The sequence below is a fragment of the Drosophila yakuba genome, chromosome 2L, assembly GCF_016746365.2.
Source record: "Drosophila yakuba strain Tai18E2 chromosome 2L, Prin_Dyak_Tai18E2_2.1, whole genome shotgun sequence".
NCBI classification, from domain to species: Eukaryota; Metazoa; Arthropoda; class Insecta; order Diptera; family Drosophilidae; genus Drosophila; species Drosophila yakuba.
In genome coordinates, this window is record NC_052527.2 from 14,463,843 (window position 1) to 14,696,039 (window position 232,197).

Genomic DNA, 232,197 nt, shown 5'->3' on the forward strand with positions numbered 1-232,197 from the left:
CTTCACAAGAGAAAAAATCGGCTGGAAAATTATTGAGGATGCCGCTGGAATATTTATCAAACAAAATCGATGATAAAACGCGATGAAGACATATGGTTTAGCCGACTTCAAAACCGACATGATGTCGACATGACGGATCGTATCGCCTACGTAGAAAAACGGGGTCTGTCTAAAAGTCTGCGAAAGTTAAGAAAAATAAACAAGAATGAAAACTGGTGATGAAATTTTAGAAGGAGATAAGGAAAATAGAACAATTTACGTATAGAACCTACATTCTCCATTCGATCATTTTGGGTTATTAAAAAAAGTTTTGAAATTTTGTTGGATGAAAATAAAACACTCTTTAAGCTGATCCCTAAAAAGCTTCTGTTCCTTGAGTACTTGTAAATATAAAGAGCAAATACAGTAGCACATTTCTCACATAGTTTTGCACCATTTCCCGAATGCAACCACTTGGAATCCTATTCGAATGGCCTTCTATTCAGAACTCTCCCACGACTGAGTGTTGTGGCCCCACCATCAGCTTGAAGTTGTCAGAGACCTGAATCTTTGCACATCAACAGATCCGCCCGGGCCAAAAACGCCTTTTAAATGATAAGTCAAAAGTGCGGAAAATGAGTAAGAAAAACTTTAAGACAAGCACCCAGTTCCATTAGGGCGACTGGGGGAGCCGTAGGCCCCAGAGCAATGTTGAACGTTTTGGACATATCTTTCGCTTACAACATTTACGACAGGAAGAAATCCATCAACACGATTCTTTTGGCCTAGGCCTGCCTTCGGGCCAAAGACTTTCCACAAGAAAAAGGCCAAGAGTGAGAGAAAAAACATTAAATAAAAGTTGCATGCAACACTCGCTTTCTTTGCGAGTCATGTTGTAATGGTCGCTGAAGGGCCCACAACGACTGGCCGACCCTTTGGCATTAGTTAAACCCTACACTGCAATAAAATGTTTAACAAATTAAGAAAGTAGTTTTCATGGTTTTTTTGTTTTTACGATAAAAATAAAGAATTCTACAAATAGTTTGTCCCCTTAGAAGCGAGAGAGGCTTAAAAAGATATGAACAAATATTTTTCCAAGTGCATTTGCGTCCCATCCTTAACCTCCAAAACACATTTTACACTGTCACGGGAAATTATTTGTTTAACATGCTCAGCGCGTTTAAAACTACATGATGATGAGCAGCGTTTATCAAAAAAACATAAGGAAATCAAAGCAACCCAATGGGTGTGCTGAATCCGAGGGGATTATGCATCACAGTGCATGGGACCTGTGGAGCAGCATTGTCTGGGACCGATCTTGCAGATCCTACGCAACTTGCAGCCTCCTCTTCGCTTTTCTTGATTACAAGTATATTTAGCTGCCTGTCTGGGGTCGTCGTCGGGGTCTTGATTCAATCGAACGAGCGACGAGACAACGATCCCCCTTTTTCTACCCCGCTGAAGACCCACGCCCCTGGGCAATCATTGGCGCTGGCCAGCGCGTCTTGTCTGGCGACCTATGCTGATTTCTCGGAAAGAAGGAATTATGATATTTCTTGTGGTCACTCGATGATGAGTTGCCATTGTCTCATCGCTTCTGGCAGCAAAGAAAAGAACTTCTGGTTTCTGTTGATTCTTCCACGGATACCTCCCACTCTCACAAAATAAAATGGAAAACGGGCGGTTTATTACTTTATTACTTAATTGGAGATCGGAGGAAATATTATAATTGGACCACACTGCAGTTTCAAATATGCGGTTGCGAAGGTGAAGAAGGAGGAACTCTAGAATTAGTAATAATTCTTCGTAAGTCACTGACTGATGAATTCAATTTTAATTAACTATGAAAAGGTATTAGTGTTTCGAGTATGTATGCTGGGTACTGTACACTACATATAGTAAGATTTTATAATATTTCAACTGTATTTCAACCTTACGATCTAAATCACAAACTATCTTTTACATTACAGACTCCATTTCAATGAGTCACTCCTTGCTTGATTCGCACCCAATTTTAATGGAATAATTAAAGCTCATTACGATCAAGGAATGGGAAAAACTTTGCCAAAAGAGTCCGTCTCCAGACAGTGTTCCACTTCCTTGGCTCTGGCTCCATAAATATCCGAGTCGGCAGCGTAACGTAAATCTTCATTTAGTCTGGCTTGTTCCGAGCTTTCCCTTTCCCCAGCTCCTTTTGAACTCCCCCAATCCGAAAGTTACGCCCTTCGTGGATAGTTGCCTGAGCCCAAGTAAAAATATAATTCCCTCGCCACTCTGCAAATGTTGACAATTAATCACAATGAGTATGGGTACGGGTATACAGTGCGCGTCAAGTTGTTAGCTCCGCTAGAATGCCCTGCGGCCAAGTACTTGATAAGTGTGTCATTATTTCTATGGCTTATGGCGTGTGCCACTACTCCTATATCTCTCAATCGATTTATTATGTTATTCCGAATTATTTGCTTAGGTTTATTAAACTCTTTAGCTTACTTTTGCTTTTACGGTCACTGTGTCTCGAAACGCACTGCACTCACTCAGTCCGGTTTATAATTTACACGATCCGAGATACCAATCCATAGGCTCCACCCCTCCGCACTTTCCGACACACCCATGCTCCATCCGCACTTGAAGACTTGAACTTAATCGCCTCAGAAAGAGCAGATAAGACTACCAAATCCCCCCCTTTCCCGCCACCCGGCTCTCATTACCGAGTAACGGTTGATGGACGCATAAATTAATTATTTCACAGGGCAATCAACGAATCAAATCCGAATCTCGAACTCGACCAGAATGTTAATGGCCAGATCCAGAACCAAATAGAAATAGAAATTAAATGAAATGGGAAAGAGTAGCTTAGCGAAGAAATGTTTTGGTAATGTAAACAACTAATCAATGTGTTGGCGATAAGATACTTCTGAATCTTAGTTCTATATTCCCAAACGAATCTCAAGTACCCAGAACCGGTTAAGCTGGAAGTTCATGACAGCAACGCATCAAACATTAGGGCTAAGTTCAAAGTCCATCCATGGCAAATTACCAGATGAAATCAAAGTGGAAAACGGTTTTTAGGATGAAATATGTTAAAGTTCTTTTGGGGTAATGAGCATGGTGGGAAACGTTCAAGAGCAATAAAATAAATTCCGTTATGTGTGGCAAGTTGATTTATTGGGGTCATCCATAGCCCTCTTCAAAATGGCAATCAAAAATTTTCCATCTCTGACTGCAACTGCTCTTCGGGTAGCTAGCCATTCACCCAGTAATTCGATATCATGCTCCACGCACATCAAAGGTTATAGGGAAGCAAAAACCCCACAAAAAAAAAAAAAAAAAGAGAGAGACGAGCATCGTCTAGTCAGCGTTGATATGATTTTTCACGATTCGTTGCTATCACAAATTGAGCGAAAAGAAAAAAACGCAACATGAGTATCAGGATGTATGCAAATGCAAGCGGGAAAGACTGCTTTTGGAATTCTTGATTAAAATCAGTTAATTATGCACTTTTCCAATTATGTTTCCTCATCACTTGATACAGCCTTCATGCGGCTCCTGATCTTGAATAATTCAAATTTAAATACATACTCGTACGAGTATCGGCGCAAAAATAGTCTTCGCCACTTGACCTACTCTCTGTGCATTTGGCGTAATTAAAACCTTCGAATAGAGGTCTTCAGTTTACAGTCCAGAAGGCACGAACAACAAGTGCGACCCAGACATAGACCTTACACAATCGCCGGGGAGATCAACCAAGCGATCCCGAGCACCGACCCACATACCATTTACGGGCCAAAAATATGAAAATGGGAAAATTACTACATTTTCTCGGTACGAGCAACATAATCGCAAAGTAAGTGAAATTGTTTAGTTTGCCTAAGTTGATTTGCGCCATTCCAAAGGTCGCTTTCTACACACCCTAATGGGTTAATTACGGATCAAGGGTTAAGCTGGCAAAGGTTTTTCAGCATGCCACTCACGCCGCTTTTATTACAACTTTTAAATATTTGCCTTTTTCCTGTCGACGTACTGGCGTAAACACGAGGAAAATAGAATGCATCGTAAAGTATACTCACTTTTGGGTTGCATTCTTCTGCTCTAAAATAGCGTAAAATTAGCCTAAAAGCGCTTAGAGGCCTTCACTCCCACGGTTCGTTCACTCAACAACTCGGAAACTATAAAATGCACGCGTTGCAGTCTAAGCAAAAAAAACAAAAGATTTTTCTAAAGGCTCGTGCAACGCAAACAGCGAAGGCAAAATAAATTTTTCAGGCACGCACTCGGATGAGCCAGATGGTTCGAAAAACTTTTCCGAGGCGGGAAAGGCGTGAAAATAACGGCGCCATATAGGGATGGATTTTATGATCTAAGGAAACTGTGTGTAAAAAGTGCAAAAATAAACACGTAAGGTGGGGAATATTTTTGGGGCAAATGATAATTTAAATTTATAATAATGTTCCCTATTAAAACAAGGCTCTGCATAAACTTAATGCACAATGCTTAGAGGCAAATGGAGGCCCCGAAATAAAGCGCAATTTTCCCGTTTGAAGCTAAAAATATTTCACAGATTCAGGTCGAAGCGAAAAAAAAGGACTGAGATTAAAGTCCAAGCCAAATGCTAACCCATTGAATTTATGTGCATTTTACGAGCTTTGTATATCAATTTCAGAGTGGGAAATTGAAATGCAAAAATCACTCTAGAAATTTAGCAACAAATACAAATAACGACTCGGAGAAATGCTTGCGAAATTTATTTACAAGTTGAGCCACCTTTATCACGTGTGTGTGCGTTGGGTTGGACAACCTTGAACTTTTGCTAGTGGCATTCCGAGAATCAACCGAAAGTGACCCAGCCTCCTAGTCCTAATGAATACCCATTAATTTTAATGTGCACTCATTTCAGGGATGTTGGGGGGTATGGGGCAGCGCAGCACCTCATCTGGGATTAATGAGCTGCTACTGATGCATCATCAGTAGCCAGAGGGGGAGTCTGCCCCATACGCGATATTCATCTTACGCCTTTCAACTTGGCTCCCTGTCTTTCTGTCCCTCGGTGTTTGCAAATGTCAGACACTCAATCACGTGCGGATTGCCAAGATGCGACAGACTAAATGTGGGCAAATCGAGGAACAGACCAGCCTCTTTTCTGGCTTCCTTAGGATTCATCTGTCAGTGGCAGGCTATTAGGAAATAGTAAAGATATGCAAAGCCTGCTAATGATTGATGCAGGGATATAAAAGAGCAGCGAAGATAGCAAATATAAAAGGCGGAGTTGTCCTGTTGCTAGTGCATTTATGTATATATGTTTTTCGATTTATGTAGAGCAATAATTCCAAAATATATATTATTCAAATTATATCCAAATCGATTATAAACTTTAAATTAATTCCCCAAATTTATTGCGTTCATCTTTTTATTCCGTTTCTTTCCAATATATTTTCCTATATTATTACGCAGTCTTTAAATTAGGCGACACCATTAAATTGGCAATCTCACTCTTGAGCGTATAAAATGTTTCATAAATTTTCAGCGAATTCGTTTAAACATCCATTTAACCATCTCTTAATTGAGACACTTTCCGTTGGCCAGTAAAATAAAAAGGAAATTAATTCTTGGAAAGCTTTATACACCTGACAAATTGTAAGGAGAACAAAAATACTCAGAAATACAAAAGAATAACCAAAGATGATTCAATATATGTATTTAAATACGTTTTTCCGTTGTTATCTTTGCAGTACGCGGAAGGCGGTTTCGTATGAAAATGGCCAGCTGAGAGTTCGCACGTATATGTGTATCTACGTATATATCACGATATATTTCACATTACTCAATGTGATTTTGGGGATAGCCGGACGGGAACGGTGCCAAACAAAGCACAAGGAAATGGGAAAACGGCGGGAAGGTCAGCAACCTGAATCCGGGGAGAGATCTCGCTTTTGCCTATTAATCAACAAGTGGACGAGTGTGACATGTCCAGGCAGGCAGGCGTGGCTCACACATTATGAATCGACTGCATTGTGAGTAATTCAACTCATATATATTATATTATATATTTCTATCCAAGCAAGCAAATAACTCACATGGGCTTTTCGAGTCACGCAAAAGTTTTGTCCAACTCAGAGTCGTTGAACGTCCAAGGCGGAAATCACAGAGAGTTCGATAAAAAACGGAAGTCGTCGCATTGTAAAGGATAGCAAGTAAAAGTATCTTATGGACAGATTGCATGCCAGCAAACTGCTGCGAACAAAACATTCCCTGTCCAGGAGTGAGAAATGAGGATTGGGCGATCGGACAATCGGACGATGGAGCTACGAGGTTTGCGTGTTCAACTTTTCCAGCTAAATTAAATTATTAAAGACTCTGCCGGGCCAAAAGGTGGGAGCAGACTAAATTCATTGCCTGCTTTCACACGCCACAAGGGAAATGCTCTTTTGTGGTCAATTTTAAAATAATTATATACTTTCTATGGGAAATAGGGACTATAATATTACTATTTACTCATAATTGTAAAGTAAAAGAAGTCAGCTAAGTTATGGAGTATATGTATATAAATATTTAGATAGGTAAAGAAATGCCGTCCGCTTTTCTAGATGACAATAATTTGATTGCAACCCTTTAAATAATATGCAGATATATAAAGCGTAACTTTTCTTATCTAAATTGTAATTACTCATTATTTTTAATTAGTTTGAAACTCTTTCCTACATGGGAATTCCCTCATATTCATCGGCATGCCTCCACGCGAACTGCAAACAACAAACTTTGTCCAGCTGCCAAAAAAAATGTTGTGTATGTATATTTAATGCTGAAAAGTGCCCAAAGAGCGCTTACCAAAATTATTAGAGTGCGTCAACACCGACCAACAACCAGACCAACAACAACTAATGGGCAATAGATGATCAGATTTGTTGTTGCTGCGACGGCATTCGTTGCCCAAATTGTGATCATTGACCGTCACGCCTGACGCCCCAAAAACGCTTTCCAAAATCGTGTGCCGTATGTTGAGTGGGTGGCAAACGACTGGTGGATTTCAACCAGGAGGAAAATGGATTTGGAGAATAAACTAGATGGGATTTGCATTTCTATTGGCATAATAAAGTTATGATACAGGTTACACAGAGATACACGTTTCACCTATGCGAGTGCGCCATGGAAAATTAAATTATAATAAAACAGGCAAATTTGCGGCAAATGTGAATAAACCTTTACGTTTGCATAGAAGACGGAACCGCGGCAAACGGGGCGTATGAGTGACGATGCTGGCGAACCTGGGGATTGTCGGCATGCTTAGATTGAAATTAATTGATTGAGGCAAGCGGAAAGGGGAACATGTTCCCCATCGGTTGCCATGTGCGGATTTATAGCCACGTTAATAGTTCACACACAAATTATATCGGCAATTTTTGGCACGACTGTGTGAAGTGTAACAGATTAAGATAAATTACAAAATGAATTTTCGGCTGGATGGGCTTTTTGTGGACCTAATTCTCGTGCGTCTGCTAATTATGCTTTTGATTATAGATTAGACATGAATATGATTAGATTTAGTGAATGTGTAATGTTGTTTAATTGGAACTATACAGAGTTGAAAAGCATTAATATTTATGTATAGGCCCTACGGTTTGAGTCTCTACATATCAAAAGCGCAACTGGTACATAATTTTGGAGCTTAGAACTTATTTGTATAACTTTGCACAGTCAGCCTTCCAGTCTTCCCATTTAATAAAAGTAATCTTAAAATTGTCAAGCATTAGGCAAAATTACCCCAGGCTCCAGAAAATCCCAAACAGCAATCAACAGTCTCATTTCGGCCAAAGGCAGTTTCGCACAAAGTACGTATACAAAGTACTTATATATAATTTGTAATTCAGCCACACTTTATGTATCACTTTCTCCTCTTCCCGCAGTGGCGGGGTTTCTACATACATACAGACGGGAGAGATGGAAGTAAGAGAGGGTGGCAAGTGGGAGCAAAGTCCTGGGAAACAGCCTACGTCAACAGCATCCAGACTGTGTATCCCAAAAATCCTGGCAGACAGCTGCTAGGATGAGTCATCGTCGACATTCGCTTCGAAACAGGATACAGCCGCCAGACGAGTCAGCATCCCACATTTTCAATGCTACAACATTTTAGCCTAATTAGGCGGAAACTTGGCAGCACTTTCAGTTTCGCCAACAAAAAATAACAGGAACTGAAACCATTTCTATGTTCTAGCCAAAACCTCCATTTGGTTTCCTTTTTAGAATTTTTGTGCACATTGCTGTTGCTGCCCTCCCTTTATTTTTCCCACAACCAACTCATTCCGTTTGTCTGAGCGCCCCACTTGGGCATCCTCTGTTGACTGTAGCCTTTTAATTTTATCGATCTGTATCTACCACAGAGTTTTTCTGTCGAGAGTCCTTTTAGCTGAATTTCGGCCGCCAAATGTGTTGGCTGAGGTTGGGAAATGGGTGGCATGGAGCTGGGGTGGTTTTATTACGACTGTTGGACCATACAATGTGCTTTTTATTGGTCATGGGCAGCCTTGAGTGCGGCAGCAGAGAGAGCATGAGACAATATATATGCATATATTTTGACTTGGCTTTATTATGTCCCTTTTTTTCTTGGGAGTCCATTCCTCTTTAAATACGAAAAACTAGCATAGTTAAAAATGAATGAATTTCGTGTTAAAAATTCTGCCATTCCCTAAAGGCAGATTAAATCCACAGCCGAATTATTAAAATACTAAGAATTCATATAGCTTTTTGAGCTTAGGATTCGTGAATAATAAAAAAGTGCGAAAATAAAACCCTGGATGGTCAGCTGACAAATCTGTTGCCCAGAGATGAGCTAAGAATATGAAAAAGACCCACTTTTATGTACACATTAAGTTATTCTCGAGGGAAAACATACATAGGTGCCCAAGGTATACGACAAATACGGCGAATTTCGATGGCCTCGGCAAATGTTGAGTTCAAGGAGACGTCACTCATGAAGTTACCCTGCCAGCAGCAGCATCCACAGCTGTTCGCCAAGAAAGCCGAAGGACACTCATGGCGTATGCGCAATATGACTTCATGCTCGCGCTCTCGCCAAGTTTCGCCATTCAAACTGCATCCTTAGACACTCAACAGTTATGCAATGTTACCAACATGCTTGTCTGTTACGAGAAAAACTCTGTGCCAGACATCAACGTTCTGCCCGCTCGCTCCCCATCATCAATGACGTCAGATTGGTGCGCAATGGGGAGACTGTTATACAAGAGTTGAGTTTCTGCTGCTGACACTTATTCAACACTGTGACGTCAAAGGGGCCGTGGAACAGTCAAATCCCCAGCGCCTTAAGCCACCCACGCAGCATCGGCTTGGAAAAGTTTTGGCTCTGTTATTTATGGCCGCCAAAGTTAAGTTGCTGAAGAAATAAATGGCTGTGTATTAAGGTACCTGAAAGTATTTCAAGGAACCTACACAACTGGATCAAACAGTTTTTTGTTTTGTTCCTGGAGTATTAAAAGTACAAAAATGTAAATAAAATTAAAGGTAAAAGTAAAATAATAAAACAACTTTTTTATGAATTATGTAATAGGTTTTAGTTTTAAGTCCGGTCACTTATGTTCAAAATAATTGATAACCAAGTTTCCAGTTGTAGTTTTAAAATGTATAACTTCTGTACCCTTACGATTTGTCTAATGACCTTTGTTAAATTTCTCATATTCAATTACATTTCGAATTAAATAATCCTCCTTAAATGTTTATTACGTTGGTGCAGCTATAAAATACTTTGTAAAGTATATGAATAGTTATCTCAAGAAGTGTAACAGCTCTTTTGTTCACCTTGGCAATCAGCAACAATGAAAATGTTTCTTCCTCGCCTCTAAACAAGGGAAACTGACGAGGCAAGTGCAAGTGGAAATCAGTTATTGAGTTGCCCCTCGTGATCTTGTGGCGATATAGCTACCGCTGCAACAACAGTGAGTGCAGTCATTGACTGACAATAACAACAGCAACAGCAACAAATGCAGAAACAACAAAAGCCAAGAAACAGCAGCATCATCAGCAACAGGCACACCACCAACAACAACAACTGCCAGAGATAATAACAATAACAAAAGGCAGCAATTGTAAACAAAACGCACGCGCCATCGTCAAGAAAAGAGAAGTACGAGCAAATTCAATTTCGGTTTTTGCTGCCTCAAGACGCAAACGAAAACGAAATTTTCACTGACGTTGCCTCATATGGAAAATTTCACTTGCACGCTTGAAAAAGTGCAGTTCGAAAAGGGGGGTTTTCTGGGCGGGGTGAAAAGCGGGTGTTCCCACTACTGCTGCTGCCGTCGAGTGCGGTAATCAGAGGTTTCCAGTGGCGGCGAAGGGGGCGATTCAACTGCAGTGCGTGTTTGTTTATTTGACGATGTATCTTAGGCTTCATACACTAACAAAAATGAGACAGCTTTCACAACTTACGATTTTTACAAGTAACATCAAACACATTGTGTGATTTCGTTACTATGCTTTCAATTCATGAACCAAGAAGCTGTACTCCGCATTAACTTCTCTAAAAATACTACCAGAAAGGCACATTTTTTCCCAGTGCATCTCTATCTTCTTTATTTTGGCACTTTCACTCTCCGTCGCCCTCCAGACTTTAGTTTGCTTCGTTCAAATATTACGTTATGTTTCGATGTTTCGGGTCGGTCGGATTTTGTTGTGTTGTCAGATAAGCGCCATTCCGAAGTCGCTTTTATTTTAGTTGGTTTGGTTTTTCGTTCCGTTTTCTGGTTACTGTAAATATAAACAAGAAATGAATGCAACCCATGGGAATCCAATTGAATTTGGAGTTTAGACGAAGACTGGTCGAATTGGTTGTCTAGTGGCCAAGGTTCAAGTCGCGGCGCATAAATATTCATGGAAAATATTCAATAGTTGCACTGGAATATTTTTCAGCAGCACGCTGTGGGCGACTTTTGATTGGATCGGCTTGAATTACTGAATTTACTGGATGGGTCTGCACATTTCTTTGATTGGGGTTACGTAAGGGTTAATCAATGCAACGAAGCTATTGAAATGAAGTTCAAGCTGCTCATTAGATATCTTATCAGGCTACCACATCGATATAAATGCATTCGAATAGAGCACCCACACAATATCAAATCTGTTATGGCTGAATGGTGAAATTAATATTTAGCTTACTACACATATCATTTAATTTCGTATATTTTGTTGCTGAGTGTTCGCCATTTCTGTATTTACATGAACTTATTCCAGTAGTAATTATCTCTGCTTTCTTAGCTTTCCACACGTTGCAATTGACCATCTGTGGAGGTCACCCACCAGCCAACTCATCCAAACAAGGTGAGGCAAAGCCGCATAAATCTGGAGCGATTTTCCATGGACTTGCATTAAGGTTAAGTCTGTTTATTGCATTATTGGTTTACGAATAATAAACACCGTCGACCAAGGAAAGTCTGTGCAACATGAGAAAGAAAATAAAGCCTTGCAACGATAATACAAATTGCACAAGGCAATCAATATGTTGCACCCTTGCTTGAGAAAGCGCAGGGGACTTAAAGGAGGATTTGCAACCAGTTGAGCATCTGGCCACCATATGGGGGCTACCTTGTCTTCCGACTTCATTGAACTGTCAGCGCAATGAAGCAAAATTACGTCGAATGCATATTTCACAGATACTATTTCGCAAAGGATTTCCATGCACATTCGACCCCACCCCACCTAAAATTGATTATAAAATAGATGCACAAGCTTGCGAAATACTTTTCACCCGGTTCAATAAACAAAATCTTTCCAAATGCAAGTGCAACCTCATACACATGCGAAGAGCATTCAAAGTGTTTCTGTCAGACGAACCTGACTAATGGTCTCTACGCATTTCTTCTGTTTTTTTTTTAGGTATTTTGAGAGGCGGGCGCACGATTTATGAGGGGGCGTGGTCGCTGTCAAACGGCAGCGTGTGAAAATTGTTAACAAATTGCGGTGTCGAAAAGTCTTAGAAAAAAACTTTTCATTGACTTTATATTTAGAAAACATTTATAAATATTGCTTCTCTGCGGTTGGGAAAATGCATTGGGTCGGTGCACTCAAAAGTGAAATGTGTGAAAAATTAATGCTCATTTATCTTAAATTTTGGGTGCCACATTTCCTGGCGGTTTCGGTTTTAAATGCTTCGCGTGGGTGGAAATTTCGGGCTTTAATTGACAATTTCCCTGGTTGAGTTTGACTAATGGGATTGGTCGGAAGAGTATCTGTCAATTTAAATTACTTAGGGTGGCGTTAAAGATACAAATTGCGTTCGTCGAAAAACCATTTCAGTACTATATATTGAAGGAAAATAATATTACGCATAATGTTAATAGAATGGCATGAGTCCATTTCTTGGTAACCTTCAGGGATATTTAATGGAACACAATGAGGATAAACAAATAAGTCCAAGGGTAATCTTTATGTCCTTTTCTATATTCTGTGCAATATTCAGCAAACCTCATACATATTAGCACAATCATTGGCAGATCGGCAAGTAAACGAACACAAATTCTGCCTGATCATTCGGCAGCAATTTGGGTCAGAGCGGCAAAATTGATAACAATTTACACCTTAATATGGAACACATTTTGCGCAATTAACCCACTTTGGAGGGGCGATTCCGTGCCTGGAGCAACGATCCTCCTTCTCACTCAACGCATTGCGAGCTGAGGTAATTTGTGAAAATTACGACTTCCATCAGCCGGGGCATTTTATTGTCTTTGTTGTTAATATAACATTTAAGCAACATGAAATACTTTCGCTTTGCAATACTCTTTCAAGGGGTATACTTGTGTTGACCCTGACTTGGAATGACCACAAGTTCTAGGTACTTCTTTTTAGCATTTACTTAGGTAATTATTCTTCATGTTCTCCTCAGTTATTATGGATCATCTTTCGTATTTATTTATAGATCGTCCTCTAAAGTGTATGTTTCTTCCGGTTTCGCTGTCTTTTTGCTCGGATTTCGGGTTTTCTGCTTCGTTTCGCACTTAATTTGTACTTTGCTGTTTTCGCATTCTACTCACACGCACTTTCTTTCACAAAACCCACCAACTTGCCATGAATTCAAGAGCAGAAACGAGACCCATTACGAGACAGGCGAGGACTGTCTTCTGCCACTTCCACATATACAACAAATCTGTCCGTCCGTCCGTTTGTCCGTCCATTCAGCGGTGCTGTAATTTCGCAAGATTTTGTAATTTGCGCATGCGTCAGGGCGTCGGTAACCCGTTTTCACCGTTAGCCGTCTGAAAAATCTGTTGCTAAATTCAAAAATAAATAACAAACGCGAGCGCACATACAATTTGCGTAAAGCATTTTGCGTTCGCATCCAATGAGTAATGGGTATCTGATTCATTTGGCCGGCGTAGCTTGTCAAATTTGACAGCTCTGCCCATTGTGTGGCTTTTTTCGCGACCGTTTTGTGGAGCAAGGACGTAAAAACCGTCGATTTGGCCAGACCTTGTGTTTCCTGCTTTCACTCAAAGCCTTTTTTCTTTATTTAAAACGCCCCCACGTGCGCAAGATGGCCAAATTTGGTTAGGGGGCAACTCGATCGCGGTGTCGGGCCAAAAGAAAAAGCCTCATTAAAATAAATCAACTCTTTTATATGCCCGTAAGGTGTGTAATCGAGGCGTGAATTGAGGCGACTCCAAATGGGCGGAAAATACCATACTTGGGTGGCTAAGGCTGCCAAATTCAATTTGCATACATTGCATCCGAACTTGCAAATCAACATTACCACTGCGACCATTAAAGCGAATTAACTGAGAAATTTTCTCTGCACTACTAGCTTAAACGATCGTGATGCATGTAAAAGGGTATTATCCACACCGATAGAAAGCCGCTTGTGGCTTTTATAAATTCTATTTAAAAATTCCATTTATGTAACTTGATTGGCTTCATTCAAAGTTCTTCTTTCCGCGATAAACACTATGGAGACGTCCTGACTTTGGCGAATAAACGTCATTCTCACCTTTCCGGCAATTAGATATCAACCTTCTTGAGTACAATACCCTATCGATTTTCCCGAGACAACATCCAGACAAAAAAGACACTTGGCCGGGCGGCTCCCAGCTGGCCCCAGCTGGCAAAGTCAAACTAATCCGCTTAAAAGCCTCGATTTCCGACCAAAAGCAAAAGCAGAGACTGAAACAGAACCAGAACCAGAAACAGAACCAGAACGTGAATGATAAAGCCAGAAAATGAACCCAGACAACTACAACCCGAGTGTCGCCTGGTCATTTGCGATTGAGGCGAGAACTAAGCTGCGCCGTGCGGATTTGAATGGATATTGATTTCCAGCTGGGGAAATAAATGAAAGAGACCTAGCCAAGAAAGACGAGGTGGTGAGCGGGGCGAGTGAGGGGAGCTGAAGGCACGTGACCACCTGCGTTGTGACATGTGATTCTACTGAATGGCGGTTAACCCACTAAACACTGCAAAATGAAATCAGAAAACGTGAGTAAAAAGATTGCTTAAAGTTAAATACAACCTATGTTATAACTACTAACTTTTAACTCTAAATTTACAAGCCGAAGAAATTTTGTTAAGGGAAATACTAAGACTCTTTTTGAAAGTCCGAAAAATATTTTTTCTTTAATGTTTAGATATTCAAGTAATGCTTGAAAATAATATGTAAATATGCAAGTTATACATTATATTATAAAATATTAAATATATATATTCTAAATTCTCATATATACTAAAAAGCGAGCAAGTTCTGGTTATTTTCACACACCTGATGTTAATGGGTTAATGTATCTATTTTTATGCACCCAGCTGCCACTAAGTTGGCTTTGACTGGGCTCAGGGATAAGTGGCAAAGAGGCCGGCTAATCAGGCCCAAAGGTAAAGCCAACGCCATGCACCAACGTACCGCGCAACCACCCAACCACCCAAACGCCCCACCCATCCGCTGGTGACCCACTTGAGCATGCACCGCTCGTGACATTCGGCAGGGAAACGTGCAGAAGCGACGGGAAATCGACAAGAAGACAAACAAAACAGCGAAACGTGCAGAACGTCACTTTCGGGCCGCCGTTTTGTTGTTAATTTAGAGAGATGCGTCACAGCGAAAAGTGTTGAGAAAGAAATGCACGGAAAATCAGGAAATGTAAGCGGTGAGAACTGCGCACTAAGCGTCGCATCGGTTAACATTGCACAGCAAAACGCAGCCAAATAAAGCAGCCAAACAAAAACAGCAGCGGAGACAGCCGCAATGTTGACAATTGTTGAAGCTGACAGTTTGACGTTTTAACTCACGCGCCAAACGCCAAACGCTAAACGTCAAACGGCAGCAACAACCAACACAATATCAACATCAGCAACATAGTAATACGATGTATGGCAAAACAGCAATCTAGGCAAATCCACCGAGGAGACAACTCAATGAGCCATTTTGATGGACACCTCCGACGACAGCTGTACGGCGCACGAATGTATATGCATATTTTTATGACAATTATTTATGCTTGGTTTCTGCAGAATTATCGGATCGCTGCTGGAATCAATGTTGAAAATAATGAGTGGAAGCGGAGGTCAACACGTTGATCTCTCTACTACAATCGGAAATAGTTGTCAGATATTGTTTGTGAATTATTTGGGATTGTTCAAGGCTGACATGCGTGTATTTGATATTATATCCTGACTGAAAAAATATTTACAATGAGGAAATGTTATAACACCATACATCAATCGCTTCAGAATTGCAATTTTATTGAAAATATTCAATAAACTACACAATGCAGTTTTGCCCCAAATGACCCGTGTTTGATCAGAAATAACTGAACTAATGCCCAGAAATGGAAATCAGCATGGGAGTATTTGGTGCAAAGAACCTGACATGAGTCGCGTGCGAATCGTCTCGATGAAATGTACTTTTATTATTATTGTCCCTTGTTTGCTATCGTCTTCTATAGTATAATTGACACTCTCTGTCCAGAGCTCATAAATTAATAGCAATTGGCGCAATATGCAGCTCTAAATTGCTGGCTGACCAGTTGAGGCAAGAAGGAAAGATGCAACGACCCGATCGGAGATCTTTTTGTGTGGGTTGACTTATAAATAGAGGAATGCCATAGGATGGATAGGCATGCGGTTCATCACACATAGTTAGAAAGAAAGTCGAGTGGAAATTAGTCGGACAATGAAAGCTGCGAGTGTATGTAAGTGGTGTAAATGCAACCAGGAAGAAATGTCTGGCACTTCGTTGTGGTCTCGTCGCAATTTATTCTATGGGTCCAGAAAAAAAAGAGGTCTTCTGTATGGGTAAAGGTCTTTGATTGTACTCAAACTTTTATATTTTGTTCATATTTAATATAGATACATTTATATGAATTTGTCATTGTATTTGTAACTATTTGCAATACTAGCTTAACATCAATATGCAAACTCCTTTCAACATTTAATTCGTATAGAAACGGTTTGGTTTCACGTGCTTGTAATTTTCCACAAGCCTTTATAATGCTATAGCTATTTTACCGAGTACCCGCTTTACCATTTTCGTAACTTCTTTTTCGTTTGATAACCCGGCAGTCACTGAAGTGAAAACAAATTGCTGACGGTTGCTGCCTCCGATTCGATACGTATACGAATTATTCACGCATAAATCCATTGTATGTTTAGGACAATGACGACAGCAGCGACCTAGAATAGAACAAACATATTCCATATAATTGGCTGAGCGTGTTAGTTATTACATCACACAACAAAATAAGTATAAAAATGCGGCACACAGGAAAAGAAAGTCCTCTGATATACTTTTCTTTCCCTCCATACACGGAGTTTTCCTTTGCCGCAAGTTGCATACTTTCGGGAGGCGAAGAAAATTGGCATTTTGTGCGTGCGTCAACAGAATTTAATTTGATTTTGTGTTGCGGAAAAGTTTACTTGTTGTCTCAGAAAGAAATACAAAAACAAAATACGCTTTTATAATAATTACGTTACCGGTGTTTTTAATTTGTTTGAAGTCATAAATATAAAAATAAATGTGGCTCGTATTATATACAAAGGTAGGCATTTTTAAAAATTATTATTTTATTTGTTGATTTTCGATACCTCCAAATATGGTTTGGTTATTAAATTTTTGTATCATTTAAAAGTTAAAAAGTCGGAGGAGTCCGTAACTTTCACGAAAAGAGAAAAATATTCAAAGCATACTTCTGGGCAGTCATTTAAATCTGAAGCGGTGGCTTTCAAACTGTGTTCCGATAAGTATTTAAATAATAGCAATTTGCAATAATTGTTATTGAATCTCTTAATAGTAATTTTCATATTATAACGAACAATTAATAGAATCATTTATATATATTTTTTTAGTTTACATTCAAAATATCAAAATAAATTCATCAGCTACATCGACATTGGCTAAACTAGATTTTTCTTAATCGAGAACTTTTAAAATTCATGAATTTGGTCATCAACTAGAAAAATAGTAAAGTGCGATTAATAAAAGTAATTATGAGCTTTGGTATGCTATTCGGAATGAATACCCCGAACATATATTTTAAAGTTATATTAGGAAGCATATTTGTAGGCCACCCTAATCACACACACTATGTAGGCTCCTTTTTTGCCTTAATTTTACGAAAATTTGAACAACACGAAATAGATTTTTCATTTTTATATATTGATTTGCTTTGTTAAAATTTTTAAAATTTGATTCCCATACTTAACTGTATAAACGTTTCTTTTTAAAATGGTAAAAAAAAACAAGCAGCCACAGAAGCCGCAGCCAAAAGTCAGAAAGTTAGGCGTTCCTCTCCATTTCCCCCCAGGTACTCACCCCTTTCCTCAAGCTCTTGCCACGTCAGAGCTGACAGCTGGTTGTAGCTCCTGAAAAATAGCTAGCTCAGGCACTTCCTACAGTAAGTCGAAATCACATAGAATCATTGCATCACTCACTCACAATTAGTATTTAAAAAAAAACATCGAAAATGTGGTTTGCTTACGTAGGACTTTTGAGAAGCGCAGAGAAGGGCACATCTATTTTGGTACTATTTAGTATTACTAAAGTATTAGTATTAAGTATTTAGTATTTTTAGTATTTAGTTCTTAGTATTATTTAGTATTTAGTATTATTCAATATTTCCTTTTAATGTAACGTAATACTTTCAGCTATCTTACTTATAATATTAACATTTCACTTTAAATGCCAGCTAGAACAATAGAAATATAAAAGTGTTAATTAAGTATAGGTATTATTTAATAATATATAAGATTTTTGTTTGTTAAGACATTAGAAACATCAAAACGCAACAACATGTGCACGAACTTTTTCTTGGGTGTTCCCTTTGACCCTTCATTTCTGAGACCGTCTCGCTTCCACCCACACAAATTTTATAAATACAAAAAAGGGTGTTTGTTATTGTCGCAAACAGAGTGTGAACAAATAACCGGGAGCTGAGCCTACCGGTGTTTAGCGGGTGCACTTAGAGTGCCGGTGGCTGCTGCAGTTCTTTGGTAGCCATATGAGAAAGCCTTGCAGTTCCTCTAAAACTATGTCGCATTGGTTGAAAGGCATATATCCTTACAATATGATATTTATGAAGCAGTGCTGCCTTACTTTTCCCTATCGAATCATCGAAATAATGATCTGCGGCCAAATCTCCAGAGACTAATTTGCATGTAATTTGTTGCATCGGCACCTCGGCCCTATTCGATTTCACTGCCTGTTTTGGCCACAAGCAAGTAGGTAACCGGCAGCAAGTCAATATTTTGTATTTCGAGTGCCTGTAAGATGGTTATCGTGGTGACAACAACAACCAAACCAAATCGGACTGCAACTAGTGGTCCTTGGATTCCTCGGGGACCGCACTTTGCATATGCCTGGGTCTTCAAAAAATATCAAGTTCATGCTGTGAGCTGTTTGTGTTACCTGATCCCCATTGTTGTAGTGGCAGGGATCATGTCTTCTTTTGGGCAAACCTGATGCAAGATCATTGGCCCAGTTGGCAACTGTCGGCTGGCTTAACTTCTTGGCTTCTGGAGTATCGAACCCAGTGTGTGTGCATCCCACTGATCTGGTATTTGTTCGTAATGCGGAAGCTGTTTGTGTTTGTCTGCGAAGGTGTCATTGTTAGCTTCTTGGCCATGATTGATTGGAGGCTGGAGGAAGTCGGTTCTGTGGCTTTGTTTTGCGAATGTAGATGTCATATCTTCAGTGTTTGTTAGGGTAATGAGAAGAGAAACTTCAGGGTGTGCTTGTAAGTCGAACGCGTACATACAATTTTTGGGATTAAATAAAGCGCAAAATAAACTAGAAGCTGTAAGTATAAATAGTTAAAATTATTATGCAAGGAATACCATCGAACAGAAACGTACAGTTTCCTTAAAAAAACCAACTAAACTAAAGTAAGGATATTTGTTAAGACAGAGTTATCTTTACTAGTAACTTCTCAGCTATATAATCGTTCAAAAATAAATATATTTATAGCAGCTATTCTGAGTATTACATCTTGTAACATTATTATTAAGTTACACCAAGAGATCCCGTTTTGGCAATATATTTTCTCCCAATTATTTCAGTACTTATTTGTTATCGATCCCCAGACTTTCTGCTTTCTCCACCTACTTCACACTCAAGGAGCCGTTCGTTTGCACCAGCCCACGTCTGAAACTTCCACCGCTCTGGCCAACTAAACGCTCTTGGCCAACACTTTAATACCTTTAATTACGCCCCAAATATTATGGCCACTCTTCATAACCGATATGCGATACCATCTGGTGTTTAATCAGAAAAGTAAAGAAAATAAAATACATCCATTGGCTGTGGAGATGGCAGGCCGAACTGCAAAGAGGACTGGAATGTGTTATCAGAGTCGAGGAATCGGCGCATGCGCCACAGCCGCCGCATCGGGAAAAGCAATTACACGGCGTGTAAGAGTAGCCGACTTACTATATAGTATATAGTGTAGTGCTGTGTGCTGTTCCACTACACCTGACAATGTTGCAGCATTCGCACATGCCGTCTCAGCTTACCTTGAACCTCGTGTGCCACTGCAACTGGAACTGCAACTTCAACTGCTGTTCTGTTCGGCATGCAAAATGTTTTGTAAATAGACGATAATGCATTTCGTGCCAACTTACCGTTTACATATCGCAATTGCTGCCCACGCGACCGAATCGTAAATATTCTTTTAGCTATGTGTGTATTTTTACGATCTTTTAATGGTTCACTTAACGCTCAACAGAGATGTAATATTTTATAGGGACTGATACGTGAGCTGTGTCTAAATATTTAGTCGCTTCCATTTATTAATATGACTCACTGAAAGCGATAGGGCGTGCCAAAAAGATTCATTACCACTCGAACAAAACATCGAGCTGAACAACAAAGAACTATAAAGAAGAGTATGGTGTAAAAATAGGTCTTCTATATGATACATATTTTACAAAATATTGTCACTTCTTTCTTTATTCACTATCTATAGGCAACTAAGGTTCTTCAATGACCCCTAGATTATTGTGTCACTTAAGTGTCGTATCAGTTATGTAAGCCGCAAAAAAGGAAAAACAGTAAACGTTCACCCATTTATGACCTCGTTTTATCATTGGTGTGTTTAACAATGGCAATTAATGGACATGCAACACAGACGGCAACATTTGCCATGCCCCAGCAGACTCCAAACACAGAATAGACAACTTTATTAGCTTAATTAAAACTCTTCAGAAGGTTCATCAAAGCCCAGGGGGCCTAAGAGGCCTAGAGTAGAACATAACCGAAACAAACCGAACTGAAGTCCATTGGTTTCGCTTCTCTTGAAAAGAAAAATGCGTTGAATGCCGGCAATTTAGCAACATTGCAGCTCCTCTGCTCTTCGGCCAGACCTCGCAGCTAATAATGGAGGCCTATTCCCAGTCCGTGGTGTCCAGTTCAGTTCGGTCCCAACTCCCCAGTTGAATGACGTTTTACTTGATTGCAGTTAATTTTTCTGCCTCTTTCTCTGTCCCAGGCTCGAATGCAAATTCCCCAGCTTCAGGTTCCCCTTCTTGCCACGCCATTCCCTTGGTTTTCCTGTGGGTTTGTGGTCTTGTGGCGTTGAAGAATCCCAAATGCAATTGAAACCACAAACTTTTGATTGTTTGTCCCAGGTAGAAAACGCTCATAATAAAAGGAATTAAGTTGTAAAATGTCGGGAAAACGTGTTGAAAGGTTTTAAGGCACTAACGAATTAGCATGCGATGCAGTTTTATTGGCCATTAAGGGAGATTTTCTTAAAGGGTTTATGGTGCTTTATTTTTTGTTAACGAATTTAAGCTTAGTTTATTGAATGATCGGCTTAGTACAAAATTCAATTTGTTTCAGATACGCATTAGGAGGGCTTAGGATGCACCAAAATATGAAGTTATGGAATGTTTTGAAATTAAATCTTTTTGTTCTCTTCATTCAAGTTTTATAAGTGCGCTAATTTTTTCTATTGATTACCTAAGCACAATTTTTAATTTAAAGATATTTATACAAGGTTCCCGCACAAAACCCTCAAACCCATTTTGCAGGGCAGTGGAAAATGTGAGTTTCATGACTATTTATTGTTGGCCATTGCACCGTTCACCATTGAACTGTTGACCTGAATAGTTTTCCTCAGTTGCCCACGAAGTCGTCAAGTCGTTGATGACGTCGAATGCTGATGATGCAGCTTTATTCGATGATGACTCCAGACTGATTTCGGCATGACTTTTGGATTGAAACATTTCGCCAATCGCCGAATGCAAAGGTGACGGGCAGGGTCAGGCCAACAATGCGAGGAAAACTCAGTGGAGGGAATATAAAAATGCCTCTTTGGAAAACCAACAAAGACGCTGAGCAATTTGCGTGGCCAATTAGATAGAAGGACAACTTCCGTGGCGAGGAGCAAACCCGTTCCGGCCAAAGGAAAACTTGTTCTTTCCGACCAATATCAATTACACAATGTGGGGGCTTGTACAAAATTAATATCATATCAGGCAACATGGGCATACTCCCCGGGCCTAGCTCGCTTATCTCTAATAGAGTCATAAAAAAAACCCACACACATTTCGAAGCCGAAACTTTTCGTGCGGCCTTGCAGATCTACCAATAAAACTAAAAGAGAAAAAGCCATAAGTACCATTTATGGGAGCCAACATTTTTGTGGCAATTAACAGCGTCAGAGTTCGATGCACAATTAAACGAAACTGTCAACAATTTATCTTCAACGACGTGACTTCCCAGGAAGACTTTTGCGCCGCCTTAACGGGGAATAGACGTGGCAATGAGTGGCGTGAGTGCCATGAGTGGCATGGAGCTGGTCACATAAAAGTAAAAGGGCCCCGTTCCCTCTAATTGGCACCAAATATGGGGCCAGAATCTTAGCTCAAGGCTGCAAGGAATTTCCCTGGGCCATATGAGTTATGTCAAAATGTGACAAAATGCGTGTAGTTGAGCCTTTCTCCTTTCCCGATAAATCCCCACATCGAATTCCGGTGCGATTGCCATTTAAGGTGTTCATTAGTCGCAGGTCGTTGGCAAAAAGGGAACTACGCTCCAAAAATGGTTATAAAATCTCATCAGTCGCAGATCTCCGAGGCACAGATCATCATTATCGGCCAACGTCCTGATGAAGGTAAAGATAATGATGTAGGCGATCGATCAGACTCCAATCAGTTGGATCTATATATATATATATATGATTATATATATCATCCTTGCCTTTGTCTCCTGTCGCTTTCGATTGGCATAACAGTAAAGCCTTTTCACCAGCTCCCTGGATGTCCAAAATTGGCCCGAAACTTGTCCACTTCGAGTACGAAAATTAAGCGATTTTCGTTGTCCGATTTACATTTTGAACTGAATTTCGATTATTGTCTGTCGATCAGATTGCTGCGAAGGTGTTATGCCCAAATACCGAGTAAAAAGCAACAAGCAACTTTCACTTCTCTGACAGGGAAGATATGCCACATGTGCCGCAGGACAAAAAACTAAATTGCAGCTGAAATCTTACTTGAATAAATCGATTTGTTTAAAGGTGCCACTGCTGAATGAGATGTAAACCAAAAACAGTCACTTTGTAACAATTACTTAAAAGTTCCCAATAACCAGTTGGGAAACCTTGCCACGAATAGCCTTTATTACGTTTAATTAAAAGTGTACAAATTGGTCTCAACCTTTTTAGTTCCAATCGCATTTCCCTAGGAGCTAAGCTAGAATTAAGAATAATAGCAAATTACATTTTCGAGTTAATGGCTTTCGGTAGCCAAAAGGATCCAAGTAAGCGGCGTGGGAGTCGGCAGTCAGTGGCGTCTGGTTAATCAAAATATTTAAAACAGCTTCCCCTGAGGGCAAGAAACTGGACTAAGTAACCGAGTAGTGGGCCTATAAATAGCTGGAGAAGGCAAAGGATGAGCCCCATTTAGTGGTCCTACTGGGTTAATAAATTATGGCAAAAAATAAAGGGGATTGGGGTCTTCTCCCCTCGTTAATCGACAGCAATATCCCTATCCCTAGTCTCTTTTTCTCGTGACCATTTCATAATATTGCATTAAACAATATGCAACTTAACGAATGCGCTCAATCATTGCAACCAGGGGGAGAATGTCGATGCAAGGGAGCGGTTCACAGAGGGGCGTTGAAATGACTTTGTAATTGCGCATGCGCGACATGCTCCAAGTGGCGGCCCCTTTATATCTGTCTCGTATTCGTACTTTTTGTATTTTTCGTATTGATAATGCCTTTTACGCGCGCTGCATTGATTGGCCCCAAATCACAGCTCCCCCCTAGAAGCATCTCCATCACCCTCAATCTCGATCTGCGGGGTCTCCATCCGAGTGACCTACTAAACGCATAAAGGTTGCCCACATCTCGTCACGCAACATCGAGCCGTTCTGGGCGTGATGTGGCATTTCCCTTTCGCTGAGTCGAGCTTGGATGTGCCGAAAGCCCTGGAGTAAGCTTATATATCTGGAATTAATAGCTTCGTTACTGTGTGCTAATATATGTTTTTAGGGGTAATCTAACGTAACTCTATGGCCGGCAAAGTGGGGGTTAGCACAAGCTGGGCTGTTTGCTTTTTTGGTTTGGCAAAATTAATTTTAATGATTTTAAGTATGGATACGCAAGAATTTTGTAGTATTTTCTCTGTCAAAAATTTCAAATATTCAATACCATATGGGAGTCATGTTTCTGTGATAGGAATTCACTAACTGAAAGGTTTTTTTATAAATTTTACCATTTAGTTTTGATACATTGCTGTTATTTATGGCTCTCAAAAAACTGGATCGCGGAATCAACTATTCCCAAAGAATTCGTGACCTTAGACAAACAATTTTTCCAAACTTAAAACACTTGTGCCCTGCAGTACATGACCACGCATAACAAGCATTTCTAACGATCCCGAGATCGTATAAAAACGAAATAACTCTGAAGATATCTCCTTCCATATATTATGCGCAGACGCAACCTGCCTCAAAAAGTTCTTTCCAGAAATTCCTTCGAAACGGCCAAATTATGCAAGCCGAATAACTAATCAAGTGAGGGTAGGTGCATCAGAGAAAAGGGAAAATAAACTTCTTAAGTAGGCACTCGAATCGAAGAGCACTCCACCAAAGAAAACATCGACCACCCCGTGAGTTGGAAATGTGTTCACTAATTTTTCACTGGCTTTACAATAGAACGATGTTAACGCCTTTTTGCCTTGAAAAAGGTTAGTTTAAAATTTACGATACTTTAAGTGTCATGCAGCGATTCTTGATATTGACACTAGGCTCGTTTTGGTAGGGAATATAATGTAGTTTGGGTTTTATAGCCCCAAGCAGTGCCGCAATCTCCGCTTTGAATGGAGCAACTAATTAGAGGATTTTATGGGAATTTAATTTGTCCACGCCTCCCGAACAATGCTGTAAAATGAAGTTATAATTGTTGGTCGGCTTTTTATAATCCGGAATTATTTGGGGGTGGTTCATTTCAAAAATGCCGACACTTCTGGAGCCTACAATGGGTTTTAGGGGCGTTATAATGTTATAATGGGTAATTCGATTAGCAAATCCAGTGTTTAGGAAAACATTTCGTTACCGTAATAACAAAGGAATAAACGCTATCTAAAATATAAATTAAGACTGCCTTTATATGTTATAAAGAAACCTATGTTAATTCCCGTTGCGATGTTCATGTAATAAAGATTGTGTTCCCACGCACCGATTGAGTAAGCCATACCGTAACTCATCATTAAATTCCAGGAAAGCCAAATATCCTGCAAGGCATTTCTTTTTTATAAACCCAACCAGAATGGCTACTTGAAATGCCTTGTTAGCACTGGGACAGCACTTCACCCGCAATAAGGAAAAATCGACGGCAATTTACATAACAAGACCAGTTCCCAGGGCAAAAGAAACAGCGAGTGGAAAAGACAATCAGTGGCGCTCTACAAAACTCCCGAAAGCCTGTCAACGCATAATCCATCAAAAAGCAAGCCGAGGGACATGTGAAATAGTTAACAAGCGGGGAAGGGGCATTGTGGTGGCAACTACTAGAAACAAACATTAGGGGGTTGGCGCTGCGAATGGGTATATTTGTATGTACTTATATCTGGAGACCCCCTCTGGGCGATCGAAATCAATTTGGCGCTTTACCACACGAACATGCCCCACACTCGACACGCCCACCCGTCTGTCCGTCTCCCTATCCACAGTCTCACTGTCCCACTGTCTATCTCCATTCGGAGTTGCACAAATGCCCCACAGGAATTGCTCGGAACAGGCCTGAAACAGGGTAAACACACGTAAGAACTAAGCTTCGCATTATGACAACTATGGGATACCCGATAAAAACGTAATTTATGTTTATGTGCAGTATGCAAGTTCTTTTGATATATAATGAATATGTTATTTGTAAACTACAAATTTAATATCAGCAATCAGAATTCTGTAAGGTAGCTATTCAGTATTTAAAAAACTTGGTTGTTTAAGACTTGATCCACTAACATAATTGTAAAATATGCCCTGCCAACCTAAAAGTACAGGGTATCTAAGTTTAGTCCGAGCCAGAGCAGCCACCTAACTCTAATTGGGCATAATTTAAATTCCGCTCGTGAGCGCCATGAATTGTATTTAACGTTTTGGCGCTTCCCCATCTTGGGATTTGGACTCTCTATGGTCCGCATCGGTATTGGCGGTAAATTTCATTTGATTTTATTTGGTTTCGCTCAGCTGGGCTACCGGTGCAAGGCGGTAGGCCCGTGGAGCACAGATCGCAGACGGCGATCCTCCTGAATGCTTCCTTATTTGTTTCCACCTTTGTGTCCGTGAGTGTGCTTCCTTTCGATACTCGGCTTAATTGGTTTTGCGCCTAGAGCTGGCCACAGAGCCACTCGAAGATTTTGGGGGCAAGAGCAGCTATTGATAAAAGTTCGATGCCTTAGTTTTGATTAGGAGGCGGCTATTAGAAAATTGAATATACCGAATACCTGTGCATGTGCAATTGGCTTTTGGACTGGCTGTGTGTGAAAGTAGTTAGCAGGAGGTTGCTGTATGATTTTAATCTTGTAAATGGTTAAAAAATGGCCAGAACCTTTCCAACGATCGTGCATTCTTAGTGGGTTACTGGTAGGTGCAATGATTGCTGTGGAAAATGATAATAATTATTTAAAGTTAAGTATGAAAAGCTAATGGGAGAATGTTAAGTAAGTATTATAATTATAACATTAATCAGTAATATACCAGCATACCATTTCAATCTTGAATCGAACAAAAAACCCTTTATCCAAAATATTTCACCGCTGATTGAGTAAGTAAATATCACAGTGATTGCAAACAGGAAGTCCTGCCTTGCGTGAATAGCATTCCTAAGCCAAAACAACCTTCCTTCCAGGAACTCCTTTTTTGAAACTCGAATGCTGCCTCCTTCCTTTTTAAGTCCTATCCCTTTTTGGTGCACTTGTGCCAAACAATTTGTAAGCCATCATTTCAATTAAGATGCATAAATCACGCCGAAATCAGCAGCCTCAACAGGGCAGCGGCAACAACATCATCATCGCCGCCGCCATGATTATCCTCCGCATACTCATCGTTATCCTCAAGTACGTCGGGCACTTAAAGCCGGGCATGCGCACAACTTGAAGAAAAAAGAAAAACCCTTTTATTTCCTTCCAATCTCGCGTTCGAGCTCGTTTCATTCGATTCCGCCTTGGGTTTTGGTTTTCGATTCTGTTAAACGAACCAATTTAAACGGCGCATCGACAATGGATAAAGTGCCAGAAGTGTGCGGGTGTGCCAGCCTGTGGACTGGCTGGGCTGGGCTGGGGACTCTCGATTCTCAGTCCTTTTAGAGGGCCAAAGGGATCGACAATTGCACCTCTTTTAGCCGGCTCGTGAAACTGCTGTTTCACGCTTCAACAAATGCTCTTCGATCCACAGCAGCAGCAGCGGAGGCATCAACAAATTGCATCAGATACAAAGAGGAGATGCCCGTTCTGGATTCCCGCTTATTTATGAGTTTCAAACTTAAAGTAAACGAAGGAAATACATCCTTATTTGAACAAAGAATGTTTGGCGTTATAAAATAAAAGAAAAATGTAAGTAAATGTAAAACAGTGTGATAATAAATAATAATCAATCTCACAAATTTGAATGTCATTAAGTAGTAATTATCTTTCCTAACTAAAAAATGAAAGTAAAAAGTAAAGTAATTGTATAGATAATTCAGATACATATTTCCAATATAAAATGCATTTTTTTGTGGAAAATAGAACCCAGAACACCGTCTACCTGTGCTTTTCCAGCCTTCAGTGCTCTGCTAACTGGCATCTGAAACGCAAACTTATTAGGGAGAACGAGGTATTTATGTAAGTGCCACACGATTGGGCTGCAAATAACCGCGGGCAACATGAAACGTGCGCCACCGTAAAACGTCCAATGAGTATGGTCGTATTAGCTGGAAATATCTTGGAGATATCTTTTTGGGAACCGCTCGAACTGGCGTTAAGTGCCGCAATTCGCTCCACTCACCAGGGGCTCTTTTCACCTGTTGAAATGCCGCGACGACGTTACAAAAGCACCGCAGGATAATCAGAAATGACCGTAGGACATCGAGGGTCAGAACAAAGTAGCGTCAGGAAGATCGGGACCCTCAATGCGAAACTGTCAAAACTTATATAAAGTGGAAAACATGTGGCGAAGGCTGGAAAGGAAAACAAGCGACGGACAACAAAGGCGGTTCAAGTGCAGGACTCAGTGCTCGCAGGACTACAAATGTTTTTTTTAGCACGCTGGGAATTTCCCGATCCCTACCTCCTCGGCCACTTGCAGCCTGCTTACCTGCCAAAGTTAAACGGATTGGCTTGCACCATCCACCGGAGCAACAGGTAAATCACCATACTCACCATTGTGGATCGCAACTTGCCCTGATATAAATATGTAAATAAATCAGCTGATAAGCCGGCGAAAAACAGTGAAATACTGAAATACTATAGGTAATGAAAAAGGGTTACTTGCTTAACCTGATTTAATATTTCTTTTAAAGGAAACCTTTTAAAGCTTGTCATTAAGATTTCGGAAATATACCCAGAAATCCTAGGCTGAAATCACTGCATACTTTTGTGAGGGAGACTTGTCTATTTCTTAGACTTAGGGGCAAAATAAAATTGTCTTTTCAGATTAGTATGTAAATTATAGGATTTCGGATGCGGTATAAAATCTTAACACCTTTTTCTCCCCTCGGGCAAAGGTCGTGCAGTTTATGATCGGCCAAGATCAATAAAGCCTGTACCTTATTAGAACCCATAACCCATTGCTAGGTGTTAGATTTCCCAGAAGGCCAATGCCGCCACTTCCTCTTGCCCCTGCACTCTTGTTGCCTTTTGAAGTGTTGTCTTTACTTCAGTGTTCACGTGTAAACGCAAAGATTATTAAAAATAACGTTCTTCTAAAAATAGATTTTAAAACATTTAACATTTATGCCAGAGCCTACAAAATGCAAGTTTTCATGGTAGAAAAGGAATATCTTGATAGCTTTAGAAACAGCCGTAAGAAGCGCTGCCAAAGGAACCAATCGGCGAATGCAATCCACAAGATCCACACACTCACGGAGCTGCTCTGAAGTGCAGCGCGGTGCGATCAGTTCGTGTTTGACGGTCGTTTGCGTAGGAAGCAAGACACGCGACGGGTCTCGAGTGCTGTGCGATGCGATGGGTGATGGGTGGATGTGAATTGTAGATGATAGTGCGTTCGAATAGTGCGGCCGCTGCTCTGGGCGATTTGTTTATGTGTCATAAAATTAAAAGGCAATTATGCGATAAGCCACTGCTAATAAATAAGTGAATGCGAAATTCTGTATGCCATTTCCGAGTTTCCCTGCAACGCAAGATCGAGCGATACGGGCTTCAATTTTTGTTCACTTTTTACACTTCACGTCGAGGATACGAAAATAGCTGGCGAGAAAAATGTTTGCTTGTCGCTGAGCAGGAAAGTGGGAAATGTGTCTGAAACAAAAATAAAATTAAATAGCGCACAAATCTTGAAGTAGCAAAGTTGCAAAAAGTCTACGCAAAATCGAGCAAATAAAGTGAAAGATTCGCAAGAGCAAATGCGTAAAAAAGTGGAGAAAAAATTCGAGCGGAAATCGTAAATGATTTGAAAAAGAAATAATAAAGAGAACAATCTGTGCAGTGAAAATAAAAATATTATGAATGAAAATACCAAGGAATAAGTGCCTGCATTTGCATCTCAAGAGGTTTTATTAAAAGAGCGCTGAAATTATATCCAAGTTCAAAGTCGAGCGGAATATAATGTGTCTTTAGTGATCGTTGTGCATCTAGTTCGTCCAGCATGCAAGTCGGAAATTTTATCAAATGGCCTCTGGGCCTGATCCTCATCCTGTTGGTCACCAACTGCCAGGCCAAAAGGCAGCGCAAACGCTTAAGCGGAATCTCTAGTGCCAAGGACCTCCAGGATTACAGCCTGCCGCTCAACGACAGTTTCTCGGAACTGCAGCAGAACATCGTGTCCTGGACAGGAGCTCGTATTGCGTCCAGTCCCGAAAAGCAGAAGAAGAAGTCACCGCAATCATCGAGACGTCACAAAACCAAGAGTGGCCTCATCATTGAAAGTAACATTGCCGACTCGGAATCGATGTTGGCTAATGCCTCCTCGGAATCCGTCACCAAGAAGAAGTCGCCCCAGCGTCGTCGCAACGGAAAATTACAGAAATCCGGAGGAGGAGGAGCAGGAGGAGGCGGAGGTGGAGGTGGAGGTAAATGTCTATAACTATGGATGGGCTCTTCTAAATATGGTTCCCTGATCGATTGTGCAGCACCAGAAGTTGCTCGCATTGCTCGCCATCAGTTTCCTGGTCGCTGGTCGTGTTTCTGCCATATTTGGCCGCTCAAGTTGAAAGAACTTTCATGTGAAAGTTGTGACAGGAGGAAGAGATTCTTTAATTTTCCTGAGCTGCTCTTTATTTTGTCTCTTTTTTTTTGAAATTCTATACGTTATTACGTGAGAGGTCCAGTTATGGTCCGGCTATGCTGCAGTGGTTGTCGCCAGGTCTTTGGTCGTTGGCACATAGTTGCCCTGGCCTTGTGTTGCCTTTGTTGTCGTTAGTTGGAAAAAAAAACTTGGCTTTTTGTTATGTGAACTTTGCCTATTAGGAATATGAATCGCCTCGTCCGCTCTGACCAACTGCGAGATGATAGATCTCTGGTTATGGCAGTGTGAACTGTGGTTAGTTGGCGAACACTAAGCTTACGAGGAATATTCACTTCGTGAATAGCTGACAACTAGAGGAAAAACTGAAAGATCTGAATTCTAAAATTATATAAATTCAAATCAATAACTCTCTGCAGTCACTATAAATAAATGGTGACATGCGTAACTATAATAAATAAATATTCATAGACATCTTTTAAATGATCATGGTAATAGCCCCAGGTTATACCCATTAAAATTAATCAAAACATAAATTTTTAAACAAATTACAGTCCTACCTCTGCACAACAATTGGCAGGGCAATTGAACCGATAAACACTGCGAACAAAGGCGATCAGCAGAGATGAATAGAAATACAATATGGACATGTTTATGTGTGGCTAGGTTTCTATAAGTTCCATGTAACCCCTGGAGATTGTCCTCGAGCGTGTGTGTGGGTCCCTGGCCACTTCAGGGCATTTGTTTGCCGAACACATGACCCGAACCGCTGCGAGGGAGCAGTTGGAGGTTTGAGGACAACAATAGCGCCAGGGTATCTGGTTCTGATGGTCCTGCTGTAATTGTGGTCGATTTCTGGAGAGGCGGAGGATGTGGCAGGGTACAAGATGCCGTAACTAGGCAGCGGCAACAATGGTCGATTGTTAGGCAGGTCGTCTTTTCCCCGGAGAGGATAATTGATGGAGGCATGCGTAGCGCATCGCCTTCTGGAATGCCTCACGCGCTAATAGCAACATGTGTTTCACAAAAAGAACCCAGAACCCACACACATGGCCATAGAAAAGGGTTTATTAAAATATCTCCTCGACTGCCATGGTTATAAAACTAAAGTGGCTTACTGTGTCCACTTCTTCCACAGTTTTTGTCGTTAAAATTCGTTCCGGAATACAACAAAGCCAACGCAAATTGGCTATGCTTCCAAGTTGCGTGTGGAAATATTTGGATACATTTCATTCCAAAGCTGTTTTATGATAATCACTTCTTAATGCCATAGTGTGGTTAATAAAAACTGCTGATGATTAGCCTAGAAAGATAAGAACTTATATTGTGTGAGAATCGAAAGAAACAAACGACGAGAATACTGTAATATCTAATCAAATTAGAATACTCTCCTTTTTATCTGTTTTAAAGGATTTAAAATAAATTTGTGATAGTATAGTATTTTTTTTAGTACGAATATTAAATGATTATTCAGTCGGAACCACATTTGCTAACCTGAAGGTGTGGAGCAACTTTTCAATGCGTAAATTGGTTTCCTGATGCCATAATGATTGCAAATCAATTCTAAATCATTCAATTGTTAATCGATTCAATGAAACACTTTTCAGCGACAAAGCCTTGAAGATATAAACGCGAATTAATCGCGCAAATTATTGCCCGGTAAAGTCGTATTTATAACGCCCGATTGGAATGATTCGATTGGCATTAATTGATTGATTGGCTTGTTTGGATTAGAGAAAATGAAAGTTTCCCAATGGCGAAATGGGTCACAAATACAGATATACTGAACACAGATACTCGACCAGATCAAAACGATACGCGTGGATTGTGGGATTGTCGGGTTGTTTTCCAATCAACCAGCCAGATACTTGGACAAACACGCACACTTTATCAGCTCATTAAGTATCTTACGGATACATTCTTTATACTGGTATCTATAAGTCATGGCCAACTCATATGTAGCTGCTGTTTGCTTTTCGCTGCCGATTGAAAAGTGTTTGAGAAAATGCATTCTTCATTGGTTTTTCTCCTTCTACATTTAGTTTCGTTTCGTTTCGTTTTGCCTTGCTTTATTTTTGTTTGTTTCTTGTTAACTGCATTACACAATGCTTGCAGATGAAAAGCGCACTTCAGTTCTCTTCGCCTGCTTCTGAAATTCAGATTGGTGGGAAAATGCTTAGAGTGGTCGGCTGCTGCCTGTTGTCATTGAGTTTTATTTGTTTTTAAGTTTTTATTGACATGTGAAGTTTGTAAAAGTTGAGTGAACTCTGCTTTTCTATTGCCTGCAACCCATGCGGGAAAGCAAAAGTATTGAACTTGGAGAGCCTCAAACGAGTTGGTCAAGAGTTTTTGTGGTGAAAAATATACTTTTATGATGAAACTAATGCTCTTTTATGGTGGGGTGGGGAAAATGCAACTCAACAAATGATGTGCTAAGATATTATAGCGAATTTATTGGAGTTTAATAAGACAATGAAAGAATTTTTTGAAGCATTCCTCGAGTGTTTTTCTATATCTACTGAAACGAGGTATTCCCTTTGTAAATCAGACTTGTTTATCGTTTATAAATCTCTCATTCTCACCTGCATTCACTTCTGGCCCCCTCTTTGTTCTTCACATCGCCCTTTGTTGTGATAATTTATTTAAATGCACTTTATAGATCGGCCAAGTAACACCTGGTCGGGCCAATAATTTGCGCTGCCTTAACGGAAATGCACAAAATGATGGATGCACAAGGCAGCTGGCCAGCTAAAAAAAAAGGAACTTTCGATAGTGCAGCCTACACTTGAAGAAAACTCCCCATACTCACATCAACACATGTCAAAACTGAGCCAAAACAAAGGGAAGAGCGATGGGAAAACAATTGCTGAACTCATTTAAAGCGAACAATGGACCGTGGAGCATTGTTCTTGCTCCTCGGGTAATTTGATATTGAAACTTAATATATCTTTCAAATAATTCTGCCCCAGTCTTTTGAAGTAATCGGGCACTCCGACAGCATTAAACTAGAGTTGAAGACCATTAAAATAGTTTTATAGACCACAAAACGGAACACACAAACTAGGAACGCCAGAAACTTTGCGTATAAACAACACGAACGGGGAAAACTGAGGGGCGTTTGTAAACAAACAGTTGTGGTGTGGACCAAATAAAGGGAAGTTTAACACCAAACTCGGCTGACCAGCAGACGCCACAAATGATCTATGGAAATCCACCTCACAACTCCTATATCAACATGAGCGAATCAGAACGATTTTGAGTTTACACAAGTGGGGAGCATTACTCTTCTGGAACTTAATTATCCACTTGGTCCGAGATGTTCGATCTTAACCCTTGGGAGAGTACCAGAAAAGAAAAACTCTGGGCACTTTGAAGTGGTCTACCCCAAAAACTATCCCGTGTTTGCATAGGCCATAAATTAATGTTATAGACCAAGTTTTGATAAGACATTGACGCCGTCTGCGAGTCGGCGACGCAGACGTCGACCAAAGCTCGGCATTAAACCAACAACCGCAGAGGGAACAGAACTGAACTGAACAGAATGATGACGGCCACCGGAACATTTAACGGGTCAGCGGCTATTGATGTGCAGTCACACGTTGGTGGGTCAGAAAACGCCAGATAGTATGGTCATGGGAATGGGTGGATGGTTGCATGTTTGGCTGTTTGGATGTTTGGGAGTTAGGATTGTGAAGTTGGGAGTGGGCACCCAGGGTCTATATTCAGGGGCCTTGCACGGAGTGTATAACAAATTCGAGGCTCGTTAGCGCAGACACTTGAGATAAGGAGACGAAGACGGGCGAGCGAATAAATTGTTTCTAGTTTTCAGATTTCTTCTGTTTTCTTCCCGAGAAAATGTGGGTCAGTTCGAAAGGGAATTGTGAGGGGGAAGCAGCTGCAGCTTGTTAAGTAACTAAATTAAAAAGAAACGCAAAAAGTTATGGTTCCTTAACTAGTGAATAAATCAATCTTATGTAGTAGATAAGGCAAATTATAGTGAACTTAAAGAGGTCCAACCGCATCAACGGAAACTATCTTTATTTATAGAAGAGACCCGATAAAATGTAACATCTTGATATTAATTTAGGAAACTATCTTACTTGCAGTATTCATACTGAAAAGCATTTAAAATATTGTTTAATACGAAAGGTAGTGCTCTTCTTCTTAAAATAGAGACCTTACAATATCAGACGATTGCCCATAAAATGCCGACAATGTCTACTATCACCCTCCAATAAACTCCTTACCCATCTCAACAGTATCAAAGTGTCAACCAATGGCATATATCCCCAAATGATCAACAGGTTGAATGGAACATTTCCATGTTTCGTTTTGTGAGATAACTGGTAACCTCCGCTGAGGGAGACCGGTGTTTTTATCAGGCTGTTTGTCAATACTTTCCAGACTGATAAACGATCGTTGATCGAATGCCACGGCAACTGTCATTGAACTTCATTGATAAATACCCTTAGGCAGACAGGTGAGCCTCCTCAGACTGGAACAGAGTATCGGCTTGCGATGCAAGTGATAAGCTAAACACATATTCGACATCCCCAAAGTTACCCGTATCGGTTTCCACTTCTACCTGTTTCTGTATAGTCTCCAGGCGTCGAACATAATGACCCCGTATCGTGGCAAATATATCAATATCAGGCCGCTGCTTGTCAACACATTCGACTTCCTCCCTCACATAAAACACCCATTTACACTCCTCAGAACTTTGGCAGAGATGAAACGCTTTTCGTTTCTGGGAATCCCTGCTTTCTTTTGCCGGAATCTCTTCCAAACGGAACTGCGGGGAAAACACTTGAAAGTGTTGTGTAAATATTATAGGGTTTAAATCGGGGGAGCTGTCAGTTCGGTGGACTAATTATGCTTTATGTTCGCGCTAAAAGAAGTTCCTCTCACATCTGTGAAAGTAAATGTTTGAAAAAGGCTTTCTTTAAGGTGATTTTTGTGTTTTCCCCTAAGTAATCTTTCTGATGAAAGCTTCATCAAAAGCTGGCCGTTTCTTCCCGATCTTCATGGAGTCCCTAACATTTATTGGGAAATTGCACGGGATGTAGTTTTGATGAATGTAGATAGGACCACCTAATCGAATGATAACACATTTTGTTTGGGCTCCAGGAAATTTTGATATGCGCTGTGAAAGTAGCTATTTGAAGTGACTATATTAATAACATCCACTAGAGGTCAAAAACCCCCAAATAACTTTAGTTCATTAATCTAAGAATTACGCAGACGGCATCCCCAAATATCTTTTGTTGCATCTTTAGTGCCACTTGTCTGCATCTTATGCGCATTTACAGATGTGCGGACAAGTTTTCGCCAATCTATTTTGAATGTGGTAGACGATGGACGACTGAAGGCGCAACGGAGGCTCATCCATCAGCGGACTGGGTTCAGAGCATGGAGAAAATGGGCTTATTTGAAGGGGGAACCAACTGACAGACAGACAGCTGCCGAAACGTGCCTCCGCACATGAGTCACGCGTGGAGTGTGAAAATCTTGTGGTATCCACCTGAAAATTGCGGTACCGCCCACTCGCATTTTCCACAAAACGCTTGAGTAATGGCCAAAAGAGCTGCCTGGAAAATACGTTTTCCAAGCTGCAGTCTGAGAAACTAATGAAACGACAAAACAAATTGTCTGCAGACACGCGTGTCCAACACATGGATACATGGAAGCTGGAATCCTAGAAGATCAGTTTCAGGTTTGAAGTTGGAATCAGATTGGGGTTCAGGTTCAAGTTCCCGTCTGTCGACTGCCGTTGGCGGCTTGTCTTTCTGGCTTAAAGCCACTGACAGCTCGAGAGAATTGAAACATTTTGGCATTGCCATTGATTAGTGTTCTAAATACAGATGGCCAAGGCCAGTCAATGAGAAATTGACGCGTTGCATGCAAAGTGGCCAGGAGAGTCCGATACGATTCGATGGAGATACTGGAGCCTTTTGGGGATTGGGATCAGAAAAGTTAACCGACTCGTCGCGACACGCCGCCTGACAAATTGCTTAATTAATGCGAATTGAAGGCTATTTGTGGCTGAAACCAGTTATTGGCATTTCTTAAATGAGCATTCGAGTTTACTTGAAATTTATTTTTACTGCGGTCGGAATGTCATAATTGCATTGCGGTTTTTTGAATCCTTGAAACTATATTTGCGAGGTATTTGTTGTCTGCCAAAATGTTGTTCGCCAATTACTTTTGTGGCAAATTAGTATTTTTAAACCGCAAATCAATCAATTTTATTCTTCAAATGTCTGTAAATTTTAAGTACCTTTTTTGATTTCTTTAACAGAGCATTGATGACTAGTTTTATGACTAATATATCAAAGTCGCAAAGTCTTCATTAAATTTTGTATTTTCTAATTTTCCAATCACCTGCAATCATAGTCGGATTGCATTTGCAATTTGCTTAACCAAAATTGTTCGTTTTATATTAATGTCGCTTTGGCTTAACTGTTACTCCAATCAATTTGGCTCGAAGATTTCTCAACCATTTTCGCGTTCAACTTAGGAGATAATTCCACAGCAGCCTGTTCAATAAAATCGTTAATTGCCACTCAAATAGCAACATTTTTTGTGACGCTGACGCGACAGGATAAAGGCTTATCAAATGGCAATAACACAAAGCAACAAGCCGGAGAAATAGGAAGAAACTGAGGCGAAACTGGTTAGATGAGTAAGTCGGCGACAAGGCGATAAAAATTTGTAGTCAAAATGAGAGATACGAATCATCAACATCAGCGTCGGGCGACATGCAACGTAAACAAGCGAAATTAATGCAATTTCTTCAATGTATGAACAATTAACCAGCTCCTTGGACGGCAACGAAAGGGGTTTTGCAGGAGGCCTAACAATTGGCCAACTTCAGTTGGTGGCCAAAACGGCGGCGGCGCCATCAAATGGCTCAAATGGCGCCTGCAGCGCGATCGTGGGTTGACTTCCCCGCGATTTGAGCACTCGGTCGGCGCCTTTTTACAACCAAAACTAACACGCTTACGGACCATGTGCTAATTAAATAGTTTACAAGTCAACTGTGATTGCCAGGAAGGTTGGCAGCCAACCTGATTTGGTCGCCGCCGAAAAAACTGCGCCAGAGATTTATTGAAGTTTGACCAAAACATCGATTTCGGGGCGTTTCGTTTCGTTGAGTTTTTTATTATTTTTTTTTAAGACTTTAAAAACCCGAATGGGACAGCTCTCTTGTGGCTAAATGATTTGTTTATTGCCGATCGCGTACAGCGTGTGCCATTAATGGCTGCCAATTTGAATTAATAGCACTCAGTGCCTGCGGATGACCGGACGACCCAGTTAATGTTTGATTTAACTGCCGGTTAAGTCGTTACAACGGACATCGTGCCATTTAACATGCAGTAATGAAGTTATGGCTTGTCTTATAAAATCCGCTCGGGCATATTCACAACTTGTAAAGCCATTCAACTTTTACAAAGTAATCAAAATAGCGTTTAAGCTAATTCGTTTATTATGCAATTGCAGTGTTGTGCAATATAATGATTATACACATTTAAATACTCAGCGCTTAAAATATAAATCCGTTATTAATATATATTCTATTCAAATCAAAGTCAAATGCAAATAAATTAAATTTTTAAAATATTTTTTAAATGCTTATCATCATTCCCTGAACAAACAAACTATAAAATAGGTAGGTTATAGCAACCTCTGTGATACATACATATATGGTATTATATATTTCCCCCGTTTCTGCAACCTGCAGTATGCGCTTGAAGTCACCCATTCCGTTCGTACTTTAATCCCATCTCGTTTCTTTCGTGCACCCAAAGAATGCCACAACTCCACCTCGACTTCCTCTAGTTTCCCTTTTTGCATTTGGCTTTTCCTGTGGCCACGGCCCAATGGGACAGCCATAATCTCAGTTTGTATAGACAGACGACAATGTCGGCGGCACAACTTGTCAGTAGTGCCAGTCCACCAGTTTGTGGCGAAGATGAGTCAGACTTTATAAATTTAATTATGACATTACTTACTATGCGACTCGCGCCTTTGCCTGAACCCAGAAAACGAATATTAAAACAAGCCAGGGTATTAATAAAATCCGACAGCTGATGACAAATTAACAGTGCACAAAAAATCTGAAAGTGATTCCCAAGAAACCTACCGAGGAGCAGAAGTGTGGGCGACTCGTGTCCCCTCGCGGGTCTTTGGCAGAGATATCGAATATCACAAAGCTCACCCAAAACCCACTCAGGCGTAACTAATGAGTGCGATATGAGAGGAGACCCCACCATGAGCCCCAAAAAACCAAAAACCAAAAAACCAAAGACCAAAAACCGATCTGGAGATCTCGTTTGCGCATGTGCAGCATTCGGAGCAGCAACGCGGGGCAAACATTGACTTGGAAAACGATGCTGAAAATGCATTTCGAGTGATTGGCAAACACGATGGAGCCATTTGTCCACCTTTCCCATCTAACGGCCGCAATGCATTTTGGCTAATGGCTGAATGGGCCTTTCGACGCCTTTTCGTGCAATGATTGCAAGTGGTAGATAAGAGCTTTTGACTCATAAATCGTGATAATTATCTCAGCACAAGTGCAGCGAAGGTGAGCTCGCCTTAAAGACTGGTGCATTTTCATGATTTCGTGGGGCTTATTAAATTATTAGGTGAACCGCTACACGAAAATATTTTGCCAGTGGCTTACACAACTCTGATTCCCGATTAGATAAAAGATAAAACAAGTCGCTTAATTAAGAGCTCTTAAGTAATGAGCTTAATGGTTGTTCGGGAATTTCTCGATCTTTTGGGCAACAAAGTAGAACAATGTCAATGGCAAGAAGTCATGAGTTTAAACGTATTTTTGAGTGGTATCGAACTCTATAACACCTTCACGCTGTTAGTTCAACTAACCGAATGAGCACTGTTCTTGTGATATTCTTAAAAATTAGATCAGACCCGAATGTGTCAACACTTCATGGGGAATTTCACACATTCAAAGTTTTCTGGTAAACAATTTCCTTTCCTTTTGCATCCAAAGTTCAAATCAAACATCCGCAAAGATGAAAGGGGAAATGAAATGGAACTGCAGCGCCTCAGAACTTTTCAGCTGGTGTGTGTGTGTGTGACAGGTGACAATTTGAGCCAAACTTTTACGACCCTTGATGGGCGTTCTGGGTTCTATGTGTGTAAACCGAACTCGAACCTTTTGTGGGGAGAAGGGGATGTTACTGGTTTCGAGTACTTGAAAAATTAATGTACCCGGTCGGTGTTGGCAGCCAAACGCTTGACTTGTCCTCCGAGGTTCGGGAAAAATGCATAGACAAATGTCAAATATTTATTGAAAATAAACAAAACTGGCTAACAAACCAAGAAACCAACAAACCAACAAACCAACGACTGACAAACATGACGATGGACACACGGGGTTGTCTCGGCGAGCTGCGTCAACAGATTTCCAAGAAAAGAAATAAAATGAACGGTGTGAGGGGGAGCACGGAGCTCCAAACTGACCAGAACGGAAGATGTTTGGTCATGCATCAGCACAGCGCTGCGTTAAAAGCCGGGAAACAGTGGGAACCGAACGAACGGGTTAAGATTGGATGGCTTGGACATGGACTCACGGATGGATGGATGGTTAGATGGCTGGATGGCTGGACTACTTGGATGCCAGACGCATGCTGGGGAGCTGAGTTCTTGTTGGGTCCCGTCAGTGGGTGCTTCAAAAGCTGCTGACCGATGGTGGTGAGAAGAACACATGCTCTGTCTGTCTGTCCAGCCAACCAACCAACCAACCAACCAACCAACCAAGTCACTCTTTCTCTACCGGCTACTGGCTTTTCCTGACGTCTTCAAGAGGCATCCAGTGCGAGTTCTTGGATCCATGTTCGAGTTGTGTTTTGGAAAAATATTTATCCATGCCCATGGTCTGGACTGGGATCGCAATGATGATGTTCATCATGATGGGCATGGGACAATGTGGTCGATGACTCCAATGGGTTATGCAAGTAATGCTTGATTTGGTATTGAAGACTGGTAGCTGCCACTCAATGGAGTCCGTTGTTGTTTGCATGACTCACAGCCACAAGTAGCGCGATGTGTGGGTGATGCAATTAGGGGGAAATGGTGTTTGAGGAGCTGTGTGTGCCGTTTTCCACTTCGGCGTGACGAAACTTGCAGACTTTTATCATTTTTCTTCACTTCAGTAGAGTTTATTAAATTAAAATTAAGTAATTCATTGAAATACAATCACTTACAACATACATACAACGATAGAGTTAACTATAATTAACAAGAACAAGGTACAGATATATATAAAATGTTGCATAAACTAATATACGCTTTAATAAATATTTTGATTTAATTCCACATCATTTTCAAAATCGATACGTAACCGATAAGTCAGTATTACTTTCCAACCCTATAACAAAATGCAAATGCATATATCGATGCTCCAAGTTCCAGCTCTATTTGCAAATCATATTCGAGGAAATAAACTTCCATGTGATTTTAAGAACTCTGAATTAAACTGAAGTACGTAAAGTTGATCTCAGGTAAATATAAGCCATTTTAGACGCACACAGGAAAGGCAATGAATCTGCAGGGAAATTCTCGAATCCACATGCTTCTAGAACCTAAAAGCATTTCACTGTTTTGCGTTTCATTCATATCGACATGGCGCACACGGCACAGAAATATTTTCACTATTTTCGGACAGGCAGCTGGGGATTTGGCTATCTGTGCCCCATGGGCTCCCGGTTCCTCCCAGCCATTCTTGTTTTCCTTCTGGCCAATTATGCACACAAACCGACAGCTGGAGGCAAAAATTGCTGAGGCACGGATTGGGGCAACTCCAACTCCTCGTTCTCCAGCTGCTTATTAAGTCGTTGCAATTGCACTGCAACTTCAAAGATGGCAATGGAAATTAACCAATTGCTGGGATAGACAAGCTGGCGGTTAAGGTAATCTCCAGTTAGTTGGCAACTGGAGTGCTTCCTGTCCGATGGTCATTATTCGCCTGTCCAGCCAATTCTGCAACTGTTTTGCATAACCAAATTGCCATCAACTTGCATACAAATAATGATATTCGGTAGCTGAAAAATAAGCAATAAGGGTAAACTGAGAAAGGACAGCGTGACGAAGAAAAATTTTAAACATTTTGACAGCTCGCCGCCGAAAAATATTAAAATGGCCATAAATAGGCTTTAATGCCCAGAGACTCCTCAATGTGAAGAACGAAGGAAGAGTTCAGGCCAAAGATGATGGGTATGATGAATGATATGTATAACAAAGAAGAGGAGATGCTCTCAAAATTAAATATTTACATTTTTATTAAAGAAGACACGAAAGTGTATAAAAGTAATTGGAGTTGAGCACAGGGACGCTGAAAATTGAAAATAATCGAATCCTAACGAACAAGACACTGTAAATTATAAATTCATTGTGGCGTATAAGAAAATTTATTGCCGGTTAAGCAACTAAAAACCTTCAATAAATCAAACAAAAAGTCCGATTAAGTTACAATAAAGTATTTTTTAAATACTAAGACCTCAGTCATCAATAATTGACACCAAACATGCCAGCCAATAATAAATATGAAATTTAGCTGTGAGACTATCACTTTCACTTTGAGGAAAAAAAAGCCGAGAAAACCAGGCTTGCCTAAATAACTGATTTAAAGCGATCCGAACAAATGTCTTCACGTCAAAGCAAAAAGCAGGAAAAACTGCTCTGGGCAAAGTTCAAGCGTAAAGTGTTAAAAGCGTGAAAGAAAAACTTATCGACAGCTGTCAAAATCGCCCAACTCAAGAGGAAACCGGCAAATGGCATTTAAATGTTTTGACAAATGACAAATTTGCGGTAGCCAAAAGCCAAAAGCAGAAAAAAGGCAAAGAAGTTAAATAACTGGAGACTGGAGGCTGGAGGTGGCCTTTCAATGGCCATTCCGAGCCATGTCTACGCCTTTTTGGCTCCCAACCCGCCCCTCTAATACTCAAATACCCCCTCTCTAAAATGTATTCACGTTTTCCACCGCTGACAGCTTAAGTGAGAAAACTATTGCTGATTAAATGTTTTGACAAATTGTACGCGGCACAAAACATGAAAATATTTATACACCATTAAAAAGTCTTGCCCACCTGAGATTGGCGAAGAAAATGTGGCTCTTAGGTTCAAAAGAAGTCATATTTCTATGCTTCCTAAAATACATATTTGTATAAACTCTCTTTTGTATAAATTTCTTGGGAAGATTCATTGCTTTTCGTCCCTCACTTAACCCATTGAAACTTCCAATTCAAGTTCCCAGGCCAAAACTTTTCTCATTCGCCCCAAAGTTTGCTGTTGATCCTTCCCTATTACTTATATGCCATTTTCCTGCAATTACGTCAACATTTTTGTCTTGTTCGCCAAAGTTTTATGTTGACAATTGCCAAAAAAGCTGGGCAGCCGAAAGGAAACAACTGCAATCGGCAGCAGACTGCAATTTGGAGCTACCAAAACATGCAAATGGCATACCAGGTCAACATCTGGGCCCCAACTTCCAACTACTACAACTGCCGTTTGTTGGTCAGCGATAAAGTTTATCTCGAAAGTTGCCCGGCTTTTGGTCGAGATACTTGTACATTTTTCATGCAATCCAGCCAGCTAGCCAAACAGCCAAGTCAACCAATCAATAATTCTCTATTCTCATGGCACAAAGTTCACAGCAATCCAGAGCAGCTGCCCCAGTAGGTGATTTATTGGCAGTGTTGTCTTGAGGGCTTGTTCTCGACTTGTTCGGTTTGAGCAATTTAATTGATTGGCCTGGGAAAAACTGTCAGAATTTGAATAATGGGGCGTCAAGCTGATTTCGGCAGCATTGATTGAAAGTTAACCTCTGATTCGCAATATTAATAACGTTTATTGATTCATTTAATTTTCAGTTGAATTCAAGACTTTAGAGTTGAATAATTAGGTGACTGAATTCGAGAGGAAATCAAGAAGTATTGTGGATTTTAAGGTTATTAAACATATTTTACACATTTTTTCTTTTAACTGAAAATATTTTAATTAGAAGAGAAGTTGCGAAAACATGACTGAGAACTCAAGTGTACCAAAAAAGAAGGACGGTGCCCTGCTAAACTCCTTCAAAACGCAGCTAAGGGATAACGTTCAAATCATATTGCTTAACTTTGAGGAACTGCTTAGAATGGTGTCTGCTAGGACACAAGGCCAAATCGCTGATGGCACCCAACAAGAAATGCATGCTCTTGAAATGCAGGTGCGATCCGGCAATTTGCTTCGCGCAGGAGAAGCTCTACTAAAGCTAGTTACTGACATCAAGGAGTACCATATTATCTACGATTTCTCGTCCATCCAAGAGGAAATGAATAGACAATCGAAACTGCTTCATGACAAGCAAGAGGAGTATGACGCAAAAATATCCGAAATTGTTAAGGATTTGGCCGACGAGCTGACCGAATTGGAGGAGGAGTACTACGAGAACAGCAGTGGATATTACTAGCAGCGGAACACATTCCATTAAATACTTTTTCTAAAATGAAATTATGCAAAAAAAACAAGTAGATACACATTCCTTTCTAAAGGAAAATCAATTGTTAACAATACACATAATAAATGAACTATTTTTGCCTCCACAAGGAATCACAATTTAATTTATGTTAGTCAAGGGGGTGAAAACGTCTTGGGGTCATAACCAAAGGCTTAAACGCTTCCTTCTGTTTTCAGATAGGTGAAGCCAACAATGTATTAACTGGGCATTGATATTTCCAGTCCACAAACTTAAATAAAGTTATCTAAAACATTCCACATGGCAAACGAAACTAATGTCTGTTTGTACTCCACTTGCAGCCCTTCGATTGCTCAAAACGGATGACCTGTACTCATCTAGTTTCTCTGGAGGCCTCTATCCGCCGCTGTTCAACGTGGTTCCCCGGGCTGAGATCTCGGTGAATGCCACTTGTGGCCAGAACGGGGCCGAGGAGTACTGCAAACAGGTCGGCGCCAAGCCGTGTGGCATCTGCAATGCCCATTCCTCGGACCGGGCCAAACAGCGCTCCATACAGTCGCTGATCTCGTCGGCGGCGGGATCAGGATTTGAAGAAGGCTGGTGGCAATCACCAACGCTGCAGGGTGGCCGGCAGTTTGAGTATGTGACCATCCTATTGGATCTGAAGCAGGTAAGTCGAACTTATCCCGAATGGAGTCCCAACTCTGGGTGCTGTCATCTAACCCATCCAAAAATGCCGGGGCTAAGCTCTTGCGACAGGCGAGCTGTGATCCAGTTTGTAATTAAGCCGCTGAGTTGTCACTCATTTACAAGCGATTTAACGCCAGCTCCATGATCCATCGTTGTACATGTTGTGTTCTGTCTAATTGGAACTTTGAAATGTGATCATCTCGCTGTTGGGACTGGAATCGAAACCAGTTTGATGCCCATGCAGTTCTAATGCTCAAAACGGCCAACATAAATTCGTTTTGATGGAGTTTTGATTAAGTCATATTGGCTTACATGGTGATTTTTCGTGGCGACTTTCTTTGGCAGGGAAAATGGTTTTTGTTTCCGTTAGTTCTTAGTTTCAGAAAGATTAAATTAATATATCAATTTAGGTTAACAATTGGTAACCACTCTAAATTGCAGGGAATGTTTATAAATACCCTCTGCTATCCAAATTTAAGATTCACTTAATGTAATTCGTTTAGTCACAGAAAATTACATAAACATTTCCTTTTGAGACGATTTCAAACACAATTTAAAACAGTTGCCCAATTGAAATAGCGTCGACCTCCCAGAAGGCGTCTGTTACCATATTTTATTTCACACTTGCCGCGGATCTTCAAATCTCGATTGGGTGCTAATCGTCCGCCGATAGTGTTAATTGGAATTTCAAAGTGCATCCGACCACGGAAAGCCATCGGATGCGCACTTCTCCAATCAATTGGCTAATAATGTGCTAAAACCAAAGAAGAAACGAAGCGGGAAATGTGTATCATCTGTTTTGCATCAGCCGACGCAAAGTTGACATTCAAGTGCGGCTTGCACTCGAATCTTCCAGCAGATATATCAGTGTTTTGATATAATTCCCCCATTGCCACATACCACATGCCACATGCCCCTGGAACAACCCTTCCGGCACACAAAGATGAAAATGATGGCCCAGACCCAGACCAAGGCAAAAGCAAAGGCAAAGGCAGAGGCATTGAGTGTGCACTTAATTAAAACGAGAAGCCAAGGAGGAGGAGCAATATCCACAGACTGGAAGTGATTTAAAATTAAAAACATTGTTTTTGCATATGCCTTAAAGTATGAAAGATTTATGACAGCCATGCGTTGCTCTCCGAGTTTATTAATAAATTCCTGCACGTCTCTTTTGCAAAAGGGGAAACTTTATACAGAAGTATTTAAATTGGTCTCTTCACTTAATTAATGCTGACAATACTTATTTCTAGTTGCCAAACCGAATACAAATATAAATGGCCAGCCTTTTATGGCCTTCCTCTTTATGTACATATACATATGTATATGTGTGTATCTAAATGTCGAACGATTGGCTCTTTTTTAGAGCAATTGTGGCATGTACTACATTTTTGGTCAGACAACGAGCACAAAATGTATAGGTTCCCATGATTTTCAGATATGGACATAGCGGATGCCGAGGAAACGAAGTCAAATGAGGGGCATGTGTCAAAATTTACACGCTCTCATTCCGTTGATTTGCTTGAGTGACAAAGAATATTCACAGCTTGTCAGGAATTTTCCAAGAAGTATTTCCCTTAGGTTGTTTTTAGTTATGAAACATTTAATGGAATATCACTTTTTTATTTCCAAATATATTCAATTTTAAATCTTCAAATAATGGATGTTTTATTACCACCAGCCTTTTCCCAGGCATTCTAAACAGCTGCCGACTGTCCCATTCAATAAACTTCGACAAAATAGATGCTCCCCTAACAAGTTTACTAATTAGCTATCTCCACAATTAAGTGTGTTGTGTGATTTGGCTGTGAAAATATCTTGTGCATTTGTCACAACTATTTAGAAAGACATTAGAGAGATCTCCCTCTGTTTCTCCGAGTCCCAATGCCAAGCCAACCGAAACAGAACACGATTTATGACCTCAGACGCAACTTGACATTGACGTTGGTTTGTCTCCGTTTCCATGTTCATGGGCGACAAAATCTTCTGGGACTTCCAGGCTTCGACGGATTCGCCTCCACTCCCGGCGTGGATTTGAACAATTAGACTAATCGAGTGATTTACAACGGCAACGGGCTCTGGAACCAGATAGAAACGACAGGCGTGTGTCAACGATTTGACAGCTTAAAATATTTCTTTCCGCGCTGGGAAAAAGGCGACAGACTCCGGCAGTCCTCGCAGACTGGTCAGAATCATGGCCAGAGATTGTCCGTCCATACTATATACATACATATGTCTCTTTGCCAGTCAGTCAGTCAGGCATTCAGCCATCCAGTCTGTCAGTTTGCCAGTAAGCAGTCTGTCAGCCTGTCTGTTCGTACAACAATGTCTAGATTTATGCTTGAATGGCTTTGGGGCGCGCGTGACTAATTGAAAGTCTAGCGAGAATTCTACGGACAACGCGGCCAGTGGCTCTAAAACTTTGAGTACGCCTCTGGGATACTTCAGATATTCTGAAATGGAAAGCAACATGTGTTGCTAGTAATTTACAACATAGGTTGTTGCATAGGTAGATAGGAATGCGTTTGAAAAACTATTATCGATTTGAGGATCGTTTTTATTTTGCTAATACATCGTTAAGTGTCAAAACTTGCATAAATAACTTCTAACATTAATTTTTAATGTAAATAATATTTTTTTCTATACGTAATGCCAATCAATATTATTTTTAATTCTATGCTTGTGGTATTTTACAATTTACCCACCTAAAATCTGAGCCATCAAAGCGTTTTTAGTATTGCCGGCAGTCATCAAATCGACCAGTTTGGCAAATACGGGTATTACCAATTTGAAATGTTTAATGTTTGTTGTGTATGACTTTCCTATACAGACATTTAATTGCTTCATTAAATTTAGCCAAATTTGGCCAATGAAAAAACAAACTGAATAAAACGCGAGGGGCCGGTCACTTGGCATCGCTATTGGTTTCGTAACTGTAATTCAAATGTTTGACAAGTTGTTGCAACATTTGCAGCGCCAACAGAAGCAACAACATCCGACTGTTGCAAGAAACAAATGCAACAACCACGAGCAAAGCGTGCTACAAGCCACGTTCGAGACGCATTTTAGGCACAGCAATTATTTTAATGGTCAATTTATTTATTTGTTGTGCCTGTGGCGATTTTTCGTTATTTCGTTTTTTCCCGACATTTTCCCTGAATTTGCCTTTTAAAGAATGCTTCCTCAGTTGCTTGTATTTGCATGAATTTCCAGCGATTCTTTCCTTTTTTTAGTTTTTTTGGTTTTTTGTTTCGGAGTCTCAACGTGATTGAAGCTGCGCTTGAATGGTTTTCATGTCATTTGCGAGGAAGCGGATTTTATTTTTAATGGCCAATGATTCAGGGCGTGCAAAAGTCAGAAACAAAAATCCGTTAACGATGAAACAAAGAAATAACAGAACTTCTCTAAATTAAATGAACTAATTAATACCATTAATCAGATCGTTCTTGAGCAAGTAGTATTAATAACTAAGCTGATTCCAAAGACATGTGTACAAACATTTGAGGTGCAGCACATTTGAAAACCACATTCCATTAGCATTAAGAGCATTAAGCTCTTGATTTAGTATGCCCCACACCACAAGTGCTACTTGTTCAATTCGTATGATTCTGTTTCACTTCTTAAAGTCCAAACGAGTTATTGAAAACTTTGTTCATTCTTTAGCCGCATTAATGCGCAAATTTTCAGCGATAAAAACTTGCAGCAGACACAAAACTTTGCGATTACTTCAATGCGAGCAGCCAAAACACGTCGAAAAGTCTAAGTCTGAGTGAACGATAGAGAAAAGGAGGAAAATGTGCAAAAATATACGAGAAACATGTCTGCCATGTGGGTTCATTCACCAAGTTATCTAAAAGCGTGCCAAAACCAAAAAATGGACAACAAAAAATAGATGATTCTGTTTGTTCCAATGGGCAACCAAACTGTTTTATTTGCCAAAAACAAAAGAGAAAAAAATACGGCAAGATAAAATGAAACTGTAGGCAAGCCCTAAATTTGTTGTCTTTTTATTTTTAATTTGTTTCTGCACTCTGTCTACTTCAATTTTTCGCTCGTTTATTTTTGAAAATTTTACGATGCCATGGTTTTCCACGTTGTGCACATATTTTTTTGGCAATTAACTGAGTGTCCGTGTTAGTTTTTTGGTGCTTGGGCGCTGAGGAGGAAGTTTCCTGTCGGCTACGCCTGATGGACTTTCTTCATTGAGCGATAAATATTTGATTGCCATAAATGTTAATTCGTGTAATTTACGACATGCAATGCGCGCCCGCCCTCCTGCCACTCAAATTCGTTTATCAACTCAAATTACCCCGCCAAATCGGTATCCCATTTCGCTGCCTCGCATACCCCATTTCCACTGAATATTTTAACAATTTTGTTAGTCCCTCTGTGATTGGCTCTTATCAGTTGACAAGCATCTGGCAACAGGTTTCGGTGCATAAACAATAACTCACTCCCTCTCAGGAGGACAGTCCACTGACCAAATATTTATACTAAGAGTGATCTTCATCGATCGGTACGATGTAAACAAGTTTGCTGTGTCCGCCGTCAATTGGTCGAAACTGATAAAAACGTCAAAGTGTTACGCCGGAGGCCTTCACCTGCCGCTTCTTCGATTGCAATCTACAACGATTTTCACATCTCCACGGGGAAGAAGGAGCACAAGGAGTCCACGTCCACGTCCACGATGCCTTCTCCATAGTTCACCTCCTTTATCTGGAACTCGTTTTCGCTCAACAGGCAGCAGGAAATCAGTTCGGGAGCGCAGTCTGCTCTTGAGCTGATTGCAATCAGAGGTCTGGACAGAAATTTTGATGGGGACAACATAATTCACTAGAGATAACCTATCGCCTTAATTCGTGTGTGTCAAACTCACTGGCTCCTTAGCGAGATATCGGAAGTTTGGGATAAGAAATTACAGTATCCCAACTGTGCATGCGGGTGCTGAATTACTTTTGGAATTAAAGAGCTAGTTGGTACTTCTATGATAAGCACAAATATTTTGTGGATTATGGATTTTATTTTTAGTTTCGAAAATTCCTCCAATAGATTATATAGCCTTTTGAACAACCTGGTATCCAATAGAATATCAGCGTTATTTGCTGATTTTAACTATAGTTGAAATCATTAAATTTTAATATATATGAATATGCTTTTCTTTTGATATTAATTGGTTATTGGAAGAGTTGTGGATTTTGTTGACTGGTGGGGCTGAACTTATTAAAATTGTATTTTGTTTAGAGGGGTAAAATAATGATTTTTTTTTACTCTATAAATTTAATATTAACCAATAGATTTTGATTATTATCCTTGGCATTACCATTTACACAATAGCAGTCGATATCTTTCTCTCCTTCGTAAATTGAATTAATATTTTAATCATATTCATGTGTAAGGCACTTTCGGAGTGCCGTGTTGTCTCAATTTAGTAATATTACAATATGTCATTTTATCTTAAATTTCGATCTGAGAAATGTGTACATAAATATGCTATTTTATGAAATACAATTTGATTTATTTAGCTGTATTCTAATAGGTTTTCAGCCAGTTGCAGCTGGCTGGCAAATGTGTTCCTTCGAAGCATTCAGCCAATCTTGAAACCGTAACCAATCCAGATCTGTACCATATTTCTGTTTTAGATAACGTTTTTTTAAGCTTTATATTTATTAGACTTTATTTTGGAACTTACCATTTCACTGAAGTAGTGCTTGATTCTGGCATTTACTGCGGACATAGTAGTTGGTAAGCTAACAGTTGGTCCTCTAGTATTCCGAACTATTTCACTGTTAGTCAAATACTGCGAAGGAAAGTACATTTCTCGTCTTATTTATGTGTTTTCACAGCTGGCATGTCGACTTCATGATCTGCTTGGAGAACTAATCCACTTCGTCTGAAAATTGACATCCTTATTCTATGCGACGTATTCCAATTATATCAGCTTATCGACCTACATTTATTTAAATTCCGATGAAAAGTATGGTGCTGCAATTAGTGGCATGCCAATTAACAAGTTTATAAGTAGTATTCTGCAAAAGGGAACCATTTATCCCATAATTCCCACAACAAATATTTCGATTAATTGCCGCAGAAAGTAAATATGAAAGCTTATATAAAGTAGATGAAGACCAATTTATATACACTTTTGTGCATGGCTTTATATGTTTTGAAGTTGATTTCACTTCCGCAGTCCCGCTTAAAACCCCCAAGCAGATTAATTTTTTGCCGGTCTCTTTTGCTTATTTACTTTTGTAATCTTATCAGCTTGACAGACGTCGTTGTTGCTGTAATCGAATACAGGCGGCATTCAATAAGGAGAACGCACGCATGCGCACACCTTTTTCCAGCTTTTTCTGCTTTTTCATCCACACTCGCTGGCATTTGACTTCTTGTGTTTTTGCATTTTATCAGCCGTGGAAAATCGTGGAAAATGCATGTGTGCTGCTGATGCCATTAGCTACTTAGTGAGTTGTGGGTAAACAAGTGGCTTTGAAATTTGATAGAGTTGTTTTTGGGTAGTTGCTGCAGAGCAATTGCTCTCAGATATCGTTTTCTGATTTGTCTGCGGACTCAACGTGGACTCGCGATGACTAGCTAAAGGTTGGGGGAAAAATTAAAAAATAACACTAGGTACATATCTGGTTAGATGGCGCCATGTGGCTGCTCTAAGTCAATGCGTCGTAATCAATTATACACCTGGCCACACCTTCGCCACAAGTCGCCCGTCGGAAAATTCAATTGCATGCCTTTTATTGATTTCTCATTTTGGCCTGGCTTGCTTTTGGCTTTTCTGTGTGGCTTTTTGGCCACTGATCTTCGATAGGCGCAACATTTTCAGCGTCTCGAACACGCGACGTTTTTGGCATTTAGATGTGGATTTGATATTTTTCCCTCCTCTTATTTTTACCAAACAGTTTTTCCCAAATATCGCTTGTCAGCTGCTGCTGCCGGCCACGTTGAAAGAGCCACAGTTGGTCGGCGGTTTTGGAGGGTTGCGGTTGGTTGACAGTTCGGTAGATTTATGACGCGGCGATGGCAATGTTGGGTTAAAAGATTTTGCCAGTACCACACGACATTAGCGAAGATATAGTCGTAGTTCGCTGGTAGTCACAGATGCAAGATATACGTGGGCCTGCGAGTGGATAGAAACATCAGTTGGTGACAGAAACACTGACATTTGGGTGCGTGCATAATTTATTGCTCATTTGCCCATCGGCTATTAAATCGAATTCCCGAGGTGTGATGGTGGCAATGTCCATTCTCTCAATCGGTAAAATTTATAAAAAAAAGTTTGCATAAAAATATTAAAACAAACTCCTTCAAGGAGGAGGAATACAAACCCATTTAAAAATTATTTAAGGCTTATAGTAATAGGTTAAAACCCTCTTATCTTTTACAGACTTATCAAATCTTTTCCGTGTGGCTGAAGTCAGCCAACTCTCCGCGTCCAGCCTCGTGGATACTAGAAAAGTCCCTGGATGGGATTAACTTTGAGCCATGGCAGTACTTCGGTTTGAGCGATGCGGATTGCCAGCGGCGATGGAATTTATCCGGGCAAAATGGCAAATACGTTTTCCAGAACGACACAGAAATCATTTGCTCCACTCAGTTTTCGAAGCCAGGTCCCTTGGAGAACGGCGTGCTGCATGCTTCGCTGCTGAAGAATCGCCCCGGAGCCACGGACCAAAGTCCGGAGCTAATGAAGTTCATAACGACCCGGTATATACGGATTCGGCTGCAGGGCATGCACTCCACGGCCAATCAGGACAACAGCTTGGACTGGCTGCTGGACTCTCCGTCGCTGGAGAAGCACAGCTTCTACTCGCTGTCCCAGTTGAAGGTGAGTGCCCGCCTGGATTGCCATGGGCATGCCAATCGCTCCCAGGAGTCGCCGGAAGACCCTTCGCTGCAGTGCATCTGCCAGCACAATACGTGTGGTGCTCAGTGCGAACAGTGCTGTCCGCTGTTTCAGGATCGCCCCTACCAATTGGGCGGCGAGTGCGAGATATGCCAGTGCTATGGTCACGCCGAGAGCTGCACCTATGATTCCTTCCTGGACAAGGGCATATGCCAGAGTTGCTCGAATAACACGGTTGGCAATGAGTGCGAGTTTTGCGAGATGGGCTTTTACAGGGAGCTGGATGCCCCACTTACCGATCCCTGTTTGCCCTGCTCCTGTAATCCTGCTCGTTCCACCGGTGGTTGCCAGTCGGACGGAGGAAGCTGTAACTGCTTGGAGGGCTTCCAGGGCAAGAACTGCGAGGAGTGTGCTCCGGGATACTACGGAGACGAGTGCAAACGGTGTGAGTGCGACGAAAGGGGCAGTCTTGGCTCCAAGGGCTCCTGCTCGGATGTATGCCAGTGCAAGCTTAATGTGGAGGGCAGCACGTGCTCCGAGTGTGCACCCGGATACTTTGACCTAAGCGCTGAGAATGCAGAGGGTTGCACCAGCTGTTGGTGCTCAGGTGTCTCGCAAACATGCCACAGTGCCAAGCTGCAGACCCTGGCCTTTGAAACCCTCAACGATTGGAAATTGACCGATATACAGAGAGTGAAACCAATTTCAATACCTGTTGATGCCGAAACGAACCGATTGATCTTCGCCAACGAACTGGACGAAGTGGAGGCCATCTACTGGCAGGCTCCATTGGGTTACTTGGGAAATCGCTTGACAAGCTATGGGTCGAGGCTGCAGCTGGTGTTGACCTGGGATGTGATAAGAGGCGATAGATCGGGAAAGGCCACAACTGGGCCCAATGTCATCCTAGTCGGCAAGAATGGACTGAAGATTGCCTTCGGCGATGAATCCTTGGAGGGATTAGGAGTCAACTTGAATGTAACCCTTACAGAGGTGGGCTGGTATCACGTACCCCCTACTGTTGTTGATATAAAAACTAGACTTCGGCGAACCGAGGGCGGTGACTACCACGGGGAATCAGTTACCCGTTCCCAATTTCTCTCCGTTCTCGTTTCCCTCGATGCTGTCCTCATCAGAGCAGCTTTTCACACGGATCAGGGGGAAACGTCCCTTGAGAGAGCAGTCATCTATTCAGGAGGTGTGGAGTTGGGGGGAAAGTCCTCCAGCCAAGTGGAGCAATGCCTCTGCCCGGCTGGCTATACCGGTCTCTCCTGCGAGGGCTGCGCCTTTGGATTCAAGCGGATTTACGAGAACACCTCGGACCACCAGATTCTGAGCAAGTGCATCCCGTGTCCCTGCAACGGACACTCAAACTCCTGCGATCTGCAGAGTGGAAATTGCGGCGACTGCATGCACAACACCTTTGGAGATCGGTGAGTAACTTTAAAAAAATATTTGGTTATTCGTAAATAAGAGTTTTTTGTACATACTAGTCAGCTCGAAATTTGGAAATTAAATTAAAAAAATGAGTTTATTCCAAATTAAAAAAATCTTTAATTAAAAGTCTGTAGTTTGGACGCAAACCTGAAATCCTTCTGCAAGACAATGCAATCCACATAAGACAATCCACACCCAGTAAAGTTTTAAACCTCTACGCTGAGTGGTGTCTCTACTAGTTCACCACTCGTAGCCGGGTCACCCACCAGCCGAGACTCAAATCAATGAAAATTTAAAATTCTTTACTTTCAGTTGCGAGCGTTGCCAGTTGGGTTACTACGGGAATCCCCTGCAGGGAACGCCACACGATTGCAAGCGCTGTGCCTGTCCCCTACCCGAGGACTCCAACAACTTCTCACCCAGTTGTCAGCTGAAGAGCTACAACTACATGGACCTGAATCCGCAGTTTGAGCTGATAGAACACGCGGAGTACATTTGCACCCAGTGTCCGGAGGGTTATACCGGTGATCACTGTCAGGTGTGCGACGATGGGTACTTTGGAAATCCCCGCCAGCTGGGAAGCAGTTGTCAGCGCTGCGATTGCGCCGGAGGACCCTGCAACGTGACCACCGGAGAGTGCATCACGTGCCGCGGAAACACCGAGGGTTGGCACTGCGAGCGCTGCAAGCTGGGCTACTGGGGTGATCCGGCCGTTGGCTGTGATCCCTGCCATTGCCACACCGAAGGATCGGAGAGTGGATTGTGTGACAGCACCGATGGTCAGTGCCTGTGTAAGCCACGCTATGCGGGACAAAAGTGCAATGAATGCGACGTGGGCTATGCCAATGTTGAGCTACGCTGTCCATCCTGCAACTGCGATCCATTGGGCTCGTTGGTGCAGGACAGATGTGATCCCCACACTGGGCAGTGCCATTGCAAGGAGGGCGTCATGGGTGCCAAGTGCCACGAGTGCCAGGATGGTTACTTCGGCATGAATGCCTTGGCCGAACGCATGGATGACCTTGCTGCACTGCGTCAAAACTCCGATGGCGAAGGCGATGACGACGACTGGGAATTGGTTCCGGATAGCGAAGATCCCGACAGCGAATCCGCGGTGGCCTGTGAGGGTAAGTACCCCAGATTAGAGCTCGAAGCGTAGCGTCTAAGAACAAAGAAATTCCTCGAAATGAGTTCACTCTCTCTGATAAATCGAGTGCACCTATGAAAAACAGATGTGGCAGAGGTGGTCGGGTAGTCCATCAATAACTTGGAAAACATAATTAAATTGGCGTTCTACTTTGTGCCGTTAAGTGGAGCGTTTCTGATGCTCTTCATTGGCCTCAATTCAAAGAACTTAATGCACAAATCAGTCAAGTTCTGGGTGGGATGTGTGCATCTGTTTCTAGGGGCAATAAAACGTTGGATGGTTTGAGGTAATATTAATACTTTTCAGACACTGTATCTCCTGTAATGGATATTAATTATACACAACATTGGTGTTCCCATTAACAAAGTCTTGTTGTATTTAACTAATTCTTCCGAGTACCCAGCATTGTAATCATGACTTAAGGCACATTAAGCATTGCTCAATCTCAAGCATTAGGCCACAAAATTACAATTTTTCTTGAGGCCATCAGCTTCAGATTCAACTCATCCATCATACAAAATGCATTACATACACACCGGCTATTGTAATGGGATATTTTCGTTATCCAGTTCTCCTTGAAGTTGGTTTTTCTATCTTTTTTAACACCATTTACCAACTGGACAATGGGCAAAAACCCGTCTCAAATTACCTCTTCGTTTGTTATGAAAACCAAATGCGGCTGCCGAGAAGAAGATGTTTATTGAGTTGTACTTGAACAAGAACTCGGATTGCATAACACACTGAACGCCTATTCTTTTCATTTAAATTTACTTTTGTAAGCGATATTCCTTGAGGTTTTTCTGGTTGTTTCTCATTTTTCTAATTGTAAGTCAGACATCTCTTTGTACTTTGGGTAGATGCCCCTTTGGCTATAAACCATTTTTTTAACATTACTGTATAGGTTTATCCGCAGTCATTCTGCAAATTTTACTGCCTTCGGGATTTTGCAAGTCTGAACTGCTATTACTTTTTCGTTGGGGTTCTCACTTACCTTTCAGGGATTTTGAATTATGTTTTAAAGAAAAAAAACTTGGCATCCAAAAAAAAGCAAGTCCTAGAGAAAAAACAATAAATAGCGTTCCAAATGCTTCTCAACTAATTCCCTACTTTAACCCTATAAATAAAAAATGTTTTTAGAATTGTACATACTGTTTAAAATGCTCATTAAATATAAACTTCAGACGTATCTGAAAGGAAAAATAAGGAGTAAACAATAAACCCTTGGATTTAATGTCAAGTGGACTTGAAGAAAATATTCCAAACTATAATTACACATTTGCATGCCGACTTGGGCAGGCACTTGGCCATTTGGCACGACAGAAACCCCTCAAGTCGCCAATGCGAACAGTAGCACGTGCGTTTGGACTTGAGCTCGCTGGGAATTTATAACCCACGCATTAAATTGTGCAGCTATCTAAGAAATTAAGCAGCAAACTGCGAGATACATTTAGCCGCTGGTCATATTTTGTAATCAGTTCCATTTGCCGCTCACCAAGCAGCAGCAGCAGCAGCACCGCGAGTAGACACACTTTTGTGTTTTGCGTTGACCACAGACTCCGGCACAGACAGCATGGAGCCACCACCTCGCTGGTCTGCTGCTGTCCAGTTTTAAGACCAAACCCAATCCAATCCAAGCCGTGCCGAGCCGAGCCAGCCACTTTGGCAATTCAAGCCAAGCGGCATATTTTCATGGGGCTGAGGCTCTTGTGCATTTGCTGTTGTAGCCGCTGCGTTGACATTTTTATGGACATCGGAATGCTCCAACCGCCGATTGACTCTTAGGCGAACCCAAAAAACAAAAAAAAAAACAAAAAAAAGGCAAACAAAAATCGTGGCCACTTTGACTTTGCCCCTTTTTCGTTTTTAGCCAACTAACTGATTAGCGAAACAATTTCAAATATTTGTGTTAAATAACTTGACAATTAATTGCATTTCGTGGATGCGGTTGCGTTTGTTGTGGTTTCAATCGATTCGATAATTCGCATTTGGAGATGGGGTATCCGAACCAAATGAAGTTATACGATTCGAGAGTACATTTTGTGCGGCGTTGGCGGTGCGTTCAAAGGAATTAAATAGGATAATGGAAATTGCTGCTGAACACAAGAGAGTTAAAATATTTCAAGGAATGTAATGAACTCATAAAGTTAATTAAACTAAAAGTTATTTGAATAATATATACATTAAGTTAGGAATTTTAAGGCTCTTCATAATGATCAGTCTGCAATAAAAGATAGTAAGGCACATGTGCAAACGATTTCGAACGATTCACTTGGCAACTAGGCCAAACAATTACAAAATTAAAGCCAGCAAAAAGAAAAAACTGTAAGTGGCGCAGTATCTTTTTCACGAAGCCTGAAAACGAACGGAGAGTCTGAAAAATTGCCATGGAAAAAGCATCTTTATAGACAAGACGAGCCACGACGACTCGTTAAACAGACAGACAGACAGACAGACAGACGGACTGTCCAAGGTAATCAAGAAGCGTCTAAATGGACAAAATGGAGCAACAAGCACTAGTTGCTGTCAACGCATCATTCGAAATGGAGCAAGAGGATCCAATCCTCGGAGGCAATAAATTTCAAATAATTTCCAAGCACGGACAAACAAATGTGGCATAAATCGTCTGGCTAACGGTAACGGAAGCATGCAAAGCCAAAACATTGACACTAATGAATGTGGCCAACACAAATGTAATTGTCGAATGACAATTTGTTTACAATTGCCAATGCAAAGCAACTTACGTTGCTATTTATTACTTGGCAGGACGATCTAAAAGCTATTTCGACTATCAGGTACCCTATACCGTATAGCTGGAGTGACATATTATGAATAGCAAGCGACAAAGTTTACTAAATACTGAACTTTATTTTCATAATTATTTGTATATATTTATTTCTTGATCCTATAGAGTAATATAAATTGCATGCAGCATATGAATCAATGGATTTCAAACTGTAACCGGGTCATTATCGAAAACACTTTTCGCTGAGCCGGAGTAGCCAGAAGTTTGGCATTTTGATTTTCTAATTTATGGCCCAGACTTTCGCTCCAATCGAAGGCCCGTCTCCCAAGCTGCCCGTGTTGCCCCTCTGCTGGCCACCAAGATCCCGAATTGTATCTATATCTGGTTGCCTGGTTGCCATGTTTCGCTATCGCCAGCGTCCATGTCGTCGTCTGCTTCTCCTTTTTGGTCGTGGTGTGATTTTAATTGCTCTTACAAATGTTCTTCGTCGCGCATGCGGCGCAAAACTTTTCGAGTGCAAATCTATGTAGCCCAGCTTCGAGCTTCAAGCTGGAATTGGGCAAGACAAAAGCCCGAGATTTATAGCCAGTCAGCCCAGCCATATGTTCGAGAGGGAATTCTGTCCCATTTTCGGGGATACTGCATGCAACGTTTTCATTTTAGCCAGCTCGTGTGGGTAGTAGCATTAGAAAGGCCGCATGTTGGCTAGATTAGATGGGTACTTTTGGTTTAAGCGCATACACAGATAGATACACAGATGCTTTTCGAGAGTCTTTTAAGATAATCAAAAACCTATAGTTTCAAGTCCTAGACATATATTTCCAGTTAATAGCCTTGCGGCAAACCACTTACTTTAGTGGGCACTAAACCAATAGATCATAAACCACATCCTCTCGTAAAAACTTAATATTGAAAAATTCATATCATTTTGTCAGTTAACACTTCGCCTCATTTGGTGCCACTGGGTCTCAAAAAATTGATTTAAATACAGCAGCCAGTAATCAGCTTCCTCGGCTATTGCAAAAGGCCCACAATCAGCCTAATAAAATGCCACCCAAATGAAAAGCCATTATAAATAATCTCCGATCTTGGAGGAAAAATATTAATTAGAAAATAATACTCTCGCCAAGTCTTGAATGAAACCCAAGTCAAGCGCATACAATAATTAATAAATTATTTCCAGTCAATAAACTTTTCAGTCTCCGCGCATTGCAACATATATTTTCGTCGAGAGTCCAACTTGGGGATTTGGTGAGGGGAGGGGCAAAGAAAACAGCCAGCCAGGCACCCCGCGGATGAGCAAGCGCCGCACCAAGATGGTGGAGCCGCAGTGGAAGTCGCCCCATGTCAGTTCATTAGGGTCAGCCAGAGGAGACTGGGAAACGCGGAGTGTTGTGCACCGAGTCTCAGTCTTGGCGGTTCATAAAAATTAGTTGGCTATAAAATTAGCCCGACTGCGGAGGAGGGTATTCAATTCTCGTAAAATCAACACAAATTGAATTGCACTCCATTCATGGAAATCAAGTTGCGTTCGCCGTCCAATATGTTCATACTTTATTGCTGCCACATTTTGTGAATGAGAATGGGAATCAAAAGAACGCAACTGCCTCCCATCGCAAAACTCGGTTCGCCGACTGTTTGTTAACACTCGGGAATTAAGGAAGTGAGAAGCAGGTGCGTGCCTTGTATAAATAGACATCTCTGGGCAGGTGAGTTTGGACTTCGGTGTGACTTTTAGCTGCTCGTAAACCGAAATCTCGCTAGGAGATGCAAATGTTCTGCCAGACGGGAATCTTTTTCGGGGAGCAGCGAATGGAGTGTCATTGACAACCGAGTGCTTCATGTGATGGCTCCTGGGGCAGACTTCCCATGGCATATGAATAAAAAAGCAGTGTGTGGGAAAATATTATTCAAGCCTCAAAACGCAGTATGGAATTTGATGATTAACTTACTAAATCACAAAGCTGAGCTTCTGAGATAATTGGGATTTTCTGTGCCCAAATAGTTTCTTCCTTTTGAACTTTTGAAATCATAAAAAACGTCAACACTATGTTTCAGTGGAGTTATTTCCCAAAGCTCCAGACGAGTGATACCATCAACCACTGCTCATCGCAGACTCTTGTTAGCACATTCCATGCTCACACGATCATATCTCCTGCGATTCCCGACAGTAAGTTATTCCCTCACTTTCCTGGCAAACTTTCCTTGTCGGATCTACAAAATGCGCCATACTTTCCCCAGATCTAGTGAGTGTTGGTGAGGAACCTTCTCTAATCTAAATGACAACTAGTTGGACCCCGAATCTTCGGTGTGCTGCCCGAGGACATGGCAAGAAAATATTTTGGTCTTGCTCTTTTGGTTTGTGGCTTCTAACAGCACATTGATTGATTACAAAACGTGCGCCAAGCATTTTCACGGCAGCAACAGCAACCAGGCAATTGTTTTTTGCGCAGCGACTTTTCCACAATGGCATTTTCTTCATTTGCGCCTTACAATGGCATCACTTTGTCACGATTTCTGCGCTCACAACTAACAAGACACACCGGCAACATGTTGCTAGATGGTGGATGTTGGCCGGTGGATTCATTGTGGCTGCTACCATTTAATGTTGCTGTGGCAGCCGCTGCCGTTGAATTATCACCGCGCATGTGTGACTAAGCTCCCGAGGCGGTGGACAACAAAAAGCCAGGATCCGCCGTAGTCGCTTTTTCGGCTTTCCTCCAGAGTCCCCGTACTCCCAGAGCCAACCTGCTGCTAATGTTTTCCTCAGCCCCAGTCATAATTTCAGCTGCCAACCGCCGAGTCCCAGAGTCTCGCGGAATCAGAAGAAGACGGGGATTCCTTTTTTATTTATGAAAACGGCAGATGGTCTGCCCATTCTCCTGCTGCTGGTGATGATGTTGCTGCCGCGGCTACTGTGGCGTCTTTGAATTTTGACCGTCAGCAGCAGCAGCAGAATCAGCGGCATGTGGCACGTTAACGATCTTGTTACCCTGGAGACCCGACTCCGTTGGACCCTTTTGCATAAACCCATTGAATGAGGTGTGCAGTGCAACTAACGAGCGCTGGCTGTGACTTCGGCTTTGGCCCCTTTTCTCCGCTTCAATTTGAGTGCGACGAAGTGTGAGATGATGAATCTGTGAATCATTAATGGTTGCGAGGAAAGTTCTGTACACAACGTGAACCCCAACGGGGTATGGGACCTATACAACTAATTGTAAATATTATCATCCTATTTAATGAGCAAAGGTGTTGTAAATAATAATTGTCAGAAGATAAAGCTATGCACATTAATAAGCCGTGGAACTGGAGAGTGTATAGTAATTAATTTATAAAACTAAGTTAGCTAAATAAAATTATGAGCTGCAAGGGCTTGCCCATTAATTAATACTCTTCAACCCAACTCCCCTCAGAACTTTGATGCCCTATTGGCAATGCATTTTGATCGTGTTTCATGCTTTGGACGATTAGCACATCCCATGTTTTCTCCGTTGCGGTTTCACTTGAATTTGTTTAGACTGCTGCACTTCCGTTTGCTGTCTGGGATTTGCGAGCCAGCTGCAGCTGAAGTCATCTGACTATGAAGGAACCATCACAACTCTCAGATTCAGATACAGATCCAGATCCAGAGCGACCACGACAATTTCCGCCTTCTGGAGACAAACAGACACGACACGTCATCAACTTGACATTTAAATTGTGCTCCTGATAAAGTTGCCAACATTTTTTATGACACAGCCAGAGGAAAAGGTGGGGATACAATCGGGGATACGGTCCCAGAAGTTGGACACATTGTTCCAGCAGCACACAATGTAGCGCTTGTGGTCGAGCGTCATATAGCTAGAGAGTTTTGCAGATCCTCGTGTGGTCCCAGGAAAAATATACATCACGGCAGACAATTAATGTCAGCTCAGGTGACAGCTTTTTCTTTATTCTCGTCGGTATTTTCACGTAGATATGAGCTTTAACAGACTTGATTTGTTAACTTCTTTCTGGGTATAGGTACTTGGGTTACTTTTGACTTCATAAATAACTACATAAGAATCTTGAACTAAATTAGAAAGTTTGTGATTTTATATTAATAATATATATAACGTGCCCGTTAGAACACTTTTGTAGCTCGATTCAAAGTTGGAGGCCCATTGAATAAGCTTGAGTCATTCAGAAAACAAAGCGCAACCATGTAGATATCCAGTTTCCATTTTACGGTTATTAGAATGCCTTCAAGACATGCCAAGCACATTAAAATATCGTAAAATCCCATGCCGAAGTAGTTACGTTTAGTACACACAACTCTGGAGAGCTGAAAGTTTTGCTGTGCCATTAGCCTTTATATGGTGATCTCCCAACATGTCAAATCCATTTAGATAGTGGCTGCATTTTGGCCCAAAGCTTCGTTGCTTTTATTCGTTTTTTAGTGGGCGTTCCCATCTCTCGGACTTTCCCCTGATGCGTTCAATCAATCACCATTTCTCACAGAACTGCACGCAAACTGAAGTCAATTCGAGGCGTTTAATCAATCCGGTCATGTAAATAGTACGCCTCCCTCGATCCTCTGGTGGATTTTAGCCATCCCACCATCCTTCTTCGCCATCCGCCTCGTTGCGTGAGTTGACACTCGAAAACGTAAATCACAAGAGCAATTAACAAGGCAAACGGCTAGGATCGTCAAGCCATCCATTTGCAGTTGGACTCGCCAACGGAAATTGTTGTTTGCTCAATAAAAGTAAATTGCAATTACACGAAATTGCTAATTTCAATGATGACAGGCGCCATAAATTGGTATCTGTTTGGGCGGAATACATTACTAGATGGTAATGGATTCAGATAATGGCGGTAGACGAGCTGTGGATTGTTAATTGCTGACAATTGTCACATCAGGTGCTTGAGTCTTTTATCTAATATTATTATCAAGTAATATGCTTCAAACTAAATTGCAAAGTCAGTTCACGAACATGTTTTGGTTGCTATAAGCTTTCGCCTCAGAGCAACACGTTTCTCACTGCGTAAAACAAAGAATTTGCCGCCAATTTTAGCAGCTTGCTAAAAAATCAATTAAAATCAAGACGACAGCTGCCGCTGCACCAAAAAAATAAGAAAAAAAGAAGAGAACCGCAACAAGCAAAGCCAACATTTGGCCAACGTCAAAACTTAATGCATTTGCACTTGACACGCAAAGGAAGTTGCAACAGTTGCAACGGCGGCGATACAACAGTTGCAGCCACCAAAAAAACTACCCATGGCCAAAAACAAAAAAAACATTGCCTAAAATGAAAAAACCTGGCTGTGGAAACAAGATCAAAAGGTCGGAGATTGCGCTAACCCGAGGACGCCCACTTTTTCGCACGCTCCACGCCGGATACGCGGATACGTGTCCATAGATAAACATGGTGGATGTGTGGCCGGGTGTAATCTATAAAAGTGCCAGGCTTGGAGGTTTGGATGCGGATGAGGCAGCCAACAAAGAGATATCCTGGGGGCGAGCAACCTCCGAGTTAGAAATTGAAAAACATTTGGGAGCCGCTGGTGAAATTCTATCATCAATAGGTGCTTTGGGTTAAAAGCGAGGGAAGGGGGAGGAATTGGTAGTGTTGGGGTATTTAAAAGTAAGAGAAGGTGCATGTCTCCACAGGGTTGTCAAGTAATCCTTTAAATATTATAAACATGGAATATAAAAATTAAATGAAAGATGTTTTCCATCCAAATTACCATGAACTATTTGTAAAGCCAATTAAAATGCTAAGAAGATACAAGATGCACTATATAAACTTGTATGCTTTACTCATTTAAACTTTTATTTAAAAGTAGTTATAGGAGTTATTTGTATACTGATTAACGTTATCGTGCGCATTTTAAGCAGGCACCGCACCCAAGTGATATTCATAAGCGACTCCTGACAACCCTGGTGAAAGCCATGCGTAGCGGCCCATTCAGCTGGCGTATCTTCCTGGACAGGCCGAGGCCAAAACATCCAATAAATAGTATCAATCACAAATGATCGCAAACGAGGAGGCCTCGGCTGCACCCAGCGGCACTCAGCTGGCCAAACTTGCAGCTGTCTGTGGCAGAAGGAACGTTCCTTCTCCTCAATCCGCAGATCTTTGGCTTAGCACAACAAATAATGATTCATGCGAGAAAAGTAGCGGCAGGAACAGGTTCCAAAGTTTGCCCAAACGTGACTGGAGAGAAAGGGTTGGGTGACTGGGAGACGGAGACTGGGTCTGGGAGACCTTGCAACCAGAGTTGGAGCCCCCTTACCCGACTTCTCTGACTCCTCCGAACCTCTGAATCGATTCGATGCGATCCTTTTGCGGCACATGTGCATGGCATTATGGTTCAATAGGTCAACGATGCGTTGAATGGCGACCGAGGACTCCGAGAATGGGAGGCCGTTAAAGAAAAGGTCATTGCATGAAGAATTACGGTGAGGCACGTCAATCGTCAAAAGCGATCTCTACCAAACGAGCCATGTTACAGACCTCCAGAACGAGGGTTCGGTTCTCCTGGAGAGCAGAAGTAGGAGCAGGAGCAGGAGTAACTGGAACGTATTCCCAACTCCATAACCGATTGCGATCGCAGCAAATCAGAGAAAAGTTGTCTTAAGCGCGACTTGCGTCCGTTCTTCTCCAATAAGTAATGAGAAATATGAAATGAGAAATGTGTGTATATATATGTGTGTATCTTGGGACCACCAAGGGGATTTTGGTAGACCAGATCGTCGGGCGGGGATGCGGTTCGGTTCGGTTCGCAGTTTGTCAAAAAGATGTTGGCGTTTTGATAATTTGCTGCACAGCTTAGAAGCCTGTGTGTAGGATTTCCTGTTTTCCTGCGACCAAACTATTTTTTATATATTTTTCTCCATTTTCCCCGCTTTTTTATAGCTTTTCTTTCACTCTTCTCGAACCGCAACAAATCTGCGGCTGATTTAAATCTTTGCATTTACTCTTTGTTACCTAGCAGTTAGAGGTTTATGAGATATACACGTAGGGGTCTGCGAGTGTGTCAGATTTTATTTCGAATTTTAGTAGGCTCCACTTGGACATTTCTGGCGTAAAGTCGCCTAAGTGATTTCCTCGTTAGCTGTAGATGGTATTGGATTAAGTACCTACAAAAAATGTAAACAATGTTCAAGAATTTCGATTTAGCATCAAGTTAAATTAGTTATTGCTTCGAAAGTCCCACTCCATATTTAGTTTTTATTGTTTATAGTCTGGAAACCCCAATTTGTCTACAATGCACTACCTCGAATCAAGCACTGTGACCTTCTACTTCATCCCAAGAAGTGGCCATGATTTCAGAAATACATTTAGCTATTTATAAGCATTTCTTATGGGCCCTAATTGTTTCAATTGTAATTTTGGTCGGCTGCCGATAAGATCAACAAAGTGCTTTATTTTCGGCTGCACTCCGGCACGTGTTGCTATGTAGACCAGAGCAATAATATCTAGTTCCAGATCAACTCCCCCACTGCAGGCACTTCTGGATTCGTTGAAAACACACCCTAACAACGCGGCCAGAGACTTTGGGGTCTTATGGGCGTATTTTGCATCCGTAATTTCATTCCATGGCTGCCTAATTAAGTTTTCTGCCTTGTCCGCAGCGATTCAGCGGAATAGAAATCACCAAAATGTTAATATCGGGCTTTTCATTATGCGACACTCGTCCGATTATGGGCCATAATTTAGAGCAAGTTTTTCGAATTTTTCCAGTATTTTGTTTTTTGACATTTTTATAGCTCACTTAGACGAAGCCTAACTAATTGGTGACAAAAAGGTTACGAAACCCGACGAGCCACATGTGAACCACTTTGGCGCAGTGATCGTTTTGCTTTTCAAAATGCCTGGCACGTTTTCAAGACGATTTGCTATATTGGAAAAAGTAGCCGACCGTCATGAGATCGAAGAAGAGGAAGACGTCGACGAAGAAAGGAAAGAAAAATGAATTTTCCTGCTGCACTCACTCTGCACACAGAATGCGGACACACGCAGTGGACTCGAAGTTGGACTTGAACCGGCTGCATTTTTTATTTTTTGCTCAGTGCAGCGGCAATTAAAATATTGACAGTTGTGTTCATAGAGGGGAATAATAAGTTTTCTGTGTTAGATTTCACATGCATAAAGCTGCATAAAGCTTATGGCCATCATTCGAAAGGCCCCCTGCGGTTGGATTTTGACTATGGCCAGAAACGAAAGGTTAACGCGACATGTTCATGTGACAATGTCAGGAAAAAGCAAGAAAAAAAACTGCCGGCATTCTGTCCGTCTGAAGTCCAGACTGTCCAGTCTGAAGCGCATAAATAACTGCGTTTGTGACATGGAATGTTTGTTTCGACCAAGTGTAAAAGGCCCAGTCGTAGGCCAGATCTCACTGCCCGCCAGTCTGGCCATGTCTGGTGCGGATTGCCGGGATAGCCGGAGTATCTCAGCCAAACTGCTGCTGCTGCTGGTAGCAAGGTGCGGTGCCCATATGCAGACAACCTAAACCAAAAGCTATTTGTAGCTTGTAGCGCACTGGCTGATTATGGAAAAATTGCTAGATGTTTTCCTTGAGTCGGTTTCTTGTTAGAGGCTTTGCCGAGTCGTCTTCAGATGATGAAGAATCTTACTTTTCTCCATTGCATCACACAGACGAAGAAGCCACTCTGAAGAGTTCGGTGGGATGCAGTCGGATACATAATATTTCGCATGTAGGCAGTGGCATTTGGTTTAGATCACTGGGGATTATAAGCAGCCAAGGCAAACGGAATCATCTTTGGCCCAGCATCGGCTAGAAACTTGGGCCATCGGCTTAAGTAAAGTAAACATTTCAAAGTAGGATAGTCTGATATATGTATGTACATCACCTTGTTTTTAGATAATTTGCTTGTTTTCTGTTTCTAATAGTTATCATATGATTTTTAAAAAATTATAAATTCATTCCAGTCTTACTCGTTTGCAACTACTTGCTAATACTTATTAAGGCTTCTTACTTAATAAGGTTTAGGCTGCCTTGACAACTAGTCGGCTACGCAATTTGTTCAATTATTTAAGGACACATTAGGTATTTTAAATTTTTGTATATTGCAACCTTTGGAATTCGCCCAATATTTAATAATCTTTGAACTGGCTATTCTTTTTTTAACTATTTTTTTGATGCTTCTTGTTTATTAAGGTGCACTTTCCATTTGAATCTTAATCATTGGACCTGCAACAAATGTTGCTAGACCTCAGGTACATTCAGGCAGTCTTGCAACATTATGACAATCCAATTTTTTCAAGTACCTCAGTAAGAATCCCAGACTGAGATTAAAAAAATATTAAAATATTGAAGTACTCCTTTTCGGTACCCTTAAAAAGAGATAGGTTAAAACCTAGAAAACTGCTGTTAACAGGTGAACGATCCAGAGCTCCAAAGAGCACAGCTGGCTAAGAGAATCTAAAGGGAGTATTTGCGGCGAAGAGAATGTTAGGCGCACGAAGACTGTTCGGGTTTCTCAACCGAGCGCCAAGAAAAGACCCCAACATCGCGGTGGAAACTCGAAAAGTCGAATCAGTTGCAATGGGACGACGCGCGCGTTTGGATTCATGGAAATCGGCGGCGATCGCGATCGTGGGAAATTGTTAAAGCCCGGAAAGCCCAAAGTGCAGAAGTAGCTCCGAAGAACATACTTTTTTCTTTGTATTTCATATTTCGTATTCTATCGGATTTTGTGTGTGCTGTGCACTTCTGCGGAAATGGCAGAAAGGAGAAAAATTGATTCAGCAGTAAAATGTTGACATTGATTTTCGTGAATTTCGATTGATTTCCACCGGTTCGCGGAGACCGCGCACGTTCGGAAAATCGATCCAGACCAGCAACAGCGCAACAACAAAACTGGGAGTTGGCTGAGAGCGATCGGACGGATTGATTGCTTGATTGATCTATTTTTGCACTTGATTTGCGACGCACGCGCCGTAAACGCGACGTGACTGGCGCTTCACTTCACCTGAAGTTGAAGTTGAAGTTGGACTCCGTGTGCCCCACCTCGTCCACTTCTTATGGCCCCTCGAAGCCACCCGATTCGCCTTTTGTCGGGGGCAATTATGTTGATTTGTGCACCGCACCGTCGATTTCCCAGTGTTGATAACGAAAAATTTGCAATGCAAAGAATGAAAATTGATTTGATGATCGCGCATCCTGGCGCGATATCGCCTAATCGCGACACGCCCACTATTTGATTATAGATAATAATGTGTGTGTGGTTATCGTAAAGGTGATCATTAAACAAAGAAGTGAAAAGAATTTACTGAGTGCCAATGCTAAATAAATAAAATGTGAATATACCGAAAATAGGTGAATAATAATATTAGACGTTGTTGCAATATTTTGTATTGAAAAGAAAGAACGTTGGTTGATATGTTACTAAAAAATTTTTTATATAAAAAGGGACAAATGTTGAAACTTGGAACAGGTGTTTCATATTGTAGAACTGATTCGAATGTCCTAGTAAAAGTTTTTTTTTGCTAAGTTAATCTTTTCAAGAAGGTCCCATAAAAATCAGTTATTGTTTCAGTAGTGTAGGGCTTAGTTTAAAGATTTTCGATTTGTTGTTGCCCAAGGCTTCATCTTGTTATATTAAAAGCCTCTTCGCTCTTGGATTTACATATGTAATAGCCGTCAGATTAGTTTTAATAACCAGCCCGGCTAAAGAGACACCTCCACTGGAAAGATGGCAGTGGAAGCTGCTTAATTAAAAGTACAAAATCAGTGAGTGGAGCGCTAATAGCCGAAATGATTACGCAAAGCCACAAAGACCCATAACTCATTAGCTGACGCCCCAGAGGTCCGAAAAATACAGATTCGTTTGGTGGACCAGCCGCTGGTCTTGCAAGTGATGATTGGACTGGGACATCATGATGATTAATGGGATGCAGCGCTGAGAGCAGTGAGCAGTGAGCAGATTTATGGATGAGCAGCGTGGACTTTCTTGTTTCTGGTTCTGGGAATGCTAATAGAGTTGCAACCTGGGGCGCACTCATTGTGGCCCCCTTTATTTCCATCTGCTCGGCTCTTTCTCCCCCGCCCCGGAAACACTCACAGTAGTTGCCTTTTGTCTAAGAAACTCTGTTTGCCAAGCCGTAGATAACGTTTACAAGACGCTTTTCCCTCTTGAGATGAGTTTTTCCATCAGCAGTCGACATGCGCTTCACACTCAAAGGCAGTTGGCGTATGTTTGTTTAATGATAAATGAGGAATGTGGCTTTTTAAACATGGGCAAGCCCTCCACGATGTCACATTCAAATGATTTTAGGCTACGATTGCAAAACGAACGCCCAGTTCTACTTACAATCTGTGGTGACTCAACGAAGGGGCGCGTGTTGCCAAAACGCAGAAACAGGCAACTCGGAGGGCACCATAATCAAAAGGCGGTAATCCAATTAAACGGCTCCGAGTCCCAAGACCGGCTGACCCAATTAGACCCGCTTCTCGATCGATCTGGAGGATCATCGTCGGCAAAGTCGTCGTCGTCGTCGTCGTCATCGTCATCGTTTCGCATCGCATTGAACTTGAAAGCGGCGGCGCCTGGCCATTGTTTTCCTACTCAGTCAAGAGACTCGGCAAAAACAAGTTCTTACTCCCTTAATAAAAGATCGCATCGGGTTCGATCTAACGGCCGCCCTGCGAGACTCTTGTTCGGCGTTTCAAATTGTAGATCAAAGATCAAGCAAAAGCCCAGAGAGGGAAACCTCAAACAAAAAATGCTTAAATTGGCATACCGAACGTAAAGAAAGGCCTGCGGGAAATCGAAGTTTTGGTACCCTATGATTTCATTCCCGAGATGGGAATAATCATAAATGTGATCATGAGTCTTGTGATGATCATTAATGCAGATATGTACGATCAGTTGATAATACGCGGGATAGACCTCCTTAATTTCAATAAGTACTAAAATGAATTTATTTTGATAAATTCGTGTTTATATAAGATTTTTGTTTGCCAACTTCTTTTTTTTGCTGTTTCTTACAGTATATTTTTTGATATAGGTTCTTGGCAACTGACTGTGACTTCCTTTTGTCCTTCTAAGAGCTATTGCTCTAAATTCCATGATCATATCGCACTGGAATCGACCAGAGAACCTCCCACAAAAACCAAGGCAGGCACATAAATCTTAATTGCTGATCATATCTATGCTTATCTTATCTATGACACGCACACTGTTTTTGTCCAACTCGAAGATCAACTTGTGATCTCAAAAAACTGCGCATTTGGCACATTTAGATTCCAGTTTTCAATTGTTTACTCAAGTGCGACCAGGCAGATGGAAGATGGGAGATTGAAAGTTAGCATCTGGTGGTCAGTCAGTCGGGACAAGTGCAATCGAGCTGCACAAGTGCTGTGCCATATTGACTCGGTCAGTCTCAGGCCGTGATATGCATATGAGTGCCACTTTCTATGCTCCATGGGAAAAGAGCCATGGCCCACGTAGATACACACGATTAATCAGTTGGCTAACACACACACACACATAGGGCCTCTCGGAGGAGGAGGCCACGATCATTGATTGTTATCGAGAGAGGCATAAACTGACACAAAGTCAAAGTCAAAGTTAAACAATGCAGCTTGAACTCTGGACCAGACGAACTTGGCCATCCAGCCAGTCTGCCAATTCTCGTAGCCACAAAGGCCAACTCTTCCCTCCGATCATGCTGTGTGCGATCTTAACAATCAAGATCAATATCAGGCATTTACAATGTACAAATATTGCCTTCTCTTGAGACTCGTCTTCTGGCAGACTCCTAAACGCTGCCTTAGGTAAAATTGGCTAAGTAAAGTCGATGCAAATACGTCTTGGTTGCAATAAAACTGAAATACTCTTGGAAAGCTAGAAATACTTGGTTTGTTCATAAAAAAAAACATGTTGTTTGGCAAATTTGAAATTGCATTATAATTTTGTGCGCTCAAAATAAGTTAGTAACTATTTACAAAGTGCCACCACTCCTTCCTTCAGAGTATGCCATAGATTATGTACCAACAATCGACTGCGTTAGAGGGGAAGGAGAATGTTAAACAAATTAGCCTGAGCCTAGGAACCGGGCCAAGAGGAATGTGGATGAAGCAGTCATTGGCTGGCCGGAAAATGCTATAATTATGCAATTCCTCAAAGGCGCTGACGGTGGTCCCGGCATCCCAGGCCCGTCACCCAACTGTCTTTATCTATCCCCACTGCGCTGGGTTTGGTTGCTCCAACTCAGACATATAATCTGCAAACGATTCGCGTTTTGGGGGCCTCAGAAATTATTGACTAGCAGTCATGGGTTGAGGCCTTCAAGTAAATTGCCGTAAATCTTTATTTGTGCAGCTACTTAAAGACCATGTCCCGTCCCCCGAAGAGTCCCCACATGCCACATACTGATGTCGGGCCTTAGGCCGGGGTTAACAAGCCGGCAGCGATTAAGTCATTTCTTATGTCGGTTCATTATTTCTGTTTTCTTTTTTCACCCATTGCATGCGTAGCTACTGGGCTTGTCTAACTCCCAGTTTCGTTTCCCCTTCGGCCAAATGCATTGCAATTTTTCTTGGTCTAAGCCCAAAATTTAGCGTTACGTGTGCTGGAAACTCGTTTCGCCCAGTTGCCAATTGCCAATTGCCAACTTGCAACTTTGTTAGTGAAACATTTCGTGGCTTTTCGCATTTATCTTGACAATGAGCGCCTGGAAAGTGTCACTCGATTCGGCTCCTTCGAATGTGCTCTAATTAGACGTGACAATTCTACGTAATTAGGCGGCGGGTCGTCTTAACACTCGACTGCTTTTTTTGGAGGGTAAAACAAGAAGGCAGAAGCAAGTATCGGGTTTCTACACTCGGATGATTCGGGTGTTTAGGAAAATTTGTTAATGGGAAGTGACAGTTTTGCTTCTGTGTTGTATTTAACGGGTGTCTGGACTTCAGAAGCAGAAGATTCTTTACAGATAAACATTTATTTAGTTACTTTTCACATATTCAACCTAATAATTTGCACTTAATCAGAGAACTGGACTTAATTCTCACTTTTGGTTAGCAATACAGAGAATTCCGCTATTTTTCAGACCATTTACCTGCTTGCAACTTTGTTTTCATCCAGCCACTCACATCTTCATTAAATGTAACCCACTCTAGGAATCTTCTGAACACTTTGCACACTCAAATGTCCAAGTGTTCACAATTCACATTTCACAACGGAAAACGCGCCGACGGGGAAGCTCATCATTTAACACCTTCATCTTTCGACTCCAGAAACGAATCCAAACGGCTGGTGGAAAAGTGCCATGGAGTATTTGAATATTTTCCAGAGCTCGGCCACTAGAGCAACCACCCGCTGACCCGTTTGATCAGTCTCTCGACTGGACATGGCCACATGTTGATTCGCAGATGGCAGTGGTTTGCGCTTCCTTTGGTCTTCGCTTTTCCAATCTTTATTGCATAATTGCAATTGAATTGTTTATCGAGTTTCCATTTTGTGTTGCACCCCGTAAATTGGAAAATGTGTTAATGACTTAATGTGGAGCGCCGTTGGCTGCCAGATCAGCAAACATATTTGCTTCATGTTCCGTCATAAACTAACTAACATAAATTCGAAATATTTATTTTTGTTTCACTTTTATATCGGCAAAATGAGGAAGCTATTTTCCATGTTAGTTTGGCTTGTTGATGAGCTCAAACTATGCGGGAGCCGTTTTTAATTTTTTTTTACTACATCGATTGTAAAAATGGTGCAGCACTTTCGTGTATGGAGAGTCACACAGCAGGTGATTGGTGAAAGGTTTCCTATACATCAAAATGGGGTCATGGAAATGGGGAAATAGGGAATATTAACTGAAAGTTCTTGCTCAATCGATCGTGCATACTTAATAATCATTAAAAACATTGTATATACTTGGAATATTTTCCCATCTAATTAATATCATAGAAACCGTGATAGTTTTTGAAATATTGTACTAATGTGAGCTTTTCATCTCTCTTTATCTTTAGCATGTCTTTAAAACTCCTTTCTAAGTCATACTCAACTTTCTTTTCCTGCTTTACCCATAATTTTCGATTTCTTTTGCTCACCCTGACCAAGGACCAACCCATGTCAGAAAATATTGGAGTCTTTCAGTGTTTCAGGGCAGACAAGTCGAACCATTCGAAAAACTGGTCGTGGCTCGGCCGTCAGATTCAATTAGGTCCAATTTGAGAAATAATTATATACGCACAGAGTTCTGACATTTTTGAAACATTTTACATTAATTTGGCACTAAACTGTCAGATGTGGAATGCCACGGCACTCAAATTTACGCCGAAAGGTAAACGGCCCAGGTACTCGTAAAACGGTCAGAGAGTCGAAACTTTTGAACAAGTTTTCTTCAAATTTAATTGTAATGTGAGAAATTTAAATTAGGTAGCCAAGAGGATGCTCGAAAAATTGGACAGCAACACAAAGCCCAAAGCCGAAAAACAAATAAAAAGCCCAGACTCTGACAATGACTAAGAAACCTCAAAAAGCGGAAGATGCCCAAAGAAAACACAAATTATGAAAAAATGTAGCTCTTTTTTCAGTGAGGTTTGTTCAGAGGAGTAGAAAAAAGATCAAATAACTGAAAGCCGCCGAATTTCAAAGGAAAACAAAAACTTGTTCACTTATTTCAAATTTTGTTGCCTTTTCAACTAATTTTCCACTTGTGGATCTATGTCCAAAAAGTGAGCTGAGCTGCCTTGGGCTTGGGTTCAATTTATGGATTGTCCATTTCGCTATTTGTCAGTCGATATTTGATTATTTACGATCCGCTATTCATCAGTGGATTTCAGTTTGCGTCATTTGCTTTCTGTTTCTGAGTTGCCTTTTTATAGATCAACAATACCAAACAAAATCGCCAGGCATTTTGTTGTTCACAGCTTAGCTTTTTTTATATTTAGCTTTGAAAATTTATTACATCACGATCTTAAATTTGTTTCCTCTACTTCAATACATCTGTGGGTTCTTGTGTTCCTCGATTCGTTTGTAGTTTTATCTCCTCGTGTGTGTACGTTCTGAATGCGAATTTGTTTGCAGCTGGGCTTCCTGGAAAATATTTATTTCATCTAGCGGATGCTTCAGTTCCCCTTGCAGAATTATAGAGTTCTCTTGCGCTGCGATCCCTTTTATAATGAAGTTTTTAAATAGTTTATGGGAATTGCCTAGCAAATTTATGTCGTTTCTTGGCTATATTTTTGTTTGGCTCAATACGACCCATTTTGCATAAAACTTCCACTGAGTTTGGGCCAAAGCTCAAGCTGTTTAGATATATGTTCAATGATCTGCACTCCCTCGACTTTGTAAGCAAATAAACACACAAATTGTAACACATTTGTTTGGAGTCTATGCTATTTTTGTTTGTCTTTACTAATTAGCTTGCAGACCTCACATAAACACGTCAGTGGATGAACTGTAACTGTGAATTGTTATTTGTTTATTTACATATTGTCAAATGTTTATTCCTTCAAAATAGGCATATATCAGCAGCTGATTAATTAGCTTTCGCAACGTATAAGAAAAGCTAGTTTCTAGCCAGGTTTTTATGGGAATAAACAAATTTAAAAAAAAAGCCCATTTGTAAATGTGTTAAAGTTTAAATTAGTAATTATAATTAACATTTAACTAGTGTAATTGCTCTTATAAATATTGCAACAACTCTTTAAATAGGGAATAAGAAAACTTTTTACATAAATATAAAAATAGTTTCGAACCGTGTCAAACCACAAACAAAATGGGACAGACAAATAAGCTAAACTCATTGAAAATGATTAAATACTAATTTGGATAAATCGCTCAAGCTCGGCCAAACAAAAGAAAATGTCAGCGTCTGACAAACGAACTGTCAAAATGTCAGACGCGTCAATAAAGCCACGAAAACTAAAAAAACATCTGCGGGCAGCAAAGCCGCGTCGCATGATGACAAAACAGCTGCTGCACCTATGCGTCTATCTAGTCTGCATAACGCAAACTCTGCAACAGCAACATCGACAGCAGCAACATGGACAGCCCGAGGGCAACATGCTGCAGCAACATCACCGAACCAGTGTAAATAGCAGTGTAAATATCAATATAAGCAGGCAATTCAACGAAATTATCCAAACGGCAACGGCCAGTGCATCGGCCAGCGGTACGGGAGCGGTAACATTCTCATCGGTTACGGCAGCAACAACACTTACCCCAGGACGCCGAAAACTGATTCGCAAGATTCAGGGGCAACAAAATCGTACTTCCACCTCGGGCAGGAGGCGAAAGCTGCGTTTGCATCCCTATTACCGGCGCAATGCGACACATGCAACGCGCACCACGACTGTGGCAAGTGTCTCTGCCACGGCAACCACGCTGCTACCAAAGATTCCCCCCCAACAGCCCTTCAACTATCACACCCACCTGCACTCGAGTTTCCAGCAGCAACAGCAGCAGCAGCAACATGTTGCCGGTGGCCAAATTACCCAGCAGCAGCAGCAGCAACAAGTGCATGTTGTCGCCGTAACACCGCGCCCGCACCAGCGGCAACAACAGCAGCAGCAACAGCAGCCCGGATTCGCCATAGTACCTGCAACCTACTATCACCAGCAGCAGCAACAACGCACTCTGTTGGGCAATCTCACCCAGCAGCAGCAACAACAGCAACATTTACTCCTTCAGCCGGGCCAAAACATTTTGGTGTACAGCAATCTGGGACCCATACCGCCTTGTCCGCCGGGCCTGCTGTCCGGCTCGGGAATGCCGGTCTATACGCAACAGCAGCACTTCATACCGCTGCGATCCACGACGACCCCGCGCCCCAGGCAACGTGGTAAGCAAATCCTATCGAGCGTTGCGAGCGATTCCTTGGACATTTAATTGTCGTCAGGAGTGACGAGGAAGTGAGGAGGGGAGGAGGGGCCGATACGCCGCCAAAAGGTGTTAATTACGCTAATAAAAACTGCATTCACAGCAGTTTATGGCATTTAATGTGGTTAAATGGATGCCAAGTCCGCGACTGGCGCCTTCATAGCCTTCATCGCCTTGTCCAAGTCGTGGTCCAATAATTACCCCCAGCGGCGATGCGCATAGAAAGCCTGCCTAATTGGTCAAAGCAATTGACTTCAATTTTGGTGAGCTGCAGCGGGATTTGAAAGGTGTCAGTGGGAATTGCTGTAAAGCCATAAGGATGCGGTACCAGTTTTTGTGGTTCTATGGCCAAGGGAATACTGTGATCAAGTTATTTCAATGCATTTATGACTAGCCATAAAGTTGGCCAGACTTACCAGAGGAGCTTAGCATTTTTATTGGTTTTTTTTCATTTATTTCTCATCACTTTCCATCAACGGCTGCTTAGCCTGATACGCAAACATTAATGAATCCCATTAAGAAAATACAATCAACGGCTTGTCGAACATTTCTTCTTATCAGGACCAAGTGTCAATATTTCAAATGTATACACAAATATTTTGATTGCAAGTTGTTTTTCACAGTTGGTTGTTGTTAATGGTCAAGTATGAGGCAAGTTTGTGCCTCGAATCAGTTGACAGGCTCGCTAGCAAATGAATATATGAAGTAGTTAGAGGAAAATTTTTATTAAAACTCGTTCAAAAAAACCATATATATATATTTTGCGAACGCAGCTGGCTGGAAAATGACGAAGAAAAATCAATTGAGAAAATCTATAAACTGCCGGAGCGCATTTAGTTTTTTTGGCGGCTTCCGCAATTTATTGATTTTCTCTTCTCAATTGATTTTGTTTTATTTTCGCTTATGTAATCGAATCACTCAACAAATTGGCAAGCAAATCACATTGCACACACTTTAAGCCGCATAAAAACTAAGTATGTTGGTGTGGCAAAATGTCTAGTGAAAACTACAGAGCAACTGCTGGTGGACACACATTTGGCGCCTGCCCGGTCGGCCTGCCGTTCAATTAGCATTTCGGAGAGGAGAGCCTTGGCATCCCAGATCCCGGCAGACATGGCCCCAAACCAGCACGAATCTGGCATTATGTGTATCGAACCGGGGAACAGAGTATAGCAGCCAGTTGTGCCGCCTTTAGGCCATTTTTGGTTATTGGTGTGTAAAGTGGCGCCCAGCAGGAGACTCTGATGACATTCTCTCCGCTTTTTGATCGGATGCCAATCGTGGTTTCTGGCTGAATTCACGGAGCACAGATGCCCAAACAAACTATGCAAATTTGCGACTTGCCTGTGAACTGAGAGTTCATCAATTATTCACACAGTTATGAATGATTTATTCGATTTCGAATGCCATGAAATTGATGCAGATTAATCAATCAACTGGTATTATATTGCTCAAACACATTGCATATTTATAATGTTTTATGATTTTTTTTCTTATTCTGCTTTGGGTATTTTTTATTTTTCTATACAGCCTTCAAATAACTCAACTTTTGCCTAAACTTAAAAAATGTGAAGAGTTGATAATTTCAATTTCGTTTAGGTGAAGTGAACTTTCAGTCAGCTTGAAAGTGTACTTAAGTGTACCATAAAACTCGAAATGCTAATCTCCTATGACCCACATTATTATTTTCCGGTCAGAGGTTTTCCACACAACCACCCAGACTTTTCCCCCTGAGAAGAGAATGAAAACCGCATCAGAATCTCACACAGTCATTAACATAAAGTCATGAGCAGACGACAAACATAAAAACGAAACAAAAATCAACTGGCTGGTTAGCAGCAGCAAATATTGACATTTTCAGAGTCTTAGATCTTCTAGCGCGACTCTAAAACTTCAAATACTGAAATACTGGGATGAAGTCTGAGGCACAGAGACTTAAAACCACAAGAAACACCTACGTATATGGCCATTCTTATGGGAGTAGAGCGAACTCTAGTCTGGCCAAGTCAAATCTTACCGCACACAACATGTCGCGGGCAAAACGGCGATTTTTTAATTACAATGAAACGTGCCACACAAAACAAACAAACAATGCGCTCGCTAATTGCACATAAAGCCCAAAATCACAGAAAAACCACCAAAAACACGGCATAAACAGAAAACAGGAAAAAACAGAGCCAAAATAAAGGGGTGGCCAAGGGAAAGGAGGTTAGTTTCGGACACAAATACAGAAATACAGAAACACTGTAACAAAACTTGTCGTTAGCGGAGCAAATGGACGGATAAACAAACCCCAACAACAAACAAGCAAATGAGCCGAATGACAAATGCAAGTGTCAATCTTGTCGACTCAGACGCAATTTCAGTTCGACATTAAGCTGCCTGCTGCCTTTTCCAAAAAACTGAAGGGCCTACGGCAGTCGAATTTGTTGAAATTTATGGATTAAAGTTCAGTTGGTCGAGGGCCATTTGTCTGTGTGAGGTGCCTGAACTTTGTGTTGTGAAATCTCCGATGGGAAATCAATATATATTTACCTTATTTTACAATTTAACAAACTCAAACGGTACACAGCAATAATATACCACATACTATGGGCACAGTTGCCATCCTAATCGGTTGCAAAAAAAACAAATTAGTTTGCCACCCACAACGAAAAATATCCCACAAGAAACATTAGAAACTTAAATGGCAAAAAGCCAAGTTCAACAGCCTCAAACAAAAATAATACCAATTTTATCTCACAATATTTATCATTCATAGAAGAACACCAGTTCCCAAACATTTAGCCACGTTTTTGAGTAGCCACCTTCTGGGTGTTTGAAAACATAAAAGCAAAATATTACCGCAGTTTTCAGACATTTTTCTCATAGCCGATTGCACGCCTGATAGTATTTATTATTCAATTTTCGTTAAATCTGATTATGGAGAACTTGTTTCGCGGTTTTTGGTTGGCTCCTTGCCAACGGCTCAGCGTATCGAAAAATGCAGGCAAATTATTTTTCTGACGCTTAAATTAAGCATTAATTTTGCAACAGCAAGACTCTCATAAATATCTTGGCGAAAATGTTTATAAAGGTGTTGCAACAGCGGAAAATATACCCGAATTCGAGCTATTTAAGCTGGATTTATCGCTAAAAGGTAAAAGATATGTCTAATTAGTGAGCTATACAAATGGTGAAAATACAATAAATCAATTTCCAGAAACACGAGACGTAGGGCAGCTGCCTTTTGTGGTTTCTCGAACGGGAAATGAGGTTAATCAGAGAGAAAATTAAAAGGTGGCTTAGAAAATTTCACTATTCATGGGGCGCCTCTACTAAAAAATGTAGTTTACGAGTTCAAAAGTCTCGCTATTGCTCTCATACTTTGGCCCAAAGTCACGTTTTTCATATTTATTTTGCAATTTCCACAATTTCGATTTGGAAACAAGTCTTCCACAACGTGTGCCAGGTTGTCCGAGGTCAGTACCAACTCCAACTCCAAAAGCCCAGGCCCCAGCAACAAACGGAGAAATCCCCAGTATCAACACTCCTGCCTTGGCGCCTCTTCGGTCACTTTGATCTATGCACTTCAAATGATTTCGTTGACGTTGCCGTTGCCGTTGCCGTTTCAGTATCTGAATCTGAATCTATATCTGTCTGTCTGCGCCTTTGTTATTGTTTGTGCCGATGCGTAAACAACGAAGCGTCGGCTTAAATGATACGGCAACTTTTTCTCCCGTCTGAAGTTGGCACACAACATGTGCTGCTCTTGGGTTTGCTAAAATCAAGGGAAATGAAGACGAAACTAGGGGGAGAATCTTCGTATAAGGTGGTCAAAGGGGAATGGGTGATGGGAGTCTGAAACTCGAAGAAAGTTGCCGTCTGCGACAATCTTGAGAGGATCCATCAAAATGATTATTTATGCCTTTAACCTTTATCAATATATTACAGATTTAGTAAAGCCAGCTTACAACAATATTTTTATCTATTAAAATTTTTTACTTTAAACTAAAATCATTTTTGATTGTAAGCAATCACTTAATGTTAACATAGTAATCTAAAGACATTTTCCCCACCCTTACGAAATTTGACCCCAATCAGCTTTGGTTACCGCTCCTAATGGAATGAGGCAAATTTGTGCGCTTAATTAAGCAATTCCAATTAAAATCAAAGATATTTCACTTGGATTACGCCCACCGAGGCGGCAACACCCACAAACAGCAACGACATAAAAAAGGAGAACTGAAAACCACATGTGTATGACTCCCAATAGACTTGTGTACTTTCGCCTATCAAAAGCTAAACGCAGTCAAAAGTTTAGCGCACTCAAATTGCATTTCCTGTCACTTGGTCGAGATCGCTTGACTGCTCCTGCTCCTGCTCCTTCTCCGTCCCCATCTCCTCCCCCATTTCGGTCCTCCTGCCCGGAGCTCTGGATATGGGTGTGTTCACATCGCTGGGTCTCCGGATCTCCGATACACACGGCTCTTGGCTGGAGCTCTGGCTATGGCTATGGCTCTGGGTTGCCTGGCTGTCTGGGGCGGTTCGCATGGGTACATGGGTACATGGGACATGCAAAGTTACCTGTATGTCAGCCCCAGTATGTGGGAGTGTCCATGGGCGTGTGTGTTTCCACAGGCCAGCCAAACGGCATCAACTTCAACACCAACACCAAAACCGGCATTAAACTGAGGCCAGTTACTGTTACATGACACACGGTGTCAAAATATGAACAGTAATCCAAACGATACAAAATATATTTGCACAAACCGATTTCATACCCTTGCGAGAGATTGAGGTACCAACAATTAATGTTTTTGAGTCTATATACTAAATATGAATGTCGTTATTTGCAAAAAATCTTTCATCTCCCAAAAAAACAATTGCTGGCTGATATGTAAACAAATAATTAAATATTTTTATTGCTAAAATATGATAACCAGATTATGCGTTTTTTATATCAAACTGTTTCCTCTTGATTCAAATTACGACAAAAGTGACGTTTTTTTTTGGTACTGCAATAGGAATATCGATTATGGGGCTATTATATCTTTATACTCAAGGGAAATACTTTTATTTCGATATCGTAAGGCCATCGTTAATTTATCTTTAAAAGTTTTTATAACCCACAGGTGTTCAATGTTTAACATTTTGACATCAACACAATCTTTTTAATTACCGACTTTAACATAGGAGTATCCGCCCCTTCGAAAAACATGTAATCAAAAAATCGTATAGGCACATAAATGTGTTTTTTAGCTAATTGCAGTTGGATTTTAATTACAACTGGGCTGCACTTTCGGCCATTGTTAATAACCTTTTAAGGCACCCTGGTACGGAAGGCCTGTCGAACTTATCCTTATCTTTATTAGCGACATGTAATTCCCATTTTAAAGGCAGCAGCCATCAAATACTCAAGCCGCACTAAAAGTCCAGACTTTTTGGGAATCGTTTTTTGTGCGGCCAAATTGAAAATGCTGCTGGCCAAATGCTGCTGACCAAAAATAAAAATGGATAGCGTGCAAAATTCATTGAATGTACCTGGTTTTATTTCTGATCAGTCGCAGTCGTGTGTTGGAGGAGGCTAAGGGGCGGCAAATAGTTTTGTTAATTGAAATAAAATTCAATTTGACGTTTTTATGGCATGTGGAGATAGTTCGGCTAAATACGTGAGAAGCTGTTGGCGCAGATGCGAATTGCAAATCTGGAGTGTGAAAGTTGTTAGAAAGATGCAACCAGTCGTATCGGATTGGATTGAATCGACTCGAATCGAATCGCTTCCTTACGATTCATTTACGATGTGCGATTGAAAAACACCCCAGGAAATGTGGAAATCATATTCATTGGTGTTCAATCGTTTTTCTGTTATTTATTCATCGCTGCAGTTAAATCCGTGTGGCCTCGTATTTTAGTTTGGCCTACCGAACATTCGAATCTTATTCCTTTTTTATAGCTTATTTTAATTTTGGTTGACTCAGGCTTCCTGCATTTTTTTCGATCTTGCGGAGGTATCTAGGCAAGTGGCAAGTGGCCTCTAAATTTATATGCTCGCACATATTTAATCCCCATATGCAAGTTTGCTGATGGGGGCACAATTTTCCATGCCATAAACTTTGGTATTACCCACATGTGGATTTTTCTATGCTCACAGTTGGGATTTCGCAATCTACAATATGTAGAGGCGGTCGTCAATCCGAGACGCTGTGACCTTTGCCAATGCTTGTCAAACTATTCGCCACATGATGGATTGGAGTTACCGCAAATGAATGGCACATTAATTTGCGTTTAAATGTGCCAAAAATATTTCTCGCCATTTTCGGCATGTCATTGACTAATGAGCGAGCCGCCGAAAATATTGTAAATTGCAAACAGCGAAAAGAAAACGTTTTTGCAACTGCAGGAAACATAAATAACAAGTCCCAGACGAAATAGATTGCAATGGACTTTTTGCTATAGGCACAGCCACAGCAGCAATTGCTGGGATATGAAAAATATGAAAAACATTTTGCAAATGTCGCATTCGCATGGCTATGAAAACCGATCTGCATGCCAAATTTCAGGCGCACCCCAATGGAAGCACCTATTTGTGTTATATATTTATGTTTGAGTCGAGCGTTGGCTGCTTTTCATTGGAGTATTTTCCTACAACCTAAAAAACTCTAGAAAAATTATGCTAGGAAATATATAAATTTATTTAAAGAGCATTCTAGCCTCGACTTTCTTACCATTTTCATTTCTGTCTAAAGCTTTGTGCGTGCCAATTTATGCACATTATTTTTGAGTAAAAATTTCAAATCGCCTGTCGGCAGTTCATTTTAAGTGTCTTCGATTCGTAATGCTAGCAAATTATTTGCTTAAACACTTTGCAATCGTGTGATACAGGGAAATTTGTTTATTTTGTTTGTTTTTTTTACTCAGTCTGTTGAAAAAGAAAAAATAATTTTGTCCTACTATTTTGCTACTCAGGTTCATTTGAAAATTAAAAAAGGATGTTTAGAAAGACGTATTATACGTTTACAAGCTAAAGCAAAGATGGACTTTGTTTATTTGTAACTTTGATCTTTTCTAGTTTTTTCTTGTTTTCAAGTAATTCATAGCTAATTCTAAAAATTAAAATTTATTATCAATCTTCCGCTACTTTGATCTATATACAAATTTGCTCCAAATGTGTGCAAATCAATCTTAAATTGTTTGTATCCATCAAACTTCCGTTTCCGTTTGTTTGGCTAAACGATGGCTAATAGTCACACTGCCAGGCACAATAACCTTCAACACGACTTCCACATCTGGCCAACTCGATTCGCAATGAAGTCAACAAAGCCAACACGGCTCAGATATTTATAAATTGCATACGAGATCGGGCTAATGTGGCCACTTTAATAGGCGCCGCCACTTATCGGGCGCCGTTGATCCAAACACCAAGATCCAAACACCAAACACTCGGAAACCATTTATTATAGCAAACAAAATGCTATAATTAATTTTTTCTATTATTTTCCCAAAATCACCCCGTCATTACCGAGAAGGCGGTGGTGTAAGTGGGGGCCCAGAACGTGGCCAGTGAGGAGTCAAATGCAATTTCCTGGCCAACTTAATACTCGATTAATTTACGACCGGCACGAAAACAATTGAGCTGGCCATTTCGGGGAGGGACGATGATCCGAGCGGTTGGGATTGCGACTATTATGACGTGCCGGGCCGAGTTCGATCAAAGAAAGCATAAATAATGTCCCGACAGCCGGTCGGTCGAGGAGTAGAACTGGTTCAGCATTTTCTTGGTGGCCCGTACCGAAATTTATGCAAACGGGTTAATTAACTTCAGCAGAAAAAGAGGAGGAAACAACTAACGAAATTCGGAACGGCAGACTTTAGCCGGGTGGTCCTGGTCCTGGTCCTGCCCCAACCCACACTCCAATTACTCTCTCCTTCGCTTGAAAAGTGGGTCAACGGTGGGCGGCTAACAAGAAAAGCCAACTAACTGCGTTTATATCCATCATTTTCGACATTTTAAATGTCAATCTGTATGTGTCCGTGTGTATGGAGAGGTTGTTGGCAAGTCAGTTGGTCAGTGAGTCAATCACTCAATTGAATGCGACTCATTCACTCATTCATTCGTTCATTGATTCACTTATTTATGCAGACAGCCAACCAGCCAGCGTGTAGCCAACAGATTTTTATCGCAGCTGCCTACAGACGCTTAATTGCCTCTTGATTACTTGTGGAAATATCGAAATGCAATCGCCATAACACTCGTTTACTGATATGCGCTTGGGGTAAACTGAATTTTACAGTAATATCCTCAGAAACTATAGTATTTTAGTATTCGTATTCAATTAAACAAATATAAATTTAATAAATGTACATGCTAAGTTCAAATGCCCCTACATTTATTTTCCGCAATATACATGTCAAGTATAAAATATTTCCCGTTAAAAATTAATTTTTTGTGTTGATTTGAGATTTATGATAATTGATTGCCATCCATCGGTGCTTTTTTATTACTTTTCATTGCAAGCATGCATTGCGCATACGCAACGTTGTCCCAGAGTGCGGTGAGCGAACGCATAAATCATTTAATCAATATTTTGTCGTGTCGAGCGTAACATAAGGTATGTTGCCCACAAAACACGTGCTCCAAATCGAAGCTCAGCAAGTGAGCTTACGGCTCTAACATTTTTCTGCAATTGGTCAAGTCTTTTTATTTTTGATAGTGCTCAAATCTAAGAGATTTTGCAATTAAACTGTCAATGCATTGATACTTTTAGAATTATTAGTATTTGATTGTTAATTTATTGCATTGCATTTGATTTGTGATCGCTTTGACTGACCAGACACCAAACAGTTTGCTTATTGGTAGTCGCATTGTGTATACGCCATGTTGTGCAGTGAGAATGACAAACCCCAAGGCCACTACAGAAGTGAGACTAATGACAGTACTCTGATTTGATAGTTAGCAGATTAGATTGTAAAACGTAAGGAGGTGTATGCTCTCGACCATCCGTCAATTTTTCATGCCATTCCTGCAGACAAGGCAAATGACAATCTATCAATCTCAAATTATGCCGCCCAAGCCAATATGAACTGGAAGCCTAAAATTTTACGCACATTTAAGCTGAAAACCGTTAAACGAACGGAAGTGCTCTTAAGACGGCCCACACAAGAAATCTCTGACCATCGGACAAGTCTAGCGGTCGGCAGCCAGCAAATGACGATAAATCTGAGGGGAAAACAAAACAAAGAGACAGAAAACAGAAACAGAAAACAAACAAAACGTGCTCATTAATAAAAAATCAAGAAAACAAAATTGTCAATAAAGCCAAAGGCCCGAGAGACTAACAACCGACCAGAAGAAACATACTCAAGACCCACGCAATAAATCTCCAGTGGGTGTGCAAGTGACTCTCAAACTGTTGTGGCATGACAAACGCATTTTCAACTAAAGCACCAAACATCAAGCAAAAAACGATCGAGGAGCAGGCGAAGAGTCGTGATTCCCATTGTAAACTTTAATGACATCATTTGCCCAGGCGAAACATCTGAATGGAGTCAGTTGATTGAACTTTTTATTGGTGGCACCGTCTGAAGGAGTCGCCTATAGTCGCAGTCGTAGGCCTTTCTCTCGCCACTCATTTCATTCATGAAAATGCAAATCCCCCCAACGAACGATGCCAAGCACTTGACAGCTGCACTATAGTCAGTCTTGAGTCTTCAAGTCCCAGCCATATGCCAAGTGCCTTAAGGCGCAGCTTCCTTCTCCTCCTCTTGAATATTCCTCGAAGCAGCTCCAGAGTGGATCTACTATCACCTATCCTATCGTGTCGCGTGCTAAGCTTGTTCATATTTTCCCTGTTACTTTGGAATACCCTACGATTGGGCCAAAGTCAGCTTGCTTCAACTGATTGAATGAGGTTTCGAAACGAAAAGCATTTTCTTACAGCATTTACCAAACATCCAAAAGTGTATAATCCTCCTACCGTCTTATGCATTTAAGCTTATTAGCCATTTTTAAGCAAGATAGACATATAGAGCACTAAATCTTCGTCTGAATGCGCAAACTCTCTTCTAATTTTGCATGCACTTTTTGCCAATATTTTAGAGGTGTTTTTTTTATAGAGCGTGCAATCAAATTGAAAAGTGTTTTTGCGTTGGTTTTACCGGATTTATGAATGAATTTATTTTCGTATATAGTATACCTCATGCCTGTCCACATACTCGTACTCATGAGCTTGGCAGACTTGTCTGGCTTGTTCCGACTTCATCGTCGTCGTCTCCCACAGCTTTTTTTCGGGGTCCAACGTCCGCTGGTCCGTCGTCGCATTTGTCGTTTGTCGCCGGAATAGGAGACTGAATGCAAATGTGGGCGGACTTTGGGGCGCTGCCTACGCGCAACCCACAAACCCACCAACTGGCTAGCGGGTCTGGTGGGTCTAGTGCATACAGTGGATATAGTGGGTCTGCCGCACCACTTGGTGGCTGTTAAGGTGCAGTTAGTTGGCTGCCACTGACAGTGACGTAGTTGTTGCCCAGTAACCCAAGACGGGGAAAGCGCATAGGAACGGGATTGATTGTTAGACTCTAGCCAGGCATTGATTCATTGATTAAGTCGCATTTCATTTATAACTTCGTTAAAATAAAAATGTTATTAATATAATTTAATAAAAATATCCTGAGCTATCTCTAGTTCGTGTGAGAATATCTACCATTTATTGCCAGCATATAGTAAAGATTATTATTAAATATAAATATATATTTAGAAATACTTCAGTTCAGTTCTATATCTCAACACCTTCCTTTCCTTTACAGAATGCCACTGCAGCAGTGTGGGATCCCTGTCATCGGATTGTGATAAGCGAACTGGACAATGTGCTTGTCTGGCCAACGTCACCGGAAGGAGGTGCGACAAGTGTCGTCCGGGTCACTGGAACCTCACTGCGGGCGAGGGATGCCGGGACTGCCGCTGCGATCCCCATGGTTCCCGAGGCCACGAGTGCAACCCGTGGACGGGGCAGTGCGACTGTAAGATCGGGGTTGGAGGTCAGCACTGCAACGAGTGCACGGAGGGATTCTTTGGCTTCACCACCGAGGGATGTCAGCGCTGCTCGGCCTGCAGGTCGGAGGGTCAGGTGTGTGACCCGCACAATGGACGCTGCATCTGCCCCAAGTTCACCCGTGGCTTGGCATGTGGACAGTGTGTGCCGGGCACCTGGGGCTGGCAGGCTCGCCTGGGTTGCCGGGAATGCGATTGCGATCACATTGGCTCCATTGGTCAGCAGTGCAACACCAGCGATGGACAATGCCAGTGCCGTGAGGGATACTCGGGCAGGAAGTGCGACACCTGCGCTGTCGGGTATTTCGGCTATCCGGAGTGCCGGCGATGCGGCTGCGACCCGGAGGGTTCCTTCACCCAGGCGGATGGCTCAATAGCTTGCGACTCGAATGGCCAGTGCCCGTGCAAGTCCCTCGTGGTGGGTCTGAAATGCGACACCTGCATGCAAAGCACGTTCGGATTGTCCGCCCTCAATCCCGAAGGATGCACCCGATGCTTCTGCTTCGGGAGATCCGGGGAGTGCGAGCAGAGCGACTTGTCCTGGGGTCACATCCGTATGGCGGAGTCCAGAAATCTCAGCGTCCAGCAAATAAGACCGCAGGCGGTGCCCAGCTCGGACTACGAGTACATTGTTGTGGTTCAGATGGAGGGCAGCAGTTTCCATCGCGAGGACGCCGAGATTCAGCGCATGAATGATCTGAGCTTGGTGCCCAAATCCACGGGAAATGTCTCCATCGGCGCATATGGCCAGTTTTATCATCCGCTCTACTTCCAACTGCCTCCACAGTTCTACGGAGATCGAACAAGCAGCTATGGTGGCTTCCTGTACTTCACCCTGATCACCGAGGGCGCCCACAAGCCCTTGGAGCGCAATATTTTGGGTCAGTATCCATTGGTTCAGTTGCACGCACACTCCAAGTTGCTACTGGACTTTTACGAGTACGAAGAGTTCGAGTACTCCTTGAACGTGACCCATCGGGTACCGCTGCATGAGTCCTTCTGGAAGTACCACCACACCAGCCAGGCAGTGGATCGCAATACTCTAATGGCCGCCCTGCAAAACATTCGGCACATCTTCATTCGAGCCTTTGCCTTTGCCGATTTCCAGGAAGTTGTGTAAGTCATTAGTAAATCCAATAAATCACTTAATCAGGTTAGTTCCAACTATATATAATTTTGTATTGATTGCTTTACAGCCTGCAGAATGTACACATGGATGCGGCCATCTATATCAAGGGATCTACCAATCTAATAGCCAAAGGAGTCGAGCGATGTAGGTGTCCCAAACGCTTTGATGGACTTTCATGCCAGGATCCGGGCAGATCCTTCTACCGTTGGCGTAATACCACCGTTGTGGAGAGTGTGTTCATTGAGGATCTGATAGGAAGAGCAGCTCCCTGTCATTGTAATGGCCGTAGCAGCGATTGTGACCGGGAAACTGGAGTCTGTCAGGTAAATACAACTATTATTATTCCATTAAATTCCATTAAATTCTAAATTCGACTTTCCGTAGAACTGTCGAGGTAACACTGGCGGGGATCACTGCCACCAATGTGCTGAGGGGTTCTACGGTGATCCCAACTCTCCGCACGGATGTCAGGCTTGTCCGTGCCCGGAAACCAATAGGAACTTTGCCCGAGGCTGCAATGTCTGGGACGGCGAAGTTAGCTGTGTTTGCAAGCCGGGTTACACGGGACGATTGTGTGAGCGATGCCAAGCCGGTTATTTCGGAGATCCTATGAGACATCCCAACACTACTTGCCAGCCGTGCAACTGCCATCCGGATGGAGTCCGAACCGAAGGCTGCGATATAGAGACTGGTAGATGCTACTGCCGAGAAGGAGTCACTGGACTTAAGTGCGACAAGTGTCAGGCGGAACGCCATTATCTAGTGGACAACGGCTGCAGAAGTAAGTTAATGTTTCTATGTATTCCTATTCATACAATTCTTACTTTATAAATCCTTGATAGTCTGCGACAACTGCACTCTTCTGCTCCTGGATTACGTGGAACTGGTGGGCCACAAGCTTCGTCGTGGAATGCACAACATGGATTTGACGGGCATTCCGGCGCCATATCGCAAATTGTCAGAGTACGAAAGCGCCTATGGCGAATGGAATGCGCGCCACTGGGACTTTAGCCAGACCAAACGACGTCTGCAGGACTACGACTCTGCTGACATCCTAAAGCTGGAGGCTCACGCTGAAAATTTGAAGTTCCAATCCCGCAAAGCAGTGGCCACCATTGGAAAACGGGAGTTTGCCATCAAATCTATGCGGGAGGATGCTGTGATCCAGCAGCACAGTGTCGGCTTACTCCGTTCGGAGATTCTTCAAACCCTTTCCGACTTACATGGCTATGGAAAGAGTGCCCATTACCTAAGCTTGCCCACTGCCCTGAAGCAGGCCCGTTTCTACCTGCAGGCCATCCGGGAGCACGACCATATGGTTCAGGAAATCCGCAGCACCAGCGACTGTGCATGGAAGCACTTTTATGCCATGGGAAATGCGTCGGATGCGTCCTTCGACGAGAGTGGCCGCCTGGAGATGCTCTGGCGGGACTTGAATCAGACCAACCATCGGGTGGTAGACATGCGGCTGCAGTTGGATCGCGTCCAGGAAGTGGAGAACGAAGTGGAGGACGTTCTGGAACATGTACGCAATTTGAGCTTCCATGTGGGGGAATCCCATCAGGAACTGAATGACCTCAAACAGCGCATTTCCGACCACCTCGATCCGGGCTACCTAGAGCAGGGCGAGGGCTTGCTGAGGCTGACAGTCCAGCGGCAAATACTGCTCAATGGGCATCTCAACCAACTGGATGGCTATCGTGTACTACTGAATACCACGTTGGGCGTGAAATCTGAACAGCAGCGGGAGGTGCGCAAGCACTGGCTTCCCAAGGCGGAGAGACACGCCAGTCACCTGCTGGCGCGATCCAATGACTACGCCCGCCAGTTTCAACCGACCAGAAATGGAGCTCGCATAGCCATGCTGGCCAGTTCTGCCCACAGTAATATTACCAAGGCCATCAACGATGCGCGGCTAGCTTCAGTCCTGGCCAAGGAACGGGTTTACGAGGCGCAGAGGACACTCTACCCCACTGATGGCAGCTCCATGATCGAGCGGGCCAAGCACTCGCTGCACAGATCAAAGCAACTCCAGCAGGAAGCCCTCAAACAGATGCACAAATCCAACGTGCTGAAGGACAAACTGCATCGCCAGGAGCAGCAGGTGGAGGGCATCAAGGCGACGATTTACGACTCCGGACTGCGCACAAACAACATATCCGGGCAACTGCAGGGCCTTTCGGAGAGTTCAGCTCGTCGTCAAGCGAAGGAGAGCCTCGAATTGGCTGATAGAACTGGAGAACAAATGCGTGCCGAGCTGCGACTGGCCAAGGATATGCAGAAGTCCATCCAAAACATGCGGCATTCGTTTTCCAATTTGGAACCCGACTGGGAAATCAAACTGGGAATGGCCCAGGAGAACATATCCCTAACCCAGACCAACTTGCGGCTGGCCAATGTCTCCTTGAGTTACCTGGAGCAGCAGGCCGAGAAGGAGCAACAGATGTTCGAGGTGTGGAACAACAGCATGGCCGAGCAGCTGCAGCAGCTCCGGGATCAGATTGCCAAGGCCAGGCATGCTGCGGAAGCGGTAAGTAGATGATACTTTATATATTGCAATTAATTAAATCAAAAATACTTCATATATTACAACTATTTAAATCAAAAATACATGTTCAGATCGATGTCTCCTTGGAATCGCTGGGTCCCAAGTGCATTCGATCCTATCTGCCAGCCTCGTACGGCTTGAGTACCTCGAACAAGCTCCGAATGAGCTTTGCCCTATCCAATCACCTCGAGAGCTCGCCGCTGATTCATCTGGCCAGCAGCGAGGGACGTCACATCACCCTGGAGCTCCACAAACGTCGTGTGCGTTTAGTATGGAATCTGGGAGGCACCACCGCCACCGTAACGCATCCCATGGTGGTGCAGACACGTGACCCCAAGTACGACGATGCCTGGTACCATGTGGAGGCCAATAGGACACTTAATCTGGGCAGTTTGGTAGTGCGTCGGATGAACAACTATGGCGAGCTAACTCCGCCTAACCCGGTTACCATAACCGGATCCACGGATACGGAACACACACGTTTCTATCAGTCTCGAAGCGATCGCATTTCGCTGGGCGGCTTTGCATCAAAGGATTTGCAATTCACACCGGGACTCAATGTGGTGGTGCACCAGGTGGAGGTGGACAACAAGCCGCTGGGTCTGTGGAACTTCGTGACCAGCGAGGGCAGCTGCGGAGGATCAATGGTTGGCGCTAAGGAGTCTTCGGCCTCGTCCACCGCTCGCCACTTCAATGGATTGGGCTATGCCCAGTTGATGAAGACCCGGCCGCGACCCACTCGCAAAAACCTGTTCTCCGTGCAGATGACTTTCCGCACCCTAGACGAAAATGCCTTGCTCTTCTTAGCGGTTGATGACAAGAACGTAAGTAAAATTAAGATTAAATCTCTTTTTTAACGACACAATTATAAATGTATATTGCAGAACCGCTCGGTGTCGGTGACTTTGAGCCGGGGTAGGATCATGTTCCGCATCGACTATGGCGACGAGTCCAAGCTGGAGATCAACACAACCAAGAAGTACAATGTGGGCCAGTGGATCAAGATAGAGGCTGCTCGAGAGTTCTCTGCCAAAAGAAGCACTGAAAACGGTATGCTCCGCGTAAACAACGATCGCCCCATTTCCGGAGCACCCACACTACCCGTAAACATTCACTTGCTACCGGATCTTTCCAAGGCTGTGTATTATCTGGGCGGTGTGCCACCAGGTAAGAAGCTTATTGATTAATATAATGATTTAAGACCTAACCTGAATTGCCATAATAGGTTTCACTTCGGGAACCTCTAAGGCGCCTGGAGCTGATAATCCCTTCCTGGGATGTATGAAGGATGTCCAGGTGAATGGCGAGACCTACGATCCTCTGGAGAGCTCTAGCTACTACGGTGTGGAGCCTTCCTGCAAGGACATGATTACCAAGTATGTATTGAAACTATCTTCCAAGGAAATCATTTTCTAAGAACTAAATCCTTAACAGGGCTGGTTTCTCCGGCAATGGTTACTTGGAGCTGCCCTCGCAGTCACTTCGCAAGCGCTCCAATACCGCTTTGGTGTTCCGCACCCTTCAGCCCGATTGTCTGCTGCTCCTCGCCGCCTATCCGCCTGAGATCCTGGGCGACTACGATGCTAAGGACATCAAGGGCAACTTCTCCATTAGCCTGGTGGATGGCCAATTGCATGTTTGGGTCAACTCTGGTCGCAGCTTCATCAAGATGTCCTCGAACTCCAGTCAAATGAACGATGGCGAGTTTCACGTGGTACATTTGATCAAGACCGGTCGCAAACTTGAGCTGATGGTGGACGATGAGCTGCAAGAGATCCGCAACCTAAACGGCAGTCCCACGGTCGTCAGCCTGCCAAGGGATGCAGGTGGCTTGTACATCGGTGGGGCACCACCGCACGAGAGTTATACGCCATTGGCGCCGACTTTTGTAAATCTGGAAGGAGCCATTCGGGATGTGGTGTTCAACAACCGGACCATTAACTTTAACGATGCCCTGACCTTTGCCAACGTCCAGATCGGGCGAAACGGTCCACTGATGGGCAGTCTCAAAGGAGGACTGTACGATGTCCTGCTGAAAACCGAACCCATGATTGGAAAGAGTTTTACAGCCTCGCCCGAGGGCTGCAAGCGGGTAAGTGGCTAAAGTTCCTCGTAATTTCTGGGATTGGTTTGGAGGGGGTTGAAGATTTCAATGGGTGCTGTCCATTTTCTGCATGTACATATGTGGCTACCTAACTCTGTTAAAATCATACGTTTCTCTTTGTTTTTATAGGATTTTAGTTGCTAAGCAATTATGTCAAAAGCGGTCACGCTAAACGCTTCAAGCGCTGCGCCTTAAGAAAGATCATTTGTATACTAATTTCGCCTAAAACAAAAAACAAACGCTAACCAAACAAGCTACTCTATGTGGTCTACATGTGGATTAATATAACCAACCATCATCAAAGATATAACCTCAGTTCTTGCATAAAAGGCATTGGGAAAGTGGGCCCATGAGAACATTGCAAAGTGAAATGCGTTTGAGCATATTTCACTCTCATGGGCAGACTGATTTAGCTTTAAGCTAGGGCATCTTGGTCCTCAGATAACCGAAACCTAATGAGAGGGATCTTCTTAGTTATTAATTATCTTTATAAACACTTTTGCAATTTTGTACATATTTCATGCGACTTTTATTACTATTTCATAAGCTTCAACGCTCAAATTAGCCTGTAAGATTCACCATACTCATATATCATACACATCACTCATCAACGCTTTGTGTACGTTTTTGCTTCATGAATGTATCATACAATTAACATTTGCCTACTGCAACATGGACATTTAATTGTTATCACATTTACCTAAATAAAAAACATTTTTATAACAAAAACCAATACGATATCATGGCAAAGTTTTTATTTTCTAATTCAAAATCGCTGAGATCGCTACGCAAAAGCTCAGAAACTAACACAAAGTCGTCGGGGTGAGTTGAGTTCCAAGAAAAGGTACGATAGTCCTGGTCATAATGTGATTGCTCTCTTGCAGATCGGCAGCTATTCCTACGAGCCGAATGCATTCAAGTTCGGAGACGATATCTATAGCTATTCCCAGCTGAAGCTACCGGAGCGTCACTTCTGGCAGCGCAACTTCCATCTCAGCTTCGACTTCCGCTCCTTCTACCCCAATGGAATGCTCTACTTGTCGCCGGGCAGCAAGGAGAAACCCAAGCACTATGTCGCCCTCGTCCTCAAGGATGGACAGCTGGTCCTGGTGGTGCGAGGTCGTCGGCGAGAGGAGCTCCAGTTGACCGCCAAGTTGAACGATGGCGAGTGGCACCGGGTGACGGTTAGCTGCCACGATCGTAAGGTCACCATGTCCGTGGAAATAGGACGTACAGATCAAAAGACCTCCGCCCAGATGAAGCTGCCCAAGAAGATCGGCGCCTCTCAGTTGCTGCTGGTGGGTGGACTGCCCCAGTCCCCAGTCAAGGTCTCCTCCGATCTCTACGTCCGTCTGGAGCCATTCAAGGGTTGCCTGCGCCGGGTGAGCATCAACAACAACACCCAGGATCTGGCCCGACCCGGCAAACACTCGAACGTGGGCCAGTGCTTCCCCACGGTGGAGAGAGGCAGTTACTTCCCCGGCGATGCCTATGCCATTTACAGTGAGTTCGTACCAGGTCTGTTTTGATATTCAACTAACCTTTGTTCTCCTGCCGCAGAGAAAAACTTTAATGTGGGCAAGTACCTCGATCTGGAAACGGAATTTAGGACCTCGGAGCTGTCGGGCATCCTGCTGAGTGTCTCTGATCCGAATGGATTCCCAGCGCTGTCACTAGAGCTGCATAATGGCAATGTAAGCTAAGCTCGACTTATTTTCCAAAGCTAAATTTGAACTAAATACTCTCTTGCAGATAATATTCTCCTGCGATCCTGGAAATGGAGTGCCCATGCGTGTGGAGTCATCACTGCCCACCAAATATGCGCTGTGTGACAACAAATGGCATAATATTTCAGCCCTCTACGACGGCGAGCAGATGGTCCTGCGCATCGATCAACTGCCAGCCGTGGTCAGTATGGGAAATCAGGGTAGCGCCGGAAAAGTGCAAACCCGCTCCCCACTTTACATAGGCGGTCTGCCAGGTAGGTAGAACAAACGTGGATAAATAACTCCCTTATCAAATGGATCTTATTTCTTAAACCCTGTTCTCAACTTTTTCCCTGCAGAGAATGCTCCCAGCGGGTCACTGATATCGCGGGAGAACTTCAAGGGCTGCATCCGGCACGTGTCCATTCGGAACGAGAGACGCGACTGGATCGAGATGGAGGACCTGAGGAACGTGCTGCTCAGCGAGTGCCTCGTGTCCAGCGATGAGAGCTGAAGATCGGTGTCCGAGTTCCGGACAGCTTTCCGGGCGCTTCTGGTTCCTGTTGACGCCACACCAAAACTTTTTCCAAATGTATTGTGATCAATAACGAGTTTAGAGCCAACTATTTATAGCCCTTCACTGCCATATAAGCTAGGTTACTCTAGGGTTAGCTTTCAATGTTTATATTACTACGTACAACTTTTATTGCCAGTGACTGCATTTTGTACTTTGCAATCTAATGCATAATTTATTTTCCTATTTATCATTTATATTATTTTTTCCATTATTTATTTTATGTTTTAAAAGAGGCTTTAGGTTTGTATATCATTTGGCATACGACTTATCAAAAATTGTGTTTTCGAATCTCCAGTTTGTACAGTGCGCAACGAAATTGACTTAAGTAGCTATAACCTTCATTATTTTCATTTGTAAATAGAACTGCCATTTAGTTTGTATTTATTGTAGCACCTATGCAATATTTATGTAATATTTCCAGCCGAATAAACATAATAAAAACCTATTATTTAAATTAATCCCATGGAAAAAAGTATTTCATTTATATTCATATACAAACAACTTTTACCAACTTATGAACAGAATACTTCGCGATTCTGTATTTAGAATGTACTTTTGAATTTATTCTGGGAGTTAGCTTTCACCAGCTGGATCACAAGTTCGTAAACTCTCCATTCAGCCATTACTTACATATTTTTTAACCCACACGATGAGCATTAACAAATCCACGCGGGGCAGCCGCAGGACTCGAAGATCCCTACTTTCGGGTAGTGATCTCATTGGCCCCTATATCTACTGCGTCAACTTCTATGATAATGGATTGAGTGCGGTGCGGGATGAGTTCGTAAAGCGGGTCCAAAGCGGCTCACGACGGGCCATGTTCGTCATCGACTTCGATAAGGAAGTTGAGGAAGCCACTCATCAGTTTCAGCGGAAGTCGAGGGTCAAAAAAGCTGGTGAGTTGTATTGCATACAACTATTCGGGGAAGGTTTTCAAAATGTTGGTTTCCAGGATCTCTGGACACGAAGTCCTTAGATCCATTGGCCATTGTCCTGCAATGCATTCAGAACTGTGTGGAAGAGTTTGACAGAATAACGAAGAAGATCGAGTCCGAGGCGAATTTCGACCTGTACGCCTACTGGCAACGAAATATCCCTGCCCAGCTCAAGAACCTATTGGCACCCAAGAAAAAGGGTGCGCCGGATACCAAACGCGACCTAAATACAGCCAGATCCAAAACGGGCAAGACGTCCAGCGACAAGGTGCGTCTGGAGAAGATCAAGTGCTCGTCCGTTACGGCCAAGGAGCACCACAAGGTCGGCAAGGGACTGCCGGTGTCCAAGCGGGAAGTATGATTCATCAACTGTATATTGAGGGTATAGCATATGTACCTTTCTGACTTTCAGTACATTCGCGACAATCCGACGTTCACGAAAATGCTGATCCTGATCGTGGGGCAAATGGACAACGAATTCTACAAGATGCTCCTGGACTACGAACAGCCGCTGCGTGCTATTATTCACTTTATGCCGGAGGAGAGTGCTTACGATCTCTTAGTGCCTCGACCTCGACGGGAACAGAGGCTCCAGGAAGTGTTGGCTGACATCCAAAAAGACATCCACTCGCTGCGAAAAAGGAATCCCACGAAACCGGTCGGCATCTTTCAGCAGCAGCTTCCCCAGATGTCCGCTTGTATGGCAGCGAAATTCACGTGCGATATCTTCGATCAGCTGAGTTGGTACATGTACGACGTGGAAACCCTGCGGGAGTGGTACCGATCGTACTACGTGGAGCCGTACAAGGAGACAAATGTGAAAATGGATCCCTCGATGTCGTTGGTGGAAGCATTCCACGTTGTTGAGTCGCTAAGCATTCAGGGGCACTATCTTAAGACCCAGATGCCGGCTTCCCGGGACGACAGTGGCACCGTTTACCTATATCTGGAGTCGCTAATGAGCACGTTTGGCAGTCCCAAGGACCTGATGACCGAAACGGACGTACTGCTGCTTGCAAATCCCACGCCTTCGGTTCAAACTCGAGTGCTGGACAAGGTAAAGGTGTACGCCAACTCGTTTAAGAGCATCATAAAGCTGCACAAAAACGAACGCATTTTTGTGGAGGAGGCCAATGCATTGATGTCGAACCTGATATCTTATATGGATCAGTCCCTGATGTCCAACGTCTATCACGGCTGTCTGGAGTACAATCTTCTGCGACGGTACTTCACATCCGGTTATATCAATAACTCGCTGAACTGCCAGCCGTACAATGGCGATGTGGAACCGATCTATCTGCCCAAGTTTGCCGAACTCTATCTCACGAATGACTCGGTGATGCAACGCATAATCGAGCTGGTCAAGGACTACGATGACTTCAGCCTGATAGAGGTGCAGCCCAATGTCCATCTCTACACCTTCCGACGGGCACTGAACGAGGTTTTCGAGCAGGAAAATCAAACTGTTATCCCAACACGGCTCTGCTTCAGGGATTTCACACTGTACGAAATGGAGAGTAAGTATTAGTTAGTGGATTAAAAGGCGAGTATATACATCATTCTTAATTTGTAGATTTCCTCAAAGACTTGGTCACTCCACAAAAGTTCAACGAGGTGACTGAAGGTTATTTGTCACGAGTGACTGAGAGCAATGACAATGTTTTGAGCCAAGATCCCTTCATAGTCAGGTGCAACGAGGAGAACGATGGAGTATTTGTCGATCCCAAAGTGTTTGTCCGGCGAAAATCGATCAAGGAGCAGCTGGCCAAGAAAAGGGAAAAAGAAAGAAAGGATCAGGAGGAATCGAAGGCTGCGAGCCGAAAGGTATCAGTAGCTCAAGAAGGTGTATTGTCAAGTAGAATCGCGAGACAGTCTCAGGCGCGTGGAACGGTGGCTTCCATATTGCAGCCAAAGGACTCAACTGTCGACTCCAAGCACGGGTTTTTTGTGGGACTCGGGCGGAACCATCCCTTGCTGGAGGGGTATAATCTTGATGACACCCGACATACCATCAAGTCCAAGACCTCGAAGTATTTCTTTGAAGAGGGAAGAATCGTGCTGTATGAGGAGAGGTGGAACTTTCGCCAGATGAACAAGTGTCTTGCCCTCGAGATTGGTGGCCAGGAGGTACATTTCCGAAGTGCCGACGAACCGGTGGGAGTCACTGCCACCGATTCCAGTGTGCGGATCGTTTCAAAGAACGGCATAAGCCTGCGGGTGTTGGCCAAGCAGACCGAGTGTGCCAAGGCAGTCCTGAACTTTCCCAATGGCCTGAGCACCCACTGCCACGACACCCACACGGAACACGTGTGGCAATATCAGGTAAGGTGGTTATAAGTTGGGCAGGTCCTGGAGATACTTACTACTGTTCCAAACGCCAGGAGAACGAGCTGGACGAGAGTCGCCGCGTGTGCACACCTTATGGCTGTGTGATCGTATTTTACCAGAGCACGGATACCATTGTGATTATGCGGTATAATGGTGAGGTGTACCAGCTGTTCAGCTTCACGGAGGCCGACAACGAGGAGGAGGAGGACCTTAACTCGGAGTTTATAAATGCCTGCTCCACGCAGTCCACCTACTCCACTTACCAGCCCCTCCCCAAAACGCGGAAAAAGCAGAGGAGCTGCGAGGATTCGATCAAGAAGAACTCCACCAATCGCAGTGTGGGTGGGTTGGACTCCATCATACGTCCATCGATGTTCAGTGTTGACTCCAAGAAGAGTCAGAACTCCAAAAAATCCATTGGCGGTAAGCGAAAGAGCGAGCTGCTTAAGATCCAACAGGCTGCAGCTTTGTTCGAAAGCATCAAGTTCGAGTTAACCTATCTCAATTTCATCATGGCACTCTACAAGCTGAGCTATCGACACCTCAAGCTGACCACGTCGCTGGGTAGCGTGGTTCATGTCCAACACGATGGGAAGATCTGGTGCGGGAAACCCTTCCGGAACACCGAGTGGCACGACTATTACGCCAACGAGGCGTATTCGATGCGAGACGATGGTGTCAAGATGGTCTGGGCGGTGGGAGAGCTGCGGTGCTACCACAACGACGGCACCGTGATCACTTCCGGAACCACCGAGGGCTGGGATTCCGGCATGGATGTCGACGAATTCGACTTGGAAATCAGTTCGAGCAGCTCACATGTCAATGTAGAAACTGGGTTAAGCGACATATTACGAAAGGTATGGTATATCCTTAAAATCATATCGTTTTTGTCCATCATCCAAGTCCATTTTATTCTTCCCTAACCTCTCCTGGCACTGAAATCACCTAAACTATTGATTTATTTGACAGGAGACCATTTTTATCAATGACCCGGAAGGCTTGCCATTTAAGGATGTCAGTTTAAGTATTTCACAAGCTGCAGTTTCCCAAGAAAGCAGCATAAGAAGCAAAGATATCTTGTCCAAAAGTGATGTCCTGCCGGACGAGGAGGAGGGAGAGATCAACCTGGAGAAAAGCTACATAACCTTCGTTCCAAACAGTTACTTCATTGCCCACAAAGTCTATGCCGGTATCCACTTCACGTTCAGCCACATCACACAAGTGGATCTAAACTTGGACACCACGATCTTCACCTGCGACAACCTGAAAGTTCGTGTCTTCAGAACTCCCCTGGCAGCAGATGTGCAGTATTTTGAGCCCGTTGAAGTTCCCTCATCTAAGGCCGATCCGGATGAGTGGACAAAAGCTGAAGTTCGCCCTTCATCTAAAAGTCCGGGACTGGATCAATCTTCCGAAGAAACACCCTCCAGTGAGGATCAATCGGCGGAAGACTTAAATGTCGAAGTCGCCTGCGTGGAGGTCGAGTGCAGCAACCTGGCATTAGTTTTATTTGGGGATCGGGTCACCATACAGACTCACCTGCGCAAGTTTGGATGTGACGAGAACGCAAAGTGTGACTTGCAAGTGCAGTAAGTGAATTCCATTTATTTTATTAATTACGTTTGTTATTATACTTGCTCTTCATAATGCAAGTGACGACATCGAGCTGAAAGTGAACTTTGCCGAGAGCCTATTGACCACTTTTCGGAAATGGGTGGACGAACTAACCAGTTTTATCAATTGTTTCTGCCCCAAGAGGCGCACCTTGTACTTCCTGGAAACCCAGAACAGATCCTGCCAAAGGAAAGGTAGTCTATACCTCAGATAACACTCACATTTATTACTATTTTGATGATTTTCCTAGGGTTTGAGTTGCGTAAATCGGTGCCGCCTCTCGGAAAATATAACTTCTGTGCTGGCAACTACTTCATCGATGTGAACGAGCTGACTTCTGTAAATAGCCAAATGCAAAACCGGTACGACTGGTTCGACAGGGATATGAAAAAGTTTCCGCGCTTTCAAACTCGCAAGGAGGCACCGAAACCCGAGTTTCCAATGGTTCTGAATTCCAGGTATTACCAAACTTTCTAAACACATCTGACTTATTTAGTCACGCTTATTCCTTAGGATTTATGTGGAAATTCCTGCACAACTGGCCAACACGGATCGGATACACCAGTTCGTGTCTGAATTTGATTCGATCAAGTTTCGAAAGCAGCGACATCGCTTTAATGAGTGAGTTGTGTTCCTTGTAGTTCCTTATAGATGTTAAAAAACACTTTATTTTTCAGGGCTATTCTGTTCCATCTTTATCCGCGACTGCGGCACTTGGTTCAGCAGGAGATAAGCAGGCGCAGTTGGAAGAATCGCCATGAAGAGAGACGGCGGCGCACGTTTATAGAACAACAGCGTTATAGCCTTTATATGGCCATGCTGAAGCACAAGGTGTATCCCAACTACTTCCAGTTCAAGGACCAGTTCAACTCGCATGTCCGCAACATCGAGTTCTTCCAGTTCATGACATCCAAGTGCAACGAGAAGACGTATCCCGATGAGATTGTCACCGATCCCCCCGAGGAGCCAAGTCCACCGAGCAAGCCCAAGTTAAAGAAAAACAAATGTGTCTGTCCCAAGTACATTAGATCTTTAGATTAGACGCCTTTTGTACCGAATTAAAGTAGTATTGAAGATTTTAAGCTAGAGGCTCAACATTCTGAAGCTCTAATAAATTTTCCGAACTTCAAATATAGCAGGGCAGCAAAGTTATTTCAGATATTTGTCATTCTGCATGCTTGTAATAAAATCTAATACATTTCTGCTTGTTTTCTAAACATTAAAGTATATAAGTAGACAAATATCCTGATTTGAAGTTTCTCACCACCAATTCAAAGTTGGCGCCCGAGTTTCTTTTTCCCCACGTTATCGATTGGCGCTGCCCCCACTTTTATCGTTTGGCATTTTAGTGCCGTGCCCAGTCGGTCATACCGATAGGCTCAGATGTTGTTGTTTTTTCGGCTGCTCCGGTCGCGCGTTTGTGCTGCTCTCGAAATAAATCGGATATAGGCGGAATATGAATTAAAAAGCTACCAAATAATATACATAGCATAGATTCCGAACCAAACACGCGATCATCGAAGTTGAGAGCTCGAAATGGCGGAACCTTTAGGAGTGGAAACCAAGCCGCTGAGCAATGGAAACGCCAATGGAAACGCGGTGGGAATCGCCGAGTCCGCCAGTGCCGTCTTCCAGGAGAAGATGAAGCTGCAGATGGAGGAGCCCAGCGAGATCACGGCGGTGCCGAAGTACGGCCTCAAACTGAAGTTCGACCATGTGTGGCCGGAAAAGAGGATCCAGAATGTGCGGGCCTCCATCAGGCAAACGCTGCCCATGGTGCCCCTCGTCTGCAGGTTAGATAAAGATATCCGAAACGGGAACTACACACAAATATGGACCAACGACCCAAGGGTTCCCCCAGTTTCGAAAGTTTCTGTGCCAGCGGTGCACATAAAAATCCCCCCCAGACTTCATCAAACTCCAAGTCAAACAAAGAGTGGCTTTTGACATTTACGGGCAGTTATCAAAACCATTTACTGCTTATCTTTATGGGAAAGCTAGACTTGCAGTCTTCAGTTCTTAAAGCTAAAGAAAAAATTGTTGGGGCTAAAAATTTAACACCCGAATGTAAGCAAAATCCAGTAAGTCAATTTAGCAGGGCAACGTAGTAAGAGATAAAGGTAAAATTGCAATTAATATAGCTAAATATCACTTTTTGGTGCGAGTATTTGCAGTGTATTTGCTATATGATGCTGGGGCACGGTCACCATATCCATAATTAATTAAGTCACAGTAATGGGAAATCAATATCTGGGCCTAATAATACCTCAACAGGAATGACATCGAGCCTGTCCCTTTGGCACCTGCCCCCTCCACCGCTTTCTATATCTCTGTGCGTGCCAAATATAGCGGTAGGTCCTGGCCAGCACATACACACACACCGACACACACTCACACACACCGGCACACCCCAGTAGGCGCAACTCATAAATTGAATTCTTTTGTGGTGCCGTTGCCAACTAAATGACATTAAAAACGCTAGCTTCAAGGCTCGAAGGACATGAAAACGCGAGGATTTAGTGCAGGATGTGGGGGAACAGCTTAGACGAACGATGGTAACAGAACTTAAAAAGGTGCACTAATTGATAGTCAATGTAACGTTAATTGAGTTGATAAGCCTGTGTAATCAGTGCCACTGCAAGAAATTAATTCTTTTAATATGAAACTACATTAACATCTATACTAAGATGATACAAAAAACCGCATTCCCTCAATATTCCTTAATTAACTATTTGTACACTCTGTACTTTTTGTAGCCCTTTTAGCCAGATAAACATAATTCCAGAATGCCTGCTATATGTGGATTCCTTCTTTCTGTCTCCGCAAAGCCAAAAAACCCGCAATTCCCGGCGCCACAGTGTTTCCATTGTATCCACCACCCTGCTCCAATCCTGTCTGCCCGCATTGGCGCCACGTTGGGCGTCCTGTTTGCGTGTCCTGGCCACATTTTCGGAGCTACAAGCGAAAGGACTCAAGCACACTCGTACAATAGTTCGTTTTCCACGGAACTGGAGTTCCCCAGTTCCCGCTGACTGACGTTCCTTTGGCAGAAGTCGAGCTGAGCCCGCACATTCTGGTTGTAGCTGTCCGAAATCACAGCATTTACTGACCTGCCAAATGACCCATATTACAAAATGTTCACAGTGCAATGAACTTGGAGTTCACTTTTTCACTTGCTGCTTCAATTTCTCTATTTAGACGATATTTGGCCAGCGAAAGTATGACTAACTTGTACAGCAATTTTTCTGACGTGTATCGGCAGGTCAACAGTTTTTCCTAGTCTGACTGATATGGCTACACATCTTTTTTATGAAATCCCATTATAAGCGCTTATCAGTTCCCTTGAACAGTTGCAGTTTTTTGGTTATTAGTGATAACTTCTAACAATACTAAAGTCCAAAAAAAGGAAATCCAAATCAATCATACATATGTATTAAAGTATTCATTTGAATTAATCAAAACTTTATTAAAGTTGTTCTCCAACTTGAAAATAAGAAATATATAAAATTAAGGTGTTTTTTACTATGAACAACCGACGATAAGATTAATGTCCCATTTAGGTAGTGATTATGAGTCACACATTCGGAAACCATTTTTATACCCGTTACTCGTAGAGTAAAAGGGTATACTAGATTCGTTGAAAAGTATGTAACAGGCAGAAGGAAGCGTTTCCGACCATATAAAGTATATATATTCTTGATCAGGATCAATAGCCGAGTCGATTTGGCCATGTCCGTCTGTCCGTCCGTCTGTCCGTCTGTCCGTCTGTCTGTCCGTATGAACGTCGAGATCTCAGGAACTACAAAAGCTAGAAAGTTGAGACTAAGCACACAGACTCCAGAGACATAGACGCAGCGCAAGTTTGTCGATTCATGTTGCCACGCCCACTCTAACGCCCACAAACCGCCCAAAACTGCGACGCCCACACTTTTGAAAAATGTTTTGATATTTTTTCATTTTTGTATTGGTATGGTAAATTTCTATCGATTTGCAAACAAACTTTTTGCCACGCCCACTCTAACGCCCACAAACCGCCCAAAACTGCCACGCCCACACTTTTGAAAAATGTTTTAATATTTTTTCATTTTTGTATTGGTGTTGAAAATTTCTATCGACTTGCAAAAAATCTTTTTGCCACGCCCACTCTTACGCCCACAAACCGCCCAAAGCTGCCACGCCCACACTTTTGAAAAATGTTTTGAAATTTTTTCATTTTTGTATTAGTCTTGTAAATTTCTATCTTTTCGCCAAAAAACTTTTTGCCACGCCCACTCTAACGCCCACAAACCGCCAAAAACTGTCCTTCGCACTTACACTAGCTGAGTAACGGGTATCAGATAGTCGGGGAACTCGACTATAGCGTTCTCTCTTGTTTTTAATTATCAATTTTGATTTTTTGACGTTTCACAATATCTGTGCATATTTACCGAAATCTAAGGCTACCGAGCATAAAGGAGTCATAAAATATTTTAGCGGTTACTAACGATAGCTGAAAGTAGGCCTTATCACAGAAGAAATGTTATGTCATGGTGCTGATAGTGTTTTAACGTAAACCTTTTTTTTAGGCCATTTCCATGCGAACTTATCAAAATTCTGTACTGAGTGGCACAAATTGTGCTTTGCGTCGCTTAAAATGATTATTCATCAGACACAACTAACCTATCTCAAGCTATTAAATTTCGCACTTATACAAAGCAAAGTTAAATGCTTTTGTTTGTCGCTTCAGCTGCGTAAACATTTCCAGATTATAAAGCTTGATTCAAGTTTTTATTGTACAACTAGTATACACCGCTAGTCGAGATTAGAAAACGCACATCAAGGTTGACTAAGTGATTTTCCAGCCTCAGAGAGTTTTCATGGCGGCTTGATAATCCCATTCAAAGCGATGGTGTGTTTATCAGTGTACTTGCACCCTCGCAAATCGAACAAATGGGTGTAGTTAATGAATTATAAGTTTGCAACAATATTATTACTTCATAAAATAAAATGTGTGTTCATTGGGCTTCTCCCTTGGCTTTTTTACCCAGCGAGACCCAAGTTTCAGTTCAATGTATCTTTGATGACACAGTTCCGGCCATTTTCCCTCTTCTGATTGCCAACTAGTTTGCACACAATTTCGATTCCAGCCAGCAGCGAAAACGGCGCCAGTCAGGAAGACCTCCACACCCAACTCCCCTTCCTGAGCCAGCCATCCAATAGTCTGTCACACATCAAATCCTTTTGGCAAGCTTCCAAGGCGAGTGCCCCATGTGCTCCTTGATACTTCTTGAGCGAAGCCAGAAGTAAGGAGGCTACATATCCTTAGAGCATCTCCAGGATGCCTCGGAGAGCCCTCTAGTAGACTTGGAATAAAAAATCTGTGAATGCCCCCGGACTTTTGCTAGACATGTGCATTCGTAAATGGATAATAACATAGTTCGTTTTACTTTGCTTTTATTCCACTCTTATCGCGCACTCAAATCATACGCCCATCCAGGCGAAGCACTTTTCCTTATTGTTTTCCCCTGTCACAACTGGAATTTTGTGGCAAGATGGGAGTCTTATAAAAATGAATTCCCTCCGGGGAAAACATTTCGTTTTTCACATTTCATTTTCCCTTTTGCTTGTGCCTCCCAACTTGTCACTTTTTGTTTATTTTTGATGCATCTTTCAGTACTTGCGTTAGTTTTTTTCGGTCTGTTGGCTCTGTGTTTTTAGATTGGAAATGTTCACAGGAGATTTGATATTTATAGAACATGTACAGGAAACTCTAAAGATAATTTGAGTGAAACTTTTTGCGTCAAGCTGATGACACAGTACAGCTCAAATGGAATTATTTTCGATTCACAGATCGTAACATGATAAAGCATTAACTTACAAGCTTACCATATCATATTTAACCTGTCGTAAAGTTAGCAAGCAAGCTAAACTGAAGGCTTAGGTCAAACAAAGTTAACTAATTCCCAGGACGACAGAAAAGTCGTACATTAGTTTCAGAGGGCAATTTATCCAGGTGCAGGACTACGTCAGATAACTTCATTAGTTACTTGCCACAAGCAATTTGATTCCTGTCCTCTCCTTGCCACCCCCCTTCCCATTTTCCCTCCCTTGCGCCATCGCTTGACCCACGCTGACCCGGAAAACTTTTCTCCAACCATTTCACAAATTGTGTGGAACATGAAAGTTGGTTGCACAAGCACCAAAAGAGAAAACTGAGTACACAATATTCGACCCGAGTTCGGCTAAAACCTTAATTGGGCGACCAAGTTGCTTTTTAATTAAAAGACTGATTTGTATCTCAGCCACTAAAAGGAACCTAAATCAAAAGTATTTTCAAAATATAGAAAAATAGCAAGAAGTTTTGCTTTATAAACCTTCTCAATTTTATGCCTCTAGTAGGCTTCTTAAAATCAGTCGAGCCAGCCAGCTCGAGTTCATTTCCAGTTGTTAGTTAAAGTATTTTATTGGGTGAAGGCTGTTTGAATTTGCTGCCTTGAAGAGAATAGAGGTCAACGCCGATCCTGGTGATCCGATCCTCACCAAGCTGACGCCGATCAACCACGATGAATCGCCACGAGCGCATCGAGTGCAAAGGATGCGGAAAGCAGTCCTTCACCTTCAGGTGCTATCGCTGCCTGAGCTGCCAAGACTTTGATCTTTGCGAGGGCTGCTACGACAATGACTTCACCACCGCCACGCATCCGTTTGACCATCCGGTGGTATGCGTTCTCATTCCGTCGGATGTGGAACTCTACTTTGGTGGCGAGTACATCAGCAACTATCCGCCGCAGAGCTATCGCTGTCCGTACTGCAAGAGATGGGGCTTCAACGAGTCCACCTTCCTGGAGCATGTATCGGCGATGCATCCAGATGCCAGTCCACTGCTGGTCTCCACCATGGTCGGCCTCTTCGAACAGCAGCAGGCGGCGCGCCTCTTCCTGGAGAGTGAGCAGTTGGCCTCCATTACGGTGGCCGCCACGTCGCGCAACGAACTAATGCGTCGCCCAGAGGGCTCCATGGCTCTCTACCTGGAGCCCCTAAATCGGGATGGCAGCTATCGCAGGGGAGGGGATACGAATGGCGAAACCCGTACGAGGCGGTGCTCTCCTGACGGCCGTGATCGGCTTCAGGCTCTCGTCAGGGATCGGAACTCCCGTGTGACACGGCGAAGTGCTGGCCCAGCCACCAGAAGTAGTCCGATGACTTCGAGACCGCCGCCAGCGCCTGCTTCTAGAAATAACTCCAGCAATAACACGCAAATGGATATGAATAACGACTTGGTCAGCATGGCGGCCAGATCCCGCTTGAATGTGATTCAAGGGAACGTGGAAGCTCCTGCTCCATTTGGTGTTAGTGGCAGTGCCACATCGCAACCACAACAGCAGCAGCAGGTGGTGGCACCCAGCCCGAATGCCGCCGCTGCACCCATCGTAACACATCCATCGCTGATCGAGATGATGCGCTTCTATGACGAGGCTGGCTTGCAGCCATTTGCAGCCCCATCCGGTCGAGCCATCCGCACCAGATCCGCAAACTCAGCTCCACCAGCGACCAGCAGCGGCAACAGCACACGGACTATACATGTCTACGGACCCACATCCGCTTTTACCCAGGCGCCGCACAATCCTCGATCCTTGACCTTGGCCCCAGAACTGTTTTCACGCGACGAGCGGCAACGGTCTGCCAGGATGCCCAGTTTCCAAGCCAATCCCGGAGCACTCCAGCGCCAGGGATCCAGCACGCGGCCCCTGACCACGCGCTCCGTAGAATTCAGTGAGTTGCCGCCGGAGGAGAGCGATCTGCCCCTCATCCTAGGCACTTCCTCGATCGAGAACATGTTGCGTTGCCTCAATGAGGACCCGGCCAAGGCGGCCAAGCAGAGGGATCAAGAGCGCAGGCGTTTCCTCTGCTATCGCTTCGTGGCACCCAGGACATCGAAGCGTTCGCAGAACCATTTCCTATTGCTACGTGCCGAGTTTGTGTCCCAGGTGCTCTACTCCGCCTTCTGCGATGAGGATATCCAGGGTGTTTCCTTTCCGATCTTGGGAAACATCTCAAAACTGAGAACCCTGCCGGGCAACGTCATCTCTGGTGCCGGCGATGCTGAGAAGATCCCGTCTCCTCCGTAAACCACCAGAATCTGTTTTGTGTACAATTTGTAGCTGTTCTTATAACCTTTGTATCAGTTAAATTTTCTGTTCGTATCGATAGAACTTTGGGTAACTTTGGCTGCAGAGCCAGAAAATTAATAATGTGTTTGCATTCATTTTTATGATGGAGGCAACGTGTAATCAATTTCTTTTTTTAATGGTTTTCATCCAGTACGTCTAATGTCTTTTTGAAAAATATTTATAGACGTTAGCTAAGGATTCAACTTGGAACTTCGTTTAAATATCTTCCTTTTGGAGATTTTGTTTATATTCAAAGTGAAAATTTGCTTCACCGCGTCACATAGCTAAAAGAAAACCCCTTTTCTTTTATATCTACCTTGAAAATAAATAATTTGCTCGCAGCCATTTTCTCAATTAACAATTTTCCAGCTCCAATTTGTTTTGTCGAGCATTTTTTCTGACCCCTTTAAAAGTGTGCCAGTGTAGATAAAGAGCGATGATTGCGAATTGCGAGCTTAAAGCCTTATAATCTGCAAGATGAAATTGCAACTTTTTAATTGAAAATAATTGGATAATTGAAATTGAAGCGCATCTGTGCGTAGCTTTTCTTGTTGCGTGACGTCAAACGAAAATCCCTTTGAGTGTCAAAAAAGTCGTCTCTTATTCTGTGGCAATCATGGGGGTTGTTAAACACAGCTCCCGTTGGCCAATTTGCAACCAGTACTTTATTTATTTTAAAGAAATATGATTAAAAACTGTAACTGTTCTGTTAAGCAGAATTTTTCATACATTTGATAAAAATTGTTTATGTTACACTGCTTTAATGACGCATTTCGACCCTTCTGCAATTAAGATATTTAATGATTGACAAAGGAGCGCCCAGTTTTGTTTGAGCTTTGTACAATGTTTGCCAAAGGAGCGTTTTGAAAATAACAACGTTTATTGTAAACATCTGATAACAGGACAGGCTGCGATAGCAAATAGTAATATAATATTTAAACAAAACTACTTTACAATTTTTTACAAAACAACCTACATTTTGGTTTAAATTACACCAATGAAACTATCGAAATGATTTTCCTGTATGATTAAATACAAATAGAGTCATCTAAAAAAACCCATATACATACATATGTATGTATTTATCTTCCCATTTGATTATCTGATATATGAAATAATATATATAATATTTATAGCACTGAAAGTGTAATCTTTGATCTATGCTTTTGATCAAAAAACGATTTCCCAGCTATACATGGCTCATGAAATTGTCAGGTTCGTTGGGTTGGCAGACAGTTACGCACTTCCGTATGGCCGACAGCATTCTAGCCATGCACTTGACTTTGGCAACCCGCGACACCCGCTGACCTTCAAAGAGGAGGCCCCAAGCAACCGGAGGGGAGGGGAAAAGGGACGTTAAGCTGCCACTGCCACAAACGAACTACGAATGTGCCGAGCACTTGGGGTTGTTGGGGGGGTAAGCCCTCAGAGTCATGACATCATCGGGGTCAGGGCACGCAATTGGACTTGGACCGGGGATTGGGACTTGGAAGTGGGAATGGGAACGGAATGGAAATGGGGAACACATTAGCTACCGAAATCAGATTTCTCATTCTCTGTGCTTCTGATTCCGCTTTCCACAGATATGCGGCCTACTACTGGAAAGTGTCGCGTGAAGGTCGTCGGGTGTACATGGACTACTACTACATGGAGAACGGCAAGCAGATCTATGGAGTGCCCATCGGAGGAATTGGCGGCGGCACCATTGGAAGGGGCTATGCCGGCGAGTTCTGCCGATTCCAGATGCGTCCCGGCATCTACGAGTACAACGTGGTGCAGGCCAATCAGTTCATCGTTACCATCAAGGATCCCAAGGGATGCACCATCTTTCAGAGTCTCCTCTCCAAGTGCAGGTGAGCATACATCTTTCAATCGATCTATCTCTCATTGTATTCCTTCTCCATTGCCGTTGAGAAAGTTTCAGTTTTCCGATTTCTGATTGCCACTGCATTTGTTTTCCACTTCAATTTTCTGTTTGTTATGCGTGATTCGTGTTGCTTGCATGTTTTGAATTTAATTTCACCTCTATAACTTCCTCACTCCGCCAATAATATGCCTATATACGAGTATATTGCTTTCAGTGAACATACAAATGTTTGATGTAGTTTAACCTAGAATTGTTTATATTGACACGCAGCACAATGAACTTTCTATACATGCACAAATGTTTGGGTCAAATGACCTAAGAATCACTTTGAAGATAAAATTAGAATGGAAGGCCTTTGTTTTCTTTAGCTCTTTTTTAAATACGTATGCCAAAATTAATGCAATTATAGACAAAGGCATTTTTATCGCTTTCGATAAGGGCTTCGATCACCTTCTTATTGTAATGGCGTTTTAAGTGGAAATCACAGGTGATATGTAGTGCTTTCTCCCTTTATTATTTCTTGTCATTATTAACTTTTTAGTTCTGTATTAAATGTACATGCTTCTATCGATTCCCTTCTTTCTGCAATTTAATATTTTTTCGTACCCAAAACCCTCGAAACAACTTTAACAGACTCTTCTGCTTCCAACCAAAAGGAATCCCCATACTGAACTGGTCTTTTCCGTAACACCCACTTGTAGTGTGTAATTAATCCTCTAACCGAAATGTGTGAGCTTTCCATAACCCTAGATCACTTCAACCGCTAACCCCCACTCACCTCTAGAAAAGGTGTCGGTTTCTCTGTAACTACCCAAAAAACCAATCTGTGAGAAGCCAAACCTGTTTCGAATGGAGATTACAACTTCAAAATTAAATATTTTTCTCTAATTCTTGATGCACACATAAAACGAATTATAAAACACGCAACTCCTATCGACAAAAACACATCGACAACAATCACCACATGGATATGTTGAACCCCCGATTCCGGGTTATTTTGGGTTATCTGGCGCGACAACAATGGTTTGGTACGATGTGGTATATATGGTATGGTATGATGGACGTTTTACCTTGGCTTTGTATGCACTTTGGTTCCAATTTGGTTTTGCTTTCTTGCTTTGCCACTCCCGCGCAATCGCAATCACACACAACCAACCCCACCACCCACACCATATCCATCCAGCACCAGGGACAAGTCCAGCGATCCGGATGCCGATCCGGATGGGGAAAGAACTAAATGTCAACTGCCCAATTGCAGCAGTCGCGCCAAGCAGCCGCTGAGTGCCTGGCACTCGAACATCGAGGACTCGCGCTGCAGCTACACGGGCCTCTATCCTCGCTCCTGGACGGAGTACGATCTGTCCCACTATGGAGTGCGTTTGACCTGTCGCCAGGTATCGCCGGTGATCCCACACGAGTACCGGGACTCCAGTCTGCCCTGCGCCGTTTTCGTATGGAGCGTGGAGAATGTCTGCGACCAGGAGCGCAAGGTGTCCATTACGTTCAGTTTTAAGAACGGCACAGGGAACAAGAAACAGGATGCGGAGGGCGGAGCAGAGTCGCAGCTAATCAGCGAGGGCAACGCCAAGGGAGTCTCCATTCGGCAGAAGATCGCTGAGATGCCCTGCAGCTATAACCTGGCATGTAGAGTCCTTCCCGAGATCAGCATCACGCGGTGTCCCCAGTTCGATCCCGCCGGCAACGGAGAGCAGCTGTGGGCACAGCTCAAGGAGCACGGCCAGCTTAGCGAGCAGCCCACCTCAGAGGCACTAAAAAGTAGGTTCTATAATGAATAATGCCAATGATTCTTACTCTTCCCTCCGTTTCCAAAGCCAAAGATATAGGCGTCGCTGTCTGTGCCCAGGTGGCTCTGAAGCCAATGGCGTCCCACGATCTGGAGTTTGTGCTGGCCTGGGACATGCCAAAGATTCAGTTCCCCAGGAAGATGCAGACCCACACGCGCTACTACACCAAGTACTTCGATGCCAGCGGAGATTCGGGTCCCAAGATCTGCGAGTATGCCCTAAGGCAGTATTCCACCTGGGAGCGGTTGATCGATGCCTGGCAAAGACCCATTCTCAATGATGAGTAGGTTTAGCATCTGTTCTGCTTCCAAAGAGCAAATATTAATCCTCCATTTACCAGGAGCCTTCCCGACTGGTACAAGTGCGCCATATTCAATCAACTTTACTTCATCTCGGATGGCGGAACCATCTGGTTGAAATGCGATTCATCGCTGGGCAAGGAACTGACATATGATGATCCGCGGCTGGCCTATGGCCGTTTCGGTTACCTAGAAGGCCACGAATACCGCATGTACAACACCTACGATGTCCACTTCTATGCATCACCAGCTCTGGCTCACCTGTGGCCCAATCTTCAGGTCAGTCTGCAGTACGACTTCAAGGATGCTATAGCCGCAGAACTGAGCGATACCCGTAAAATGCTTTACGATGGCAAGGTGATGCCGCGCAAGGTCAAGAATTGTGTGCCCCACGATCTCGGGGATCCCGATGAGGGTGAGGCCAAATCATCTCTTTACATTATATTCCTGATTAAACATATCTGATTTATTCAGAACCCTTCACCCTGATCAACTGCTACAACATTCACGATGTGAATGATTGGAAGGATCTCAATACGAAGTTTGTGCTGCAGGTCTACCGGGACTACTATGTCCTCAATGAACTGGCCCAGGCCCAGGCGGATAATGCCAGCAAGTTCAGCTCCATCGAGTTCATTGATAAGGAGAGCCTGTATGAGCTGTACAGCCAGGACAACAAGCGCAAGAATTCTACAGATGAAAAGCAACGTAAGTTAGCAATATTTTCGACATTTTCCTATGATCCTAAAAAATAAACTTTGGCTCCTACAGAAAACCGCAAATCTGCATCGATGTACATCAACGAAACGAATGGAAAGGTGTATCTCATGGACGCCATTGGCTATTTGAAGGCCATGTACGCACCGTGCAAGGCCATCATGGAGCGGACCATCGAGTACGATAAAGACAACGACGGTCTGATCGAGAACACGAAGATGCCGGACCAAACCTACGACTCCTGGGTGATGGACGGGCCAAGTGCCTACTGCTCCGGTCTCTGGCTGGCTGCTCTGCAAGCCATGTCCGCCATGGCTACAATTCTGGACCAGCCGAACGATTGCCTGCGCTATCAGGATATTCTGGAGAAGGGCAAGCGATCGCTGGAGGAGAAGCTCTGGAACGGCAGCTACTATCGCTTTGATCTATCTCACAGTCACCGGGATACGATTATGGCGGATCAGCTGTGCGGTCATTGGTATCTAAAGTCCTGCGGCTTCGACTACGAGATCTATCCGAAGGAAAATGTGCGTACTGCCCTTAAGCGGATCTACGACAACAATGTGATGGGCTTTCATGAGGGCAATATCGGAGCGGCCAATGGCTTCATAGCCAACGCCGGCGAACCCACCAAGCCGGGTCACGTGGACAACAGCAACATCCAGGCAGAGGAGGTGTGGCCAGGGGTTGTGTACGCTCTGGCAGCCACCATGATACAGGAGGGCATGTTCGAGGAAGCCTTCCAGACCGCCGGCGGAATGTACAAGACCCTGTCGCAGCGCATCGGCATGAACTTCGAGACCCCGGAAGCTTTGTACGGAGAAAAGCGCTATCGCTCCATTGGCTATATGCGCCCCTTAAGTATTTGGTCCATGCAGGTGGCATTGGAGCGACGGCGAGCCCAACGCGATTAAATCGAGAGTACAATCTAATCCGAAGTCTACACAACCAAAGATATTTCTAAGCCAGCACAAAGATTTTCTTAGCGTTTAGTTTGATTCTTCTGTTGAGGCTGAATGTGTAACGAGCTTATCGAAGGTGCGAGTCGATGTCTGATGATGATGTCTGAGATGGTTTTCAAATTTATAGCTTTATCTGTACTTTTAAGCTGGACTCTGTTGGCGCTTACTCCATGTCTTCTCTAGCTTTAAAGCCAGTCACAAATCAAACTGCTACTCTCTGTTGAAGTACAACTACGCAATGGTATTCAAATGGAGCACAAGTCGTATTTAAATGTTACCTAAGAAAAATATTTAAATCAATTATAACTGTTTTAATTAATTATTAATGTCATAAGAATATATTTCAACGTGTAAACAGTTGCTGTCTGCAATAAATGTGACCAGTGCGTCAGGAATAATTAATTTCCATGAAAAAACAATGGTCGAGTTTCTCGATAGGATGATCAATATTTGTTTAAATGTGCATTTTGTGCAAAAATCGTATTTTACCAAGCTAAATCAACTGCATATGTATTGTTACTATTCACATTTTCCATTAGCTTATAAACAAATATTTAATATCATATCCTTAAATATTGAACACATTTTTAGTTGCTATTGCGGATATTTATTTATTTGGTTTCGCTGACATTACTCGAACATGTTACTAAATTGAGGCAATAGTCGTTAATATCCAATCACGGAAATATGGGACACTGTTGTATAATGAACTAGACGTGCAATTGGGCTGTAAACTCCCGGTGACAACACCCACAAGTTGTTTGTTAGCCACTAATGGTCCTCCAGAGTCTCCATTACAAGCCGACCTTCCGAAAACTCCTGCGCATATTAACGATGGATGAACTAATCCACAAGATTCAAGCCATTGAATCTGAAGGGTTAATCCTTGAAGATGTTTAGGATAAGAAAGCGACACATCGTTTGCGTTAAGAAAATAACCCCAGCCAGAGACGAAGGCAGTCGTTCCAGGAAAAGGATTCGTCGTGGCCAAAGGAATGGGCATAACTTTGTTTGTGAACTCGAGTGGCTTACTTAAGCGCACGATGGCGATGTCGTTGAAAGGCCAACGAAAATGTTCATGGGTTTTTGCGGCGAAGACGTCGACAACACTTCCATTGGAGTCTTTTAAGGCGGATCCTGCTCGAACTTGAAATTCCTGGTCACTATGTCGTCCTTCGAACTCATCAAAAAAGCAATGGGCCGCACTAATGATGATATCAGCGCTGTAAATGGAGCCCCCACACTGAAAGACGCCTTTAAGTAACAAGGACACCTGCCAGGGTGTCTGTTCGATTTCAATGGTTTCTCCGCCGATAATGCGCCCTTCTGGTTGGCTCACTCGTCCTGCGGACAGGGAATTGAGCGCCAATAGCAACAGAAAAGTTTCGATGAACATCTTGACCAGCTTGGATGATACTTTAGATTGCAGTGGCTATACCTCCAAAAGAACCAGTCTTTTATACACTTCAGGCAGCAGCATTCTATTCGAAGCTAAATAATAGTATGGTTTCGGCTTGCATAGTTTGCCTATCTAGAGATAGATATTAAAGCGGCTAAAACTAAATTTAGAAAGGCTATTTTTCACTTTAAGACAAAGCTATAATGTCTTTAAATATAGACATCATATATAATTTAGCTGTTGCCTCAAAAAGAAGTAATTACTTTTTCTTATTTCATATTTTATCATTAAGGGGTACTAATGCATGCAGAACTAAAACCATTGCTGGAATTTTCTAATTAACAAAGTTTGCAATTTGGTGTGCTCTGAATTTAGAAATGCGGAAAGATAACATCAAACTAAACAAGCTGTCCGAGGCGTAAGACTTTTTCTTTTGGACGTAAAGCCACTGCAATCCAAAGTATCAGGTGCTTTCTGCTACTAGTAGCGGCAAATTTTCTGTCCGCAGGACGAGTAATCCTACCCGAAGAACGCCTAACCGGTGGATATAATAGGATATTAAAATCGATTAGTTTTCTTGTAATTAAACGGAGAGCATGCTTGTTGATGGTCCATTTAGAATAGATATACGTCGCCGTTGATCGGTTAAGTGAACGGGTTTAGTTCTTTGAGTTTTTTGCAATATGGGCATTTATTATTGTTCAATTTTGTGCCAAACGTCTGCAAATAGTAACCTAACTTTCAAAAACTTTATAATCTTTTACTTTGACGGTGATGGCATCAGTTCACTCAACATCATCCTTCTGATACACTTTGCGGATTTCTTTCTTGGCTTATCCAGTGCTGCAGAAACTTGTCGTACTCCCTCCGGCTGCGACAAAGAATTACGAGGGAGGAGGGTCGGCAACCGTGCGATTTTAGTTCTTCCATCCGCTTCTTTGTGGTTTTCAGGCTATGGCACAGAATTCGAGGAACTTGAGCGACCTCAAACCTTGTAAACTGGGCCTCATCGAGTAAGTAGTCTAGCACCTCTTTAATCTAAAACCGACATTTTGGAGTTATTGCCTTTTCTGTGTTAACCCATTGTCACTTACCTTGGTCACTCGCACGGTGTGCACCTGCGGATGCTTGTCCATGATAGCCTTCGCTTCACTAGCGCTGAATCCAAGACGATGCGCTAAGTATTCCACCACGGAGGAGAACTCCCCCAAAACCTTCAGCTCATCGAGTGAAAGCTTCAAAGAGCGCTGCAGTATGGGCTCCGGGCAGCGCACCATCCACGGCATGATCTTGTCCTTCTTCGCCCGCTTGGCGCGCTCCAAACGCAACTGAACAGACTTTGGTGTATAGCGAAAGGCCCAGAGATCCTTGAGGACGTTTATCGGCGACACATTGTAGTCGATCATGTGCTGCAGGTTCTTTTCGAACATCTCGTACGGCATTTCTAGAATAAACAGTCTCTTCGATAGATATTTGCTCACAATATCGGGACTGACTTCCAGCTTTTCGCTGATATAGTAGACCCGATTTCCCTGTGGCATCGTGACACGCTCGGAGTTTAGAGCACCCACCAGTTTCCGGAGGCGAGGGACAGTGAGGCGCAGGAAGGGCACAAAATGATTGATGTCCTTAAACTCCATTGACTTGATTAGCTGCAGCTTTAGCTCCAAGCGTTCTGAATTGATAAACAAACTTTTGGTGATTTAATCGCAAAGGGGTATAAAGCAAATGAGCTCACTGTTGTCCAGAGACAGAAGCCAAGGATACTCCACGAAGCTGCGCCTGCTGACGCCCTCTAGCTGCAGTGTGTCCATGGTCAGAGCCAGCGATCTTCCGCGGTAGCAGCGGTGCACCAGCTCGTCGCTCATTATCCTCTGCAGCTCAGCGTCCGTGAAGCGAAAGCGTTCCCGCAGAGTTTCGAGAAGCACCCGGGCCTTGGTGCCCGTCTCCTGGTCCTGGCGATAAGGCACATAATCGTTGTCCGCCTCGTTGCTCCCTAAAGTGCCACTAGTGGTCAGCGGGGATTTGCTCAGACTGGCGCGGTTTTCGTACTGCGAGAAGAGCAGGCGCCTGCTGCAGTTTAATGGAGCTGTATTTGAGCTTGCATGCAGCTTGAGCGCCGTCTCGAAGCTGCGTAAAAGGCTTCTAATCATACCAAATTTGCTTAATTTTCAGAATTAAGACAGGGAATAAAGTTGTCCAACTTATAAAACAAGCGGTAAAACAGCTGATAAGTTGCGGCGATAAGCAGCTGACCAAGCGGGCCAACCGAAAGCTGGGCTGCACGACACTCACTTAATTATCGTTATCGGTTTTGAAAATATGTCCGTTATTCTAAACAATAACTCAAGAATTGTTTAATTTGTTTAAAGGCAATCAAATAATTTTTGTAGGTGAAATTGATTTATTAATATGTTTAGGCAGTGTGCCGGTTTGTTTTTAAATTGAGTTGTAAAATCTTAGATTACTTCAACAACGCTTCACATTACACATCAATATGGTAAATATTTGGTAAAATTCGAGTCTGAAGCACTCCCATATTCCTGTTTAAATCTACTAAGCTTACTTAGTAAATAGATGCTCCACGTAATTGAAATAACTCCCATTTTATCAACAAACTTTTTGACTTTATTTTCAAAAATACTACGCTCCAAATCTAATAGGAGCAATAACGCTAGACATAGACCTGCTGGATTTTGGACAAATCATGAAAACTCTATCACAAGCACTGCGAACCGCCTACTCCACATCGATGTCCTTCGTGACGCGACCCACCCAGTAGACGAATCCGGTCTGCACCACGGTGGCCATGAACTTCACGTTGCCCTTGTAGCCTGCTGGCGGGATCCAATCGAAGGTGATGCCGGTCAGCGGCTGGCCCTTTTGCGCTTTCAGGTGGGTGATGGTATCGTCCTTGCCGGAGCAGTCCAGGGTCTGCGAGTGCACGGGGTCCACCACCTGGAACTGGCCGACGACGCGGTTCTGGCCATCGCGTGCCTGGATCATGAAGCCAAGGAACTCGTCGCCGCCCAGCGTAAGGGTCAGCTTCTGATCCGAGCGCACGTGGGAGGGTCCGGAGATGCTGTACGGAGGCTTGGTCACCTGCAGCTTGGCTCCGTGCTGGGGTGTCAGGTCCCGGCAGGCGGCCTTTGGAATAACGAAGATGGGATAGTGTGTGCATTAGCGATATGGAACCCATAAGTCATACGGGTTTCAATGCCAAATTCTTACCTTTGGAGCACCATCGGAGTAGGCGTGGACACTGATGGCCAGGCAGGCCGCAAGAACCAGCAGACGGAACATATCTGGAAATGGAAAAATGGAAAATGCTACATCAATCAACAGTGCGTATCATAAATGTTAGAAACATCGATTTAGAGACGATTAAAATCCGTTGGTTTTTTTCATTATATTTCACTATAAATGGACGTCCACGTAGTGACGAAGCCCACTGTGCTACTATACTGGCTCACGAAGAAATGAAAATCTGCTGTTGTTGTCTGTTCATAACGAGTGACCATTCAACAGGTAAAGCCAACACTAAAGGGATTGCAAGCCAAGACAGCCCGGTGTAGAGGTGCGATCGTCACTAGATATAACCTCGTTAAGAGGTGTTTTTTGTTTGATAAATACTTGAAATTAAATGTCCTTGAGTTATAAAAGTACAATTTAAAATTGTTAAATATGGTCAAAAAACCGTGCCCATCATTTATGCCCTAAAAATAATTAATAGCTAAGAACCAATTTCAAAATGTTTTTTTAATTAAGTTTAGGCAGAACAAGTTTTTATTGCAAAAGTACCTAAGCAGTAGATATTAATGTTCCCACTTTCAGCTGCTAGCGCATTCAAGTTGAATCCAATTACTTATTAAAATATATTTACTGCCGGTCATTGTTTAACCTTTTTCGATTCGTGCATGCAGTTTAATGGCGTTAACTAGTTTTTCATAAATTAATTAATTAACATTTCCACTCAAGTGAGACTTTTTTCGCTGGCCTTGGCCAGTTTGACTTTGCTAAAGTTTTTTTCCTTTTCAAAGTTTACACTTGTATACGTGGGCAGTCACAATCATACTGAAAACTAGCTCCAATTATGCAGTTTGTCAACGCCGACGTTTATTATGCAGTTTGTTCGGTCCCAGTTGTCGCCGTAATGGGTATCTCTGCAGCCTTGACTGCCTGTCTCGACAGTCTGTGATTCTACAAGATTTGGGATTAGGCTGCAGTGTTTGCTGAAAAGCAGCACTTTTGAAGTTGGGATCCCCAGTGTTAGACCGCAAAACATTTCAATCAAAACTTTTTAATTGCTTAGGGAAACAAGCTTAACATTTCAATCACGCTCGGCTCGTAAATCTTCAGATTCGCAGAATTCAGAAGACGCAGACAAAAGCTTTGTTCAGTATTGAAATTGGCCAAGATGCATGTTGATTAAACCAATTTTTAAAAAATCGTCAAACTGGTTTTTCGGACGTAAACGAAAAGTGTTTAAAGCCAAACCAGTTTGCAGTACATTTCCATAGAAGAGTAACTCTTTTCTGTACTGTCATTACCACGCGATAAAGATCGCATACGAATGAATGTGACAATTTAAGAATCGCACACAATTAACGACATTAACATTACTTCCTCAAATCAAATTGAACTGAACCTCAGGTTCAAGGTGGATCGGAGGCTGGTGAAGATCGAAGTACCGACATGATCGATCGTCGGCCTCCTCCACTTTGGTCGCCATGGATGGATGGATTCCAAAAGACCTTGTCAAGACCGGCCCGTGAGCCAAGTCTCCATTTGTCTTGCAATATGCTAAAGTTCACTATTGGACATATTGGTGTCTGAGCCAGGTCTCGCTTCTTTATTTTTTCCTTTCCGAGACTTTTATCTGTGTATTTATGGGCCTTTGTCCAACCGGTTGCTGGATTTGTTTAGATAAAATCTCAACACATAGTGCCTTAATGTCATTACGCCGCGCTATGGCTGTAGGCCTCAATTAGCCAACATTTATAATGGCTTGGAAAATATTATTATTATCAAGTTGCTGGGATAGAACTGCTGAAGCTTGAAACTCCCATTCATGCCGAATATACCTATGTCATTACCCAAATGCGAATTTTGTAATGATCGTTTAATATCATGTTAGAATCTGTATTCTAAAAAAAGCTTAGACACTTCAACACCGGAAAAAGGAAGGGAATAAATCCTTTGCGTTTTTTAAACCATACAACTTTATCACAAAAACAACGGATTTTTTAAGTCTCTTAGGATTGCCAGGGAAAATAATTGCCTAATCATTTAAACCTACCGATAAAAACACGCACAAACTGCAGAAAAGAAAAACTTGAAATGAGCTGAAAATTCTAAAACAGCTTCCTATTTATACCAAAAACTGATCAAAATTATGAAGCAGCTTTTGCAAAGACAACTTTGTAAGCCGAGCTTAAACCGCCATCCCAGCAAGTTGGCCAATTTCAAAGCTCTGAAAGCTGAGCTTGTAAATTGAATTTTTAACGCTTCTTCTGCGAAGCGACATAAACAGTGACTAAGTGTTTACGTTGATCTACAAATCAAATGGCAGGGCAATTAGCAATATGTATTGATTAAAGGGAGAAACTTGCGAATCAGAATTGCTAATGGAACTACAGCTGTTCAATGGAAAGTATTTTACTATCTGTATTAGTTTAAACTCTTTTCCGCATTTTAGTTGCTTTAATTTGGTTCAGCTTCAGTATGCTATTAGGGTTTCTTTTTTGGATTTCAAAAATGATCTTCATCTCGATATGACTCCAACTCTTTTCGTATTTGCGGACTGCACGTTAAAACACTCACTTCAAGCTAAATATTAAACCTTGAATTTTATGAACCTATTTTTATTCATCCCCCTTATGTTTGAATAAACATATCAAGTGTTGCCTCCTTTTTTCCAAAATGTCAACACTATAAAATTCTACCAATCAGAGTTGTCCAAATTCGACTGTCACTGTAATTCCGGGCAATTAACCTTTGAGTCAAAAATATGGGAGCAGAGCAATCGGCATTGTTGGCCTGCACTCAGACGGGAATCCATGAGGAGCATATGGAGCTGGTCAACTCGAAGTTGTTCTTTCGATTGTACTTTGATAGGATGCCCCAGCCTGTGACGGGTCCAGTGACAGAAGCGCTCCTCCATTTGGTAGGAAACTTGCGCACGGCAGGGGTTAGTAATGGTAATGAACCAGATGCATTTAGCTGATCACTCCCTCGCACCAACCTTCAACTGTCCTTAAAAAAATGTATTCTTGAAGCTGATGAAACCCAATCGACCAAGGACGAATACGATAGCGGGGAAAGCGATGCCACTTCGGAGCTCAGTTGGGGCAGTGAAGTATCGACAGCATCGTGTCCGGATGTGTAAATAGAACCCATACAGATAGCCCGATTCGAGTCCCACAATCCGTCCATTAATGAGGCCTATGAGACGAATGCACTTACGTTACCATTGTTCAAATAAATGGAGATTAATTTAACATATGAATTTATGTACATAACTAATTGCAACTTTTCTTCTACTTAAAGTTAACTTTCTTTAGTCTCAGCGACTTAATGGGTCTGACAATGCTCCTTCGCTCCTCGCGATGCTTCTTCATCTCCGCCTCGCGCTTCTTGGCATGGAACTGTGACTTCTTCTGCTTGTTCACTTCAAATGTCATCTGTCGATTGCCTAGGGAACGACCCACATTGGTGACCTGTCCCTCCAGCTGAGACATGACTTGTACGCGATCCTGCAGGCTGGCTTTTTTGATGCGCTGCTGCAGGGAACTACTGCCTTGATGTTGATCCAAGGGGGTCATCGTGAAGCGATTGCCATTGGTGGTGGGTTTATGGGTGTGTCCATTCGTCTGGGGTATTTTTGCGGTGTCCGAAATTCCATTGTGCGGCTGCTCATCATCTTTGTCGTCTAGCTCCTCCTCCTCCTCGCGCTGCCGCTTCACCTGCTTGTACGCCTGCTTCATTTCCTTGACATACTCCCTGCGGTCGTCATCGTCAGATGAGGCCTCATCCCCGCTGTCATCCTTCGTTTCGCCATCGCTCTTCTCGAAGCCAAATAGGTCCTCGTCATTATCGCTTTCCTCGCGCTGCTGTGCCTCGTCGGCATGCAGCTCGGCCACATGAGCCACCTCCACGCGTTTCTTGAGTTCCTTGGCCTTGGATTTATCCAGTCGGTTCAGAACAGGCGCCAGCAGACGATACTCCTCGGCAGACTTGTTAACTTCAAAGTCGGCGTTTTCGAACATGGCCTTGAAACGCGAATCCTCCAGCAGACTGGGCACATTCCGCTGCTTGGCACTGTTGGAGGGATTAGCTTGCTCGTCCATAATCTTGAGAGCCAACTCTTTGTTAACCTTGGGCAGCTTGGATTCGATTTGCAGGCGGGACTTGCGCTCGCTCTCGATTTCTTGGCGGATCTTGTCCTTGCGGAAGCGGTCAAAGGCGAAGGGTTCCACAACTGCCTTGGCCTTGTTGTACAATCTTGCGTCCATAAAGTATCTATAAAATTTATAGGTATTAGACCAAATTGTAACACTTTGAAATCCGTTTTTAACTTACCCGTGCATATAGCCCTTAAGCAGATTGCTGCCAACGAGATGCTCCATTCCCAATTCAGCCAGTTCCTTGGCTGTGACAAACTGGTAGTCATCGTACACATTTTCCACGACCTCCGACTCGATCTCCTCGGTGAGGTTATCCAGGAACGAGCACCATCGGGGAGCTGGACCCATGGCAGGCACGTAATAGGTCATCATCTTCACATCCTCCTGTGCCACAAAGAACATACCCGTGTCGGGAATGGTGCAAAAATCGTTGAATGACGAGGTCGACTCAACGTAGGCGATCTGCTTGCCTGTCTGCTCGTCCCACAGCTTCAGGGTAGCCTCGTCCAAGCTATAGACGGCATTCTGAGCTGGGTTAAAGGCCAGACGCTTGATGGGCAGTCGATTTAGATGATTCTTCACAAGCAGCGGTTGCTTGGCGCGGATGTCGTAGATAAGCACGTGTCCGGAAGCAGTTCCCACCCCCATGTGCAAGCCGTTCCGGAATTTGAGGGCCGTGACTGATGGAAACTCCTTGACGCCCGGCAACTTCATAGCTACATCCAAAGTTGAGCAACGTTGCTTGGTACGGGGGTCCCAGGCTTCTACGGTTCCCTCTTTGGTACCCGCTACTAAAAGATGGTGCTCAGGATTCACATCACAGGCGTTCAAGCAGCTGCCATCCGTTTCAAGCGGTTGCAGGAACTGACCGCGCTCCAAATTGAGTCGGTAAATGTCCTGCCAAATAAGTCTTTAGTATAAGAAAAGATTAGGTAGCCTTAAGTTCTTACCCTGCCCACGCCCACGATGAACATGTCGCAACTGGGCTTGTGGTACTTCATGTCGCGTCCAAAGCGCGGAATCCTCAGTCTGTAGTGCCGCCCATGGGCCGCATGGATCTCCACATAGCGATCGCACTGCAGGAACACCATCTTGCTGTAGTCGTCGCTAATCACCTCGAATGTGGTCACCTCGGCGTCGAAGCAGCGCTCGAATTTGATGGACAGGTTGGACACCTCGAAGCACTTGACGCGCGGCTTGTAGGTGCCGGTGGCTAGGATGTACTGCTGGTCGGGACTCATGCGGATGCTGGTACAGACGCCGGGCATGTCAAAGTCCTGGATGAGCTCGATCTGTCTCCGGGAGTCCACCTTTTTCATCAGCTGTGACCGCTTTCGACGATCCGTCAGCCACTGCGAAGGGGATACTCATGAGTTAACTGCTTGGCACTGGGATTATCTTGGTACTCACATCTGGCACCGACTTGCCGGCGCTCAGGTTGTAGATCTTCACATCGTTAACTTCGTTTACGAACATCTTGAGGGCCAATTTGTGCTCTAAATTAAAACATAAACAAACGAAGTCCGCAACACGTGCGCCCTCTATCGATAGACTCGATTGTCGATAGCTTCTGCGCGCGATAGGCACCTATCGCGGCAGTGTGACCCTTTGCTTGCCAATTACCCAGTGTGACCACAGAAACCCAAGCAAAACAAGAGAACGCAAAAGCAGCGAAAAAAGTCTACTGATTTGCTTCGACCTACCAATTGAAAATAATCGCTATAATAGCCCCTCGGTGGAGCCCCGCAACCCCGCGAAGCCAGTGTGCGTGCTAGCACGAAAGTGAACTGCATTTTGCATCGCCAAATTGCCCAAAAACTGCAATCGAATTCCGCCCAGCCAAACAACAATACGCACACATACATAAGCCCCCCGCTCTGCGTAACCGCCCTACATTACACATTCCGTTCGCTCCCTAAGGTGATCTAAAACTAAAGTGATCTAAAACGGTGAGTAATGTTCCTTATTTTTCCTTAAGCCAATTAAAGACTGATTAAATTATGCGAAATGGAAAATCGTCTGCGAAGGGGTGACGCAGTGCAGCTGTGGGTGCTCACCAACTTTCCCTTGTGCTCTCACTCTCTCATGCTTTTGTCGCCAGGCATAGCACTCCATTGTTGTTGTATACACCCCCTGATTGCTTTGATACCCTGCAATAGGGAGGCACTGTTTTGTGATCAGGTTAGGAAAATAATTGATTTACGAAAATCTTTTTTAAAAAAAAGGAGAACATCGGCTTTTATCAAGGGATGATTTATGTTTAGTTTGTGAACTTTTTTTTAATTCTAAGATGATCTAGGGATGATGGGGCGAAAACGACCTCCTTTGCCATTAAAAATGGACAAGTGAAAATTAGTTGAGAATACGCAATTAAATGTTGCCCTGAAAGACGGTATAACAGTTTCCATTGTTATTATATGATTCTATGTATTTATTCATTTATATTTTTGATATGTACATATATACAGAATACTTTAAAGTTAGAACTAAAATGAAGTTGCTTACAAAATGAAGGCGGACAAATGAAATATTCTGATTTAATGTCAGCATTTTCCTAGAAGCTGTTATCAGTTATTTTTATAGTTCTTATGATTTTGTTGTGTCTTATTGGGCTGTTGTTTTAAATGCAGTTTTATTCCAATACTTTGAATGGAATTTTATCTTTTTGTATGTTTTTACAAGAAAGACCCTTTTCAGTACTCTTAGAAATGGTAAATCATGCGCACATTCATGATAAAATATTTTGAAAACTTTAGAAGATTTTAATACTCACTTAAACTAACAGGTCATTTTTGGTAAAGGGTATACGCAGTTCGGCTGTATATAGATATATATTTTGTATACTCCTTTCATGCTTTACATGTTATGGGTGCGCCACTGTGTTCTTTTATGAGGAGTGGTAGTCACTGATGATCCACTTCCATTCAACACAATTTGCAAATAAGTACATACATATGTACGTACACATATGCAAGCGTGAGGATTTCGCCTCCATTGATTGCTCCACTGATGTTTGGCCTTTGGCGCTTGACTGATAAGACTCGAGACCGAGACCTACTACTGAGTTAATCTAAATTGAGTCTATATAGGCACTTTGACAAGCAGTGATAAGCGATGGTAACTTGCATTTTAATAGCTTCATTTCAAGATTTATGTATGGGCCATTAAGAATCAATACTGATACCCTTTCACAATATATGCTGCTGTATTATTCATTTGTATTAAATTAAGTATGTAAGGTGATTCTCTTTTACCCGGTTTTTGTGGGACAATCAACTGGGTATTATCCGATGAATAGCTTCGCTTGTTACCGCTCTTGATAATTGAATTCCCACGGTGCCCAACGACCTTGATCCCAATCCCCTTCAACTTGGGCGAAGGGTTCGCTTCGCTCTTTCAAGATCCCCTTTCACTGCGGGCAAGTTAAATGCTCTCGAACGACATGGATACTCAGAAGTGACAAAGTCAAGTGGCTTGGAGTGTTTTAACCCGCCACTCTTAAAGCTTGCGTCTTTTTTTTTGGGCTTCAGTTGGCAAGTAAACAAACCCGGTCGGCTGTTCAAACACAAGCATGCCTTAAAAAGAAATATCGGGGCCAGTTTGAGAAAGGGGAACAAAATGTGGTGCCGCCGCAGAACAAATTAATGCAGCGCCTCGGTTTGTTGATAAGCAGCGCCAACGGTCGGACATTCAAATGAGCACCTGACATAGTGATAGTAGTCGTAAACTGCTTGATTGGGTCAGAGTTCAGTCCTGCTGAAGTCAAGATGAGCAAAGTGCGCAGCGTGGTGAACAGACTGCATGACCGCATTGACTACTTTATGGAAAAATGTGGCAAATAATCTATATCTTCGGTAAATCTGCAAAATAATAATAATACTCTCGAATGCTTTCTAGGTCCCAACATGACTGCAGCGCCGTACAACTACAACTACATCTTCAAATACATCATCATTGGTGACATGGGCGTGGGCAAGTCCTGCCTTCTCCACCAGTTTACCGAGAAGAAATGTGAGTAGACTGCAGAATAATGTATGTAATTAGAACTTACCTCTGCTTTCCCCACTGCAGTCATGGCCAACTGTCCTCACACCATTGGCGTGGAGTTCGGCACGCGCATCATCGAGGTGGACGACAAGAAGATCAAGCTACAGATCTGGGACACAGCGGGTCAGGAGCGATTCAGGGCAGTCACGCGCTCCTATTACCGTGGAGCAGCTGGTGCTCTGATGGTCTACGATATTACCAGACGGTAAGCGAGGAAAACTGCTATTTGTGAATACGCTTTAACCCTGACAAACACTTGACCATTTCAGCTCCACTTACAACCACCTGAGCAGCTGGCTCACCGACACTCGCAATCTCACCAACCCCAGCACTGTGATCTTTCTCATTGGCAACAAGTCGGACCTGGAGAGCACTCGGGAGGTAACCTACGAGGAGGCCAAGGAGTTTGCCGACGAGAACGGCCTCATGTTCCTCGAAGCGAGTGCTATGACGTGAGTTTCACATGGGAATTTAGTTAGTTCCCAGTGTTTGCTTATTACACATAATTCTCATAGATATTCTTAATGTTCTCCTGCAGACTGCAAGAATTTGTCAAAGGGCTTTGGTGTTTTATTTTTGTGTATACTACACCATATGCCATATTTATCACAGAAGTTTTTAGTTATTACATATTAAATATCTAATTGAGAATCTCACTATCAGCTTACAGCGGATACTAATTATTTGTTTCCCCCAAAACAGTGGCCAGAATGTAGAGGAGGCTTTTCTGGAGACCGCTCGCAAGATATACCAGAACATCCAGGAGGGACGACTCGACCTGAACGCCTCCGAATCCGGAGTCCAGCACAGGCCCTCGCAGCCTTCGCGAACCTCGCTGAGTAGCGAGGCTACGGGCGCCAAGGATCAGTGCTCGTGCTAAATGAATGCAACTTAACTTTACGCCACCCTAGTTATACAGATCAACTATTTTATTTTTAGCCGACTCGTAATCTACCGATGCCCAAGCAAAAACCAATGTATGTAGTTAAATAATTCGATTAAGCATTAATGTGTGAGCCAACAACAGCGACAGCAACCACAGAAAATAAAAATATATAAAGTCCTTTCCGATAATAAGACGCAAACACTTCAACATTTATCGTATCGATTAAGCATAAATGTTAGAAAATTAAAAATGTTTGTTGGTTCGCGCGAACTAAAGTTTTGACTATGAAATTTCGAAAAGTTTATCTCACTACCATCCTTCGGTCTCAATATATAGATGAATTCGTTTGATAGATGATGTTTTTGTTGGCTGCATCCCTGTATATATATGAATTTTTGTATCTCCCTAATTTTTTGTTGAGTATTTGTTGTTGTCGCGTGCAAGAATGGGAGAAAACGATCAATGTTATTTGAATATTTACGATGTATTAATGGCATAATGCAATAGGAAATAAATAAAATGGTATTTATAAAACCCCTACCAATAGAAACGAATTTCTCTTTTAAATAATTTAAATTTTGCATTGATATATTTGCTTACTATGCAAATTACTTACAATGTACAATGTATTTGTTTAGCATAATATTACTTTGCGGTGTGTTCGTTTGTCCCAAATTACTGGATTATTTTATAATTCACTCATTTAATATAATTTTAGGTTTTTATTTTTTAATTACTTATATATTATGTGATTTTTTTAAGTGGTTTTTATACGATTTACTGGAATACCCTCAACCTTGACTTGCGCATAACATCACTCTTGTTTCATTTGGTGCTGCCAACTTTGAACAGGAAATCAGCTGATTCTGACGCCAACAACAAGGCTTTAAAGTTAAAACACAGAAATTGTATACTATTTTTTTGTTTGTTGCTTGTTGATCAAAATAATTAGTTTAGCTCGACTGATAGCCCATTTATTTATTTTCTTAAAGGCATTTCTCTTTTGTTTTTTTACCCGACAGATTTGGCGGGAAAAAGTCGGAGATAGCAGCACCGCTGGCATCGCTGTGTCTGCGCTTTTGTGCGAATGCCGTGGTATGCAAATTGAATTTAATTTATTCCGATCATCATGGAAGTGACGAAGTAGCTGCTGAAAGAGCCAGTGAAGCGGACGAACTTACGCGAATCTCGATCCATGATGCAAATCAAGCGGCTCCTGTGCAAGTCCTGCGGCCTGGGCACCCTTCTGGTGGCGGTCGTCTGGCTGCTGGCGCTCCTCTTCTACTCGCACAGCCTGCGGAGCTCCATCCGCTCGGCAGGATGGAGGATCGACGAGGGGAACGTGACGCCACGGGCCGAGCTGAGCTACCAGGCCAGGGTCACCGTCGGATGCACTCCAAATGCCAGCAGGAACACGTCTACGATTGGGGAGTCGCCTGGGGCACCGAAGCCGCCCAGTGATCCGGAGCAACTGGAGCTGTTGGGTGTGGTGCGCAACAAGCAGGACAAGTACATCCGGGACATTGGCTACAAGCATCACGCCTTCAACGCTCTGGTGTCCAATAACATAGGGCTTTTCCGGCAGATCCCAGACACTCGGCACAGGGTGTGCGATCGCCAGGAGACCTTGGAAGCGGAAAACCTACCGCAGGCCTCCATAGTCATGTGCTTCTACAACGAGCACAAAATGACGCTGATGCGTTCGATTAAGACGGTGCTGGAGCGTACGCCCAGCTACCTTCTCCGCGAGATTATCCTGGTGGATGATCACAGCGATCTGCCTGAACTGGAATTTCATCTGCACGGGGATCTTCGTGCCCGCCTAAAGTACGACAACCTGCGGTACATCAAGAACGAGCAGCGCGAGGGCCTCATTCGATCCCGGGTCATTGGAGCACGCGAGGCCGTGGGCGATGTGCTCGTCTTCCTGGACTCGCACATCGAGGTCAATCAGCAGTGGCTGGAGCCGCTACTGCGCCTCATCAAGTCGGAGAATGCCACTCTGGCCGTGCCCGTCATCGATCTGATCAACGCCGACACCTTTGAGTACACGCCCAGTCCACTGGTGCGTGGAGGATTCAACTGGGGCCTGCACTTCCGCTGGGAGAACCTGCCCGAGGGCACGCTCAAGGTGCCGGAGGACTTTCGCGGACCCTTCCGTTCGCCCACCATGGCCGGCGGCCTGTTTGCGGTGAACAGGAAGTACTTCCAGTACTTGGGCGAGTACGACATGGCCATGGACATTTGGGGCGGCGAGAACATAGAGATATCCTTCAGAGCGTGGCAGTGCGGCGGCGCCATCAAGATCGTTCCCTGCTCCCGCGTGGGTCACATATTCCGCAAACGCCGTCCCTACACTTCGCCAGATGGAGCCAACACCATGTTGAAGAACTCACTGCGATTGGCGCACGTCTGGATGGACCAGTACAAGGACTACTATCTGAAGCACGAGAAGGTGCCCAAGACCTTTGATTACGGAGACATTAGCGATCGCCTGAAGCTTAGGGAGCAACTGCAGTGCAAGGACTTTGCCTGGTATCTAAAGAACGTCTATCCAGAGCTGCATGTGCCGGGCGAGGAGTCCAAGAAGTCTCCGGCAGCGCCCATGTTTCAACCTTGGCACTCGCGAAAACGCAACTACGTCGATACATTCCAGCTGCGGCTGACGGGAACGGAGCTCTGTGCCGCCGTGGTGGCTCCGAAGGTGAAGGGTTTCTGGAAGAAAGGCAGCGCCCTCCAACTGCAAACCTGCCGAAAGACACCCAACCAGCTGTGGTACGAAACGGAGAAGGCGGAGATTGTGCTGGACAAGCTGCTGTGCCTCGAGGCATCCGGAGATGCGCAGGTCACGGTGAACAAGTGCCACGAGATGCTGGGCGACCAGCAGTGGCGCCACACCCGCAACGCCAACAGCCCCGTCTACAACATGGCCAAGGGAACCTGTCTCCGGGCAGCTGCTCCCACGACGGGCGCCCTCATCAGGCTGGATCTCTGCTCCAAGGCTAACGGAGTGGGTGGCGCCTGGGACGTTGTGCAGCTGAAGAAGGCACCGGAGCCGGAGGGCAGGGCCAAGGAGGCCAGGAACTCGGACAAGGCGCTGTGAGCGATTTGCTCTGATGGCGTATTGCAATATTAGACTGATATCTGTTTAGGACGATGTGTATTATGTTTAAATAGCCAGTATTTTTTCATGAACTTTTTTTAATAAATATTAACGAAATGTTGATGGTGCAGTTTTAATTATGGCCAATGGCCAATGGTGGCCTTGGAAACAGGTTTTCTTTCAAATAATTAGCAAATACATATATACGTACGAGTATATTATGTCTGCATATTTAATGATTGTGATGACCTATCAAAATTCCACTTTGATTGTCGAAACGTATGTACAGCTTACATACCTATAATTTAATTTATGAATATATTTGGTAAGTTCAATTCTTAGAATATCACACTTTCGCTCCAATTTCGCAGAAGTTCTGAAATGCTAAAACACAGTACTCAATAGCGACGATTTGATTGAAAACGAATAAAAAATATTTTCTAAATGCCTATACAAAAAGAATAAGAACATTGCAGATCTTGAAGAATATATCATTTGAATTAAACAGATTAATATATAAATAATTAATCTTAATATTGAGTACCAATGCTTTTATACTTGATCATGATTTTAGGTTTACCTATTACAACCATATCAAAATAAGAATTTTTTTAAGTGTATGACTTTTTTGTGTATTTGGTATTATTTCTCAAAACAATGGTATTTTTGAAGGCACCAATAAACGGTCACACTTTGTTTATGCTGAAACAGGCGCCAAATCGAGTGATTCTAATAACGATTTTAAAAGCAGAAAGATGCAGGCCAAGGCAACCGACAGCAGACAGGAACCTTCCCTGCATATGGGTGAGCTAATAAGCAGCAAAATAAGTTATGTAGTTATTAAATTCAATGACCTTACGCAGACACAAATGCGCGTCGCAATTTCATCAAATTCCATGCGAAACTCGGCGAGGTAAGTGAATGCAAGGTGCACAAATCAGGTTTTACTGCATTCTACGGCGTAATTTTGCAGAAACCCGGAACTACAGTGCGGTTCTTTGACCACTCCGATTGCTACACGGTCCACGGCAACGATGATTGCGAATTGGTGGCCAAAATCGTCTACAAATCCACGGCGTACATAGGCGCCCTGCTGCCGGAAGACAAAAAGGAGACGCTCCAGTTCGTGTCCATGTCGAAGGGCAACTTCGAGCTGGCTGTGCGCGAGCTGCTCTTGGTGCGTAACTACCGGGTTGAGGTGTACGTTAAGAAGTCCAGCGATTGGGAAATAGAGTACCGCGGATCACCCGGCAATCTGCTGCAGTTCGAGGACATCCTGTTCGCCAACAAGGAGGTTTTAGTTGGAAACAGCATCATCTCGCTGCTGGTAAAGCTCGAGGGTGGTGGTCAGCGGCGTGTGGGTGTGGCCAGCGTGGAGCAGAACGACTGCAAGTTCCAGCTGCTCGAGTTCCTGGACGATGACTTCTTCACTGAACTGGAGGCCACCGTGGTGCTGCTCGGACCAAAGGAGTGCCTACTGCCCAGCGTGGACGGCGACTATGCTGCCGTTAAGACGCTGCTCGAGAGAAATGGCGTCATGATCACGGTGCCCAAGAAGAGCAGCGCCAACGACCTGCTGCAGGATTTAAACCGCCTGTTGCGTTTCGCCAAGGGACAACAGGAGGATGCCACGGGCTTAAAGGAGCTCCAGCTTCAACTGGCCTCCAACGCCCTGAAGTCCGCCATCAAGTACCTGGACCTGGTCAATGACGCCGGAAATCTTGGGCACTACGAGATCAAGCAACTGGACCTAAAACGGTAAGACGATAATAGCTTTTTTCTTAAAGAACCGAACTAATTCTTTATGTTGCCATACAGCTTTGTCCACTTAGACTCCGCTGCAGTAGCTGCGTTAAACATTATGCCCAAGCCAGGCACTCATCCATCCATGCCCTCGTACCGCTGGCAAAGCGTCATGGGCGTGCTGGATCATTGCAGAACACCACAGGGACACCGCCTTATGGGTCAGTGGGTCAAGCAGCCACTGCGAAGCCGAGATATCCTCAATGATCGGCATAACATTGTCCAGTGCCTACTCGAATCTCCGGACACAATGGAGACTCTGAGTCTCGATTACCTGAAGCGCATTCCGGATATTCTTATGTTGACCAAGAAGCTGATGCGACGCAAAGCCAATTTGCAAGATCTGTTCCGCATTTACCAGGTAATTCTAAGGACCCCGAAAATTCTAAAAGTTCTGCTTGAGCTCGGCAATTCTACGATAGAAAGTGTGATCTGTGCGCCATTTAAAAGCTTCCTGGAGGACCTGACAGGCCTCAAGCAGATGGTCGAGCAGGTGGTTGACTTTGAGGCCATCGAAAGGGGCGAGTATCTGGTGAAGGCTTCCTTTGACAGTCGTCTAATGGAGCTGCAACAGACGATGACCGAGCTTTATTCGAAAATGGAGAACTTGCAGGTCAAATGCACTCAGGAGTTGGATTTGGATGGCAAAAGTCAGGTGAAGCTGGAAAATGTGGCCAAATTGGGACACCATTTCCGCATCACTCTGAAGGATGATTCAGTGCTGCGCAAGAACAAGAACTATCGCATCGTGGATGTGATCAAGGGCGGTGTTCGCTTTACGTCTGACAAGCTAGAGGGTTACGCCGATGAGTTTGCCAGCTGCCGCACCCGTTACGAGGAACAGCAGCTGTCCATTGTGGAGGAGATCATTCAGGTGGCTGTCGGATATGCTGCCCCACTTACATCACTCAACAATGAGCTCGCCCAGCTCGACTGTTTGGTCAGCTTCGCTATCGCCGCCCGCAGTGCTCCTACTCCCTATGTGCGGCCCCAAATGCTCGAGGAAGGTGCACGCGAATTGGTCCTCCAGGATGTGCGACATCCTTGTTTGGAGCTGCAGGAGCACGTCAGCTTCATAGCCAACAGCGTTGACTTTAAGAAAGGTACGTTGAAAAATGACCTAGCAAGAGTTGTCATAAAGTTTCATTTTACTTCAGAGAAGTGCAACATGTTTATTATCACGGGACCTAACATGGGTGGAAAGAGCACTTATATCCGCTCCGTGGGTACCGCTGTGCTAATGGCTCATGTCGGAGCTTTTGTACCCTGCAGCTTGGCCACAATCAGCATGGTGGACTCCATTCTTGGGCGAGTTGGAGCTAGTGACAACATTATCAAGGGCTTGAGCACATTTATGGTAGAGATGATTGAAACATCTGGGATTATCAGGGTGAGTACAGCTTCAAAACAAACGAAATGTAATTCTTTATCTAGTATTTCCCTTTTGCAGACTGCCACTGACAAATCATTGGTAATCATAGACGAACTTGGACGCGGCACTTCCACATACGAAGGTTGCGGCATCGCCTGGTCCATTGCTGAACATCTGGCCAAGGAGACCAAGTGCTTCACTTTGTTCGCCACTCATTTCCACGAGATAACCAAGTTGGCGGAGACGCTGCCCACGGTTAAAAACTGTCATATGGCAGCAGTGGCGGATGCGGATAACTTTACTCTGCTGTATCAAGTGCGTCCGGGGGTCATGGAAAAGAGCTTCGGCATTCAGGTGGCGCGATTAGCGAATTTTCCCGACCATGTCGTCCAAAACGCGCAGGAGGTGTATAATGAGTTCGAGGACGAACATGTGGACAAGCAGAAAAAAGAGGATAAGGCTCTGCTGGAGAAGATTCAAGTGGCTATTCAACAGCTGTCAACAGCGGGGAACAACGTCGACATTAACGTGGAGGATTTGACCCAGCTGGTCACCCAGTTTACGAAGGATATTGAGCAGCTGGATAGTGATTACTTTAAATCCGTGCTGGCCACCAGTGAGGCTTGAAAAGGAGGTAGGGCCGAGTAATTGTTAATCGGGCAGTATTATTTAAGAGGCAGTTGTTCTTCTCACTCTTTATAACTTTTTTTTCCGTAAATATTATCCATTTTCATCACTTCATATTGCTTATGTAAGTTCAAATCATGCACCAGCATTTTCATCAATGGTTTTAAACCATATTCCTGAATTGATTACAAAAATAATTGAATATTCCTTCCATTGCTTTAAACATAAACATAAACCTAGACTAGATGATATTTGATTTTTTTCTATCGCGAGTACATGTTTTAATAAATAAACACTATTATGAATACATACAAGTCGATATGTATAACACCACGATTCCAATATTAACGCTGAATATCTTTACAGTTTAGAATCCAAGCCGAAACCACTAGGTGCAAAACAAGACGGATTTGCAATGCAAGTCGTTAATAAACTTCATGTTCCGCAACCGTGTCATGATTTGGAAACTCGGTGATTTGTGTGCTACTAATAGCGCTATGTATTTGTTCGGCTGTGTGCCAAGACACATTGAACACGCTTTTTAACTGAAAAATACGAGCCTGACAAACTGTCAGTTTAATCGGCCGGGTTTTAACCTCAGCCGTCAGTTGGGCTAAAGCGCCGCCGTTTCGCTGGCCGATCTTTAGCGCGACTGTCATTACCAAATTCAACTTAAGTGCTGTCAAAAGATAATTACCGTTTCGGCTTTGATTTTTCTTACCTTTTTCATTTTGAGACAACTAAATGACAACGGCGCTCTGAAAGGCCTAAACCAGTTTGTCTCCGGCGCTTTTGGTGTGATTCAATAAGTTGGCTCCATGGCTAAAACGGACAGTTTCAGGAGTTATTTTTTGGATGAATTAATACGTAACGGATTTAGACAATAATACGTAAAAGAATAAAAAGTTTATTTTCCACTTTTATATTTGATATTTAGCTATCTTGCAACTTTAAACATTTATTATTTCTCAGTGACAAAAAGCATCAAATTAATTTACATCATTACAACGAAGCGAATCGCCCTCAAGCCAGACTTTCCAAATCATACTCTCAAGAATCTTCGACAAGACATTATGTGTTCGGATCTGATATACTCCTCTGCCCATGGCTGTGCACACATTCAATTTGATATCGCGAACTCAACAAACATGGCGTGTTAGCAACGCTTAACAGCATCCAAAATTGACAGGCAACTTTAAATATATTGCCTTTGCGGCCAGTTCGGCATGCTTGTCTGCCACGATTAGTGGCAAGCAGCCAGCCAGCGAGGCGAGCTCTGCGATCCGGCTCCATCCCCATCTCCATCCCCATTCCCATCCAACTCCCGTGCCCCATTCCACACTCCAGCCAGCGAGGCTCCTTCAGAGCCAACTTCATTTGGGTGAATGGGGCGAAGACGTCCGATGCGACGCGACGCGTACAATTATTAATTTGATACGATATAATTGACATGTTGCCGATGCCAAAAAGGAAGCACTAACATGCGGCCAACAACAGCGGCAGCAGGAGCAGCAACAAGGTGAAACCTCGTAACTTGGCCAACAAGCTAAGCCGGAGCGACGCATATTAACGCCATGGCTTAGACACAAGGACCGGCGATCCGGCTTAGAGATGGCACTTGGCCATTCGCACTCGGCAAGCATCTAATCTTTGGGAGTACATTTTAAGATTTTTTAAGTGTGCTTAATACTTTAATCTTTATTTTGTTTTTGCAGGACTGATAGGTCCACAATTTATTAGCAGTATTGAAAACCATTTCTAGGTAAGGTTAAAAAAACTGTTTTTCAAATAATTTTTTAGGAATCTAAGATATTTTTTCGTTAAAAAAATTTGTTTTTCTTCAATACAATTTAATGAAAGGTAAAGGAAATAACCCTTGTATGTTTATATTATAATTTTAAAATATTGTTATTACTTTTTCTATAGCAAAGATGCCAAGATGGGGCTTTCATGCTCACCTCTATCGCTTCATTTTCATGCTCCTGCCTTTTTCACTGCCGGCCTCTCGTTTTGTGGCAGGCAGGCGTGTAAATTGTTTTTACTTAATCGTTGCGGACACAAACGCACATGTTGTTTGGCCACAGCAAACACAGCACACACAGCAACAATAACAACTTGCCTCTTTGCCGATCTCCTTTGATATCTTCTTGGCTCTGTGGCGCGCTTTTGGTAATTGCACTTCGTCCGCTGCTTCTGTGTTACCAGCCTTGTGAAGTACACTCATGGCCAAGCAAATAAAATCAAAAAATCTATAATACATTTGTCAGGATATAAGAAAATAATGAGCTTTAATAAGATAATATATCGATTCTTATGCTAAGAGCAGTATGAGATCATAAACTAAGTACTTTTTAAATTAAAGTTAAGATACTTTTAAAAGGGTTATTTTTATACCCTTACAAAGAGAAAATTGATTTCAGTCAAAATTGTACAACGTAGTGAAGGAATTATCTGCCACTGTAAAAAGTACATTAGTACATCTTTCATAACCCAAGTTTTTATAACTATGTCCGTCTATATGGCTGTCCGTCCGTTTCTGCGCAAGATAGTCCCTCAATAGAAACAACATTTACCTTTGGTTTTAGTGATCATAAAATATTTAATTTCGGCGTACACCCGTTTTATTTTACAATATAAAGTTTCGGTTTAAATTTGATTACTCAAATATATTATTTAGAGTAAGCCAGAAAATATACATAATATAGGCAACACTATCGAGTACTTCATTTATTTACCTACCTTGATTGCGTTAATAGTTTTTTACCTTATTTTGTACGACTTACAAAGAAAAAACATATTATTATCTATAATATTCATTAATAAGTTTTATTGCAGTGGCCATGACTGTGAGCAGAGGCCAGTTTGTTTGTGGAAAATTGTTATTTGCTGCTGGTAGCCTGTCTTTCAGTGGTTGCTGTTGTTGCACCGTTGCACTATGGGAAATTTGACCCCTTTTTCTGGCCAAAACCCATTTTCTGAAAGTCGGAATATTACAATAATATTTAGTGTACGCATTCATAATTGACCAATCTTTAGTGGTGCATACCAGAAATTTTAATAGATGGCGCCACAACAAAGAAATCAGCTGTTTAAAACAGCTGTTGCGCGTACACAAAACAACAATCTGCAACATTAAGTTTTTCTTTCGTTACAAAAGTTCTAATATCTTTGGAACCAAAGCGTTAATTTTCATTCTGTAAAAAGTATTTTAATCAGTGGGCCTTCTATTAGGCGTTTGCAACATTCAATAGAAAAAAAAAACTAGTGTTGTCCCAGTAATTTAGTAAAAATCTTAGTTGCTTTACCAAAGTATTTTTTTTTATAATGCCTAACTTTGAATAGAGATTTAAAGTGATTGCAGCAGATTGCATCAATAAAATATACCTCATATTGTAGCTTATTTAATTCTTGTTCATATTATTGTAATTTTAAAAACCACTTTTACCGATTCTGGGAGAATTTATAGATTTTAGACTTAACCCTACTTTTCCAAATTCAGAGTAATCTCATGCTAAACGGGAGTTAAACAAGGCGGTTGCTGAATTGTTTCGTTATTTTTATTAGTACTATTGTTGTTAACTTCTGTAAAATAATTAAGTATATAAACTCTATCACGAAATCAGTTGTTTTTGCTGAGATTAGAAAAAGCATACAAAAAGAAAGAAAGCCTCTACGAAAATTAATAATATAAATATAAGGGACTGTGCCACGCCCCCAGTTTTTGGGGTACGTTTAAATATGGTCTAGTGCAAATTATTGCAAAAAAAAAAATGAAATATCTTTATTCGTTCTGGAGTTATAAATTACAAATAATGGAAAGGGCGGTGCCACGCCCACAATTTTTGGTACCATAAAAGATATGGACTAGTGTAACCCCATACAAAAAATACCAATTGAATATCTCTCCCCGTTCTGGAGTTATTAATTTAGGCCAGAAAAAGTGGTCAAATTTCCCATAGTGCGTTGGCCAACTTCAGTCGGTCAGACATGCAAATTTTTTGGTGTGTCTAATGTTAGTTGTTTGTTAGTTTTTTATGCAAATTTTCTTGTTTCACTTGACAAATTGTCTGTTCGACTTAATGATGGAACGTAGGTTGGCGGTGCTTGATGTCCGACGGGTTTGGGGGAAAAGTGATTATGTGCACAGCAGTTTGGCTTTATGATTACGCTTGATTATATATGAGCCATGTTGGTACTCGTTTTTTGAGAAAGTTTTGTAAACTGTTCAAATATAAGTTGTGAAAGGTTGTAGTTTTCCACAATACGTAGTACAAGCTTTTTTGTATACATCATAATTTAACACAAAAGGCGAAATTGGTTATAACAATTATAAGTAAATTTTACTATGTAATTTGTTAGGAGCTCTAACTACTAGGGACATTCATTGTTTTTAAGTTCGGGGAATGGCAATAAAGGCAATTTAAGCCATAAAGAATAAGCTTCGACCTTTCCAACTTGTCTCGTGTTTATATCCCATTTATCCACTCTGACACCTTGCACAAAAACCTTGGTCCCCCAATTTACTTTGTTTTTTTCGCAGCGCAGCGCACCCAATCAATTATAGTTATAAAAGGCAGTGAAAAGGGAAAACCATTAAAATCTTATCTTTTAACCAATAATGTGGCAGATGGATGGACGGATGGATGCCCCCCAAAACGAGTGAGACAAAACCATCAGCCAGCTCCAACATCTATTATTAGTGGCCATATCAAAAAATGATTAGCAGAGCCGCCAAAGACGAAGGCAAAGCGATCCGATTCGATCGGTCGATGGTGTTGGCCTGAATGAATGGAGGGGCAAAGTCGTATAACAAATTATGAAGATGGACGGGTTCGCCTGGTTGGCTGCATCCACAAGACTGATTATAGACTTTAAGGTGTAAGCGGGGAGAGAAAACTACATAACACTAATTTCATTTTAAACGAACAGAAACGTTGCGGTGCATATAATTTAAATAATTGCATAGGCGCTGCGAATAGCCGGGCTATTGATGATGTTATCATGTTATGTTCGCATACGATCCACACTTATACTTAGTTGCTGTCTTACAATCTTATCTACTCGTACAATTTCCGCTGGCAGCTGCTGGTAGTCCGTCGGGTAGTCGACGCTTCTGGTTCCCCTTAATTATAATGTATCGCCTTAATGGGCTGCACTTTGCTGCCGGCACTCTCTCTGCCCCAAAACATTGTCTTCGTACTTGTCTGATTATTGGTTACTACGGGAGGAGCGCCATTTTAATCCACTGATAAAACAATTCAGTCCTCTCATCGGGATCGTTCCTTCGACGGTTCCACCATTGGTCTAAATTATGGTTACAAAATTTTATGAAGCCATTTATATCACTCACGAGATGTGCCGCCCATGGCATGTAGCAAATCGATGGGTTGTACCACGGGCTCCACTCCTTTTAGCCAGTTTTGTGAACCTCCCTTCGGTACTTGTTTTCAATTTCAGAAAAAGGAAATCGCCAATGAGGGTAGGCATTAAGTTATGCAATTACTGTTTACTTGCCCGTACCGGGAAATTAAATAATTATGGGAATCAGTCGTTTACTTGTATGCGCAACATACTCGAATGCCATAAAATAGAGTTATTTTTACGGAACAAACTTGAGAGTGCAGGAGAAGTGCTTTCAGAATTCACCAGAAGCACATTTCAATATTATTATTGTTTCGTCTTACAATTTGCATACATAGATTAACAACTAAAGTGTCCAAATTTGAGTTAAATTATTTAGGTTTTTGTTATATCTTGGCATCTTAATGGGATTTTTCTAGCAAACACCTTGACCACGCTATCGCGTTTTGTATAAAATGCCTGAAATATGAAATCCCATGCCCCGGCCTTATAAAGATGTTTTCATGAATAATTTTGAAGTGAGTGTTTCTTTTTTTTTTGCAAACAACCCAACTCTCCCGCATTATGGCAAGTGATTAGCTGGCAAGAAAAATTACTAAAGAAACCGAAAAAGGCGAAAAAATTTGCAAAAAAAAGAAACGTGTGCAATTTTTATTTACCAACACTCGAGAGCGGCTAACACAAATTTAACACTGGCCGCCGCCAATGTAGCCATCATGCGGCATGCAATATGCTCGACTAACGAGCAAAAACAACAGCAACGGCGGAGTGAAGTTGGAGTTGGAGTAACTGCAACATGGAAACTACCAAACTGCCTTCTCGTGGTAATCAATTTTAAAATTTATGACAAAATTTGCAGCTTTAAATTATGCCATTAAGCACGGCATGTAACTCATATCGTCAGGCTGCCTGCCTGTTAGCCCGACTGCCTGGTGGCGGCTTAAAACAAGAAAAAGCCGAAGGAGAAACATGTTAACTGCTTTCCTTCGCCCCAGTGCGAGTGCACCGGGAGAAAAGCGTGGCAGGTCGTGATATATGCTCCTCTACTTAAATATTCTTGATGCTGTTTCCTTTGGTAACGCAGTAACCGAAAAGTATGCTTTGAAAAATAGACATCGTCATTCCGATTTAATGTTAATTCCTTACTTCCATAACTTTCAGGCATCATTGTAGGGTTTTATAGCAACTTAAAATATTATTTTAAAATTGCTTCATTTTCCTACGCATCTTTTCGCCCAGTGCAGAGTGTGTGACCATGCAATGGCGTTTGCATTATACGCTCGTATTTCGCCACATTCAACAACGAGCTACAGAATGACGGGTGGTCATAACTCATGCCCGATGCCCCATTCCGTTCCATTCCGTTCCATTGCGCCCCAAGCCCCCCTCCCCAAGTTTCCGGATGGGGTCCACCGTCTGAGACCTGGGCAGCAGTTGTTGCAATTACAACTGGACACCACATGCTACAGCTGCCTCCTGTGCCGTTGTGTTCGTGTGCTCGTGTGTGTGTGTGTGTGTGTGTGTTAAATATTGCAATTTATCACGCAAATGCGTTTTTCAATTTTAACATGCCGCCAGGCATCATAAAAACGTTACAAACCCACAATATGAGCCAAGAGCCACGAGCAGTAGAAAGGCGGCATGGGGGTAAGCTGAGCCTCCAGTTGATGGGGTATCATAGGCTGCACGGAGCGAAAATAGGCCTGATAAAATCACCTGATAAATCTCTATTTCAATTTACACCCGCTAGCTGTGGAGCCTTTCAAATGAATTTCTCTTCATAATTTATACCGGGATTCGTTACTTTTCTTATAAATATTACTGGCATGCGAACGGTTTCGAAACAACTGTGTATTACAATGGTCCAAAGAAGCACTTGGGATTTGTACATGAAAAACCTTAAATGATAAAACTCTAAAGAAACACCTTAATGAGGTTGGACCTACCCAAAATGGTTGACCAGCCTTTCACTGGAAATCAATCAGCATTTCTCTCCGTGTGGCAACGAAAGCTGTGGATTACAGGAAATAAAGTGGCTAACACCGAGCAACCAACACCAGATATGGAGTCGGAGTTGGAGTCGGAGTCGGATCCCGGTCCCACAAGGTTGATGATGAGCCTGTAGGAGCTTCTGCCCACCTCATCGATGGAAACGGACGCAACACGAAATATGAGCAAGAAGAATCTGCTCCCATGGCGATGGTAATTGCAAAGGTGATAATCACTGGGAGAGTTGGGACATCTGTGGGCCGAACTGCGAGATAAATTAGAGACATAAGGCAGCCGACATTTTCCCAAGGAATGTCCACAATCTTTTTGATAAAGGCTCCAGTAAGCTAATTAATTACAGCAAATAAGTACATTTTTAAATCTATTCTTTATTATTTGTATTATTTTGTTATATTGAATACAGGAAAGTCTGCAATCTAATGCCTTTGGAAGCAACAGGGTAATTTAATTACGGGCACTACAGGTCACTTAATTGCTATAAACTAATTCGAAGCACTCTAAGGACCCAACAAAGGATCAGCCTCCTCCAGCTGCCAGTTGGCAAATGCACTCAACTCGAAATTACCTTACCCACAGTCCAATTAGCTGGGCAACCATGCAGCCGCTGCAGTCATATCCATGTCGGTCCGTTTGGTACGTTTGGTCCCCACTCCCGGCATTTGGGAAATGTTAATAAAATGGTCCAGGACATGCCACCATGGCAACGACACAGCGTTGTCAACGATTGCCAATTCGCAACATTCGTTAGCTGGGAGGGATGCCAGAGCAGTCTGAGTACTTGGCCAGGAGGAGCGGGCGGTTCTGGCGGATCGGGCCGCATTGATGTGGAGCTAGTGGAGCTGGAGGAGATAGAGAGATAGAGATAGCCAAGTTACGACTGCGTTCGCAGTCGGATCTAGTTTGTGGCGTGCGTGTTGGCCTTTTTAATCATTGGCTCAAAACGCCGCTGGCCCAAACCCGACTACGAGCTCGAATCCGCAATGGCGCTTAGTTTATTTGGCATATCAATTTGCATGACATTCGCTTATGACGCTTTCTTGGCTTTTTGCCTCCCGTTCCGCTTTTGTCAGAGATTAATTGCGCAGAGATAGCCATTGGGTGGCAAGTTATGAGGAGTAGTTAGTCATAAAGTTATTACAAAACGCACACAGGTGACAGCCACACTGAAAAACAAAAGCTATACTTTATTTCGGTTAGTATATGAACTATCAATGTATATGCTAAACGCTAAAACTCTTCGAATTCTCAAATATTGACAAAATGGGTGTGTCATTTATAACTAAATTGTTTACGAGCGTATTTGAATTTTAAATTCGCATTAATGGTGGTATACATCAGCGGCGACTAATGAAGTTTAGTATACGTTTTTATTACGCTCCTAAAATATTGTATTTTAATGATTTTGTTGCCATGTTTCTTAGCCTCAATAATCCGCAAGTGGGCGATGAGTTGTATAGTTAAGTAATAAGCACATGCTAGAAGATCAAGGCATATCGTTTTGCTAATCTACGAGCTAAGAAAGAAAATATTTAAATTGAACTTAAAGATTTAATACAATTTAAAATGCTAAAATATAAACATATATAAATATTTATATTCAAGTTACTCTTTTAAGGGTATCAAAATGTCCACACAAGATGATCAACATTTACACACTCAACTAGTTTATTGAGGCTTTTGTCATTTCATTGAACAAAATTTGAATATTAAATTAACGCAATATTTAATGTCAGCGAAAAGCGCACGCATCGTAAAATCCACAAAAATATTTTTATGTGAAATTGTGTGGATTAACCTTTTTTTTCTGCTGCTTATTTACTTTGCCTACTTCAGCGTTTAAGTTTAAGCATTTTGGTGATAATTTATGGCTAAACAAAACACATTTGGGCGGCGGCCTTTTTGTCCAAGTTGTTTTCGGACAAATTGAAATGTATTAATATGAAAAGTTATAAATAATTCATAAGCCCTTATGCAATAGCCTTTCCCAGTAAAAAAATGCGGTTAATTTTAACGAAAATTGTCACTTTGAGCAAGGAATTCATTTGTGTTTTTATCGTTTGCCTCGGGCTATCAATGTTAATATTGAATAATATGGGGCTGTCAAGAGTCATTAATATCCATGGAGAAGTATCACAAATTTATTGGTTTTATTTCTACCCAATTCCGTTTTTCGCTGTATAATTTATGTTAATTGTTTGCAAAATGCAAAGTGTCGACGTAGCTCACGAGATGTCAGCACGAAACAATAGATGTATAATTTTACTTTACGGTTCTCTGAATTAAGATTTACCCTTATAGTCTGAGGTCTGCTTTCGATTGTCACCTGGACCCGTCACGCCACTTGGCCAATGTAATTCCATTTGTAAGTCCATATTTTATTGGTTTAGAGCCCATCAAATGGGATGTCAAAAGCGCCGACAATACATTCGCCAATGCTATGCAAATCAATAGGGAAGTGGCTTAGACTTAATGGCATAATTTATAGCTCGCCACCAGCATACTCGTACTTCGATTTATGATGTCAAGCATATGGGGCTGTGACAATTAAAGCCTTTATGAATTGCCTTGTGTTGCGCCATAATACATTTGTCACCTTCTTTGCCTATGGATATGTAAATGCCATATCTTCGTATCTTTGTTTGCCTGCTCATTATATATTTTTAGTGCCTTCGAGTCGAATTTGTTTGCGGCATTAGCATTTGTCACTGATTGAGCAGAGAATAAGGTCAAACCAAATATGTCTAGAATGGCGAGGAGTCCAACGTCTTTCGGCCTTAGGCTGTCAGTACTTCTCTACTAAGGCATAGCGCATATTCTATATGCCAGGGGCTTATTGTGTATAAAATACTAAGAAGCATTTAATTAAATGTGCCATCTGGAATATGAATAAATCCCCTTCAAATGTAGGTGCTTTATCTTGATACTGAAGTAATAACATTTCTCAAATGTGTCGTTTAATCAAGCATCGTTCTTTGCGAATAGACAGCCACTTAGCCTCAATTGGCCAGCTACCGATGTAAAGTTATTTGCATTGCGATTTCAAGCTGGCTAAGATGGCTAACACCCAGCCACCCAAATGGCAATATGCTAATTATGTAGATTACTGCGATAAGGCGAACCGACAACTGTTTAAACTTTACCTGTCCCTGTGAAAATTAATTCGTTTTCCTTCGATACTTCTTGTTGAGAATTTTCCCTTGGTGCGAACTTATCTGTTGCTGACCATCGCCATATTTAAGTTAATTGCCTTGCATACATTTTTAATGCGGTCAAATTAATTAGCCGGGGCTCCAATCAGCAGGCATTTATTATATATTATGGTCGGCTATTGCTGTTGCTAGTTGTGGCCATGCGTCAACGATTTTATTTATGCACGACTGCAAGAGTTGTGGCTTATAAATGTAGCTGTCAGTTGTCATAATTTATAGAATAACTGTCAGAGCTGTAACACCTCTGCGCACGATTTTTCTCGGAGGCCTCTGGAAAACCTATCGCTCGCAATGCCGCCATAATCATAGCGTCAACGTTTTTGATTTATGCGCCCAGCTCTCCATTTTGGTTTTTGTCTCTAAATTTTGTTTTCTCTATTTTTTCTATATTTTCTGTTTTGTCTGTTTTTTATGTTTTTTGTTTTCATCTTTTCGGCTCATGGGAGTCCGACGGAGTCGCACGGCAAGCTGGCCCACTGGAAAAAAACAGTTAGCAATGTGGGTAGCTAGGTAGGTCGCCAGATTGGTAGGCTTGGAAGTTTCGCGACAGTTGATTATGATTAAGTGCTGAGCCCCAAGGCAGAGCCAAATAATTTTCAAGACTTGCGCTATACACTTCAAATGATCTTTGCAGTGCACTCAGAAAAATCATAAGTTGGTCATTGATACACAAATATCAGATAAAATCAGTAAGAATAGAAGCTTTATTCCTCCATTATTAATATCTATTACGTAGGAATAACTTTATTTTTCCTTGTGCATAAGTATAATCTTAGAACCGCAATTTCTGTAGCCATGCTCGATTTATAAAATACTACAAAAATTGTAGATAATTACTTAACTTACCGTCAGTTAGAACAGTTTTCTTAAGCTGAAACGGAAGTGGCATGCAAAATGTGATCCATCAATTGTCTGCAAGATACTCTTAAACAGTTTTAGCTACATAAGTACATTTAATGCTTATCTGTCTGCTCAGAGAGCGAAAAAAAAAATCAGAAAAACAAGTTAAATGCATGCATAAATCAATCAATCCCAGCATTTGACAGACAGTCTCGAGTGGCGAGGCAGTCGAGGGTATGAATGACAGACGGTTACGATGTGTAGACTTTGTGTGCAAAGTAGGTAACAAATATTGCATATGCTAATACACATGATACCCTTGTTAACTAAGCAGATCTTAGTCCGAAAATAACTAAAATTATTTGGGTACGTACAATTTTTGATTAGTTTATAGGATTTATTGGAAGCAACAAAAAATAGTACAGTTTATAGTCATAAAACCACTATTTTGAAACATAGGTACGTTTATAATAATGTAATATCTTTATATTTAATATCTTTATAATATATTTTTACTAGTAAAGTGCAGAACATGTTCAGTATGCTTCGCCTTTCCTTTGACTTATACAACTCTCTTCTTACCCGCATTTCCTGACTGTCTTTCTATTGGGCTCTCTGTCTTTCAACAGCAGCGTTCAGCTGTCAAATTGATTTATTCGCCAGTTTGACATATATTAATGGTCGTTGGTGTAAAATAAATGCGCATTAAATTATAAATATGTGAATCTTATTTTATTCGATTTTTTTTGTTTACTTCAATTATGCAAATACTTTAACACAATCGCTAATTTGGAGACCCTTTGAATAGCTGTTGATGAGGAATTGTTTAATTGAATCAAAAAGAAATCGCTTTTTTGATTGGCGTTAAAATACCTCTTATCTGTTTGTAAATAAGCTTACGCTTAAGTAATTTTAAAGGTGGGAGTAAAATTAATTAGGTTAATAACGTAGGGTTGGTGTAACATGATGCAATTTGTGCGTATGACAACCAGTTGTTTATATGAACACAAAAAATATCAACAAACAACTATTCCTTTGCAAATGAACATAAATCTGTCAGCAAGAAGTGCCATAAAATATAGTGTTTTTTTATTATTATTTTGGTTTGGTTGTGTGGGTGCGTTATTACATTACTGGCATCGATTAATGAAAATTGTTAAATATTTTCATGTTACATTATATACTCCTTTTTTATTATTGGCATTTGATTGGGTTGCGACTTTTTTGCTCATAAATAAAATGGATTCCAAGGCTGAGCCATATATTTTGTTAATTTGAAAATTAAAATTAATGCGATTAACGTGACAAAAGCTTGTTCGGAGTACGTTTGAAGTTGTAAATTGAGAGCAAATCCTGTTTTAATTACCGCCATTAAAATTACAAATTAAAGTAAATAATTGAAAGCAGAACACAATAAAAAAAGTATTAATTGAAGGCCTGTTTGAAAACTCTACAAATATTTGCTGCTTATTAACATAATAATTAAATATATTTTTTGGTGAATAATGTTAGTCGATTGCACCACAGTTTGTTTGCATATTGAGAAATACACAAAAGTGGAAAAGGGGAAATAGAATTTTTGAGACCATTTCGTGTTTCGAGACGACAGATCTGAAATGGGCCAAGACGTTGCCATAGCCATTAGCCGCCCACAAATGTAGTGCGGATGAACACGCACGATTAATAAATTAAATTAAAAGACACACAAAGTGTGAGAAGGCGAGAAATACGAATTTTCCAAATGAATTTGTTAAACACTGTCGACTGGCTGCATTATTCTAAGCATGTGCCTTGAAATATGTCGCGACATGATAATAAAAATATTTGTTTTTCTACACTCCCAGCTAGATCTGTATACTTTTTCGTACCGATGGTTCTCGAGTTGGTTTTATTATACCACTTACATGGTAGGGTATACTAGAATTGTTGAAAAGTATGCCACAACAAAATGATGTAGATAATGTATATACATATTTTCTGGATCAGGATCACTTACCGAGTCGATCTGGCCATGTCCGTCTGTTAGTCCGTCCGTTTGTCCGTCCGTTTGTCCGTCCGTCTGTCTGTCCGTAAGAATGCTGTGATGTCGAAAACTATAAAAGAAAGTAATGTCCGTGCTTACCGTGTCACCGATATGCAAAAAAACTTTACAACTTCTTGTTCCCACTCCCACAAGCTAAGTAACAGGTATTTGATAGTCGAGGAACTCGCTCCCTTGGTTTTGTTTATTGGCTAATAATAATAAAAATAAAAATTAATTTGAAAATACTTTTTAAAACGCCTTCAAGTTGTATGGCTGGCTGGCGGGTATAGCTTAAGATTCTTATTTATTTGTTTTTCTAATTTGTATTTTTCGCTTCACATTCATTTTTCTACATTCTTAGTACGTTGTAGTTTGTGTGATTTATTTATGAGCTCTGCGATTGTGTTCTGTGTTATTGTTTCTTAGACTGTACGACTTTTTTCGGCGTTCCAATGATATGTTTGCTTGATGAAACCCAATGTGTTTTGTTCTACTTGATTTATGGTTCTCTGCGCGATATCATTTTTGTATTTATTTGTCAAAATAATAGGCTATGCTGAATTTTGCAAAGGTAATCCCACAGGAATTCTTTGGTTATTTGACAATGAAACTAATTTTTTTGAAGAGAAGAGTCTAAGGTGGAAATTTCCACAGTATTCTGCAAGTCTTGAGAAATAGATTGCTACAAGAATTGTGAGTTGCGAAAAGCATGTCAATTTATAAGCTAAGACTGCATTTGATTTATGCCAACATAATATTTCTATACGTACCGATATTAGTTGTTCCTTGGCGACTTCCAATACGAATTTATTTTCGTCACAAGCCATAAACAATTTAAGCGAATTGGTTTTGAGGGTCATTAACTAAAATCCATCCACTTATTTTAGACACGAACAGCTGTGCCAACAATTTGTCAACCGAGCACCCCGAAATACGCCTAATAAAATAAATATATGGAATGTTTTTACAATTATCATAAAATATACGAATATGAAACTTTCATAATTCTCTAAAGTAAACAAATTGTGACAGGAATACGAATTTAGAGACTTAACCTATACGCATAATGCAGATTCTTGAGTGACTTTTCTCGAAGGCAAAATATTTGTCTGCGATAAATCTCCATCGTTTCCCCTTCATTTTTTCGACGGCCACACGACCTAACGAGAAGATCAAAGCCAAATAGCGAACACATTTTTTATTGTCGTGGCTTATTAATAATGCTGAAAATGCTGAAGTTTTTAATACTCTTGCATGATTTGTGGCCAGTGACAAAATCCATTAGATCTGACATTCGGTGCGAACAGATTACGTTTAAATATATGCCTTTTCGGGGTCTCGACATCGATGAAATATTGCTGAAAATGGTAGAGCAAAGAACCCCAGGAATTCCGTTGGGAACACATTAAATACTTTATGTGCTTCTGGTTACGCCTTTAAATAGGACATTTAATTACTATCTGTGTTCTGCCGGAGTGTTGCAATCAATTAATTAGAGCAAATCAATTGCTTTGGTTGTGTGCTAATCACATGCATTTTTAATTTGTAATCGATTAAAATACCTGGCAAACTGGAAACTCAATTGGGCTCTCATTACTACTGGCTTTCGGAATGTGTCATTGTGAGTGCGAAATATCGTTATGTGGGACAACTTTATTTTCTCGTTTAAGTGCTCTGAACTAAATGCCGTCAATGTTTTCATTGCAACTGATTTAATTCAATTGAGTTTGCTTTACATACATAATGGTACAAGTTTTTCGAAATCGTATTTTGCAGTCTTTCAGACTGCCGACTAATTCTCAGAGTTTTCCTCTGGTACATCCACTGAGTTCTGCTGTTGTAACTTGTGCTTTCGTCGATCGCGACAGCTGCCGCAGATTCTCATGCAGAAGAAGTAGATCAGCTCCAGGAAACTCAGGCAGGAGATTCCCATGAACAACCCGCAGATACCGCCGCAGTTTGAAATCAATGTTGATACCCCGAAGAGAATAGTACGTTTGATGGCCGTGAACTGATGCTCCTTGAAGTAGACGGAGAGTCGGGATCCAATAGCGCTGGGAAAAAGATTTAAGTTATAATATATACTATATGCAAACAGTATTGTTGAGCGATAAGGTAGGTGTTAGTTAAATACCCTGACACATTGTATTAATCTTAGGTAAGTCACACTCACTCTGTATGCTCGTATTCCTCGCGAAAGGCTCGAATGGTTTTGGCCACGTCGTATTTGGCCCTGGATATTTCGAAATTATATTCCAGAGAAGTGCAGGCTGGCATGCAGTTGCAAGTGATGTCGACACTCTCATCAATACTCTTTGCCATCGTTTGGTTTTGCAACAGGGCATACAGCTCATCCTGGGCCGTTGTGTAGCAGGTGATGTCCTTCAGTCCACACACCGGAGTGCCAACAGGTTCTATACAAAAAATCCGATCAATTTGAGTCAATATTTTGACAATTTAAAGTTCACTCACTGGGCATCCAGAATTTGGCACAGCCGCATTTGGAAACCGTATAGTTGGCCAGGCATTCGGTTTGGCAATTGCTCTGGGAATAGGAACGGAAAAACCGCAGCGATCGCTCATCATCGAACAGACACTGGCGTCTAAATAAGCATAGATATATATAAATATTTTGTCATATCTTTTAACACGAAACCACTCACTTTTCGGGGGTAATTTCGTGCAAATTGTCGGTGGACACGACATACGCGGGCAGCACACTGACCAGCACCTCGTCGCCATGAGGGACCAGGATATAATTGCCCGTTGTCAGCGGCACACTCTCCGGGGAGTTGAGAAAGACCTGTCAAATTACACATTAGCTGCGCACAGGTCCACGGTCCACACCCAGTTCTTTTCACACACCTTATAGCCCTGTTTGAAACTGCGACAATCGTAGTCGAAATTGTGCTGCAAACCCTGCAGGAAAGCAAAAAACCCATTCTTCACCGATGAGAACACCGTTCTTTGGGGATACGCATTCTGACCCTGGTCTACGAATCCGGTGTCCAGTGACCAATTGCCGGTGATGACGTTCCAAGGGGGCAAATCCACATCGAAGTACTTGTTGAAGTCCACCACATCCGGATCCACATAGCTGATGAACTTCTCGTCACGATATATGTCCTTGGGTCGCAGCCCATTGAATTGGTAGCAGATTCCCTCGTCGGTGGCCACAAAGTCGAAGATCTTGTCGCAGAAGTAAAAGCGGCCATTCCACTTGCAAAACGGCCCCGTCTCGTTCTTCGATATACTCAAGTCAATCAGAGTCTGGGTTACGTCCACATTTGGCAGGTTTAGCTGCGATAGCAATGGAGTAAACCGCTGCACCACTTCCGCATCACAAATGTGCATTGCAACCGCCATTCGAGCCAGGCTAGGGATATGGAAAACGAATGGGGTTAAGACTTGTGATTTAATATTAAAAGGCCTTAAATGCGAATCAATCTTAGAGGGTAAAATGAGTAAGACACTGCCTATAAGTATTTTAGATTTTAGGGATCATCCAAGATCCTCAGTTTGTGATTAAAGTGATTCACTATTATTAAGCAAAGACCCTGAAATACTCAACTCTTCATCATCCGCGTCGCTGATGTTGCCATTCTGCTTGTACTCATCCCAAAGCTGTCGCGAAACATTAGTATAGTCAAATATATTGCGTTCCATCTTGATTTCCGGGCAAATGGTGATTGTGGGAAATGGTATCTTATGGACCGGCACCAAAGTCTCATCGAAACCGAGAATAACTGGCGAGTCCTGCCACTTCAGATAGGTGTCCCAGATGAGTGAAACGGCAAAGTAAACGGAAATGCACGTGAAGAAAAGCCAGTACAGTCTGGAAGCAAATAAAGTTATTACATAGGCTCTTAAGGACTATACTATACTATTCACAAACGCACTTTTCATAGATGGGCCTGTGGACCTCGAAGATGTAGCGTATGCCGTGAATGGTCGTGCTCTTGGCATACTCCAATAGTAATCCTTTGCAGGCAGACAAAGTGCTGCCGTATCGAATGCGAGACTTAATGATCACATCACTGGGAACATCACTCAAGGCAGCCGAGGCAATGCTGGCCCGGGTATCGAAGCCGGGAAGGGTCAAAAGTTCCGGGCCGGGCAGAATGCTGATGCCCGGCTTCTTTTCCTCCTCGTCCTCCCTGATCTCGGCCATTGTCCACCAAACAGAACTCGTGGAATTCGACTAAGCTGCGCCACACATGCGGCGTGTCCTTTTATAGTCGACCCACTGCGATGGAACACCTCAAAACTGGGTGCGCTCTCCAGTTCCGGTGGGTCCTTGCCTGGGGACTTCAATTCGCACGCACCAGCGACGCATTCACTTACTTAAGTTTAATTACAGACCCACATCGCTTGCCCTTTTCACTGCCACTACATTACACCATATAACTAATTCTTTATTTGCATTGTGCAGTAATGTGGTGTCCTTACAACAAACACCTCCATTTAAAACAACAGAGGATTGTATGGATAGTAATCATTTCAAAGTAATGTGTTATCATCCTCCTCTGCTGAGCCATATTGCATCGGTCTTAACAATTTAAAATTTATTGATAGTAGCGTAGTAACATTGAACTATATTATTATACACAGGACACAATGGTTAGCTCGGGAATTCTTTCCATCCACCTGGGAATGAGAAGGAATCCTTGCAATTGAAAAAAATGAGAACTTATCAAATCATCTCGTCGCCGACTAACCGATTTTGGAAGTATCATCGTGTAGTCACCGTGATTTTATGCTAAAAAGATTGTCACCCATGGTCGAAATGCCGGCGAACATTACTCTTTTTCCGAATGCTCGACATCGTTTAAACATGTTCCTGGAATCCAGTGGGATACTCTCCTTTTATGCCGGCCTGGTATTGCCATTGGCAATGGTATTGGCACTGGTATTGGCATTGGTATTGGTGGCGGTAACGTCTGGTGGCATTCGTGCGTGGCTCGATTTTGTCTGCGTTGCAGGGCGATGCACATGCCCCAACTCCAACTCCATCTCCATCTCCAACTCCAACTCCAGTTGCCAGCGCTTGAATGTGGCTCAGTTGTTGGCACTTATTTGGGGACATTGTCATCGATATAAAACGGAAAGCGGGGCTTTTTGCAATGTCCATTGGTCAAGAGGCATCCGTTGCGCATTTTTCGAATATTCAGCCAGCTCCGTGTGGGTTTGGGTATCTGCAGTTTTTCTCTCCTTATTTTTTTTTTTGGGGGGGCATTATCAGAGTGTGTGCATCAGCATTTGGATTCGCGTGAAATTCACTCACGACTTGTAATTATTTAATTTTATTGTTTGTTTTGTTAGCAGCCGCCGACATTGAACATCGCCTTGTTCGCCGGGAAGAGAGTGTCTGCCTACTGTTTAACCAGATTTCAGTATCAGATCAATGGCTAAAGGCCTTTTAAAACTACACTAAATTATTATGTAGATAAGTTTTGCAATGTCCATGCCGAACAACGCCTACAGTGGGCGTCAAACGTGAACTGCCTTTTTATTTGCGTGCAAATTGTATTCGCATTGGGGCGTGAAATTCTGTTTTTGTGTGGCTCGAATATGGTTATTAGTCATTAGGCTTATAGAGATAATTATTGCTGGTAAGTGGTGGGCTTAACATGCCCTTAACTGAATTGATAAATGAACTTAATGAGCGGCAGTTATTGAATCACGAATCTATAGTATCACTAAGCAGTGTTTTAAGCTCACTTTTACGTAAGCAAAAAACTGGGACAGGTGCGTCTTATTCTTGATTGTATTTCTGTGACGTGGGGGGCGTAGCTGAAAGTCAATAAGATATGACAAAGTAATTTGTGTTCCATTTAATTGCTTTTAAAATCCACAAGCTCAAGAGCAATTCCGCTTAAATTATTCATATTTTAATGTGTTCATACATAGAGGCCACACTCACAAAATATTAATATAGCGCCACAAAAATTCAATGGTCCGTCTGCATTTTAAAATATTTTTTGCTCTTACCTTGAGTGTGTGCATTTGATGGAACTGTAATTAAATTGGCGAGTGCTTCGAAACGTCACGACAGTTTACATATTTTAGCAATTCTATTTGAATAATTCATGCTTTTCCTGTGGGTGGTCGAAAAATGGTCGGAATTACCCTTTGAAGCTCCAATTCGAAGCTGTTGAAGAGCTGTGCATCGGTCAACTACTTTTTTGCCGGCAGAGATATTCATTAAACATTTACAGTGGTCATGAAAATAAAAAAGCAAGAAGTGGAAATAGATTAAATATTGCACGCAAAGCTCTGTAATTTGCAGCTGGAATTTTCTATCGAGGCTTAGCAATAACAATTCGTTTGTTTCTGCTCTGTTTTATCTACATATATATCTACCTGAACTGCAATATATTCGGAAATGGTATATGACATTTAAGATCACTTCCAACAGTTATTACTTCAAAGTATTTGTTACAAACAAAATACGCAGAGTTTTGGATTGTTCGTCGATGGCATAATAATAATTTGCATAATGCCTTGACTTTTTCAATTGCACTTGTGCCAGTTGAATGGGGAAAACTGGCCACTATATATGGCGTCATAACACACGTTATGATCTCATCAATTCAGGCTGCTTGCCATCGAGGGCATAACTACGAGCATTCATTACTCCCAGTTCCGCCTTGTATCTCCCTCGGCTGGAGATCCACTGGATGGACGACTGTTATTCCCTTGTGGCAAACAAGGACCACTCTGCCAACTTGGACGATTCGCATTTGTTTATAAATTATGAGGCAGGGACAAAGCTGACTGCAGCTGCTGATGAGTAGAGTTGAGTTGGCTGGAAGGCCGGGAAAGGATGCCATACTGCTCCCTCCCTCCCCGGTCAGTTTTGTGTAATAAATCAAAAGGAGTTTCGCCTGCAAATCCTCTGTCTTGGCCTGGAGTCTGTCTGCTTGATGTCTACCTGTCTGCTGATGTGCTGTGCAGTTGCAGTTGCAGTTGCATTTCCAGTTGCAGTTGCCGTCTGTGGCACTTGCGAGCTGGCAAAATTTATGCATGGCTTCACATTTCTTCGAGTTATCATTTGTTACCTAAATTATGCATGTTGAGTTGCAGGTTTTGTTTTGGAATTACTCCAGACGATTAGCCGACCCAAGGCTAAATGCTCAGTGGGGATGGCGGATGGCTGTTGATGTCAGCTCGCAAAATTACAAGTTTGCCTCCATTCCTCCTAGCCAAATGCATTCAAATTAATGCTCATGTACATATGCGATAATGCTAATCGAATATATTATAGCTTGGGCTCGACTAAACAAAATTTCAATTATGAAAACTGACCAAACAAGACACATTTATTGTATTATCCCTTCGGGAATCCTTGGCACATTTGTTGCGATAACGTTCGGTAGCAACAAAAATCATGGAATATAATTAAATGTATAATTTAGTAAGCGATTCTATCCCCAAGCGCAACCACAACAAATTGTTTACAAATGGCCCACGTTTAATGTAAATTGTTGCTCACATTAGTTGCCACAGATTTTCGCCCATGATTATCCTAATTAAAAGCGCAATTTTCCGCCACATCTGCTCTTTTTCCCGTTTACGTACAAATATACTGTACGACGCATTTATTGCTTTGCCACATAAGTTTGGTAATAAATGTTTGGATTTAGTTTAAAAAGTTTTGCCATTGCTGGAAATGCTGTTTAATAATTTAAATTTGTATTCTAGTTTCAAACACGTGAATGTAAATGATTTATTTCAAAGTGTAATCAACAGTCTGTTTAGTTTTGTTTCACATTTAAATAATGTAAGGCTAAGGCTAAAATGATTGCTGAACTGCGGGTCGTAAAACATTGTTATACTTTTTAACAGCCAACAACAGTGGCCAATTTCCAGTGCAACCGGGTGCCATTTATTAACCGGACAATCCTAAGTCATTGCGGTGACGTTTATGACCGACACACAGGGCGGAATATGGGAATTATAATCAACTAGTACTTAGTTAGTACGACCCCACGTCGCAGGTCGTATAAACAAGTGCATAAGTATATGGCTTAAAATGACTGTGTCAACGATATTTATCATGGGCTTACATTGTCATTAATAATGCCGCCAACTTGGGCGAGAGAATTGTGATTCGCTGGAGGAGTGCGGTGCACAAATTGCAATTTCTATGCAAATTTATAACAAATAATTACTGACAGCCATATTTCATTAGTAATTGCAGGCATTGCACACGGCGCTCGCACTCGCACTGGCACTCTCTCCATCGCGAATCACTAACTTGCAGTGGGTATTTCAAAGATAAATTCGCAGAGGCAAGTCAAGTGAACTCGGCTCGTAACAGGCCACTTCGCACAGTGAGGCAATTAAGCTGATGACGTTGATAAAAATCAACAGCAGTCAAGCAGTCAAGCTGCCATAGCCCATAATTTATGGCCTCCAGCGGCAGTGGAGCGGTCGAGTATCGGGCAGTAGGGAAATTATCTACATATGAATATGTGGCGACACATTATTAAAAGGTTGAGAGTCTGTCGTATAACATGTCTCATATAGGCACGTTTATGTACCCGTATATCCGCCAGTGATCTGGCCGGATGACAGGCGATCGTTAACAAGTGCGATCAACTTTGTAACTATCTATTAATCATGCTAAAATATAACTTAAATCAAATAGCAACGGTGCATTTGGCGATCGATTCTGGCCTCGTGCTTGATTTGGCCTAGTCTTTAACCGCCAATAAATGGGCTTGGCTTCATATATCCACTATACGCTGAGATTCCAAGCTCGTTTACATATGTAAGTTATCTCATAACACGTAGTCAATTACTAAAGGTGAGATTAGTGGCATGTTCAAAATTTGTGTTGCAATGAATATTTTAAGTTTCGGTTTAATTATTGTAAAGAGCGACTTACATTTCTTGGAAATATCAACTATTTAGGTAAACTATAGGTATGACGTGTGCATCGAAAGTATACAATTTGCATTAAGAATCATTTCAACAAAAATTCATTGGCATTCAAAAGCATAGCAAAGCTTTCCCGTCAATAAACGCTTTCAAAATACAATAGAAAACTAATTAGTGAACAATTCGGTTTGATTGACTGACAGTAGGAATATTAAAATACAGCACGATCGAGAAATATTATTTGAATTTCTTTTAGAATCGCGCGTGCTAAGTGGTGGTTATAAAATCGTGGCATATATTCGCGGTAAACGCGAACAGAAATTAACATGCAACACGACGGCAGCCGCTGACAGCAGTCGCTATGGCGGTGGCGATGGCGATGTTGTGGCAAGGATGGAGGGGCAGGAAGATGGCCGGAGTAGGATCTGCGACAGAGTACGTGAAGTGTCAAGCTGCCAGCGAAAATTCGCGACAAGATTGCACAACAGCAGCATTGTGCTCATATTTAAAATGGCCAACGATGTTGACCAACGCCACAATGGACTCTGCCGTGCCCGGTTGGCATGGGTTGGCATGGGATGGCATGGGATGGCATGGGATGGCAATTGGCCATCGACGTCAGACCGCCAGATATAAAGTATTTCGTGCTTTGTGGCTCTCCACAGATTCTGCACTGTTCAAAATGTTCCAGGTATGTAATAAAGGTAGTTTCAGAAAATAATTGGAATGACCCCTTTCTTTCTTTGCCCCTCTCTTTGAATTACGTTCTAGACAAAGGGTATAAACTTAGACTAGGGAAAGATATGGGCTCTCCTATAGGTTAGTGATCTTTCCCAGTGCAGCTGCTCCCAGAAGGCCTGTCAAATGCATCGGTTTCATGGCGGTCCCCAGGCACCAGTCGAAGTCCCGGTTGCAGACGTTGCGTGAGCACCGTGGCTGCGACTTCAACACCTTCGAAAGGGGGCATCATCATTACCATCATCATCGATAAAATGCATTTGCAAGCGCATTGCATACAAACTGTTTGCTAAATTTATTTATATGTAATGTTCTCGGTCATGCATATTTAATGTTCACGCATTTATCCCCGTTCTTCCCGGAGTAAAGCAACACGAAGACTGAAGATAAAATGCAGTTGCCATTGGCTTTGGCTTTGGCGACCTCAACCCAGGGAGCTCCTCCATCTGCACCTCCATCTCCTCCAGCTTTGCAGACAAGTAGCTGCTGTTCTCTGCTCCTCTGGTATCTGCATTTGGGCTTCTGGTTTGCTGGCCAGAACGGTTAGCTGTTTTCGCCTTGTTCCTCTCGTGTTGCGGTTGTCAGCCATCAACCTGGCCAACAACGACTTCTGATTCCGAGTTGGTGTTACTTCGGCGGAACGTTGGTGCTTAGGCATGGCTAATGAGATTGTTATTGGGGATTATGGGGCAAATAAAATGAAACATGTAATGACAGCTATAAAGCTATCATTCAATCAAGGCAAATTTATTGGAGAGCCTTGGGGTAGAATGTCCTATTTGGGCCAATATATGAAGCTTAGCTATGATTTATATACAATTTGCATTATCCATTCCATATTTTAGATGCCAGTTTTCTGTCGTTGCCTTCTCTTTCATTGTGACTTGTGCTGCCAACGTCTCAATGCTCATGACTTGAACGCACAGACCCGTAACCCGTATACCGTATCCCGTATCACCCCTGAACACGAGTGGTAGTATATAGGAAAGTGTTCCCGGTGCTCATAAATCAAAGTGACATGACCAACTCTCGGCATTAATATTTCAACACCACAAATGCGGCGTCAATTCGCACATGGGAGCTGGGACTGAAGAAGGAGACGACGTGACAGGGACATGCACAACGATGTCTGCAAAATTGTGTGCATAATAAATAAATATGAAAGGCCTTCATCATCATGGCATCGAAACTCCTAGCTCCTAGCTCCTAGCCAGTGTGGGGACACACCCAACCCAGACCGAGTCGATTCCAAAGTGCAGCTCACTCTCTGGCCATCGAATCAAATCATATCAAGACAAGCGGCCAAACATGCAACATGAGCACATGAGCAGGCAACCCCAACCAAAACCAGACCAACAGAGAGAGACACGCTCGACTAATTATGGAAATGTCATCAGACGTTGATAGTTCCCCCTGTGAGGTCTGCGGCCAAAATGGGAAAAATGCATACATTTAGTGCGCGCAATTTGCCTGCAATGCCTCGACACATGCGACAATTTTTAAGCAGCACTTGCCTGGCAATTTATTAAACTCGTGCGACTCGACTCCTTCGTCTCTCTCATTCTTGTTTTGTGGAAGAAATTAAAATTTTCGAGCTCGATTCGGTACCGGTACTGTGGATTGGGGAATGAGGATTGGGGCTTGGAGGTCGGGAGTAGGGAGTCGGGAGTCGGGTGGAGGTGACGACAGACACTGGTTAAGACAGCCAGCGACGCCTCTGAAGTGACAAAAGTTCAGATCGTGGGTGGCAAAGTCAGACAAGACGGTGGCGTTGCCTCCATGCACAATGATATATGGTTTTGTCGGCTGTCATTTGGTTTTGAAAATTATTGTTGTGGCCTGCACTTCGGGTTTGCTGTCTTTTGTTTATACTCTTCACTGACTCCGGGCCACTATGGGCCACTGCACTACTGCATCATAGTTGTTTGTGCTGAAGGGCGAGACTGTTGGAAACAAACGAGTCATTCTTATCCACTCACTTCAAATGTTTAATACGAACTATGGACTATTTTATTTTTACTGCAAAAATGTTTTTTTCTAGTAAGTTACAGTATTCCATATTCGCTTAGACTTTCTCCCGCCCAAGTGTTTAGCATTCTGTTGTTTTTCTTTCATTTGCCGGGCTGCCAAGCTGCTGCTGCAATCGTAAATTTCAGTGAATTACGATTTACCTGCTTTCGCACAGAGCCAGCATGTCTGCATTTTAAATATGCAGTCGGCACTTATCACGGGCGCAGTATTGTCAAACAAGTCGGCGATTTTAATGGTCGCCAGGACTGACTAAGAAGGATCACCCAAGTCCCACGGGTACGGTAGACACTCCGATCGCGATGTAATACATACACTTCATATATCTCTTGAGGGGCTTTCCTACCCAATTGGCTACCTTAACAATTTACATGGTGGCCAAAAAGGACAGTCATATTTTATTCGAGCTTGTCGTTCGTTTTCGCTTTCAATGGTTTTATTTTTGCTTCGCGATGTAATATTTTTGTATCTTTTGGCGATTTTTCATCTCCATTATTTTGCAGGAAAAATAAATTTGCAAACGGTAGAAGAAATATTTTCACAAAATCCCCATCCAATAAATTTCATCCACCCACCCGTTTCCCATTCCCCATTTTCCATTCCCTATTTTCCATTCCCCGTTTTCCATTTTCCATTCCCCTTGCCCGTCTGCCGTTGCCATTGCCGTTTTCCTTTCTTTCTGCGCGAGGTTGGGTGACAAGTCCAGCCTGGTCGAATGGGTTTTGGTGGGAGGATTGGGCTGGGGTGGGATGGGATCGGATGGTGGCTCCAATGATAAATGGTCGCGGCTAGAGGGAACTATAATGGCCAGCGCGATGGCGGTGGCTTTCACCTGCGATGTGGTATGGGCGAAATAAAACAAGAATCGGAAAGAGTATTGCGGAGGGCGAGGGCCGGCGAGATCTTCATCCTCGGCTTGTCAAAAGCACTGAACGTGAACATCACTTATATATGAGCTGCATGCCCCACAGCCCCTACCAAAACCCATTTCCAGGTGCCCACTCTGCTCCACTTCTTGTCCAGAACGATTCTCGGCTATATGTGGCGAAATGGACATTTATGAAAGAATTATTGATGCCAACGCCAATATGTGTGTGCGAGTGTGTATTTTAGTGTGTGTGTGTGTGTGCGGGTGGTTGGAAGGTTTGTGGCATATTTTTTATGACTCCCGCAGAGGGACAGAGATGGTGACCAGAGTCGGAGTCTGAACCATGGCCTGGCCTGGCCAGGTCAGAGGGTGTACCCAGTTCTCCCAGTCCCACTCCCCCGCCGTATAATACAATAAATTGTCAGGTGGGGCGGCTAGCTGTCAAAATGCAGGGGCATAACTCTCTCTCGACCTGCCCCACCACCCACCATCTATGGCAAAAACGAAAATTTTAATTTATCGACGCCATATGTGGGCAGTGAGCAGAGGAACTATTGCCAGTCAACTGTGTGTGCCTGCCTGCCCCTTAAGTTCCACCTACCATTTCTCAACTTCTTTTTGGGGAAATATAAAACTTGATTTACTGCCATTTCGTGTGTGGTAGTGGTAGCGGCAGCGGTAGCTGTTCCAGTAGCTCCACTGGTATAATTTAGCGGCAAACGTAACCGAAATGTTATGATTTGTGAGCCAATGGATACGTACTTGCTACATATACATACATATGTATATAGACTTTTTTCCGGTGGCTCTTGTTTGCCTTTGGCCATGACTTAAAGCTTTTCCGATACGATTTTAGGCATCTGGTTTCGGTCTGCAGCCAACTGTTTGTGTCACTTTTCCCTGAAAAATGAACAGGAAGTCGGGGAAATGAAATATAATTGTAGGATTTTGAGTTTCGCCCTAAATTGGCACTGAACTTGTTTATACAAACCCTTTTGTGTGGCCCTAATCCCTAAGTACTGCTTTCAAATTTTCCATTCACAAATATAGAAGAGAAGACTGATTTGGTATTTAATTTTCTTTGATTTATTGATTTCTTTGTAGTGACTTAATTGAACATTAAAATATTGTTCATAATTACACATTTATGTTTAGGCATATGTATAGAATTAATTATTAGCAGTTACTCATATATTTTACAAGAATTTTACAACTTTTAGTTTTTGGACAATCTTTTCATTTCGTTAATTCCGTAATCGTTTCGCTTGAATAGAATAAATTAAATTAAAATTACCGTATGCGTTTAGTAGCAACCACAAAACACACAGACACACAAGGACGAGCGATATTTGATGTGCTGCACTATGTAATATATCATTGATATTTAGATATACATATTTATATCTAGACGCTAGACTCCTTAAGCTAAATTGTAAACACATTTGTATGTAACTACAGTACATTAGATCACTAGCTTTTCGTTTCACGAGTGAGTCATACATATACACCAAAAACACATAGAGATACGACGACGACTCAAGAGAAATGATGGGTTTGACTGAAGGCCGAACTTTCGCATGGTGCGATTCAATCAGCCGCCTACTACGGATGCGAAGATCCCATCCTGGGCCCGTATAACGAGTACGGCGCAAAGTACTGGGCCAGCGCCGGATGCGGTGGCAGTCCGGGCATTCCGGGTGGCGCCAGCGAGGGCGGCAGCATCGAAGGCTTTCCGTACGGATGATAGCGGGCCGCCGACAGCGGACTTAGCGGCGGGGTGGGGTAGGTGCGCTGGAAAAGCGGATGATTGGGCGGTATGCCGCCGGCGGCCGCTGCACTCAGTACCGCATCCGGCACGGAGGCCGTGTGGGTGCGCAGATGCTGGAACAGGTCGTCGGAGGTGCCGAATCGCTTGCCACAGTACGCGGCATCACTGCCGATCCACGAGCACACGTACGGCATTTGGGAGGCGGCGGCCAGGGCGGCCAACTGGGCGTGGTACGAGGAGGCAGCTGCCGCCGCCGCCGCTGCTGCCGCACTCGAGGATCCACCCGCTCCGCCCTGGCTGCCGCTGGACTTGGATGCACCACCCCCACCGCCTCCGCCGCCCTCGCACTGCGGACATCCCGCCGGACACGGCTGGCCCGCCGCCTTGTTGATGTAGTGCGGACTGGCCGGACATCCGGTGCAGTAGGGATCACGGCACACGTTCGGCGTGGCCGCCATCATCGACTGCTCCGTCAGCCCCTTCATCCGGGCGTAGTTCAGATACGGATTCATCGCCGACGCCTTGAACATGGCGTGGTGTGGCGACATCAACGAGCTGGCGGTCATCAAGTCCATGGAATAGGGGCTGCCATAACCTGCAACGGAATCGTAGAGAAATTTGTTTTAGCAACTGCTGCAGTATGATCTAACAGAACTGATTAGGTACCAGGCTCCAGAGTGATACTAAACTATTGTGAAACACATTTCTCTTATTTAAACAAAACTTGAAGTTTCTTAGTTTTACTTCTAGTCAGCACCCTGAATTCCTTGTTCGTGCTTATAAAATTTAGTATATTTATCCAGAGAATACTTTTGAAAATATTTATCAGCAAAATTTAAAATTCCGCCACATTTCCCTGCTTCTTACTTGGGATGCAGTACAAGCCGTACTCCTTTGCCTGTGCCCACCTAATCCCACCCGCCCACAATCCCAGATGGCACTTACCGGGCGGATAATAGGATGCAGCAGCTGCTGCGGCTGAGGCGGATCCTTGCTGGCTGGCCGCGTGCAGGGCCTTCACATAGTTGGCCTCCTTGGCGGCGGCGAGGGCGGCTTCCTGCAGGCGATTGGAGCTGGCGATTTGGGCAGCCGCCGCAGCCGCTGCCGCTGCACTGGGACTGTGCATGGCGGCCGACTCTTTGGAATTGCTGCGGCCGGGCGTCGAGGAGGTGGTGGGCGGCAGGCCGGGACTGCCATTATGATGCATACCACCGGCCAGTCCCGAGGTGGGGGTCCTTCTCAATGAGCCGGCTGCTGTGGGCGATTCCCGGTGCTGCGAGCTGGCACTTTGGTTCGAGTCGCAGCGCTGTCCACCGCCGTTCGCCGTCGATTTGGGGGTCTTAACCCGCTGCTGGGCACCGGTGTTGTTGCTACTGAGATTTGTGGCGCCGCAATCGGCGGCTGTGGTTATGTTGCTGATGTTGTTGTTCGGCTCGTAGGGCTTGAATGTGGTCGGTGTGGGTTTGCTGCTGCCGCCATGGGCGGGAGGCAATTGCTGCTGCTCCACGGAACCGGTGCTAACGCTGGATGAATGACTGCTAACCGGCGAGGATTTATCGCGTGCACTGCCATCCATTGATGCCTGCTGGCTGAGGCCAAAGGAGCCGGATCCACCCGATCCGCTCGAGCCTTTGGCCTGGTGCTGCAGTTGCTTTGTGGACTTCTCGATGTTGGCCGCCAGCAGCTTGGGGTTTGTGGTATCCGCCCCAATGGCGCTGCATGTCTGGGCCAATAGCGCCAACGGACTGCTTTTGTTGTCCAGCTGCTGGGTGAAAGAAGAAAAAAAAAAGCAGAAACTTGGTTAAATTTGTGTACGAGTACAATATCGTGCGTTTTGTGCCCCAACGATAAGATCGCGTCCTCATTGTCTTTCACTCCACCTCTACTTTGTTCGGCAAACACTTCTTTGCTGACTCTGGCCCAGATTCTTATCTTTCGCCACAAAACTGGTGCGATCTTGAAATGCTCGTGCAGCCCGGCTTCATGCTCCTTTCTTTCAGGCGACATAAATAACAGGGCCATGGTCGTAAATATCTATAATCCCACAGCATAATAAAGGGAATTATGAGGCCATTAAAATGTTTGCCAAAAAGAGTCGAACGGAAAGATATAGAAATACATAAATATTGCAATGTGGTGTCGGAAAAAATCTAACTACGCCCTTGGGAGTGTTTGTTATTTGGCCCAAGGGTACAAATAAAAACTAGGGGCGTGTTCTTCAGTTGACATCATTTTTTGGATTGACTTTTTTATCTGTATAAATAAAAACAATCCGTAAGTTCCAAAATCCACCAATTCCAATTCTGGTTATCATAAATTAAAGTACTTAATATAGTGGGCTTTGACGGCCAAGTCGATCCATCTTACTCGTATTCTGCAGTTATGTGCACAGCTAATGTTAATAACATTTAATCAGCGCTCATCAGGTTTTATAGCCATTTCCAAATGAGCAATTAGGCTAATGAAATTATTAGCCATTCGTTATATATTGTGCCATAAAAAAATGCCAAAGTTATGTGAGTAGTGCTGGTTGCTTAAGCGGGTTGAGTTTTAGGTAGTTAAGTGGGTAATGAAGAAAGTTCTAATATTAAATGAGCCACTTTTAGGGGATTTTCGTAATAAAAAGATAGGCAATCTTTAATCTTTATATAATCCAATTTTAGATTGATTTCATCCAATAAATGAAATGTAAGTACCAAAAACTATCTTTCATGCATTCGACTGTAGGTGCTCGATTCTTTACAAGATTGCAGTTAGGAAATCGCGATGATATGATATATCAGATCAACTTAAACTAATTATAGATGGCTCTACACTCATTGCTTATCAAATGAGGTCTTCCTTTTATGACTGCATGTGCAATTCTATCCATACCATAAATAGTTGCCCCATAAAGGCGATCGTATATATCAGCATTTAGAGCTATACGAGTGAAAATTACCGATTGAGTAGTACAAAGGGGTATCGAACGAGTGCCGACAAAAGCTGAAATTACAGTCGATCGTAGTTATAAGTGTACATAAATGAAATGAATATTGCCCACTCACAGTTTGTGCCATAAACACGAAACACGGTTTTTGCAATAAAATCCATTTCGCCGCATGCCATAAATTATGGCCAACGGAGAAAGAAGAAGCAGACGGCGTGGAAGCGGAAAGGGAAAACCCGAAACTGAGGCGAGAGTTGAACGTTCATAACTCATCGCCCAACTACAACGAGCACTCGCACTCACACTAACACTCACACTGGCACTCACAGCCACATTGAATATAATGACGTACACTCACTCGGCTTGTTTGTGGCAAGTCTGTATATACGAATATACGAGAGCGTAATTACGCTTATGCCCAACTGGCGCAAGTCGTAAACTACAAAATATTGAAGCTTTTATAACACTCAATGGGCCGCCATAAATTATTATGATACTATTGTAAAAATGGCAGAATTTCTTATCGGTACTTAAGAGTACTTTGGATGCCCTGTAATCAGAGTGCTTGTGTGTGCTCATGAAAGGAGTAACATTCATTTTTGTGCAAGGGGATAATTCAGTGGCGAGGACGATGAGGCTTAATAGTAATAATTCAACAGGCCACAGCAGATGGTTAAATAAATAAAAAAAATCTTCAAGGATGTTCCACTTGTTACTATACTTCAATTCTCAAATATGGTTTGTTTGAATTGATAGGTATGGGTATTTAAAGTGCTTGCTATAAATATATATTTTTGTATCAAGTATTACAGAGTATACTCTTAGTCAACCTATAGCCAGCCCTATCATACTTTATACATATTTGATTTGAATTTTATGTAGGCATGCCAAGGAACCCCCACAGTCCAATTCTCCTCATCAACACTTTATTAATTATTGGCGCAAACAGAGGGGCGAAACTCACTATATTCGGTCTCGTTTTTAGCACAATTAGTCATAATTTATTATCATGTTGATAAAGTTTCCGTATTGATTTTCGGTATTACGCATATTCGTGTCGCACATTTTGTGCTTTGTTTGTGATTTAGTTTATAAATATTTCCCAACCCCAAACTACTTACGTACATATACTCGTACGTGTGCGTAGATAGAAGGGCCCATATGGGGCTTGTTTAATTTATGAGTGGACAATAGCTTCATAAAACGTAGATATATTTTATTTATATGTGCGATTCGAAATGGTATTACTCTGTGTCTGACCTGTTCACATAATAATTGAGGCCATGTGGGGGTAATTAAACAAATCAACTTCTGCTGTAGTGTAACTAGGCCTATCAAAACTGTTTACTAAGCGGTCTTCAATGCTGTTTTATGAACATGCTAAAACTTTAGAATATCCGCCCGACCAAAATACTAGTTTTTAACACTTAATTAGCTCTTAAAAGCCAATGGAAAACTAAAACCGAAAACCAAACAAAAAAACGTAATATATACGTATAAATTATGGGTATTGTGATAATTAAAATGTTACACCTTGTGAAAATGTGTATTCAAAACATCGACACTAACAAGGTAAACAAACAACAACCTGAGTATGGCAATAAAAAACAAGTGACTACGACAACAGCAGTAGTCATGGCTGAGCAAGTTGGAAATGAAACCTCAACTGAAATGCATTTAGTTATGCCTTTGCACAATCAAGTCACAGCCGCTTGTTAAATGCGTATAATTTAATTAGACACTTTCGACTAAACACACTCAGCTGTCATGATTTGATTTGATTTATTATCGTCTGTGTACATATTTTTAAATGCTAATTTAATAGTAAAGGTGTGTTAAGTTGGCCACAGGCAGAGCAAATGATCTGTTGTCCGACTTTTATAGTGTTCGAATTTTTCTTAGCAAGAGCACTTCCTTGTCTGTAAGACTGGTAAGCAAAGCCACCGATTACCAAGGCTGTCTAATTGATCCAATTTATCCAAGATCTTGGCCAAAACAAAAATAGAAACACCATTCATCGGCACGCCATACAAGTTATTTGCTTGGCATTTCACACAAGTGTCACTAACAAATGCCTCAAGTATTATACAAATTAACAAGAAAAGCTAAATGTGTCAAACTATTTTATAGAGCCCCAAGCCACTTCCCCGCCAGCCCATTGAAAACACTCAGCATTTGAGAAGTATGACACGTCGACATACTTAAGTCATCATCGCACGTAAAGTTGGAACAATAAAAGAGTCTCTGGCAAATAAAAGTAAAGTAAATTATAAACAAATAAAAGCGGCACGCGAAGCTTTTGGGTTGATCGGGGGTCGAAGGCAAAGTGTATGGCTCACGCACTCGAAGAGCCCTTGAAAAAGCATACTTTATGTTAATATGACAAACAAAATGTTGAAACTTTGTGTGTTTCACTTCTTTTTTTTTTGTTTTTTTATTGGTAAAACGATGACATGACAGTCAAGTGGGGGTTTCGTTTTATTCGAGGTGTTGTAAGGGAAGTCATGCAGTCAACGAAAGTTGCTAAGAGACAAGACGAATGCTTGACTTCGGTCTGACAGTTTATCAAACTGAATCTTTTGATCGATTTACTTTGAACACCCTGCCGAAAGGTATAATGTTTTGAAAAGAAGCAAGCGGAAGAGTGTACACTTGAATGGCTTTTTTACGAGGGTTATCGTCAGGGTTATTAAAGCAAAGTAGCTTTAATTTCATATACTTGAGTTATGTGCTAGTAAACAGCAATAAAAGTTATCTAAAATGGATTTCGAGATTTATCGTGCCACCACGACTCTTTCTTCTTTTACCACATTTTTTGCCGGCCATATTTTGTAAAATGCAATTTTCAAAGATTCAGCGGCTCAGGAAATTTCCTTCCCTCGCTCACATTACGATACAGAAATAGCTGCTATAAATATGAATTACAGGATAAGCATAAAAAGCGGAAATTGTGTGCCGCCGCCATCGTCGACAACGTTTTGCATAAGCCAACGGCAACGTCTTCAGCAGACCTTTCCTCCCATCTGAAACCCAAAACCAACCCAACCCAACCCAATCCAAACCAAGCCAACCCAACCCATTCCAACTCCTGACTCAGTTTTTTAAGACGCCCTTGCAGTTTTGCCGGAGAATTATAAAATAAGCGATAAAAATGGTATAAAACTTTATGCAGACTTTGTATTTTCTTCCCTTTCTTACTCGGCCCCTCCTTCTCTTTCTGCCCCACATCGCGTATTCTGAAGACCCTGACACTGGGAGTGGGTACTCTGTCGTTATACATATTATGCATGTATATTATATCATTCCGCCTGTTAACACCTTTTTGTGTACGCTTATTTATATACGATTTTTCTTCGTTTTCGGGCGATAATAAATTTTGGCGTGGTTGTGGTGAAAGAGGAACAAATATAAATGTATATGAGAAATTTGCATAAATGGCTATAAAATTATTAAGAGCCTTGCGCCCAAGTTGAATTAAATGATTCATCTAGACTTTTAATACTGTGAGCTGGGCGGCATGAATATAGAAGTTTGAACAACTAACTTGTCGCTTTTTTTTTATTTTTAAATTTGCTTACACTAAGGATTAAATAGCTGCCATAGACTACTATCATATATGTACTCTAAATTTATGCAAACCTAATAATTTTAAAAGCAAATAGTTTAAGACTTCCTAACAATCCTATTATTAGATGGTTTATTAGTTATACATTTTAATTATTTATTTATAAATGAATTTAAAGTTCTAGGTGTATAATGATCAAGCTGTGTAACCTTTTTCGAACCCTCAATAATTTAAATTGCTTGTCAAAAAGACAAAAATGTTAAACGATTACAACCATTTGTTTTCAGGGTGGCCTCACCCCTTAGGAAACCAAAGCACATGCTTAAAGGTCACAAATGATTAGACCCTCCGCTCAACCGTAACCCCTTTCCGCACCGTAGGTCCGTAGTCCGTAGTCCGTAGTCCGTAGTCCGTAGTCCTACCACATGTATAGTAGATATGTAGACGGCCCGGCCAGTGCGACCACAACTGCAATTCAATATGCCTGTTGGTTTATTTTCAGCCGGCACGGCACAATGGGAGAAACACAAAACCCTGTCACATTAACTGTCAACTGCCGCACAACTGACACTTGTCATATTGACAACCGACAGCGTCATTTGACTGTCAAACGCGGGCCAACAGAGTGAACAAATGGCAAATAAAGCCGAGATCCGACGAGGCCATCCCTGGCACTAAAAAAGCCGACTGTTCGACTATTCGACTACTCGACTATTCGACTAGCCGACTATATCCATGTGGCATGTGGCAATGCCTGGCGTGGCATAGAGTTGCCACTGCCGGTGAAGAGCACTTGGCGTTAGACAATGTTGCAATTTCAGACGTTGCATGAGTCTGAGTCCCAACTGTCAGCCATATCATTGCAATTGTCACAGTGGCTTGCTGCTGCTGCTGCAGTTGCTGCTGCACTGGGTGCACTTTGAGTGACACATTAATGCCATTTTCATGTGTCACTCTTTCTTTCATTTGCAGTGGCCCCACTCGGCGGGGTCTCTTGGAAAACTTGGCTGGGGTCGTGTCTTGTTTCTCTGTTAGATTTCATGTCAGACTTTTGTCGACATTACGTGTCTATTTAGTTTTCAGTTGGCAGTTGTTATAGCTTCGCTGCTGCTGCTGCTGCATTTTCCGTTGGCCTTTTTTCATTTTGGTTTCCAGAGCTGTGTATGCAAACATTTGTTTTTCGTCGCCGCATTCCTCACTTCGTTTTTCTTCACCAGCATTTTTTGTATACTTATCTTAGTTGTTTTTTTTTTGGTGTAGCTGTGCAAATTACTTTGTTGTTTCTGGCCTTTTTATTTGCATGGCAAGTATTTTTTCTATCTTTTGTCAGGTGTGGCTTATTTGGCTGCCCAGGTGGGTGACTCAAATTAGGAAACAAATGCGATTACGGTAATTAGGGGATGCGAATAAATATTTAGGCGCTTAAAATAGTTTCAACTCTTTGGGTGACGTAAGCGTAATGAACACGTGGACTGGGCTATAGCTTCTCATTTAATCCAATTGCAAGGTAAGTAACTTTATTTATTAATTACGCCAATGGATGGATAGATCCTTATTTTGCTACTAATAGATAAAAATATTGCTTGTATCCTAGATAAATCATTTTAGACTTCAGTTTCCCACTTTTTCTAGGTGCTACATCTAAGTCTGTGGGTAAACAGTGCGTATACGCAATGCCATTAACCCCGTAGCCTCTACCAAAGTTAATTGCCACAGAATGGGAAAAACATTAACAAGGCAATGCTCGCTTGCAGATCTATCACTTAATCTCACTTCCCTCTGGCGATGTACACATTTTTTTTCCTGCTATTGATGTCAACGCCATTATATTCCATTATACCGCTCATCACTCATGTGGCAGCAGAGCAGCAAAACACAGCGTATACAAATAAAATACGACTCAAAAATAAGGCCTCTCAAGGTTGCTCTTGGATTAGCGCAGCTGTCTCAGCCTAATGGTGTTTATTTTTTCAATTCTCGCCATCTCTATCTGTGTATGTGTGTATCCTTAATTTGGACAACGTGTTTATCAATCATACGCAACGTGCGCCTGTCACCTGCCATCGTCTGTCCAGCGCTGTGATGGAATGCGTCAACGTGGGCGTTACTTTATGACGGGCTGTACTTCCTCCCGCAATAAAAAAAAACACTGGCTTTATATGGTATTCAAAAAAAAATGTATACATATGCGTAAATAAATATGGAATTAACAGCTGTGAGGGTTATGCAAACGCGAATCATTGTTATTATCAGCATACGCAATTATTTACTTTGCGGATTCTTTCGGAATGACTCGGCTTAGATTATCTTATTTTCTTGGCATTATCTTTTTTGTGGACAGAATGTCTCGCATTAGGTTTGCTTAGAATATTTAGTGCTATTATTAACAGCACTTTATTGAGATTTATTTGAGATTATCATAAGTTGTTCAAATATATTATTTATTTTTCTGCCTATATACCAAATATCCTATAAGTCGTTCAATCTAATTAGAAAGGTATAGTAATCTTTAGGTCATTTGAATGGAATACTTAAGTTCTGGCAATCTCATTAGTCGAGTAAAGTGTATGCCTACAGTTTAGCACCTCAAAACTGGACCATGAGGGGTTCACAGAATTTCAATGTAGCAGTCCCGCACCGAGCGCCGATTATTTCACCACAAATCTTTGTTGTTCATCAAGAACAATAATTTCGATATTTTATTCCCCCATTTAGAGGAATTCGCATTTATTTGCGCCTGTGTGCTGTGCTGTGTGGCAGCTGTTGGCCTGGCAAATTAGCATAAAACCAAGCAAAAGGTGTCTGTCATTGCTGTCAAGTGAATTGAATGCCTGTGCCCACATGCGGCATTCATTAATTCCTACTTTCCGACTGATCCGCGCCGTGTTTGTCGCACATTTTTTCTCGATTTTATTTTTATTAAGAAAAATCTTTAAGCTGACAGCTGACTAAATTAATTTGACAATAATTAGCATTTCAAGTTGTCAGCGTTAATGAAATTTCCACCCCTCCCCGCCCGATGCACTCGCCTCCATCGCGATCGCATAATGAACCCAACGACACTTTATTATTTCAGTCCACTGCAACTGCAGCATTATTGGTGTCTCACTGGCATTGTTGGCTGTCAACTGGCTGTTGCCTTGGCTCGCCTGTCAAAATGCCAAATGGCCGACGAGCTGTGAGGCGGTACGGGGTGCTACACGGTCCGAAAAGTCCTAGAACTAGTCTCTATTCCCCTTCAATTTTTTAAGTACATACATCTTAACAAGATTTCCGAGTGTGCAGATTTAAAGGCAAAGGCTTAAGCCAACTTTTAGGCAGCCGATTTTACAGGAAGAAAACATTCTGTTTCATAAGTAAGCTCTTGATTATTCACTTTCCTAAAGCTTTGCCGTTTCACTGGGCCACATCCCCGGTATAAAATCTCAAGTCCGCATAGTATATAAAATGGCAAGAACGATTAAAATTCTCCAAGTGTATGCCGCTGACGATGAGCCAGAAGATGCGGATCACACCCCTCCCAGACCCACAAAATGTTCGTTCGGAGGTGTCATTCGCATTTGGCATCGCGTTAATTACGTGTTATTTATAATTATGCCGCTCTACAGTTGCGTTGACAAGTGTTGTCAGCATCCCGCCCTTCTTCCTGCCACGCCCTCCTTGCCCCGCCCTCTTCTGATTATGTTTTCATCTGCATTTGCAGCCTCCTCGTTTTTGGCATAATTCATTTTACCGGCTTCCCTTGCGTGCTTGAATTGCGTTTTTTTAACAACACCATTAAGTGGATTTTTGTCGTTCTAATGATCTCAACTTCTGGTGGCTGTTTTTTGCTTGTTATTTGGGTGAAATGTAAATTTTGGTTGCTTCTTTTGTACATAAAAAATGATGTATTTAAACATTATTTTAAATTAGCATTGGGGCCAGATTAGCCATGCTTCACTGTACATATGCAATAGATACCGTTACAGAAACGACTAACTGAAAGCTCGGTAAAGGAAAACAAATTGTTGTTGCACTTCCGTTGCCAGTCAACTCTGACAGCAAGAAAGAGACGGCGCTAAAGGGGCAGAGGGAGATAGATGGAGAGTGGGATCTTCCACTATTTTAGCACTTCGCGCCGTTTCTGCCAAACTGACAGCTTTGTGTTGCACAGCTGTTAACCCATCTCCCCATCTCCTGACCAGTACACAAAAAGTATGTTTTAGGAAAAATGCTATGTAAATCTAACTACAGCTTTAGAACGCTGAAAAGATGTTGGCCTAAAATAATATTACAAGAGGGTTTTGAATTTTCTAGTTTAGTTTAAACTAACAGAAAATATTCAAGATCTCTTATAAGATTTAAATAAAATGTATATTTTTTATACATTTTCCTCAGTGCAGATACAATTCGCGAATAAAAAATGCACTTGGCCTGTCTATTCCAAAAAACAAAACTGAAGCAGCTGGATTTTCGAGGGGAGCAACAGAGACAGGGAGTACGGCTGAATGACGTGCTGACGCCTCTTCTCTCGCTCCCTCCCCCTGCCCCCTGTCCACTGCCCCAACCCCCCTGTAAAGCCTTCTGCCTGTCTGCATAATAAAATGCGAAAATATGCAAATAGAGCCAAATAACGCGAGCAGTGCAACCAACAACACACGCAGTGGAAAGGGGTTTTAGCGGGAGAAGCGGCCGGGGTATCAACCCCTTCGTTAGATTATTTCGCTGCGATAAGCCAAAGAAACTGAAAAAAAAGGAGAAAAAACTGTGCACATTTTGTTGCATTTTTTATTCGCAAAAATACGCCGAAATGACAGGGCGACAAGACAAAAAGACAGCGGAGACAGCTGAATAAATGAATTGCAGTAGGTAAATTTTATTCGCAACACTCGCTCGGCTAATTTGAATAGGCAGGCCCCCTTAGTTCCCTCGATTTTCCCGATTCCCTCGATAAAGATGCTACCCACACGAAAAGTGTGGAAAGCCTTTGTTCGGCGCAAGATATTTGACACGTGATAACGCACAAGGCGAGCCTGGGAAAACTGCAGGAGGCGTGAGATGTGCATCGCATTGTTCTGTAACAACTCGATGCACTTCCTACCCTTTCTCTACCCAGTTTTCCCCCCCCTGCAAAGTCCATGAAAATGTATTAGCTCTGGCTTGGATGCAAGTCGAACAACGAATGTTTATAATTACTGTTCCAGATTGATTTGTTATTCAAACGTTCCCCAATATTCCCCAATAGAAACGCTGTGCGTTTATTCAGCATTTTTGACACATGATCATAATCAAACACACTGCATGTGGATCGTTGATGTGAACGATTGCCAATGTTCGTGGTGGCTGTCAGCAGCATTTCCCTGCGTAAGTCAAACGAATGTTTTTGTAACTTGACATTTGACATGACATTCAAGTCATTGGAAAGTAAAAACTGTGACAGCGTCTTTAATTCGTTTTATTTTCCCTATGCGTTTTCTTTTATTTTCGTTTTGTATATTTCAACCTTGCCATTTTTGCCTTGAAGTGTCACAAGTACTGCCTGTCTATATGGGCGGGGGGTGGGGTTGGGGAAAGTGTCAACGGCAGTCGAAAGACAACAAAGCGAAAGAAAAACGAAAGCCAAGAAGAGCTAGAAATTTGTAACCGAATAGCAATCAAAAAGTGTCACTTTGACACATGTCAGTTTGTATTTAAATGAACTTTTCCGCCCCTTTTGTTGATGGGGCATATTTCATTGTTTTTTGTGCCCATAAACAAAATTAAACAAAGTAGGGATAACATTTCTGCCAAGTGTCAGTCGCCTTTGAAGGCTTGAATTCAATTTTTCGATGCAAGCGAAAAATAATAATAATCAGTCAGTTTCCAGCCTGAAGGAACACATCTAATTTCATTTATTAGTAAGCAAAACTTTACATTTAATAAAATGTTATCTCCAAATCATTTTTGGTGTATCCTAAAAAGTAGCACGGCTTTAAAGGCAAGCTGTAAATATTTAAATCTGAAGATTATTTATGAGGAATTTAATTTCTTTTGGTCTATTGTTGCGCAGTGTGACGACCGGGCCATAATTTCTGTATCGCAATCGGTCGAAAGTCACTTTCACTTTCGTTGCTCGCCGTAAATTGAGACCAGCTTGCAACACGAAAAGTAATTTGAAACGCTTTCAAATGACTGCCACAAAATTAATGGACACCAATCAGACACTCACACAGAGTGCGACTCGTTCAAGTGGCGCCAATTAAAATGATTAACATCGCGATAGAATAAATAAAAAAATACAAATACAGCCGAAAAAAAGTGTCTGCAGCGCGACCAACGGAAATAAACGGAATACCCGATGATAAGAGAGGGCTTTGATAGCTCACAAGTTGTTTCAGCGCATAATTGATGTGATTGAGATTGATTGTTTATTTGTTTTCCGCCCATTCAGCGGTTTGATTTGATTGAAATTGTCGCTGCCCAATCGAAGCCCAAAAAAGGCGCCAGTTTGACCGCTTCGTGGGCTTATCAGCCTTACATTTTAGCCTACTTCTTTAAATAGACTTTTTATGAGCCCCCACTGGCTGCCTTTTACAGAGAAACCCATAAATTTGAACATTCTTGAATGCCTTGCGTTTCTTTAGAATTTCAGAGCTTCAAAAGCAATTTGTGTGCACTTAGTATCAAATGTTTTGCTGAGCTGTGAAAGCCCCCTTTTTTCCAATGATCTTTTTGGGGGTCTTGGTGAATGAGCATTTGGGCGGCCAGCTGATTAATATTTATACACAATCTTAAGCCAATCACTCATACGCCCCGTAACCAACTTAATGATTGATACCATTTGAAACCCATTTAATTTTCACCAGATTACCAGGGCATTAAGAATGCCGCCGTAACGGTCAAGCGTTTCGCTGGACATGTGGGAATTATGGGATTTTTTCACTCTGCGCCTCGGCTTTAAAACCAATTTGGGAAAATGCTTAAAGTAAAACCCCTTTGTCACATGGCGACATGGTCATAAGCATGTGCTTGGACATAATTAAGGTCGTTATGGGGCGGCAAGTACCGAAACCTTTTAAACGGAATCTTTTTTAAGTAGCAATAAATACATTTTAAATATCGATATATATGGCATGCAATTCTTTTGTATTCTAAAATAACACGAAGGTACTGAGTGAGTATTGTGCATATACTTAAAACCTGGCGCAACCCGTTTATTCGTACAATTAAGTTTGTGACACATCTCATGATGCTGTTAATGGCGATGGTGATAATGCAATTGACAGTTATCAGCGGGCACATTAATTTGATTACTTCTATATGAATTTATTGGTTAATTTGTTGGAGCATTTTACGATTATTGACTTTGACTGTTTTATAACCCACATTCGACCCTCCTCTCAGCCCCCTTCCCCCAAATCGATTATCTCGGGCCATAATTTGTAATGCCGCGACTTAACTCTATGGAGAAAAAAAAATACATAAAAAACGGGTTATTATTTTGCGGTTAAAGCGGCGATTGCAATTCATTATCATAGTTGCCGCCTCGCGTGCATTTAAATGAATTCATTGAGTTTCACCCATTCAATTTGTACATACGCAAGCATTTAGTTTTCAAAATGATATTTGCCGTGAATGGTTATGACTATAGTTTTCAATCGAAAGGGGTTTCGGAGGTGTTGCCTGCACGATTCGATGGGGCCGAGTTTTAACTGATAAATGCCGTTTGATTGTGCCCCTAAACGGCAGTAATATTGTTTGGGCGAAACGGAAACATTGTGCTGGACGCTGCTGTTCAAGTTTTATGGCTCTTTCTATTTCATACTCTATATTTATAGTTGCTTATTAACGAAATTGGATCGTTAAATTTATGGCCTCACCATAAAATGTCATAAATTTATTAATGAACTGCCACAGATATCGATCCAGTGACTGTATACTTTTTAAGTCTGTTCCTAATCGGTTTCTTATCTCTCCGCGAACCCAAGTGTTTCGCAGATAATCTATACCAAATTCGGTCCCATTGCAATTTTAACAAGCGATGCTATTGTTAGACTGATCGATTGATTGATTTGCTGGAATTTATTGGGCATTTTGATTTGATTAGTGACTAATACTTTATTTATAAACGCTGATAAGAAGCGACTAAAAAGTAGGCTTAAAATGGAACAATCAGTTTATTTCAGGCGGAATTTTATGAACTTCCTGTATTTCTAGCATACTATCTTACTTTCTATCTTACTATCTGTATTGCTAAGCATCCAAATGGCTTTGCCAAATGTATACACCTCGTGTAAATTGACTTTTAACCCAGCCCAACCCCAATTAGAGTGCCATACATCGCTGTACATCTTGTACGTCGGTTGTCTGCCTGGCATTTCACATATTTAAAATGTTCCAAGAATTAATTAACACTTTGGACAAAAACTATTATTTGTGTGCGAGTACAAAAAATTAACATGACAGCTCTAGACATGGCAATTTATCACCAGCATAACACGTTGGGGCAACTCTACTCGACTCATTTGTTGTAGCCCGGCATTTCAGCTGTTGATGACACTTTAATTAGAGCCACACGCAAGCACAAGGCCCAAAGAATGGCCGTCCCCGGCCCATTGGGGGAAAATTCGCAGGGGAAAAGCCTGAGACGAAGCCGTTATGTCAAGCGCACACTTTAACTGCCAGATCCGAGCAGTTGTGTTGGGTTTATTTGGTGGCCCAAACCAAACCAAGCCAAGCCAAACCGTTGGCTGGCAAGCAGCCTGTGGTTAACTGAAATGAACGTCGGACTGCATAAATGGCCGCTTGACTGACACATTTAATTATATTAATGATGTTTGCGGTCAGCTGACATTTGCACTTTATTTACCTTTTTCTGCTGCTCTGTCAGTTTAACTGTCCGACTGTCTGAATGTCTGGCTATCCGACTGACTGACTGACTGACTGGTCTTGAGCTCATGTTAAGCTCTGACATGGAACTGGAACCGAAGCTGACTTTCACGTTCACATTTCAGATTTCAGTTTTCAGTTTTCAGATTTTGAGTTATTGCCCAACAGATAGCTCCGGTCGCATTTATTTCCATTTTGCGACGCCGCTGCCTTCTTCGGGCGAAAAGTTTTGTAATTTTTCAACGTGTGACAGCAAATTATCAACAGTCACTTTGAAGATCTCTCTTTCTGTTTCAGTTTCTCTTTCTGTCTCTGTCTCAGCTTTTATGGGGCGCCACATAAAAGATATACAAATGATGACACTGACAGCTGTCAGGCTTAGTTTATTTGATTTTATTATAATTAATTATAAGCAGCTGCCATTAATCATTGAATAATTTATATATTCGCAGATAGTATCGCAGATAAAGCGCTGAAGAAGAAGGCTAGTCAGTTACCGACAGACACGTAAACATAAATTAACTAAAAGAGTCGCACGTACACTCTAAATCGAACTTGAGTCTTTAAAATAGAAAAGTATTGGTAGTGAAAAGGAAATATTTTTCCACTTTTGTGCATCTCATTACCCTAAGCCTCATCTCTTAAGAGACATGAATCCTAGACTCGCAGAATCTGTCAGTCACTTGGCACCGGAACCAGTTCATCACGGGCCTCGTATTCAGATACGATCCGTTGATTTATGGGTTTTGCCTCATTTGCGCCACCGAAAAGCTTTCACACGACCAATATGGAGATTGCTGGGGCTCTCCCCCGAAATCAGTAAATCACGTAAGCTCCGAAAACGCTATTTCAAATTACCCAGTTAATGAATGTACTCATCGTGCTGGTGCCATAAACTGCTTCCGTTCTTTACGAACAAAATGCGCTCAACAAATTAAAATGAAAATTTATGAGTCTCACGGCAGTTCGAAGAGAGATAGTTTGGATAAAGTGAGTGGGGGAAATGGGGAGCACAACAACTTTGACTCTGATTAACTGCCATAGTTCCTCGAACTACGGGTGTGTGTGTGCCTGGTGTGCCTGTGTGTGTAAGTGTGCGAAATTGCATTTGTTTTCTGTCATTATAAATTCAAATTTGGCGCGCCATAAATTTAGATACAATTTCCAGAGGTGCACTCGACTCTCTAAACACTTTCAGACGGAGGCAGCTCGGCTGCAGATTTACATAGTTTAATATGAACAAACATAAATAAGTTTTATGTGCAGATATTGCAGAATTTATCGTTTTACGATTGTGAATTCGCTATTTCCCTTTTTCCCTCCCCCTCCCCAAAAAGTGCTGGCAAAGCACATGGCCCAAAGACTTCTGTAAGTTTGGAGGAGGTTGTTCGTTTCGGATATTTCGCCAGTGGCGAGTGCTTTACAGTCGACATTTTTATTATTTATGAAATATGGCTCGGCAATCTATTTCCAATGTCTGAAATGTCGATAGTTTGTTATTCATAGCTGCTAGTCTTATAATCGAACGTAGCGAATTGGGTGTTATTGCTATGATCTGTGTTATTCATGACGATTCTGGCATTTCTCTTATTCATATATTCAGTAATCCGTATCTTTAGCCCTAACAAGATTGGTTCTGCTTAGCGATCGGAACACGCAAGTAATATAATGTGCTCCATAGAGAGTGTGAAGAATGCGAAAACAATTAGGTATGAAATGTACGTCGTTTTTTCCAACGTTGTAATACACTTTTAAATTTTTACCAATATTTTTTAAAATTTAAATACTTTTTCATATAAAATTTGCGAGGTATCCATCACTTATCAATAATAATTACTTCCAATATTAGACAGTTAAACGAGCTCACTAAAAAAGCAATCGCATTAATCAATGAGCTGTATTAAGCGATAAGCCCTATGTTCATACAAACGCAATAAATTTCCGATTGCCGAATAAAACACCTTGCGAATTATCCCCAAACCCCAAAAATGAGACAAAAGAGATGGGCTTACCGCTGTTGGGGCAGCTGCAGCTGTCATATAATCCGGTCTTAAATAATGATGATTGCTGGATTGCAGCATTTTATTATAATTTGTTAAATCCACTTTGACGGCTTTTCTTTGGTGGTTCGGTGGAGGTGTTGAGTGGTTGTTGTGGTTGTTTTTGCTGTTGTTGTTGAGTGGTTGTCGCTGTTGTGGTTGTTGCTTTTGTCCCGACCGCAAAGTACGGCAGCGCGCTTAACGGCAAATGCCAATTTATGTGGCGTGTGCTGCCAACTCGTGTGAAAAGCGGCGCCTGCGCCTTGCCTGAAATATTTTCCAGCTGCCTGACTTTTCGCTGATTAAGCCGTCCACGTTTCGCGGCTCTCGTTGATGTGAGTACTTATTTATGATAATTTATTATTGTTATTTTTTGTTGTTTTTGTATTTTTTGTTTGCCTTTTATTATTTATTCCGATTCCGATTCCGATTTCGATTCGCAATCGTTATTGCTGATGCTCGCTGGGCTTTGTTTGTAATTCGATTTCATTAATAATTCAGTGCTGTGGCGCAGGGGGGATTTCTCATGCGTCGAGTTGTGACTTTCACGCCAGCGGCATATTAATTTGTTGTTGTTATTGTTGTGTTGTTGTGCTGGCTTCGCTTTAATTGTGCAATAAATTCATTAAGTATTATAATTGCCTCAGCGGTATTTAGTATTTATATGTGCACACGATATGTGTGTAAAAAAGAATTTACACATTACTTTCTTTGCTGGCCTGCATATGTATATTTATGTTTGATTCACGCATGGGCTTTTACAATGTATTCATTAATGGTTTTCCCTTTTGTTAGATATACTTTATTTATGTATTTCTTTGGCTTGGCCGTTTTTGGTTAGTGGTTTCGCTCGAATGCCTCGTTGAGGGCGCGTTTTATGATGAGGCACGTACGTTATTAGATGGTTCCGGGAACGTGGGGTTATCCAAAAGTTTGCTATTTACTGAGCTAATTTTCTTATTTTGTTTCACATGTATACTTGGTTTTGAACTCAGTCTAATTTTGATAAAGCACAAAGATCACTCGAAAACGATTTAAAAAATAGGCGATTGTGCGGACTTTTTCCTTATATTTTTTTTCAACTTTTTTTTTTTTTTTTTTACCTATTTTTGCGTTTGGGGGAAGTGCATGTGTATCCGCCTGGCCGATTTTACGCTTTCGCACTCACAACACAACACTCCGGTCGTCACAGTCCGTCCGTTCAGCGCACGTACGAACTTTAAACGTGAAATAACGAAATTCGACTAAAAATCTATAAACAACATGACGTGCACGCTCCTTTTCGCTCTTCTCGTGTCACCCCCACTCTCCGAACGGCTCTCTCGCAGCTCAGTAGTTTCGCGCTCGCATGAAAACCAGTTCGCTCTTTGTTGTTTGTGGCCGTTTTCGTTTTCAACAAGTGTGCTTTTGTTGTTGTCCGAGGCCATGCGCTCCCCTTTTCTTGGGCAGCGAGAGCGAAAGAGCCCAGTAGTTGGGGCACGAGAGCAAAAGTTTTCAGTTCTGCGCTCTTTGCTGAGCGCGCATGCTTTTTGCTGAGGCAGCGAATTTCGCGTGGGAGCGGAGAGCCAAAAAGCGCAGTAGAATTGGCGTTTAGTAGTAGATGGGTACTTTTCGACGGAAATGCAGTGTTGACAATGGGAACTAAAGGAAATTTCTGGATATTTTTGAAAATGTATATTTACTGCTTGGAATTTTATTGATATTAATTAAAGTAACAAAAATGTTAATAAACCAAAATATTTGTAATACTTCCAAACAACTTTTAAATAACATTAAAGTAAATCTTTCACATTCCTATAGTAGTAAAAGATTTGGGATTTGCCACAAGTGACTTTCCACTGAGATCAAGCAAAAGGTCTTTGAAATTGCGTATACGCCCAGTTGGACCGTTTATCTTTTAAAATCGTTGTGTTTTCGTTTGTAACTACATTGAAGAATTCCACAAATGTATAAATAAAATGTATGAAATTAAAAATAGAGGCAACACTCACACACTACGCTGGGCACACCGACACCAACACGCTCATTGGGCGATCGCCGCTTCTGTGTAGCCATTTTGGGTAATTTTGTTGCTGTTGCTGTTGTTTCGCAGTGTTTTGTGGGGAATTTATTTCCACACATGTGTGTGCAGCCATGGCGCCTGTGTGCGTGTGGAGAGCGCAACGGCGTCGGCCATAATTGTTTACGAGCAGGTGGGCGTGTGTGTGGCGCTTGTCGGTGAGCTAGTGTGTGTGTGTGAGTGAGGAGGGGTGGGGTATGTGTTAAAAGCTGCAAGCCGAGAAAATGTGATTTAGAGCAATAGAGACCCAAGGAGGGAGGCATTTTTGTGGAGAGAACACGATTCGGTGCATTTTCCTCACTTCGGAGAGAGAGAGTTTTCCCCACAGTAAACAGAAAACAGCTGGCGAAAATCTCATGTTGCAAATGAAGACGGGAAATGTCTGAGACGCACTTTTCACCCATTTTGCACACTGGAATCAACAATTCTCAAAACTCAATTAGCGGCTATAAATAAGGTGTTTTTTTAAATGAGGCCCTATTAAATTATGTTTATGAAGATGCACCATTTTCGAAGATATGGCTAGAAATTCTTCTCGTGCTCAATAATAATATCCTTGTAGCTTAACACTACAAGAATTTTGTAATTCATTTTTGTTGCTTAAATTTCTACTGATGTTTAATAAGCAGCTAAAAATCTGAATCACAGCTCCCACGTTGAGACAATTAAAGAAATCAAATATAAGAGTCATAATCTCTGGTTAAATTGCTCTATTGGGGCCGCATCATCGTAAAAGGCTAAAAAGGTCGTAAAAACACAGTCAAGACCACGCAATTGGTTAAATATTCAAAAGACGAAATGTTGCTCCAGCTTAGCGGCATAAAAAAGTTTAGGATTTGGAAGAGAAATACACAATTATACTAATCGTGGCGCTTTGAATTAACAATCGATAATTTACATATTTTGGCCATATATTGACAGCTGCCACTGCTGCTCCACGCCTTCTTGGAGCATTTTTGGTGATGCTCTCATAAAATGCGCCCCTCCATTGTGGATTTTTGTCGTGTTCATTAAGAAGCTTTTGAAAGTTTCGCCTTTCAAAAACCATAAAATGTTTATTTAGATGCCACTTTAATGGCGGACAGAGTCAAACGTTTTATAGCTTCCTATTGTTTCACAATATGGTTTTAGTTTCATTTTCGGACTTAATAGACTCATTTCTGGTCTAACACAAAACAATCGAGTTTCAATTAACCACACAAAAAGTATATATCGCTCCCGCTCTCTGGGTGAACCGCAAAATTAAGTATTTTGTGGCCACAACACATTACAAAACCCACAAGCGGACTGAAAAAAGGAAATTATAATAGAGAACCGGGTTTGCCCATATCCCTTTTTTTGTACCAGTTTGTCTGCCGCGCCCAAGCGAATATCCCCAACAGACAAATAAGCAGGGGTGCGTTTTTCACGGTGCGGGGGTCGTTTCCGTTTCGGGCTTTTGTTAGCATTTTAGCAGTTCATTTATGCGGCTCACAGGAGGACGAGGAGGACGAGGAGGGGGCGGCACATGTGACCGGAAAAGCCCTTTTAGTAACACAAAATGGTCACCAAAGTGGTTGAGTGCTTGTTAGTTTGCGGGATGTCTCGGGAATAATTTGAGTTGTGACAATGGGCTTAGAAAAAGTTCCTCAATCATATGTCGGGAAAACTACAGATGTGTATTTGTTTTGATGTTACTTGTAAGGGTGTCGATAAGTATGCAATGCTTTCAGCTCTCCCTGTAATTAAAGTCTAGATACTTGTTTCATTTAAATATTAAACAGTAGATAAACAATATTAATGCGTTTCTTTGTTGGAAGCTATACAAATAAACCAAAATGCATACGTAATTATCCGCAGTGCTGCCATTTGTGTGCTGTACCCTCTTAAAAGATGCTGCAGTCCTCGGCTTCATCTACTATACTTACCCGTTGCTCGATTGCAGTTGAGCTTTCCCCTCTGCCGCGCTGGCTCCTATGCTTTTCATCTTTTTACCCTTTGGCCATATTTTCCGGGCGACTTTCCCGCTGTACTCGTATATGTGTTTGAATTATATGCTGCACACTTTTTAACCCTTGGCATATTTTACAAGCTGCTTTACTAGCCCCGTACTTATACTTTGCTCTCCAATAAACATACAAACGCACTTACCCAGTGTGTTTGTACATGGATGTCAGGAGTGTGTGTTTGTAGGGTTTTGTGTTTTTGTGTTTTTTTCTGCTCGTTTGTCGTGGCCTCAAGTGCGCTGGTGAGTTCATAAATTTGCCCACTGGGGCGTATGAGTAATGTGCCAAAGGGGCTTCGCTTTCTTCATGTAGTAGTGTGTGCAGCACACAAAAACGGTTTGAAAATGAAAAAACCTAAAAGCCATAGGCCAGCAGGCAGCATATGCTGCCTTCAATTTAATATACTTTACTTTTCAAAATTGTTTTCAAAAGGAGCAAAGAGCTTAAAGCGGTAAAATGTAGCTAAGCTGCGTCTTTAGATTGTGTTCGGTAAAAATGGTAAAAATGTTTTGTGTGAAATTTTTTTAATAAATTTAAGAAGAACATTTCCCTCCTGGTTGATTACAACATGTTTTCTATTTGTCCGACATGCCGACAAGCATTTTAATTTCCTTCTCTTTGCAAACTCTAAGCATCTCATTTTTATTGTCCATTATAATAATTGCGCAATCTTCGCGATGCAAAAGGTGTCCCGGTCTTGGGCCAGTTTTACTTTAGTTGCCCACATCCGGTCAACTGGCGGCGTTTATCATAATTGCAGTTCATTTGCATGCCCGGGAAAATGCAGTCCGCTTTTCACGTGCACAGTTTTTCCTGCTGCTGGTGCTCTCTTCATCTTTGCTGCTGTCGCCTGTCGCCGCCTCTCATGCGGCAACAGCAACTGTCGCCGTTGCTGTCACTTGATGTCGCAACGCATTAGAATATGTTGCATGTTGCCCTGCTGGCCCACTCCCCTCACGTTCCCTGCCCTTCAACTGGCAACCTGCAACGGTTGCAGTTGCATATGCAAAATGCAGGCGCGGGCACATTTTTATCTTATGACAGCTGCTGCTACCTCTGTTTTTTGCCATACCCTTACTGAGGGTAGTTAATATTATTTACAGTTGGTTTTATTTTCATGAGCCTATTACAATTAATGTAAATATTATATAAATATAAAATCCACTTAAGGTTTTAAGTATAGTTATACTCTCTCTGTTTAGAAGTTCCCTTAATGGTAATAAGTGTGATGTTTTACTTTGATAGTAACAAGATTTTTGTTAGAGCATTAGTAGGTCGATCTTCGGTTCCACATGTGGCGCCTATGCTGATTCAGTTGCAGTTGCTAGTCGCAAAAAATATGTTGCTGTCGTGCCGGGTTGTTGTTGTTACTGTTGTTGCTGCGACTGTTGTTGTGGCTGTTGCCTTGTTACATGTTATGCCCTACGCACATGCGACTGGTGGCGGGGAAACGAGAGTCACACAGTTGCTGCGAGGAGGAAAAGGCGCCCGAAAACAAATGTCAGCTGTAAAAATCATAAATTTAATGCAAAATGCAAAAACGCTTTGCGCTTCGCTGGGCTTTTGCTCTCTGACAGGTGAACCCTTGCACCTCGCATTTGGTCCACCCTAGCTCACAGCACTCTGAATTTCTGCCGCTTCTAACTGAAATATGATATATGCGAGCTTCTGGGCGGAAGCTGCCACAATGCTGCTTCCTGAATACTCTAAACAGGGGAAAAATTAAGGATAGAGGACAGCTATTATTAATGGCATGGATAGCACAGAATGAATTATGTAAGATGATAATACATTTTCCTTTTGTAATACTGTTTTGGTATCAGAGAAAAATGACATTTCAACTCGTTCTCTTGTGTGTCACCTATTTATTAATTAGCTGAGCCAAATCCATAAAATATTCGTAATGGTATTGTCCACAGATGTCAAATGGCATTAGGCTAAACTATAGTTATAATAAACACCACATAAATTTCAATCAGAAAGCGAAGCGATCTTCTTGTTAGGCATAATGCTATAGGTGGACAAAGCGATCTGAAAAGAGCCACAGCAATACCTTTGAAGATAAAGCCAATCAATGATGTCACGCCTTCTTGTCTTTTGGCCATTATGTGGGCTGATTGTGTCTGAGGGTTGAGAGCTAATACGGCAGTGTGTCTTGACACTAAAAGCATTTTTCCGTTCGACAAAATCTTTGTTGTTTACATTTCGCCTTGAGCTTTCAATAAAAACAAACAGAAATATAATTCACCGAATGACAAACAATCAAATTAATTGCGTTTTTATGCAAATGCGAATGAAGCAGAAATAAAGAATTCGAAATGATGAAAAATAATTGCCAATATTAACGCGTTTTAACACAAAAAGTATGTTAGATATTGTATAAGCGATAACCAGCAGCAACCAGCAACAATAACAATAAAGTAGCATTCAAGTAAATGTTTATATTCTTTGTCCCCCTTTTTTGTGAGTCTCAAATTTGTTATTAATTAACATTCATTAATTATCATCAAAGTGACTCGGAAGAATATAGCAACTTAACGTTGCCTGCCTTTCGTGGTCTGCGTTTAATTTATAACTTATAAATATGCAGCAATTTATTTAACACGACGCATGCGTTCGATTTAGCTCACAAATGTGGCCAGTGAGTGAAATTTATTGACGTATTTATCGATCGACTTGAATAATCTACACAATATCTTCCAAAAATGATGATTTCTTATTAACAGCCTTGGTCGCTATCCAGTACAGAATCATTCTCTTATCTTGATAACGTAAGATTCCACTTTAGTTTCAAATCATTTTCGCACTTGTTCTTAAATGAATGGCTCAAATCGATCCGCACTTCCCAGGTGATCTTCGAGTGAAGCTAAATGAGTTATTCAGCACCTGCAATGGAGCAGTAATTGTGTTGTTGTGGAAACCCGTTCGCTTACGGACTGTATAATTTGATTACCCTAATGAAATGTTAAAAGTTTTGAGTGATCATCTGATCCCAGGTAGTTTTTTGCTCACCGCTTCTACGTGACTCCATCCGGGATGCAAGATTTGCCGAGAAAATGGTTTAAGTTGCGCTCGATGTATGTTATAAATATAAATATATAATTTATATTGTGTCGGCACGTTGCTGTTGATGGAGCCACTGACGCGCGATGCCACCCAGGGCCCCCCTTTCTACTCCTCGGGCGAATGGATGAATCTTGGATGTGGATATGTGGATGTGGAGCTCAGCAGCTCTGGAAGATCACCACGTCCCGATGTTAATGGGCGTGTCAACTAAATTATGAGTTTCGCACACACGAACGAAAGGCGGCAACTCAGGACCGACCGGTGGAGATCACATCCAGCTGAGCAGTAAGTATATGGGGCGCAGTGGAAAAATGCTTAAGTAAATTACAGTGCGTGCAAATGTGCTTGTGAACATGAAATTATAATTTAGCCCCAAACCGAGCGTGTTCCGTTCCAAGCCGCTCCAATTTACAATTAGTCGATGTTCTGCCCGCCCTGGCCCCCATTCACTGGGGGGCTTTAATCAACTCAGCCGAGTACTCACTCGCATGTCTGAAATAAAATATAATAAAAAGGAGGAATAGGGAAAATAATGATGAAAATTAACAAGCAGAAAGCTGTTTTCATCTTCAGTGCAGTTTATGCCTGATTATTACGTTTGCGGGACGAGTTTCCGGGTGGTTAAGCATCATGTCCCGCACAGATGCCAACATAAATATTAAGAGTGCAATTGTGAGTGCCGGACCCTCGCACTAAATGAGTTAATTTGGTAGCCAGGCTGGGCCAAAAAGTCAATATGCTCGTTGCCATTTCCCTGGCCATTCAAAGTGCCTGGCAGAGGACGAGTGATGTATTCCATTTTGGTTGCAATCAATTTTTGACCTCCAGCGATATGTCAAACATTTTCCGAATCAGGATTGCATTGCATATTTTTGGGAAAATCAAAGTTCATGCATTCATGGAGTAACGCAAGTGCTTCTCAGCGAAGTATGTGCTGTATTTTCAATCAAACAGATGTTTGTTAGCCTTCGGCTTTCTGCATATCTATACACACAATATTGCATGAAATAGTAGCCAGTTATCATGAGTACCTATCACTCCGGAGTTGTAATTTGAACACACACAAATATCCACTTTAGGCATAAATTAAACTAAGGTGAAAACCTAGAAAAGGTCAAAATAAAGAATTATCCATCGATGTATTCATTTCCTTCAAATATATTTATTTATTATATTAGGAATGGTGCTTTTCTCATTTTTGAATAGACATTGATGAAATATTTATTTGAATGAAGTTAGGATTTTGGAGTGTGTGTGTTCCTATTAAAAAGGATGTGTTCGTATAACAAGATCTTAAGTAGTGTGGGGCTCAATTAGAAAATATAATAAAAGAATTACACTCTCCAGTTAAAACGAATGGATGCAGACAGCACATGAGTATATTGTGAAATGTGTGGCATTAACGTGTGAAATCGCCACACTTGAAGCACTTGCACTCAGTTGGCTCCCGGAGACGAATGTCCATGCTGCCCATTTCCGGAGAGGTCAAGCGGGTTCCGTCCGGGTCATAGCAGTGGGTTAGGGTGATGACCTTTTCCTTGAGGAAGCTTTCGCGGCAGCAGTAGCACTCCTAGAACACATAGTACCTTATAGTTGCCTACTAAATAGAGGTGGTAGGACTGAGACTTACTTTCAGAAACCCCGTGGGCGTTATCACCGATGGCTGCACCTGGCTGTTGCACAATCCCTCGCATTTGTTGACGATGACGTCGGCGTTGCAGGTCCTCTGCATCCTGCCCAGCTCGTCGAACTCCTCCTTGATCAAGTGGATCTCCGACTTAAGAGTCTCGCAGTTCTCGTCGCCAGTTCCCTGGCTGTAGCGCAATGCCCTCAGGCATTGGGGCATTAGGATCGCGGCCACGAAGAGCAGTTCCTGGACATGCATGCTGACCCACTCCCAACGCCCAACTGTTCGCAATCGCTCCAGCCGGAGGCTCTTTTATACGGGAAGAGAACTGGACCCGATTGGATTCCATGATATATGTCAATGACTGGCTGATGGAATGTTTGTGTCCTGCCCAGCGGGTGAAAAGTTGGTCGCTTAAGTTGCGGTAGGACATGGCAATTTACACGTCACTTTTGTGCTCAGTTAATTGGTAATTAAATCTAACGACTTGAACGGAAGTAGCCATGGTTTGGGTGTGAAACGCTAACGAATGTATTCGATTTTTTACATAAATGTAATATATAAATATTATAAATACAATAATAAAATTGCATAAAAAGTAACATCATATTTTAATAAAATTATATCCATTACAATAATTTATTGGTGTAAGCAACACACCGGCAAATGCTTTCAGCGTTAATCTTAAACGCGCTTGTTAAACGAGGGGCTTTCCCGAAATTTTCCGGCCACGTAAACAAAAAATGAAATTGCAATCTGTCTGAAGTTTTCCACCTCTCGTGTCTGAACTCCCCTGCCTTCGGCCCTGTCCTCCCCTGTTGGCATCGTCTTGGTCTCGCCCAATTTCGCAATAACCACATTCTTTCTCCCAGTATCTGTAGCTCTAGCTGTATCTGTATCTGAATCCCTCTGTGGGCCCGACGCCTTCCTCCACCTCACCCCTCTGTGGGCCATGGTCGATGGTTGCGCTTTAGAATCATCGACGCAAACGCAAAAAGTCTCAATGGCGCAGTAAATTATGTTTTATTATGCAATAAAGTCAACCATAAAAACGCAGCAATAAATTAAATTAACTACTAAAAATGCTGATTTTATTTTTACCCTCCGTTTGCGAAATTGTTGTTCAGTCAGTTCCAACTCCTCATGTATACACACGAGTATTTGAATACATAAACAAGGATGTATGCTTGTGTATCTATCGTTTCGCGCAAAGTTTGCTTCTGAATTTTTGGTTTACTGTCTGGATTTTTGCCTATTTTTCCTGCCTCTGTCTGCGAATAGTCTAAACTGCAGTTCGCTCGGAAAAACCGTAGAGCTTAATGCTGGAATGCCATGATTGACTCTGGAATTCTTATTTTAAATTTAAAAAAAATATCACTATATAAACTACTTTACATATTTAAACTATACACACTGTAAATATAATTCTTTGAAGAAAATATATCTACTTATTTGCATTCCTTGATAAAAGCTGAATAAATTGTGATAATACTCGTAATACATGTAACATGGTGTAAAAAAACGTAAATATGTTTCGTCCAGCTTAAAAGATTGGTGGTGCCCCAACGCAGATCGGATCAGTGTTCAAATTAGTGGCATTCTCTAAGAAGTCCCGACATCAAAGGATAAGGGTAAAAACATATCCTGCAGGCTTCGTGTCCATGAATGAAAACCAAAGCGACACACGACCAGCAGCAGAAAAACAAAAGCGCAATGCTTTAAATGAATAAATATGACACATAAATACCATCCAACAATGGCTAGCCCGTGTGTCGCTGCAAAAAAAAAACAAAACAAGGGAAAAAATTCAACAGATTCGGAAAGGCAAAAAATAAAAATAAATATAAAAGTAAAAAAATCGCAAACATCGTAACAACAAAGCCAACCGACCAAGCGACAGGGACCGACAGTTAATTCCGCGAAAGAGGAAATTACAATTCATGCCCTTTGGCAGAACTCCATGATTATCAGATCGAATTAGTGTCTGCCTGGGCATCTCGTCCTCCCGTTCTCCGGTTCTCCGATCTGCCAGTCCTCCTTTCCGATTCAGGGATACTCTTCCGTGTGCCTGCCTGCTTGTCCTGGGGCCACATGAGCCACACACATTTTTTGCGACCCACAACCGAACCATTTGAATGAACTTGGACCGGCTGCTCCTTTTGTTTTCCGTTAACAACAAATACAACAATTATGAGTGTGTGCCCCGTCTGGCCGAGTCCTGTGGAACCTGTCATGACCAGAGAGTTGCCCTTATTTTTTGGTTCACCGTGCGTTCATTTCGTTGTTGTGTTTCGCAGAGAACCCAAAACAAAAACATGTGGTAAAAAATACAATACAACGTTTTGACTGACTTGGCTGGGAGTTGTCATTTGGCCGGAAAGAGGGTGTGGCCATTGTATGCATTGATTTTGAAAAAAAAACAACGTTTTATGTTTCACTTTAAAGTGCTAAGCTAAGCCTAATAAAGCATAATGCAGTTTCAAATTATGAAATACCTAAAAATATTTATAAATGCGATGTCTGGACTTCTAATAGTTTTTTAATTTCCCCCCATTGATTGATTTGCCCTTGCCTAATTGATTTAGAATTAATACATACTGTCTGTGTCTAGTAACGCCAGCTGCAGGAACATACTCGAAAAATGATTATCGGCAGACACATTAATTAAATTAAATCGACTTGGGAGCCTGGGGGCTGCCTGTCTGATGAGTAGAGACTGCGAGTGAGTCGGCTTCAACTGGCTCTTAGTTGGCCAAATCGCTGTTGACTCATTATGGTAAAGACATGTGTTAATTTATGTAACTTTCCCAAACGGCCCGAACGACCATTGGGACGTTCATTAATCATTTTTCGTTTCGAGATTTTCAAGTTGGCCCCACGTCTCGCGGTGTGCTGCCTACTCTTTTATGTTATTTTTAGTTAATTGTTTGCGCTGTAAAATGTTTATGCGTTTTGGCCAGCAGCTCGGTTCGGCTGCCTTTGCCCTCTTTGACTAATGTGTGCCGCGTGTTCACATTTTTGTCTCAATGATTTATAGTTGTCCGCTGGACGAAGTCATTTTTGCTGTGGAAGCGGTTTTGTGTGCCTGCAAAACGTATCAATCATATCGGAAATTAATTTTGATAGCCACATAAAGCCAGTCGTATAAAAAAGGTGGAAAAGTGGAAAAAACGAATCAAAGTATTGCAGCATAAGCAGAATCCTCAGTTTGGTTAATTACATGTTAATTCCTATCTGAATTCAATTGAGAAAAATAATTTCCGCACTTTGGACTGATTTCCAGTACCTGTACTTTGCGTGAAGCATTTGGAAGTAGCATTTTACAAGTGCCGCACTTTCCAGTGGAGAAGTTGAGAAGCGAAAGTAAGCAGCTCCACCGACTTGCCTGTTAGCCACCTCTACACTGCCCTGCATAATTACAGTGCGTATGTGGCCCCAACATTCAATCTCGCTGCCCCAACCAAAGCTTAAAAACAAAACCCCTAATCAGCATTAAGGCGCGCATAGCCTGTTATTAAGTTGATTACAATTCGGGATACGGGATAAGCGAAGGCAGCCAAATCAGCTGGGCTATGTGTGGGTAACACCCGGGTCTATATGGCTATATGGTGGGAAGTGAGGATCATTTTGCACGATTTACGATTTACGAGTTGCAAGTTGCGAGTTGCGAGTATAGGTATATATGTATGTAGAGTTGAGTACCCGGGGCTAGAGTGGCGGATAATGGTTACGGACAATGACGATGAGTGGATGGTGGCTTCTACTCTCTTCGCAGTGGAATGGAAGTAAAGACTGCCCCACCGTCGAGCACATCCATCAATCGTGATGGATAACTGACAGTTTGGGGCGTTGCGGGTTCTCAGTTTTCATGGTCAGCTCCTCGGTGAAATAAAGAAAAATTCCATTTACCAGTCAACCCAATTTGCTGATCATTAATCATTGATAGATGTAGTATGTATCGGTCAACCCGTTCGTCTATTCGGTTAGTTGCTGAGCTTATTTGGCTGTTTAAACGTAGCATTGACCCAATGGGGAATTGAATTGATTGCGCATGTGCCGCGTTCGATAATTGGCATAAATTAATATGGCCAACAAATTTAATTAGACATAAATCAATGAGTTTATTAAACAGTAGCCAGCAGACAGCAGCCAGCAGACAGCAACCAGCAGCCAATCATGCCAAACCGTTTTCCACCAATAAACTGCCGCAAATTGGCTAATACCGAATGGCGTTTATATGTCGACCCCAGAGTTATGCCCGCTTCCCTCTGTCTATCTCGCCAACGCCCACCAGTCTCGCCGCGCACATTAAAAATCAGTTAAATTCAGAAACACTCTACCCACACTACCCCTGCCCCCCTTGGCCCCCAAAAAATGTTCATAAACAATTTCCATGGCAAAAAGTCCGACTACGACTCACTGGAATCGAGGGACCTCTCACTGTGCCGGCTGTCGAGAGACGCAGCTGGATTCGAACTGGTTATGTGAACGGACTGGACTCGACTTCTGTGTGCGGTTGGATGTGCCACCAAAAGCCATTTGGCACATACATTTCAAACATTTATGGTTATTATAAAGCATTTAACATTATTATGGATGCCATGGGGCATCTGTTACAATCCGACGGCGGACAAACACCGGCAGCAGCAGCGGCAGCCCATATAGCCGGCTTAAATAATCACTCTGCGGTGTAATTAGCAAAATATTTATTGATATTTCGCAAAGTGTGCGCAAAAATAGGCAATGCAATTGGCCAAATGCTGCAGCTCTCGCTGGAATTCTGCAGTGGGAAGTGGCCATTCGGGAATCTAGGGGAAATCAGTTTTCGGAATTTACAGTCAATACAAATATTAGTCAATTTTTGGAGCCAATTTTTAACTGATCAAAAACAATTTCCATAAATATTTAAATAGCCCAAACGTTTAGTGAAGTTCTTTTATTGAATATTCGGCGAAGTTATGTGAAAAACGGCATTTTTAAATATTCTATTTTAAATAAAAGGTATTTTTAAAATAAATTTATTTCGAGACGGACCATTCATGTTGGCACTTTATAAAACGACGTTAATTGATTTGGCATTTGTAGCTCATTTGACTGGACACAATCTCCTACCGAATCGAGCTTATTTATGTTTCACAAAAATCGTTCGCCTCACAAAAAGGCCAAAAACGAGCAGAAACTTGACAAATAAGTTACGCTTAATTTTCTGGCAAGCGTTTAAAAAACCGAAACACGCAACAAGGCAGCCAGTCACCTAAAGCAAAAGCCATTAAAATCGACGCGACACTTTTGATAACAAATTCAAAGCCCCAAACCGAAGCCAAAATGAAAATCAAAATCCAAGCCGCTGTCGAAGCTGAAGCAAGTTCAGCTTGAAAAAATCGAGCCAAACTTACTATACCGAAAATCAGAGGCTGCCCATAAACTTGGGATTTTACGACGCTGTGTGGTCTCGTTTGACATATTGTGGGCTTTACGATTCCAAAATTAATGACACCATGGCCCAAGTCAGGTAACGGGCATTGGATTGGATTGGGTTGGATTGGATTGGGGGCGCCCTGCTCTCGGATTTGACTTGGCTGGTGCCATACCGGTTTGGGAATGCATATTTGGTTGGGCCAAACGACAGCCTCATCAGTTAATAAGACACATACCCATTTTTATGGCATTAAACGACGACAAGTGAAACATAAAATATATATTTACTTTATTTTTATGCGCAGATGGTCCGCTTTAGAGCTCAAAACTCACTTGACAAAGCAATTTGCAATGCAAATGGATTAACGCGTTTGGTTAGTTTCTCGCTTTCCTAAAAATTCATTCCGTTTTGCGTTTCGGCAACTGTGTTTTTTATTGCTTTGATTTCATTTCAAATAAATCGTAATCAAGTGAATTTACGACCTGTGGCAACAGCGACTTCACATTCCCTTGAAGCTTAGCTTAATTAATTTCAATTTAATTTTTTCCGAAACCAAATTTATGATTCAATTGCATTAGGTGGCATGTAAATTTTTCACTTGAGCTCATTAAGTGTCGCATCGCGTTGATTAAGGATCGTGATTAAGAAAAATTAGAATACAAAACGCATAATTTCCTTCAATGTCAGTTGATAATTTCTGTTTAATATTCAGAGATAATAATAAATTTGTAAATCTGGTACTGTATTTTAATGAATCTATTTCTTGACTGAAAGTAGGATAATGTAGTCGAAGCATTATGAAAAATACTATTTCTTGATTGATCTTTTAATATACTATAATATCTCTACTAAACCCATTTATTTCACAAATTATTACTACATTTTGCGTTGGGCAGCCTTACAAGTTGAGCTTCTCAATATGAAAAAATTAAGCTCAATTAATCATTATTTGCAACACAAGACACAAAAATCCGGCAAAAAGTGCCATAATAAATATAAGTAATAGCTGTTGCAATTTTCGCACTATATCTCGTATATTACATAATGTAGAAAGTGCGTGCCGCACAAACACAAGGAACGCATAAATATAAAAAAAAATAATAAATTACTCGGAGCGAGAGGCAACTGGAGTCCCGGTCGAGTTGGGTCGAGAAGGGATTTCTGTGGAGCGTTTATTATGCGCACAATAAACGCGGCGGGCGCAGCGGCGACATAAATTAAATTTATGATGCTTATAAATATTCCACAGTCATTTGTAATACAGCAACAAACGAGGGCAACAGGATAACGCAAGGATGTGCCGAGCCTGTCTGTTAAACAAATTGTAGCCAACTCGGATGAGGGGAAGAAGCAACAAACACACACACGCACTCGCGAATGCTAGGGAGATATATATTTGATTTATGGGTGTGCGAGGATGAATAAAGGACTTTCCACTCCGCAATCCCGATTGCCACCACTGAAAGTGAAAAGAAATCGTCCATAAAAAATCGCCATATATATAATGTGCATGCATGTATTAAAAATACAAGTTTCAGCCACCTGAATAGCCAGCGAATAGATATGCTGGCTAATTTATGGATAAGCTGTACAAATATGATTTATAATCATCGAATTTGTGATATATCTGGCCTGTCGTGTCGCACATTACTGATTCTGACCCAAATTACGGTCCATACGATTCTCGGTTTGGTGTTGAGTCGCGAATGCTTATTAAGATCATAAATCACCATGCTCATGTGTCAAAATTTCTCTAATGACTGGAAATATTTCCATATTTGAATATTCCAAATATTTGCAAATGAATTATCTGCTGTTTTCCGTTTCTTTTTTAAGTTAATTCTTCTGTGATATGAGCATAAGCTTTATAAAATTAGAAAAAGCTGCAATAGCTAATCCAAATTTCGCATAATTTTAATTATGCGGTAATTTCTTTGATCTTTATAGAGTTCTGAACTCTATAAGGGGAAAAAATTTACCATTTCAATTCAAACTAGCCTTTTATATTTCAAAACGTTTGCCTGATTTATTTTGGTATAACAACAATGGGTATTTGGTAAGAGTTCAATAAACGATTGATAAAGAATTCGATGGTGTGGTGGTCAACTCAGTGATAGCCGTGTCCGTGCTCGAAGCCATGATCCTGTCCGTGGCTGTGTCCGTGTCCATGTCCGTGTTCCTGCTTCAGCGAGTAGCTGTGGGAGCTGCTTCCGTGTCCATGTCCATGGGCATGACCATGTCCGTGACCGTGCTCCTCGTGTCCGTGGCTGTAGTCGTGTCCGGAGTGCGAGGAGTGCTCCTCGAACTCAACGTGTCCGCCCTCGTAGCCGCTGTGTCCGTGGCCATGGTGCTCCGCCTGGTGAGCAGCGTGGTGATCGTGGAGCTTCTCGCGATGGACATGGGCCTCGAATCCCTTGTGCTTGTCCGCCGTGTAGTGGACAGTCCGCTTGTGGCCGTCGGCGTCGATCAACTCATAGTGCCCGGTAACCGTGTGGCCATGTCGTGACTCGCTCTGCGCCTTAACATCCCCAGTCTTGTGATCCTTGACGCCGTAGTGGAAGTCATATTCAGCATGGGAGTTGTGGTGGTCATCGTGTCCGTGATGGTCGTCCTGATGACCGTGGTGCTCCTCGTGATGATCGTCGTGCGATGTTAGGTGCACGGAGGCATGACTGGTGGCGCCACCATGATGGCCATGGTGTTCGTGGCCGTGGAAAGGAGCTGCCCGGATAGCCGCAATGGCCAAGAGGGCAAAGGCGATGAAGAACTAGGGGAAATCGATGGAGGTAATTACTTCCTTTGGTGGTTATCCTTTAAGCTGAACTCACCTTTTGAGCCATGGTACCGCAGCTAGTTTATGAGTTAATCTTGGCTAGACTACTGTTGTCTGATCACCAGACCAATGTGAACTGTACCAAAACACCTTTAACCCGGCCTTTTTATAGCTGTACTAAATCGACCCCATAGGTTAAACTTTCAAAAAAGAATGGGTAAATCGGCATTTAGTTACGCCCCAATTTGCAGTTCAAGTTCAGTTCAGGTCGTACTTTCGCCCCAGAGACGTGCAATTATATTCGACTGGCCGTTCGACCCTTTTATTTAGCTGTTGTTTCGAAAATCGAAGGAAAGAGAAGAATGGCAGTGTAGTAATTCATTGTAAAATTTACTGTCGCAACAATTGCCAATTTAAAGTGGCATTGTTTATGCATCGCATCGCTGTCGTTGTCGGCCATTATAATCCCCGACTCGGAGTTGGAGTCGGATTTGGATTGGGATTGGGATATGTGGGCATAGCCAAGAAACAAACGAGCCAAAAGATTTATATGCCTGACAAACGTCTTCGAGTCGTTGACGTCAATCAGGCCTGACAAAAAGTCATCAGAATTGCAGTTTGCAGTTCTCCCCCTTGGCAGCGGCTTCTTCATTTTGGTCAGATCGGAAAGGCTTGTCTGCTCTCCTCAATCCCAGTTCCAATCCCAATCCCAATGCCAATCCCAGTCCCGTTTCCCGATCCCGATCGGTATCCCTACTTTCGGTGGACTGCTGTCCCGCCAGTCCGCCTGTCAGCAGTCAATCGGCTACCGTCTGTCAATGTCGTGTCGCCTTCATCAAAGGCCACATTCGAGTTGACAATGGGGATATTGGTTCTGTTTTGTAATCCGCAAAGGATACGGATTTTCGAAAGTGCTCAAGTCTGGCAAGAAGAGCTGCATAGTTGAATGCAATTTGCATTTGATGCGTGAATTAGCTGGGAATATAATAATTGGATGAGAATGTTCAGGGAGAGTTAGGAGTTTAATGGACCATCTGATACAATCAATTTGAAATGCTATTTTATTTACATTTGATTGTTATACTATTGCTAAGGGGAATCATTTTAAAATTCAGATTTATTCCACAGTTCTTCAGCATAATTTTTGAAATGCCTCTACAGACGATTTTTAAACTGTTTATAGATCATTTTGTGCAGCAGACTTGGTTTAATTGATGCCGATTATGGTATCTGGCAATATGCATCCAAAGGGTCTGAGGTCTGAGCCCAGTGAAAGCCCCCTTCTTTCATCATCGAAATTGCCCTTATGGCAGTAGTGGTCTGAACGTGGCACAGACCCGCAATGTTGCTGCTGCAAGTTGAGAGTCGCAAGTTGCAAGTTGCCAGTTGCCAGTTGCCCGTTGCCGTGGCTGTCGACTCATCGTTGTCAGTCAAAGGGGCAAAGGAAAGGCTGCGTTGGTTGGTTGGTTGGTTGGTTGGTTGGTTGGCTGGTTTCGTTGTCAGTGTCATTGCTGGCTGCGTTTTGTGGGCACATTTCGGCTGCTTGATTACTCATGTCAATCAGGCTTCCAAACAGCGACGACATGCTGTCAATCTTTGTGTCATGGCCGCTAAAGTTGTTGGTCGGTTGGTTGGTTGGTCGGCCGGTTGCTGGAGTCGTACAACAAGTACGCTTGATTGCCGGGCCCAAAAGGCTGGGTAAAAGGGTAAATACAGGACAGCAGCAACAACAAAAAATAGGAGGCGATGGGGAAAACCGATGATGCCACAAAGGTGCCCGGTGGCAGTGACAGGACTGTAGTTGTAGCCCATTCGATTGATGTGCATTGTATGTAAATTGGGCGGTCGTTTTCGCATTTGATGCCCTGTCAAGGGATAATCAACAGCAGCAACAGCAGCAGCAGCAGATCAACAACCGCAGACAACGAAGGGACAACTTTAACATTCACTTCCACTCGCTGCAAGTAGCAAGTTGCAACTCATTATGCGCTCGCATACGAAATTGTTTTCCACTGTAACGAGCTTAAGAAATACGATCAAAATGCCTCGATAATTTTTCGCACAGCTCCACAGCGGCCATAAATATCCTTCACTCGCATCCTGGCATCCTGCCGAAAATTGAAAACGACAATGTTGAGGGCTTGTTGACAGATACTCATTTGACAGGACCCCATCAACTGTCACTGCCAAGCGAAACACAAACTGAAGCGAAACCGAAGCTGATTTCGCATATCCAGTTGAATCGCGATGAGCGAAGTAAAGAGGCATATTGCTTGCTAAAGTTATGGCCCGTCATTTAATTGGGGGTTTTACTCAACTCTTAATTCAAGGCTAATACTATTATATTTACTGCCAGCTAAATAAATCATAGAAAGGTCTTCAAAATCTAATGAAAATTTAATTAACAAAATTTTTTACTATAGTTTCTGGTTATATTACATGAGCTGAAGAATGGAGACCTTATTCTCTACAGTCATATATAATGTGGTTAAATTTGACCAGTTGTTTTCTTTATCGCTACAAGTTGTTAAGTTAACAGTGCAGAAATGGTATTGTCGCCATCGAAGAACCTGTTTACATTTATTCACAATACTCATTAACAAATCTCTCACTCTATATACCATTTCTAAACTTAGCCATCCAGCACTACTTACTTACATCCGAGGCTGACAATAAAATATCGCCAGGCGAAAAAGACGCAAGAAAATGCGTAAAGACAATTCACAGCAATTGCAATTGAACAAGAAACTGGTTGGCAGGCCATAAAGTTAGCTGTAATCGGTAATTGCGATAAATAAAGTAAGTGGCCGGGTACGAGGTGTTGGAACATCCAGCGGAGGATGAAGAGGCTGAGGAGGATGAGCACATGCCCCCCAACATCCCGACATCCCAACATGCCAGGCATCCCCGCCATCTCCGAAGCCTCCGGAGTCCCGAGGAGTGTTGACAATTCTCGTCAATTACGTTGTAATGCGTTTGCTCCATCGCAGCTGCCTTGACGTTCCAGTTGGGCCACTTGATGCATTGCTTGACACATTATGATGCTTGATTTGTTGTCATGGCAATTTTGCCACCATCCACTGACCATCCTGACCAGACCTCAAATGGCATCTACCCAATCTTCACCTCTCTCCATGTCAATAACTCCGCAGGCAGCGACGCTGTGTAATGTGAATTTTTCACTATGGACAAATGAGTTTGTCGCGGCCTTTTTGCGTTATAATTACAAACGCTTTTTGCTGCTGTCTCTGCTGTCTGTGAACAAAAATAGTTAGCAACGCAACAACATTGCTGAGCTTACCAGTTATTAATGGTTAAGTCTGGACACGTTGGTATTTATCAGGTTGCCTACATATCCTCTCCTTCTTGCAATTTGTGATCGCTTGTTGTCCCCTAATTATTTGCTGAGCCAGTCAGTTATTTATGAGGAATTTCTTACATATTTAGAATGCAAATGAAAACTTATATGAATGTGCTGGGATATTTCATAAAACTCTGTGCCCCCTTGGTGATACACATGCAATGCTTAAAACCCATTAAATTACTTAACTACAAGTTAGTATTATTCGCACTTAGAAATAAGTTTATGTGGACAATTCAGGAAGTTGCCTAATTAATCCAGTCGAATTTTGAGTGTGGGCAGGCAGGAAAGAGCTTTTCATAGACAGCCTGAGCTGCGAATCAAAGAAAAAGTGACTGTAATTGATTGTGAGGCCATTTTTGAACCGAGCCGACGAATACGCTTAATAATGCGTAATCACAGCATTCGTAATTGCCTCCCATGGTCTCGATTGGAACAGTAGCCACTGGATATGAGCAAATTATGCATGCTTCCATTCAAGATGGATTGAAAGACTTTTACACAAAACGACTTACCAGTCATTATAAGCACTTGTCATTAATGACATTTTGGTCGCCGATACTTAAGACATTATCTCCACTCAGGTCCCACGAGTGAAGTAGAAGCATTAGTTGTAGAAGTAGTCCCGGTGGAGTGGAGGGGAAAAAGGCAAATTGTGTGGCATTTCCTGCCACTTGAGACTCCGTTTCTCATATGATCTTTGGCGGCAACCAATAATTATATGCGCCATAAACGCTTTGTCATCTCGCTCTCGATGGGGCCTAGAAAATGCAGATTAATGCCCGCTTCTGGCCTGGCCTGGTCTTTTGTCATGAGCATAATTTTCTCATCGATCTTGTGATTAATCATAAATTGTATGCTCCGGCTCGAACTGGGCACTCTTTTGTCCAAAAGCCGACACATATGCTTCATTAAAGCAACTTCTTTTTCTTCCTTTTGTGCGAGGTGGCGGCAGCGACTCATATAGATTAATTTGAGGCCTGTGGGGCCTGTGAGAGATCACGTTCGATTACATCGGCTGCCAGCTACCAGTGTTCCACATTTGATCGATCTATCAATGATATGTGGCCCATTATGATCGAAATAAATGGTATGCACGATGGGTTCGAGTCTCAAGCTGAATTACACATGCTTAGAAACATGCAATGGAGGGTAGTTACAGTTTGAACTGTTTTTGCAAAGAATTATAATTGCAACAAAAATGAATTTTAGGTGTGGATTTATAATCGTATATGTTAGATCAGCTAACTTGAGAAGTTTTCCGATTCCGTGTACTTTCGGGGTGATTTCCGTACTATACCTTATTTGCATACCTTTGTTTGAATTAATGGAATTTCTGTCACGAATCTCCCTGATCAATGGGCGATTTCAAGTGCTCCCCTTGGGAGGAAGTGCACCCAATTAGTTTGCAGTTTTGGCGACGCCCAAGGGATTGAACCCGGTACCTATACCTGTATACCTATTGTAGAGCAGTGCTGCCTTCTGGCTTTATAGATGCCCGGCCTAATCAGTGGCTACCAGATCTGCACAACAATAGGTGCATAGTGATGCATATCGTGTTACCTTCACCTAGGTCTCATCGAATTTCACAGTTGTGTGAACCTAAACCGACAGAACTAAACCATACCGCATACGATAGCAATTGCTGGGGATTAGCCGAATTGAGGTACGACGGCTCGTCACTTGTATTGTATGCTGTGTGTGTGTGTGTGTGTGTGGAACTACCGGGTTTTGTACGATCTGTATCTTAATTCGTTTGTTTTCATCAAATTACAAAATTGCGTGCGATAACAATCTGGTAGTTGAGACTGCGAACGAGGGCCTAATCCCCTGACGTGCAGTTTCCTTCTTTCTGAGAGCTGTCCATCATGGAATTAGATATTTATCATAAATGTGCAGAGGCCGTAAGAAGTGAGGAGTTTCGGGGCGAAACTCACACTCAAAGTTCGGAAATTCACCCCTGGGTAGGACCGGGCCAGCCCCTAAGTGCCATTGTATTTGACTGTCTGTCAGATTTGAGATTTGCTAAGCTGTCCCCCCCACTTTACCACTGTTTACCCATCAGCCATTGTGCTACATATTTTGTCAGTTGTCTACCAAGTGAGTATCTCCGGTGCTCATCTCTAGGCTCTCTATGCTGCTCTACTCTGCATCGGCTTATTTAATGCATAAACAATTGCTTCCATCAGGATTTCACAAAAAGTCGACAAAAGCAAACAATTCCTGAATCCTGAGCTCTGAGCCAACAACAGCTGCTGGAGGAAGGAGTGGGAAACGGTGTATCTGAGTTCTGAGTCGCTTCAGCTTTTTTCCAAACTGGATTTATGTTGTGCATAGCGATTAGCACAAAGGTGAGAATAGATTCTGGCATCACAGGGCGTTTTGAGCTGAGTAGTGCAGTGAACAGGAACAACCGCAAATATTTGTACTTCTCAAATTGAATCTTACTTGTGCCTTTTTTTAATTACTTAAAAACAAAACCTAGACCAGTTTGAAAAGGACTCAACTGAACATGGCTTACATGCACTCGTAGTTGTGAAATGTGAGCAAAACTTTTGAACGGATTACCCAGATTTCTGCTTTGCTCGTTGTTACTAACAAAAATGTAGAAAATACTTAAATAATCTGGAACTTTTTGTTTGAAATGAAAAACGATTTTTTTTTTAATTACTGTATGAGAGAATGAGCATGTTAAGATAAAAGTAACTCTATAATTCGGTGCGTAATCATATATTTTACCTTTTTAGTAATTTCTACTAGTGACTGAAACTAAATCCTGGATGTTTGGTCATGTTCGCTGGTGTGAGATTTCCTGCTTTTGTCGAACTGAGGCCTGGCCAGAGGTTCCACCAGTTCCTATTAGTATTGAATTTCGCTAAAATCATCGATGGCTTTTTAGGGGGATATACGAGGTAAATTAGGGTTGACCCACTCCAGCCCGTGCCATGGTTCTCAATTAGACCGGGGCACCTAATTAGCTCTTGGTTTCAGGGCTTGAGGTATCAATTTTCCCTACTTCGCATCGAATAACACATACTCGTACACATGTGGCAATGTCTGTTATATGTATTTGGAAAAAACGGACCAATTTCCAGAGAGTTCCAGAGTCCTGTGCCACCTTTTTGCCCACCTAAATGGGGGCGCTAATCTCTGCAACAGAGATTAACAGCCGAGCAGACACAGAAACCAATTTTGTGTGCCGGCCAACTGGCCAGGCAGGAAGGCAGAATGGCTCTTGGTCGAGTGACAGCAGCCAGAAGGCCTAAATTTACGGCTTTCTGGGTAATTTGACACTTCGGACAGAATAAACGAGTGGAATGAGATTTGGAAGGGAAGGGAGGGGCGGGTAGTCATTGCAGCACAGGACATGGGACATATTACGAGGGTTAGGTCCAGTAGGGATATGGGTTCGAAGTGGTCTAGGTCGGACCTGTGGTCACCGAGTGTCAATTGATCACAGACGTCTGCAGATGTCATTTCTTTTTCTGGTCACGCCGTTCAACAGCAATGATCTTGGGGAGTGAGATAATTCGGTGCACGGTCAAATCGATTTAACCTTTAGCTGATTAATACAAATCGATTTGTTATCCCACTTTGAAATGTGTATATATACGTGGCACTACTTCTTTACTTATGTAAAAACGGAAAGAATGTATCCTATCACTTACTATTTTCCACTTACTATTTTCTCTATAAATGTTAAAAATATCTTTTTTTTTACTCCACCTTTAATAGAATGGTTTTAAAGGCATTAGGTTGTCCTTTATTGAATGTTTTCCTGTAAAATGGAGCTACTGTGCCTACAATTGTGATGTGAATAACTAATATTTATGGGTAATCAAATCAATGGTGTCCAGAACAAGTCCGCCTTTCTTGCTTACAGTTTTGTGGCTCCATCAATACAGGATTAATCATTTTTCCTGGCCCACTTCATTCAATTTGAAAACTATGCACATATTTGCACTACCGGAGCCAGTGCAGGCCCAAATAAAATGGGGAAATTCATTTACATTCAGAAATGACTTATGCATGCCCATGTACACGACAAATAACAACAGCGGCATCGGCAACAGCAGCCAGAAATCGTGTGTGGCATTTCGACCAGGCCCAAAGCAAAAGACAGACACCCAAAGACAACAAACGAAACAATCGAACTGAAAAGCAGACAGAAGGCACAGACAAAATCCATCTGTCATACGGTAGTCATACTCAATCATGTATTCAATGCAATGCGATGGGCGAGCGAGTTTATATTTAAATAAAAGCCCCATGTTTACACACCCAAACCCGGGGGTGCTCGAAAAAACCAATAGAAGACATTGCTTATGGACCGAAAAGAAAATGAAAATGAATGAACAACGAGAAAAAAAAGGTTGTTAAATATTTGCATTTTCTCCCGGCACTGTGTGTGTGTGTGTGTTTGCGTCAATGTTGCCTCTTCAATCAATAAAATGTCAGAAATGCATTGCGCAGACAGAAGGAACCAGTATCGGATTCTGAATCAGAATCTGTATCTGAATCCGTACTGGAGTCGGAAGCAGAACAGGGACGAGACATTGAGTGACTGACGGACTGACTGCGTGGCTTGGCTCGGTTTGGGTTGGTTGATTTCTAGGCATGACTGATATATGGCTTGTATTGACATGGACACAGTTCTTGACTTTCATTTTAGTTGGCTGGAAACCACCATCAGTCAGGCGGCCAGTCGGCCAGTCATCCAGTCATCCAGTCATTCAGTCTTTCAGTCAGCCAGTCAGCAGCAAGCTTGTGTCAATATGTCAGTCAGTCAATCGGTGTTTGCATAAGTCTTCGCTCCGCAGATCGCCAGGTCTTTGATCGCCTGGAAGACTGATTAACATAACTTTCCGACAAAGGCACCCAAACAGCCAACTGGCGCCGTCTGAATTTTGATTTGATTTGGAAATATAAATTGTTTGGCTTTTTTATTTTTCGCAAATATGAATACAAAATAATAAATAAATAAAGGGCTGACCTCAGACCGACCAGAAGCGGCGAAATTCAAATCACATTCCATTCGCCATCTGATAAAGACGAAATTTATTGCCCTCGGCGATTACAACCAATTTACGATTTAAGTTATTTGCCCATATCACTTCACAATTGTACCGATATCGCATACCTTATATGGAATATGCATTCTGCAAACGAATTCAAAAAGTTCCGCATTTAATGACCCATAACATTTTGCCTTGTGTTGTGCATACCTAATTTCGAGATTTATTAATTTTCGTTCATCCATAATGGGTGTGTGACACGGCACATGCAAAGATTCAATAATTTTGTCTAAAAAATAGGAAAGTCACATGTGCAATTGGCTTTTTACGGCCGTCATAAAATGTTTTAATACTGTGCTAATTGATGGAGCTGTGGACACGACAATTTCCTGTGGCAGTAAAAACTTATTGTTTAAACACGATTTATGGCAAAAACGAGGCAAAAGTGCTATCAATAGGTATTACGTATTGAGTAAAAGATGCTAACGAGCATTATAAAGAGGATGTCGATTTATTTAAAGATATTATTCAAATGGTCAAAGAAACGTGAGTTAATCCATGCCATTTTCTTATTTTCTTTGTTAGAAAAAAACAATATTTCCTCGCACTGATGGCACTTACATTTTTGTGCAATCAACATTTTCTTGCACTCTAAGAGATAATAGTCAGTTCAAACTAGTTGCCAAAAAAGTGAAGAAAAGAAGAATATTCACATAAAGGTCAGGCATTGAAAACAAAACTGTTGACAGTTCTGACAAAGGAAATGATTGGCAGTTTCTGGATTTAAGCCAAACCGAAAAACGGTTGGCCATTGTGAAAGATACTTGTTTAGCCGTTCTAAGTCCAGGATTTGTTTTCGCTTTGGCTTGGCATTATATTGATCCTACTTACGGATACAGATACGCATATGTGCTCTGATGAGCAGCCGGGGGATAAAGACTGTTTGCATATGGAGATTTCGCCGGGGGGTAGTTAAATAGCACAGCCGACGAACTTTTCATCCTGTCAACCGTCTCACATAAATCCAACCTTTATAAGCATTTAATTGGCCGTCTGCTGGGCTCTACTCACATCTTTGGGACAACCAGTTTAGCCATTGCTCGAGTACCATTTGTGTGATTACCGAAGTACCTAGAGCTGCATTATTTATGTTTCTGTTTCTGTTTCTCTTTTTTATTTATTTTGAATTTCGATTTTTTGTTGTGTTTTCATTACTGGGTGACCAGGCCTGGGTGATCAAGCCCAAGTTGTCGTCCTAAAAAAACAATGGGAAGAATTGGAACTGCAATCATCCCCTGAACCGGAACCAGAGTAAAGTACTCTCTGTTTGTACACAACACATGCTGCAGTTGTTATTGCTGCATTTAAGCACTTTGTGAGAATGTTTCCTCATTGTTTATTTTGTCCAAAGCCTGAGTGGGCTGGATGACTATTTTGCGTTCGACAATCCTTCAATCTATTCCCACTATCGCCGTGGTAATCTATTCATTTATTTTTGGACTGCCAGATCCTTGTGGTTTCGGATAAGGCTGTCACATATGTGAGCATTTTGTGCTTGGGTTTTCATATTTTCAGTACAAACAGTGAAAGATATTTTGTTTATTTGATTCGGGTTTGTTTTCTTGTCATCATATCCGTGTGGTCCAAAAGTCCACTTAAAGCGGAAACTATAAATTCCTAACAAGTTCTTCTGAGTTCAGACCACTTTTATATCTTTTTCCATTCATATTAAGTTATCACTAGATTTTCCAAGAAGCAGTAAACTGCGTTCTTGACCGACCTGGGGATTCATTCACAAAACCACAGAAAACATAACTCTTTTTGAAATCCGTTTCTAGGAACTTGAGAACGTGTAGCACAATTTTTACGTATTTATTTTGGAGTTATTTTGTAGACTCACTGCACGTACTTGCTCGGAAAAGTTGCCCTCTCAATGGTTTTAATATGGTCTTTCGCCGAAATCGCTTTATTTAGGGAAGACAGCAATTTCTGGTAGTTCTTGTATTTTCAACTATCTGGACGTTAGATCGTAGTCACGTTCACTTTTGGTTGAGATGAAAATGTTTGTATCAAAGATATCACTTATTTGTACTATCTTCTTTACCCATATAATGGATGTGGGATAAACTATATTTTAACATTAAAAAGTATTTATAGATATAAGTTAGTCAGCAACACGATTTTTTTTTTGTTTTCTTAATTCTCTTTTGTTACGCTTATTTTATAATTTATTTGAGAAAAATGGATGAGAATATCAGGAACACAATATCCTTTGAAAAATAACAGCTGATTCAAAATGATCTTGTCTACGCATTTGTAAAAGTCTAAGATGGCGACAGATCGAGATAAGTACTTTCAATCTCACCTTTGTCCTGAGTTTTATTCAATTACTTGTGGGTTTCCTTTTTTACGACCAAAATAAATTAAGGAGAGAAGGAGGAGCGTATCGCATGCACTCTGGAACCTGAAATCCCGAAAAAGACATTTGGTGTTACACTTGAAATTTATGACATCCTCTGTTTTCCAGTTCCAGTTGCCCCGCCACTCATTGTCTTAACGATTAGTCTTTGTCCTGCTGCCCGCTGAGCTCTACTTTCACCCCGAACCCAGAAAAAGTAGACACTACAAGGCACTCACGTCTCTGGAACTCGAAGATGTCTATCGCGTTGCGAGTTGGCAAGGACAGAAATATCAATTTCTCCCTCTGGTTTCCCCTTAGCTATCTTTGCCTGCCATTGAAAGTGTTAATTGAACCATAAGCGTAACCATAAATGGATTTTATTTCCTAGCAGAAAGACAAAACAAGAGATTCCCGAAACCGAAATTTATGTCCCTCATCCTCACAAACGTTTTATGGCTTTGCCCATCTTTGTGTTCATTGTTCTGCTCACAGAACAGGGGATTTTCTTTATTCCTGGGTGTTTGCATTTGCGGGGCATGTGTCCTTGCCACCAAGAAAAAAGGATCTGGTTTGCTTATGCAATTTGTTGCAGTCCTTCGCTTCCTTTTGTGCACCGCATTGTGTTTACGCAGTTTGCAGATCTTGGGAGATCTGTTAAACAGTAGCTCTAGTTGGGTGGGTTGCTTGTTGAATGGACTTATAAGGAATTACATAACCTTGTGCCGTGATATAATGATGGGAGTGCTACTGTAAGTCGCTCCTAAACCCATGAACTCGAGAAGGTTTTAGGATCAGTCCATGCAATCAGTGTGCGCGATCTTGTGGGTTCCAGTAATACAACCTATTCCCTGGAAGGATTTGATTTTTGATCCTAAGTTCAGACTTATGTTACTCTGTTGTTGAATGTTTCCTTACAATGTAATTCGTTCACTGCCAACTAGAATGCTTAAAGAATTTCTTTACTCCCACCACAACTGGATTTCAAACGTAATTTATTCGCAGAAAGAAGGCCTCAACTTCACTCGGGCGTTTAAGTCTGGCATAATCACAACATCATAACTTAACGCTGTCTTACCTGATGGCTGGTTGCCCTTGAGAATCGCTTGGATTCGCTCCTTTTCGCTGGAGTTGCCCTCATTCCCATTTCCATTCCCATTCCCATTTGGTTGGCCATCCCCTTGGCCAAATCACGACACAAATGCCGTATAATCACTTGTCGAACGCTGCTCAATAATTATAAGAGGGCGATGTAGGTAGGACCCGGGCATTTCGCATGCAGCGCGTTGCTATTAGGGCCCTGATTTCGTTGAAACCTATCAAAATACATAACAATCAGTGGGCTGGGACGGGCTGATGGCCCAACCCCGCCGCCGGGGCGGCATATACAGCGATGATGATGATTTCAGGCCGACAGCTACGTAATTATATCGAGCAAACATAAAAGGATCGGAGCGACTTTGGTCCCAGACCATCATCATCCAGTCACCATCAAATCAGAATCCCAGGTTCCCGGTCCCAGGTCCAGGTCCCAACTCCAGGTTCCAACTCCTGGTCCCTGTTCGCGATGGAGGCGTTGCCAAGACGCATAACAATGAAAACGTTTAAGCCGACTAACGAGCGAACGGTGAGCTGTAATCTTCTTTCCCGCCGATGAATCTCTTTCTCTGCTGTTCAGCTAAAAAATGCCCGGCGACTGGGGGAGGCGCCTTGAATGAAGTTTAACAAATTAATATTAAATTACGTGCCAAATTGGCAGACATCGAAAGGAAACTAACGCAACGCAAGGCAACGAAACGACTTGAACTTGAACCACATCAAAGGCAACGATGCCACTGGATTTCGGAGCAAACGATTTCCAGCGGCTTAGAATTAATGCCCTGTCTGGGAAGCTAGAGTGCGGATCCAGTCCATATGCCATGGTGACCATGGTAACCAACGGAAGTAGGAATTAAGCATTCGAGGGTTCTTCGGCGAGTTCCCCCAAATATACCATTAAATTTGCCCCATTGGCGCCGCATAGTCATCAGTGATTTAGCACACGTTTCTGTAGACGGGCCTCTTCCACTCGCTGCAGATTTTTATTCACTTTTTCGTAGTTTAATGGCGTCCTTTTTAGGGTTTTATGGTCGTTTTGTCGGTCGTTGGGTCATTTAACGGACCTCGCTGCGTGCACTTTAAAATTGATTAAAGTGAAAGGCAAGGGTATCCGCTTTTTGCCCGTTTTAATAACAGGACTCTGCAGGCGCTTTTCGCAATTAGCTGTCATTCATCAAAACGGGACAGCTTAATTGTGCGGTTGCTATGCGGAGCTGAATGAAGGTACATAAGTCGCAAAGAAGCTATCATAGCCATCTTTCTTAATGCACTGAGGAAAAGCGGGAGAATCTATATAAGATAATTTACTTACCCAAAGTATGATGGAGAGTGTAATTATTAATTTATTTCTGTGGTAAATAAGTCAATTCAAAGTTTATTTTAGTTTCTCTGCACTTTCTAAAATTCCTAACATCTTAACTCGATTAAGTAAGTTTAGATGCCACACCGACTCAGTAACTATTCCTGCTGCCTCAATGATTTATTGGTAATTTCCCGTCAGAACCGCCAGGCAATATATCTCCTGCATATGGTCACGTAGGGCCCAACCAACCTGAAAATAACCCAACCCATTAGAAGCCAATGACGGGTGGGAGTAGTTGTGCTGTTAATAAAATCTAATATGCTTAACCACAAAATGGTTGTATTGGGTCTTGTAATTATGCACCTTAATTTGCCCCCATTCCAGCGCCAGGGCTTTGCCACACTAATTGTATATGCAGCCGGTGTGGAAGCCATCGTCAGTATTAAAAGGGGATTTTAAGGGAGGAGTATCCAATCCCCCCGTCTCCACGTTTGTATATCTTTCTCTTATACCTGCCAGCTACTTATGGAAATCGCTGTGCACTGAGCGGACTATGGAAATTTTCATTTTATTGGCGCCCAGAGCGTCTTGACTGCTCGTAACCCTCTAACTCCAACTTCTTCTCGTCTCATCTCTGCCCCCACCTCATCAAGCCAGCCACACGCACTCTGGCATACCAAAATCCTATAAGTAATTGTCAACGTACTTTGGCGCCTCCTCGAATCCTCCTCCTGGCAGCCCCAACCATTTGTATTTATATTAATTAAGCGTCGTTGAGTTGTCTTCCTGTTGCTGCGAACTGGGAGCTTGGTTCTGGGCGCTCCGTACTGCGGGATAGGGAATGTAGAATGGGGAATGGGGGTTGGGGATTCCTCCCTATCGACAATGTTGTTATCTGTTCAGCTGTCGTCGTTGTTGTAGTTGCTGCGGCTTGTTTTACAAGCTGGATGGGCTTAGGGTTATGGACTCGAAACTCCGGCACTGCGGCACTACGGCAGTCGGATGGCAACCCAACACAACCCCACCGTTCAGGGGCAGACATTTTAATTGCTTGAAATTGATGATAATTAAGCCGATCTGCATATTTGTACTTTCGGAATGTGCTTTGCTATTGTTAGCCAAATGAGTTTTTGGGGGAGTTCTGCTGACTTTCCCCTCGCCCATTAGGCTTTTCGATTATGAATTTTGTTCCAATCAGTTTACTTTCGGTTTGGACAATTTGATTAGCTTATGCATAACAATGTCGATGGGATTAAATCTGTGGCTAAACATTTAAAATGGTATCTTCCGCTCCCTTGATGTGAAATGTATAAATTCCTTATATTCCTAAATAACAGTTGAGCATATTTATATGGGAAAACTAGAGAACTCATACCAATTGCTTAATAATTTATCAAACATAATTTGACAGTATATTGCTTATATATACAGCAATGAATACAGATTGCTTATCTGTATTTCTGTAATGTTAATAATTCTAATTTTGCTTTTAGAATATATTACATGTTGAATAGGAGATTATGGGTGTGCGTTACACTGATATTACATTCCCTGCTATATTTTTTATTGCTGGGTCTTCCCAAAGTACTTAGTTATGGTCACAGCCGTTTTGCGTACCCTTAGTAGAGGATTAGTGCGTACTTGTAGGGTTTTACCGCTAATTACACTTCATCCGGATATTAAGTACACACAGACTGCACCTAAGCCACATTAGGGCAAGTGTGGGCGCGCCACTGATCGATAGATGGGAAGCCATAGGAGGACCTCGGGGGAAGTAATTGAAGATTTCCAAACTGTTGCGACTGAAGTGTATAATTAACTCAATACTTTCGCTAAGGTGTACAATTAATCAGCTTTCTCAAAGGCGATACTTAGACCGGGTAATGGTAACAACCTTCAATTAAAAGTCAATTAGCCTTGTCCGGTCTGGAAAGAGCTGGGAGACCTGGGAAGGATATGGGTTTGGTCGGTCATGTGAAACAATTTGAGACAGCTGTCGAAAACCACACGTTGCTAATTGTTGGCTGTAGCCGAATATGTGTATATAGGTATGTATTTGATTGGTACCTTCTATATGTGGGCGGAACCCGCAGAAGATTAAATAAGAAAGAACAAACCTTTTTGCACCTTTGCAGTGACAAGCGATGATGACGTTCAACACGTATGTAGATAATATAGAAGAAGTCCTCTTATAAATACTCTTTAGAATATGCTAAAAGAATTAAAAAAAAGTAGCTCGAGAAAGAAATCTTTATTATAATAAATCTGTAGTAAGTTGCTTTTTAGAGGCTATAAGAATGCGGTTTACTACTGCATTACTAGCTTCATAAGTCTTGAATATTACATTAAAAACTGATTAATTATATAAGTAACAGTGGCCTATGTGTGGCATGTGTTTAAAACACAGTCTTAAAAATATATTCCTGTTTGGTTTTTGAGATTTTCTTTCAGAAGTCACAAACTGTATCATATAGCGCATATGCCCTTGCCACTTTGAGAGTCCGGCAACCACAAATACAAGAGTGTGAACACATCACCCGGACCGGGGGCATTGAGGTTAACCCGGAGCGGCAGTGACAAGGATGCCAGGCGACAGGAAGTGGTAACTACTAAATAAGCAGCTCCGACTTGTGGGTGTGGCCATTGGGAACCGGGCCAGGGCAAACCGAACGGAACCGAGTGGAACGGAACTTGACCAGGGTCAGCAGTTGGTAGTTGGTAGTGAAGCGCATGTGACAAAAGTAGGATGAGCTGTGGAAATGCCACAACACAATTTTTCCTTCCTTTTCCTTTCTTGTTTTTTTTTGTATTCATTTGCTTGGCATACAGGACTACTGGTCGTTGGTGTCGTTGTCAGCTTACCGAGCTGGTTTTCTGCCGGGTTTCTCCGGCGGGTTTCTCAGTTTCTCAGTTTCTCAGTCGTGGCTGGCTGGGCTTAATTCTGTTTTCGGGTTAAGTAAGTGAATAAGTATGCGCTAAAATTCAGTCAACCGCATTAAGTATTTAAGCACTCAGCACACGCTCAGCACCGAGACTTACACACTCGTCGGCGTATCGCATTGCCATTGCTCCGCTTGGGCATTTCCCATCGCTTCGCTATTCCATAGGCTACACACTGAAAGAAAACGGGTTAAAAGTAAAATATATAATATTATTCAAGTGAAGCAAATTCTTGTCTTTCTAAAACCTTTTAAAATTATAATTAATAAGCGTTTATTGTTCATAGCTAACTATTCCAATGTAGTGCAAGGTGCTGCTAAGATATGAAAGTGCTCAAAATAAATTAGATTTAAAAGAACGAGTACCTACCACTTTAGTTGGCCAGTGCACGTACCTAGCATCTGCCTTGGCAGAACCGCTTGGTTAGCATTTTTCCACAACAACGCATACACTTTGAGGTAGCTTTTCCGCTAATGAACGCATTAGGCGAAAAGGCGACGACACAAACGATGGATGAGGGAACCTTGTTGCCGGCTTAGTTCCTGCAATGGTGGGATATTTTATTAAGTACTTAACATGCCGCTTTCTTTGCGCAGACACATTTAGGCTCCCCTGCCATTTGCCTACAATTACCGACTTGCTACAGTTATGTGGATGTGGACGGTACGCTGAATTACACAACGTTTGAGGTTAAGCGGATTTTGTAATTATCCGACTCGTAGCTACAGCGAAATAGCAAAATAGATGGGGGACTTAAGCATAGGCTGTGGTAAATGAAAGGGCCATGGACTCACACCAGGCTCGAATGCCTGACTTTCGAGCTGCTTAACTCTTCATGTCGATCGCATCAAGCCATTTGCAGCTGCAGTTGGGGAAGGCATCGGTGTGCAGCCAGTGCAGTTGGTTGGATAAGTGCACTACATCTGCATTGTGTTCTTATAGAACCATAAATATAATTAAATGGGAGTTGAGCCAGGCCTGGGGGGATTAAAATGATTCGAAAGGAAATTATAAAGAGTTGTATTGCTACGATTTTTCGCTTAAAGGAACACATTTAAGAGAAACTTTTTCGCATTCAAGTCTCAAGCTAGAGTCAGTATCTTTTCAGTCTCATATTCCTTTATAAATCCTATATATCGTATTCCTTATATAATATTATGCTATACTTGTTTCCGCGGAATATATTCTCAAAGCATATATTAAATAGTTACTAAACATTTAAAAATAATCAATGAAAACAAATTTTTTCTCTTTAACTGCAGTAAACAGGACTAATATTGAACTTATGTGCATTGTGAAATAATAAGGGATCTGATTTAATTGAATTCAACAAGCTTTCAACCTATTTAATTATGTTTTGTGTGCCGTTTCACTGTGAGCATCCTTTCATCTCTCGTTACCCTATGTCATTTGTATTGTTACGCGAAACTGCTAGTTTAACAGATACCGCCTAATGATCGGAACGCCGAAGCAGTGCGCATCGTCACTACGTGTTCTACGGTACGCGGTGATAATATGCGCACGGGCCGGGCTGTCTAATCGCGATACATTGTTGCTCCGGAAACTTCTCTCTCTATATGTTACCCATAATTTCATTCTGCGGCTGCATTTACCGCATTTCGCTTGGCCAACACCACTCGAACACCACGAACGAAGTTAAGTCATTACTGTGTGTGATGGGTGGCGTGATGCACAGACACTCCGAGTCTCGTACACGCTTATGATTTCCAGAAATTACAACTACTAATTGTCATAAAAAACCATTAAGCACATTACCATTTATTAAATCAGGCAGGGAAGCGTGCCTCCTTCGGCCCCGAATGCATTTCGTTTTAATTATGCCACGTAGCGGCGCAGAGTGTCGATTGGCGGGGGATGCGGCGAGTGTTCTGAATTTCCACGAAAATTTCATGTAATTATATGTATGAATGTATGAATGAAGTAATGTATGGGCCATATACCCACGCCAGCATACCCATGCGGCATAATTTTTAATAAGTATAGGTGGTGTGGAACAGCGGCGCCAGCCACCCGACTGCCTTCGATAATGACTCGATCCCTGGGGCTCACCCCCACCTCCTCCCCCATTTCAATTTTCCACTTGCAGCTAATTCAACAAACAGCAAATGTGCCAAGCAGATGCACGTGATAGCTATGCTATAGAGTTATGGAGCTAAGCAACATTGTCTTCATAGCTGACACTCCCTTTCAATTCAGTACGTGTCTGCTCTTATCTCCTTCCACCGGATTTCTTTTGTATGAATTTCATATTTTTATGGCTTCGTGGAAAGGCGAAAACCCATAAAATTTATAAACGCACACAAATTTGTACGTAATTACAATAAAAACCCATAAAATATATCATAAAAATCCAGAAATGCCCATCGCCAAACGCAAACTCACTTACAGGAAGCCGCGAGGGAGTTTCTCAACAAAATTTCTAAGCAAATTTATTATTATGACACAATTTTTATGCTCTTTACGATTATTTTTTGTCGTGTGTCGTCAAAAGGAGGTGGGTGTGTGAGTGTGATGGCGGGACATTTGATAATTTATGGGTTGAGTTTTATTACGTTTGATTTGTTTATGTGGCAATTCCGAAGAGTGCTGGCCAACGAAAAATTATAATAATAAATAAGTTTGGCCACATCCCAGCCCAGAACCAAGAATCAAGAACCCATTCCATTCAATCTGAGAGGTGTGCGCGTGTAGCGCCAGATTTCCTGTCCACGATTTCGTTTTATATTTCTGTTTATTATAGGCATAATTGCACGCTGCTCATACTAATGAAAGGTTGTGGGTGTTCCTCAGCTGCCAGTTACTAAGCAATGGTGGTTTTGAACGAGGTCTAGATCTATCAGTACGTAGAATTTCAGTTTGGGGTAGCTCCCATCCATATAACCAGCAGAATAAACAATAAGCAACTAAGTTGCATACGCTATTGGTTAATTTAAATAGGTTTAGATAAGTTAAAACTATTATAAGGCGAAATACTTGTTTATATTATTTTAAATTCCAAATGTATTTCCGTAATTTATTACATATTAATAAATAAATATAAGTATCGTACTCAGTTCGTATCGTATTCATAATTTTTTAAATTATCTCTGCCTTGGTGAGAAATATACCCATATTATGCCCATAAGATAGAACTATCTTAAATTGTTTCAATCCTGTTGCATTCTTAGATAAACCCCATACTTTTCGGCATGCGACCATCTGCAGTCGGGGGTCCTTTTCAAAACACGATTTGATGCATCAAGTCGAGCATTTGATATGTTGAGATCCAAATAAATTGTTGACATTTCGACGGACGCTGGGCGAGTGGCCAACCCGAATGTCCTGGTGGCCGCCCGTCTCCCGCCTCCTGTTTTGAAATAAAATACATCTGTCGCTGTCGTTGCTGTTGTTGTTTCTGCTGTGGCTGCTGACAAACTGGAAACCATATGAGAACAATAATGGATTGGGTGTCCAGAGCAAATCCTAGAGATGCCGGCTACGTGCATCTTCCTGCTTTACGCTCAACTGCAAGCAAATGTGTGGGCAATAAATTATAAATTCGTTTGACTTCTGCTGCCAGCCGCCTGCTGCCTGCAGCCTTCTGCCTGCTGAGAATGGGGCAGAACCGAATATAAGGAGTGTGTGTCGTGTCCTGTGGCCCTTTTCTATGGCCGTTATCCTTGACCGCCGCCCTCGCATTGAAAGCGTGTCCCTGGCACCTACCCGGCTATCTGTGTGTGTTTGCCCGACCATAATTCACCGTGACAAGCCAAAAACCATTAGTGAAGGCAATAAAAATGACAATAGAAGTCAATTTCCATATTGTGTGTTCCAGTTTTCGTTACGGATTTTCCATTGTGCATGTCCCTCTGCTGATGCAGTTTTTCTCCAGCAATTTTCAGCCGCAGCCGACGTTTCCAGCGCTTAATGAGCATGTTCCATAAAATTGAACAATATTCAAAATGAACGCCCATAAATATGTCACATAAATCACGCATAAAGTGGTCCAAGATATTAGGGCAATCAACGAATAAAAATTACGTCCACCCATCGTCACAGCGCCATCAGCGAAACAAACCGCCTGTTCTGGGTTGTCCAAATACATTGAACATTTCCGCCGAGGGGTGTGGACACTTAAATTATTAGATTAAATAAGAACTACCTTCTGTTTGGAAAAGTAACGCATAAAGCAACTAACTAGTTAAATCCCATATATACTTATATTTGGGATTTATAATCAAAACCATTTAGAAAGCAGAGATTTTTACTGCTAATATTTCTTGTACAATAGTACATATTTTAATACTTTCCGTCTTTATAGTTTTGTAGCATTTTCTGAATATTTGTCTAAAAATGCCTACAATTTATTTTAAAAATAGATTAGTTTATTTGCCATATTGTTTGTTCAGCACTGTTGCGTTGACACAATGCTAAGCATTTTTGTTCTGCTGGGCTGATTTATACATTCTCTTAAAAACTAAACGAAAATTCCGTTGAAAATTAAAACTGTCATATTTTGAAATGTTCTGTGTCATGTTTATTTGCTGACATCGGATGTGCCACCAGCGCCGAGTTAAGTTTCAGCTGTAAATTGTGTTTTCAAAAGAGTTCTCCACTCGCTCCGCAGCCAAAAATAGCGCCAGGTCATGGAACATTTAGAAAATGAGGAGGCGGTACCAGAAACAAAGCGAGAAATAACTTTTTATGGGACTTAGGCCGTCTCGGGATATTTCCTTTATCGCATGCCTCTCCGTTCGATGGTTTTCAAGTTAAGGGGATGGCAAGCGGAGGCTGTGAGGAGATTTAATATTGTTTATGAGGCATCACCCAGTCAAAGCGGGAAGAATTAAAATGTGCAACGACGTGAAGGAGGTTGAACTGGCATGGAAATGAAAATGCCGCCGCCAACATAAATTATCGCATTTAGTGTGAAAAATGTTTAAATAAATTAGTTGGCATGAGAGGCGTTTTGGGATTTTGCGGGGTATCAAGGGATTAGGCCAATGGAAATTATAACATAAATAAAGCCTACATTTTTCAGTTATTAATTTTTACAGGCGCGTATTTCAGTCAAAGAAAATTAGTCAAGGTGGATGTGAAATTATGTATATATCTAGGGGTTTTACCCAAATGAAATCTGTAAGAACTGTATGGTTTGGTATTTTGTAAGTTTTTAACAAATATGGTGTACATATAGAAGCATATGACCAGAAAACCATAATTCTTATGCCTTTATCGCTCTGTTAGAGCCTTTATTAAATCGGAATCAGGGTCGCCGAAGTTCGTAAACAGGTTAATAAAACTGTCATGAGTGCCAGCTCAAACGCTGCGGGACATCATTGTCAGGTCAGGAGCAGGACCAGGACCTCGCAAAGGACCTGTGTGACATGCATGGACAATGAGCCAGCTGAAAGGAATGGAATTGCAGCAGGACTCGCAGTCATAAATTGCCTGCTGTTTTCGGCTTCGGGATTGTGCTGGGCCCAACTTCTTCTACGAGTGTATGTCGCCCAATAATAGGTGCCAATAAAAATTTATTGCAGTTTGACCACCATGAAATCATCGTTAGGCAGTGACAGTTCCTGCCGCGTTCGGGTCACCGCCTCCTGCAACTTGAGAAAAGAGATCAGATCGGATCAGGGGATGCTCAGCGGGAAAAGGTCAATGGAATCACCGCAGGACATGGTTTGAGACTCGGAGAAGGTGAAGGTTGCTCCTGCCGCCCACATAACTTGACTTCGCTGGCCTTCTGTCGTTTTCCCCAGCGATGGCTCACACAATGCGCACACCAGCTCACTCGGCTCGTTTGTCACATTTAACAGATTTGTTATCCTGTCGAGTTAATGTCGGGCACACAAGTCCCGACTGCCCGACTGTCGCACACATGTCCTTCCACTCCCGGCACCCCTCACTCCGAGTCTTGAGTCCTGGCTGAGTCCTGGATTCACGAGAATCGCTTGACAGGGACCTTGGGCTGGCAATAAAAACAAAAGATTGATGGCATTGGGCACACGTTCGATTTGTTTTCCTGTTGCTCGACAGCTCGCCCACCCCCCTCCGCTGGGGCATGTCCTTGTGCCTTTTAGTGCTTTGTAATGTCTTAACATTTGACACATCACTTGGATTTTATTCCATACACCGGCATACAACAGCAGCCCACCCCAATATCCATCCACTAGAGATATTGCTCGTTAGTTAAGGTTTCTAATAAATTTGTGCAACACATTTCATTCCTTTCGGGGCTTGTTGTTCGCCATCCTCTGTCGTCGCTTGTAACATTTTTATTTGATAACATATTGCATTTGCCCTTTTCACGAAATCTGTTTCCTCTTGCCCGTTCCGTTTGGTTTTGGATTTCGGATTTCAAGTCCTCGTTGTGCTCCCCTGTTTTCCCAGCCATTTTGCTCGGGTTTCCTCTCTAAAATATTGGCTGGAAACTCGAGCCATCGTCTGGCGTCTCAACTGGACGCCCAGTGGCCAAGTGATTTATGGCGTCTGTGTTGGTCATTCAACTGCATTTGATTTAGGTTGTAAATTGTTGTATATTGCGGCCGTCGCGTTTCGCTTCCTGTTTATGTTTGCTCCCTAAATTCAGCGCCCTTTTCCACTTTCGCTGCTCAAACATTTTTTGCTAATGAATTTATGGCAGAATTTATGGGCGCGGTGAAAACTTTGAGGGTAAGATGCAATTCGTATGGGCTCAGTTAAAAAAGTCACAGGAGAGTCAATTAGGATTTTTTTAGTTTACCAGCGAAAAATATACATTTGTTATACAAATTAGCAAATTACTTGCTTTACAATTGTAAATATCTTTAAACTGCTACTTACTGTACTTAAAATGGAAGGTTCAGTTTCTCTTGTATCCGTTCCTTGAATTATGGTAAAAATCTAAGCCACTTTGAAGGCTCTTGTCATGCCGGATATCTCTCCAGCAAGAACAATAAATCTCGCACATTTCAAAGTCACCCAGTGATCATTAGGAAAGTTACACGTTCTTTATTTTCCCGCAGCTTAACTAATTTTTTGTACGGCTTTTTGCGGTCATCAGTGGCTTAGCTTAGCTAGATGGAAAGTGTGAGTCATCTATGACAGGCGAATATTATCCTTTGGCGGGACGAGAACGAAAGTGATAAACGATGGCGTGGCATAGCGAAAATGGGACTGAGCGATAGAAAAAGAAAGGGGAATGGGAATGGGAAGAGGAATGCCAAAGAGCCTGACACTTGGACGTGAGCACACAAATAACACTTAACACAATAACAAACAAACTTTTCGACTAATGACAGTCCAAGTAGCAAACAATTTATCGAATGCCAGAAAGGAGCAGCCAGCAGGACGCGCACATACTCGCACACCCATTCGCACTGAGAGTTCCTTTTGCCAAGTCATTAATCTTGTTTCGCTCTGGTCGATATGGCATGGATGGGGCTCAGGGGAAGCCAGCGGGAGTCCCAATACCCGATTCCCAGCCATGTCGTCGTTATCCTTTCAAGCGTGAACACATGCGATTACGTCTTGGTGTGTGTCCTCGTTGTTGCCAGTTTCCGCATTTTCCTGCGCCAGGCGGCTGCCATGATTAAGTGCCATTTTGAAAAGTACTAAAATCCTGTTGGTCATGGCCCTGGACCTCAGCGCGACCCCGCCCCTCTGCCCCTCCGCCTCCCCCGCCAAACTGGCAATGTGGCAATGTCAAAGTGTCAATGATATATGTTATACGCTCCGATAAGACGCCCTCTCTGCGGAGGTAAAAGGACCTGGGCGGCAGGACCTCTGGGTGCGTTGTAAAAATCCCGTGTTTCTGGCTTTGCCCGACTGCGGAAATCTGTGCACGTTCGCACAATAACATAATAGTTCCCGGATATCCACCTTCCCTCGCTTCTCTCATTTGGCACTCGTTATTTTTCCTCAGTTTTTCTCAGTGTGCTGCTTCCTTGTGCTGTGTACGTGTTCCAAATGGGTTGCCAATGACTTGATGCATTGCAAAATCAGTTAATAAAATGCAGCATTGATACAGCATGATAGCACTTTAATAACTTTTCATTACTTACTTACTAGCTGGTTCATATATACTTATACAGATGCGTTCAATTATTTTAAGTCTCTTAATATAACTGCTGCATCACGTTTGATTTATTTCAGTAATTATTAATATAAATGGGGCGACTAAAGTGCTTATTTTAGTGTTCAAAACGCAGTAATAAATGAATTAAGATACATTCATTAAATTACTTTTAACTCACTCATCGAGTTCGGGGTCAAATCAAAAGGATTTTGATATAAAAATAAAAAATAACAAGAGAGAACGCTATAGTCGAGTTCCCCGACTATCTGATACCCGTTACTCAGCTAGTGTAAGTGCGAAGGACAGTTTTTGGCGGTTTGTGGGCGTTAGAGTGGGCGTGGCCAAAAGTTTTTTGGCAAATAGATAGAAATTTACAAGACTAATACAAAAATGAAAAAATATCAAAACATTTTTCAAAAGTGTGGGCGTGGCAGCTTTGGGCGGTTTGTGGGCGTTAGAGTGGGCGTGGCAAAAAGTTTTTTTGCAAATCGATAGAAATTTTCAAGACCAATACAAAAATGAAGAAATATTAAAACATTTTTCAAAAGTGTGGGCGTGACAGTTTTGGGCGGTTTGTGGGCGTTAGAGTGGGCGTGGCAGCATGATTCGACAAACTTGCGCTGCGTCTATGTCCCTGGAGTCTGTTTACTTAATCTCAACTTTCTAGCTTTTGTAGTTCCTGAGATCTCGACGTTCATACGGACAGACAGACGGACGGACAGACGGACAGACGGACAGACGGACAGACGGACGGACAGACGGACATGGCCAAATCGACTCGGCTATTGATCCTGATCAAGAATATATATACTTTATATGGTCGGAAACGCTTCCTTCTGCCTGTTACATACTTTTCAACGAATCTAGTATACCCTTTTACTCTACGAGTAACGGGTATAATAATGATGGATGATTAAGTAATAATACAAGTTATTATACCCGTTATTCGTAGAGTAAATGGGTATACTAGATGGGTATACTAGATTTGTATGTAACAGGCAGAAGGAAGCAGCCTTTCAAATGGTCTGAAGTAAGAAAATATTTTACCATCGTAAATGGGATTTTTCTGGCGATTTCTCGGCCTGTGGCTGATTGAAAACGTGTAGTTTCCCCAGTTCCGGCAATAGCCTCCAATTTGCCGGCGGTGCTGAGTTTTCGCCAGCTGTAAAGTGATTCGGCAAAGGCGAAATCTCTCAAGTGGGTGCGAAACTGATCGTAAACAGCCTCTTTGCCCACTCGTTCCCACAATTCCAAGTACTTTCGATGTGATCGAGAGATCTCGTACCGACAAGACTGATGATCGTATGCATTGGGCCATCTCGTAGCCCAAAAAAAAAAAAGAAATAAGAAATAAAGAGCGGTACAGGCCAGCTGAGAGAAACGTAACCGGAAAAAATCAAAGGCAAAACAATGATCAAAGCTGTCATTACAGATCGAGGGGCGGTCTTTGATCTTGCGCCGCAATGTGGTTCAGTTGGGGGATTTTATGTTTTGTTTTTTATTTGATTTTCACTTTGTTCTATCAATCAGCGCCTACTACTTTGCGACCGACCGGCCGAGAGGCGAAATGGAGAAGGGTATACTAGTGCTATACGGTTTTACGGATCAGTTCCGTTCGGCATGGGTTATAAAATGATCTTGAGAGCATCGGTATGCGTGTGTTTTCCTTACTTTTCACGTAATAAAAACACATTAACAACAACAAGCAACACGTTAATTTCGTTTAAAAATAAAATAGACGAAATAATTGCCGTTGCAGCAAGTCGGAAAATCGCATTTGATGGATGACGATGTAGGAAGTCGTCGCTTCTCGCGCCTGTTGAGCATTGGGCAAGTTGTCGATTTGGGATTTTGGATTTTCGATTTGGGATTTTAGATGTGGATTTCGGTGGATTACCAGAGTCAGCTGCTGTGTAATTTCGTGTATACACATAAAAGCATTTTGTGGATTTCCTGGAATTTATGCGGAATTTATCTTTTTTTCGAGCATTTTACGTGCTTAATTTGTTGGATTGTGATTGATCTTTGGTTTGGCGTTTTGCCGACGTCGGCATTTGATTAAAGGCGTAAATTAGAGGTGTGATGGGATTAACGCACTGTGCTGGATATTCTTAAACGACTTACTCGTTATTTGTCATTGAGAAATGCAAGAATTTTTCACTTAAAAACAGAGAGAAATCAACCTACACATTGTCAATTAGCTGTGAAAAATGTAGTAGCCTTAGAAAACATTTCACTAATTTCTATTTGTGTTCATTAACAAATCCAGTTTAAAGCCCACAGAAATGTCAACAGGCAAAGAGGCAAGGCAAAACAGCTGCAAATCTTCTTCGAAAATTTCCAACAATGTTTCTAAACCACAGAAACGTTTTTCCTGGCCTTACGAGTGAAATTTATGGCATTTAAAAACCCCTTTATGTGTCTTCGTCAAACGCACTCTGGCTACAAAATTAGAAGCAGACACCGAAGACACACAGAAGTTTTTCTATTTTCTATTAAAAATCACGTAAACTGTCGCCGTAATTTCAAATGAATCGAAACGATTCAACCGAAGCCCCCAAAACAGCACTCCAAATAATTTCAGCTTAGGCACGATTCTCTGCCCCTGAACCATAAATAATGGGAGTAGAAGATTCGGTCGCAACTCTCTATTCTGAGAACCCCTTTTTTCGAGAGGCGAAAGAAAGGGCTATCAATTTATTTTTGATGGCAGGCCCATCCACAAATCCTCTCGCTAGAAGCCACAAAGAAATCACACAAAGAAATTTATGTAATGCCTTCGCAGAAGCAGCAATGGGAATCTTGATGTTCCTCATCTTGATCTGGATTCCGTGGCTACTGTAGCGCACATCGGGAGTGTAACAAATTGTGAGTGCTTCTGTTGTTAACACGGTTAATAAATCACAATTGTCCAAACAAAAAGGTGTCCAGGTGAAGATATGACTCCCTCAGAAATCCGTGACTCGTCCCTTGCGCTCCCAGTCGCCATAGCGCGTGGGTTCTGGTCCCGCCTGTCCACCGATTTCCCCGGTATAGGGATTGGTATTGTTGGGCCACGGCTTCAGGGGCTCCTTTTCGTGGGCCGGATGTGGTGCACACTCGGGCAGAGGTTCCAGCGGCGCCTCCGATCGCAGCTTTTCCCGGAACTCCAGATAGCGCTTGCTCAGTTTTTCCTCGGGATTTGGTGGTATCTCGACCCTCTGTCTATTTGCTGGTGTTTCCATTTCTTCGACATCTTCTTTTCTCAAGTGAATCGCAGCCTTCGATTGAGAACATCGTCTTAGGTGTAGTCCACTCTTGGTGATCAGGGGTCGACAGGCTCGAATCATTTCGCGGCTTTATTTTTGGGCTAGTATAAGGTGTTTTAAATCTGTGTTTGGGTAAACAATTTCCCACGACGAAATATGTTTCAAATGAAAGCTTATCTACTTTTGCCTACTGTGTTTGTCAATATATTTAACTAAATTTGTTATATCGAGTATCTGTGTTGCAATCGGAAAACCAATTTATGTGTTTTCCCCAATTAGATCATTTTGCCATTAAGCCATGAACCGTCACGTCACAAGATCTTTTCCCAAAGGGTTAGAGCCCGTCTCATTTCACATTGTATCCATTATAGGCGGCATTACCAACATGCTGTCCAAACACCGCTTGAATCCACGACATGAATCCGACTGACAGGCCAGATCAAATGTCTGTCTCCGTTAGGGAGCCTCAAAGTCTCAGCTCGAAGCCTTAGCAAAACGCTGGCTGAGTGGAGTGACAAGGCTGACGGAGTCTAATGACTTTCAAGCAGCTGCTGCTGATTCGCTGCAACGGAGATAAACTTCCGGAAACGAGTAGCTGTCCAAGGCAGTTAGCCAGTCGGGCTGTCAAGTGAGTGCGTGCACTTAAAGAAATTGAAAATATTTAATGGGGTGAATAGGGCTTATTATGTGGAATCAAGTTTGAGGTTTGACAAGTTTCCCTTATTTATTTATTTACCTCCTTTAGTTTCTTTTAATAAATGCTACGTTTGAGCGCAACTCTTCTCTGAGTGTGCGTGTAGAGTTGCCCCTCCTGTTACCGTTCATTAACAATTAAAAGTAGGCAGACAGCATCAGCATCTGCATCTGCATCCCCATCTGGATCTGTATCTGCATCTGCATCTGGATCTGGATCAGCATCAGTCAGGCCGTCAGATTGGCGGGCTTGATCTGGGAGGCTTCATCTGGGATCAGAGCATGCTCCGATCGTGTCAAGCCCGACATGAGTGGAAATCGCGCCGCGGACACCTCTCGCTGCCGCGGTGGAACTTCAAAGCGTTTTAAATATGGCTTGGGCAGGAATCAAGGAGTCGTCATCATGCACAGTTCACAGCAGCAGCAGAAACAGCAAAGGCAGCATTCTTCAGATCCCCCGATCTGTCGCCTGTCACTTGCATAACGTTCTCAGCAAATTTGTTCTGCAATCCAAACATCCCACTCGGAAATCCCGCTGCCCGTGGCAAGGAAAACATTAAAAGTTGCCGGCTCGCGGCTGTCGGGAGATTTGCCATGCACTCGCTTGCATCATTGCCGTTGGTTTGCTCTGGTTTGCAACTTTCTCCCCTTCCTGGCCTTTTCATTTTTTTTTCTTTTGAGTCAGGGATTCTCGGATTCACAGATTTACAGATTCTCGATTCGCTTAATTCGCCCCCCTCATTCGGCATCTTCATCTGTCAGCTGGCACTGCGGGTTGTCTACGGTCGAATTGAAACTGCTGCCTCAACGTCGGCATGACAATAATCTCGCAAATCTGTTTAAATTAAGCGAGACAAATGTTTCTTTCTGCCGGGGAATATGTGACCAAGACAACCAGACAGCCAGACAACCAGACAGCCAGACATTCGGACCAGTTCAGCTTGTTATTGTCCTCGTCCTCGAGCGGATTTAACTTTGTTGGCCTGCGGAAGTTTTGCTTTATTGCACATTGTTGCTAACAAGTAACGAGTAATCAAGTTATGGGCAAAATGTTCGATAAATTTGTTATTATCCTTTCAGTTGAACAAAGGGAAATCAATAGTTCAAGGTGTTTATAAGAATGGAAAAAAAAGCACAAACTTTTTATTAGGATAAAAATGTATATTAGAAACATTTAATGTGTATCCCTAATGATACAAAATAAACTGCTCTAAAATGTAATAATTTAACTTTCTAATTTTCAATTACGCCTCATCGACCTTTATTTAAAACAGAAATTCATATCTCAGCGTACAAAAGCTGTAAACAGTTTTATATCGCAAAGAATCGAAAACCGAAATGCACAATAATGAAATCGTATAAAAAATACGCGCATTAAATCGCGAGAGATATCGCAAAATTGTTCGCTGTGTGTGCTGTCTTTGATCAGCCGTCAAGTGGTTTGATCGATATCCACAATAATACAAATCCGCCGACAACTTGTCTATAATCAAAATCGCCCTGGGAATGCTGCTGTTTTTGTGCCAGGCATCCAGCATCCAACATCCAACATCCAGCATCCATCAATCACAATGAAAAGTTTTCCCGCACCGAGTGATCTGGCCTGCCAGTTCTGGCTGCGCCCACCCATAAATTTGTTTGATCCTTCTTAGCCGGATTTTACGGAAGAATCGAACGTTTTCACACAGTAATAAAAATCTCAAACATGTTTGTAAAGTTGTTAGTGCCTGGCTATACGGTGGCTGGCTCTTCTGGCTTTTCTGCCTTTTCTGCTTCCTTCGATTGTAGGCGGAGGCTGAACATATAAATTAACATTTTGACTGCCAACTGGCGCGGCAAATGATCAAAGACACACTGGGCCGTCATCGTTGCGTTGATCATCGTCATCATCGTCATCGTCGAGAGGAGCAGCAACAGTGCGAACATCATTCCACGTTTACGATCCATCAACACGAGCCATCAAATTGTATACAAACAAACGCAGCAAAGATCAAAAGCCACGTTACCTACCCACAAAAAATCCGGTGCCTTTGGGCGCTGCCTCGTTTCTGCTTTTCTTGCCTATCTTGGCTATCTCTCCGATTTTCCCTGAATTCTATTCCAATTCTAGCGGCCGTGGCTTCTTCACTTGGCTGCAACTGGAGAACGATCCTACTCTTCTGCCCCGCCCGGTTGCATATTCATTTTGAACACACTCACCTAATTAGGTGCCGAATACGATTCTCGTTTCTCATGTTAATGGGGGAAACTCATTCTCCCATTCATTGTCTGGTAAATCATCATAATGATATGAATGAAGATGCTGCTGGTTCCGCCGACGATGATCAGATTGCTTGGAGGTTAATAGCAATGCTTCTTATGGCGAATAAAATAACAATTAAAACGCTAATGTCATAATTAACATGAGGGAGAATGCTATAGTCGAGTTCTCCCACTATCAGATACCCGTTAGTGGAAGTGCGAACGAGAAATTTCTACTTCTTCTGGAATATCGGTAGAAATTAGAAAAAAAAATAGATCACGAAGTTCATACGGACGGACAGACAGACGGACATGAGACTTCGAAGCATAACTTTTTTGAACCCTTTGAAAAGTCAAGCAGAAAAATAAATTGTGAAGGAAATCAAATGTATAAAAAGTGCAGCTCTAGTGACTTACAATCGAAAGAATTAAAAAATAGCTTTAATTCTTTTTAACCCATCCAATAACCTTTTTGCAATGATCTATATACGTAACAGATATAACTTTCCAACCGAGTCAAAATCCTAATAAGTCGGTTCTAACCCTGCTCAAAAGTACGTATATCACGAATCAAAAATGAAAGGCGAATAGTGAGTGTCATAACACCGTCAGCCATATCAAATGTCACCGAGTCGCCGAAATCTGTAAATTTATATGTTGCCATATCCGGGTACCGTAGAATTTTCTGATTTAATGCCTCTGAGCGGCATGTCAAATTCAATTTTACCCCTAAAAGCCGAGACAACGATGTCAGCTCAGCTCAGTTCAGTTCAGCACAGCACAGGCCAGCCACCACCAGTTAGCAGTTAGTGGGCCTTCTATGGTCATATGACAGCCGGGAAGAGCGACCCCAATAAAGTGCAATTAGCCAGATTTATGATTATCCCCTGTTATGCACAAATAATTTTTAGGCAATTTCATACACGCTCTGCGACCGAAGCACGTAGCACGTAGCATATAGCACATAGCATATAGCACGCCCAAGTCCCCGGAACGAGAATTTATAACACCAAACGTAAACAACAAAGAAGACAAATCGCTTTATTCACGGCCGCCGCAAAAACCACCCCCTCCGACAGCACACCACCCCTTTTGCCATTCCCCGGGGTCTGGGAATTATGGAGGATGTGTTGTATATGGTGTATGTCAAGGATGGGGTCGGTGGGCGTCGGCCACACCCTCGAGCCCCTGTCTTCAGCCTCAGCCCAAGTCGAATGAAATCGAATTGAAATCTGTTCGAAATTCGATACCGCTGTGTGGCTTTTATGCTTTATGCCCATATCGAGACAGGAGGTTGGCCATATTATCGGTTCGATAAAATAACCGGACACACCTCCTGTCAGATCCATCAGCATAGCGAAGGTGTTGATGGTTTCGGGCAGTACTTTCGTTGCGGGTCTCGGATTACCAAAATAATCAAAATAATGCAATATGGAATGCCATATATTTGGTTGAGTTTATTATTTTTATAAGAATTTTATTCTATTTTATATTGTACTTCTAGGTGTAACTACATATATATGTACGTGCTAAAGCACAATAGTTCCTAAGTTAAGGAATCACTTACGATTTCTTACAATCGGTTAAACTTACTAACTTTCCGCAGCGAGCTGGGGTTAACCCTTTTCACCCTTAACACCTCCTCGGGCACTCCAAAAAGTATGCCTCTTTTTGGTCGCCTGGTTTCCCCGCGATGATAAGTACTTTGTCTCAGTTGTTTTTGTTTGTACATGATATTAATTTCGCGAAAAGGGCGCAGAGGGTTTTGTCCACCCAACCGAAAAAGGCACCCTCGAGCTGTCAAAGTCGCTGGGGTGGATACATGGATGGATGGATGGCTGGATGGATGGATAAATAAATGAGGAAATGATGGCCAGGGGCGGCTGCAAACACCGCCAAAGGGGCAAAATGTTAGCGGGCGTGTGCTGTCAAATTTGACAAATGTTGACAAATGGCTGGAAAATAATATTTCTGAAGGAAAAAGGAATGCACGCTCTCCACAAGTATTAATATTATTTGCCTTCATTAGTGGGCATGTATCCCGAGGCGTCCACATGCGGATTGACAACCATTTGCACTTGTTTGCAGGTTGATGCCTTTTTCCTTTCCTATATATTTTTTTCCTTTTTGCATAGGTCCGTTGCTCATTGTTGTCCTGTCAAATCAATCATTGTGGGTCTGGTTCAGGCCAGGCTTCAACATGGTTTTTGCACTCTTGGATTTTTGCGTGTCTGTCCCTTTGTTATTGACATAAAGCCAACCCATAATTTTTCATTGCCTTGCACACGCATGACATTAATTTTGTTGACAGTTTTCTTTTATTTCACTCGGGTTTTGTACTTATTCTTTTCCCTTCCGCCTGTCAGCACGCATTTACATGTGTCAGACGAGGTTTCTGTTTCCTCGAGGGTTGCAAACATTTGACCGGGGTATTTGTCGAGGTTACGTGTCCAGATTTTGCGGTTTGGCGATTTTTTACAAATAATATTTATGTCCTATTCATATTTCTGGCATCTGCCAGCTGGCCCTTTTGACAGATAATTACAGTTTTATTAGGAAACGTTGAAAAATCTTTTCCCAAGAAATTGAATGTAAATTCTAGTTTAGTTCATATGAAAACTACAGATCATCTTGGCCAATAATTTCTTGTTGAATTTCAAGATCTCGACCAACTGGTGGCAGTTGCTCCACATTAATTACGGAGTCGACGTGGGACATATTTATTTCAAGATCGTTACAGGTTCGCTTGTTAAATTCGAAAACAACTCAAGTTCCAGATGAGAGATATCATCTAGAAGTTAGTGGCAGAGTAGCTTCAAAAAATGCCATCGAAATGACGACATGCGACAGGCGACATGCATTATTTACAAGATTAACGATTCGAAAATTGATTTCAATGCCACTAAAAGTGTCGAAAATAATCTCGAATACATTAAAAGTTTTAAGGTTATATTGTGTGGAGCCGTTATTTATTGGCAGGGTGTGTGTGGAAATGGGACACCATTTAAGTCATTTAAATTTTATAGTGAGATAATTTTACGGCCTTTCAACATCAGGTACTAAAGGGAATTCACGGGCAGTGTCTTAGGGTTTCACCTTAATGACTTTACAACACGTTTTAGTGTCGACTCATTTGACTTTCCCTTCCTTTTTGAGTCTAATTTTTAACGACTCGTCTTTTTCGTAATTGTCGCATTCCGTCAGCTACTAGAATTGATTTGGGCTTCCAGAAATGCACTCAAGTTTTTGTTTCTTTTTTATGACATTTTTAGTGCAAATTGTGGAAATAAAATGTATTCGTTATGTGCTACCCCTGAGACTAGAGGACTAGAATAAAAGCAAACAGCAGTTTTCCTCTTCTGTCTGGTTCGCTTTGATTTCGTAGCTGGCTTTGAGTGCCTTCGCCTTTGCTTTTGCCTTCAGTGTGTGTGTGTGTCAAAGTTTATATTTTTATTTGTTTCGACAGTAAACTTGATGTGTTTATGACACATCTTGACAGTAAGTAGCTGCTGCTTCAGCTGGCTGGCTACTGTCAGACACTTGACCTTTTTTCATTCTTTTTTATTGGACTCGTCGTTGTACATCTCCGGCTAAGCGCCCACTTATGCTCCGATCTGCGGCGGTATGGGGAATGGTGGTGAATGGGGAATGGGGGGAAAACGGGGGCCACCTGAATGGGCACAAAGATATAACTTGTTTGCCGCATGATTGATAGTTGGATTGGAAGCGACTCGTTGGATTGCAGAGGAAGGGCTTCAATAGAAACAATGCGCACAAAGAGTGGATGTTGAAGTTGAACTCTGTGTGAAGTTGATATTGTGTCTCTCTTATTAATACTACTACATTTTTCTTTTTCACATTTACTTTTAATTTTGGGTAATAAATATCGTTGTTATTCTGTTCTTTGTAAGAAGCTGATAATGTTTTATTACATACGATTTCTTAATATTTGTTAGTCTGAAAATCGGTAGTAAAAATGAAAGAAGCAGAGTTGAAAATACATCAAAAGTTGTCCAATCCCATACAAAATTAAAAGGAAAAAGTCTTAACGGCAGAAATAACATTTCCCACAAGGCATTAAAAATACTCTAAGTCGAGTTAAACATTTTATTTTCATCTTCCGCTAAGAAAAAACACTTAGACAAGCTCAATACTCGTATTGTATATCAAAGAAACTTTTATTTAAATATTATCCCAAAAATTCGAGTATCTAAAGTAAGAGTATTACCATAAGAAGGTCCCAGAGGCAAGAAAACAAACCCGAATGGAGTGGAACCAGCAGCATATTCAATAACGAGACATGTCAAAAAGCCATCATAAACAGATGACATTTCCCATATTGAGTGGCGAAAGTAAAATTTAATAATACTACGCCAGCGACGACGGGCCAAGTCAAAGTTGTTGCTGTTGTTGTTATTGGGGGTGGCGTTATACGGATCGTTAATAGTTGAGATGGTATAGGTGGCGTTCGAAGAACGGGAGATATGGGGACTTCTGCAAGGCGGCAACACGTCAACAACGAAAATTGACACGCCGACATAAACACTCGCACATGTTGTCGTGGCCCCAGGTTCTGAGGGAGACACACGCCCCATTCCCCGATCAGCCACGCCCCTTTTGACTCTTGCAGCACTCCTGCCGTGTGGAATGTATAGCAAAAATGTCAATATGTTGTTCGGGCTTGTCAGGGCTGTCATGTCATGCAGCAGCACCACCGAATCGTATCTCAGTTTCGGAGCACAGTGCCATCTGCCTATGATGGCCAGACACTTTGAACGAGCGGAGAATCCATTTAAGTTGAACTATAATAGCATTGTAAGCATTGCTACCTTTAAGATGATCACAAAAACAATAATAAGATTTAAAAACAAGCTGAAAATATAAGTACATTCTTGCACACTATGTTTTGGGAAAACATTTAATCAATGATAGCAATTTCAATTTCCACATTATCTTCACCTCAGAGATTTTTCAGTCTAGCCAACTTGTTAAGTTCGGTGCATCCAACCAAGTTGCGCTGTACCTGCCCCCCAATCCACAGCCAGCGAACAGCGCTCGCATGAATGTTTGTGGCACATAATTGAAAGCTATCTAAATTAATTTCACTGCAAAAGGCGCCTACCTCGAACCGGTTTGCTCCCCTCTCTCAAAGTGCCCCGCCCACCTCCTGCCCAGCCGCCTCTTGCGGTGGCAACAACCGACTTTTCACACATGACTGGCTGCCTGACTGACTGAATGACTTTGACTGGCAGCTCGTTAACCGAAGCTTCCACTTAGTTAACTGATAGTTAGCGTGGGCCAGCGCTAAACATTTGTTGTTCACATTTCTGTAATTTACATACATGTGTGTATGTGGGAGTGACCCCCAGGTCAGCGAGCTCACGACCCCACGCAAGTTTCTGAATTTTACGACAGGCAGTTATTATGGGAAAATGTACTGCAGTTTTATATTAAAGGCTATCTTTTCTTTGTGAAATAGTCAAGCGAAAACTATTCGCCGAAATGTGAAAAGATATTGATTGAGATGAATTATTAAAAATTAAGGGCCAACTTAATTTATCATCTCTATGTTAAGAAAAAAAGAAAATCATCCCAGAGTTTTCTTTTAAAAGTATGACTAATAAAATTTTGAATGTGTCAGCAAATTCAGGCTATAAATTATAAGCATAAATTGAATCAATGTTTTCAAAAGTAATAAAATTAACAATAGTTTTCTAGAAGACATTGAAGGCTCAGCCCAAAAATTCAGCTGGCTAATTATTTGAATTTAATTGAGTGAACGAAACAACCGGAAGAATAACTGCTGCGTTTAACTGCTTTCTCTCACATATCGATCTATTGATCTG

At 42.2% G+C, this 232,197-nt stretch overlaps 18 protein-coding genes and 6 long non-coding RNA genes across 33 annotated transcripts; 11 read left to right on the plus strand and 13 right to left on the minus strand.

Annotated features, from left to right (window-relative positions):
• Positions 1-5,919: 5,919 nt before the first annotated feature.
• LOC120320686 lies at positions 5,920-7,103 on the minus strand. The gene is made up of 2 exons (XR_005560208.2): positions 6,802-7,103; positions 5,920-6,740 (listed from the first exon to the last, which is right to left on the minus strand). It is a non-coding gene; the product is annotated as an uncharacterized LOC120320686 (long non-coding RNA).
• A 16,253-nt stretch (positions 7,104-23,356) lies between these two features.
• Positions 23,357-24,050, minus strand: LOC120320649. Its single transcript, XR_005560169.1, has 2 exons — positions 23,968-24,050; positions 23,357-23,905 (listed from the first exon to the last, which is right to left on the minus strand). It is a non-coding gene; the product is annotated as an uncharacterized LOC120320649 (long non-coding RNA).
• A 5,009-nt stretch (positions 24,051-29,059) lies between these two features.
• On the plus strand, positions 29,060-95,049 carry LOC6528217 (laminin subunit alpha-1). Of its 4 annotated transcripts, XM_002089243.4 has the most exons (16): positions 29,061-30,187; positions 44,188-44,516; positions 51,930-53,821; positions 54,138-54,952; positions 86,325-87,684; positions 87,765-88,020; positions 88,082-88,478; positions 88,540-90,227; positions 90,317-91,069; positions 91,130-91,412; positions 91,471-91,621; positions 91,680-92,337; positions 93,234-93,852; positions 93,910-94,043; positions 94,102-94,330; positions 94,415-95,049. In XM_002089243.4, exons 1-16 carry the CDS (start codon positions 29,764-29,766, stop codon positions 94,567-94,569), a joined length of 10,143 nt encoding a protein of 3,380 aa, XP_002089279.2. In that variant the 5' UTR covers positions 29,061-29,763; the 3' UTR covers positions 94,570-95,049. The 4 variants fall into 4 exon arrangements, with proteins under 4 accessions (XP_015053891.1, XP_002089279.2, XP_015053892.1 ...); XM_015198406.2 differs by lacking the exons at positions 29,061-30,187; positions 44,188-44,516; positions 51,930-53,821; positions 54,138-54,952 and adding exons at positions 67,256-68,026; positions 74,409-75,501 and having other exon boundaries at positions 94,415-95,046; XM_015198405.3 differs by lacking the exons at positions 93,234-93,852; positions 93,910-94,043; positions 94,102-94,330; positions 94,415-95,049 and adding an exon at positions 92,479-93,215 and having other exon boundaries at positions 29,060-30,187.
• Positions 40,798-43,980, plus strand: LOC26535442 (mediator of RNA polymerase II transcription subunit 22). 2 transcript variants are annotated; one of them, XM_015199138.2, is made up of 3 exons: positions 40,798-40,892; positions 43,260-43,336; positions 43,391-43,980. In XM_015199138.2, exon 3 carries the CDS (start codon positions 43,409-43,411, stop codon positions 43,838-43,840), a length of 432 nt encoding a protein of 143 aa, XP_015054624.1. In that variant the 5' UTR covers positions 40,798-40,892; positions 43,260-43,336; positions 43,391-43,408; the 3' UTR covers positions 43,841-43,980. The 2 variants fall into 2 exon arrangements, with proteins under 2 accessions (XP_015054624.1, XP_015054622.1); XM_015199136.2 differs by having other exon boundaries at positions 43,394-43,980.
• Positions 95,050-95,206: 157 nt separating the features above from the next.
• LOC6528218 lies at positions 95,207-100,750 on the plus strand. Its single transcript, XM_002089244.4, has 10 exons — positions 95,207-95,528; positions 95,585-95,922; positions 95,980-97,084; positions 97,141-97,889; positions 97,949-98,752; positions 98,865-99,484; positions 99,549-99,703; positions 99,760-99,967; positions 100,023-100,130; positions 100,187-100,750. The coding sequence occupies exons 1-10, from the start codon at positions 95,282-95,284 to the stop codon at positions 100,548-100,550; spliced, it is 4,698 nt and encodes a 1,565-aa protein (XP_002089280.1). The 5' UTR covers positions 95,207-95,281; the 3' UTR covers positions 100,551-100,750.
• Positions 100,751-100,898: 148 nt separating this feature from the next.
• Positions 100,899-113,728, plus strand: LOC6528219 (non-lysosomal glucosylceramidase). Of its 2 annotated transcripts, none has more exons than XM_002089245.3 (7): positions 100,899-101,302; positions 109,243-109,512; positions 110,710-111,302; positions 111,359-111,614; positions 111,672-112,045; positions 112,105-112,338; positions 112,402-113,728. In XM_002089245.3, exons 1-7 carry the CDS (start codon positions 101,046-101,048, stop codon positions 113,259-113,261), a joined length of 2,844 nt encoding a protein of 947 aa, XP_002089281.1. In that variant the 5' UTR covers positions 100,899-101,045; the 3' UTR covers positions 113,262-113,728. The 2 variants fall into 2 exon arrangements, with proteins under 2 accessions (XP_002089281.1, XP_015053893.1); XM_015198407.3 differs by having other exon boundaries at positions 100,900-101,302; positions 110,785-111,302.
• On the plus strand, positions 105,889-107,779 carry LOC26536395 (E3 ubiquitin-protein ligase KCMF1). Its single transcript, XM_015199246.2, has one exon. It carries the CDS (start codon positions 106,052-106,054, stop codon positions 107,615-107,617), a length of 1,566 nt encoding a protein of 521 aa, XP_015054732.1. The 5' UTR covers positions 105,889-106,051; the 3' UTR covers positions 107,618-107,779.
• Positions 113,729-113,880: 152 nt separating the features above from the next.
• LOC6528220 (trypsin alpha) lies at positions 113,881-114,770 on the minus strand. The gene has a single exon (XM_002089246.3). The coding sequence runs from the start codon at positions 114,703-114,705 to the stop codon at positions 113,956-113,958; it is 750 nt and encodes a 249-aa protein (XP_002089282.1). The 5' UTR covers positions 114,706-114,770; the 3' UTR covers positions 113,881-113,955.
• Positions 114,771-115,380: 610 nt separating this feature from the next.
• LOC6528221 (transcription termination factor, mitochondrial) lies at positions 115,381-116,942 on the minus strand. The gene is made up of 3 exons (XM_002089247.4): positions 116,447-116,942; positions 115,803-116,383; positions 115,381-115,746 (listed from the first exon to the last, which is right to left on the minus strand). Exons 1-3 carry the CDS (start codon positions 116,859-116,861, stop codon positions 115,504-115,506), a joined length of 1,239 nt encoding a protein of 412 aa, XP_002089283.1. The 5' UTR covers positions 116,862-116,942; the 3' UTR covers positions 115,381-115,503.
• A 371-nt stretch (positions 116,943-117,313) lies between these two features.
• Positions 117,314-120,080, minus strand: LOC6528222 (defense protein l(2)34Fc). The gene is made up of 3 exons (XM_002089248.3): positions 120,008-120,080; positions 117,940-118,013; positions 117,314-117,855 (listed from the first exon to the last, which is right to left on the minus strand). The coding sequence occupies exons 2-3, from the start codon at positions 118,009-118,011 to the stop codon at positions 117,448-117,450; spliced, it is 480 nt and encodes a 159-aa protein (XP_002089284.1). The 5' UTR covers positions 118,012-118,013; positions 120,008-120,080; the 3' UTR covers positions 117,314-117,447.
• LOC120320525 lies at positions 117,972-118,373 on the plus strand. The gene is made up of 2 exons (XR_005560019.1): positions 117,972-118,052; positions 118,148-118,373. It is a non-coding gene; the product is annotated as an uncharacterized LOC120320525 (long non-coding RNA).
• Positions 120,081-120,610: 530 nt separating the features above from the next.
• Positions 120,611-121,233, plus strand: LOC6528223. The gene is given in 2 exon segments (XM_002089249.3): positions 120,611-120,908; positions 120,987-121,233. Coding segments are annotated over 2 exon segments (396 nt in total). The 5' UTR covers positions 120,611-120,718; the 3' UTR covers positions 121,193-121,233.
• Positions 121,200-123,681, minus strand: LOC6528224 (nucleolar protein 10). The gene is made up of 4 exons (XM_002089250.3): positions 123,525-123,681; positions 123,065-123,466; positions 122,290-123,011; positions 121,200-122,229 (listed from the first exon to the last, which is right to left on the minus strand). The coding sequence occupies exons 1-4, from the start codon at positions 123,588-123,590 to the stop codon at positions 121,248-121,250; spliced, it is 2,172 nt and encodes a 723-aa protein (XP_002089286.1). The 5' UTR covers positions 123,591-123,681; the 3' UTR covers positions 121,200-121,247.
• Positions 123,682-123,742: 61 nt separating this feature from the next.
• Positions 123,743-127,597, plus strand: LOC6528225 (ras-related protein Rab-14). 3 transcript variants are annotated; one of them, XM_015198408.3, is made up of 5 exons: positions 123,743-124,063; positions 126,012-126,125; positions 126,186-126,366; positions 126,431-126,613; positions 126,864-127,597. In XM_015198408.3, the coding sequence occupies exons 2-5, from the start codon at positions 126,020-126,022 to the stop codon at positions 127,039-127,041; spliced, it is 648 nt and encodes a 215-aa protein (XP_015053894.1). In that variant the 5' UTR covers positions 123,743-124,063; positions 126,012-126,019; the 3' UTR covers positions 127,042-127,597. The 3 variants fall into 3 exon arrangements, with proteins under 3 accessions (XP_015053894.1, XP_015053895.1, XP_002089287.1); XM_015198409.2 differs by lacking the exon at positions 123,743-124,063 and adding an exon at positions 125,698-125,948; XM_002089251.3 differs by lacking the exon at positions 123,743-124,063 and adding an exon at positions 125,698-125,945.
• A 509-nt stretch (positions 127,598-128,106) lies between these two features.
• On the plus strand, positions 128,107-130,271 carry LOC6528226 (polypeptide N-acetylgalactosaminyltransferase 35A). Its single transcript, XM_002089252.3, has one exon. The coding sequence runs from the start codon at positions 128,243-128,245 to the stop codon at positions 130,148-130,150; it is 1,908 nt and encodes a 635-aa protein (XP_002089288.1). The 5' UTR covers positions 128,107-128,242; the 3' UTR covers positions 130,151-130,271.
• A 552-nt stretch (positions 130,272-130,823) lies between these two features.
• On the plus strand, positions 130,824-134,294 carry LOC6528227 (DNA mismatch repair protein spellchecker 1). Its single transcript, XM_002089253.3, has 6 exons — positions 130,824-130,954; positions 131,014-131,063; positions 131,124-131,908; positions 131,969-133,056; positions 133,111-133,343; positions 133,404-134,294. Exons 1-6 carry the CDS (start codon positions 130,906-130,908, stop codon positions 133,950-133,952), a joined length of 2,754 nt encoding a protein of 917 aa, XP_002089289.1. The 5' UTR covers positions 130,824-130,905; the 3' UTR covers positions 133,953-134,294.
• A 14,720-nt stretch (positions 134,295-149,014) lies between these two features.
• Positions 149,015-151,600, minus strand: LOC6528228 (pickpocket protein 28). The gene is made up of 7 exons (XM_002089254.4): positions 151,295-151,600; positions 150,967-151,230; positions 150,261-150,771; positions 150,059-150,198; positions 149,868-149,998; positions 149,569-149,809; positions 149,015-149,449 (listed from the first exon to the last, which is right to left on the minus strand). Exons 1-7 carry the CDS (start codon positions 151,564-151,566, stop codon positions 149,188-149,190), a joined length of 1,821 nt encoding a protein of 606 aa, XP_002089290.1. The 5' UTR covers positions 151,567-151,600; the 3' UTR covers positions 149,015-149,187.
• Positions 151,601-160,995: 9,395 nt separating this feature from the next.
• LOC6528230 (zinc finger protein Elbow) lies at positions 160,996-180,314 on the minus strand. 2 transcript variants are annotated; one of them, XM_015198962.2, is made up of 3 exons: positions 179,037-180,314; positions 162,629-163,445; positions 160,996-162,278 (listed from the first exon to the last, which is right to left on the minus strand). In XM_015198962.2, exons 1-3 carry the CDS (start codon positions 179,103-179,105, stop codon positions 161,518-161,520), a joined length of 1,647 nt encoding a protein of 548 aa, XP_015054448.1. In that variant the 5' UTR covers positions 179,106-180,314; the 3' UTR covers positions 160,996-161,517. The 2 variants fall into 2 exon arrangements, with proteins under 2 accessions (XP_015054448.1, XP_002089292.1); XM_002089256.3 differs by having other exon boundaries at positions 162,629-163,448.
• Positions 163,445-175,980, plus strand: LOC120320538. The gene is made up of 2 exons (XR_005560031.1): positions 163,445-169,684; positions 169,810-175,980. It is a non-coding gene; the product is annotated as an uncharacterized LOC120320538 (long non-coding RNA).
• Positions 173,638-179,030, minus strand: LOC120320537. Its single transcript, XR_005560030.1, has 2 exons — positions 177,005-179,030; positions 173,638-176,944 (listed from the first exon to the last, which is right to left on the minus strand). It is a non-coding gene; the product is annotated as an uncharacterized LOC120320537 (long non-coding RNA).
• Positions 180,315-187,364: 7,050 nt separating the features above from the next.
• Positions 187,365-188,291, minus strand: LOC6528231 (partner of bursicon). The gene is made up of 2 exons (XM_002089257.3): positions 187,804-188,291; positions 187,365-187,743 (listed from the first exon to the last, which is right to left on the minus strand). Exons 1-2 carry the CDS (start codon positions 188,056-188,058, stop codon positions 187,573-187,575), a joined length of 426 nt encoding a protein of 141 aa, XP_002089293.1. The 5' UTR covers positions 188,059-188,291; the 3' UTR covers positions 187,365-187,572.
• A 6,927-nt stretch (positions 188,292-195,218) lies between these two features.
• Positions 195,219-196,512, minus strand: LOC6528232 (histidine-rich glycoprotein). Its single transcript, XM_002089258.3, has 2 exons — positions 196,048-196,512; positions 195,219-195,986 (listed from the first exon to the last, which is right to left on the minus strand). The coding sequence occupies exons 1-2, from the start codon at positions 196,057-196,059 to the stop codon at positions 195,327-195,329; spliced, it is 672 nt and encodes a 223-aa protein (XP_002089294.1). The 5' UTR covers positions 196,060-196,512; the 3' UTR covers positions 195,219-195,326.
• A 7,781-nt stretch (positions 196,513-204,293) lies between these two features.
• Positions 204,294-205,891, minus strand: LOC120320721. Of its 2 annotated transcripts, XR_005560249.1 has the most exons (4): positions 205,440-205,891; positions 205,260-205,370; positions 204,579-204,657; positions 204,294-204,512 (listed from the first exon to the last, which is right to left on the minus strand). It is a non-coding gene; the product is annotated as an uncharacterized LOC120320721 (long non-coding RNA). The 2 variants fall into 2 exon arrangements; XR_005560248.2 differs by having other exon boundaries at positions 205,260-205,890.
• Positions 205,892-222,814: 16,923 nt separating this feature from the next.
• Positions 222,815-223,617, minus strand: LOC6528233 (succinate dehydrogenase assembly factor 4, mitochondrial). Its single transcript, XM_002089259.4, has one exon. The coding sequence runs from the start codon at positions 223,496-223,498 to the stop codon at positions 223,118-223,120; it is 381 nt and encodes a 126-aa protein (XP_002089295.1). The 5' UTR covers positions 223,499-223,617; the 3' UTR covers positions 222,815-223,117.
• Between the last annotated feature and the right edge of the window lie 8,580 nt (positions 223,618-232,197).

Excerpts from the sequence above, each read along its gene's own strand:
- LOC6528217 (XM_002089243.4), top strand. The coding sequence starts at position 29,764 with ATGCAAGTCGGAAATTTTATCAAATGGCCTCTGGGCCTGATCCTCATC. Across the intron at positions 44,517-51,929 it reads TCCTATTGGATCTGAAGCAG|ACTTATCAAATCTTTTCCGT; the intron begins GTAAGTCGAACT and ends TATCTTTTACAG. Across the intron at positions 87,685-87,764 it reads GCCGATTTCCAGGAAGTTGT|CCTGCAGAATGTACACATGG; the intron begins GTAAGTCATTAG and ends ATTGCTTTACAG.
- LOC26535442 (XM_015199138.2), top strand. The coding sequence starts at position 43,409 with ATGACTGAGAACTCAAGTGTACCAAAAAAGAAGGACGGTGCCCTGCTA.
- LOC6528218 (XM_002089244.4), top strand. The coding sequence starts at position 95,282 with ATGAGCATTAACAAATCCACGCGGGGCAGCCGCAGGACTCGAAGATCC. Across the intron at positions 95,923-95,979 it reads TGCCGGTGTCCAAGCGGGAA|TACATTCGCGACAATCCGAC; the intron begins GTATGATTCATC and ends TCTGACTTTCAG. Across the intron at positions 99,704-99,759 it reads CAGATCCTGCCAAAGGAAAG|GGTTTGAGTTGCGTAAATCG; the intron begins GTAGTCTATACC and ends TGATTTTCCTAG.
- LOC6528219 (XM_002089245.3), top strand. The coding sequence starts at position 101,046 with ATGGCGGAACCTTTAGGAGTGGAAACCAAGCCGCTGAGCAATGGAAAC. Across the intron at positions 111,303-111,358 it reads CACCTCAGAGGCACTAAAAA|CCAAAGATATAGGCGTCGCT; the intron begins GTAGGTTCTATA and ends CCGTTTCCAAAG. Across the intron at positions 112,339-112,401 it reads TTCTACAGATGAAAAGCAAC|AAAACCGCAAATCTGCATCG; the intron begins GTAAGTTAGCAA and ends TGGCTCCTACAG.
- LOC26536395 (XM_015199246.2), top strand. The coding sequence starts at position 106,052 with ATGAATCGCCACGAGCGCATCGAGTGCAAAGGATGCGGAAAGCAGTCC.
- LOC6528220 (XM_002089246.3), bottom strand. The coding sequence starts at position 114,705 with ATGTTCATCGAAACTTTTCTGTTGCTATTGGCGCTCAATTCCCTGTCC.
- LOC6528221 (XM_002089247.4), bottom strand. The coding sequence starts at position 116,861 with ATGATTAGAAGCCTTTTACGCAGCTTCGAGACGGCGCTCAAGCTGCAT. Across the intron at positions 116,384-116,446 it reads GCTTCTGTCTCTGGACAACA|AACGCTTGGAGCTAAAGCTG; the intron begins GTGAGCTCATTT and ends TTATCAATTCAG. Across the intron at positions 115,747-115,802 it reads ACACCGTGCGAGTGACCAAG|ATTAAAGAGGTGCTAGACTA; the intron begins GTAAGTGACAAT and ends TGTCGGTTTTAG.
- LOC6528222 (XM_002089248.3), bottom strand. The coding sequence starts at position 118,011 with ATGTTCCGTCTGCTGGTTCTTGCGGCCTGCCTGGCCATCAGTGTCCAC. Across the intron at positions 117,856-117,939 it reads ACTCCGATGGTGCTCCAAAG|GCCGCCTGCCGGGACCTGAC; the intron begins GTAAGAATTTGG and ends GTTATTCCAAAG.
- LOC6528224 (XM_002089250.3), bottom strand. The coding sequence starts at position 123,590 with ATGTTCGTAAACGAAGTTAACGATGTGAAGATCTACAACCTGAGCGCC. Across the intron at positions 123,467-123,524 it reads CCGGCAAGTCGGTGCCAGAT|TGGCTGACGGATCGTCGAAA; the intron begins GTGAGTACCAAG and ends TCCCCTTCGCAG. Across the intron at positions 122,230-122,289 it reads CTTAAGGGCTATATGCACGG|ATACTTTATGGACGCAAGAT; the intron begins GTAAGTTAAAAA and ends TAAATTTTATAG.
- LOC6528225 (XM_015198409.2), top strand. The coding sequence starts at position 125,882 with ATGAGCAAAGTGCGCAGCGTGGTGAACAGACTGCATGACCGCATTGAC. Across the intron at positions 125,949-126,011 it reads CTACTTTATGGAAAAATGTG|GTCCCAACATGACTGCAGCG; the intron begins GCAAATAATCTA and ends AATGCTTTCTAG. Across the intron at positions 126,367-126,430 it reads GTCTACGATATTACCAGACG|CTCCACTTACAACCACCTGA; the intron begins GTAAGCGAGGAA and ends TGACCATTTCAG.
- LOC6528226 (XM_002089252.3), top strand. The coding sequence starts at position 128,243 with ATGATGCAAATCAAGCGGCTCCTGTGCAAGTCCTGCGGCCTGGGCACC.
- LOC6528227 (XM_002089253.3), top strand. The coding sequence starts at position 130,906 with ATGCAGGCCAAGGCAACCGACAGCAGACAGGAACCTTCCCTGCATATG. Across the intron at positions 133,057-133,110 it reads CAGCGTTGACTTTAAGAAAG|AGAAGTGCAACATGTTTATT; the intron begins GTACGTTGAAAA and ends ATTTTACTTCAG. Across the intron at positions 133,344-133,403 it reads AAACATCTGGGATTATCAGG|ACTGCCACTGACAAATCATT; the intron begins GTGAGTACAGCT and ends TCCCTTTTGCAG.
- LOC6528228 (XM_002089254.4), bottom strand. The coding sequence starts at position 151,566 with ATGGCCGAGATCAGGGAGGACGAGGAGGAAAAGAAGCCGGGCATCAGC. Across the intron at positions 149,999-150,058 it reads CACGAAATTACCCCCGAAAA|ACGCCAGTGTCTGTTCGATG; the intron begins GTGAGTGGTTTC and ends ATGCTTATTTAG. Across the intron at positions 149,450-149,568 it reads GAGGAATACGAGCATACAGA|CGCTATTGGATCCCGACTCT; the intron begins GTGAGTGTGACT and ends TCTTTTTCCCAG.
- LOC6528230 (XM_002089256.3), bottom strand. The coding sequence starts at position 179,105 with ATGCTGCAATCCAGCAATCATCATTATTTAAGACCGGATTATATGACA. Across the intron at positions 163,449-179,036 it reads CTGCAGCTGCCCCAACAGCG|CAGCTGGACAACAAAAGCAG; the intron begins GTAAGCCCATCT and ends TCTTTCACCCAG. Across the intron at positions 162,279-162,628 it reads TGCATCCTATTATCCGCCCG|GTTATGGCAGCCCCTATTCC; the intron begins GTAAGTGCCATC and ends ATTCCGTTGCAG.
- LOC6528231 (XM_002089257.3), bottom strand. The coding sequence starts at position 188,058 with ATGCATGTCCAGGAACTGCTCTTCGTGGCCGCGATCCTAATGCCCCAA. Across the intron at positions 187,744-187,803 it reads CGCCCACGGGGTTTCTGAAA|GAGTGCTACTGCTGCCGCGA; the intron begins GTAAGTCTCAGT and ends TATGTGTTCTAG.
- LOC6528233 (XM_002089259.4), bottom strand. The coding sequence starts at position 223,498 with ATGATTCGAGCCTGTCGACCCCTGATCACCAAGAGTGGACTACACCTA.